The 262956-nt window shown below is 54.0% G+C and overlaps 77 protein-coding genes and 2 non-coding genes across 79 annotated transcripts in view; 40 read left to right on the top strand and 39 right to left on the bottom strand.

Moving 5' to 3' along the window:
- ACRALDRAFT_213602 (uncharacterized protein) overlaps positions 1–2321 on the bottom strand; it is a gene marked incomplete at both ends in the record, with an annotated part of 3853 nt that extends 1532 nt beyond the window's left edge. The window contains 3 exons of the mRNA XM_071024107.1: positions 1–1995; positions 2023–2217; positions 2271–2321. The exon at positions 1–1995 is cut by the window's left edge and continues 925 nt beyond it. Of these exons, the coding sequence (XP_070871157.1) occupies positions 1–1995; positions 2023–2217; positions 2271–2321 (2241 nt within the window). The remainder of the gene's footprint in view (positions 1996–2022; positions 2218–2270) is intronic.
- A 95-nt stretch (positions 2322–2416) lies between these two features.
- Positions 2417–4080, top strand: ACRALDRAFT_1066194 (uncharacterized protein). The gene has a single exon (XM_071017297.1). The coding sequence runs from the start codon at positions 2518–2520 to the stop codon at positions 3781–3783; it is 1266 nt and encodes a 421-aa protein (XP_070871156.1). The 5' UTR covers positions 2417–2517; the 3' UTR covers positions 3784–4080.
- Positions 4081–4349: 269 nt separating this feature from the next.
- On the top strand, positions 4350–5204 carry ACRALDRAFT_1058903 (uncharacterized protein; the record flags this gene model as incomplete). Its single annotated transcript, XM_071015961.1, has 2 exons — positions 4350–4940; positions 4998–5204. 2 exons carry the CDS (start codon positions 4350–4352, stop codon positions 5202–5204), a joined length of 798 nt encoding a protein of 265 aa, XP_070871155.1.
- A 728-nt stretch (positions 5205–5932) lies between these two features.
- On the top strand, positions 5933–9742 carry ACRALDRAFT_2044953 (uncharacterized protein; the record flags this gene model as incomplete). Its single annotated transcript, XM_071021481.1, has 3 exons — positions 5933–6124; positions 6176–9313; positions 9350–9742. The coding sequence occupies 3 exons, from the start codon at positions 5933–5935 to the stop codon at positions 9740–9742; spliced, it is 3723 nt and encodes a 1240-aa protein (XP_070871154.1).
- A 4848-nt stretch (positions 9743–14590) lies between these two features.
- On the bottom strand, positions 14591–16336 carry ACRALDRAFT_1083682 (uncharacterized protein; the record flags this gene model as incomplete). Its single annotated transcript, XM_071019488.1, has 2 exons — positions 14591–16148; positions 16195–16336. 2 exons carry the CDS (start codon positions 16334–16336, stop codon positions 14842–14844), a joined length of 1449 nt encoding a protein of 482 aa, XP_070871153.1. The 3' UTR covers positions 14591–14841.
- A 362-nt stretch (positions 16337–16698) lies between these two features.
- Positions 16699–17889, top strand: ACRALDRAFT_1066192 (uncharacterized protein; the record flags this gene model as incomplete). Its single annotated transcript, XM_071017296.1, has 1 exon — positions 16699–17889. A coding segment is annotated over one exon (1072 nt), but the record flags the coding sequence as incomplete, so codon positions are not given.
- A 631-nt stretch (positions 17890–18520) lies between these two features.
- ACRALDRAFT_2114545 (uncharacterized protein) lies at positions 18521–19235 on the top strand (the record flags this gene model as incomplete). The annotated part of the gene is made up of 2 exons (XM_071023687.1): positions 18521–18568; positions 18624–19235. The coding sequence occupies 2 exons, from the start codon at positions 18521–18523 to the stop codon at positions 19233–19235; spliced, it is 660 nt and encodes a 219-aa protein (XP_070871151.1).
- Positions 19236–19434: 199 nt separating this feature from the next.
- Positions 19435–20298, bottom strand: ACRALDRAFT_2030352 (uncharacterized protein; the record flags this gene model as incomplete). The annotated part of the gene is made up of 2 exons (XM_071020656.1): positions 19435–20161; positions 20234–20298. 2 exons carry the CDS (start codon positions 20296–20298, stop codon positions 19435–19437), a joined length of 792 nt encoding a protein of 263 aa, XP_070871150.1.
- A 1194-nt stretch (positions 20299–21492) lies between these two features.
- ACRALDRAFT_1073001 (uncharacterized protein) lies at positions 21493–22944 on the bottom strand (the record flags this gene model as incomplete). Its single annotated transcript, XM_071018053.1, has 1 exon — positions 21493–22944. One exon carries the CDS (start codon positions 22942–22944, stop codon positions 21493–21495), a length of 1452 nt encoding a protein of 483 aa, XP_070871149.1.
- Positions 22945–23295: 351 nt separating this feature from the next.
- Positions 23296–24285, top strand: ACRALDRAFT_2037940 (uncharacterized protein; the record flags this gene model as incomplete). The annotated part of the gene is made up of 1 exon (XM_071020842.1): positions 23296–24285. A coding segment is annotated over exon 1 (230 nt), but the record flags the coding sequence as incomplete, so codon positions are not given.
- Positions 24286–25761: 1476 nt separating this feature from the next.
- ACRALDRAFT_1083678 (uncharacterized protein) lies at positions 25762–28856 on the bottom strand. Its single transcript, XM_071019487.1, has 2 exons — positions 26752–28856; positions 25762–26673 (listed from the first exon to the last, which is right to left on the bottom strand). Exons 1-2 carry the CDS (start codon positions 28738–28740, stop codon positions 26419–26421), a joined length of 2244 nt encoding a protein of 747 aa, XP_070871147.1. The 5' UTR covers positions 28741–28856; the 3' UTR covers positions 25762–26418.
- A 1535-nt stretch (positions 28857–30391) lies between these two features.
- On the top strand, positions 30392–32301 carry ACRALDRAFT_2114270 (uncharacterized protein; the record flags this gene model as incomplete). The annotated part of the gene is made up of 3 exons (XM_071023674.1): positions 30392–30665; positions 30753–32086; positions 32158–32301. 3 exons carry the CDS (start codon positions 30392–30394, stop codon positions 32299–32301), a joined length of 1752 nt encoding a protein of 583 aa, XP_070871146.1.
- Positions 32302–32954: 653 nt separating this feature from the next.
- ACRALDRAFT_1037171 (uncharacterized protein) lies at positions 32955–37377 on the bottom strand (the record flags this gene model as incomplete). The annotated part of the gene is made up of 11 exons (XM_071015051.1): positions 32955–33269; positions 33328–33419; positions 33476–33937; positions 34004–35120; positions 35199–35324; positions 35597–35689; positions 35792–35921; positions 36944–37038; positions 37094–37184; positions 37235–37276; positions 37337–37377. 11 exons carry the CDS (start codon positions 37375–37377, stop codon positions 32955–32957), a joined length of 2604 nt encoding a protein of 867 aa, XP_070871145.1.
- A 616-nt stretch (positions 37378–37993) lies between these two features.
- On the top strand, positions 37994–40883 carry ACRALDRAFT_1072997 (uncharacterized protein; the record flags this gene model as incomplete). Its single annotated transcript, XM_071018052.1, has 5 exons — positions 37994–38363; positions 38401–38626; positions 38746–39079; positions 39136–39326; positions 39383–40883. 5 exons carry the CDS (start codon positions 37994–37996, stop codon positions 40881–40883), a joined length of 2622 nt encoding a protein of 873 aa, XP_070871144.1.
- A 708-nt stretch (positions 40884–41591) lies between these two features.
- ACRALDRAFT_1058896 (uncharacterized protein) lies at positions 41592–43005 on the top strand (the record flags this gene model as incomplete). Its single annotated transcript, XM_071015960.1, has 4 exons — positions 41592–41863; positions 41982–42111; positions 42224–42404; positions 42485–43005. 4 exons carry the CDS (start codon positions 41592–41594, stop codon positions 43003–43005), a joined length of 1104 nt encoding a protein of 367 aa, XP_070871143.1.
- A 3059-nt stretch (positions 43006–46064) lies between these two features.
- Positions 46065–47456, top strand: ACRALDRAFT_1066186 (uncharacterized protein). Its single transcript, XM_071017295.1, has 3 exons — positions 46065–46326; positions 46498–46814; positions 46892–47456. Exons 1-3 carry the CDS (start codon positions 46212–46214, stop codon positions 46895–46897), a joined length of 438 nt encoding a protein of 145 aa, XP_070871142.1. The 5' UTR covers positions 46065–46211; the 3' UTR covers positions 46898–47456.
- A 1350-nt stretch (positions 47457–48806) lies between these two features.
- On the bottom strand, positions 48807–48878 carry ACRALDRAFT_t288. The gene has a single exon. It is a non-coding gene; the product is annotated as a tRNA-Thr (tRNA).
- Positions 48879–49025: 147 nt separating this feature from the next.
- ACRALDRAFT_1095384 (uncharacterized protein) lies at positions 49026–51781 on the bottom strand (the record flags this gene model as incomplete). The annotated part of the gene is made up of 4 exons (XM_071019774.1): positions 49026–49937; positions 49979–51502; positions 51586–51728; positions 51766–51781. 4 exons carry the CDS (start codon positions 51779–51781, stop codon positions 49134–49136), a joined length of 2487 nt encoding a protein of 828 aa, XP_070871141.1. The 3' UTR covers positions 49026–49133.
- Positions 51782–51915: 134 nt separating this feature from the next.
- On the top strand, positions 51916–54659 carry ACRALDRAFT_1066181 (uncharacterized protein). The gene is made up of 5 exons (XM_071017294.1): positions 51916–52278; positions 52365–52600; positions 52682–52842; positions 52925–53596; positions 53656–54659. Exons 2-5 carry the CDS (start codon positions 52486–52488, stop codon positions 53863–53865), a joined length of 1158 nt encoding a protein of 385 aa, XP_070871140.1. The 5' UTR covers positions 51916–52278; positions 52365–52485; the 3' UTR covers positions 53866–54659.
- On the bottom strand, positions 54121–54809 carry ACRALDRAFT_2023192 (uncharacterized protein; the record flags this gene model as incomplete). Its single annotated transcript, XM_071020127.1, has 2 exons — positions 54121–54659; positions 54773–54809. 2 exons carry the CDS (start codon positions 54807–54809, stop codon positions 54121–54123), a joined length of 576 nt encoding a protein of 191 aa, XP_070871139.1.
- A 267-nt stretch (positions 54810–55076) lies between these two features.
- ACRALDRAFT_2044928 (uncharacterized protein) lies at positions 55077–56967 on the top strand (the record flags this gene model as incomplete). The annotated part of the gene is made up of 4 exons (XM_071021479.1): positions 55077–55110; positions 55224–55576; positions 55653–56034; positions 56096–56967. 4 exons carry the CDS (start codon positions 55077–55079, stop codon positions 56965–56967), a joined length of 1641 nt encoding a protein of 546 aa, XP_070871138.1.
- Positions 56968–57892: 925 nt separating this feature from the next.
- ACRALDRAFT_2070997 (uncharacterized protein) lies at positions 57893–60873 on the bottom strand (the record flags this gene model as incomplete). Its single annotated transcript, XM_071022169.1, has 2 exons — positions 57893–60534; positions 60591–60873. Coding segments are annotated over 2 exons (2925 nt in total), but the record flags the coding sequence as incomplete, so codon positions are not given.
- A 13858-nt stretch (positions 60874–74731) lies between these two features.
- On the top strand, positions 74732–76350 carry ACRALDRAFT_1066173 (uncharacterized protein). Its single transcript, XM_071017293.1, has 6 exons — positions 74732–74920; positions 74980–75105; positions 75233–75344; positions 75409–75507; positions 75574–75699; positions 75753–76350. The coding sequence occupies exons 1-6, from the start codon at positions 74886–74888 to the stop codon at positions 75858–75860; spliced, it is 606 nt and encodes a 201-aa protein (XP_070871136.1). The 5' UTR covers positions 74732–74885; the 3' UTR covers positions 75861–76350.
- Positions 76351–78790: 2440 nt separating this feature from the next.
- Positions 78791–79682, bottom strand: ACRALDRAFT_2128240 (uncharacterized protein; the record flags this gene model as incomplete). Its single annotated transcript, XM_071023953.1, has 2 exons — positions 79374–79682; positions 78791–79285 (listed from the first exon to the last, which is right to left on the bottom strand). Coding segments are annotated over exons 1-2 (678 nt in total), but the record flags the coding sequence as incomplete, so codon positions are not given.
- Positions 79683–80716: 1034 nt separating this feature from the next.
- Positions 80717–81940, bottom strand: ACRALDRAFT_2061565 (uncharacterized protein). The gene is made up of 5 exons (XM_071021981.1): positions 81540–81940; positions 81360–81427; positions 81262–81304; positions 81013–81205; positions 80717–80943 (listed from the first exon to the last, which is right to left on the bottom strand). Exons 1-4 carry the CDS (start codon positions 81718–81720, stop codon positions 81090–81092), a joined length of 408 nt encoding a protein of 135 aa, XP_070871134.1. The 5' UTR covers positions 81721–81940; the 3' UTR covers positions 80717–80943; positions 81013–81089.
- Positions 81941–82484: 544 nt separating this feature from the next.
- On the top strand, positions 82485–83970 carry ACRALDRAFT_2044921 (uncharacterized protein; the record flags this gene model as incomplete). Its single annotated transcript, XM_071021478.1, has 4 exons — positions 82485–82681; positions 82749–82847; positions 82929–83241; positions 83314–83970. 4 exons carry the CDS (start codon positions 82485–82487, stop codon positions 83968–83970), a joined length of 1266 nt encoding a protein of 421 aa, XP_070871133.1.
- Positions 83971–85095: 1125 nt separating this feature from the next.
- ACRALDRAFT_1072985 (uncharacterized protein) lies at positions 85096–87528 on the bottom strand (the record flags this gene model as incomplete). Its single annotated transcript, XM_071018051.1, has 2 exons — positions 85096–86460; positions 87517–87528. The coding sequence occupies 2 exons, from the start codon at positions 87526–87528 to the stop codon at positions 85096–85098; spliced, it is 1377 nt and encodes a 458-aa protein (XP_070871132.1).
- Positions 87529–88592: 1064 nt separating this feature from the next.
- Positions 88593–89530, top strand: ACRALDRAFT_213580 (uncharacterized protein; the record flags this gene model as incomplete). The annotated part of the gene is made up of 7 exons (XM_071024102.1): positions 88593–88602; positions 88652–88810; positions 88852–88959; positions 89037–89181; positions 89284–89333; positions 89370–89433; positions 89512–89530. 7 exons carry the CDS (start codon positions 88593–88595, stop codon positions 89528–89530), a joined length of 555 nt encoding a protein of 184 aa, XP_070871131.1.
- Positions 89531–89563: 33 nt separating this feature from the next.
- Positions 89564–92440, top strand: ACRALDRAFT_1095377 (uncharacterized protein; the record flags this gene model as incomplete). The annotated part of the gene is made up of 21 exons (XM_071019773.1): positions 89564–89623; positions 89761–89820; positions 89883–89907; positions 89978–89997; positions 90105–90185; positions 90262–90364; positions 90423–90453; positions 90505–90515; positions 90554–90600; positions 90647–90901; positions 90953–91035; positions 91114–91121; positions 91166–91352; positions 91382–91431; positions 91466–91536; positions 91562–91710; positions 91771–91832; positions 91895–91925; positions 91998–92032; positions 92095–92228; positions 92280–92440. The coding sequence occupies 21 exons, from the start codon at positions 89564–89566 to the stop codon at positions 92397–92399; spliced, it is 1623 nt and encodes a 540-aa protein (XP_070871130.1). The 3' UTR covers positions 92400–92440.
- Positions 92441–93159: 719 nt separating this feature from the next.
- Positions 93160–94750, bottom strand: ACRALDRAFT_1072984 (uncharacterized protein; the record flags this gene model as incomplete). Its single annotated transcript, XM_071018050.1, has 2 exons — positions 93160–94379; positions 94441–94750. 2 exons carry the CDS (start codon positions 94748–94750, stop codon positions 93160–93162), a joined length of 1530 nt encoding a protein of 509 aa, XP_070871129.1.
- Positions 94751–96539: 1789 nt separating this feature from the next.
- On the bottom strand, positions 96540–98855 carry ACRALDRAFT_1066163 (uncharacterized protein). The gene has a single exon (XM_071017292.1). It carries the CDS (start codon positions 98709–98711, stop codon positions 96891–96893), a length of 1821 nt encoding a protein of 606 aa, XP_070871128.1. The 5' UTR covers positions 98712–98855; the 3' UTR covers positions 96540–96890.
- Positions 98856–99083: 228 nt separating this feature from the next.
- Positions 99084–101930, top strand: ACRALDRAFT_1083664 (uncharacterized protein). Its single transcript, XM_071019486.1, has 5 exons — positions 99084–99219; positions 99280–99596; positions 99661–100000; positions 100069–101007; positions 101083–101930. Exons 1-5 carry the CDS (start codon positions 99109–99111, stop codon positions 101707–101709), a joined length of 2334 nt encoding a protein of 777 aa, XP_070871127.1. The 5' UTR covers positions 99084–99108; the 3' UTR covers positions 101710–101930.
- A 582-nt stretch (positions 101931–102512) lies between these two features.
- Positions 102513–103526, top strand: ACRALDRAFT_1037342 (uncharacterized protein; the record flags this gene model as incomplete). Its single annotated transcript, XM_071015059.1, has 2 exons — positions 102513–102603; positions 102706–103526. 2 exons carry the CDS (start codon positions 102513–102515, stop codon positions 103524–103526), a joined length of 912 nt encoding a protein of 303 aa, XP_070871126.1.
- A 221-nt stretch (positions 103527–103747) lies between these two features.
- ACRALDRAFT_2044914 (uncharacterized protein) lies at positions 103748–106259 on the bottom strand (the record flags this gene model as incomplete). The annotated part of the gene is made up of 3 exons (XM_071021477.1): positions 103748–104185; positions 104251–104300; positions 104360–106259. 3 exons carry the CDS (start codon positions 106257–106259, stop codon positions 103748–103750), a joined length of 2388 nt encoding a protein of 795 aa, XP_070871125.1.
- Positions 106260–106529: 270 nt separating this feature from the next.
- ACRALDRAFT_1066160 (uncharacterized protein) lies at positions 106530–107472 on the top strand. The gene is made up of 2 exons (XM_071017291.1): positions 106530–106903; positions 106937–107472. Exon 1 carries the CDS (start codon positions 106537–106539, stop codon positions 106813–106815), a length of 279 nt encoding a protein of 92 aa, XP_070871124.1. The 5' UTR covers positions 106530–106536; the 3' UTR covers positions 106816–106903; positions 106937–107472.
- Positions 107473–108360: 888 nt separating this feature from the next.
- Positions 108361–108443, bottom strand: ACRALDRAFT_t287. Its single transcript has one exon. It is a non-coding gene; the product is annotated as a tRNA-Glu (tRNA).
- A 1642-nt stretch (positions 108444–110085) lies between these two features.
- ACRALDRAFT_2044912 (uncharacterized protein) lies at positions 110086–111145 on the top strand (the record flags this gene model as incomplete). Its single annotated transcript, XM_071021476.1, has 4 exons — positions 110086–110119; positions 110191–110259; positions 110355–110682; positions 110767–111145. The coding sequence occupies 4 exons, from the start codon at positions 110086–110088 to the stop codon at positions 111143–111145; spliced, it is 810 nt and encodes a 269-aa protein (XP_070871123.1).
- A 1089-nt stretch (positions 111146–112234) lies between these two features.
- On the bottom strand, positions 112235–114820 carry ACRALDRAFT_1058881 (glycoside hydrolase family 47 protein; the record flags this gene model as incomplete). The annotated part of the gene is made up of 2 exons (XM_071015959.1): positions 112235–112529; positions 112617–114820. 2 exons carry the CDS (start codon positions 114818–114820, stop codon positions 112235–112237), a joined length of 2499 nt encoding a protein of 832 aa, XP_070871122.1.
- Positions 114821–115507: 687 nt separating this feature from the next.
- ACRALDRAFT_213571 (uncharacterized protein) lies at positions 115508–116556 on the top strand (the record flags this gene model as incomplete). Its single annotated transcript, XM_071024100.1, has 8 exons — positions 115508–115527; positions 115602–115742; positions 115780–115800; positions 115850–115939; positions 115981–116012; positions 116044–116121; positions 116183–116285; positions 116373–116556. The coding sequence occupies 8 exons, from the start codon at positions 115508–115510 to the stop codon at positions 116554–116556; spliced, it is 669 nt and encodes a 222-aa protein (XP_070871121.1).
- A 101-nt stretch (positions 116557–116657) lies between these two features.
- Positions 116658–121542, bottom strand: ACRALDRAFT_2114144 (uncharacterized protein; the record flags this gene model as incomplete). Its single annotated transcript, XM_071023664.1, has 2 exons — positions 116658–116781; positions 116876–121542. Coding segments are annotated over 2 exons (4791 nt in total), but the record flags the coding sequence as incomplete, so codon positions are not given.
- A 1976-nt stretch (positions 121543–123518) lies between these two features.
- On the bottom strand, positions 123519–126448 carry ACRALDRAFT_1066157 (glycoside hydrolase family 5 protein). Its single transcript, XM_071017290.1, has 3 exons — positions 125908–126448; positions 124596–125846; positions 123519–124529 (listed from the first exon to the last, which is right to left on the bottom strand). The coding sequence occupies exons 1-3, from the start codon at positions 126289–126291 to the stop codon at positions 123861–123863; spliced, it is 2304 nt and encodes a 767-aa protein (XP_070871119.1). The 5' UTR covers positions 126292–126448; the 3' UTR covers positions 123519–123860.
- A 1259-nt stretch (positions 126449–127707) lies between these two features.
- Positions 127708–128334, top strand: ACRALDRAFT_213567 (uncharacterized protein; the record flags this gene model as incomplete). The annotated part of the gene is made up of 5 exons (XM_071024099.1): positions 127708–127770; positions 127805–128016; positions 128058–128144; positions 128182–128284; positions 128323–128334. 5 exons carry the CDS (start codon positions 127708–127710, stop codon positions 128332–128334), a joined length of 477 nt encoding a protein of 158 aa, XP_070871118.1.
- Positions 128335–128367: 33 nt separating this feature from the next.
- Positions 128368–130136, bottom strand: ACRALDRAFT_1078170 (uncharacterized protein). The gene is made up of 2 exons (XM_071018736.1): positions 129983–130136; positions 128368–129892 (listed from the first exon to the last, which is right to left on the bottom strand). The coding sequence occupies exon 2, from the start codon at positions 129888–129890 to the stop codon at positions 128559–128561; it is 1332 nt and encodes a 443-aa protein (XP_070871117.1). The 5' UTR covers positions 129891–129892; positions 129983–130136; the 3' UTR covers positions 128368–128558.
- Positions 130137–132080: 1944 nt separating this feature from the next.
- Positions 132081–135289, top strand: ACRALDRAFT_213564 (uncharacterized protein; the record flags this gene model as incomplete). Its single annotated transcript, XM_071024097.1, has 8 exons — positions 132081–132166; positions 132190–132684; positions 132711–134451; positions 134490–134849; positions 134898–134938; positions 134971–134996; positions 135044–135090; positions 135128–135289. 8 exons carry the CDS (start codon positions 132081–132083, stop codon positions 135287–135289), a joined length of 2958 nt encoding a protein of 985 aa, XP_070871116.1.
- Positions 135290–135326: 37 nt separating this feature from the next.
- Positions 135327–139662, top strand: ACRALDRAFT_213563 (uncharacterized protein; the record flags this gene model as incomplete). Its single annotated transcript, XM_071024096.1, has 2 exons — positions 135327–135376; positions 135402–139662. 2 exons carry the CDS (start codon positions 135327–135329, stop codon positions 139660–139662), a joined length of 4311 nt encoding a protein of 1436 aa, XP_070871115.1.
- A 225-nt stretch (positions 139663–139887) lies between these two features.
- ACRALDRAFT_1072973 (uncharacterized protein) lies at positions 139888–140667 on the bottom strand (the record flags this gene model as incomplete). The annotated part of the gene is made up of 1 exon (XM_071018049.1): positions 139888–140667. One exon carries the CDS (start codon positions 140665–140667, stop codon positions 139888–139890), a length of 780 nt encoding a protein of 259 aa, XP_070871114.1.
- A 674-nt stretch (positions 140668–141341) lies between these two features.
- ACRALDRAFT_1072972 (uncharacterized protein) lies at positions 141342–142303 on the top strand (the record flags this gene model as incomplete). The annotated part of the gene is made up of 2 exons (XM_071018048.1): positions 141342–141833; positions 141902–142303. The coding sequence occupies 2 exons, from the start codon at positions 141342–141344 to the stop codon at positions 142301–142303; spliced, it is 894 nt and encodes a 297-aa protein (XP_070871113.1).
- Positions 142304–142631: 328 nt separating this feature from the next.
- Positions 142632–143747, bottom strand: ACRALDRAFT_2030318 (uncharacterized protein; the record flags this gene model as incomplete). The annotated part of the gene is made up of 3 exons (XM_071020655.1): positions 142632–143347; positions 143434–143606; positions 143677–143747. The coding sequence occupies 3 exons, from the start codon at positions 143745–143747 to the stop codon at positions 142632–142634; spliced, it is 960 nt and encodes a 319-aa protein (XP_070871112.1).
- Positions 143748–144329: 582 nt separating this feature from the next.
- On the top strand, positions 144330–144810 carry ACRALDRAFT_1072970 (uncharacterized protein; the record flags this gene model as incomplete). Its single annotated transcript, XM_071018047.1, has 2 exons — positions 144330–144417; positions 144566–144810. 2 exons carry the CDS (start codon positions 144330–144332, stop codon positions 144808–144810), a joined length of 333 nt encoding a protein of 110 aa, XP_070871111.1.
- Positions 144811–145092: 282 nt separating this feature from the next.
- Positions 145093–147515, bottom strand: ACRALDRAFT_2114400 (uncharacterized protein; the record flags this gene model as incomplete). The annotated part of the gene is made up of 3 exons (XM_071023683.1): positions 145093–145944; positions 146015–147221; positions 147286–147515. 3 exons carry the CDS (start codon positions 147513–147515, stop codon positions 145093–145095), a joined length of 2289 nt encoding a protein of 762 aa, XP_070871110.1.
- A 1306-nt stretch (positions 147516–148821) lies between these two features.
- ACRALDRAFT_1045257 (uncharacterized protein) lies at positions 148822–151441 on the bottom strand (the record flags this gene model as incomplete). Its single annotated transcript, XM_071015391.1, has 2 exons — positions 148822–150396; positions 150461–151441. Coding segments are annotated over 2 exons (2556 nt in total), but the record flags the coding sequence as incomplete, so codon positions are not given.
- Positions 151442–151865: 424 nt separating this feature from the next.
- Positions 151866–152834, top strand: ACRALDRAFT_2114281 (uncharacterized protein; the record flags this gene model as incomplete). The annotated part of the gene is made up of 2 exons (XM_071023675.1): positions 151866–152029; positions 152300–152834. 2 exons carry the CDS (start codon positions 151866–151868, stop codon positions 152832–152834), a joined length of 699 nt encoding a protein of 232 aa, XP_070871108.1.
- A 282-nt stretch (positions 152835–153116) lies between these two features.
- ACRALDRAFT_1083654 (uncharacterized protein) lies at positions 153117–154466 on the bottom strand (the record flags this gene model as incomplete). The annotated part of the gene is made up of 2 exons (XM_071019485.1): positions 153117–154274; positions 154347–154466. 2 exons carry the CDS (start codon positions 154464–154466, stop codon positions 153117–153119), a joined length of 1278 nt encoding a protein of 425 aa, XP_070871107.1.
- Positions 154467–154829: 363 nt separating this feature from the next.
- ACRALDRAFT_1083653 (uncharacterized protein) lies at positions 154830–157210 on the bottom strand. Its single transcript, XM_071019484.1, has 6 exons — positions 157036–157210; positions 156886–156980; positions 156804–156825; positions 156508–156744; positions 155458–156457; positions 154830–155388 (listed from the first exon to the last, which is right to left on the bottom strand). The coding sequence occupies exons 1-6, from the start codon at positions 157075–157077 to the stop codon at positions 155150–155152; spliced, it is 1635 nt and encodes a 544-aa protein (XP_070871106.1). The 5' UTR covers positions 157078–157210; the 3' UTR covers positions 154830–155149.
- Positions 157211–157486: 276 nt separating this feature from the next.
- Positions 157487–159773, top strand: ACRALDRAFT_1066149 (uncharacterized protein). The gene is made up of 4 exons (XM_071017289.1): positions 157487–157689; positions 157855–158375; positions 158442–158534; positions 158587–159773. Exons 1-4 carry the CDS (start codon positions 157587–157589, stop codon positions 159547–159549), a joined length of 1680 nt encoding a protein of 559 aa, XP_070871105.1. The 5' UTR covers positions 157487–157586; the 3' UTR covers positions 159550–159773.
- A 346-nt stretch (positions 159774–160119) lies between these two features.
- ACRALDRAFT_2055540 (uncharacterized protein) lies at positions 160120–162167 on the top strand (the record flags this gene model as incomplete). The annotated part of the gene is made up of 3 exons (XM_071021747.1): positions 160120–160477; positions 160593–161769; positions 161823–162167. The coding sequence occupies 3 exons, from the start codon at positions 160120–160122 to the stop codon at positions 161827–161829; spliced, it is 1542 nt and encodes a 513-aa protein (XP_070871104.1). The 3' UTR covers positions 161830–162167.
- A 517-nt stretch (positions 162168–162684) lies between these two features.
- ACRALDRAFT_2030309 (uncharacterized protein) lies at positions 162685–165305 on the top strand (the record flags this gene model as incomplete). Its single annotated transcript, XM_071020654.1, has 2 exons — positions 162685–162703; positions 162859–165305. The coding sequence occupies 2 exons, from the start codon at positions 162685–162687 to the stop codon at positions 165303–165305; spliced, it is 2466 nt and encodes an 821-aa protein (XP_070871103.1).
- Positions 165306–166186: 881 nt separating this feature from the next.
- ACRALDRAFT_2113958 (glycosyltransferase family 20 protein) lies at positions 166187–167856 on the bottom strand (the record flags this gene model as incomplete). Its single annotated transcript, XM_071023653.1, has 2 exons — positions 166187–167478; positions 167550–167856. The coding sequence occupies 2 exons, from the start codon at positions 167854–167856 to the stop codon at positions 166187–166189; spliced, it is 1599 nt and encodes a 532-aa protein (XP_070871102.1).
- A 1949-nt stretch (positions 167857–169805) lies between these two features.
- Positions 169806–171690, top strand: ACRALDRAFT_1083648 (uncharacterized protein). Its single transcript, XM_071019483.1, has 2 exons — positions 169806–170124; positions 170201–171690. The coding sequence occupies exons 1-2, from the start codon at positions 169930–169932 to the stop codon at positions 171461–171463; spliced, it is 1458 nt and encodes a 485-aa protein (XP_070871101.1). The 5' UTR covers positions 169806–169929; the 3' UTR covers positions 171464–171690.
- Positions 171691–171915: 225 nt separating this feature from the next.
- ACRALDRAFT_1083647 (uncharacterized protein) lies at positions 171916–172831 on the bottom strand (the record flags this gene model as incomplete). Its single annotated transcript, XM_071019482.1, has 2 exons — positions 171916–172374; positions 172471–172831. 2 exons carry the CDS (start codon positions 172829–172831, stop codon positions 171944–171946), a joined length of 792 nt encoding a protein of 263 aa, XP_070871100.1. The 3' UTR covers positions 171916–171943.
- Positions 172832–174133: 1302 nt separating this feature from the next.
- Positions 174134–175132, top strand: ACRALDRAFT_2114208 (uncharacterized protein; the record flags this gene model as incomplete). The annotated part of the gene is made up of 1 exon (XM_071023672.1): positions 174134–175132. The coding sequence occupies one exon, from the start codon at positions 174134–174136 to the stop codon at positions 175130–175132; it is 999 nt and encodes a 332-aa protein (XP_070871099.1).
- A 627-nt stretch (positions 175133–175759) lies between these two features.
- ACRALDRAFT_1066145 (uncharacterized protein) lies at positions 175760–177048 on the top strand. Its single transcript, XM_071017288.1, has one exon. The coding sequence runs from the start codon at positions 175914–175916 to the stop codon at positions 176946–176948; it is 1035 nt and encodes a 344-aa protein (XP_070871098.1). The 5' UTR covers positions 175760–175913; the 3' UTR covers positions 176949–177048.
- Positions 177049–177711: 663 nt separating this feature from the next.
- Positions 177712–178698, top strand: ACRALDRAFT_2030304 (uncharacterized protein; the record flags this gene model as incomplete). The annotated part of the gene is made up of 1 exon (XM_071020653.1): positions 177712–178698. The coding sequence occupies one exon, from the start codon at positions 177712–177714 to the stop codon at positions 178696–178698; it is 987 nt and encodes a 328-aa protein (XP_070871097.1).
- A 525-nt stretch (positions 178699–179223) lies between these two features.
- Positions 179224–180041, bottom strand: ACRALDRAFT_2030303 (uncharacterized protein; the record flags this gene model as incomplete). The annotated part of the gene is made up of 2 exons (XM_071020652.1): positions 179224–179468; positions 179600–180041. 2 exons carry the CDS (start codon positions 180039–180041, stop codon positions 179224–179226), a joined length of 687 nt encoding a protein of 228 aa, XP_070871096.1.
- Positions 180042–180402: 361 nt separating this feature from the next.
- ACRALDRAFT_1052995 (uncharacterized protein) lies at positions 180403–187781 on the top strand. The gene is made up of 3 exons (XM_071015763.1): positions 180403–181174; positions 181251–181393; positions 181453–187781. The coding sequence occupies exons 1-3, from the start codon at positions 180555–180557 to the stop codon at positions 187440–187442; spliced, it is 6753 nt and encodes a 2250-aa protein (XP_070871095.1). The 5' UTR covers positions 180403–180554; the 3' UTR covers positions 187443–187781.
- Positions 187782–187846: 65 nt separating this feature from the next.
- ACRALDRAFT_1072954 (carbohydrate-binding module family 50 protein) lies at positions 187847–190215 on the bottom strand (the record flags this gene model as incomplete). The annotated part of the gene is made up of 8 exons (XM_071018046.1): positions 187847–187872; positions 187970–188010; positions 188068–188174; positions 188247–188433; positions 188499–189111; positions 189194–189468; positions 189526–189694; positions 189774–190215. 8 exons carry the CDS (start codon positions 190213–190215, stop codon positions 187847–187849), a joined length of 1860 nt encoding a protein of 619 aa, XP_070871094.1.
- Positions 190216–191598: 1383 nt separating this feature from the next.
- Positions 191599–197230, top strand: ACRALDRAFT_1037213 (glycoside hydrolase family 18 protein; the record flags this gene model as incomplete). The annotated part of the gene is made up of 5 exons (XM_071015053.1): positions 191599–193493; positions 193560–195702; positions 195796–196246; positions 196321–196664; positions 196748–197230. The coding sequence occupies 5 exons, from the start codon at positions 191599–191601 to the stop codon at positions 197228–197230; spliced, it is 5316 nt and encodes a 1771-aa protein (XP_070871093.1).
- A 31-nt stretch (positions 197231–197261) lies between these two features.
- Positions 197262–198441, bottom strand: ACRALDRAFT_1066143 (uncharacterized protein). The gene has a single exon (XM_071017287.1). It carries the CDS (start codon positions 198311–198313, stop codon positions 197432–197434), a length of 882 nt encoding a protein of 293 aa, XP_070871092.1. The 5' UTR covers positions 198314–198441; the 3' UTR covers positions 197262–197431.
- Positions 198442–198785: 344 nt separating this feature from the next.
- Positions 198786–200763, top strand: ACRALDRAFT_2030298 (uncharacterized protein; the record flags this gene model as incomplete). Its single annotated transcript, XM_071020651.1, has 4 exons — positions 198786–198831; positions 198961–199127; positions 199218–199539; positions 199625–200763. The coding sequence occupies 4 exons, from the start codon at positions 198786–198788 to the stop codon at positions 200761–200763; spliced, it is 1674 nt and encodes a 557-aa protein (XP_070871091.1).
- Positions 200764–201203: 440 nt separating this feature from the next.
- ACRALDRAFT_2061538 (uncharacterized protein) lies at positions 201204–203390 on the bottom strand (the record flags this gene model as incomplete). The annotated part of the gene is made up of 3 exons (XM_071021980.1): positions 201204–202045; positions 202100–202532; positions 202611–203390. 3 exons carry the CDS (start codon positions 203388–203390, stop codon positions 201204–201206), a joined length of 2055 nt encoding a protein of 684 aa, XP_070871090.1.
- Positions 203391–204287: 897 nt separating this feature from the next.
- Positions 204288–208664, bottom strand: ACRALDRAFT_1045235 (uncharacterized protein). The gene is made up of 6 exons (XM_071015390.1): positions 208216–208664; positions 207138–208011; positions 206120–207059; positions 205625–205680; positions 204697–205552; positions 204288–204644 (listed from the first exon to the last, which is right to left on the bottom strand). Exons 1-6 carry the CDS (start codon positions 208405–208407, stop codon positions 204362–204364), a joined length of 3201 nt encoding a protein of 1066 aa, XP_070871089.1. The 5' UTR covers positions 208408–208664; the 3' UTR covers positions 204288–204361.
- Positions 208665–208863: 199 nt separating this feature from the next.
- On the bottom strand, positions 208864–212822 carry ACRALDRAFT_1066139 (uncharacterized protein). The gene is made up of 2 exons (XM_071017286.1): positions 212542–212822; positions 208864–212462 (listed from the first exon to the last, which is right to left on the bottom strand). Exon 2 carries the CDS (start codon positions 212380–212382, stop codon positions 209575–209577), a length of 2808 nt encoding a protein of 935 aa, XP_070871088.1. The 5' UTR covers positions 212383–212462; positions 212542–212822; the 3' UTR covers positions 208864–209574.
- Positions 212823–213014: 192 nt separating this feature from the next.
- On the top strand, positions 213015–214493 carry ACRALDRAFT_213539 (uncharacterized protein; the record flags this gene model as incomplete). The annotated part of the gene is made up of 9 exons (XM_071024095.1): positions 213015–213061; positions 213143–213258; positions 213333–213458; positions 213511–213575; positions 213656–213704; positions 213745–213819; positions 213870–213979; positions 214047–214374; positions 214429–214493. The coding sequence occupies 9 exons, from the start codon at positions 213015–213017 to the stop codon at positions 214491–214493; spliced, it is 981 nt and encodes a 326-aa protein (XP_070871087.1).
- A 69-nt stretch (positions 214494–214562) lies between these two features.
- Positions 214563–216531, bottom strand: ACRALDRAFT_213538 (uncharacterized protein; the record flags this gene model as incomplete). Its single annotated transcript, XM_071024094.1, has 11 exons — positions 214563–214689; positions 214729–215110; positions 215137–215186; positions 215247–215320; positions 215359–215375; positions 215530–215752; positions 215846–215923; positions 215962–216198; positions 216266–216323; positions 216427–216448; positions 216492–216531. The coding sequence occupies 11 exons, from the start codon at positions 216529–216531 to the stop codon at positions 214563–214565; spliced, it is 1308 nt and encodes a 435-aa protein (XP_070871086.1).
- Positions 216532–218506: 1975 nt separating this feature from the next.
- On the top strand, positions 218507–219365 carry ACRALDRAFT_2089701 (uncharacterized protein; the record flags this gene model as incomplete). The annotated part of the gene is made up of 2 exons (XM_071022552.1): positions 218507–218771; positions 218851–219365. Coding segments are annotated over 2 exons (780 nt in total), but the record flags the coding sequence as incomplete, so codon positions are not given.
- A 32389-nt stretch (positions 219366–251754) lies between these two features.
- On the top strand, positions 251755–254029 carry ACRALDRAFT_1058857 (uncharacterized protein; the record flags this gene model as incomplete). The annotated part of the gene is made up of 2 exons (XM_071015958.1): positions 251755–251813; positions 251884–254029. 2 exons carry the CDS (start codon positions 251755–251757, stop codon positions 254027–254029), a joined length of 2205 nt encoding a protein of 734 aa, XP_070871084.1.
- A 993-nt stretch (positions 254030–255022) lies between these two features.
- Positions 255023–255480, bottom strand: ACRALDRAFT_2114146 (uncharacterized protein; the record flags this gene model as incomplete). The annotated part of the gene is made up of 2 exons (XM_071023665.1): positions 255023–255237; positions 255297–255480. The coding sequence occupies 2 exons, from the start codon at positions 255478–255480 to the stop codon at positions 255023–255025; spliced, it is 399 nt and encodes a 132-aa protein (XP_070871083.1).
- Positions 255481–255818: 338 nt separating this feature from the next.
- Positions 255819–256965, bottom strand: ACRALDRAFT_1083636 (uncharacterized protein). The gene has a single exon (XM_071019481.1). The coding sequence runs from the start codon at positions 256942–256944 to the stop codon at positions 255931–255933; it is 1014 nt and encodes a 337-aa protein (XP_070871082.1). The 5' UTR covers positions 256945–256965; the 3' UTR covers positions 255819–255930.
- Positions 256966–257581: 616 nt separating this feature from the next.
- Positions 257582–261408, bottom strand: ACRALDRAFT_1058856 (glycoside hydrolase family 55 protein; the record flags this gene model as incomplete). Its single annotated transcript, XM_071015957.1, has 5 exons — positions 257582–260555; positions 260615–260682; positions 260742–261011; positions 261073–261282; positions 261352–261408. 5 exons carry the CDS (start codon positions 261406–261408, stop codon positions 257582–257584), a joined length of 3579 nt encoding a protein of 1192 aa, XP_070871081.1.
- Between the last annotated feature and the right edge of the window lie 1548 nt (positions 261409–262956).

Here is a 262956-nt window from a genome sequence, read left to right as displayed (position 1 = left end):
CCCGCCTATCTTGATCAGTTCGAGACTGTTCTCCGGCGCGGATAGGTTGCTAATCATGATGTTCGGTCTCGCCAAGGTCTTCATGATCGTTTCCCAGGGCACGGCACTGCGATCGCCAATGGACACCCAGGCCGAGCGAGTGATCTGAAGTGCTCTGTGGATTTTTCCCAGCTCAGTAGTATCATAACTCCGGGTATTCTTCGTCCGATTCGGTTGCAACCGGCAGCACAGCTCAACGACGGCATGGAGTGTTGTGCGAGGAATATCTCTCACCAGAGCGGGAGACATGTCGGTGCCTTGTATGAATCCTTCCAGGCGCTGCCGGTGCATGTCCTGTAGAGAACTGCGCCGGATATAAGAGATGGCTTCCCTGGCATTCTCCGCGTGGCGAAGGAGCAGGTCCAGACATCGACGGCCGAGAGGAACACCCTTGCGGACCATCCAGTCTGTTAGAGTGGCCACACTGGGTGGCCTGAGTCGGGCTTTCTCGAATTCGCTAAGATTCGAGTCGTCAAAGGGGAACGTCTCTCTCCCCTCGCCGGGGAGATTATCATGATGAGGACTGGAGGTCTTGGCCAGTAGTTTGGCCATCAGCTCCCAATACACTTCCTCATTCGGATTCAGCTTGGAGCTCGGTGGATGTTGAAAGGCCTGCCAGGCTTCTTGTGCGTTCCGCGTTGCTCGAACTTGTGCGGCCCAGACGGAATGCATAGAGGCACCCAGGGCGCGGTGGGTGCTTCGCGTGTGGATCGTGGGAGAGCCGTCGGGCGAGAGACCTCCCAGCACGTCTGTCACTATATCGCGAAGTGTTGGCGCGTAACCGGATTCCTGCATCATGAAACCGGCTTTCACCGTCCTGCTATAGTATTCTTCGATGGGCAGTGCCTCTTCCATACCGTTCCTGAGAACACGATACGGTGGCCAGGTGGTCTTCAGCGCCGTTGCCGTCTCCCTTTCCGCATCCGACTTGCGGATCGCCAGAAGGACTTGGCGAATGGCCTGGTAGCTCTGCTTCTTGGTGACTAGCGCCTTCTTCAACCCCGACGAGTACGTGAGCAGTTTCACAATGGCCTGCCAGTTGAAGCTAAGGTTGACGTATGGGTTCTGCACGGGCGGGATGCAGAGCTGCTGCAGTGTGTAGTTGAAGGTAGAGCACACGGAGACGTAGCGGCTACTTTCGCACGAGCTCCGTGATGTCGCAGAGACGGCCTCCATGTGCGCAATCGCGAGATGGGCAATATCTAAAACGGCCCCCGGGTGAGTCCGTCGCGAGAGGACAAAGAGTCGACCAAGGATCATGTGTGCCACGGCATCTGGCCAGTTGCGGTCGAGGTGGTCCGAAGACAGCTGACCACGGTTCGCATACCATGTCTTGCAGTACTCGATTAATGATTCCAGTGACTTGGGGGTCATCAGCCTCTTGCCGTGGTTGTACTTGTCGTTGAGTATGTGGTTCAGGAGGAAAGCCGGCCTGTATCGTGGCGAGGACAGTAATCTCTGGACTTTCTCCTCCTGTGTCTCGGCAACAAGAATATGCGCCCAGTCGACCACATCTTCTCGGCGAAAGCCTCGCGCATCGAGTTTCGAGAGCCTCGCGTCCCATTCAGAGTCTTTCGGGAGGCATTGTCTAAGGTCGGAATCCAAATCGGGGGCACAATGGAGAACCATCTGGGCCGTTACAATGGCAAGGCGCGGATCCCGTAGAGTCGCCAGGAACCTTGCCGTCTCCCATTGTGTTGAATCGACGTCGCTTGGCGATGTATGGAAAATGCGGACTGCCGTTTCTAACAATAAACTTGGCTGGTAGTTCCTCCGGGGCACGGCCCGGGATTTCTGGACGGGAAACTCGCGGAATATGGGGGGTCTTTGACAAGAATTCGAGGCGACTGTGTATGGCTCGGGGGGTAGATGATCTGTCCGGAGGATTGATGCAGTCGCGGCGTCGGTCGATTGTAGGCGGTCAAGTGCCTTTCCTACCACTAACGGCTTGGAGGCCTGTAATTTCACAGCTTAGAACGCCACGTCGTCCTTCAATGGGATGGTTTGCTCACTCACCCTTGGTCTCAGCGGATTCCTGATGACCTGCGGACACCCTGCCAGGGCCGGATAAGAAGGTCTGGAAAAGGGCAACCGCCACATTGCCCATTGCAATTGAAAAGAGCCGCTTACGAGGCCATTTGCAGTCCGCAATCGTCTTTCATTGGCCGTGTTGGGATGCTTGGAGCCGCGAGTTGGTCGACAAGAAATTTGTCCCTTTTCTAAGGTGGGACATGGAGAAGAACATCTTGGGGACGCGAAGCGGAGAATTTCCGTCGGCGCATGGTCACGTGGAGATAAGATAACCGGCCCGAGAATCCAAAAACATGCGGAAGGTGCGGCGGTGGAACGCGACTCTTTTCCACCACACGCAAGTCAACTTGAATTCCTCGGATGAAGCATGTTTTCGCCCTTCACCAGTCTTTGCGTTGGTCAATTACACCGGACTTGAAGCTCTCCCATGGCTTCGGGACTATCAAGATGCGGCTTGGCCAGCAACGTATAGCCTCGGCACTTTGCCGCAACATCCACACGGTTCGCCTTGTCCCTCGCCCACGGCGATCGTTCCATCTCACAACGGCCACTCGGCTGCCGCGGAAACGGACCTTTTTCACTTCCAATATCTACTTGTCTCAGAATGGCGAACCGCCAGCGGAACCGACGACGGCAAATGGAAAGGCCACGCAAAAACCATCGCCCACACCGCCCCCTCCCAAGCGGAGGGGCAACCGTGCCGTCAGCGCGAAGAACTCGCTTCGCCGAGTGGCCATCATTGCACAGCGTCCGGCTCAACGGTCCCCAGACGCCCGTGCGGTAATCGACACCCCAGCAGACGAAGACTCGTCGGTACACAATATGATTTCCGCCGTTTGTGTCTCCGAGGCGTTTGACATGGCTACGGTCCTGGATATCCTAGTGGCCCACGGGTTCGACATTGACCCGGACAAAACTGGGTTCGAGGCATCGGAGGTGGTACACGCGCGCGGGGTCAACGGCGGCGACATTTTCGTCTTTCCATCCGGCACGATCGTGACGTGGTCGCTGCCGCTGGACGTGGTGACGAGACAGCTGCTCCGGGCGGCCGAGGTACCGCTGGCGGAGCCCCTGCGCGAGGTGGAAGACCTAGAGTACACGGCGGACAGCAACCGGGACACGAGCGGCATGAAGGGCGACATTGTGGTGCTGGGCACCAAGCGGGAAGAGCGGGACGGCGACCGGCTGGACACGACGCTGGCCAAGATTGCCTTCTCGTCCGGGCTGGCGCGGAGCACCAAGCTGGCGGTGCTGGAGAGCGCGCTGACGGCGTACTTTGAGAGCACGCGCAACATCCCGGACCTGCTGTCGCGGGGGTCCGGGGTGCCGATGAGCCGGCGGTTCATCCTGCAGAAGACGGGCGAGCTGCTGAGCCTGCGGGCGCGGCTGAACCACTACTCGGAGCTGACCGACTCGCTGCCCGACATCTTCTGGGACAGCCGGTCGGAGCTGGGGCTGGAAGGGTACTATGACCAGGTCGGGCGGGCGCTGGACGTGAACGTGCGGATCCGGACGCTGAACCAGAAGATGGACTATGCGCAGGAGATTGCGTCGGTCCTGCGGGAGATGTCGAGCGAGCAGCACAGCACGCGGCTGGAGCTGATTATCATTATACTCATTGCGGTGGAGGTCATCTTTGAGCTGCGTCGGATCGTGCTGGAGCGCATGATGGAGAAGGAGGAGGCAGGGAAGGTGGTAGAGGGGAGCGTGTAACGGCCCGGGTCTTTTGTGTATGAAACTAGATCTGGAAGATTGCACGCCGCCAGTGGCATCGATGCAGCTTTTTCGCATTAAGATACCCAACTCTGTTCTATTGAGCTGTCGGAATCCAAGCCGACTCTACATGGATGCTTCTTGTCTGATCTGATATCTGAGGATAGGAATATAGAGTCGACGAGTCACGCTTGCTGTCGCTGCTTCGACCGGAGACGATCTTGGTCCCAACGTCATTGGGACAATAAAAATATCCTCGATAGCAATCCGAATATCATCGACGATATGACTGGACTTACGAACTACTTCCGACAGACTAATTCAGTGTCCATTGTCGCCGCCGCTGGGGCTTTAGAATAAAGAGTATCATCGTAGAATATAACAAGTCGCTCGAGGTGGCGGTGATTTCGTTTGTCCTTGGAGGGCCAGAAGTCAAGTTGGTCCGCCGCCACCGCCTGCATCCCCTCTGTGTTGTTATTCTGCATTGGGAGTTTAGTTCCCCGCATCAAACGCCGGAACCAACATTACTTTCATTCCTTCACCCTCTTGCATCAATGGCAGACCTCATGGACCACACCGACGCCAACCCAGAGGAGGCCAGCGGGTCTTTTGGCCAAAGCTACATCTTACAGCCTCAGTCCGAGCACACCCACACGGCCATCGTGTTACATGGGCGTGGCAGTTGCGGCGAGGAGTTTGCCGAGGACTTCCTCGCATCGACACTGTCGGATGGCCGCAACCTCAGGGACAAAATGCCCGGTTGGCGGTGGGTATTCCCTTCTTCGAGAGAGCTGTGGAGTAGTGCGTTTCGCCAACGCATGCCGGCTTGGTTCGAAGCACACTCCTTGACCGACCCCACGGCGCGGCAGAACTTGCAAGTCGACGGGCTCCGGGAATCGGTGGGCTATGTCTTGGAAATTATGGAAGAGGAGAGCAAGCGACTTGGCGGAAACCCACAAAGACTGGTCCTGGGGGGCATCAGCCAGGGTGGTGCCGTGGGGATGTGGGCTCTGCTCTGCCAGCGAGATGCGACAATGGGACTGGGAGGCTTCTTTGCAGCCAGCACTTGGCTGCCATTCGCAGCTGACGTTGAAGATTTCCTGGTACAGAAGACTTGGCCTACAAAGGGACCTGAGAACACGGAACCAAAGGATGCGGTTCTTCGCATGGTGTCAACCGAGACTCGACTCGGGCGCCCAGGTTCTTTTCAACAGACCCCCGTCTTCATGGGCCACGGCACTGACGACGCATACGTGGATGTGGAATTGGGTCGACAGGCCGCGCATATCCTGGCGCAAGGGGGATGGAAGGTGGAATGGAACGAGTACGTAGGGGCCGAGGAGGAGGGGCACTGGTTCAAGGTGCCGGATGAGATGGATGCTATCTGTGAGTTTCTCGTCCAGGGGGCGTCGAATGAGTAGGTTGTGACCTAGTTCTACCCAGCGAGCTCAATGTAGGAGTGATAAAGGGGAATGCCTGGGCCTGCATCTTCATGATACTGTCACTGCACATAATTACGAAGTAGATGCCAGTTTGAGCCTACTTCGGAACATGGTTATTCCGTGCCATTCCTAATATACACTAGTACCTAGGTACTTCGTACCGTCCAAGTTCATCTCCTGAATTGGACTCTCTGATTGGACACATCGACCCACTCCCCCGCGTCTGCTCCAACAGTTCGCTGCCGCTTTCCGCGACCGGCCCTAGCAAAGACGCGCGACGACGCGACAATGGGAAAGAGGAAGGAAGGGGCCCGACTTCGACCGCATGCCCCACGATTCAAACCTCGTCACCGCCAACTACACTCAATTGGCTCAATTGACGGGTGCTCTCGTCGCGCAACACTTGCACAGAGCTCGCTGAGCATTATAGACGTGCGTTTTTTGGGGGGTGGGGTATTTTTACAACTTGCTCTTTCGCCAGGCGCATTTTTTCAATTCTGGAATTGTTCGCTTCTGTGGCATCACAAATTCCTCAACTCTTCCTTCGTTCATGGCCCAATCTTTTGCATTTTAAGTCCTTCAAGAACGACTAGACACCTTCCAAGTCTGGGAGGCAAGAGGTATGTGTTTCCCTTCTCAAATCCTTCCCAGCCTCTTTTCCCTTGCCCATCCGTGGTCCTAACTCCCGCCCACACTAGGTAGGCACTATGCTACCCCTTGTGGACCAACTGGGGGACGACGCGGAAGCTATACAGCTTGACTACGAAATCGTCAAGACGGACATTCTTGATGCCGAATGGATGCCTCCTTCCGAGCGAAGAAAGTCCAAGAACCGCAGTCCTGCCACCCGTCGCAATACCGGCTCGACCGTTTCGCCCTCTCCCCCGGAAGACTCCATAGTCGATGACACCGGCGAACTCGTTGGCTCGCTGCGACCCGCCTCGCACGAGTCGGCACCCCCATCTGCTTCCGTATCTGTCGATATCCCCGACAGCACGCTCGTCGTGCCGCGCTCTCGATATGAAGGCTTCGAGCCGCCGGCCCCCGAACTGTCCGAGGCGAAGGCCGTGGAGGAGCTGCTCAAGCTCTGCGGCCCGGAGGACCAGGACGTTGAGTTTCAACTCGACATGTTCTCCATCTGCATCGACTCGGAAAAGTACCCATACGAGATGCGCCCATTGCAGCATCTATCCACAAAGGACGTCCACAACGTCATGTATGCCGATGGCGTGCTATCCCACAAAGACGTCAAATTCTTCGTCCGCGGTATAACGTTCGATGAACTCCCCATCGGCAACTACGGTCTGGACCAACACACCGTCGGCGATCAGATCTGGATTCGTTCGCGCGTCTGTGCCGCCAAGGCAGACCGCGGTCGTGGGCATGACATCTACTACAAGCTCGGAAAGCCGTCAACCGAGTATCGTCGTTACTATTCGCCCTTCCTCTGGATCGCCGATCTCGCCAAGCACGTCGTGGACTACCTCGAAGATGCCGGCAACAAGAACCGCCGCGTCGGGTTCCGAGATTTCAAGTCGCGTTTTCACAACTTCCTCCTGCGCCACCATAAAGGTCGTCTCGCCTTCCGCCGGTGGTTTGACCAATATGGCCGGACCGACTTTCGCGTTGCCGTCCACGCGTATGACAACTTTATCTACAAGGAAGCATATGGCGTATTGGGGCATAAAAGAACTCGTTTCCATACCCTGTGGAAGGAAATCATTGATTACACCGCATACACGCCAGCTCCCGGTGCCGCCTCAGACAATGACACGCACAAGGGCATCCCTCTCACGGTCGTGACTCCGTATGTTCATGACTGCTTCAGCCATCTACCCTGCGGCATCATGATGGAGCCTGTCACCCCCAGCGCTGCCACGGAACGACTCCGCACCAAATTGATCCAGAGACAGCATCTCGAGCTGCCATCACACATCCACAACGAAGCCAAAGATATCAAGAGCGTATCGGATGCTCGAGCCGAGGGTCTCAAGAGGGAAGTGCGCGTGGGCGACGTCATCTCCTGCCCGCGCGACGCCCAAGATACCGACTGGCGAAGGCACACGGCCGTGGGCTTTGACGACGTGGATCGGTGGTTCGGCCTGGTCCAGAAGGTCCACGTCAACAAGTCGGGCCGCTCGCTCGACGTCACCTGGATGTACCGCCCCGTCGACACGCTCTGCGGCCAGATGCGGTATCCGTGGAACAACGAGCTCTTCCTGTCCGACCACTGCTCCTGCGACGACGGACGGGAGTATCAGAAACTCAGCGAGAGCGAAGTCCTCGCCATCCACCGCATCGACTGGGGCGGCTCTTCCACGACGAGCGCCGAGTTCTTCTGCCGACAGACGTACATCTCTTCCGAGCGCCGCTGGATCACCTTCAGGCAGGACCATCTCATCTGCTCCCACCGCAAGGAGCCCGTCTTGAACTCCGAACACTACCGCACGGGGGATACCGTCCTGGTGCAGCTCAAGGCGAACAGCAACAGGCTCGAACCGTGCGAGCTACTCGAGCCCCCGGGTGCCCCTGGCCACCTTATTCGGTTCCGCCAACTCCTGCGGAGGAACGAGGTCGATCCCAAGGCGACCTGCCGGCCTAATGAACTTGTATACTCGGAGCCACGAATAATCGAAGCAGGTGCGGATAGGATACACGGGCGATGCATTGTACGGCACTTTGCCTCCGCCAACAAGGTCAAGACGCCCTATGATCGCGACGGCGTGGGTAACGCATTTTACATTCTGACTCGGTTAGCTGAGACCGACGGCGATGTGTCCCGCTGTGTTCCTTTCGATGACAGCTTTCCCTTCCCCCCGACTTTCCGACAGGGCATGGACCCCGACGAGCCGTTCCCGAAACTCAAGGGCTTCGATTTATTCTGTGGCGGCGGGAATTTCGGACGAGGCCTGGAGGAGTCGGGCGTGATCGAGATGAAGTGGGCAAACGACATCAGCATCCGCGCTATTCACACCTACATGGCCAACGTCGACGCCGACAACCAAGTTCACCCGTTCGCCGGCTCCATTGACAATTTACAAAGACGAGCCCTGGAGGGGAAGTTCTCGGACAATGTGCCTCCCATCGGTGAAGTCGGCTTCGTTTCTGGCGGCAGTCCCTGCCCCGGGTTCAGTCGCCTCACCCACGACAAGACAACTCCCGAGCAGCGGAAAAACCAGTCGCTTGTGGCTTCGTTTGCCTCCTTCATCGACATCTACCGACCGAGATTCGGCCTCCTCGAGAACGTCGTCGAGATCATAGAGAGCGCAAAGGCCAGCCAGCAGGACATCTTCCTTCAGCTGATATGCGCCATCGTGGGACTGGGCTACCAGACGCACTTCTTCATGCTCGACGCGTGGACGTTTGGTTCGTGCCAGAGCCGCAGTCGCGTCTTCTTGGCTTTCGCAGCGCCCGGCCACCGGCTGCCCGAGATGCCCCTGCAATCTCACCAGGCGAACGATCCGAAAAACAAAAGCCTGGGCAGACTGTCCAACAACGAGCCCATGTTCCAGCGGTTGATCATGCCGACGGCGTTTGGGCCGGTGAGCGCCGCGCAAACCTTTGCCGACCTGCCGGATATCATGGACAGCAAAGCCGATGCCTGCATCAAGTTCCCCGACCATCGCCAGTCGTACGGCATAACCCCTACCGTGCGGACCCGCCTCTGCACCATACCGACCCGGCCATGGGGCGTCAACCTGCGGAGCGCATATAAGAACGGCTCCGTAACCCAGGCCGAAATGGACCGGTTCGCTACGGGGAAGACCATTGGTGTTTCGAATGCCTACGGCCGCGTGATCCCGAACAAGCTGGTAGCGACGGTGACGACAAGGCCGTCGCCGGCCGACCGGTTCACAGGGCGCATCCTGCATTGGTACCAGAACCGGATCCTCTCGGTCATGGAGGTCCGGCGCGCCCAGGGCTTCCGCGACCACGAGGTCATCCTCGGCGAACCGAGGGAGCAGTATTTCACCGTCGGCAACAGCGTTTCGCGCGAGGTGTCGGTCGCCCTGGGGCTCTCGTTCCGTGAGGCCTGGCTGGGTTCTCTCGTTAAAGGCGACGAGAACATCCCCAAGCTGGGCTACGGGGTACGGTCGACGTCGACGAACGGCACCACGAAGCAGAACGGGCAGGAGGAAGTGCGGGACGAGCAAGACGAGGAAGAGCCGGCGCTGGAAGACGAACTGGCTCCCGAGGACGAACCTCTTCCCTTTGACTGGCGTGGCCGCAGGGTCCCTAACGAGGACTATGTGCCCTCGGACGAAGACACGGAGGACGTCGTATCCTGCACCGCCAACGGTCCGCTCGATAGGGGGGCACCGCTATTGCCGACCCCGAGCGACTCGACACCTGCACGGAGCGTGGCGGGCCTGAGAATGGCCGAGTCGACGGCGAGCTTGAAGAAGAGACGGCTCTCGAATTCGATTATCGTCGAACTTTTCTCCGCCAAGGTGTCCAAATCGGAACATGAGGCCAGTTACCGACAGAAGCGGATCAGGGTGGAAAAGCAGCTTTAACCTCGCCCTTTTCTTGATGTTGCTTCGGCCCTGGCTCTGGTTTATATGCCGGGCGTCATTTTTATCTCTCATTTGTATAAATCAGGCGCTGCGTTGCCTACGTGCATTGCACTCGACATGCATAGATGATGCCGCCCTGCCACCGCGTCGCTCAACAAAGGCGTTATGTGATGTGCCCTGGAAGAAGAACCATGGAAGAAGAAAAAGAGATTGGGCCATCAACATCACTGCGCTTGAATTGCTCAGTTCGGTATAGATCACCCATAGACTATGCCTTCATGTAGAGAGCATGATGGATAGCGTTTTCATTGCGCTACAAGGACTATATATATCTTCAGCCCTCGTTCCCGTCCTTATTCTCACGATGACCAGTTTCCTGTGCCGGCGTCCATGGCACCTCTAGCCAGTCAGCCATCTCTTTGGTGTGACAGACTGACAACTCCCAGTCTAAGAGAGGATGACACCGGGCATCGAGCGAACCACATCCAGCAACGACAGCGACGGTCTGCTGCTCTCACCCAGGAATACACGTATCCATACCCATGGCTCCCATTGATTCGGACAGGCGAATGAGACAGTGACGAGTCCACAAGCCAACGTTGATTTCGTCTTCGTCTTTCGGCTGCTTTTGCCTAGATTATCTGTCACTCTGGCTTCAACTTCGAAACACCATCGCTATGCTCTATACGCTTAATAACTACTTAATGACCAATTTACATCTTCGATTAGGCCCAACGGGGTTCATATACTCCAAGCATCCCTTTGAAGTAACAATGTTTTTCAGGTTTTCTTTTACTCATCTTCTCCCCCCTGGCTGAACCAGTGATCACGCAGCAGCAACAGTCGCAGTGACAGTGACAGTCTCCCGCTCGATAATCCTCTCCCGCTCCGTAACGGTCAAAATGAGCATCTGGGTCACCGTGTGAGCCACATCCGGGCTGTTCCCATCTTCGCCAGCCGCAGGTCCAGGTGTTGGTTCCGGGCTGGGGCTCCCATTGCGACCCTGGCCCTGTTCCTCGTTTTGCTCCCCGACCGCGCTGGGGAAGATTGTCGTTGTCAGGAATGTGGTGGGTACGACGAGGCCGTCATCCTCTCCGATGGGCAAAGGTAGTGACGTCGGGAAAGGACTAGGGCTGGGTTGGCTTTCTTTCGCATCATCCGCCGTAGGAATTGGAAGTGAAGGTGAGGCTGGAGTCGGCTCGACGACGGACGGGAACGGAGGCACCTTGAGCTCCACAGTCTCTTGGGGTGGAGAAGGCGGTTCTTCGATAACCTTGGAGGGAGAGGATGGCTGGGCGGTCACAGTGACAGTGACAAGGAGGGTCGTTCCAGGAACAGGCTCGGGTTCGGGCTCCGGGGTCACGGTCACGAAAACTGTAGACGTCAAAGTCCCGCGCACAGTTGTTGTTTCCTCCACGACCTCGTCAGACATTGTCACGGTGGAAACAACCTCGGTGATGGTCGGCGTGATCGTCTCTGTGACGATGGGGTCGTTCTCTGGAACCTCCGGCGGGTTCTCTGGGGTCTCTTCCGGTGGATTCTCTGGAGCCTCTTCCGGCGGGCTCTCTGGAGCCTCGTCTGGTGGGCTCTCTGGAATCTCTTCCGGCGGGCTCTCTGGAGTCTCCTCTGGCGGGCTCTCTGGAGTCTCCTCTGGTGGGCTGTCTGGCGCCGCCTCCGGTGGGCTCTCTGGAGACTCCTCCGGCGGGCTCTCTGGGCCCTCTTCTGGTGGCGTCTCTGGGGCTTCTTCCGGCGGGTTCTCTGGAACCTCCTCCGGTGGGCTGTCTGGAATCTCTTCCGGCGGGCTCTCTGGGGCTTCTTCCGGCGGGTTCTCTGGAACTTCCTCCGGTGGGCTGTCTGGAATCTCTTCCGGCGGGTTCTCTGGAATCTCTTCCGGCGGGCTGTCTGGAGCCTCCGGTGGAGGAGTCGGAGCAGGGCCGGACAATTCGAGGATGCGGGACGCCACAACATCGTCAAAACAATCGAGAACCACGCCGGCTGAATGGTTCAGCGGCAAGGGGAAACAGCTGGTGCCCGGGCGGGTGCAGTCGCGAAGATCGAAAAAGCCTTGGTCGTTGCAGGTCCCAATACTCCCCATGACGCAGCCAAGCTGACCTGGCCCGCAAGCGGATAGCTCGGTAAGGGTTCGGAAGTCGCGGAAATATTGCTTGGCTTCTGCCAGGTTCGCCGCCGCTTGTTCCGGACTGATGGTCGCGCTCGAGTCTGGGGGCGGAGGGCCATTGTTGGTGGGTATGGCAGGGTTAAGCGCCCTGGTTGGGACGACGGGGGAGGCAGAGGTGGGTGTAGGCTGGTTGTCGGTGCTGGTGGGTGAATCCCCATTTGGACGAGACGGCACTTCGGAATGGTTCGAAGGGAGGGGCTCCTCATCCGGAGGCGGAAGGGGTAACTCGGATGTTGGAGTTTCACTGGACGCCGGGAGGGCGGGTTCGGAAGTGGGATCGAAGTCCGGAGGTACTTCCGGCGAGCTGGTTGGCGCAGGCGGCTCGGAACCAGGGGGGGTCTCAGAAGTCTCTGGAGACGAAAATGGTGGCAACGAGGTTTCAATTCCGTCTGAAGGTTCAGGAAACGGCGAGACGATCGAGGACTGGGATGATATGGTGTCCTCGGTCGACTTCGGAATCGCGGACGAGCTCATGTCGGAAGGAAGCAAGTGGCTGGTTTCCTCTGGCGCCAGGAGACTCTCTGTCGGGATTTCCGAAAACGCCGAGGACAAGAGAGTGGTGGGCTCGACGTGGCCAAGAGACGACGAGGCGAGAGGGGCCGTCGACGATGCTACAGGCAACTGACTCGTCGGCTCTTCCGGTTGAGAGTCTGAAGACGACTGAGGAAGAGAGATGGTGCTGGAAATGGGTGGCAGGCGAATTTCCTCGTCGGTGGATGAAGGATGAGGTACTGGTTTTCTTGTCTCGATCAGGCTCGACTCGGCAGGGACGTCGGTCGCCTGACCTTCCGTGGTTGGTAATGGATCTGGCTCCACGGTGGAGAAAATGGGAGTCGGTGTGATTTCATCATGGTCTTGCTGCGAGACGAGGGCCGCGTCGAGTTGACTGGACAGGTGTGAGATGGATATCGAGTGGGAACTTGCAGAAGAGCTAGCATACCTTGAGGACGAGGTGGGAACGACGGACGCGGTTCGGTGGGTATCAATGCTAGAATCGTGGACCAAGTCGGACCGTGGTATCCTCCTCCAGCGACTTACGGGACCAGCCTGCGTTGTGGAGGATACCAGGATGAGAAGTAAGGCGTGCGAAAGGGGACGCATTCTGAGAGAAAGGAGATGTAAAGAGCGATCGCTGGCCGGGCCAGGTCGAAGGGTAGATTATGAGGCCAGTGACGAACCAGTTGAGGTTATACCCCGGTTCAGGAAGAAAGGAGAGGAAGTTGAGAGAAAGATCAAAGGATTAAGACGATGGCTTGGAATATCAACGGCTGAGTTCGAACAAAGTAGGTAGACTTGACGGTCAAAGAAGGCAAAGAGAGTAACAAGAAAATGAAAGACTCGAGAAGAGATGATTTGGAACAGATGCTCGGACAGGAATAAGGAGAAAGATGGAATGACAGAAAGAGAGAGACAGAGAACGTGATTGTTGAAAGACGGAGAGAATGCGAGAGAATAAAGAAGGACAGTCAAGGGTGTGACAAGGTCCAGAACATCAAAAGGTCGAGCCAGGAGAAAGTCATGGAGCGAGGATGGCGCAGGGGTTTTGTACGACTTGATACGAGATGCGGGCCGCATGAAGGGCCCAGGGCGGCCAGACAGCTGCTGGGCGTGAGTTCCAGAGTCAGGGCGCGATGGGCCGGCTAGATGGTCTACGAGACGGGGCTGGTCTCCAGTGACGGGACATTTCCTGGTTCCGCGGAGTACGCCGGCAATGTTTACTGTCAAGTGTAAAGTATGGCGTACGTATGGGCTCGATGCGACCTGTCCTGAGCTAGGAGCCATGGGAGCTTTCATCCAATGCCGTAGACGTAGACGTCGGTAGAGAGGTTCCTTGGGAAGCACATAACGGTAGCCTTACCGGAGGTCCAGACCCCGGAATCAGAATAGGAATCAGAATACACACAATGGCATTGTATGGATGGTGGTGGCTGTTAAGCGCCGGTCGGTTTGATGAAGGGTTTGCAAAGAGACGAAGAGACGTTGGCATTGACGATGAGTTGTGGAGTTTGTTTCTAATAAGGTCGAAAATAGACGCGCGGTAGGATATTACTGGTACGTTGTACCTGGCGCCAGGGTGGGTCAACTGTCCGGACACTGTGAGCCAATCACTGGGAGTAAAGTCGCGTAACCTGCGGCCAGTGACAAGGTGACAAAGCTACAATTTACAAGTGACAAAGTGACATGTTCTGTGACGCTTTGTGACGCTTTACAAAGTATTCTTATCCAATTGCTTCTTCCTTTCTTGACATTCCCACCCTCCTTTTTCTTTTGTTCTTTATCTTTCTCAAACAATCACATCGCCTAAGAGGCGCCCGATACCGCACGAGACTATGGAAGACGTTGCACCTAAAGCCGGCCGTACGCTGTAAATCCTACTACTTCGTACACTATAGTCCTTTTTCTCGGCACCAGATGTCGGCTCCTTGGCTCTCCGTCCGCTCTGCTGGGACCGTCTAGAGAGGCAGTATATCTGGCTGGTGGCCGTAGATTGGGGTTCCGTTGGCATTTGCCAAATTCGGGCATTATAATATCGACAATTCCACGAGCCTACCCTCGAAGGTAGGGATGCCATTGCTGGTCCAGGACGAGAGAACCATGTGTGACGACTCGGCAAGATTTAACAATACGCTTGAATGCCAATGTGCCTTTTTCCAACTTGTGGATGGAATCAACACCATCGATGTCTATCACTGACGTGGTGCTCCCGTTTGTCCATGTTCATCTGAATTCATTGGCAGGCTCATGAGAGCTGGTATCCAAACCCGACAAATGCACCTTGTATGAGAGAGAAAGCCTAGAAACACCAACATACGCCCGCCCGTGTGCCGATTCCCAAACCCAATTCCGTCCACCAGAACCATGATCCTGCCGTGACCTACTCCGTCTCCCAATGGTGATGATAACCAATGCCACTTCCCCCTCAACGCCTCCGCCGGAACCTGCTATTGTGCCCCGGTCCTCCCTTGGCCCCATAGTTCTTCAGCTTCAGCCTCCGGAAATTGGCATGCGCCAACTGGTTGACCTTCCGCACGGCCTTCTTGACCGGACCCTCCTTGGCAGCCTTCTTCTCCGACGTCGTCTTTCCTTCCTCTCCGCCCTCCCCATCGACATCCGAAGGTACAAAGTCGTCCAGATCGGACGGCACGCCGTCATCATCCCCCGCCACCGGCCCTCCTTCCCCGACAGGAACCGCGGTCCTCCGCTTGATAAACACGGGCTTCATGTTCGACCTCCTCGTCGTCCTCTTCTGGCCCTTCTTCTTGTATACCCTCAGCGGCTGGCCGTTCCGGTCGAGCTGCTCCTCCTCCACGGGGCTGTCGTACATCGCCTCGTCGTCGAACCCGCCCAGCGGGAGATTCCTGACCTGGCTGTCGGCGGCGAGGATGTCCGCCTCTTCCTTTTCGCGCATCGATCCGGCCTGCTGCGGCTTCCCTGGGCCATCGGGTGGCGGGGCCTCACCGGACTCCATCTCCATCTCGCGGAGGGCCTCCATGTCCTCCTCGTGGGTCTCCTCTTCCTCGATCTTGCGCAGGCTGGCGACGATAGCGCTGAGTCCGCGGCCGTGGGGTTTCCGCGGCAGTCTCAAGGGCGGTGGGGATGGCACGGGTCCGTTCTCGTCGTCGAGGGGCGCCCGGCTGTGCCGTTTGAGGAAGGCCGGGGTGCTGAACTGCAGCTTGGAGACGGACATGGGCGTCCTCGCTGCTTGCGCGTTGGCGTCCTTGGATTTGAGCGGCGTCATGAAGCTGTCGAGGAGCTGTCTCTTGCTTGTTGACATGGGGGTTCGCCCTGGTTTCGCGTCGTTGTCGTCTTCCATCTCGGCGGCTTTCCGTTTGCTTGGCGTCGTTTGGGACGAAGGAGCTTCGCATACCGCGGTCACGCCGGCCCCTCGAGACGGGGTTCCCAGTTCCCTCTCTACCATGAGGTCAAACAGGCCCAGGACACGACCATCTCTTTGTGGAGTGGGACCGATGGATCGAGGTGGCGCGGGGCTGAAGAGGGTTCTGGAGATGGACGGTGTTGCGGCGGATGTCGGGTTATGAGGGGACGGACGAGTTTTGGAGGGTGTCTCAAAATGTTTTTGTCTTTTGGATGGTGTCTGGGTTTTGAACTCGGCGGGGGATCTGCGCTTCTTCGGTTCGACGTGGGGCTTGGGAGGAGGGGCCACCTTGCCGGACAAGATGTCGCGAAGTTTGTTGTACTGTTTGTATTTTCGGGCTGGTGGGATTCCTGTTAGCTTGAGGATAGAAGGGAAGAAAGAATGGTCACAGCGTACCGATATCAGGGTTGTCCTTGATGTCACCTCGACCGGGCTTCCGTCCATCATGGCTCTTGGCCCAGGCAGACTCCCAACTCTTGAGTTCGGCCCGGAGTTCTAGAGACTGCGACTCGAGAGCAGCTTTCTGTTGGTCATCCATCGCCTGACGATGATCGTAGTCGAATACTATTGAATCGTGTGAAATATCGTCGAGCAAGACGCAGGAGTTGTGGGGAGCGACTAGCAAGATACTCAAACTGACTGAAGTAGGTATTTCGTATGGACTGGGGAAGTCTGGAATAGGTAATTAATGGGAACGCGAAGACAACGCGAAGTGGAACCTGGGTGATATCATTGTCAATTCAACGCGTGAAATTTCGCGTTAGACGAGCGGGGGTGGACTACGCCACAATCGTCTGTGGCGAATTTGTGGCTAGGATATACCTAGGTACGAATACATCTAGACCCTTTGACTTTGAGAGTTTCCCCCCTTCCAACTGTCAACCTCTCGCCGACAACGGTCATGCCAACAACGGGTACGGAAATTGCCCCAAGTTTTCGAGATGTCAAGTCTACCGTTCTAAAGACCACATTAAAGGGTATATCGTCCCAGCCCATCGCCAGCGATGACTGCTGCGTCATCTGCCTCTCGGATCTCTCCGAACCCTCCGAGGCCCAGCCCTGCGGTCACAGGCATTTTGACTATCTGTGTCTCATAACCTGGCTGCAACAGCAAGCAGCTTGCCCTCTTTGCAAGACTGAGATTCACCAGGTCCGATACGAGTTTTCCGACGACCGCAAACAATGGAAGACGTACACCGTGCCACGGAAGACCGAGAGTGCCCGGCACCGAGTGTCTGCCGATGCAGATAGACGGACGGCGACACACGCATCGTCCAGCGAGCCGAGATATTACCGTTTTGAGGGGACCAATTCCCGCCGACACCACCGCGCCGACCGTGCTGGAAACAGACCATACCCATCCGCAAACGCCGGGGGAGGCCGGCACGACCGCCACGATCCCCTCGCGCGGCGCCGCTTCGTATACCGCAACCAGCTCTATTCGCTGCACGTCGGGTCCAACCGCATGTCTCGCTACCGCGAGCTGACGCCCCAAATGTTCAACGCGGACCCGGAACTCGTGTCGCGCGCTCGCATGTTCTTACGCCGCGAACTGCGGGTGTTTGCTTTTCTTACGAGGGACGACGACGACGATGGCGACAGCGACATTGCGGGGTCGTCCAACCGACACGAAATCGACAACCCCGTGCGCCGGCGCCGAGCCAACAATCTCGAGTTTCTCCTCGAATACATCGTCGCCATCCTCAAGACGGTCGACATGATGGGTAGCATGGGTGTGGCGGAGGAGCTCATCCGGGACTTTATCGGTCGTGAGAATACCCCGTTGCTGCTGCATGAGCTGCGCGCTTGGCTGCGAAGCCCGTATACTTCGCTCGACAACTGGGACCGCGCGGTGCAGTATCCTCCTTTGGAGAGGAGGAGGGAGGAGCGGGAACCACGAACGCGAAGTCGGAGCCCGCCGTCTGGGAAGGAGGTGACATATCCTTCCACGTGGAGGCCGGGGGATGCATAGATTACCGGACCAAGCGGTTCACCATCATCCATCTTGAGCATTTATAGTAATGGCGGGAGTTGATGCGACCATGTTAGGATAGAGCTTAGATATCAATGATACCCTTTTGGCTTCTGTTTCAACCCTTTTCTGACAAGTTGAGGTTACTGTTGCAGGTTACTGTTGCTCCGTGATAATCTGTTTCTGGGTCTGATAACATTTAGCTTCTCCGAGGCTGGTCACTGAGGATCAGTGCAGTGCACCTCAATATCGCCAAGTAGTGTACCTACTTCGTACAAGATTCCGCTGCGACAAGATCCGCTTGTTCGGGCCCAGCTACTTCGGCTCCGGAGTGGGCCATCCGTGCGTACGTTGTAAGGCTTCCGGCTGTCCCGCTGTACTCCGTGGAAACTGCCAGTTCCCACTATCCTTAAACTGGTTTCTAATTCTCTCGTGTAACGATTATTTGAGCGCGACCTAATTACACCATCGAAAACTCTCGAGGGACCTTATCGCATTCCTCTTCTTCAACCGCGTGCTTGGCACGGAAGCTATCCGGCCTCGGAATTCCGCCGCGTCGACCTTGACGGCATTGCGACTATGCTGACAAATACTCCCAGAGTCTGAGATATAACAGCCATGGAGGAATGGCCCCATCTCATCCCGACCTCATGTTACCAATAACGATTCACTATTAGTTCTTAAGTGTCAAGTCGACTTTTCTGTATAGAATCACTACATAGTTCACTATCCAGCCCATTCTCCTCCAAGATGACCAACTTCAACATCCGAATCATCTCGGACAACGTTTGTCCTTGGGTATGTTCACCCTCCCCGCCATCACTGGCGCAAACTAATCAACAGTAAACCCCAGTGCTACATCGGCAAGGCCCGTCTGGACAAGGCCATAGCCCTCTACCAACGCACCCACCCCGGCGCCAAAGACGACACCTTCACCGTAACCTGGTCCCCCTTCTACCTGGACCCCACCGCGCCGAAGAAAGGGATCCCCCTGCTGGAGCGCATCGCCTCCCGGTTCGGTCCCGACCGCATCGAGGGCCTGCAGGCGCATCTCCGCCAGGTGGGCCAGGCCGAGGGGATCAACTTCAAATTCGACAGCTTCACCGGCAACACGCGCGACTCGCACCGCGTCGCCGAGCTCGCCAGGACGAAAGGCGTCGAGACCCAGAACCGCGTCGTCGCCGAGATTATGCGCTCCTACTTTGAGGGCTCCGGCGACATCACCTCGTGGGATCACCTCGTCGCCGCGGCCGAGCGGGGCGGCCTCGACGGCCAGGAGGTGAGGAGCTGGCTCGCTGAGGGGAAGGGCGGCGAGGAAGTCGACCGCGAGGTGCGCGAGGCTGTCGCGTTGGGGGTGTCGGGCGTGCCGCATTTCATTATCCAGGGGGAACATAGCGTCGGCGGCGCGCAGGAGCCCGAGACGTTCCTGAAGACGTTTATTGCCATCAAGGAGAAGCAGGGATGAGCGTCAGCGGCTTTCTAATTTGCCTTTTATTCTTCTAGGCTTTGCTTTACACCGCTGACCATAGACAGTCATCGATGCGTGTCTAACAAAGAAAAAAAATCATCTCAAAGTCTCCAATGGGTATCATCCTCATAATCATCATACATACTGCAGTTCGGCTCACTTCGTCCCGCCGACAGTCTCCCGTCGTTATCACGCATCACATATGCAAGAGTCCCCCCAGATCCTTCTCCATCGCCCGCAACCTCTCCTGCAACTCCCTCTTCTTCCTATCCAGCTCCCTTACCTCCTCCTCTTCAGCACGTAGCTCCTCCTCCGTCATGCCATCATCCCCTTCCTCCCAACCGCCCCCCTCCTCCTCCCGTTCTTCCCCCCTCTCGGCCTCATCCATCCAATGACCCCGGTTCAGCGCCTCCAACGCTTCCGTCTGCTCCGCAACCCGCGCCTCGTAGTACGCCAACGTGCCCCCGCTCCTCGCCCACCTCCCCCGCAGGGCCGAAACCCTCTCCAGAGCCCCGGGCGGCGCGTATACCCTGCACAGCTTCTCCGCGCCCCGTAGGAGAATATCCACGTCTACATCATGCTTAGCCCCTCCCCTCGCGTCTCCACTGCCGCTGCTCCCATACGGCCGCCGGGCGATCTTGTCGTGCAGCTCCCCACCCAGGACGGAAGCGACTGCAGTATTGCGGTGCGCCGGACGGCCGGTGATCCCTCCGCCCGTTGTGACCTCCCCCGACGAGACGGCGAAGACCGTCTTGCGACGGTTACGGTCGCCCTCTGGCTTGGCGGTCGAGGACTGGACGGCTGACGGGGGCGGTGGTGGCACGGAGAATAGGGCTCGCTCGTGCGGCTCGGTGTCTCGGATCAAGGAGGTGATGTCGTCGTTATGGAGGAGCGCGTTGGTGAAAATCTTGGGACGTGGGAACCTGGCCGGGCGGGTTAGGTTGGGAGGGTCAAAAAGGTACGTCGAGCGTCATGGTGAGCGGAATGAGACGTACGGAAGAGAATCGATTCCTTGACAGGAGAGCGCGATTTGCTCGAGGTGGACGTTGAGTAAGGACATGGTGGGTGGTTAGAGGGTTTAAGAGGCAGCGTGGTGGTGTCGTCTGTCGTCCGATGATACGCACCACCTGAAGCGGTGGCCGGCGGTACCAATGCTACAATGCGAGGAAGCCTGTTCAAGGCTTGCGCGTACTGTTTTCAACACTGGATGTCGCAGTATACCTTGACATTAAGGTGATTGGAAATGGAGGTGTACTTGATGCGCTTCTGCCGAAATGTAGTGACCCAAGGTAGTAATGGAAACCCCACTACAGTGTGCCAACCGCAATCCTCACAGTGGGGTAACTCGGTCATGCTTATATAATCGGACCTACATGGCTCATTGTCATGCTTGCGAGCCTTCACGTTTCCCGTCTTCACCATTGCCTCAAGCCATGAACGACACCGTAATGCTCTTGATAAAGGTCCCAGTATATTATAGACCGCAAAGCCAACGTGTCCGCCAAGTATCAAACTGGGAGATACCGAACCCGGGCCGCCCTAGGGACACGGATATTCCACTTTTTCACATTTCACTGGAAGAGAAGCAAAAAGCCATGCCAAAAGCCACAATCTCATTAGAGCCTTGAGGCCCTTCCACTGCAACGGTCTATGGGGACGTAAAAACAAGGCGCAAAAGACTGGGCAAGTGGGAAGGGGTCAAGGGAGAAGGGAGAGATCAAATCAGGCAACGCTGTTCCATTTCCGTCTCATTTCCATGCCATCCATCGCTGAATGTTCCCGATGCTGCAAATCAAGGTCTATGGTTGAGGTATCTAAGAAATGAGAAACATGGTGGGTGACGTGACGGGGCAAAAGGGAAAGGGAAGACAGACAGTAAAAAAGGAGACGTAAAAATGAAATGAAACAGACAAGAAAAATGCAAAGAAAGTAGATAATCCTCCGTCTACGATGGTCGTACCGCTCGTATACCTCGTATTATCTTTTCGCTTTTCCTTTCCACCCAATGGGTTAATAATTCCTCATGTATCGCGTATCGTCGAAAGGCGTCGCAGAACGTAACGAGATGGGGGCATCGCACATCATCAAAACCCCGTTTCCCAAACCCGCTTGTCCCCGTATCCCCCGTTTTTTTCTTTTTTATCCTTCGTCTCGTCTCGTCGTCATCGTTATCATGGCCATCGTCGTTTCGTGAAAATATCCAGTCCCATCATTTTTTAACCCACATCCCCGAAAAGACGCCTGAAATTCCACCCTAAATGTCCTCGTCGATTTCCATGGCGTAGTAGGGGAGCTCCCGCGCCAGCGCTTCGCCATCGCCAAACAGCATGCCGAATCCTCGCGTCATGCGCAGCCGCGCAGCATATTCCTCGCCGCTCGACGGCTCCTCGAGCTCTTCGATGCGCTCTGGCGGTGGGTCTTGAAACTGCAGGCTGCGCCGGTCGCCCACACGGCGCCGCAACCGCCGCGCACTGGCGCCCACGGCATCCCAGGCGATTGTGTCTTCTCCGAACGACATGAGGTCTTCCAGGCCGTCGCTGTCGCTGCGCTCCGAGTGCGTGCGTTTGCCGATCGAGCTACCGTGGGACCGACGCTTTCGCATCTTGATCTCGCGTTGCATGCGGGCAAACTCTTTCAGAGCAGCGTCGTCGGCGGGATCGAAAAAGTCGTCCTCTTCGTCGTGGTCGTCAATGTCGCAAGGATGGGACGCTCTGGGAACTGCTTCCGGGGATGCCTCGGGCGATAGGTCCCGAGAAGCCTCCGAGGCGCTGCAGTTCAGATTTCGAAGGTCGGACATCATGTTGCGGTCGAGTTCGGAGCGGCGGGGTCGATGCGTTAGGTTGGCATAGGCGAGAGACTGGTGGTAGTGACGGCGGCTACTGGAATCGCTATCGCTATCGTTATCGCTTGCCGAGCTGTCAGAGCCGCGCGATGGAGGGCGGGACTGTTCCGTATCGGGATACTCGATGCTAGTGGGGCCGATGACGCCGGCACGCTCCTTATCCATGGGGTCAAAATCGGACAATTCTTCAACGACAAAGTTCGCGGCGGTTGTGGATCGGCTAGCGCGCACGGGTGCGGGGCTTAGCACGGTTGGCTGGTCTTGACCCATATCATCTTCCTCGTCGTCGTCGTCGTCGTCGTCGTCGTCGTCGTCGTCGTCATCGTCTTCCTCATCGTCATCTTCATCATCTTCATCGTCGTCATCTTCATCGTCATCTTCTTCATCATCGTCGTCTCCACTGGTAGGACTTTGGGCGCGTCGCATATTTCGTACATTGGTGCCGGCCTTGACGCGGTCGCCGATATTATACTTGTCGACATTCCGGGCTTTGATGCCGTTGTTGATGTCGTCGTCGTCGTCCTCGTCCTCCTCCTCGTCGTCATCGTCATCCTCGTCATCTTCTTCTTCTTCTCCCTCGTCGCTTGATGATCGAGGCAGGTCCGTCCCTGACGATTCGGCATCGGATGATTCCCGATCGTCATCCTCATCCCCTTCATCATCTCCCTCTTCGTCATCATCGTCGTCATCGTCATCGTCGTCCTCCGAGCTGCTCTGTGGTGACAATTGCGCAAAACGGTTGGAACGGGAGTAGCTGAATTGGTGACCATGGCCAGTGGGCTGGATGTTGGATTTTCGCGACACTGCTGGGCGGGTCACGTTGTGGTAAGGTGGTAGGTGACGGGAGGCTTTGCTCGCCGCCATTTTGTGAGTGAATAGAGGTGAGACGGAAGTTGGGGTGTGAGGCGGTGAAGCCGGATCCATTCCCCCGCCACGGCCACTACTGTCACCGACGAATTTTAGAGTCGGGGTCGTGGGCCGCTTGTTTCTAGAGGGGACGGGTAGTCCGCGTGGTCTAGTATCGGGTATTGCGGGTGCGCCCATGAAAGGTACGTAATGTAAAAAACGTGTATAATTGGTTTGTTAATCCGGTAGATCGTGGCCAGAGTTTGTATTCGTCTTCTCCAATTTGGCGATCTCTGGATCGACGAGTCGATTCTTGTCCTTTTTTTTGGGTTTCTTTTTTTTTTCTTTTTCCTTTTTTTCTTTTTCGTCGACTCAGGGACTATTTCTTAGTGTGGGGTAATGTGTTGGCGGGGAGGGGGGGAAAGACCTGACCTGTGACTCTTGCAGGTTCCACCACAGAGACAGGGCAGGATCGGGGGAAAAAAGGGAAAAAATAAGAAAACAAAGTGAAAAAAAAAATAAGATTCCCAGGATATGTGAATGTCAAGATGTGTGCAGGATAAACTGGCCAGAGAGAAGCCAGCTAGGATTTTGTTTCAAGGCGTCAATACCCAGAGAAGAAACCTCCGACAAGGAGAAGAGAATATCCGGTTGCGGCTGTTAGTTGTCATGATAGTCCTTGGGTTGAAGGATCCAAACTCGAGCGGGACGCTGACGAGGAGGCGAGGCGGCGAGATGGAAGCAGAGAATTTGAGCTCAAACTACCCTAAGACGTACAGCGCAGCAAGAGATCCCAGTCGGTAAAATACGTGTTGCACAAACAACAGGCCGAGTACGTCAGGGTGAGGTAGATGAATAGATGAAATATATGTTGGCAGCCGGGCCACAGGATTTCTCACTCGTCAGCCGTCGCTAGTGGTCTCGGCTCGAAGGGAACGGGTGCCGACCGCAGACGTGGTGGTTATGATTCGTGAATTGAGACGGGAGAATGGGAGGACAGTGGGTGATTCCGTGAGAGATGGGGAGTATGGGCGAACAGGGGATGACCTGGTCTGGTGTCGTGGTGTTGGAAATACGATGGTAGGTAGGTAGGATGTTTCCCTTGTTGTGTCTTAGCTCGGTCACAGTTTGGCTGGACTCGCCCAGCGAAAGGCCACAGACCCAGTGCTGTGCAGTCCGCGGGTGCTCACAGGACGGGCACCGAGTGCGCGTTTGACCCGGGAGAGCAGAGATTCGCCAAGCGGAATTGGAGACGAAGCAGAGTGGGTGCAAAAAAGGGGGGCCGGGCAATTGAGGCACCGAAGAAGGCAATTGAAGGATGCTCTGCAGGCTGGGTAGATAAACCCGACAGAGAACGGGAGAGGATGGGAGTGAGAAGGGGAGGAAGAGGGAGAGAGGGATAGAAAAAGAAGAAGAAAATACAAGATGCAGGAGTAGGGACTTTGGGAGGAAGTACGGAAGCAATAATAAGGCTAGAGGGGTGGGGGTGCATGCTGGGAGCGGTGGATGATACGAATAGGTACAAGTCGGTACGCTGTAGGGTCGTGAAACAGGGGGATGGTGTCGCTGTCACGGCTTGCAAGACCTGTACTCGGTACTTGGTAACTTCCAGTTAAGGCTGGCAGTGGCCGTGTTGTGGCGCGGTTTCGCTTCTTCGAGTCAGACGTGGCTTGAAGTTTTGGACAATACAACTACGAAGTATTTGTAGGGATGTCATCTTCAGTCCACTCGCGGAGCGTAGCATGTTTTCCGACGTGTACCAAACCAGGCTAAGAGAAACATACATACAAAGTAATTACGCATTGGCGGTGATGAGGAAGCGGGAGACAAAGTGTTGGGCTGATACTTGGAAGAGCAGTCACCGTCGGTGTTTGTTAGCCAGCGGTGGATGTACGAATACTAGACGACTATCACGAGTATCCAGTGGCCATCCAAGTTGCGCTGTTCCGCTACCGAGTCGCCTCTCCGTTTTATCATTTGGCCGATGTCGCTCGGTCTGTGCCACCGTTTCTGTCGTGGGCTAGGGCATTCATCATGCCTTTGGGCACCAATGCTCCGGACTCCCTGGTCACCAGCTTTCGCGAAGAGGGGCACGGAACTACGAATACATCGAATACAGCATTTTCTTTGTTTTCCCCCTTTACTCTACTTCTCCAGTCACTTCTGTTGCTGCACGAAATTTCACTCCGTGCATGCCGTACCCAGGTATCTGGACGCTCACATGCACATAATCATTCCCTTTCCATCTCCGGTTGGACGCTTTGCAACGCTGTCGCGACACTAAGAATCTGCGCGGGTCATGATTGCCATGCTCCCTGCCATCCACACCACCAAATCCCGCGTCCTAGCACGTAGAGGTGACAAGGTGACCCAGAGAGGGACGGAGGTCTACTACGGTGGTCAGAATACAATGCTTAAAGTCACTGGCTAGCTGGTTGGTCGCCTGGACTTCATTACACGGTTCGTTTTCATTTTCATATCCACAAAAGATAAGGTACCGTGAACCCAATGATTCCTGCCCGGTTGGGCATGCTCAAACGTTGCTCGACTTGTGGTTCAGAAAAGGGAGGACACTGCTACCAGGAAGAAATGCTGGAGACTTGCATAGAGGAGTCGAGGGAATCACCATCCATAACTAAACATACCAAAGTTATTTAGAGAGATATGGATGATACCTAAGCAAGTCCGATTCATCTTCATCGGTTGATCCCGCCAGCCACCAGGGTAACTGCAGGCGTCAACGGAGAATACCATGTAGTCATCATGCCCACTTGAATCTTTGTCCATGAATCCTTAACACGGCCGCCGCAATGAGTATAGACGCCCAATGAGGCACTGCAGGAGACACACTCGGGCCATCGCGTAACAAAATGTCTAACCGGCGTCCACATAGCTCGATCAAGGGCAGTCACGACAAACTGACCAAAGACCAACAACATGCCGATGAACTGCGTTCACGAGAGCCATTTGATGACCTAAACTAAAACGGATATGCTGAGCTCACAGATGGCGGACAATAAAGCCCATCTCTCATTTCATGGAGACTTACTTGCCCGACTCCTCTGCGCCGCTCTTGGGTCCAGCGAACCTTTACCTTGCCGAAACGCCTTTTACATCTCCCCAACTCCCTATCATGTTCGTCAAACCCTGCCGCCAAAGTGTACCGGTAAACAATATCGAAAAGCAAAATAATTAAAGAAAGGTGAAAAAAAAAGGTCCGAAAAAAAGAGTGCGTCAAAGCATTTCAACCACAAGCCGGGGCCGGGAGCCGGGGCGCGACTCAGCCGTCTGGTTGTCCACCGAGTCCCCTCGTAATCCCTGTGACTGCTGCGGCCCGCTGGCGGTGGACTCCGACTGTTCATGACCTCGCGTCTCATTTTGCGCGGATCCCTGTGCCTTTCCCTGCCCGGAAACCTCCGTCTGCGCTCCGACGAGGGCCTTATCCTGACGAGGCTTGCGAGATTTCTGTCTCTTAGGCGGCAGAGGCGAATTCTATTCGGTCTTGCCAGAAGTGACCTTCGCAGCTTGGATGGCGCTCATCTTGGTGATCCACGCAGGCGCCGGCTGCACCTTCCGGACCGTACGTAGCTCGTCCGACGAGTAGCCCGGCACCCGGATATTGTACGTGCGTTCGAGCACGAGCTGGATGTCGCGGATCTCCAGCACCTTGGAGCCGCGCTCCTTCGCAAGGCGGCAGGCAGCATTGAGAACATTGTCGACGAAGCTGTCCGCCATAGTAAGAACGCTCTGCACATAAGAGCCACCATTGGTCAGCAATGCTCGGCACGTCGTATCGCGGGCTACTCCTTGGGACGAAGCACTTACCTCTTCGACTTCAGGACTCAGTAAATTGCCCTCCTGTCCCTCGGCTGTACCGCCGCACACTTGGCGAACGAGCTCATCAAGCTTCTTCTTGCTAAGAACATGGTCGCCCTCCGCCTCGTGCGAGTACATCGGGATCTTCTGCATTGCCGGCTGGCCCGTAACACCTCCGGCGATGCCGTTCCCGCCGGTGTATGTGGGTCGACCCGCTCCCGCGCCGCCGGTCATGTTGACTGGCTGAGGGGGCTGGGTCGCTTTTTCGTGCAGCTGTTTGGGGATCGGAAGTTTGGGATGGAGGGTTTGTGGTGGCTGCGAAGGCTGCACTGGGTGGAGGTGGGGATGGCCCTGCTGGGAGTTGTTGCTGCTGACAGCACCGGAGCCCATGACGCCCTGGCCCATGTGGCCGGGTCCGCCAGGCGGACCAGGTGTGCCCATACCGGCCTGGCCCGGCATGTTCGTGGGCATCTGTGGATTGATGCGCTGGTTGGCTCGGGAGACGGCAGCCGAGTGGGTGAGTGCTTGACCGCTGGCGCCCGGCAGTCCGGTTTGTGGTGTCTGGGTCCGCGCGGAATTCTGCTGCCCAGGAGTTGATGCCGACGGTGCTGCGACGTTAGCCTGCCCAGGCGTATTTATTCCTTGGTGGCCTTGGTTGGAAGGAACGCCAGGTTGCGGTACTGGCTGTTGTGCGGTCCCGACTGATGCCTGCTGCGCCATTATCTGAGGTTGTGCTTGAGGTTGATGTTGTGGGGCACCGGCCATTCCGCCTCTGGCCTGTGTTGCTGCTCCTGCCTGCTGAATCCTCGCGCCCTCGGCAAGAGCAGGTGCCTGCTGGTGTTGCATGTTCTGGCCTCCGGGCCCAAGTGTGTGACTGCCAGTCTGGGGCACATTGGCCTGACCGACGGGCTGCGCAGGCTGCAAACCTTGCCCAGAGGCCGCCATGGTATTCTGTTGGTGGGGCCGCGTGGCTCCCGCCACATTTTGCGCATTGGCTTTGGTCAGTTCCTGAGCTTTTCTAAAGCTGTGAACGAACTGCTGCGCATCCTGATATAGCTTCTGATTGTGATCCCTTCTGATCTGAAGCTGCTTCAATTCTTCCGGACTTGGTGGGTTTCCTTTATCTTGACGCTCCTTGATGGCGCTACTAATCTTTCGCATCTGATGCCCGGCATGCTCCATCTGCATGAGAGACCGCACGTAACGATTCCGCATTTCGTTGGACCACTTTAAGGCAGCATCCTGGCCCTTCTCAACGATCTGAGGGGGGGCGTTGAACGTCATGGACCGTACGTGGTTCAGGATATGCTCAGGGATCGGGTTCGTCGGCTGCTGAGGCGGCTGTTGGGGTGCTTGTTGAAGCGGCTGCTGAGGCGGCTGGAGAACCTGTTGCTGAGGTACAGTTGGACCTGCGGATGCGGGACCAGGGGCCGCAGTTGCCGCCGGCGCCGGCTCGCCCACGGCCCCGGGAGTACCAGCGGGCTTCGACGATGGGTTTCCCCCTGTCGCTTCCATCTTGACTGTAGCTTCTTGGGGCGCGGGAGTGCCCTCAGCAACAGCGGGCTGCGCCAGGGCCGCGTTGGCTTGCGGCTGGGCGGGAAGTTGGTTCTGTTGCACATTCTGCTGGGGCTGCTGGTTTTTCTGAGCCTGTTGATTCTGTTGGGCCTGCTGAAGCTGTTGCTGCTGTAGCTGTTGCTGCTGCTGCTGTAACCTACGTGCCTGCAGCTTCCCCATGAGCATCTTTGTGAAATCTTGGATCTTCTTTTTGGCGTCCTGATGCTGCGGCGAATCCTCGGCGTTGCCTTCCATGGTAGTCCACAGCGCTCTCAAACCACGTTCGTATTTAACTTTCTCGTCGTCGTTGAGGATGGGGAGGTTTCGCATCATCTCCGGTCGATACATTGATCGCTGAGACGCCGCAGCTGGATGGCCTACCGAACCTTGCTGGGCAGCCATGGCATTCGGCTGCCCCTGGACAGGCTGGCCCTGGGGGTTCATCGTACTCGCGGCGTCAAGTCACGGCAGTTCGGATGGACGGGCAGCCGAGAGGTTGTACGGCAGATCGACAGCTTTGGTAAAGGTTGAGCAGGCTGGTGATGGGTGGTTGGCGTTCAGGAAGAACGTGGTCGAGGTAGTACGTCGCGCCTCTTCTGTACAGCGTCGCGCCTCCATACTACAAGGGTACTACTCAGTACGGAGCGACAGTGACCAATCACCAATCACCAATCGCGTAAGGTTCGTACCAAGCCAGTCCCCACATATATCGTCAGCCTTGTTGGAGGTGAGAATCCGATAGCCTCGTGAACTGAGTCAGCAAATATGCGAAGCCGATGGCCCAATCCAAGACTAAAAAGGCTCACTATAAGCACCTATATGATATCGCATGTAAGCCGCCTAATAATGCTGCCAACATATCCAGGTGGCGTTCATCTAAAGCAAACTAAATGGTTCCGAGCCGTATGCCCTCTGACCGATCACTCGACTGCAACCCGAGCTTTCCTGTACCAGGAATTCATAGGAATCCGCAACATATCTGAAGACGGAATATGATTACATCGTACTTCATAAGGCTTGATTCAAGAAGTCGCAGTCACACCCCAACGTAGGCTAGCACACACGCTCCGCCATGGCAGCTTACATACGAGCCGCTTCGTCGGGACTTCTCAAGACCGGAACTAGCAGTGGCTACGGAATCTGGGATGTTCATGCTTCAAGGGTGGAATCTCGCATCAGGAAGACCGGCCACCGAAATATCCAGCCTTGGAACCGAACTTATCTTTGGTTAGCAGAGCGTTCCGTGGCTCCGTTTGGTGGCATACGAGAAGACAGGTGGCGAGCTGTTGAGTAACAACGGTTACTGTCTTCTAGATTCACTGATTGGTCTGGGGATGCTGGGCGTCAGAGTACGGATGTATTGGATCGCTTTATACGCATCCGTCCTGGCAGCCATTGTTTTGGTGACATGCGACCTTTTCCTTACTCAGCCTGATGGCCGCAAACTGCAAATCCAGCTTGCGTTGGTAGGGTAGACGCGACGTACATGTACGAAGTACTGTACGAGCTGAGCCATTTGCACCAAGATGATGATTAGCTAAGCAAATGCAACCCTTCTCAGGCAACATCGACAACGTCACCATGAGCTGTGTGCCTGCCTAATAAGCTGCGAAGTACACGTGTACCGGGGTCCCATTGCAGCAATTTCTTGAACCAGTGACCAGAAAGTACTTGGTACTTCTCCTACCCGCGAACCTCCACACAATCTCAAGTACCTTAGGATTAACATTGGTCCTTGCTGCGCTGGCCTGTGCACCAGATCTTTGAAGCTCCCGGTCACGCTCCATCGAACCTTCTTGCATCACAAGACAACACAACGACAACAACGGCCACACCACCATCACCTGTCAGCGACAGTGGCCTATCCACCAATTTACCATCCTGATTTTCGCTTGTATACCACTGCATCCGGATATTCACCTCTTTCTTGGGGCTCATTATTCCACTTTCCCAACAGCTAGGCACAATCTGTTCCTGTTGTTCTCCCCTGCTCGCGCTCGCCTCTTTCAACCTATACGAACATCCTCGTGCCCTAATCAACACCGGCACCTCATCCTAACGGTCGCACTCCCTCTCTTCTCCGCTCTCCGCCGCCATGCCGGGCAAGACACCCAGTCGCAACGGGAATGAGCCGCTCGAAAACGGTGTCAGGAACGACCAAGATGTTGAAATGAAGGACGCGAAGTCCAAGGGTAAGAAGGGCGCCAAGGACGGCGACGAGGAGATGACGGTTGTTGTGCCGCCCTCGAAAGGCTCCAAAAACTCGTCTGGCGGTCCAACGCCCGATACCGATGACGATATTGCCATGGACGAAGATAAGGCCGATGACGGGGCCGTCAAGGTTGACCCAGTTGCCCAGACGGTAGCCGGTGGGTGCATCGCAAACTTCAATCTCGACCCCTTGCCTGGGGGCTTCATGTCGGGCCCAAATGCTAACTTGTAGTGGCGGGGGATAGAAATCAAGGGCAACTTCGCCCTGCTGGACCGAGCCGTTGCCTTGTTTGATGCTCGATTCTCGCTCCGAGCACTGCGGTCCATCTCGCTGATCCGCAAACGCCTCGACCCGGATATCATCGCCCAGGCCATCGTGGATACTTTCCCTGCGACTGTCACATCCGGGAATGCGGCCAAACAGCTTCTCATCGCCATCGGCCGCGAAAGCATGCCATTGGGTCGCTCTGGCAGCTCCGAGATGGAAGTCGACAGTGACTCGTCCGTAAAGACACCCGCCAAGAACGGAGCTAAGAAGGAGGTCAAGGAAATCATCCCGGAGATTGACATCTTCCTCGGTATCCTCATACAAGTTTATCTGTTCGACTCGAAGCAGTTCCAGCGCGGTGCCGAGTTTTCGAAGTACCTTGCCGACCGCGTTCAGTCTCTCAACCGCCGGACATTAGATTCCCTCTCCGCCAAGCTGTACTTCTACTACTCACTCTTCTGCGAGCAGCTCGCGCCCCAGCCTCCGTCTCCTCAGTCGCCCGTCGTTTCGATCCGTCCAACTCTCCTGGCGGCTCTGCGCACCGCCGTGCTTCGGAAGGACATTGACACGCAGGCTTCCGTCATCGTTCTCCTGCTGCGCAACTACTTGTCGACCTCCCACATCACCCAGGCTGATCTTCTGGTTTCTCACACCCAGTTTCCCGAGAACGCTGTCAACAACCAGGTCGCCCGGTTCCTGTACTATCTGGGACGGATTCGCGCCATCCAGCTGCGCTACACCGAGGCACACGAGCACTTGACGGCTGCCACCAGGAAAGCCCCATCGAGCGCCTGCGCTGCGGGTTTCTCCGCCACGGCCACCAAACTTCTGCTCGTTGTCGAGCTGCTGATGGGCGACATTCCCGAGCGATCCACCTTCCGGCAACCGACTCTCGAACAGGCCCTCGAACCCTACTTCCTGCTAGTCCAGGCTGTGCGTATCGGTAACCTGGGCGATTTCGAGACCATCATCGCGGACCATGCCGACACCTTCCGGCGCGATAGCACGTATACCCTCATCTTGCGCTTGCGGCAGAACGTGATCAAGACGGGCATCCGCATGATGTCTCTGTCTTACTCGCGCATCTCGCTACGTGACATCTGCATTCGTTTGCACCTCGGCAGCGAAGAGTCTGCCGAGTACATCGTGGCCAAGGCTATCCGTGACGGTGTCATCGAGGCTACTCTTGACCGGGAGAGGGGTTTTATGAAGAGCAAGGAGATCGGAGATGTATACGCGACACGGGAGCCTGGTGAGGCTTTCCACGACAGAATCCGCGCCTGCCTGGATCTACACGATGAAAGTGTCAAGGTATGTTTATGCACTTTCTTCCAACCCACCCGCCTTTTGCAAAGTACTGACGATTTTTCTTTCCTCGCCAGGCCATGCGCTTCCCCATGAACCAACATCGCCTCGAGCTTAAGAATGCCCAAGAGGCCCGGGAACGGGAACGAGAGATGGCCAAGGAGATTCAAGAGGGTGATCTCGACGAAGACGACCTGGGCGGCGACTTTGAGGGGATGTAAATGGCGTCCCCGTCCCTTGTTGTGTTATCAACCTATTCGTCCAACCCGGCCCGGACAAGCAGGCCGGCAGGTCTACTGGTGACAGCGCATGGTTCTTTTCGCCCGTAATATATGCGTTTGGTTGGGGTAAAGGGAAAGGATCGTTTCGTTTCGTTTCTTTCCTCGGATCGTGGACCACTTGAGGTGCAAGCAGGCCGGTACAAGGTCGTTCTCCTGTCGAGCTGATGGCAGTGAAGGGAGATGGCCCGGTGGGGAAGGGAGACCGAGGTAGCGGAGATGCTTTCTTACAAGCACGTGTAGCATGTAACATGAGCTGCATGGGTGCGCTCGATTGTACTAGATAAGGCAAAGACAACGGGATGCATATTGGCCATTGCTATCATCATTACACGTCTTACTCTTTCTGGCTGCTGAGCTTGTCATTTAACTGAGAAACGCGGATTTCTCGCGGAACCGGACCCCTAAAGGTTCTGTCGTGACCGAGGTGCTGCAAAGATGGATAGATAGTCGGCCTAGGTTGTGTCATTGGACTCCTATAGGTGTTAATACTGCCTCGAGTTTCTGAACGCGGTGGGAAAGGGGGAAGAACAAGGTATCAAAAGAACTGTTTAAGACATTTCATTAACTATCATCTGCATTTACTTCTACGCAATCTACTGCCGAGCTCTCGTCCGTCCCCCCGTCCCGGGACCCGTTGGATACCGCCGCCCGTTGGCGATGACGGGGATCTGCTGCACCGCAGGTGTCGGGGATGGTGCCGTCACGGCCGCCCACATCTCGCGGATACTCGCCCGCCTCGCTGGGAGCATGCTATATTGCAGGCTGTACAGCTTCTTACGGTTGATGGGCGGGACGAATTTGCCTGTCAAGAGACAGAGAAGCACGCCGGGCGAGAGGTAGTGCTTGCGGATGCGGTTTCCCATCTGGAAATATTGATGGAACATGGCTCGAAAGGTGAGGGGAATGGACTACGAGGGGTTAGCTGCTGGCGACAGCGGAGGAAATTGGCCGAGGGAAATTGGTTACCTTGAGGTAGATGACGGATGTCGGCGGGCCGTTGGGGGGATCGGAATTCAGCTTATAGTCCTGTGTATCTCTGAGTTCAAAACGGATACCGCCTATCGGTCGTCAGCCCTGGTAATCTTGACAAGGGGAAGAATAGCGCGCAGCATACCTGGGAGCCGCCGTGGGTCCTTGACGCGCAGCATGAGGGCAAACAGGGGAAAGTGGTTCAGACAGGAAAGCAGCGTATCGAAAACGGCCTTGAGGCTGATGATGACCATGCGGGCAATGGCGAAATTGAGGTAAAAGACGACGACGGTCGGTAGGAGGAAGAAGAGGAGCGTGAAGAGGATGGTGCCGACGAGCAGCTGGTCGAGGTCGTAGTCGCACGAGTCAATACGGTTACGGAGGACGTTATGCTTCTTACCACGGAAGAGGTGGAAGAGCGAGATGAGGATTGTCAGCTGCCAGTGGTATATGCGAGCGGAGGCGAGGTAGAAGGAGTGGATATGGATGGTCAGGCTGGACAGCAGATCGGAGAACATGGCAATGGGCATGCTTGCGCCGGCGAAGCTGGAGAAGCCGATGAACCAGACGATGTGCGGCAGGGCCGGCTGTAAGGTCTCGATGCAGCCTTTTAAAGAGATCAGCGGTCTCGAGTCAAATCAACAATTCGAGGAGGGATTTAGACAAAACTTACTCGACCAGTATTCAATGACCCAGAGGAAAAGGTCACCCAGAAACAGCGCCAGCTCGCTGTTCAACTTCAAGCCGGCTGGCCAGCCCATCAGCCATGATATGCTCCGCTGCAAAGCCTTGACGGCATAGGTTCTCAGGAGGTGGCCCATCGCATTGGCAACCCAGTCGGCGTTGTCGATGATGTAGGAGCCGAGAGCTATGCCGATGATGACATCGTTGGCCACCAGCCAAAGACTGTTATAGAACCGAATGTACTCCGGATGGCTCGTCGTGATACTTCCCCAGTTGTTCTTCCGCCGCCGCAGAGTGATGTACTGGAGCGGCCAGTAGCAGAACTGTTGCAGCCTGATCTCTACCTGTTGTGCCGTCGCTGAGATATCTTTCAGGGCAGCATATCGCGGACGTGCTCTCCACTCGAGTACCTGGAGGAGCATCTCTGCGAGCACCCTATGGGTCATCAGGAGATATACGAAGCTCCATTGCATAATGGGAAAGACGTAGAGCAGGATCATATCCCAGACGTAGTCCCGCATTGTTGCGGCATGCTCGACAACACGTTCCGAGACGCTCAGTGTCCTCCTAGGGCGCGTCCCGATCAACGATGCGTTCTTCTGCAGCAACTGCTCCACTTCCCAGGCCCAGTTTATCTGGTTGACAATCTTGGGGAGGGCTTTCTCCTTGGCGGATGGGGAGCGCTGGATGATGCTGTGCAACTTGATCTTCTCCACCAGTTTCCTTTTCTGCTCCTTCTTCTCATCCTCCTGCAGCTCATACTCGAGCTCCGTCTCAGTCTCGGGGGCACCGTGGGTGCTGCCGTGGTTGTCTAACGCTAATGCGATGGGGTTCAGAGATATGCACTGCATCCGTTCTGGCAATGGTCTGTCGTAGAGTATGACTTGAATGCTGGTGGCCTGGGCGCAGGTAATGCGCGGGACCTTCATGGAGCCGGTCGTGGTGGCAAGGAAGAGGTAGGGATCCAGAACCACGGCGTCGCCGGCATTGGTGAGACCCAACACGTTCATTGACGAGTGTCCGCATCGTTCGTATACGATATTGACAGGGTATGGAGAATTCTTGAAGAGGGTACCGACTTTCAAGGCGAACTCGACGTGGCCGGCCTAGGCGATCGTCAGCTGGATGGGGAAAAAAGTCGCGAGCCGATAAGCAGACAAAGCAGGCGGAGAGTTACGACTAACATCGACATGATCAAGGACGGCCACAACAAAGACATCCAGCAGCGAGTTTCTCCATCCCACGACGACACCGGGAGACTCGGAGCGTTGGATGTCTGTGGGCCAGAATATTCTCATCAAGCCATTGCTCTCTGGCATGGCCGGAGGGTGCGTCGAGGTGCAGCACGATCAAAAGGAGCCCCGCCGCCGTAGTTGTTCTCGAGCTGAAACGCCGGGACCGAGTTGAGGGTGCTGCGCAAAAAAGCCAACGTCAGCCAAGAGTCCCGCCAAGGTATAGGCGCCAGAGTTTCACATGAAGAGCCCCGGTGGGAAGGGGCGAAAGTCAGCCGCGGTCGACAAGACAATGTCGGGTCGACACGAGGGTAGAAAGGGCGGGGAAAGTGTGGGAGGACAAGTCGTACCAAGCGTGCCTCTCTTTCTGCTAGGCGTTCCACGGGAATGACGATAAGGCAGAACACCAAGGTCAGGACGGCGAAACCTTTTGCGGCGCGAGTCTAGAGCCCATTGCGCAAGAAAATGTCAGGACTAGTGTAATGACCAATGGGAAAAGAAAGCAGGCCGGAACTATGAGGAGGGTGGTGTGCATGTGTGCTTACAACGACTCCGTGATCCCAGGCGAAGATGGCAAGTTCATAGAGGCGAGTGACGAGGTCCCATCGAGCGGTGGTGTAGCCGGCAACGAAGATGGCAAGGCTGAGGATCGAGAGGGGGTGCATAGAATCGTTGCTATTCTGGGCACCGCATGCCGAGCCTGGGGAGACGATGCCAAGGCAGGGAAAACGAGGGTTCGGTGACGGGGTATGGAAGGTGCGCGGCGTAGACTAGGGAGGCGACAAGCGTGCGGCGTCACAAGGCGTGAATCGCGAGAACGAAACGTGTGAGGCTCAAGGTTCGGTTCAAGGTGAAAGTGATTGATGATCCGTCGGTAATTTTCGAGATCTCCTATGTTGCGGGTACTCTTGGTAGGCGACGGTCTAGGCGGGTAATCAGAGGTTGTTTAGTGGAAGGCTGGGCTAGGCTGGGCTGTTGCTTGTCTGTAAATTCGGATCGGCGCGATGGATGGGTGGGACTCGGGAATCGGGGTTGCTGTTATTTTGAGGTTTGCTAATGGGTCGACGGCGCAACGGATCGTGTTTATCGTTCGAAATAGAGAACTACAGGCGGTTGTTTCACAAGTGATCTTCAGCTTGGACGGTTGGATAAAATTGATGCGTTTGGCAGAAGGAGACAAGCGGATAAGGTAGCATGAAGCTCATCCTCCCGCGTAAAGGGGCATCGAAACGGGATCGTGGAGCTGAGCTTGATGGGTAGGACTTGGCATGTCCGTGTGAAGATGTGTCTTGGAGGACGTGCCAGGTACACCCGGGATCCACTCCTTACTTTTTTCCGAGCTTAGACGAATTGGGATACTCACCAGCCACAGTGGCTAAATGTGGCGGGACTATCGACGACGTGCGGAAGGCCTCTAAAAGAGCCATAAGATGGCTTATGGAAAACGGACAAAGCGCACGAGTTTATATTCATAGGTAAGTAATCAGAGTTGAGATGCGTTCTATGATTATATGTTTTATGATGTACAAAAGTAAAACGCTCCATAGTCCCAAATGGTGATCCAAGTCTCGCCCTCCCAAAGCCGTTCCGTAACTCCCATTGAATGATTACAATCCTGCCATGAGCCGTTGGCGCTTTGGAATCCTGTGGTGTCCTATTAGTTTACAGAATATACAGATCTGCTGTGGGCGCCAGACTCACATTTGCGATTCATGTGTATAGCGTCATTCTCCTTTTGGTCTTCCCGCGCCTCGTCGACCAACTTGTCGATTCCTCGTTCTCTAATAGCCGCCTACACTCCTCTGTGAGCCGTGCCCCTAGTGGGATAGCAATAAAAGGCAACATACCGTCAAGCATTTTTGGTAGTTCTTGAACAAGTCGGCGCATTCATTATTGTCACTGCCAACACCTCGGAGGTACTCTGTATCGTTGGTTAGCCTCTGGATTTTCCTCTAAAGAAAAAGAGCAGAAGTGGATCGCAAATCAACATGCTTTCGCTGTACCACTTCAAAAAACATGTATCGTAGCGCCTAGACAATGGTCAATCTGGTAAGCCGTCTTCACTATGATTGAGGTGGCATCGGACCTACTCCTTCACCTCGTTACACTCTGGCGCAAGTGAGGCAGACATCTTGGGCGCTCGACGGTCTGGTCCGAGACAGAAAACTGGACGATAAAGTGAAACGGAAAAGTGGCGGAGATGTGTGATGGAACAAAAGATGAAGCTGTAGACGTCCCGGCGAGTAAGGTACTTTACTTTGAAGAAAGTGACATGAAAGTTGGAATTGTCAAGTTGATGCGAAGCAAGAGACGTTCACGTTCAGTGACAGCCCAAACATGATTCGTCGTAACTTTGCCAAGACTCCCGGTGTAAGCTCCCGGCTCCCGTCAGTTGCAGCTACATGTACCTCGAAATCCAGAAGGAAGGAACAACGAACGAACGATGCATTATCTTCCAATATTACCAGGTGAATATCCAATTCACTCATATTAAAGAGTTCCAGTTACGTCTGTCGAACTTTGCCAACAGAAGACCGAGGCAGGTACGATAGAGTGGGCCAATATGCTTGTACACTAATTCAGGTACCTACAGGTACTTGTACCTTATCAACGAACAGACGGCTTATCTTATCGCCACTACTTGCAGAAGCATTGAAGGAAATTTTGGCGACAAGGAACCAATCCTCGAGCCGGGACTGAACATCGCCGTCGCATCGCCAACCTAGCCTGCAGGGCCCATCGTCGTCATGGCATCTCAGGAAGGTTTCAAGGCCCTCCAAGAAAAGGTGCAGTCGGCCCTGGTCACCACCACCCGGTCGGCCAACCGACTCGCCGCCGAGGACCTCGCCTTCCAGCGAACCGTCCACCCGTCCGTCGCCGACGAGCTCGACGACAGGACCACGCGCCTCCTCGACCTCTCGTCCAAGCTTCTCAACTCGGCCGCTGTCGTCTGTGGGCAGGACAAGCTGCCGCCGCTGGAGGACGCGGATGACGTGGATCTGCAATGGCGGAAGATTGTCGATGTTCTCGACACGGTGCTGGAGAAGGCGGATCGTACCCTGGACGAGTTCACCGGCGTGCTGAAGAGAAAAGATGCACCCGCTGCGGATAATGTGAGTTTTCGGAAAGCGACGCCAATATGAGAGGCGGATAGAGACGTTTATTGACCCTGCCATGAAGCAGACCCAGCAGGCAAAGAAGCCCAAGACTCCGCTCGCCTATAGCATGCGAAATTCCAACATGGCCAAGCCCCAGCTTCAATTTGAGAGACCGGTCGACAATAACGCGCAGTGGAAACCCGTTCTTACCAAGAAACCTCACGCTACGGTTGGGTTGGACCAGAGTATTGTGGCGACCCCAAGCGATTCAGGCATGGTTCAGTACGGCAGTTCTCTCTTCCTACCTCATCTTCCCAAAGTTGCCCCTTGGCCGAAATCGCGATTGATAAACCCGTCGATACCGGTGTGTGAAGCTATACGTAATACTAACGGAACAACAGGTACAAACACCCCTACGAGACCGAAATCCTACAGGCAAAATACCCTCCCCAAGTTTACCAATACGCCGACCCCATTCTATACAAGCCGGTGGATAGCACCAAGGCCATATGGGTGGACAGTTATGAAGGGGTGCTGAACATGCTGGAGGAACTCAAAAAGGCAAAGGAGATTGCCATAGATCTGGAGCATCATGACTTCAGGACATATGCCGGTCTCCTCTCCCTGATGCAGATCAGCACGCGCGACCAGGACTGGATCATCGATACTCTTAAGCCGTGGCGCCACCGGCTCGAAGTGCTCAACGAGGTCTTTGCAGACCCCAGCATTCTCAAGGTAAGATGGCTTCCCCGAGCCGCCGTTTCCCGTCAAAGTGCTGATGCAATGGTCAGGTTTTCCACGGCGCCTACATGGACATCATGTGGCTGCAGAGGGATCTTGGTCTGTACATCAACGGCCTCTTCGACACATACTTTGGTGCGGTTGTCCTTGGCTACCCGACACGGAGCTTGGCCTATCTCTTAAAACGATTCGTGGACTTTGACGCGGACAAGAAATACCAAATGGCCGACTGGCGGATTCGGTGAGTTGGACGGCGAACTATGTCAATGTACCCTATAGTGCTAACCCAAAATCCAGGCCACTCCCTGAGGAGATGTTTTATTACGCTCGGTCCGATACCCACTACCTGCTGTATATCTACGACATGGTCCGGAATGACGTCCTCAAGGCTTCGGATCGGAGCAAACCTGAGACCGACTTTATTGAACAAGTGGTCCAGAAATCCAGGGAATTGTCGCTGAGCCGGTACGAGGGCGTGGGCTTCGACGCCGAGACGGGTCAGGGGCCCAAAGGCTGGTTCAACGTTCTCCTCAAGAACCCGCTCCCCTTTTTCGGCACGCAATTTGCCGTCTACAGGGCACTCTGGCAATGGAGAGATGAGAAGGCCCGGACCCTCGACGAGAGCACCGGATACGTGCTCCCCAACGCTACAATTGTGGATATTGCTCGGTACATGCCGCCTGATGCGAAGGCCCTGCACAGCTTGATCCCCAATCACGCCGTGATTGCCAAACGGGCTGTCAACGAGATTTGGGCCCTGTTTCAGGAAGCTCGGACTCGGGGGGCTAACGAGCCGTCGCTGCTCGCGTTCCTCCAAGGCAAAAATATTGACTCGGGTCCCCGACGGAGCCCGACAGCGGATGCTGTGAAAGCGACGTCAGACGTGGTGGAAGAAGCTCAGTGTGGGGTAATGGAACGTTCCCAGCTCTACGGGGATGTGCCACCGAGCACCTTGTGGGAGGAGTCGAAGACACCGGCCAAGAAGGACAACGACTACGTTCTATTGCCGTGGCAGAGGTTGGTACAAGGAGCAGCAGCGAACGGAGCGATCACCACCGCCACGGTCGACGTGGAGATGGTCGATAAAGATGCCACGACCGAATCTGGTGCGACTCCACCTAAGCCGAGTCCGGAGACCCAAGAGAAGGAGGAATCTGCAGACGAGGAATTCACACTCAGGGCCGGGGTCAAGCGAAAGAAGCCCACGGAGGACGAGGAGGAGGACACGAGTTCCGAGGAAGAGTCCGACTCGGACGCTGATGAAGAGGGTGCGGGGGGCAAACTCGACGAAGCATCTGGGGAAGAAGAAAAGGGACAGGAAGAGGAATCCGACGTGCAAGAGGAGATCGAACTCGAAGACGAGGAGGCCCAACGGGCGAAAGAGAAGGCGGAGCGCAAGGCTGCCAAGGCGCAGAGGAGAGCGGCGAGGCAAGCAGCGAAGAAAGCACAGCCAGAGAAGGAGACGGTCAATAATGCCGCGGGAGCTCCCCCGGCGCGTGACGTCGAGTTTAAGGGGATCTCAAAGTCGAAGAAGAGGCAGCTGAGGAGGGAGAAGAGGGCGAAGATGGAGGCAGAGGCGGCATGGAAGGCTGCGGCGGCCGGTGGCCAGGCGGAGGAGAAGCCAGCGCCTTTCGACTACGGCAAGGCCAGCTCCGTGCTGCACGCGAACCGCAACACGGTCAAGGCGCAGCACGGCAAGAGGTTCGACCCCTATTCCAAGTCGGGCGAGGAGGGTCCCAAGGGGGCGAGGAAGGCGCCGCCGCTGCATGGGGGGAGGAGTGCGACGTTTAAGAAATAGATGTAGATGGTCGGGCGGGGGGAACTTGGGTCCAGGGAGTTTGCGGGCGTATGGGCTGGCTGTATGTTTCTTTGCTGAGTGCAGGCTCGGGATACCTGACTTATAGGAATACTACTGCATTGCAGGTTCCATTGCATGTTCCGAGCATGGCATGGGAAGGGTCGTCGCCGTTTGATGGCCGATGAGACTATAGCAAGATATCGTCTGCATATACTCTATACTTCCAGGGGTGTATATGCAGTTGGTGCGCCCTGTGACGGACATCCTGCATGTGCTCCTCCTGAGCTACACGTGTATGTACTACTCCCCAAACCCCGCATTGGGGTCGGATAAGGTGGGGATGATGCCGGTACCAGGTATCGTGGGGGACAACGCCGTGAATTCTGAGATGAGATGGTACATTTACGTCGTAGCAACGACAGTGAAGTTTCGTCCGTTCAAAGCAAACGACGCAAGTACTATACATGCTAAGGCAGGTCACGTCGTACAAGTACATTGGAAGCTGACTCCTTTTGTAGCAGCCCTACTGTACAGCTCGTTCAACGTCATCTGTATAAATATAAAAATATTCATGATGCTCTGTCCATCACCTCCTGGAGATTTGTCCAAGTACCTACATCGCATGTTTCCATGAGAGAGTACGAAAATCAAGGGCACGCGAGCTTGAGACGACAGTCGGTAGGATCAGACCAACACATCACACGAGCCATGGCGGATGGACCTCCAGAACCATCCGAGAGCGATGTGAGGCACCCAAGGAAGCTCCCAGACTCGACCCATCACGTCCTCGTCAAGCTGGAAGCTATCCATGTTGACATGCCCGGCGTCGACGTGTTACCGTTCACGTACGAAATCATCGAATACGAGTATACACCATCCGAGAATACAGACCTAGTGGCTGGCCGAATACGGGACGCGAGCATCGTCATCACCACTACCACGCCTATCAATGCGGTCACATTGGGCGAGGCCCGTTATCTGTGAGCATCCTCTTGATTTAGGGAGAAGGGATCCTCTTGAGGTTGAAGAGGCGGTCTCTACTAAAGCCTATCCGTCCGTTGAGAGTAAATCATGCTGAGTTTTCATCCTCCTGGCCAGCTCATGTGTCATCACTGAATCCACAGGGACGGACCACATTGATCTGGAAGAATGTCGACGCCGCGGTATCACCGTCATGCGTTCACCCAATGCGACCGTGGAAGCTGTCTCGGAGCATGCCCTTGCCATGGTGTGTCATGACCTGTCTCGATTCGCCCGTTTTCCCTCTTCCATTACCTACCTGGTCCATCCCATCCCCTACTGGCAATAACTTCGACTGACCGGTGACAACCACTCGGCAGTATTTCGCGACAAGACGGAGATTAACAGTTCTGCACGATGCCATGCTGGATTACGACGCCACACGACCCAACCTCTGGAAGGAGAAGGGCAGCATGTCATCCATGCTTCGTGACTCGGAGGACCGTCCCCCCAGGACATGCCAGAACGAGACGGTCGGTATCATCGGCTATGGGCCCATCGGTGCGTGCAAGTCCCATTCACCTCTCTCCTGAACACAGCCGCCCGAAAGCTCGGAAACTAACCGAACCGCCTTCTTGTAGGCCAACGCATAGCGAGCCTCTGCCGCTCCCTGGACATGCAAGTCCTCGTAGCCGCCCGGAAACCCTACGACTACCTCCCCGACGACGTCCCCGCGGGCCGCACCCCATCGCTGACGGTGATCCGGCGCGCGACGGTCATCTTCGTCGTCCTCCCGCTGAACCCACAGACGCGCCGCATCATCGGCCCCGCCGAACTCGACGCCGCGAGGTCGGACTGCGTCATCGTCAACGTCGGCCGCGGGGGCACCGTCGACGAGCGCGCCTTGCTGGCGGCGGTGCGCGAGCGGCGCATCTACGGCGCCGCGACGGACGTGTTCGAGACGGAGCCGGCGGGCAGTGACGCTGACTCGGTCCTTCTGGGTCGCGAGGTGAAGAGGGAAGGACTCAACTTGGTGCTCACGCCTCACTTGGCCTGGTGTGCGGATGCCACGCGGATGAATATTCGGCGGGTGGTGGGTGAGAATATTAGGACGTTTGTGGATGGAGGGTTGACCAACGTGGTTCTAGATGCGCGGACGTAGAGGAGATATGTGGCTGGGGCTACGAAGCAGGGGGGATGATCTGGCTGTGTATTTCTCTACCTGCACCGAGACCATGTTGGATTAGCGAAACCCTGTTATATAGAAGGATTCGAGACATGGTCTGTAGCCAGGGGCTTTAGGAAGTCCAAGGACCATTTCCAGAACGAGATTTAACCAGTGCTGCGTCTCTGATAATTCCAGCTATAAAGGTCGCTATTAACAGAAAATACCTACCCCACCCAGATGTCAATCTATAATAGAAACGAAGTAAATGATATTGGTCCCACCCCCTTGAAGACTGGTTCAGCAACTTTATTGACGTCGTGTCGTCCCGTGGGTCATGATTATAGTCTCAGGGGCAGTGTTGATGATGTGAAGCTGCTAACAGAGCCATACCTCGACAGTGGCCGATAGTTACGAAACATGGTGTAAAAACAAAGCCAATGAGCACGGCAGATCGCGGTTAAGAGAGTTGAGGATATAGCGGCGTCGATAGACAGGCTGTGTCATGTCAATCTTTCTGTTATAGAGATGCCGTCTGTCGTCGAGTCCACATGAGCCACCCCACTCAGATTCGCATCGAGATGACGACTGAGAGAGACGGCCAGGAATAGAAGACTACGAAACTTGGTCTGAGGAAGCACAAATATAAATAAAGATGGCACTGTATTCATCCGGTTTCCATAGCTCATGATCGTTAGCCCTCTGACAACGTGCGGGACTGATATCCATACGAAGTGCCGGAATCAGCCACAAGAATCAGCCTCAATTCCTCCATGTCCTGTAACAGTCGGATTATCCTAATTCCTTGTGAATGGGTCTGCACAATACAAAGCCACCTTGGTATTGTGCAAAAGCGGTTGGAATAGGTATCGCGCCGTTTGTGCAGAAACGGAGACAACTCCAAAACCGAGCTTACGTACAAGTTAATTCGTGCTTATATAACGCCAAGGTTGGTAGTGTCCAGTGGACTCTAACGGTAGGAGTGCAACACTCTTCCGTTTCATTCCGTTTGGTTCCTCAAACGCTCATCAACTGCTTTGGAACGTCAATTGTCAAACGGTTGAACAACGGGCCGATAATCGCCAATTCCCACCCAGCGAGACGGATTCCTCCCAATGTCATTCAAAGCTTTCTTTACCCTACGTGGGTATTTTACCTGGGTATTCAATGGCACAATAGAGCTACGATTGACAATAGAAATTCCATGAATGAGTGCAGTACACCTGTGCTTTCATCCACAGCTTCCATGAGACAAACAGTGTGCTGAGAAAAATGAAAACGGTAGGGGGAAAAAAAACAAAAAAGGAACGGTGGACTGATGTCCCGTGTGGAACCTGCAGCCACAGGCTGGATCTGAGATTGGGGCGCCAGGATCTTGGATTCTGTGCAAGGATGCGTCATTTTACGCATAAGCCGAAGAGCCTCAGGCAACTACAATGTATGTACTGTACATATTTGAACGGAAAAACTGAAAAAGAAAATAGTCTAGTCGTGTCCCTTGCTCGACGCGTTTTTTCTTTATTTCTTCGCTGCGCTTCTTGTTTCCAGCCGAGACAAGACCCACCGTCTAATTTCATTGCACCGTAGTTTCAACCAGCAAAAGACCTCGGGTTTCGGTTGAGTACCAGCCAGCTTTGTAGCCACCACTGTAGCCACGGCCATCCCTTCTACCCCAACGCCATAACAATACGTTGTAGATCGGAGAAAGGAGGCTGGCTGAACAAGTGTGCCTCGAGTAGAACTGTCCCAAAGTCGGTATAGGCGTCGTTCGCTGTACGTTGTACGTAACACCCGAAATGCGAGGCAGCAAGGGGGCCTTGTCAAGGTGCAGATGCCACGACACCACCTCTTCAGTGCGAGCGCACACCACCGCCAGACCGCCGTCGAAGGGTTCCTCGAGTAGTTGGACAGGACATTAGGACATTCAAACGGTTGAGCCGAGGGGAATTATCCCCTGGGTAACCACGGCGGCATCGTCTCCCTTTTTATTATCCCTCGAACAACCACACCACACGAGCAAACGGACCCTCGACACCGTTTTCGCTGCCGTCACCGCCTAATCGGTTATCGCAAACAGGGGCCCACCCACGTGCTAGGGTCACCATCGAAAACCGGACGCATGATTGGGTCCCAGTCGCCTCAAAGTGGGGGCGCACAAGATCCTCGGCCACTTACACAGTGGGGGGTTCGGTCGCAACGGTGTGTCCGGAACTTCATCATCACCGGGGGACGCCAGATACGGACGGACTTTTTGGGGCCCAGCCGTTTTTCCCACTAATTAACCAGGCGGTCCTGAGGCATCCTCGCTGCTGATAACAGGCCGTCTGGCGCCCAGTTCACACTGCAATGAATGCCTGAGACATTCAATTCCTTTTGCAGAGGGAGAAAAGTTTTTTTCGTCCCCCTTTTTGGGTCGTCCCAAGACGTCATGTCATGCATCCCGTAGCCTCGACATTGTGTCACGCGAGGATGACCGCTCATGAAAAGTCCGCATCGAGTGAGAGTCAAAAGTAGAATAGATGAAATGGATGAAAAATAAATGGTAGCAAAAAGATGGAGGACTCACTGTTCGAAACGGTCTCCCTCGGTCAAGCACAGGGAACCTAATTCCGTAAAGCTCCAGCCCACTTTCATGATTCGTGTCGCCAGCCAAGAGTTCCAATTCATCGCCCTGGGGTTTCTCATCACCGGCCTGCTTGCTGCTTTGCAAGCAGACGCAGCAGACCAGACCGTCCGTCCCGGTATTGTCCGAGCCCAAGCTGAGTCGTTCTGACCGTACGGATTCCATGGCGCTCGTCCTCCCAAACCCACTTTGTGGATGCCTCATCAGGCCCTCCCGCCATCAAATCTCCATGATTAGTCGGTCCATACCAACTGTGCTCCACCCCATTATGTTATGGACCGGCAAAGCAAAAATGTCGCTTCGCTCTCCTGCCTGGCCCGAGCCAGCCTATGAGAGGCCCTCCTTTGTTCTTCCGTCCCCGTCGTCCGGGGCCACCCCCCTACCAGCCGAGCTCCTGTGCTTTTCCTCCTGACTCTGAGCTTTTCTCTTTTCTACCTCTTCCACCTTTTTTCCCTCAAATCCAATCCACTCGAGACAGAGCCTTCTCTCACCTCTCTCACGCTCATCCATCCGTCCATCCATCCATCCATCATCCATCCTTCCAACCCATCCATCCATCAACACACCTCCATCAGTCACAATGGCCTCTACTCGTGTCCTCGCCTCTAGGCTGGCCTCTTCCATGGCCAGCAAGGCCGCTCGCCCTGCTGCCCGTGCCGCTCCTTTCCAGGTCGCCTCCAAGCGCACCATCACTGGTGAGTAAAGAAAAAAAGAATTCAGCGGAAAACAGAATTTTCTCTCCACCCGCACCGTCGACGAGAAGCCGTGGAACGGCCAATTGGATGTCCCAGCGACACCCAATGGCTCCAAAACATCAAAATCTCAACCAATTGACCGATATTCTGACATTTGCCGTCTCCGGAAAGGCTTCACCGCCCGCCCCCAGGTTTCCCTCAAGGCCAATGCCAGCCGCATGTTCCAGAACGCCAACGCCAAGCGTGCCTACTCCTCCGAGATGGCTCAGGCCCTCGTTGAGGCCTCGAGGAACATTGGTATGGGTAACGCCGCCATCGGTCTGACTGGTGCCGGTATCGGTATCGGTCTCGTCTTCGCCGCCCTCCTCAACGCCGTTGCCCGCAACCCTGCCCTCCGTGGTCAGCTCTTCTCGTATGCCATTCTTGGTTTCGCCTTCGTCGAGGCCATTGGTCTCTTCGACCTCATGATTGCCCTCATGGCCAAGTTCGTACGTCAAACCCTCTCGATTCGCCGACGCCCCGACTCCGGGACCTCCGGGACATTTCAGCTGACAGCTTGTGCTAGACTTAAACTTCCTTCATCCATTCGGGATAAGAGAAGTGGCAGCGCGGGCACCGGTCTAGTACCGGGGAATCGAATTCGACGACAGTGGCCGTGGCCCGCCTGCCAGCCTCCATCACAAAGGGGACTTGTGTCCAGTGCGGCGGATGATAGAGTAATAGACGGGTTAGACGACGGGAGGGAGGGTAGGTTGTGTCGCCTGGGTCGAGCCAAGGCCGGAGGGGAAACGCCCCTGATGTATAGATGGATGATGGGATCATGGATAAGAGGGAAATCGAGTACAAAGGGCCCGATCGGGAGGGACAGCTCGGCGGTTTTGTTTTCACTTGCCCTCTCGATTCGCGGCACCCTCATCAACTTTCCAGCGTTTCTCTGCGATTGTAGCCAGAGACTGGGAACCTCCTGTACAAATACGAAAAAAACACTCATCCTTACCTTGCGGCGCTTCCTTTGTCGGCTCACCGTACCAAGCTTATCGAATATTTTTTCCTTTGTCTCAACCTTTTGACCGTCGCGTTTGAAGCTTTCCACTTTCGCATGAAATGTTCAAAAAGCCAATTGATCCTCGTGATTGGTGTTCTTTGCCATTGAAACGGTCAGGACCTCATTGGGAGCCAGCAGTGTTGACCTAGGCAAATTGGGCCATGGGTCTTTTTTTGTGTGGGTGGAACACGCTTGGACAGGGCTCTAAGGGCTCCGTTGCCGCGCCGTACCGTAACGATTCCAACTTGACGTCTTGCCAGCCTTGCGTAGTAATCGTTCATGCCCACCTGTGGCTGTGCTTGATAATGGCCTTCACTGAGACTTTGCCATTCTTTGCTGTCAAGCAGAAAAAGCGGGCGTGCATTGTGGTGCCGCTGACCTCCGTACCGTTTTTGAGTAGGGACATTACCGTACTCGTCGCGAGCAAAGCAGGCCAAAGACGATGGATGCGTACGGGGATAAATCAATGGCGAATGAGAAGAAGCCCAAGGAGTCACTGGCATGGCTGCATACTGCAGTGATGATAACCGTAACGACTTCGTGGGCCTTGTATGGACCATCGTGGCCCTCAACCAGCATGTCGGACATCTGAGAACCAGTTCGAAGCATGGGGCAATTGGGCAAGGCGACCAAACAACGTCATGCGTCCATCAGTCACGACGTGCCTGCCCAATTGCCTCAACATTAGAGGGCTCTCCCGTCCGGTCCCTCGGATTCTTAATTTCACATTGGGAGGATCCCATGGGGCCCCGACATTGAGAAACGCGCTCTCCGCCGTTCTCTCCGCCGTTCCAGAAGGTGAAGCTCACCCAAACGCCCTTTCTGTCCTAGCCCGGTTCTTTCTGGCGGGTCTAACGGTCCCACAGCGAATTACCGTACGAAGTAAGTAGTGTACGAAGTAGGCCTTCCGTTCCGCGTCTCTCCTGGCGTTTCTCCCGCCTCTTAGTCCGTTTTCTTATTTTCGCGCCGTTTTCTGGTTGTCGAAGTAGATTGGACTGGCGCTCGCTCTATTCCGTGAGATGGTGTCGTCGCGTGAATGATGATAATTCCATGACGACCATGATTCTGATGATGGAATGTCGTCCTCGAACGATGACTTGTCGTTGGAAAGATTAGATAATTGTTTATTTGGTTTTCGTATTTTTCCTGTGCGGAGTTACAGCATCTTTGTACTACCTTCCTCTTGGTTGTTCCTGCAGGAAGCGGCGTTCTGGCCGGGGAGCTGTTTCCCTCACCGGTCTGGCCGAATACCAGGATTTCTAATCGCGTCCGTCTAACGGAGTGAAAACGTACTTCGTAGCTAATCTGTCCCAGAACAGCAAAAAGTCACAAAGGATCAATTCTATCCGATGCAACAAAAAAAAAAAAAAAAAAAAAAAAAAAAAAAAAAAAAAAAGACGAAAGAAGAAAAAAAGAAATCGAATCGCCTTTGAATTGCCTCGTACTGGAATCGAACCAGTGATCTCCTCATTACTAGTGAGGCGCTTTACCACTGAGCCAACGAGGCTGCTTTTCGCAGGTGCTTCCTATTAGGTAAGCCCTACCTGACCCTTCATATGGGACGGGATGACACCAGTGTCTTTCAGCCGTGATAGCGTACTCGGTATCAAAAATATACGTGAGCTCTCAATAAAACGCATTACCAGCCAGGTCTCAATGTAAATCTCAGACTATATTTCCATCCGGGGTATCATATAATACGAACTCACAGCAAGTGGCCAAAAGAAAACACCCACGGCACTGGTCCTCGGCGGGCAGAAGCTCATGTTTCTCCCTCGCTCGCCTGGTCCGGCTTGATGCCGTAGCCTTCGAGGAACCCGTTCGGATCGCATACCCTCTCCAGGCTGATACCGCTCGCTGCCACCCATCGCCGAACGGATTCCTTGTCGACGCGTACCCTTGGCACCACAGGTACGGCCTCTTCATGCGCCTTGGCATCCTCCATCACCTCGTCCTCGTCGGTCTTCGTTTGCGCCGGCCTCTTCGCCGACCCCATGCCCGCATCCTCCACAAGTCCCATCTCGCGCAACGTGGCGAGGCAGTCGTCCAGGGCGATCCACGTTCCCCGGCTGCACTCGTTGACGTCCACTACAACCTCGTCCTTCTGCTCGGGTCCATCGCCGCCCATCGGTTTCGCGACCCCGTTGACCCCCAGTAACCACCGCGCAATCTCGCCGGCCCAGTAGCGTTTGTACCCCTTCCGGCCCAGTTCGGAGATGGGCTTCTCGGGCCCGCCCATGACACGCTCGCGGCGGCTTATCTCGTAGGACACGCCCATTAACAGGCCTCCCAGCCCCTTGCGCTGCCACGGCGGGAATACGAGAATACAAGCCAGGTTGTTGTTATCCCATGACATCTTTTCCTTGGAGAAGAAACCCACAACCTGCGACGGCCGGGTGGGCGGGGCATTCGCCATGTCAGCGCGGACCTGCGGATCGAAGGGAGTGGTGTTCGCAACGGGCGGTCGAGACGGCGGCGTGTAAACGAGCAAGAAATAGTTGAAATTGGTCACGTCGAAGAATACGGATTTCGTGTCGAGGAAGAGCTTGGCAAACAGGGAAAGATTCTGACAAAACAGCTACGGGAAGATTCTCTGGTCAGCATTACAAAGGTCCACGACACACAGCCGGGTCGATGATGAAGCGAAAGGGGAAAACGCACCATGTCTTGCTCTCCGTCCACCTCCCACACGCTCCACTCCCCGTGATCCGTCACCACCTCCTCGACATGGCGCAGCCCGCTGTTCGCCCTCTTGCCAGGGCCCCTCTTCACCTCGGGCACGGCCCTGAGCACCGACCGGCGGCCCCTTGGGTGTATGTAGATCTTGCGGCCAGGGGGCATCCTGCCGCTGTGTTCGCAGAAGCGTACATGTCCCAGCCACGACACCAGCTCCTTGGAGTACTTGAAGCAGTAAGGGCACACGTACAGCCGATCGAGCATGGTCACCTCGCCGCCACTACCACCTCCACGCTTCGCAGAGGCCTTGGCAGAGCCGTCGCCCCCTGTGCTGGCGCTTCCCGTCTTGGTCCCCTTGGCAGACGCCTGGGAGGACCCGGCCTTGCCAGCGTACCCGGACGAGGATGCATCGCCCAGCAATTCCTTGCCGTAGTAGGACGGGTACCAGGTGCGGAAACAAATGTCGCCCAACACGACTTTATCGATGTTGCGGTCGGCACGTGGGAGGGGTTTTGATTTATTCTTCTCTTCTTCCCGTTTCCGAAAGCCGGATTTTTCTGGTAGGGTAGACGTTGGATGGGATGACTGGGGCGCGACATGAGGGATGGTTGGGATGAGCACGTGGTTGGTGTTCGATGTCGGCGCACGAGAGGGCTGGTGGTGGTGGGGCGGTTGTAACGACGGGGGCAAACTGGTCGGCGGGCTTGGGCGCATAAGGGTCTTCGTCCAAGGTTGCGACTGAGGCTGGGGCACCTGGTACGAGATCTCAGGGGCGACGAGGCCGTTAACAGGTCGCCCGTTTCCAGACTGTCTCACGTCCCTGGCCGCCAGCACCGGGTGGTGATGCACGGCCATCATGGTTTTTTTTCCGCCGCGATGTCTCGTCACACGTGGTTCTGGTGGCGCGGTGGTTTGATGTTGATCTCCCGCCAGCTGGGGTGCCACGGGTTGAGAAGGCGGTGGCAAGGAGTCACGGACTTGGGTTTGCAAGGCACCTGTCGATGGAGTGGTGGACGCGGCAGCTGTGGTTGGAAGGGCGGTTTGGGAGCCTGGGATTCCAGGTTTGGATTCGGGCGGGCGTCCCCGGCGTTTCGGCTTGGTTGATTGTGGTTCTATGACAGCGGGCTGCCCGGATCCGGAACGCGGCGGAGATGCCGAAGTCGGGACGATCGGGGGTGGGTTCGGGGTTTGACGCGTCGCGCGACGCGTCACTGGTTGGGCGGTGGGGACAGGGGGAGGGGAAGAATGAAGTGCAGTTTGTTGTTGTTGCTGCTGCTGCTGCTGCTGTTGTTGTTGTTGTTGTTCGTCCTGGGGGCGTTTTCGCTTCCACCTGGGCATTGTGGAGGGTGACAGGAAAAAATCGGAGCTGGGGTTGTGGAACCAGGGACAGGCGGCTGGTCTGGGGCGGGAGTGGCGGCGAGCACACCCAGATGTCAAGCTTTGTGTGGCAAAGCCCTGCGGTACGTGAGGACCCCAGGGCCTCGAAAGTCCCTGGCCTACCTCTTTTGATAGAATATCAAGGAAAGAAAAAAAACAACCTGGATTGTTGATGATGGATTGTACTGCTCCAGCGAGATCGGGTTTCGCTTCAAAATTTCGGAACCAATCCTGTTGCTGTCGGGACTCGGGACGCGGTCAAATTTAGTTGACGCTTTTTCGTTCGTCAGCTGGACGTGCCCCGCTGGGATATCTGTGCGCCAGGCATCTGTACGTACCACATTCGCCTACATGCATGTGTTGCCTAGTTGCACCAACCATGAGAAGGAGCAAATGATACCCATTGCGCATGTGTGTCAATTAATACATAGGTACCTTGTACGATATTCGTGTATCAGGGTACATCCCGCCAAGAGTCAACATTCTGCCCCTCCACTCCATCCCCTCCATCCCCCACAGCATCGTCAGAACAGGACACGCCCATCGTCTATTCGTAGCATAACTGGCGACTGTGGACCGGATCGATATTCCCCCTCCCGTTCACTTCCCCGCATGACCCTGAACAGTGTCGCCCGATTGACTCCCATCCAAGGTACGACAAGCATCAGATCGATGGGCTGACCATTCGGCCCTGCAACCTTCCAGCTCCTGGTCCGTCTCCTCAACGCACCAAGCCTACGGCTACGTCACATTGCTTCCCTAACAGCCAATCTCAAACATCATCTCAACATCCATAATTTATTGGCTGGCTCGGCATACCAGATTGGCCCGTCTCGAAATCATCTGTCCTTCCCGTACGTGTTGGTTGGTCTTGTTCCCTATATTTACTTGAGGCCCTTGGTCTGTCTTGTGACCTTCTCTCACACGTCCAACCATTCAGTTTGTCGATTGGGACCTTGTTAAGAGCGAGGAGTCTCCTTCCCTCCTGCTGACTATCAGTTGTCGGTCATTTCTGCTACAAGACCCTTTTTCTGTCATTGTTCTGTAGCCAACTACCCACCATGGCGCCGCCCGATGTGATTCAGCCTGTCGCCGCCACGACGGGATCCCACGTAGTAACTGGATTGCAGGACCCGAAGGAGCAGTTTTACCGCCATTTCCAAGACGAATCCGCGTGTGAGTTATTTAAAAAAAAAATCCGAGAATTTGTCCCCCGAGTCTCGTATAGAGTCCTGTTGCTCACAAAGTACATCAAAGCTATCCACGAGCAAATCGAAAACCTCGCCTCAGTGGCGACCGTTGGAGGCGAGAGACAAGATGCCATCGATGCCATCTTGGGTTCCATCTCAAGTCTATCGAACGAGGTTTCAGATGCCTCCGACTATGTCCCTGCCTATGACCAGCGCACATACTCAGAAGTGATTTTCCTCTTAGCCTTTCCTAGAGAATGACCTTTTCTGTATTCGATGTCTAACTCAATACGTACGACACGTACGACAGGCTATCAAAGGCTTGACGGAAAGGCTAAATCAGACAACGGCAAAGCTCGCACCTCGCTCCCGTTTCCAGTTCAAGTCCCGCGGCGCCGCCGCCGGGCCCGACCGGTCTTTCGGGCGCGCGGCTGATCCTCGTCTTCTCACCACCACCAACCCGATCGACGCTACACCAGCAACTTCCTCTGGCCGGCCTGCCGAGGAGGCCGAAGACGCCGTGAGCGATCTCCCCTCGATCAAAGCCAAGGACTACAACAAAGAGATGGCGCAGCCCGGGGCGTCTCGTGTCCGCACGCCTAGCTTTTCGACGGCCAAGGAAATTGTGATTTTTGGCCAGACGGGGCTGCACATCATCCTGCCGTCCACGGCCTCCCGAGCCACGTCCTCGGGTCGTTTGACCGATATCCGCGACTGCGTCGTCGACATGTCCATGGCCACCGCCAGCAGCGCCCCCTTCGCCAGCCTCACGCTCAAGAACATCAGCCATTCCCTCGTTCTAGCTGGCCACGTAGACGGCCCTGTGCACATCACCGGCGTGTCGGATAGCATTCTCGTCGTGGCAGCCCGGCAGGTCCGGATCCACGAGTGTAAGAATGTCGACATGTATCTATACTGCTCCAGTCACCCCATCATTGAAGACTGTTCCGCCATGCGATTTGCGCCGCTCCCTCCGTCATTCGTATGTGTCCACTCCACCATCCGTGTTTTCGAGCGCCGTGACTGACGTGAGAGGTGCAGGAAACGCCCGACGATGTATCGAAGAACAAGTGGGACCAGATACAAGACTTTAAGTGGTTAAAGTCCGAGACGAGCCCTAACTGGAGCACCTTGCCAGAGGGAGAGAGAATTGCGGATGACGTCTGGCTGAACGTTGTCCCGGGGAAACCAGGGAAGGACCTTGGTGATATCCTAGACGCGGTCGGGATTGCAAGGCGTTCGAGTGGGTAATGGGCAGGGCGGCCTTTGTAGGTGATGTATTTGTCCCGATAGGAATGGATTGACTGTCTGTCTCGTCCGTTCCGAACCGATGGGGACGTTTGTTTCGCCGCAATTCAGTTGTGATTCGTCATCTTCGCTCGGTCTCGGGGCTCGCTGCCGCCAGTTTCTCTGTCTCAATTTCTTGGCAACTCCTGGGTATCAAGTAAAAACCAACCTCCCACCCGCGAATTGAAGCTCTTTGTGCCCCTTCGCAACCTGAGAGACCTACGTCTCCATCTTATCGCCGTCTTTTCCAAACTCGACCCCGCGCTCCCGCAACTTCTCCAGCACGTCCCGCTGCATGTGGATCCTGGCTTCGAGCTCCCGGATCTCCTCTTCCTGTTCCTCAATGTCGCGTTCCATGTCGGGGAGCGTCTTGATCTGAGCGCGAGCCCGCTGCACCTTGTGCTTCAGCGTGTCGGTCTGCGTCGAGAGCTCCCTCAAAGACAGAGGTCCTGTGCCGTCCGGGCTGGCTCCCAAATGGTTCGGCGTCGCTCCTGCAGGTAACGGGGTGGAACCCGTGACGCCGCCGGGGGCCGTGGGAGGGCTGGACGCTTGGATGGTGGCTCGGAGGCGGGTAAGGATTGTTGCGAGCTCGGTGAGCGTGTCGAGAGCGTCGGGCGAGAAGTTGGGAGGCAGTGCGAGCGGGTGGGGAGTGGAAGAGGAAGGCGGAGCAGACATGGCTGGAGAAGATACTGGGACAGTCGTTTGAGGAAATGTAGAATGTGCGAAATCCGTATTTTCTTTCCTCGTTTGCGATGTTTCTTGTTTGATGTTGATGCTGCGTGGTGAGAAAATCGAGTGGTAGGTACGTAATCATGAGTACCTATGTCTGTACGTTGTACGAAGTACGGGAAAGAGGCTTGGCGGGGTCAACTGTCGTGGGGCGCCGATAACGGCTCGAGGCGTACCATTAGAAGAGATTGTGGATTCTCATTACCCACTACGTAATTCCGTACATGTACGTTGTATGTACAACAGTAGGTACCTACCAGATCCCCCGCCATAGATTGATAAAAAGAAGTGCCCCTCCTCAACCAATTCAACTCACCACCATCTCTGATCTTTTTTCCCCCCCTCAGGAAAATCACGCATCACCTAATTCGATCCTGTGTCCTCGCATTCGTTCACTCTTTGTCAGATAAAGAGCTATAACAGAATTGACCGATCATCCAGTCATCATGGCTGAAACAAAAGTTCAACCCGCCTGCCTGAGTACGTCCATCCCTCTCCCTCTCCTTGTCCGTCTCCCCGACGAAAGCCCCATTGTTCGTCGTTCTGCCTGCCATAATCTCGCTTGGCTAACTCCTTGATTTCACCCTCGTCAGTCGTGATCGATGGCTGGGGCATTCCCACCGCCGACTCTCCCAAAGATGGCGATGCCATTGCTGCCGCCAAGACCCCCGTCATGGACGCTTTCTCCCAGAACAAGGACCAGTACCTCGAGCTCGAAGCGTCCTCTTATGCCGTCGGTCTCCCCAAGGGCCTGATGGGCAACTCCGAAGTCGGCCACTTGAACATTGGCGCCGGCCGTGTCGTCTGGCAGGACGTCGTGCGCATTGACAACGATATCGAGGAGGACAGATTCGCCGATAATGAGGTGATCAAGAATACCTTTGAGAGCGCCAAGAACGGCAACGGCAGGCTGCATCTCTGCGGTCTTGTCTCCCACGGCGGTGTCGTAAGTTGACAAAAAAGAGTCCTGATGGCCTCCCTGTCACATTGAGTCCTGCATGCTGACGGATCGTTTCCTCTAGCACGCGAAACAAGATCACCTTTACGCCATCCTCCTCGCCGCCAAGAAATACGGCGTTCCCAAGGTCTTCATCCACGTTTTCGCCGACGGACGCGATACCGATCCCAAGTCCGGCGCGGGCTACGTAGAGGAACTCGTCGGGAAGCTGAAGGAGTTTGGTATCGGCGAGATTGCCACCGTCGTGGGCCGCTACTATGCCATGGACCGTGATAAGCGCTGGGAGAGGATCGAGATCGCACTGAAGGGCATGGTCCTTGGCGAGGGCGAGCAGAGCGATGACCCCGTCAAGGCGATCCGGGACCGATACGAGCGCGGCGGCCCGAAGGACAAGGACGAGTTCCTAACGCCCATTGTCATTGGCGGCGATGAGCGACGGATCAAGGGTACGAGCCAAGCCTCTCTGTCTGAATCCCATGAAGACACATCACTAACCCTCGTTTGTAGATGACGACACCGTCTTCTTCTTCAACTACCGCTCCGATCGGGTCCGTCAGATCACCCAGGTCCTTGGTGATGTCGACCGCGACGTGCTCCCGGACTTTGCTTACCCCAAGATCGCCTCTCTCGTCACCATGACCCAATACAAGACCGACTACCCGTTCACCGTCGCCTTCAAGCCTCAGCGCATGGACAACGTCCTGGCCGAGTGGCTGGGCAAGCAGGGCGTCAAGCAGGTTCACGTGGCCGAGACGGAGAAGTACGCCCACGTCACCTTCTTCTTCAACGGCGGCGTCGAGAAGCCCTTCCCCCTGGAAACCCGCGACGCGGGCGACCTCGTCCCCTCCAAGAAGGGCGTGGCCACCTACGATCTCGCCCCGAGAATGTCGGCCGAAGAAGTCGCCAACCGTGTCGCCGACCGCATCAGGGGCGTCGGCGGCGAGGAGTTCCCCTTCGTCATGAACAACTTTGCGCCCCCCGACATGGTCGGTCATACCGGCGTCTACGAGGCCGCCATCATCGGCTGCGAGGCCACCGATGAGGGCATCAAGACCATCTACGACGCCTGCGTCGAGCGGGGCTACGCCCTGTTCATCACCTCCGACCACGGCAACGCCGAGGAGATGAAGTTCCCCGACGGCCAGCCCAAGACCAGCCACACCACCAACAAGGTGCCCTTCATCATGGCCAACGTCCCCAGCGACTGGCGCCTTACCCCTTACTGGGACGAGAAGAAGGGCAAGCACCTCGAGCCCGTCCTCGGCGACGTTGCCCCCACCATTCTCGCCGCCATGGGTCTGCCTCAGCCCGAGGAGATGGATGGCCACAGCTTGCTGCAGAAGGGCGCCGGACAGAAGAGGAAGGAGCAGGCCTCCTGAGTATACCTCGCGCGGGGATCAGAGCAGGGTATATTAGATCAAGAGCGGGACGGGAGAAAATGAATGGATGACCCAAGAAAATGACGTTTGGAATGACGACCGGGTCGCGATCTGCCGTAGCCATGGCTGGCAGACGGATGGATGGCCGGGATGAATGATATACACCAACGTGCGTGGATGCACGTTCAACTTTTGCTTTTAGAGATAGAAAAGATGAAAGTCATACGAGTCGTCAAGGCTCACCTTATACAAACCACTATTGCAACAGCCAGCACTCCTCTATGTGCCAGATCAATCAGCGGGCGGCATCGAGAAGAATCGCCAAGGGCTAACTCGGTGGGAATTCATTCGGCAGGGACCTCGCGTGAACGACATGTTTCCAGCCACAGCTACGTCGAGATCCAAGTTGATGGACACGAATAACACGAGCTGTACATAGATCAAGCAGCTATTTTGCGCGTGAATTGCAAGACAAAGTGGCATCGCCAGACTACATACAGTTCATAACATGTCGGGACGGCGATTGGAAACTGTATAATTTCCCATGAGCCACCTTGCAGCGCATCGTAGCTTCGATCCGTCCTGACATGCCGTGAAATACAGACCCTGGGTATAATTCATTTTCAACTCCTCGCAATGCTGAGAAAAACAGAGCAGTTGCCCAAGTCGAGCTGTTTCGTGAATTCGTTCAGAGGGTCGAAAAATCGTCCCATGACAGTGCATGCTTCGCTTGCGAAAAGGCAGATGAAAAGAAACGGAAACAAAGGGCAGAAAGATGGAGAAAAGATGGGAAAATATGTGAAAATATGGGAAAGGTAGGGACCAAAAAAAGAAAAAGAAAATAGGGGACATGTCCTCGAGCTAAAACAAAACTGTTTCGACGAAAACTGTAGAGATCGAGCATTCAGCTGCTTCCTTCGAGGCCGCTCGAGTACCCGCTTTCGCCATCATCCTCAGCTGCAACGTCCGAGCTGTCCGTCTGCCTGGGCAAATCGACACTCAAGCTCTTGCTCCGGCCCCGAACAGTCCCGGGCGCAGCAATGGCGCTACTGCTCGTCCGACGGGCCAGCTGGCTTGGTCGCATGGCCATCCCTATGGCTTGCCGGGTTGGGACAAGGTCACGGGCGACCCTCGGCTCATCGTCGTCGTCGCTGCTCAGGTTGTCCTCCCGGTACGGAATATCCGGCGTGCTGGGAATGGATGACCTGCGCTCGGAATCGTCGCGCACATCCGACTCGTCTGCCTTGTCGTCCGAGTCGAGACTGTCCATGCTGTCGACGGAGGTGTCCGTGCTGAAAGGGGGGATGAAGATGGCCGGCGGCGGCAGGGCGACTGGTGCTAAGCGCTTCATGTTGCCGGATATGTATTCAATCTCCGTGGTGGGAGCGGCGCTGCTCGGTTGAGGTATGGTCGCAAGCGGGCGGGGAGACGGCGACATGGATGCAAAGCGGTGGATGATGGCATCCAACGTCTCACTAGACTTGGGTTGTTGCTGGGCAGTCTTGACACCGGGGATATCCTTAGGCCGCCGGGTCTGAACGGTAACCATGAAGTGATCTTCCGGGACCACGCCCCCAAGACCTGATGGCTCGAGGGTCTGAGGTCGGACGGGCTGTTCTTGCTCTGTATCCGAGGAGTGACCCTCCATGTCCAAGGCGTCCGCGTCTGAAAGATCATCGCGGTCGTAGAGAATAGGCTCAGGTTCCGCCGACACAGCGTCGGTGAAGAAGTAGGGTGCTCGGTCGCTCAACGGACGGATCCGCAGGATGGACCCGGATGACGTCCGCTGCGGCGGGTCAGGTCTCACAAACTGGCCGCTCGGGTCGCTGGACGACCCAGGCTGGGCATCATGACCGGAGGACGTCAAATAGGTCGCCGAGGACGAGTCCCCCGGGTCGCCAGACAGGTCGGTGCAAAAAGGGGCTCCGCTATAATAGATGATGGCACCGTCCAATCGACGTTTCCTCCGCTGAGATGACCCAGAGCCGCTGTTGCCCCACCTCGACTCTTCGATATGGCTCTCCTCGGCAGGGCCAAATGAAGACCCGGTATCGTCCACCGACGTCTGCTCGGGTGACTGTGGCGGGTGCACGAAGAGGGGCTTGTAGTGGAAGCTGTCTGATGGGATTCGGCGTTCGCTTGAATAGGCCGAGGCAGCAAGGTCGTTTGCAGACCCCCGGTGGACTTGTGTCGTCTTCCGTTTCTTTCGTTCTGTCTTCTTCTCGTTGTGGGAGCCGTCTGTGTCGTCGGTGGAAGGGCTCTTTCCCGAGTTGTCGCCGGAGCTGTCGCTGCTGAACTTGGTGCCTTCGGTGCCTCCCCTCCAGCGGATTTTCCGACCGTCGGGAGAGAGTTGGAATTTTGTGCTCCTCTCGGAGATGGCTACGCGGACGAAATCAGGCGTGACGTTGATCATGTGCAGCTGGGCGAGGTTGCAGAGGAGATTGAGATAGACCCATCCATCGGCGTCTGGCGCGACGTCCTGTGTGGTGGATTCAGGCAGCAGCTCGGGTGGCACCAAGCCGAGATGGCGAATGTAGTCCATGTTCTCCGAAGGGTTCTGCACGCGGTCGGGATCGAGGTCTAGTGGCCTGGTCGGGCGTTGCTCGGGAAGCGGTGCATTCGGGGGGGACGTATTGGCATCACCAGGCGCGGCTCCGCTGCCACGGGAATCTGCGCCATAGCTATTCGAATGGTCCATGGACATGTTATCCCTCTGCTTACCCGAGCCGGCCACCGAAAGGATAGGCGCTTCTCGAGCAGGTTCATTGGTGCCCAGGTTAACAGGTTGGCAAGCCATGACGTTCGTCCTAGCCATGCCCTCGCCCGTCACGGGTGCCAGAAACGGGCCCGCTTGGGGCACTGCCTGACCTAGTTCGCGCCTCGGGCCGCGCATCTTGCCTGTAAACAATTGTTCCAGACGTCGCACCACAAGCTTCTTCTTTTCCCTATTGGTCATGGCGATATGTCGTGGGTAGAGGCCCTCGGGAATGTCCTCGAGGTAGCTTTGGACTTTCTGTTCGGCTGAGCGAGCCTGTGAGCCCATGGACGGACGACGCAGTGATGTCCCGGCCGAGTGATGGCCCGTCGACATGGATGCGTAGGCCGAGTCGACGGGCCTCGACTGCGAGCCAGACGAGGAGGAAGCGTGCTTGGACATGGAACCTGAGCCCGAATATAGGCGATTGGCATGGCGAGATGACTTTTTGCGCGGGCCCGACGAAGTCTGGTTACTGGCGGATTCGCTAACACTTGCGGCAAAGTTGCGTAGGGTGGCCTCGAGTTCTCGTTTCTTGCGCTTTGGCAGCCCGTGCATTTTAATCTCGAAAAGCTTGTCCTTCTTGAGCATCTCCGGGCCCAACTGCTTGTATCTCTTCAACTCTTCTTTCAACTTGTGTATCTCAACGGTGAGGTCGTCGATGACGCTGCGGTATTCGTCGGTGCTGCTGCTACGGGTGACGACTGGCGCCAGCGATTGGGATGCGCCCGGCCGGAGGTGTGAGGGATAGGTCGTCTGGGGAGCGTCTTCGTTTGACGAGTCGGTCTCCCTCTGAAAGAACGGGGGATCGACTAGGCATCTGGTGTTGGCAAACGCTCCAGTGGCTAGGACGGAGAAACTGGCTTACCTTCCATGGCCCCGGAGTAAGAGACTGTGGGGTGCTGGTTCGACTGATCGAACCACTGTCTTGCGTCGGTTTGACCCATCTCGCGGCTTCCTGCAGAAGAAAATTTCGGGGGGGAGCCGCTTGATCCTTTGTCCACTTTCACCAAAGGCACGCGCTCTGCCGCATCTTTCCCAGCAGCATCGCGAGCACGTCGATGATGCTGCAATGTCACGGATTTTTCGTAAGGGGCCCTGCGAGGCAATGGGTGGTCTGTGTCGAATGTTGGCCGCGGAGCTTCTGCTCCGAAAGGCGACTGCGCACCACGAGGTTGATTCAGATCTTTGTCTGTCATGTTGCGATACCTGCGTATCGTCAAACAAATAATAAATTCATATCTGGAATGCCAGTATGAGGAAGATGAATGTGCCGTTGCGTTGAGGGAATTCTCAACGACTGCGCAGTCCCGGAACACCGTAATATGTCGAGTACCACTTGCAAAAATGAGGGCGAAAAAGAGGCAGGTCGATCGATGAGAAGCAACTTTCAGAACCGTCTCCAGGAGAAGTTCGGACGAGGCGACTTGGGTACGGGAAAGTTGAATGGCCCGAATCGACGAATTGTCGTGATTGGCCGGTGGTGGTTTGGCGATCTCGATGGGGCGAAAAGCGGGATCGTATGACGCTCAAACCGAGTTCTAGCCAGTTCTGAGGTTTGTGTCTTCGTAGAGCGCGGGTTCTTTTACGACTAATCTGAGGGGTAAAACGCACGGTTAGTAAGCCTAGATTTACGAAATCCTCGCCTTTCTGGTGGGCAGTGTTGGCTTGGACAGGAATCAGGATCATCGCGGTTTCCTTTACCTTTCTTTTGGTAACGTACGTATGTTTTGGTCTGGTTTCTAGGGTAGCTCGTTCGATTTCAATCGCGCTGGCCTCAGGATGCTAACCCTTATTTTTCACCGTTGCAAAGGGCAGCAGATGTGCCAGCGAGTTCGTAATGTGTTCCAGCTCGTCGTTTTTCGTGGTGCTTCGTCAAAGTTCGATGATCAAGGCGGGAAGCCGATGAAATCTGTGGCGTGAGGTGGCGAGCTCTGTATTAATGAAGGACTGGAGAGGGGTTTGCCAACACTCCGTAGTATTGTGGAAAGACGAAAGCCAGAGAACGTGGACGGTGGGAGAAAGACAAAGCCAGCATTTGCTCCCCTCTGGGATTGCAATGCTTGGCCCTGTCGTAGGATTACAACGGGCCCGTTGCTAGCACCCGTCGTAGTGTGGCCTCAGTCTTGTTCCTGACGAGACAAAAACATGAGCTCAGCGAGTTGACCAAAAAATAGAGTGGGCGAGTGACGGTTTTAAAAGACACTTGCATCCGTAAACAGGAAAACGCAATGGCCAAGGGAAAGGCCAGAATATAGATGGAAGAGGACAAGAAAGGAAGCTGGAATTGGTGCTGCTGGTCTCCAAGTTGAGGTACCTTCTAGGTACGACATGCATGGTTCTCAGTACCTGATCAGTGATGATGTGTACTGTGGTGGGGCTGTGGGGGAGCCTCGGCCATGGGTCCAGGGAACAATCTAGACAGGCTAGACTAGGTCTCGATTGCTGACTGTCCGTTCCCAGGCGAAGATCGAACAAGGGACATTGTTGGCATCGAGGTGTCTACTTTGTATTCCAAGATTTTGGGTGAGGTGCTCGCGATCGTCCATGTGGGATGAAAACATTGTGGCAGATGAAGTCGCTTGAATCCTCTGGCAGGTATACGCTGCATGTATAGCCCATAGGTACGAAAGGTACTCAGGTGTTCTCTGTCCGTGGTCTCTTTGCTCTGCTGTGCATCGAGGCATCGGAGTACAGGTACTGGATATGACAGGAAACAGAATACACACTTAAACCGAGAAAGTCTCGTGTTTATGTATAATACCGATTATGTGATACTTGTTTGCTTCCTTGATTTCCCAGTCCTGAGACGTCCCGTCCATAGGAGTACAACGTAAGTACCCGTATGTCCCACATTTTTTCGAGTCTCGCCCCGGACGCGCAGCGGTCTAACGGCTACGGGACACGAATGTGACCTTTGCAACCACCCATTCCACAGACATAGGTAGGGTGAGTGAGGCCTGGGAGTGTTCGAATTATGCCCATGCTGCGAGTCTCTCGCTTCTTTGCGAAAAGGTAGCGCATCAGGTGTCTGGAGAGTGAGGTATACCTTTGCCCGACATCGCCTCGTCGTCATATGATGTACCTACGTACCCCACTATTGTGAGCCCCTCGGACCCTTCTCGCACCTGCGCTAAGGTGTTCTGCCGCTGCATCTGACGTCACAAGATCAGGGTGCAGCTCTGTCAGGAAAAAGTCATTCAACGGATTCAGAAGAGGCTGAAGATGTTTCAGGGGCTTTTCAAGCCGACAGAGGGTGATATAATGGGGGAAAAAATCACAAAAAAAAAACTATAAATCTCGTCATCTTTGATGCATTTGCTTATATGGTTCGAATAGATTCTACTATCGTGAGGTGAGCACCTACTTAGTAGGTACCTATGGTGCCCCGTCCTGCAGGGACATGAGCCTAATAGGCTGCAAGCCCCACTCTCATAACGCATCTTTACCAAGCAGAGGCGCAGTGAAATGGTTTAGAAGTACCGATTACGAAAAGTACATTCCGTCTACAATGTACGGTCGTAGCTGTACTTTCGCCGTCCGTTGGCAATATTGGTGTCAGGATATGGAGCTTATCTTGATAAGGTACCTGAATAAGGAACCACCCCTCGGCCAAAAGAGCTTCCACGAATCGACACCCCCTCGATATCTATCGCCATTGAACCCCCGAGGTGTCAATTTTCAGGGTCTTTACTGACAGCCATGGCTTCGAGCTCTTATGAGGCGATGATGTGTCCTGACTGATTAACGAGTACCGGTCTTCCGCCACCCCCTGCTCGGTCTTCCGGGTCTTCTTAAACCCTTTCGGGCTAGAATAATCCACTATATCTCTATAAGCCGAAATTAGGTGGGATTTCAAGGTTTTTCTATGTACATATACATAAATAAAAGAATAAGTACGAGGAACCACTAGCCTCTCGAAAAATCAGCTACCTAAATTAAGACCAGCCACCTACCGTTAAATCCAGCCTCTTTAACGCGTTAAATCCAGCCCCTTTAACGCGTTAAATCTAGCTACCTATAACGCCGTTAGATTAATCGTATTAATAGATATAATGCTGCCGGGCGTAACCTAATATATAGTGGTTTAATTAACCTGCCTTTTTAATAATATTAGGGCCTTTTTTATAATAAAATCCGTTCTTTTTATATCGTTAATCCTCCTATAATAGCCGTTATTATATCGAACCCGGGACTAAAGTATACTAACCGCCTTAAGCTCCTATAGCTTATTAAATAGCACTTCGCCCACCTAGGCTATATGGTTATAATCCGCCGAACTAAAAAGAGAGTAACCGGGGAACTATACCTCGTTTATCTCGCTTATAACCGCGGCGGCTTAATAAGAGAATCCACTACCCGATTTAGAGTAGGTAAAATAGCTAAAACGGGATATAAGTGGCGAGGAGACCTATCTTAGATTAGGGATAAATAGGTTTACCTTCCCGTCGATCCCGAATATAACCACGAGCCGTTAAATAGAGGCGCCTAACGCGTAGCGCCGGGCCTGCGTAATATAAGCTAGAATATCGTCGGCGGCAAAGACTAGGTCCGGAATTAAGTAGAAGACCTTTATTCTACTAATAACCTAAGTGCCCGTGATATCTATAACTAGATTAAAGCTAGGGCTATAGAACTAGGCTATATAAACCTGTTACTAACAGAACAGGATATCCGTAACTTTAAGAGGGATCTTCGGAGGCAGAAATACGGCCTGATATCGGTAACGCAGTATTTTTTAAAGGAGCTATAGGCAGAGGGCTCGGAAGCCCTATATATAGATACCCATTACTCCTCGAAGGGTAGGATTAATACCGTTTTTTAGATATATTATAAGTGCGTCGACTAGTAGAAGAGGAATTCGGAGCTATTAATAATAAATAATACTTATAAGGTGAGTCTTAATTAAGTAAAATTAGATAAGAGGACCCTTAACTAACAGGTATAGGTTAATCGCTTTAATATACCGCTCTTCTAGGTGACTAGCGTGACCTCGACCTATAGGTCTTTTAACTGCTGCTTTACCCTAGTATCGAGTAAAGATAAGGAGGCGTTTTAATAGGTCCTAGAGCGCCTAAAAAGGGTGATAAAGGAGGAGAAGATACGGTTACCGGAGGTGGTAATCACGGACTTCGAATAGGCCCTCCGGAACGCCCTAATAAGGCTCTTTTTAACGCCTTGATTATAGCTATATATATAGTATATCATAAAAAACATGGTATTATATATTAAGAAGAAGTGGTTAGGTCCGCTAGAGGGTAATAGCTTAGTGGAAATCCGCCTATATAAAGGCGGTAAAAGCTCGGAAACTTAAAAAGGTATAGCTTTATTTTAATCTACCCGACTACCTGCTATTTTAGGTATAGTTTTATTTTAACCCACTTTAATCTAAGAATTCTATTAGATAAAAAATTTTCACTATTTTAATTCTGACGCGTTACTATAATAGCTTCTCCTACCGATCTAAAAGACCTCGACGATAAGGAATTTAATAATAACGCCGCCGTAAAAGATCACGATAATACCGCCTCCGCCGCCGCTATTTAGGGCCTTGGCCTTATTAACGAAGTCACCGTTAACGGCCCGGCTACTTAATTATCGAAAAACCTACTAAATCTACGCGTTATATTATTAGATCTATCTATAGAGTATAGTCCTAATAGGCTCCTATACGTATAGAAGTGCTGCGTATACGTAGCTACTAAGGACGCCTTTTCGAAGGCGTGGAGGAAGCTGCTATAGCGGTTTAAAGAGCGGCAGCCAGGTTAATAATCTGCCTGTTACTCTATTACTGCTTTAAAAGCTAACCTCCCGTAGATATTATAACCTATTTAGAGAACTAGTGGCTACCGTGGCGCTAGCAGTTCTGCGAATTCGGCGTTAATTAATAACGTAATTATAGTATTAGAATAACTAGCCGAATAGAGTCCTCCTACGCTAAGCTTAAGAGCTATCTTCGGAACCGGCTCGCCGACCTTTATCTTTTATTAATAGTAATCTATAGGATAGTTAAAAATAAGGCGGTAAAGCTAAAGCTAGAGGTTAGTTTATTAGTAAGGTTAACGCTACCGACCTATTATAGCTATAATACCGTTAAGCCGTTAATATCGAGGGTTAGTTATAAGGCCCTTAATCTATTATAGCAGTATTATCTTAAGGCTTTCGATGTTTATTAAGATTAATTAAAGTCCGCGAGGCCAAAGGAACTACCGCCTTATAGTAGGTCTTTTCGAGCGTAGTTTAGGCTACCCTGCCGGTATAAGCTCCTTTAACGCCTATAGTAATCGATTAATCTAACTATTAACGATATAGATCGCTACTAGTAGCTTAATTAGTCTCTAGTAGGTTGCCTTCCCTATACCGCGTCCTGATTCTATTTAAATAACTGACTTTTTACCTGTATTTTAGCCCGATATTCGTGCCCTATAAAACGATCTTCGAGAACCCGACCCCGAGGTTATAAGGAATAGCAGGATTAAAAATAAGCCGTAGCTAATACCGGCGGATATTAAGGATCCAGAGCCGGCCGACGAGTCCTTTAGCGAGCTATTTATTATATAATCTATATTAACAAAGAGGGTCCTATCGGCCTAGGAGTGGGTGGAACCACCTACCGCCCGGAAAAGGTAGAAGTAATAAAAGGCTCCGAAGAAGATTATAATCCGTGGTCGGAAAAACGGCGTCGACTCCGAGACGATCGCTAACGCTATTAAGATAGTTCTATAGCGTTAATAGAGTTAGGCGACTTAATCAGGGCCCGGTAAGGCTCGGGCCGTCCAAACTAAATCGTTTTCTATATAAAATCAGTGGGCGCCGGTTTTATCGCAGGGCGTTACTCCTTAATAGCACCCGTATCACGATCCGTATTATATACCGCTGTTACCGGCGCCTTGGCCTTTTAAGCCTCGGCTCGAGCCTTAGTTCGAGCCGCCCCTATTAAATTAATAGGCGCCCGGTAGTTAGTTTTGGATTAGGCCGTTATAATAAGAGCCGCCGAGCTATCGGCAGTAGTAGCAGTACTCGTAGTAGTAGCAGTATTAATTATAGTAGTAATAGCTATTATAATAGTAACACTAATAGGGTGGATATTATGGTTATAGGTAGAGTGGTGGTGGCTTTAATAACGGGCTAAGGTAATTATATAGCGTTCCTTGTACTTATTCTTTTATTTATGTATATGTATATAGAAAAACCTTAAAATCCCACCTAATTTCGGCTTATAGAGATATAGTGGATTATTCTAGCCCGAAAGGGTTTAAGAAGACCCGGAAGACCGAGCAGGGGGTGGCGGAAGACCGGTACTCCTGATTAACATGGACCCTTAGGCGATCCTCGTTGGGAGAACCCACCCACATCGGTTCAGGAACCCCCGGATTCATTGGACCGGACCAATCAGCCTGGTTTGACTTGTTTATCCTATACCCGCTTAATTGAAATCGTGTTAAAAGGCGCAGAATCAAGGCAGACCCGCAGCGAAATGACGTACAACGTACATCTGTACTTCATACAAAGTACTTTTCACGAGGTTCTCATGCCGACCAGAAAACCACAAGGCATGCGCCACACTCTCCGTGCGGAAGTTGCGGAACAGCGTTATGTGTGGCTGTGGGTGGCGTGTAACCGTCGGTCGGATCGTGTGCTCCCTTTCCACACTAGATGGAACACGATCCGAACCACTCCATCCGACGAGTTGGTACGACCTGACCGTGGTTATTCTGCCAATAGGTATGCATCTTAGTTTGACGTCGAGTTCCTTCAGCCGCAACCTATGTAGTCGGCGCTAATTGCTCACGCTGGGCCCCTAGGATCCCCCAGATACGAGATTCACGTCTATCGGCCGAGACAATCATGATATGATCCAGGACCATCGCTACCCAGTCGATTATCAGGGACCGTACCATTGCAGCGGGCGCTTGGGCTGTGTAGTGTGCAGCAAATAGTGCAACACATGGCCAGCTTATTTTCTCGTCTTAACGTCTGGACCACCCGGGAGGCCACGAACTAACGTTACAGAATCCAGCGGTTGCCGATGGCCAGAGGAAATGGAAGACCCAGTTCATTCTGGGATTACCCACAGTCTCCATAGCCACACGCATCTCGCTCCGACCCTCCACGCTGCACCTCCCAACAACCGAGACTCAATATTGCCTCTTCGCCGGCCTTGGCCCCCGCCGACCCGTTGAACAGTCAAATTGTCGGGTAGCAGGATTCCAAATAGCCGCCGCGAGGCAAACTCACATTTGCGGCCTATAAGGGCAGTCGGGTTAGAAAGCTAGAAAAGCTGGCCATCCTCCCCTCGCAAGCGCCGACTCAGGAGTGCGCGGCTATTTTGAAAGTGGCAACCAGTCGCGTTGGGTTCTACGGCCTGGACGCTTTCTGGCCCCCTGCAACTCCACCTACAAAGAACAGCGAAGAAGAGAGCGAATAGAATCACCGATCAGGTTGGCCCGTGTGGGGCACCGACCACCAAACTCGAGACTCGCCAACTCCTTTGTTTTACTCGTCAATTTGTAGCCCCCGTTGTCGTTGACTTGGGGCAGTACAGCTCGCTTCAGTAGCGAAACTCGAATGCCCTTTTTCCCGGCCACGGACTCACAAGCACGGCGAAGTGGCGAGGGGAGGAAAGGCACGGAAACCAAGATCATCAAGCCAACAAAAGCTTATGATGAATCACAAAGGCCTTCACTCAGTACACAAAGGACTATCCTCTCTTGAATAGCCCAAATATGCAAGGGTCCCCGTTTGGTCTAGTGGCGGACAGTTACCTAGGCGCCTGGCCAGCGGGTATTATGAGTTGACAAGTAGAACTCACCTCTATTATGAGCATGTCAAATATAGAACTTCCATGTCCGTCAGGTAGCCAGGGCCCCATTTACGGGCAGCTATTGGGAGGCCGTATGGGACCGTATAGGACCGTATGGTGGGAGAATACCCAAGCCCGTGGTGGTTCATGCCGCCCAACGCCTTGGGGTTTGCCTGGCCTTCCAATGCGGACCACGGTATGCATGGCAGAGACGCCGACCCCCAACAGCATTGGGCCCACGCTGCCCTGCTGGGAGGGGACGCCGTGCTGGTTCATAATCCCCAGGTCATCCCGTCGACCGCCCGTCCTCGTTTGATTCGCATCACGGCACGGATGTCAGGATGGCTTCCTCTCGGTCGGTTTCGATTCCCAAGATACGCCAGTTCGATACTGACACCACTCTCGTCGAGCCGGAGGTGGTGTCAAGTACCCGTTCTTCTTCGTCTCTAATAAAGAGACTCTCGTCAAGGAGTCTCAACAAACTCTTTGGTCGACGGAAGAAATCTCGCTCGCCTTCCAAGGACGGATCCAAATACCTCGAGGTAAAGCACGATTCGCCTCACGGCTCTCGACCCACCAGCCCATGCCAACGGGTACAAGACACGCCTTCACCACAGGGGAGCTCGATTTCCATCCGCTCCGATGTCGTGGCTGTCGTCTCGGCTCTTCCATACGCCACGTCCGGCACTCTATGGGACATTGCGTATGATGAGCTGCGCGAAGAAGGCGGACAGCGCCAGGAGTACGTCGAGAAGTTCGAGCAGCTGCTCTCTTCCAAGCTGAACGCCCAGAACAACGGTCAGTAAGGGTGGCATATGCATACATATCTTACCGCATCACAACGTCTCTAATACCGTACGCAACTGTCAGGGAAATCAGGGGAATCAGTGGAAGGGGACCACCCAGACCATGGTACCATCGACTCGGAAAAGAACTGCATTGCCAGGGAGTGGAAGACCCGGCGCCAGCAGATGGAAGAGGTTCTAAAAATTGGACAGCAGTCCTTGAAAGAACAGGCAATAAAGCTCCGAGTCGCTACTTGGGAGGTCGACTTCCGAGACAAAGCCGAAAAGGGGGCGAAGTTCCTTGAGTGGTTCCAAACTTGGGCCGCCAGGACTTCCCAAGCCTCCCTTGAATCTACCCTTGTCTGGGCTGCTGTGTCTTTGACATTTCCTCTGCTCACGAATCCCGTCGAGGCAAGGCGAGCTCGTGACTCTGGTTTCGAAGAGGTGTCGGCGCTTACTGAGTACTACGTCGCACATGAGAAAGAGCTGTTGGGAAGTTGTGGTGACACAGACCAGCTGCCCAAGCTCCGGGAGCGAATCCTCGAGCTATATAAGGCGGTCCTGAAATTCCAAATCCACACTGCTCTCTGTTTCCACAGCAGCCGTTTCCAAAGAAGCACCGATTATATCTTACGACCAACCAAGTGGGCCACCATGATCGACACCATCAAAAGCCGGGACAAGGACGTCAGGACGTTCAGTCAAACCATCGGCTTGACCAAAACCCTTATGAAGTTGGCCGAGATCAGAGAGAAGGTGAAGGATGTGCCCGTGCAGCTCACCCAAGTGACCGAGTTGATGCTTCAGGCACTCAAACTTAACAAGGACAATCTCGAACTCGCCAAGGACAACCTCAAACTCACCAAGGACAACATCGAACTCACCAAAGACAGCCTCGGCCTCACCAAGGAGAACAACGAACTTCAGAAAGACCAGCTGGCCCTGGTCCAGGAAGTTCACGACGCCGTGGTCCCCAAGCCCGAAGACGAGAAGGAAAAGATCATGCAGCTTCTCACCAAAAATCTCCCTTCCTACGGCACAAGCCCCGAGACCATCAAAGACCTCAACCCGGAGCTGGTTGAGGGGACGGGCAAATGGTTGCTCCAGAACAGCAACTACCAGAAATGGCTGGAAGAGCCGTCCGGCCTGCTGCTCATCTCTGGCAACCCAGGTTGCGGGAAGTCCGTCATCTCCAAGTACCTGATCGACTCTGCTCTCCCGGATGCCGGCCACAAGACCGTGTGCTACTTTTTCTTCGACCAGCACGGAATCACGCAGTTTCTCTGCACCATCCTTCACCAGCTCTTCACCGCGAGGGAAGACCTGCTCAGGCATGCAATTTCGGCTTACCGGCTTCATAAAGATGCACTGGCCACAAGGCCCGACGTACTGTGGCGCGTGTTGGAGGACACGACTTCCAGAAACGACAGTGGGCCGGTGGCTCTTGTGCTGGATGCTTTGGACCAGTGCCCGGAAGACGTGGCGGAATTCATCGGTCGGCACTACAAAAACGGGAGACTCAAGATCTCCATGACCACCCGAGCCTACAGCTACATCACCGAGGCGGTCGAGGCTTCGCCGGAAGGGCCCGTTTACCGGGTATTCGGAGAATTAGGCGGTTCCGTCTCCATCATCGCGGACGAGGTTGAGCTCGTTGTGAAAAGCCTTATCCCGACTCTTGGCAGCGCGTGGTCACCCAACGCGAAGGCGCGCTTGCAGGAGAAGATGCTCCAAGTCAGGAACCCTACCTACCTCTGGGTCCGACTCATCTTCGAGTCCCTGCGGCCGAGGAGAGGCGCCAACGAGTTCTTGCCCTCTCTATCCAACGTCGAGAAGCTCATCTCGGAACTGCCGCAGAGCGTGAACGAGGCATACGACAAGATCATCAGCACCGCTGCCAACAAGGACAAGATCAAGAAAATCATGGAAATCGTCATTGCTGCGCGACGACCTTTGACAGTGCGAGAGATGAACGCGGCTCTCCACGTGTCCCCATCCATGACTTCGTACCAGGAGCTGAAGGACGACCTGGTCGATGATGATGCCTTCGAGAACATCCTTAGGCAGTGGTGTGGGCTCTTCATCGTCATCGAAAAGAGTAGGATTCACTTCCTCCACGAGACCGCCCGCGAATTCTTCCTTCAGATGCCGCCTAGTACGTCGCCAACGCCATGTTTGACGTGGCAGGGTTCGATTAGCCTAGACCAAGCACACACTACCATCTTGGAAGCTTGCATGCGAGTGCTACTCTTCAGCGACCTTATAGACGAGAGTGGGCAACCCGTTTTGGTCAACGACACGCTGCCGATCAAAAGTATCTGTCTAGATCTCGGCATGGGCGTCGACGAATCGAAGGACACCGGATTTCCCTTTGTCATTTATGCATCCTTGAATTGGACAGAGCACATCCGAATGTTGGGCCCCGTCCCTTCTCATCTCGAATCCGACTACGAGCGCCTCTGCGACCCGTCAGAGGGACTCTGTCTCTCCTGGTTTGCTGTGTACCGGTTCCATCCAAGCCGGTACTTTCTTCTCCCTAGCAGCCTTAGCACGCTTAGCTTGAAGGCAGCTGTAGGTCATAGACCGCAAGTGATGGAAGCTGTCAGGAAGGATGACTCTTGGAAGGACTTATACCTCCCGGAGATCGAGTGTGAGGACAAACTCACCCAACCGCTCCCTCCTCTGCTTGCTGCAGTCATCGGGGAGCACCTTGAGCTCGCGAAGGACCTCCTCGAGAATGGTGCCAACCCAAACCACTCCTGGGGGATGTACTACCCGTTGGACTTGATCGTGGAAATGCAACTGAATTCCATGCAAGCCATAGTTCCCCTCCTTCTCCAGAAAGGAGCTAGTACAACTCCCGTGTCTCACCCCGATTATCCTTCACTTCCCCGTCCGCTATTTATTGCCGCGACGCGGGGCATGGCCACAGTGGTTGAGGATTTGATTGTTCACGAGAAGTCCAACGGATCCGCAAACCCACTATCGATCACATGTACGACCTCGGGTCAGACACCGTTCCACGTGGCTCCGAATCCAGAAACGTTGGCGGCTCTGCTTCGGCACAGAGTCGAAACGCCCATGATGATGGATAATCGAGGCCAAACGCCCTTTGGAACCTTACGGGGAGTGGAATTAAAGAGAATGCTACTTGAAACATGCCACAGCGACCTATCCGAAGCACACATTCAACGAGCCCTCTACGACGCATGTAATGCCGTCGAAGTTGCGCTCGTATTGGAGTATGGTGGCGACCCGAGGAGCAGTCGCAGAATACGATCACTCTCCAGCCTCTGTGATAGTTCTTGGCCTCAGTCGGCTGAGTTGCAGCTGGAGATGCTTCGACTACTCCTGAAACATTGCGATCCAGAGGCCCGGAATAGCCTTGGACGAACTGCCCTCCTCGAATTTGCTTCAAGCAAACACGAGGCCGTTGTGAAGGAGCTTCTTGCCCATGGTGTGGATAGGAGAGCGATGGATAGCCATGGACGGACAGCCTTTCACGTCGCCTGCGCCAGGCAATTTCCATCAGTTTCAATCGTACAGATGTTGCTTGACAACCTTCCCAAAGACATCATAAATGCACGGGACCAGGACGGGCAGACTGCTCTTCACCTCGCCTGTTCCGGAAGTCCATCAGTTTCAATCGTACAGATGTTGCTTGACAACCTTCCCAAAGACATCATAAATGCACGGGACCAGGGCGGGCGGACTGCCCTTCACCTCGCCTGCTCCAGGAAAAGTCCATCGGTTTCAGTCGTACGGGCATTGTTGGACCATCTTCCCAAAGATGCCTGGAATGCACGAGACCGGGACGGACGGACTGCATTACATAACATCTGCGACGGTGGTGGCGTTGAGCTCACCCATCTCCTGGTAAACCATGGGCTTGACATCGACGCCATGGCCAATGATGGAGTAACGCCGCTGATGTGCGCTGTTTCGTCCCAAGAGGAAGCCGACGAAAAGGCAACTTTCTTGGTTGACCAGGGCGCAGATGCGACGATTCGGTACCGCGATGGCAAAACGCTCCTCCACTGGGCCCTGGCAGAAGAACGGCGAGGGTTTTCTATCGGATTATTGAAAAGACTTGCCGAAAGAATCGACGTAAACACACAGGATGCTGATGGGAATACACCTCTCACGACTGCAGTTCAGTTTCGCATCGATTTCGTCAACACGCTCGTTGAGCTCGGTGCCAGTTGCACGTTGCCCAACAATCAAGGCTGGCAGGTGTTGCATCATCTGGACCCCCGGCAATCCGGACACGGGCCAGTAGTAAAGAGACTGGTTGAAAATGGTGCGGATGTCAATGCTCGGACGCCAAGAGATGAGACGCCACTCCACACGGTCTTGGGCGTGCGGATCGAGGGATCGCGGCATCCAAACCGACATCCAGAAATTCTACTTGCCTTGCTTGAAAATGGTGCTGAGATTGACGCCCGCCGAGATGACGGCCGGACAGCTCTCCATCTTGCTTATGCCGACAGACGCTACCAGTCTGCCCGGGTACTCATAGAAAGGGGCGCAGATATCACCGCACGCGATAAGGAGGGCATGTCCCCAGTTGAGCTGGTACAACCCAACAGCTTTGAGCGGGTTTGGCTGCGGGAATTACTGGCCCGGCGAGCAGGGGCACCGGCTTCGTTTTGCCTTCCTGTGGACGCACCAGACGATTGGTGCACACAGAGAGAGCGTCTACATGGGGTGCCGGAAAACCCCCCCTACATATTCACTGCTGATTTTCACCGTAATCCCTTGTCGTACTAGTAGGGCGCGACAGAGAACCAACAATCTCTATCTACAACAGACAGTTTATGCCATACGCGAGAAATTTTCTGCTATTTAGACCTCATTTGTATTGGCATTCATTATATTTATATACATAGCATTCTTTTTATTATGTTCACTTACGAAGTATACAAATATCAAGGTTCGAGTTATTCCGACTGTAGTTCAGGCATAGACCCTTATCTTCCTGTTAATCTGTCTGACAATCTTCCTCATTATCAATCTACATCGACAATCTACAGATAGAGGCAGCGCGTTCCGTTACCTCATTATATAAAGTAAGAACAAGATAGCCGCGGTCGCGTAGGCGTGGGCTTGGACGCGGAAGACGAAGAGGAAGATGAAGAAGAGGAGTTACTGCTACTGCTGCTATTTGCTCGATCGAACGAACAAGCTATCCGTTAATTAAGTCCGAGCGATCAAATTAATAAAAAGACGTCGAAGTGGTTTGCGACCGTAGTTGCGAAAGGATCTATATCGAAGGGTCTATACAGTCGGAATAACCAAGTGGTACAGTCGGAATAACTCGAACCGCAAATAAAGGTAGCTTATTATCAACGAACATCATTAATACATTAGAACAACTGCAGGTCACCTGACCCATCTACCACACCTCGGTGAGCAGTCATGGCCCCTCATTGATCTTCCAGGCACATCGCAGTAATTAGGGTGTACAACGTATTGATAGCCTGACGACTGCCCGTTTGGATCTCGGAAACTTTTTCCTACCCCGCGTTTCCCTCCACCCAGTCGCTTTATCCACAACAAATGGCTTGACTATACTATGTCGACAACAGAGAAAAACAAGCAAATCGGGCAGTGAGTGTGCATCCCCCACTACTGTGCTCGTTGGGAATTAACCTGTGGTATTATTCCAGGAAAGATACTACCCCGACCAACCCGCGGGGTATCCCGTATGCGCCTTTTGTCGACAAGGTCGAGGACTATGTCACATCACGCGCAGATGTCGAGCCGACGCTCCGTAATTTCCAGGAGATGATTTCGTGAGCTATTCTTTTCTCAGTACAGAAATTTCATCTAGGAACCTAGACGCGCATACCCATAAGCACATTCTTCCGCGCGAGATGAAGGTCCTTGCAGACCGTGGAATTAACAACGGATTTCACGCAGAAAATACCAATTCATGGAACTGAATCTTCAGAAGAGGAAGACCGGTTTGAAGGAGAAGATACCCGACATTCAGAAGACATTGGACTCTGTGCGCTTTCTGAAGCTTAGAAAGGTGCCGAAATTTGTTGCTTCTATCCTTTCAATTTTGTCACTGTTACTAACTTTCAGCGACGCAGGATGACACCGAGCCAATCGAAACCACCTTCGAATTGAATGATACCCTTTACACGAACGCCATGATCCCACCGACAGACGAGGTTTACATTTGGCTTGGCGTTAGTCTACGAGCTCTACATGTTGTTAGACCGGAGTTTTGGGCAGCGGCTGATGGTATGGTGTAGGCGAACGTGATGCTCTCGTACCCAATCGACGAAGCCGAAACATTGCTAGAATCGAAACTGTCTACGGCGAAGCAGAGTCTGTCTAACTGCGACGAAGACCTGGATTTCCTACGAGAGCAGATTACGGTTCGTTGGCCTGATAAGTGTGTTAAATCACAGTACTAACCAAATCGAACTAGACCATGGAAGTCGCAGTTGCAAGGGTGTATAACTGGGAAGTTGTGCAAAAACGCAAAGAAAAGGAGATTGAAGATAAAGATAAGGAGGAAGCCGAATCGAATACCTGATGAACAACTGGGGTAGATTTATTTGATCATGCACTGCACCGAGTCACCGTAACTCAGTTCACTCCCAGGCGGAGACCATCTTGAAACGGAACAGATGTCCTTTGCCCGTGAGGCAAGGTTGAACGTACGCCGAGTCGGACCACTTCCGGCTGGCACCGACAGCAAATTGTCTACGTTGAATGTTTTGACATTTCTAATGTCGGATGACGCTCGTTGGCGGAGTGAAGGAAATTTCCCAATTTCCCAACGGATTACCTCCTCGGTGTAAAATGTCCCTATCCTACCCCGAAGTGCGCAAGGGCATTAATACCTGATATTATTCCTACGCTTACGCGTCACCTCGGTTTCTTTCCCCTTAATAACACTTAACGACACCACCGTCACGGCGAAGGTGATACAGTGAAAAGAAAAAGGCGAGCAAGCGAATACGAATACATGGGTAGAAACACAACGCCTGTGGGGGCGGCTGGTCTTATCCCAAAATATCCCGATTTATAATTATCAACATCGATTTAAGCTCGTTACACAGTTGTAGAATGCAGTAGGTAGTTCGCAGCCTCAGCCTTTATACACCCTTGATTAGTTGGTTCTTTCAGGGGTTGGATGGGAATAATGTAGTGTACACACCAACCTCGGCACTGTCTCACAATATGGTGTCACAACCTCAAACGGTACAACCAATTTGAAGCGTATTTGAACAACTCCAAGGCAGAGGAGGTAGGTATTCAAAATGGATACTGTATCAATTAGATGGGATTATTCGTAACTTTGTACACAGCATGCCCGGTGCGTAGGTCTTACATAATAAGGATTCAGCGGGGCGCCATGACCGAACTGAGGGGAAGGGATAACTCTATACGTATCCGTATATATACTGAGTCCCAGAGCAAATTCTCTCCTTCATCTACCGACTAGATTGGCGATCGACAGGATTCCTCTACTGCTCACATAACTTGATTTCTGCCACATCCATTTGCCGAAAACCTTTAGGTCGCTTCTGTTTCATTTATCTACTCGGTCTCCATTCGAATCACTGCAATATTGACCATTATGGCGTCTGAGTTTAATGTGGACTATGACGCGAAGTTCATGGAAGTCTACGGACTGAACGAAGTGAATGCGGACGGAACACACAAGGTCGAACACAAGGTCAAGGAGCCCGACAAGGTAGAGCTCAGCAGAGGGTATCTTGGATACCTCACGCAAGAGCAGAAGGACCGCCTGGCTGAGCTGCGCTCGGCCCTAAAAGACGAGTATAAGGATCGCCTCGACACACCAACCTTGGTACGCCATTAACCAGTTATGCATCATGGGATAACGCCTGATGTACCATGCGCTAACGGAGAGTCAGCTGCGGTTCTTGCGAGCCAGGAAGTTCGATGTCAACGCCGCAAAGCAAATGTAAGTTTGGAAAATCCAAGAGACGCGGCAGAAGTCATGGAGCTGACTAGCGGTGTAGGTTCATCGAGTGCGAGAAGTGGAGAAAGGAGACGATGCTGGACGACCTGGTTCCGACCTGGGACTATGTCGAGAAGGACAAAATGGCCAAGTACTACCCGCAGTTCTACCACAAAACAGACAAGGTAAACGCGATCACTCCCCTCGGCAGCCATCATTTCATCTTTATCTGATTCCCGCGTACCCCGACAGGATGGACGACCCATCTACATCGAGAAACTTGGCAAAATTAACCTCAGCGAGATGCGGAAAATCACGAGCGATGCACGCATGCTAGACAACCTCGCCGTCGAGTACGAGAAGTGTGCTGATCCGCGCTTTCCTGCCTGCTCTCGGAGGTTCGGTTATGTTGTCGAGACGTGCTGTACGATCATGGACCTTAAGGATGTCGGAATCCGGAGTGCGACTCAGGTCTACGAGTACGTCAAGCAGGCCTCTGTTATTTCTCAAAATTACTACCCCGAGCGCCTCGGAAAGCTCTACATCATTAATGCTCCCTGGGGATTCTCCTATGTTTGGTCCGTGATCAAGGGCTATCTTGACCCCGTCACCGTCAAGAAGATCCATATCCTTGGCGATGACTACTCCAAGGAACTCCTCAAGCAGATTGATGCCGAGAATCTGCCCAAGGAACTTGGCGGTACTTGCCAGTGCCCATACGAACCCTATGTACCCAAAGAAGGAGAGAAGATTGGTCAAGCCGAACTCAATGAGACCAACGAAAAGAGAAGGCTCGAGGCCTGCCGTAGAAGCGACGCTGGACCATGGACGGACGAGCAATGGAAGAAACCGGCGTGGTGGGAAGATAAGGCTAAGAAAGACGCTGCCATGGAAAAGCTCGAGGGCACTGCGAAGGATCCAAAACTCACCCAGAAGACGGAGACTGCCGTCACCCAGAAGACGGAGCCTACCGACACCCAGAAGACGGAGCCTACCGACAACCAGAAGACGGAGACTGCCGACGGTGCTGGTTCCTCTTAGGAGCTATCGACTATCGCTGCATTAACCCATCCCGATGGTACGCCAGACACAGACGCCAGTGCTCGTCGCTCTGGCATCATTTCATAGTGGCAAGGGCGCAGTTTTGCGGAGATGATGACATCAACCTCAGAGTTCCGTACATGGTCGGTTTCAGTTGTTTAAGACGAGATTTTAGACATCTAGGGCGTTAATTGTTCAAGAGGACAGCTATAACGACCAGAAGAGATACACGTTTTCTTTCATGGCGGATACATGTAGGCCAACTGCCCAGTGCACGAGAGCAGTTTAATTGGTCTACCTGGTACTGACCTTGACGGAGTGAATATCGACTTGAAATATAGGGCCGGTTCAACGTAGCAGGCAGGAACTGTGGCCTATAGAACCGGCAGTTGTTCATGGTTGCCGCAGCTGGGGCTCGTAAAGTTATTATAATTATCCCTATCTCCAACGTGTTGGACCTGACCAAAAACGAACAACGCAAAGCATCAGGACCCTTCCGTGACAACGTATTCCCCCGCAACCCTTGCCCTCTCCATGCGAGCAACCGTTGCAGGCATTTCCCTCTTGACCCTGCCCAGTCCCTCCACAGCCCTCCTATGTGCATCCTCCACAGCCTCCTGCCGCTCCAGCAAGCCGACGTCCAGCGTCACCTCTTGGGGAACGGGTTGCTTCTTCCACTCCCGCAACGCCTCCTCGTCACGCGCCGCTTCCTCTCGTAACCGTTGCGCGTACGCCGCCGCCACGGAAGCAGGCACGGACTTCTTCAGCGCCGCGATTTCGTTGAGGAGCTCCTCCTCCTGTCGTGCCAGGTCTTCTACGCGGTCTCGCAGTCGTCCGTCCCAGGGCTCGTACTCCACCTGCGGCTCTTGCGGGGTGTCGCTTTCTGCGCCCAGCGCCCCGTTCGATGCAAGGAATACGGCGGGATCGGCGTCGAAACCGTTGATAGATAGACTCGGGGCGGCAAGGGTGAAGGTTTTGTTTATGTACTGCGATGCCGGTCATGTGGCAGAGGGTTAGCTAGTGCATGGGTGTCGGGGACTGCTGGGAGGAAGCGAACGAGGGAGGGGAACGGACTTGGCTGAGGTATTTCTCCATCTGTATCCTGAGCTCGTCGTCTTCGGGCGCGGCGCCCTTTATGGGAGGTAGGGCATCGTCGAGGTGACGTTTGGCTATGCGCCGCGCGTTTTCGAGGAGGTACGTGAGGTCTTCTGGGGCTTGTAGCTCGATTTTTCTTTGTGCTGAGGAGGTCGAGTCCATAGTGTTATAGTTTCAATGTCATTGTCGTACGAATTTAACTCGAGAATATTCGGGATTTGGCCAGCAAGACTTGTTGTTGCTGTAGTCAGTCGTGTTTACTTGGGATTTCGCGTGTTGATGGCAACGCAGCATGCGAATACGGCAAATCATCAACTGGATTACGACCCCACTTCCCCAGTTACATGGCAATCCGCTAATAATAATGTGGGTAGGTACCTTATCCTGCCAAGTGGGTTATCTTATCTACCCGTATCTTATCTCGCCGAGATCGGACATCCTCTCGCGGGTACTACGTCACAGGTAACCCACGGAACTGGAAGACGTCAGAATGAAAATAGGAGAGACGGTGGTACAGTGGCGCAACATGATTCACAGTGTATTCGTATAAGCTCAAGCGAACCACTTGTGACACTGCACCCCAGGTACGTACCCTAGTACTTGCTTCTCAACGATAATTTGAAACCCATGCGCTTTGACTAGGTTGGGGGCCAATGATATTCAACAACGCAGAAGCAATGGCGGCATGAAGGCGCGGGGCTTGCGAGTGGACCTGCATTCGGGGACACCCGCGGTCGAATCAGACGTGTGAACATCGCGGCGTTGGACAGCCCAACATGGCGGGTGCAGGTCACTTTTGGCCCAGCTGACCACGAAGCGAAACCATTCACATCGTACTCAGCATCGGTGAGGGTGCGGACAGGACCAGGTTGAAGATCGGATTCTCCACTGACTCCTGCACTGTCGTCAAGTGAGAAACCCACACGAAGCCGTTGTGCAATCCATCCTCAACGCGAGAGGGGTACTGGAAGTGTGGTTAGGCAGCATATGAGCACAGCCACGTGGTTATCTCTCGGTCTATTGGATGTATAACGTGCCACAGACATACCTCCGACACGTCAGGGAAGGCCATGGGTGCCCAAAGGAGCGGAATGATCCTACGGTGTCGCCGAGCAGAGCCATAAAGTTAAGAAAACACGAGTAGTAGTATTTCTCAGGAGCTACTTCCAATCACTGGAGCTCCGTGTTGATGAAGGTCCGATTTGCAATTCCCATGCCCCATGAAAACCCATCCATATAACATATTCTGAGAGAACCCGAAAACGCCCCATCCAAAGATAGAACAACAGAAAGAGAACGAGACGCAGTAAAATGTGAGAACGTCATGGCAAGCCAAACTCCGGGGAGCCCTTCCCAGCCTGACCTTTGGGTAATGTAACTCCTCGCGGTTCAAAGGTAGCCGATGCACCGCGCGTCCAGAACCTCCCAAGTTGGTTCGTCCCGTCCATGAAAACCCCCTGGTTCCGACGTAGCGTCATTGATGGTATAAATCGAGCAAATACGAGTAAGAGTGTTGAGTTGGGTTCGAGAAGTGAAAGAAAAACTGTGGCTGTAACCAGGCGCCGGTGCTGAGAACGGAGAAAAATAAAGTGTGGCCGGAGGGCTGAGTCGTGAGAACATCCGTCTATAAACCATCGAGAACCAGCGACCATAGAAAGCCGTGTCGTGGACCGTGCTTCACGGAGCACCCTTGTACTATTGTGGCAGCATGCTCTTGGACTCCTCCTCGCTGAGGACGATGTCGTGGACGGGGTCTCGCTGATTTTCGAGGGGGACGTAGTCGCAATCGATGTACGGGGGGAGGAAGATTTCTAAATGGAAAAGAGTTAGCAAGGCCCGTCAGTCGGCAAGGGACATTGTCACGTACCTGGATTCCAAAGATAGCCCTGGCTAGAGGACAGGTAGGAGATCTGTGATACACTGTAAGCTTCAGGCATGGCACTTGATGGAGTGGAGTGATGTTACCAGTCGAGGCGAACCATCTGGATCGCCGATGTTGATCACGGTGCACTCTTGCTTGGAAAGTGCGGTGCCTGTGTAGAGCATTAGCTTCTAGCCCAACGACGCAAATCCTCACTAACATGGTGGGAGGGGTCAAGCAAGTTGTCGGTGTGCCCAGTCGTTCTAGGAAGAGGTGCGACATACTCAGAAGACTGGGACGGCGTCCATGGCCCATCTTTTGCTTAAGGCTAGAGGGCGAGATGCCCATCTGGAACGAGCTCGAATACGAAGATGACGAACTGGTCCCCGATTTGGAAGAGCTCCCGCCACCCCCGAAGACGGTAGTTGCGGCAGGGGTTGCCGGAATGGCAATCGACGACGACATGGTCTGTGGATGGCGGATGGGAGAGACGACGGCTTGATCGCGAGAGCTACAGGGGAACAGTAGGACAAGAAAGGGCGGAAGGTGAGCTTGCTGGACGATTGAGAGAAGAGAGACGACAAACGAAGAAACAAGCAAGAGCAAGAGTAAAAGGGTAAGGTAATTCGTTTGCTACCTAACGGTTGGAGGAGTCACGGATAGTAAAGTTGAAGAAGGAATAAATCGGAATGACAAGAGAGATAGCCGTACAGTGTTGGCACTGCCCTACGACAGGCAGCTCAGATCGCCCGACTAGCACGGGCGAGACCATGGAGTCATCCCGAGCCGAAAGGGTTGGGAGACGATTGTTAGAGGAACCAACTCTAAGTCGGTGCTGCGTCTAACAGACTCCGATGGCGGTCAAGCCTAGACCTAAAATTGCCCCGCCTGCGTCTGTTATCGGCCAATCGGGTACTTTGGATTACTCCTTTTCGGGGCGGACGTCATGAGCCAATCGTTCGAATGATGACTGGTAAACTCACGTGATTGCGCATGTGACTTGACGGCACGAACGTGGTCGATGACTAAGCCAACCAGGTACCGGCATTGCGTTTGCAGTTGACGCCTACCAGCTAAGGACTGAGAACAGCAAGCTCATGGACCTCGTCTCGTCATATTTGCCATCAACATCACCTTTTTTTGCCCACGACACACGCGCTACGGTATCGACCTGCACAACACACTCGACGTACATATCTCTCCCAGCGAGCAAAAGAACCATCGACAAAATGGGCGACATCCTTGTTGATAGCCCGGCGAATCAAGTCCTTCCCCATAAGCGAGTTGCGACTTCAACAATTCCCAACATCGAGAACTTTGAGGGTGTTTCGACTGAGGGCGGTGACGACTATGCTACGCTAAAGAAGCTCCAGAGACAACTGGAGTATATCCAGCTGCAGGAGGAGTACATCAAGGATGAGCAGAGGTAGGCTTCTCGAACCGGAACCGGCAAGCCGACGCGCCCCGCAAGTCTGACCAAAAGTTGGAAATAGGAGTCTCAAAAGAGAACTGGTGCGAGCTCAGGAGGAAATCAAACGTATCCAGAGTGTGCCGCTCGTCATCGGCCAGTTTATGGAAGCAATCGATCAAAAGTGAGCACCCCTGCGTTGTTTTCCCATTATATCAGTTTCCGAACCGCGCCTAACCATGATTTTCTTCTCCCATCGCTCTAGTACCGGCATCGTCCAATCGTCTACAGGGAGCAACTACGTCGTCCGCATTCTGTCGACACTAGACCGCGAACTTCTCAAGCCCTCCTCTTCTGTCGCTCTTCACCGTCACTCTAATGCCCTCGTCGATATCCTGCCCCCGGAAGCAGACTCGTCCATTGCTATGCTTGGTGCGGACGAGAAGCCCGACGTGACCTACGCCGACGTTGGTGGACTCGACATGCAAAAGCAGGAGATCCGCGAGGCCGTCGAGCTGCCGCTCACACACTTTGACCTCTACAAACAGATTGGCATCGACCCGCCCCGTGGCGTGCTGGTATGTCAACCGCCTATCCATATCCTCTCTCAACCTTTTGCTCTCAACCTTTTGCTCATAAGCAACTTTTAGCTCTACGGTCCCCCGGGAACAGGCAAGACGATGCTGGTCAAGGCCGTGGCCAACGCGACCACAGCCAACTTCATCCGCGTGGTCGGCTCCGAGTTTGTCCAGAAATACCTCGGCGAGGGCCCCCGCATGGTCCGCGACGTGTTCCGCATGGCGCGCGAAAACTCCCCCGCCATCATCTTCATCGACGAGATCGACGCCATCGCCACCAAGCGCTTCGACGCCCAGACGGGCGCCGACCGCGAAGTCCAGCGCATCCTCCTCGAGCTCCTCAACCAGATGGACGGCTTCGACCAGACCTCCAACGTCAAGGTCATCATGGCCACCAACCGCGCCGACACGCTCGACCCGGCCCTGCTCCGCCCCGGCCGCCTGGACCGCAAGATCGAGTTTCCCTCCCTCCGCGACCGCCGCGAGCGCCGCCTCATCTTCACCACCATCGCCTCCAAGATGAGCCTCGCCCCCGAGGTCGACCTCGATTCCCTCATCGTCCGCAACGACCCCCTCAGCGGCGCCGTCATCGCCGCCATCATGCAGGAGGCCGGCCTGCGCGCCGTCCGCAAGAACCGCTACCAGATCATCCAGAGCGACCTCGAAGATGCCTACTCGAGCCAGGTCAAGGGGACCTCGGACGAGAACAAGTTTGATTTCTACAAGTAAACGCCAGATGACCAAGGGACGAGACATTCGTGGGTTGATACGTTTTTCTTTCGCGAGGTCGGTTTGCGGAGAAAGGTCCAAAGGCGCGTTTGTTGGCAAGGGACCGAGCGTTGGTGGTCAGGGAAGCCGGTAGTGTAATCAAATACTCTCTCCCAGCCAGAGGACAGCGGGGTCGGTTAGTAGGGAAGCTGAAAGGGGGGCTATAGATGGGGATCAGGTCTCCAAAGCGTGAGCTTGGTTCGACGTTGTTGTACAATACCACCACATCACTTGGTCATCCGAGATATTTGGATGTAGGTCCAGCCAATACTACCGAAAAGACTGGAATACGAGAGATGCCAGGGAGATGCATGATTCATTGCGTGTGCATTCATTTGTGTCTATATACTGCTGCCTGCGAAGAGGAGCACAAGGTCTAAGGGCGGGCAGCAGCATTGCTGAGCCTGACCCGTACCAGGGTCAACCACAAAACGCCGAGGCCATCCTATCTATCTTCGTTTCCGTTTTTTTCCCTCTGCCGTGTCGTCCGTCCATATGGCTTTCCCCAGCCTAGGAGACGCGGCAGACAGACGTCAAGTCGTGAAAAAAAAAAAAGCAAAGAAAACAAAACCCAACGCCGACCTCGCTGATGCAAGTCATTTTTAACGCCCGATTTTTGGGTGCCCATTCCGATGCGCAAAAGAACCGCCGGTGCGCTCATCTTTCAGACAAAAACAGTACTGAGCGGGTATCTCCACCGCAAAACTGCTCCACGCCCGTGTCTTTCACTTTTTCGTGTCTCGTTTTTTCGTGTACTCCCATGTTTTCCCCTTCTCGACGCAGTCGACAATGCACCGCTCGACTTTTCTCTCCTGAACGGACCAGCATACAGTAGAGATAGGATAAACGTATTACTGATTAGTGTTACCCGGTGCCCCGTTTTAGGCCGTGGCACGATCGTGTCGAGGGAGGCCAGGGCGTGTGTGCCGTTTCGCATAAAAATGTAGACTGCTGTTCCGCCGGCAGCAAATAGCCGACACGATAAGAGCTCGTGGTCGACAGTCGTGCCACGCGAGCTGCTTGGTGCTTGGGAAACATATACATGTACAAAACTCCGTCCACTGTTGGTGGGACGAGAGTCCTGAATCAGGCGTCCAGCCGGACACTGAGCTCCATCAGCAACCGCACAAACTTCTCGTGCAGCTGGACGAAGAATTCTGGTAGGCCGACGAGCTCGGCCAAGCCTCTTGACTTGAGAGACAGCGGACCACCGCCGGTGCCCATGCGGCGAGTGAGGGCGCTGCCGCCTGTAAGGAAGCTGCTACCACTGCCGTATTCGCGGCCACCATAGCCTCCCTCTGTACGATTCCTCTCACGGTCTTGCGATTGACGCTGGGAAGACTGTGCAGGTCCGCCGAAATATCCACCGCCCGCGGCGATGGGGCTAGCCTCGGCCGCCTTCTCGGCCTCGGCCTCTGCCAGCTTCTGAATCCAGGCGGCCATTTCGCGAAAGGCCGTTGCGATGAAGCCGAAAAGCTTCATGAACAAGCGCTCCTTGTGGGTGCTCAATGCCAGGAAGGCATAGACGCGTTTGTGGCCGCGAGCATGGACGTCAGGAATGCGGAAGATGTAGGCAATGGTGTAGCCAGTCTGAGGGTCACCGAAGAATATGGGGCCCCCCGATGCCGCAGCGCCGGCGCTGTGAGTGGTGACGAAGGGCTGGGACGTCAGGTTCGGAGGCGCCTGGGGGTGGATGACATTGCCTGATCCACCGGCGCCGGGATGCGGCGTCCGGGGTAGGGTTTCGAAGGAAAGGGCACGGAGGCAAGAGGCGCGTACGATGGAAAAGGAATTGGGGACCAGGGGCTCGTGGGTCGACGTGTAATTCATGTAGTGGGTGTGGCCCCGGAAACTGCGTGATGTCGATGACATGCTCGATCGAGTGGTGCTCGAGCAGGGGGTTCTGCGAGAGGTCTGGCTCGGTTGGCCCTCGCCATCGGTATCGCTGGCGGAGGAGGTCTGGGAGGGGGGCGGCGACGTGCCCTCCTCGCCGGAACTGTAGACCTGAGCCCAGGGGAAACGAGTGCGTAGAGTGGGGCCACGGTCCTCGTTGGCACTGATGTCCTGCGGGATGGTCATGGCGCAGTTCTCGCAAGGGCTTGCTCGCTTGGTGACAAGATCATCGTAGGTTCTCCGGAAATTGCTCGAGTTACGGCGGTGTTGGGACTGATCGGCTGTCTTGTTGGGACTAGCTGGCGGGGTGTCGACGGGAGTGGCGGGGGCGCGGTCAGGTGCAGTGGCGGCAGAAGTTTGTACTGATATCTGGGCTTTCTTTCCGGGTGCCGATCCAACGCCATTCAGCTTCAGGTTGCCGAGAGCATCGGCTATGCCAAAGGGATGGCGATCTTTAACGTCGACGTCATCGAAACATGTAGAGCAGGGTTGAGGTAAGCCCTCGGTGACCATCAGCGGGGTCGGACCGTGAATGTCGCAATAGTGGGCGAGACATAGCTGAAGGAACGGAGTTAGCATGGCCGACGACAATGTATGAGAATGCTGGTGAACTGAATCATATAAGTCCAGGTCATAAGAGGCAGATGTCCATGTGTCTTTGAGCATTGGAAGCAGCATGGCTAAGGATATTCTGGGGCAAGGTACACAGGGAACACGTAACAGACAGAGATGGTTAGAGAGAAAATGAATGAAAACAAAGACGGGGGAAATCGGAAAAGATAAGGAAGTGCGTGTCTCAAGGACCATGACCACGGCTTGGATGCAGCGAGTTCAGGTCCTTGAATAAAGGTCATGCTTTTGCTTTTTCCAACATGTCTCCCTCGACACTCTTCCCTCAGGCTTGCTTCGATGCTCCGACGGGATGAGGGAACGGAACCACGGGACTTCCCAGCCAGGGGTTGATGGAAATGTTGGGGGGTTACCCCATTGACAAGAGCCAGTGTCAGGATGACGGGTGCACGAGAGACATCGCCCGGCCATGTCTGTACCGCATGGTCAGGCGCAGCATAGAAGCTCGCAGGCAACTATGGATCGATGGCCGGACACCCAAATGTCTGTAACTGATGTTGCTGGTGGGATGCTGGTGGGATACACCAGGGGCGCGATTGTACGACGCGAATGCTCCCTTTGCCAACCATGGTACGGGATGATCGGGTAAATACAAAGATAGAGGTTGGATGTGTAGCAGAAGAAGGAGGGTTGGCAGACTCGCATGAAGTGACAGGGGATGGTTGGTATCGATCCCGATTTTGCCATGTAGAGATGAGAACTCGCAATGGGATATCCAAGACATTGTGCACATGGCAAGGACAGCGGTGAGAGGCGGTGAGAAATCAACCTCTTGCTAGATGCCATTGTTTGAGGAGGAGGGCAAGCTCTGGAATGCTGACGGGAAGATCAAGGATGGTGCATCCGGGATGCGTGCGCACTTGCGCTGGAGATAAAGAAAGGGCAAGACAACCAAAGGCAGATGCAGAATTGGAAGATTTGATTCGGAGGAAGAAAAAGAAGAAAGCATGATAGGACGGTGGAAAGGCCAATGGTTGAACTTACTATCGCTGTCATGACGTATGAAGAAACCACCAGAGGTCGCTGGGGGTTGTTCGGACTCGAATGCGCGCTTGCTGTCTTTATCTCATTTATCATTTGCTGGAAGAACGAGGGGGGTTGATGTGCCAAGAATGGTGCGGCAAAGAGGAATCGTAAGACCGAGGGCGAGGCACGAAATAGTAAGTGGATGGGTTAGAGTTGATGGACGAGTTGGTGGGTGTGAGAAAAAGGAAGAGAGAAGAATAAAGAATAAGACGTGGTGATCGTAGTTGTGGTGGATAATAATCGAGGTGAACTCGGATAAAGGCAAGTACGGGGAAGAGGGAAGGAAGAGAAAAAAGGGTTGACTAAAGGCAACCTGGTAGTAATTGAGAGAGAAGGAAGTGGTAGAGGATACCAGGGAGATGAATTCATGCACTTTGTTCGGTTCGTGTGCCGATGGATGGTTGTTCGCGGCTTTTTGTTGTTGGTTTCATGAGCTCCGGATGGGGAGGAGGTTATGTTGGCAGGTACGAGACGACGCGAAGTGATTAACCCTTCCTTCTATTTCCCACACCCACACACCCCTCCCCTTCCCCCTTCCCCCCTTCCCATCCCGATTTCCCCAATTCCACAAGTCCACAATTCCATCTCCGGCAATTCCTCGTGGGGTGCAACTGCCATTGCCAAATTGCCAGATGCAGAAGTCAGCGAAGAGTGGAGACCCTTTGGATGCCACAACCATGTACAACCGGGAACCCAGGGAGCTAAAGAAGAAAAAGGAAAAAAAGAAGGAAATGGAGCAAAGGGACTGGAGTCTAGACCCGAGCGACAGGACGTTGACTTGTTCGTACGAAGTACTGCCTGAGCCATTGGGTACTTGGTAGAGTCGTACTGCTACCCTGGTCTCCGAGAGGACAGGGTAATTACCCGCCTCTCCGAACTCCGTTACCACATGATTCCCTGGGCAAGGCGCAAGTAATTATATGTAGGGGTTCAGTGTGGGGGCTGTAGACGATGACCTTGTTCCAAGATGGCTTCGCTACGAACGTTGTACGAAGCATTCAGAAGCGCGGGTTACATGTAAGTAAAATTGCTGCATGTACGAACGTATGCACCTTACACGGCCTTACAACGTACATACACCATGCAAGTCAAGTCAGGCCACTGCTCCAGAAGGACGTCAGTACGTCAGTACCGCACTCGGCAAGCCCCGGCACTACGCACGCACTACGCTCACTTGTATGTCTCCATCGATTCCGCAGCCAACGCTTGAATCGCTTTCAGTTGGCTAGGAGGTGCTTGGTAGCAACATCTTGTGTTTTAGCGTCTGCTTAGGGAGGGCAGGCACCTATTTAGCGCGCGGAATATTATTCATCAACATTCCAAAATACATGACCCAGGCCGAGTCTCAATGTCTCATTGCCGAGTCAAGCCGCGGCAGGCAGGCAGTCTTACGTTGTAGACGTCGGTACTACTTAGGGACATATACATATACGTTGTACACAAGAGAGGAATGAAAGTGGGCGATTGACACGCAATAGCTCAGAAAAGCATAGCGAACCCACGAGTTTGGGACGGGTTTGGGATTCGGATTCGGATTCGGATTGTGGATTTGCTTGGAATCCCCTTGTCTTTTACTGGTCCCGAGTATCCCGTCTGCTTGGCCTGGCGGCTCTCTCGTGCCTCGTCCCTAATAGGCTGACTGAGAGAGAAGAGTCCGTTACACATATAGGCGGGGTCCCCGTTATATGTTGATCGATCCCCCCCTTGCCCACCGACCTTAATTAGCAGAGCAGGGGGTCGGAGGAGCACAGACGACCACTTCTCTACTTTCACACGTGGATATCCTGAAAATGACCTTTAGCCGCTAGCAGCCTGGAAGCCAAGCCCGCTATCATTTCCCGTCTTGATTGCTCCTGGCACGGATCCGTCGGACACGTGCGCGTCCCAGCAATTAGGGGCCCTATAAGCTGACTGTTGGTCCTCCATCAACTGCTGATTTTCTGGACATGTCAGTATGATCGGCGGCCCCTAATAGTAGTACCGATAACGTGAAGCACTGAAAACCATGACGCCAATTGACCGAGTCGGATCATCCACCTACTGTGCTTGGTGCAAGATCGTTTCTGTATGTGGAGGGCCGTTTTACTTTGAATATACTCGGTGAGTCGGGCTTAACTCGGCACGGCCCATAAGGGCATACCGGTAAGCTGATTACGTTGTACGAAGTACGTTGTATTCTCACTAATCCATTGCTGCAAGTAGATTGGTCAAGCCATCATCTATGCGTTAATTGCACCTAGCCGCCAATTCGCATGGATCGCAGTATGATGAGACAGGTCGGTATAGCATTGATATTATAACGACGATGAATTCGATAAATATAGAATAAGCTTCCCATTGGCGACGCACGTTGTGTGTACAATGGTTGAAATACGAAATGCGAACGAAGTAGTACAACGTACAGTGGTTGGGCGTGTAGCAACGGCCATTTCATCGTTCGTCAGTAAAACGTTGGTACCTAGGTACATATGTACACGATACAAGGCCCTAATATTCGAGAACTTTTCTACGCTGTAACGGAAAAGGACCCACATTATCTCGGCAAGAATCCCACATCTGGATCCGAACTGTTCTTCTCTGCTGTGCGACGTTGGTTGCGTTTCTCCCTGGGCTCCAACATACAGAAGGTCATTACTGAATTAGCGTGTGTTTACGACATGGATGCCAATTGTACCCATCCACCACGAACGTCAATTGCTTGAGATCAAGCCTTTTTCTCACCTCGACATGAAACTCATCTCGAAGCTCTCTTCCCTGTGCCCTATCCAAGCCGCCCAGACAAGGGGACCCTCCGATCTGCACTCTGGTCACTTATTCGGGATACCCTTCACGAGGAGACTCGGGCTGATCGACACGCCGGCGAGAGCTAGCAGACGGGGCGGCATTTCCGAACTTGTCATGTCTTATTCGGCCTAGGTAATCGGCTTGTCTCTCTCGTGGCATCAGGGATCGGATCTGTTGTCCTTTTGATGCCTCACCGCTACACCTGTAAAAGACGTCTTGCGCGAGGTTGCGCATGCAGCCAGCGGCATGGGAGGCCTGGTCGGACCTTTTATAAGATTCTTGTGTGTCCACAGACCTATACTAGAAACGCTGTGCCGAGTACGAATTCCCTTTCCCTCGCTCCATGCGACATACGAGTCAGCCGGCTGACAGGCTCTCACCCTCTTACATCATGACTTGGAGGATTGGTAGCCAGGGCACCTCCTCAGCGTTTGAAGCAGTCCCAACGTTTCTCTTTCGTTCTTCACTCCGGGAAAGCCAACATGAAATCGCAACTGTTTTTCGTGCGTTTGGTCTTTTCCTTGCCCTCTGGACCGGCTTGGCGCTTCCTCGGTCTAATGTTGGTCCTTTCTCGACCGCCTCGGCCTTTCGTATCATTTGACCGAGCAAGATTCACCCAACAACCAAACTGCCGGACCTTTCGCCTAATTGTCTCGACTTGCGGCGCCGTAAACCTACAGTCCTTCCCATCTTGTTGGCCTCCTAAGTGAAACGGGATCTTCCGACGGGAAGCTCGCGCGACTAATTCCTTTGTCATGGATCAGTTGGCAGACTGGCAGGTTAGGTTATTAGTTTGCAGCGATTAAACCCCAAAATAGCCAAGGTGGTATTGGCAGGACTACAACGTACTACCGGTACATGAACGTAGGTAAGGCGCAGGTAAGTAATTCTTCATACTCTCTCCCACCTTGGCATGCTTATGTATGCACAGCTGGACTCGGTGTAAATTACTGTCGTCAACGGTCCGACGAGCCATGGCCTTTTCCCCTCTTCTCCGGTCTCGGTGTGAAGTCCTGACGAAACGGGCCATCTGTGACAGTGTCCCCACGTCGACCCTACTTCCGGCCGCCTATTTGAGCAACTTCGGCCGTTGCTTTCCCGCGCCATCACATGCATATGTAAGTATCCCCATGTCCAGTCACCACTGAACCCATCGCCGTGGTCAACGCTTGGCCGCTGCCCCAGCAATACAACGTAGGTAGGCTGTAGGTCGAAATAGGGCTGCTATCGTTGGTCCGCATCCCCGGCATCTGCGTCTCGCTTACTTGAACGTGGGATGCACGTTTCATCTGAAGAATCTCAAACCCGATCTATCCGTACATGGAACCACAGCCTTGCAGAAAGCGGAAAACCTCTCCGCGGAGCGGAGTCTCTAAAAGCAGTGTTGCATTTCTTTACATGCTCCTATCACCCACCCTCTTTGGTCAGGGGCGGACGTCATGCCCAGATGAGCGAGCGGGCGGGCGGGGGCGGTTCCTTTGCGACGTACGGTTGAAGCGGGATGAGGGAGGGAGGGGGAGGGGATGGAATAGAGCTCACGATGTCATTTTAGCCGTCGTCCCTCGTCGCAATGCGCTCAATGCGTGCGCCATCGGTATTCGGGTCGCGGGCCGATTCGCGCTATTATAAAGCCCCATTGACCCTGGCCCGACTAGACTGTCCCTAATTAGACTGACATTGAGGAGTTACCGTGCGTCTAAAAATTATCATCGTCGACTTTTTAGTGAGTGGAGTGGGTGCATTACCCGACAGTCGAGTCCATGTCAGACATGTCAGACATGTCGGCTGTCAAATGTCAAAATGTCAAAAAAGAACCGACCGGACCGCTCACATGGAATCAATCATCTGCCATGGTCTTTTACCGCTGTCAACGAGTTGTCAATAACGTGAGGGAAATGTAAACTGCCTATTTGGGAGGCTTCTTGCTCACAAGCAAGCCACATGATTCTTTCGATGCACACAAGGGAACGAAAGAGAACATGCGGCTCGGCTCGCTAATAACCGGCTTTCCTGTATTTCTATCATGGTATCGCTGGAGGAGACCCGTCCAGCGTTGATTCTCCTGATTAATCGACAACGAAGAAAAAAAAAAAAAAAAACTTCACTCGTGCACATCTGGAACGCGGCTCATGCAGAAAAATCCTGCTATACCTCGCTACTCGGCATCTCCCGAAGCCCTCTTTTCCCACTCGGGTAACAAGACGCGAGCGACAAACGGGACGGACCGGGACGGCACACTCCCATGGACTTTGTCGCTGCCCCTTGTTTGACGAGGAAGAGAGAGAGAGAGAGAGAGAGAGAGAGACAGAGAGAGGCGGCCCGACAAAGGAACGCCATCAAGGCCTTGCCCCTCTCACCTCGGCTGGTTCCAAAGCCGTGCGCCTTGGCCTCACATGCCAACCCCAAATCTAAATGCCCGTCTTTCCCACAAGTACAGAGTAGGAAGCAAAGTGCTTCACAAAACCATGCAAACCCAAACCAAGTCAATACCAATACCCAATGCCCATGAATCAACCCTTCGCTTCGTGCTCTTTGGTCCTTTCCTCCCGTCCAACGCCTGCCGGTATGTGATGTAAAACAGTAAAAGAGTAAGCTCGAGCGAGCCGGACCGTAGTCGTACATGCAATTTGAACCCATCACGTCGTGTCGTGCATCCCACCGCCTCGGAACCGAGACGGGCAGGAAGAACAAGAACGAATTGCGTTGCTGTTCCGCTTAAAACATCCTCCCATCTCGATGGTCATTATCCTCGCCGCGTTTCATTGCGATTCCCCTCGTCAGCTCAAGCCCTGTTCGCCGCTCCTCACGGCCACGTCGTCAATCGAATGACCGATCTTCAATCTCCAGCCTCTTGGCCGCCCGCTCGCCGGTATCCTCAGCCCCGTCGTCCAGGAGCGGACCGTACCGGTCCAGCCACATCTGGCGGAGCGTCTGGTAGAGGAAGAGGAACTGGTCCGGCGACTGCACCATGAGCAGCCGCTGCTCGCGGAGCCTTAGGACGGTCTGCACGATGGGGTCGGGGAAGTCATCGTCGTCGTCGACGGCGTAGGCGGCGTCCTCCGCGCTCAGTGTCATGTTGAGGGATCCGTCGCGGTTGGCCAGCGCGCCGGCGTCGAGCGCGCGCTTGAGGTGCTCGAGAGCGACAAAGGTCCCCGTGCGACCCACCCCGGCGCTGCAGTGGATGATGCGCGGGTTCGCTTCCTCCTCCTTCCTCGCCTGTGCGCTGGGCTGCGGGGGTTTGCCGTTGTGTTGTTGGGGGGCGTTGCCCGTGTTGTAGTCCCGCGACAGGCGCATCAGGGCGAGGAAGCTTTCGAGGTCCTCGAGGGCTGGGGCGCCAAAGTCGGGCCACCTGGTGTAGTAGAAGTGCCAGATGGTCCATTCCTCGGGCTTGGCTTGCTCCCTGTCTTCCCCATCGCCGAGGCTGGCACCTCCGTCTTCCTCGTCTTCGTCCTCCTCGTCGTCCTCGGGCTCTGCGTTCTCTCCGCGGTGTAGGGGAGGGTGGACCCGGAGAATCAGTTTCCGCAGCTGAATGGCTCCCTTCTCGAGTTCCTGCAGAGACTCGCAGCGTACGTCGGCCCTCCATCCGTCCCCCCATCCGTCTTTCCGGTTGAGGATCCAGGGGTCTTCTTCGGTGGACATGGGGAGGTAGGGGAAGCACTTTTCGTGTTGGTCCTCGACCATGGTGGTGAGCTGGACGATGACGACGGGGCGGTCGCTTCGGGTCTGCTCGGCCAGCATGCGCCACACAAAGTCGACGGTAGGCCGGGTGGGCCCCTGCATGGCGATGTAGCGCAGCGGAGGCAGGTTTTGGCTGACGGCGGGGACGGTAACGGGGGACGCATTGACGTAGTCCAGGGTAGAGTCGGGAACGCGCAGGCGGACGCGGTTGTGGTTGTATGGCTTGATGTTGGTGTAACGGTCCATGACGCCACGGCGCATGTCGGTCTGGCGGTAGAAGTTGAAGGGGCATATGGAATTCGGGTCGGGGTCGGGTGGAGGAACGGCGAAGGGGAGAAAGGTGAACTTTGCCTCGATGTCTTGAGTAAGGGTAACGCAGTTAGCCGTCGGTTCCAATATGTAGGGCTCGGAAGAACATACCATCTACGGACTGATCCAAGAACAAGGGCATCTTGGGCCTTTTCTTATCATGTCCGACATTTCTGCCATCCACGGCCTGGCCATCTCTATGGCGTACTGACACGGGAGACGGAGGACTCGACGCAAAGATGGGGGCACCTTCGTGGATGGAGGTGCGAGTCGACGGAGGGGAAGACGACGGTAGAGGCGAAGGGGGAGCAGCAGGCGAGCGGGCACGCTTAGTGGCACTGCGTAGGTGGAAGTTGCGGAAGGGCCCCTTGCGAAGGGGGTGTAGCTGCTGGCTCAAGGACTTGGTGCCTGGACTGGCCATGGTGGAAGAAGGGGAAGAGTCGGGCGACTGGCGCGGGGTGAGGGCACTCGGGTCGGTGACGATGGTGGGTTGTTTTGGCTTGCGCCGAAACTTGGGTATTTCCATCAGGTCGGCCTGCGTGGGTTTTTTCGACGTGATGTGGTTGTGCGATGGAGTTGGATGAAGACGTGGCCACGGTAATTTCGTAGACGGGGAAAAAGAAATAATAAAGGGCGCGATAAGAGATGACGTGTGGAGTAAGAAGTACCTGGGTACCTGAGCACCTTGCTTGGAGTACAACGTACTAAGTACCTACTCCCTTGGTTGTACTTGGTTGTATCGGGAGCCAAAATAATTGAGGGGGTTTCGACTTGAGGTTGAATGGAATGAAGAGACGATAAGAGGAAAGTGAAAAAGAAAAGAAAAAATAAGAAGAAGAAGAAGAAAAAGAAAAAGAAGAGGAATGTGTTGAGGAATCTTATCGATTGTTGGGGGCAAAGGCAAAGGTCGAGGTAGGCAAAAGGAGTCCGTCCTAATCCGTTTCTTTTTCCGGTTTCTTTTTCCTTCTTTCCTTCTTTTTCTTTTCCTTTTCCTTTTTACCCGTCCCTGCCCTGGTCGGTCCTTGGCTGTCGTGCAGGTGATGGATGTCTGGGCCAGGGTTGTCGCGTGGTACTGGCGTTAGTGGGTGATTTCAGGGAGAGGAATTGTGCTGGTGATGCAGAGAACAAGGAACGGAACATTCCACACTCCCTGACGATTCGGGGTTTCTTTTCTAGTCCGTGGAAGTGAGGCTTGTGAAGGTTTGGTCGGAAATGGCAGAGGTTCAGGCCGCATGAACTTGTCCTCTCGTCTTGCTTCTTTTGTCCAACGGGTTGATTTCGTTTATCTCGTCCCTCGTCAGACGGGCACGTGCCAAGCCGGGCATTTATCTGGGTAATACAACGTACAACGGCGGGACGTGGCATGGGCGCATGAAACAGAGTTGTGCCGTGTTATAATTAGCCAAAGAAATGCAGTCGAGAGCGAAAATGAATGAAGATTGGGTATTATTGTAGGTATTGAAGTAACAGACACATCACCACTGCCAACTATCTCTCTGCTGACCCGCTAGGTCTGACATCTGACACCCAGTATCGATGACCGGAAAATTTTCAGGGCATTCTAGTCATCTGGAGGGAAAAGCAGGTTTGACAACAAATGTGTGAGCCACATGGACGGTAGGGAGGGCGGAAACGGATATGGCTGGGCGTCAGTAGGAGACCATGAAACGTACTTGAACGAACTGGAAGCATGGAAAGACGCTTAAAGACCTTCGTATTGCGTGTTCGTGTTACACAACCACACTGATGGAAGTGGAATCACATGGCCAGCGTCTAGACGGCAGGGAACCTCGACGGTATCGGTGTTGACGCACTAAACAGCTAATTTCGTATTTCGTTTCTATTTATTCAACGGTTGCTCCCGTCCCAGCGAGCTGGACACACCCGGACCGCCTCGACTGCAGAATACAACTCGCGTCCGCCCTGCAATATACTTCGTACGGCACCCAGTCGGCTCGCACCATATATCGTGGCCCGCGCCGATCCCCTCCCGTTCCTGCAGGCCGTCCGCATGGCTACATGCCAGAAAATCTAAATACGAAAGACGTAGATCAATAATAGACACGCACGTCTCCATCCGTGGTACTGGCTAGCTTTGCTGCTGCTTGCATGTTGCAGGGCACTAACAACGTCGGCACTGAATGTATCCCCACAGACTCCTACGAATAGTCGAAGATGCATCACCACGAATCACATGTCCAGGGAGTTTGCCAACCAACATATCGGCGAAAGTCGAGTGGTATAGTATCACTGAATACACAGCCCAAAGGGCCCCTCTACATCTGAGCAGTAAGTACGCATTAGAGTAGAAAATGTCGTCAACTGCCCCAAGCCCACCGACTTTCGTCTCCCACCGCTGGTAGTATACAGGGAGCCACAGCTCTGTTCCCAATAGGACCTCTTATCTCCTTTTCTTCCCGTGACATGGCCTAGTCCCTCCTCTAGGTATGATACATAGGGCCAACTACTACTACATAGGGTCATGTACATGTACATGCCACTCAACCAATAATGTCGTCGTCCTCATCGGGCACCTGCGGCCCAATGTACGTTGTACACGCTCACACCGCAGAGTACACGCACGAAACGTACCGCCCACACTCCACCCTCTGCTCAAGGCTCACCTTCTTCCCCTTCCCCTGCGCCCCCACGCGGACCGACTGCCTGGGCGTCAGCTGCCACCGGCGGAAAACATCCGACCCCGCCGTCGCCGGCGCCGCAATGTACGTCGGCGTGTTCACGTTGGGCCGCTTCCCCGTGCCGAGCTGGTAATGCTCGTTGCCGCCCCAGAACAGCACGTCGGCGCCCCAGTTGGTATCCGACGCCGTCTTGCCCGACGACGTCTCCGCCCGCGTCGCGTTGTCCAGCGTCGCCGCCGCGTGCGTCGTGCCCACCGTCAGCCCCGCCACCCGGATCGGCGCCATCTGGTTGCTCGCCTCGTCAAACTCGAACAGCGACGACAGCGCCTTGACCTTGGTCGGCCCCGCCGACAGGTGCGTCCACTTGCCCGTGCCCAGCGACCCGTACAGCCCGTTCCCGCACGCCCACGTGTCGGCCGTGACGCCCGGCATGCGGCGGGACGGCGCCAGCTGCTTGTTGTTCGCCTGCGCCTTGTTCGCCTCCTCCTGGTCTTCCGGCTGCCGTGCGTCCACGGTGAAGAACGTGCTCAGACCCCCCGCCGCGATGGACGTCACCTTGGGAATCAGGCCCGTGTTGGTGTACAGTCGGGACACGGCTACGGGTACCGGAACATCGACCGACTGCGTGTTCGCCTCGGGCCGGAACCCGAGCTGGCCGAACGTGTTGTCGCCAAAGGCGAAGATTCTCCCCTCCTTGTCGAGCACGACCGAGTGGAGGTCGCCCGTGGCGATCTTGACAATGTCGTAGTCCTTTAGGTTGAAAATCTCGTGAGGCTGGTCAAAGGCGCCCTTGGGCCGCGTCGTCCACGTCAGCCCGGGGATCCCCATTTGGCCCTGCGACGGGAACTGGGATGTGCTGGACGCGGTCGAGAAAACCCTGCCCTTCGACGTCAGGAGGAGGCAGTGCTGCAGACCGCTGCTGATGTCGATAATCTTCTCCCCCCGGCCGAGACCGCCGGGCGTCAAGTCCCTGACGCTGGGACCCAGCACGCCCGTGGCTGATCCGAGGAAGGGAATCCACGACGACTTGTGCGCCTGAGCCTCGCCCTCGCCGCCGGCCTTCTGGTCGACGCGCTCGGCCGGGATCGCATAGACGGAGCCGTTGGACGACAAGGCGATGATGCGATCGTCCGACACGGTAATCTTGGTGATGTCTTTGCCCTTCAACGTCTCCACGGGGCTCGGGTCGTCCTTGCAGTAGCCCAGGCCCCACTGCACAATATCTCCCTTCTCCGTGACGGCGGCACCGAAGCCTTGCGTCAGTTTGATGTCCCGAAGAAGCTGGCCTTCGAAGTGAGGGATCCTCCGGGGAAGTTTGACGAATGCCTCCTTGGAATTGGGGTCGATGACCTTGCCCGTGTTGGAACCCCATGCGTACACCCCAGGGTGTTCCCAGCTGTCCCGGACCTGATTGTGCTGAGACCCGACGTCTTCCTTCGAGTCGGGTCGTTCCGGCTTCTCGAATTCGATCCGAGCCTTCTGGGGGCCGGCCTTGGCGGCTTGCGGGGCGTCCGTGGCCGGGAAGAGGGTCGGGTAGTAGTATACACCAGCCGCAGATACGGCGAAGACGCCCAGTAAGCTGGCGACCTTGGCTGCCTTGCCGCTCGGAGGAGGGGGAGGCGGCGGAGCGGAAGCAGATTCACGGCTAGAGTACCGACACCATTGCTGCGAGGCACGTCTTGTGGTGCCGTCTCTGACGCCGGGCCCTCGCGCGTGTCTGAGCGCTGTCCGATATGCCCTCATTGTGTCGGCCTCTGTATATGTGCAGCTAACGGTGATGCCTCGTGTTGTCAATCGGGCAATGAACGTGCTTTGACTGCCTGGGTAGACAGGTATGGTACAGTGAGGGCGTGCTTCAGTTTGAATTGAAATTCCAGAATAAAATCACCCTAGGCAAAAGCTGGTGAGGTCATCAGGGTGAGGAGCTTTGAGAGCTGCTACTTTATAACCTCTGAAACGCCATTGGTTCCCCTGGGCTGGCCCCATAACGGGAGACCCACTTTATCTACGCGTACCGTAAATAGGTACCAGCCCCACGCATCAGCCACAAATGTTGACATTTACGCCTCGTCCTCGAAACGTGGAAACATGACGCCAGCACCTGCTTCCGCACTTCCCCTCGCACCCACCGAGGACGACCATGTACGAAGACTCCTGGTACAGTTTCGTGCCCGAGGTCGCCAAGACGACCACACCTAGTGGTCAAGGTACAGGTCACAGACGCAAAGAGTCTTTGTTGCAGCAGCCAAACGTACGTCGCCCCGAATCCTCTCTAGCTGTGGGCACCGTGGAAACTTATCCCTGAACGCAGGACGCGAATCAAGCCAACGAGACCCTGCCAACACTCAGCAAGCTCGTGGAAGAGCAAGCGACACACACTCCACCGGAGGCCACCGTTGCTCGGAGGGCCAAGTCGTATTCCGACTTTTATCATGTCGTCCGGAGCCAACTCGCCAAAGATTCACACAAGAAGAAGCGGGAGGAAGATCAACGGAAGAGGAGGAAGGATAGGAAGACCCTGGAGGCTCTCAACGTAGCGGTCAATCTTGACGACGCCGTCTTCTCACCGAAACCCATTCTGACCCAATACGAGGACCGGCTGCTGGAAGCGAGTCAGCAAGACTACCTGTATGTCGTGTTCCGCCGCCAATCTCAATCGCGTCTTGGACAAGCGCGCTGATGCTGCAAGCAGTCTATATAAAGACCAACTGACCCTCACGGAACGGCACTTGGATGCCTTAATCGATGACGCGAATTCGGCTCTCGAGCTGCTCAATACACTCTCTACTTCGTTCCGAGCTGTCGAGGCGCAGACTTCGACCTTCAAGGCACAATGCGAAGACCTCCTTTCCGAGGAACGGCGTCTCCAGAAGCTGGCAGACGACGTCGGCACGGACCTCCACTTTTATGCCTACCTCGACAACGTCACCAGGCGGCTCAATGCGCCCGGCGCGAGCCGGTTGGTAGATGATGACGACTTTGTCGAGGTGATCAACAACTTGGACTCTTGCATCGCGTTTATGGGTAGAAATGTGAGAAAAATCCTTCTGTGCATCGTAGTGTACTCGTGTCAGAATGGCTAACATGTGACAAACACCAGACCACGTACCGCGATGCAGAGTCGTACCTCGCAAGATACGAAGCATTACTGACCAAGGCACTTCACCTGCTCGAAGTCGGCTTTACGAACCGACTCGACCGCATCTCAGCCGAAATCGCCCCTCCCATTGCCTCGAGCCAGTCGGAAGCCACACGGCATGCGCTCGCGTACAGTCGCTTCGGGGAACTGGTGCTGACTTCGGACGCGCTGATTCCCAACATCCAAACGGTGATTCGCAACGTGTACGACGAGTTTGGCCAGCCCGTGTCTGGGATTGCCGGCGAAATCTACGGCAACACGGCGAGGAACCTCTTCCGGTCGTACTTCTCGGTTCGCGACCGCGACCTGCGACCGATGTTCCAGCACGACCTCGACGAGTTCAAAAAGGAGTTGAAAGAGCGGTCGATGGAGACGGCGTCGAGGAACCTGGTCAAGCAGACGTTCGAAAAGGCCTTTAACGAGACCAACCTCTTCGCGCGGATCTTTGGCGTCGACTTGCAGTGGAGCTCGGATGCCGAGTCGGTCTATGCCGTCTTAAAGTCGAACCAACGATCTCCTGCCAACCCGACCAATTTGGTTCCGCTGGCGACCAACCTGCAGGCAGTCATGCAGACGAGCAGTCTGCCGGCCACCTGCAACGTGGTGGCGTGGCTCATGAACGAGTACCTGGTTCTCGACTACGAGGACGAGGAGTCACCTTTCGCCAAGCAGTGCCGGGAGCTCAGTGCCAGGTTGCTGACGGAGCACCTCTGGGTATTTACGGACAATGCATTCGAGGCCGAGGTGTCCAAGACCATTTCCAAGGCGGCGGTGAAGGACGAGGAACTGAAAATCGGTCCCGTCGTCGATGGGGTCTCGTCTTCGAACGCCTATCTCCCTGTTAAGAAAGCCATGGAGTTGCTCACCATGTACGACCAAACGGTGCCGAAGGAGCGAAGCGTACGTAATTATGTCTTGTTTTTATTTTATTTTTATTTTTTTTCCGCTATCGATTCCAATCTGACACCCTTACAGCAGACGAACAGCCAGGTCATCTTCAAGATTGTCCGGGAGACGATCAACGTCCTGCAGCGGGCCGAGTCGCGCCTCAAGTCGCTCAAGTCGAGCACCGACCCGGACATTTTCATTGTCAAGAACCTCCTCATCGTCAAGAACGAGCTCGTGTCGCTCGAGATTGGCGACATCCGGGGCGAGGACGGCAGGTCCGCCGGCGGCATGCAGCATTTCAACCGGATCTGGGAGACGCTCAGCCCGCAAAACTGGGCCAGCTTCTTCGGCACCATCATTGGCGGCGTGGGCTCTGCCTTCTGGTCGTCGTCCGGCACGTCGGGCGGGGCGGCAGGGGCCAAGGTGACCGCCAAGACGTTGACGGTGGAGGACATGAACGAGCAGCTGGACGAGCTTCTGCGGCAGGCCATTGTGGGCTTCACGCAGCGATGGGGCAAGCTGATGAACGAGGCCAGGGCGCGCAAGGCCGGGGTGAAGCCCATCGGCAAGGTGGAGCGCGAGCTGGACGAGGTGTTGCAGAATGCGTTCAGCAACCAGCCCGAAGTCATTGCGAAGCTGAACGAGGCGATTCAGATGAGCGCTGAGGCGCAGGTCAAGGCGGCTGAGGAGAAGAAGGGCGTGAGGCGATATTAGCTTCCATAATTATAGGGCGCCTAATTACTGCGGCGGTGCTATCTATGACGATTGATCGTTTGGCCTGTTCTGGAAGAACATAGTCATGACTGAGCATCACACATCACACTGCCTGAAACTTCTCTCTCCATTGAGACCGGGATATAGACGTCGAAGGAGTCCAGAAACGTCGGTTCAAACGGAGTCCTAGGGATCCGTAATGTACTCGGATCCGATTAGCAGTCCGTTTCGGTGCAGGACGGACCCTGGCATTGACCAATGATACGGAAATACGTGGTACGGAGCAAGTACCGTGCAACCAACCATACCAGATGTGGGGCCTAACCGATGTCGGAGACGTGTTGGTATCGGTGAGTACCGTACCGTTTCGGAAACGGAGCAAGTGACGCCATTTGGCCAAGAAATCACGAATTTATTCTATCGGAACGGAAGGATACACAATGTAAAGTCCCGGAGAGTTGTGTGTACGTAGAAACCCCAATTCAAAGGTATCTCACGTGCCATCACTCGAGGCTGGCTGGCATTTTACTTTCAGCCTCTTCAAAATTCAAATTCCCAAGTTTGCAAAACTGTAACACAAAAGAGAAAATAACAAAGGCGGAGAAAAAAGAGAAAGAAAAGAAAGACAAAGGCAAAACCCCGGATTCTAGAGGGGCTGGGACTCGGCCTATTGCGGACCCTCGACCTCTCTTATCAGCAAGGTGTCCCTAAGGTCTGAATATCTCACCTCGCCTCACCGACCACACGACAACGCACCAGAGAGTTCCAGCGCAACCATGGCCGACGCTGCTGCTGATGCTGAGATGAAGCTCCAGGAGCAAGGCGGCGGAGCTCTGCAGACCAGTAAAGACCTCTTTGCCGGTGCTGTTGGCGGTGTCACTCAAGTCCTCGTCGGTAAGTTTCTCAGTCTGCGTTTGTTGAAGGACGACAACGCTTCCGAACCATGAAACGACCTCACGGCAATCCAAATCCCCCGTCTCATACTGACCGCCCCAGGCCAACCCTTCGACATCATCAAGGTCCGCCTCCAAACCTCCACAGCCCACAAGTCCGCCCTCGAAGCCGCCGCCTCCATCTGGAAGCATGAAGGCGCCCTCGCCTTCTACAAGGGCACCCTGACCCCCCTCCTCGGCATCGGCGCCTGCGTCTCCGTCCAGTTCGGCGCCTTCCACCAAGCCCGCCGCTGGTTCGAGGCCCGCAACGCCGCCGCCTCCCCCTCCGCCCCGCTCCCCGTCAGCTACGGCCAGTACTACGCCGCCGGCGCCTTCGCCGGCATCTCCAACTCGGTCCTCTCGGGTCCCATCGAACACGTCCGTATCCGCCTGCAGACCCAGCCCCACGCCGCCTCCGCCCGCCTCTACAACGGGCCGCTCGACTGCGTCCGCAAGTTGTCCGCCCAGGGCGGCGGCATTCTCCCGGGCCTCTTCCGCGGGCAGTCCGTCACCGTGCTCCGAGAGGCCCAGGCCTACGGCGTATGGTTTCTTAGCTTCGAGTGGCTCATGAACTCCGACGCCGCGCGCAACGGCATCGATCGCCGCGAAATCCCCAGCTGGAAGATCGCTTTCTACGGTGGCCTCGCCGGCGAGGCCCTCTGGCTTGCCAGCTACCCTTTCGACGTTGTCAAGAGCAAGATGCAGACCGATGGCTATGGCGCTGCCAGGCGCTACGCTACCATGCGTGACTGTTTCGCCCAGATCTGGCGCGCCGAGGGCGCTCTTGGGTTCTGGAAGGGTATCGGCCCTACCTTGCTCAGGGCTATGCCTGTGAGCGCTGCGACGTTTGCTACTGTCGAGTTGACCATGAGGATGATCAATTAAAGCACTTGGAAAGCGAATGGTTTTCTTTTTTTGGGATCTTTTCTTTTCTTTTCTTTTCTTTCTCCTGGACACTTCCATCTCGAGCTAGAGTCGAATCACCGACCAAATAACGTCATGTATGCAAATGTTCTTCATGTGGTAAACGTATATACTTCATTCAAAGGCGTTATGTTTATGGCGCATTACGATGGCAACGCTCTGCTTCTCTTCGCTCTACTTTTCTATACCTCGTTTTCCACCCGTCGTTGCAAGATATGGCGCGCATTCGCCGGCGTCAACGTCTCGATGCCTAGCTCCTCGAGCACGCCCTTGGCCTCCGTATTGTCCGTGAACACCCGGTCCGTGGCCTGCTGGAGCGACATCCCCGTCTCCTCGCCCTCCTCCGACTTGGCGGGCTGCACGGGCAAGGTGAGCAGCAGCAGGGCGTCGTCGAGGCTAGCGAGTGGACCCAGGCCGCCGGGGATGTATATCTCGACGAGGGCGAAGATGGCGTTGAGGTCGCGCCGGAACTGCGCCGCGCCAAAGGCTGTGAATTTCTGCCGCATCAGAACGTCGGTCCACAGCATGTCCTGGAGCTTGTCGAGGGCCCCGCGCCAGATGCGACGGGACGCGGCTGCGCTCAAGGCATTGCGGAGGAAGTCGAAGTTTTGACGGATAACCTGGAAGATGGGATGTTAGCGGGACAAGCGGAGATGGATGGCTACGGTCATGGGTTGATATGTACCCTCAGAGGTTCTTCTAGTTCGGGAGTGATGGCGAGTTGACTCGAGTCCACTGCTGACATATTAGCCGGGTCCCTTGCGTGAAGACGTTAGACGTTAAACGTTGCTTACCTTCGTCATTGTCGGCGATGGTTGTCCATTGAACACGGCTCGAGTAGATCCTAAATGCGTCTTGGTGCGACTTGGTCAACGCCCCGACGAGGAAGTCCTGCGCTGCCTTTCTCCTCAAGCTGTAGGCCCCAATCGTCTCGTCGAACAGCGCGCCGTCCTCATTATCAGATCCCACCGCAGTAGACGTGCGATCCTTGACCTCGTCGTAGCTCATGCCACCCGCAATCTTGCCCTGCTCCTCCCCGGGTTTTGCTCGGTTTTGGAGTTCGTCCCACAGCGTCACAAAGAACTCGTCGTTGCTCGCATCTCGGAGCGTGTTGACGATGTGGTCGGCACTGCCATACACCTTGCACAGGGTCTCGAGCGCGCCCGTTCCCTCCAGCGCGGCGAGTTGCTCTTTCGTCACACCGTGGATCGTCCGTCCCACGGTCGACGTGATGGCCTGGTACGCCTCCAAGGAGCCCCTGAGGCGATCGTGGTACTCGTCCAGAATATCTAGCTGTATGCCTATTAGGAAGCGGATCTTGTGTCCAAACTTCCTCGCCCTTGCGTACTGCGACGTAACAGTCTTGAGGAGATCGGTCACGCGAACGGCGGCGTACGTCGGTTTCGTCTTTCCCAGCCCGGCGTAGTCGTAGTCGATATTCCGGGCCTCGCGGGAGTCGATGATGGCCCGGAAACGCTCCAACGCAAAGTCTCTTTCCGCCAGGAACCACGGCTCGAACCACTTGTCGAGGACTTCGGTCGTCAACCCGGCCCACCCACGGTCTGGCTCTCCGCCATCGTAGCCGAACCTGGACCTCACGTTCTCGTCGAACGTCATCAGCTGTGCAATGAGGCTGCTCAGGAACGTGGGCACATGCACGGCGTCGGCGACCACATCATGCACCTTCTTTCTCAGAATAGGGAGCATTGCCGTGATGAAAGCCCCCACCGGGTCAACGTAGACCGCGTTGGTCGCCACCGGCGTATCCCGGAACTTGGCCGCCAGCATGTGGCCGAGGTTGTCCCTGAAAAAGTCCTCCCACTTCTCCACCGTGGCCAGGAACCAGGGGAAGCAGTGCGTCCCGATGGCATCGGGCTTGCTGGTGGGCTTGTCGCTGAGGAAATGGAAGCGAAACTCGGCGACGAAGATCTTGCACATGACGTCGAACGGCAGCAGCGTCACAATCTCGGAACTGTACACCACCTCGGGGATCTGCAGGTCAACGAGCTTCTCGAAGCAGCGCAGCCACTCCTCGTCCATCTCCGTGGCCGGGTCGACCATGGGCCACGACCGCTTGCGCAGCACCGCCTCCAGCTCCGCTGACATTATCTGCTTCATCTCGTCCCAGAGCGTCTCCGTCACCGACTCGACGTAGTTGACGAGGTGCACCGCCGCGTCGTCGGCGCGGCTCGAGAGCTCCTGCAGCAGGACCGAGAGCCGCTTCAGCTTCGCGTACGGTTCGAGCGCCGCCTTGGGGCTCTCGGACAAGTGCGCGCGGGCCTCCTTCCGTAGCCTGTCCACGTCTTGTAGCATCACGAGGTATTTATGTGCCAGCTCGACCGTCTGGAGCTGCTTCATCGGGCGCTGGAGGCGTGCGATGGCCTGGTCGGGTGCGTCCGAGGCTGCGGCGACCTTGACCCGCACATCGATGCTTTTCTGAAGGGCTTGGAATTCATGGATGCGGGTAGCGAGCTTCGCCCTTCGGTCGTGCGAGATATCACGGGCTTGTTGCAGTTGTTTGACGGCATCGTCGAGCTGGGACTGCAGTTGACTGCGCTGGAGCTCGACGCTGGCGAGGAGCGTCTCGAGATTGCCCAGGTCCGTGGCCGATTGGAGTTGGTCATCGATGAAATCTTCTACCCGTATGTCGATTTCCTGTGCCCTGACAGGGCTAGTGTCCGAACCTGCGGCCATTCTCTGGTTGTGCAGGGCATTGCACATGGGCAGATGGTTGTCGTTGTCATCGTGGCAGCTAAACGTGGAAGCAGTCGGGGTTGCACGTAACGGATAACTAAATGTCGAGGGGATATATAGCTAAGGAGGACATCCTTCTAGTGGAGGTATGACAGTCATGGCAGGCGGTGTGTGACGGCTGTAAATTCAAACGCTACCTTTACCTCTTCGCTTTATCAAGTGCAAAATCGGCGCTCCTTCGATTACCGTTCCCGTTCCCGTTCCCGCTCCCGTTCCCATGCACGGCGCCAGAAACATCTTCTCGGCCTTCCCCACCGACCCCGAACCATCCCCCGCTGTTGGCCCTGCAACCGCTCCTGTAACATCCCAATCTGACTGGTGGCCGACTGATCCTGGTTGCGCGACTGCTGCAGGCATGGACGACCCCGGCCCCGTGCCCCTGGCCGTCGCCCGGATCGACCCCGAAATGGTGTTTCCCACGGTTGGCCCTGAAGCTGTTCCCCTAACATACCAGGCTGAATGGCAGCCAACTGCGGCTGGAAGGCAGCTACTGTGAGGGCGGTAGCTACGGCGAGGGCGGCGGCACCGGCGAGGTCGGTAGCTCCAGGGAGGTCTGTGGCAGCGAGGTCTGTGACTCCAGCGAGGTCGGTAGCTTCAGGGAGGTCTGTGGCAGCGAGGTCGGTAGCTTCAGGGAGGTCTGTGGCAGCGAGGTCGGTAGCTTCAGGGAGGTCTGTGGCAGCGAGATCAGTAGTTCCAGCTGGGCCAGGCAGCTGCTGCAAGGGCGAGTTCAGTTGTGTCCTCGCTCCTGGTTGGGTAGACGGCCGTGCGAGACTTGGCCCGAAAGTTACCGTCGGCGTCTGGTCAGGATCATGGATGTGTGCAGGATTCTGACCCGAGAGCGGCGGCCAATGGAGGCCTATGCCCGTCCAGTCTTCCGTCCTGACGTCTTCTCGTCGCCGATATACATCGTGGTATCTGGGTCTGGGACCCAAGGACAGTGGAGGTGGTGTGGGTGGTAAAGGTGGCGAAGGCGGTAAAGGTGGTAACGAGACAGAGGCATCATAGGGATTCAGACCCCAGTCGTTTTCTATTGCTGCTTGAATGGCACTTTGGAATTGTAGCCTCCGGGGCCTGGGCTGAAGTATATCGCCAACCCTCAGCGGTGGGCCGGGGGTAGACTCGCTCGATTGAGAGGAGACCGGCTCCTCCGAGCCCGGCTTGCTGACCGGCGCGCGCTCATCCCCCGGCTTGCAAGTGGAGCTGACCGGCGCTCCCTCATCCCCCGACTCGGAGGACCTGCTGACCTCCGCATGTGCAGCAGTCTCCGTCGTTGCAATGACGACATCTGGTAGCTTGGTAACCGTGACTGGGTTATTCGCTCCCCTACCCGCTGTACTTTCTGCCGTTGGAGTGGTGTCTTGTAACGAGTGTGTTTGAACAGAGGCCGAACTGCATAGCTGGTGCCAAGCGAGTAGGTCGGCTGCAGCACTTTGCATGTCGAGCCAGTTCGTGCGGTTAAAAAGCGAGTGATGCCGATACAGCTATGGCTAGGTTGTAAGTCTGTGTGAACCGTGAAATGCTCCTAAAGAGATGTAGATGGGTTCCATCAAGGACGAGTGTAAGTGATACGGTGTGGCGAGAGAGTGTCTGCATGGAACAGAGCATCGCCTCTCCATCGTCAGGATCATCGACATTAGTAGTCGCTCGAAACTCTACGTCCGGGAGATGCTTTGGCCATGTTCAGCCACCCCTGCCCAAGTCGCGAAGTTTCTGGATGTCAAGGCAAGTGGCACCGAGGAGAGAGAATGAGAAGTCATTGCGTACTCTCTTCGCGCCTCAGCACGTATTCAGTCTGGTGTTTTCGCAAGAGTAACCAGACCAAGAACGCAAAACATGTAACCAGGAAGTATACCGTCGAAGGATAAAATACAGCACATATATTTATTCATCGCGAAAACGTTTGAAAGTAGAAAGATCAAAGACTCAAAGAATCGAGACACAAGGGTGAAAAAAAGAAGAAAAAAGAGAAAAACATAAGAGGAACGAACATCAACTAGTCGTGAGGAGGTAAAGGTCCAGGAAACAAAAAAGAATGGTGCTGTTCCGATACCGGGAATCGAACCCGGAGCTTCGCGGCACTTCCATTATGAAAGCGCGATATGTTAACCGTTACACTATATCGGAGGTGCTTGTTGATAACAGTGCTTCCAGTACGGTATATATGCAACTGCCGTCTCTATCCACTAATCCCACCTAGCGTGGTTTCGTACCTGATTACGTAGCTTCAGCTGGTCAATGTTCCGCCCCACTTCCGGGGATCGGTGACTGCAAATCCGACTAGGAGTCTTTCCAACTCATTGGTCGCAAGGACTTTGAGTAATCTCTCCGGGTACGTCACATCGGGGAGAGAAGCCGAATTGGCAAGTCATGCAGTTTCTAGAGCAACGAGAGCAGAAGATGGGAAGGGGCAGGGGCTGTCGGCCGTCATCAAGGACGTTATTATTACTTTGTACGTTTGGTATTATCAAGGGCACCATGGTGTATCAATGCGGAATTTCCCCTTAATTTTCCTGGATAGAGGCGAGGCATCTCGCCCGAATACCGACGTTAGGTACATCCGATCTAGTGCAGCTGATTGCAGCACGAGCTACGAATATGCGACTGCGAATTCGCACCAGGATGACTAAACCTACGTTTGAACCTTTAGCTCTGAATTGCAAAGCTTGTCAAAGAAGAGAAGGATTCATATACACTCTACGTATATCACTAGCAGTAACACCTAACGGCCACCGCAGCGTTGGGACTCGCCGCTCGTTTGGCTAGGCCCAACAGCGTCCCGTCTGACAAGTACGTGGACAACGTACAAGTCACTTGGTACCTTGACGAAGACCCCTGAAACAGTTTCGTCCACTCACCAGCCACTATCCCTTCCGGGACTAGCGTTCCGGCTCCACAGGTACCGCGAGCCCAAGCCCAAAGAGGGACCTCACGCCCAATTGCCTGGCCAACCAGTCTCGGCGAAAGTAAATACAAGAGGTTGGCAGAGCTACCCAACGACCCAACGACTGCTGGCCGCATGCTTCCTACAGCTTGTGCAAGGGCACCACGTATCTCCATCATCCACATCTGCTGCCTTGATCGGAGAGCCGCCTTGTCTCGTTTCTTCTCTCTCTCCCCCCTAGTGGCAGATACCTGGACTTCTGTACATCCGTACACCGACTCGTCATCTCTTCCTCGTGCCAACAACGCTATACCGGACTCACGCCAAATATCCAACACTGGAATTCTCTTCTCCTCTATTCACACCTAAGCGCACCAAATCTAAGTTCCATCCTTGGTCTCTCCCATTCCTCCTACCCGAAACTTCCCATTCCTCTTAATCCGCCCCATCTCAAAGCAAAGGACAAAGTCGCACAACCCGTCATACAAAGGCATTGTTGTCTGACAAGCTGGAGATTTACCACTAGATCGATCCACCGTCCCGAATTCCTCGCGGTGCTTCCATCGTGCCTCTTTCTCCCCCAACACTCTTCTCGACCCGAGACAACCTCATTCCAACGCCGCGCCATCAGGACCTCGAGGCTCCTCTCTGCCTATACCCAAGCCGATCTTGGGTCTTCCCGATTCGGCCTCCCCCTAAGACCGCAGCCTTGAACCTCGATAGCAGCGTCTTGACGCTGAGAGCCGCAGGAGAACCCTACCGTCGCTCCGAAGCACGGAGGACGGGAGAGGGCGCGCACCAAAGAATCAGCTCGAGACCTCGGCCTCGAGAGAAAGAAAGAATATAGAAAAACCACGGGAGAGCTGTAGAATCTGAGACGCAGCCATGTCGGCAGCAAATTTCAAAGTGGGGTTGTATCGTGAGTTGATGCATTCCTCCCATCATCCCACGTGGATTTCATTCATGGAGTACTGACCGGCTTTTGCGCAGGGTTGGTGCCGTTTCTGGGCTATCATCATGTACTGATGATTCTCATTGCCATTACGATAATACTATTATGTGAGTTCCCGTCGTGGGTCGTGAGAACACCACCCCTTTCGTCAAGGAAAGGGAAAGGAAGACGAACGTTCCGCTAACACAGCGACCGCCCTCAGCCCTCCTGCTCGCCGGCTGCTCATCATCGTCACCGCTCATCCCCAACATCTTCCTCCTGTCCATGTATTACGAAAAGTACGAAGCCACGCCCAGCACAGCGCAAGTCGACTACAACGTGCACAACGCCATCGGCAACATCGTGGGGGACGCCCGCCTCGCCACCCGCGTGGGATACTTTGGCATCTGCATCAGCCCCGACGGCGGCAGCTGGCTATGCAGTAACAATGCGACTGCTCTCGCCAAGGAGATTTCCGTCGACCAGGATCCTCTCAACCTCATCTGGCTCGCCAGCGAATTCAAGGACATGGTTGTCTTTCCTTATTTGATGTACGTTGCACAAGCTGAACCTTTTCTCACTGCCTTGCTTTTTTCTACGCAGTTAAGAAAGGACTAACCAGAGGGGTGTTCTAGCATCATCGCCATCATCTTCGCATTCATCTGCTTCCTCCTCCTCGCCACCTTCCCCGGCTGGCACGACGAAGAGGGGCACGACGGTTCCGACCGCGAAGTCAAGCCCTTTCCCTCGCGGCCCGTCTCCCAGGTGGCCCTCGCCATCATCTTCATCGCCTCCATCTTCATCCTCGTCTCGGTGCTGTGGCAGCACACCGCCTCGGTCGGCGCCTCCGTCATCGCAAAGGACTTTGGCAACGGGTCCGTCCGTTCCGGCGTCGGGACCTCCGCCATGGTCCTCGGCTGGTTCAGCTTTGCCCTCCTCATCATCGTCACCATTGGCTTGCTCGTCATGATCCTGTCTATCCGCGTCCTCACCGAGCTGGTGGACAGGGATTGATGGGGAGGAAAACAAGAGGGAAATACCTTTCCCACGGAGCAATGACTGTACGAAATAAGCGAGAAAAGAAACACCGCAAGGAACGAACGTGTTTGGCCGAGAATATACCAGAGATAACCGGAGGTGGGCGAGTGTCGAGAAGCCCCTTGTGTCATGGAGCGATACGCGCCACGACGGAGAGGAAAAGGGTGCGAAAGGAAGACGACCTGGATGACAAACGACCAGTAACCATGACACCCCCGAGGAGCATGAGCAAAGTGGCAGAGATAAAACGGTATATGGGCATTGGAGTTTTTTGCGTCAAATTATTTTGCATTTTCGATCTGTTTTACACCATGTTTGTTATCTTGCTTGCTTCTGCTTCGGGTGAGGGAAGATTGTCATTTATAGTATTCCCTTTCCTAATCGTTCTTATCGTCTCTCTCCAGACGTCACGCTGCGTGGTCTACGGAGCGAAGAATAGAGCAAAGGGAGGGTAGCATGCGTTTGGGGTTTTTGTTCTCATTTTCGTCGCCTATTAGCGCATTGGTCCGCCATCGTCTCGTCGCTTGGCTGCGACGGGGCGGGGATGGATGAGAAACAGCGGAAGCAACGTCAAAACTCGAGACATATGACTGGCTTTGATTTGGATGGCGGGACAACACGATATGATACCACTGTGTCGTCAACTACAAACAACAAGGGACCCAGATGCCGTGAGTGACTGACCTTTGAATGCGCATCCCAAGTCCATTGGATCCAGGAGGTGAAATCGCTAGTGATATAGAAATGCTTCATGTTTGATAGTCGCCTGCGTGTCTGGACATGTCAAGATAGATATCTTCACCATACAATAGATGTTTGTGAAACGCCTGAAAAATGTCTTGCGAAACGCCTAATGCAAAAATAGCTCAGTTGTGAGATGGAGAAGGAACTCCATGGCTTCCCAATGCCCCTAAACGCCTGTCGTCTGAATATAGAATCCCCTCCTCAATGCTTCGTTCGTTGCTCGTTCCGCCTTGCTCTCATGCCACATGACTTTCCGTGACTTTTCACATCGTCGCAGGTGTATATGTCGTCACTGCTTTACGAAATCTCGCTCCATCCTTCCTAGGACGGCCTCCGGAAAGGATGGGCCTCCGTGTTGAGCACCCATTCATCCAGGCTGATGACGTCGGGCGTGGTGTATAGTAGATAATAGTACTTGAGCGTCTCGGCGAGCCAGAAGCTCTCCATGTTGTCCACCATGCGGGGCTTCGGGTCAAGAACGCCGTCGACTGCGCTGGCGCCGGTTTCGGTGCGCGTGGCCTTGAGTACGGCCTCGAACATGCGCCAGCCCTTTTCCTGCCAGACGGGATCGCCCGTGATGCGGTACATGTACCAGACCGACTCGATGGCCTCGGGTCTGCGAGTTTTTTGTGTTAGTCGAGCTCGGAAGATGAACGATATGTAAATTGTAATGATAACGTCGCCATGCAGTGGAGTGGCTTACCGTAGAATATAACGCTTGTCATTGACAGTCGCAAAGCCAGGCGGGATGCGTTCGGTCTGAATCTTGTTCCGCACGTACTCCTCGTGTGACATGGGCTTTGGGTCGGGACGCTCCGGAATGCTGGCGATCGGTACCTGGGCTTTAGCGCCCTGCGCCCGTCCCCTGCCGCTGTCCTCGGCCAGGGCGGCTTCTGCGCTTCTCCGCTCGGCATCGTCCTGCTGCTGCTGCTCCTCCTTCTTTCTCTGCCTCTCCTCCCAATCCAAAAGGTTCCTGTTCCGCGTGGTGGCCATGGGGTCCAGGTGTTGCCACCATACCGTTTCGTTGAACGTGCACGTCTCCATCGAGTCGCAGGGGACCAGGGTGGCGCTCTCGGGCATGATGCCGGATGCGGTCGACTCGTAGGCCCAGACACAGCCATCGGCCAGTTTGAGGGCAATCTCGACATCTTCGGGCCGCTCATATATCTTGCCTCCGAGTCCGAACATGCCGCCGAGGAAGCAGGCGAGATGCGTGGCCTCGTAAATGTGCTGCGGTTCTTCGCCCGACGTTGTTATTACCTTGCCTGTAAACAGCACATCCCTGTCATCGAGGGTCATGGGTCGATAGAGCAGCCACTCCTTGGTGGCTTCGATGGTGTTGATATGCAGGTCTCTGTAGTCCGGCTCCAGCCCGCCCAGTACCAGGTCCTGCTTGGAAAAGTACTCGTAGGCCGAATCCTGGCTGCCGCCCAAGCTGTACTGGTAGTAGCCGTAACCTTCGGGCACGATGCCTTGCTCGACGCATGCCCACAGGGCGGCCCGGCCGTCTGTACCGTGGGGGGAAGCGCTGTTCCCCACCGGGAGAGGGAGGTCCCTCTTGGAGAGTCTCTGCTTATTATGGCCACCCGGAGGAGGTATGCGGTCGGGCTGTGCCTCGGCCTGTAGGCGTGCCTTCTCACTGAGGGCCATGGCATGGGCACGTTCGGCGGTGGCCGTCTTATTGCAGCCGGAAACGTCGAGCTTCTCGGGGAAGAGACCGGGAATGGAGGTGCCGCGGTCTTGGAGATCCCGGAGAGCGTTGGTGACGCGGGCGATGGCGTCGTAGTACTTGTTCTCGCCGGTGAGCTGGGCGAGGCGGGTAAACTCCATGGAGAGACTGGCCAGCTCGGCGACGCTTGCGCTCCCTGCGCGGTGTGGCTGGGAGGCATAGTCGGGCATCCAGTTGTAGTAGAGGATGGGCATGCGGTTCGGGGTGTCGAAGGCGCCCATGAGGATCTCGGCGAGTTCGACGGCCTTTTCGAGCAGCACGGGGTAGTTGCCCTGGTGTCCGCCGCTGACGTCGTAAGCGGCGAGGAGCCCGCCGAGGTAGCGAATGGTGGTCTCGAAGACGGGTATGTCCCTGCGTTTGGGGGTGTAGGTGAAGTCGATGTCCCTCACGGCCTCGGTTGCCTCGTCAAACTCGTCCCGCAAGCCCATGATCCACAGGGTGTCAAGAGAATCGACCAGGGTGGCGGCCCAGCCGCAGAAGGGGTCGCGAAACATCCTGCTGACCGGGGTCAATTCGTCGTGCATCCAGGCGTACTGGCGGTAGCCATCCCAGGCTCTCTTCGTCTCGGCCTTGACCAGGGCCAGGCGCTTCTCCCGCTTCTCCTTGTCCGCCGGCGACTCGCGACCAAAGTCGTGCTGAATCTTGGGGAACTGCCTCGGCGGGTCGGTGGGCAGGGGAATGATGGACTCGGTGGGGACGGGGAAGTGCTCGGGCTGCTTGCGCCAGTGGACTATGGAGGCGGGTTTGGGCACACCGCCGCCGTCGACGACGACGACACCGTCTGGTAGGCGGCCAGGCGGGTTCTTGGCACGTACGGTGTCGTCTTGGTCGGGGCTGTGAGGTTCGGAATCCACGGGAGCCTCCGGTTTCGGGGTGACGACTGGATTGAGGTCGGGAATAGGAGCTGGCGGGATCTCATTTGGGACTGGTGGTGGTACATGACCCGGCCCGTGGTCTTCGTTCTGACGGTAATGGTCTTCGAGCTCATGTTGCGAGTGTGATGCTTGCCCTGGCATTGAAGGAGGGCCGTTGGCGTCAGGGTCTTTGAGAGAAACGCCATGCCGAAGGCCAGCGGTGTAGGCACGGTGATCCCACTGGGAATTGAACATGAGGCGGTACAGCATGACGACCATGACGGCCGTCATGATGAGGACGAGACGACTGCGCCTGCGAATCATCTTGGCTGTGAAGCCGCGATAGGTTTAAAAATAAAAAATGGACGTATGTTCCGTTTACCGGGCGAGTGGTGAGTAGACAAGGGGTTCAGATCGCTGTGCGGCGTTCGACGTCGGGATCGTCGGTCGACGGTCGATCACGCTGCAGGGCATCGGGTACTGGACCCAGTGAGGTCCAAAGGACGGACGGAAAACGACAAACCAACGACGACTACCTGGAGGTCATTCTGTTCGGTGGTTTGATCGATAGAAACGCCAATCCCGTCGTAGTAGTAATAGTCGTGTATTGCCCAGGAGATGGTTGAGGCGTGGAAGAAAATTAGAAAGATGTCTTCAAGGACATGTGTACGAAGTACCTACTGAATCGGTATGAGCAAGGGCGACTGTGCAGTAGCTTCCATTTTGGGGGACCGGTGGGGATGGAGGCCAATGAAATTCCCGCTTTCTGCTGATAGTGCTGGGGCAGGTGCGACCTGAGTAGCTTGGCCCAGATCCCTCGGCAAGCGCAAAGATGTCGCCAGGATGCCAAGACGGTCTAAAATGGGCCAGGCACGATAGGTACAAGGTACATCGCGTGCAGAACCGGATACTTTCCCCGCACTGTACCGGACTCTCTTTTCCTTCATTTTTTCCCTCCTACCCTCTGTGCGTGGACACACAGGTACGGTAAAGTAACCCAGTTTGCAGGACATGGCTGTACAATGTAAAATGTACTTAGAAACCTCTGACCCAAGAGACCTCACAACGCTTAGTAAAAGACTCTCATTGTACCGCACCCACCAAGTCTGGCCTCCGACTCGCAAGTCCCCACTTGGACCCTAAACGGGCACGGCCCCCCTGAGCTACTCCGTACATTCCGACCGGACCCTTATCCGCTAGCTCGCTACGTCGGACGAAACGGTAACTCTTCGCCCGGCGAAGCTCAGTGGACCCAGCTCGCTCGTTGTATTCGTACGTTGTAGGTATGAGTACGTTGTACCCAAGTCAGTACCTACCGATTGACTTACGAATAGGTACCTACCGGTATTCTAGAAGCCAGGCGGTCGTGTCGTTGACTCCCCCGGATGCTTCCTCTGACATGTTTCTCCATCAACCATCCGTTACGCAACCACGGACTGCAAGGTGACGGTTCCGTCTTGCGTCCCTCTCACTACAATGACAAGTGAGCCCGTGACTTGGCTGCAGCATCAGCTCTGTGGTGTCTGTGTACTGGTGGAAACCACGAGTCTGGATAATCCCGTCGGACCGTGATCCTCCATCACCATTCTTCTCCACCGCACTGGGGTTACACGGCACCTTGGCATGTCATGCTCATAATAGTCTACTATTCATAATAAGTGACAAAGTGTCACACGCTGGCATCAGTTGATGGTTCCTGTCCCCTCTGCTCCGAGACGAACCGTTACGCCAATCTAGCACACCGACAGCTAGTTCATTGCAAAAGGACACACCTCTTCCAACGAGCCATGTAATGCCTAGCTATTATGTACTACTCTGGTCTACGCTGCCTCTCCATACATCATACAGATTTTGTCTTCCAAATGTCCAACCCAAGCGCCTATTGCTCAGACGGCGTGTTGGCAACCAGCACCAACCAGCACTCGCTTCACCCTACGCTGGGACTGTCTGTCGAATGGTTTGCAACTATCGCGGCAACCTCTTGGACGCCCCAGTTCCCGCGCAAACACCAGAACCGCAACGAAAAATCCCCTTGTACGTCTCGTGATGAGATGGAATAGGATAGAGTCAGATGGGCGCCGCGGCCGTGCAACAGCCACATATATAAGTCCGTACACACCCTCTATGCCCCCACCTTCCCTCAAACCAAGGCGAGCGTCCTCTAAAAGTCCCGGCCCCGGATTTTGGCGTAGAGCACCGTGTCGTAAAAGTTGTAGTTCGGGTCCATGTCGCAGAACGGGTGTTGCGAGAGGAGCACGTCGGCTGTCGGCCGCTCATGCGGGTTGCTAGAGAAGTGCCAGACATGTCAGCTAGTCCATCTCATCGACTGCTCGCAGGCAACTGGGAAGGATGAAAAGGAAAAGGGGCAGGGGCACCTACACAGTAAAGCAATCCCAAATAAAGGAGAGCGCCAGCGGACTGACCGTCGCCCGCACCTCGTCCGGGATAGGCGGCGTCTCCCTGTTGGCAATCTTGTAAATCGCACCCACCGCCTCCTCCTTGCTCCACGGCCGCCGGCCCTCAAACATCTCGAGCACCACGCACCCCAGGCTCCAAATGTCCACCTTGGCGCTGTACCCTTTCCCCTCGGACCGCACCACCTCGGGCGCCATCCAAAACACCGACCCCTGCATCGAGTTGCTCTTGTCGTTGCCGTAAATGTTGTCCGTCTTCTTCGAGATGCCAAAGTCGGAAATCTTGCACGTCCCGTCCAGGTCCAGCAGGATATTGTCCGCCTTGAGGTCGCGGTGCAGGATGCCCTCCCGGTGCAGGTACGCCAGCCCGTTCAGAATCTGCCGCGTCAGCGACGACACCACCGACTCCTCAAACTTGCCGTGCTTCCGCAGGCACGACCCGATGCTCCCGCCCGAGATGTACTCGAGGAAGATGCTGATGGACGTCTCCTTGCGCTCGCACCCGAGGTACTGCACAATGTTGTCGTGGTCCAGGTGCTGCATCGTCTCAATCTCCTGGTCCAGCGCCGCCACCAGCTCCCGCATCTTCTCCTTGTCGCCCCCCGCCGCCTTGGGGTTGACCTCCACCTCCTTCACCGCCAGGAATTCGCCCGTCGTCGCGTTCATCCCCAGGTACACCCGCCCGTACGTGCCCTTGCCGATCAGCTGGCCCTTGAACCACCGGAACGTCGTCTGTCGCTTCGGCAGGTATTCCTGCGGCAGCGGCGGCATCACCATGCTACCGCGCTGGTCCGGTCGGATCTGCACAATGTTGGCGTTGAACATCTTGGTGCTCTTCCTCCGCATCAGCGTGCTGGCCGCCGTGCCCGGTCCGACCGACCGCTGCGAGGCCGTCGTCAGCCGCTTGTGCGCTTCGTGCGCGCCACGAGCCACTTCACGGATCGACTTCATCCGCCCAAGTCCACCACCACCACCCGCCTTGCGCGTGTTCCTCTGTGCGACGCTGTCGATGGTGCTCGTCGGCCGTTCCAGTGCCTTGAGCGTCGACTCGTCCGACCCCAACGTGTCGTTGTCGTTGTAGACGGCCGAGATGCTGGTCGAGTTCAGAGGACCCGACGAGCTGGACGGTCCAGCCGAAGACGCAACGGCTTCTTTCTCCTTGGCGTCGTCGGATGAGGGACCCGCTCCTGCCGCCGCGGCGGCCCCTTCGGCGGGACCCACCTCGTCAAGTCCCGGCTGGTCGAGAACTGGCTGGTCCAGATCCAAGTTGGGAAAAAAGTCGTCCAGGTTGTTAATGAGTGCTTCCGCCGTCGGCCGGTTGGCCCACACGTCCTTCTCCACGAACGACTTGCGTCGGCCGAGCTTGACGTCCTCCGTCTCCCAGTTATCGGAGCCCGGCGTAATCGGTGTCCGCCGGGAGCTGCGACCGCTGCGTGGGCTCGTCAATTCTTCCTCTTCCCCATCTCCCGCCTGATTGGACCCCGGGCTGCCTCGCTGGGGCGACGAGAATGACACCGACAAGGTCTTTCTCGACCTTGTCGTGTTCACCGTCAAAGTCGGGCGCTTGGGGCTGGTGTCAGCTGCGCCGCCGCCGCTCCCGGAGCTTCGACCGGCCTGTTTATTGTTCTTGCGCGCTGAAATGGGGACGGCGAAGAGCCCGTCATCGGAATCGTCTTCGGAGGAATCCTCATCAGAAGGCTGAGGTTGGCGTGCGGGGCTCGAGAAACTGACGGCCGTTTCCTCAAAGTCAAAGTCGGGCCCGTACGACTTGCGACGACCAGGTGGGCCCATCTGTTGAGCCGACGGTGGCGGCCTGCTGTCAGGGCTCAGCTGGCGGTTACTTGTAGACGCTCCCGGCTGTGCAATCGCTCCAAGACCTCGACCCATGGAAGCGAACGCCGCGCCGATGCTGGTGCCGATGGCCGGGCTCGATGATTTCCATTCGCTCTTGCCGGGATTCTCCCGATCCTCTTCGCTCAATGTCGCGGGCCGGCGTAGGTTATCCAGCCCGTTCGCGGAGCGCTGCGGGCGATGACCACCTCCCTTCTTGCTCAGGGAATTGGCTTTGATCAGGGTGGCCGAGGGGTCGCTGGGCGGTGCCGGCGGTTTCCGTACCGGGAAGAGGTGATCCGGCTTCTTCTCCTCGTAGGGCGACTGGCGAGGTTGGTCAAAGTCGACGCTTCGCCCCGCAATGCCGTAGCCGCCGATGACCTCGGGCGCGTGGGCTGCACTGTCCCTCATATCCGCCGCCTGCCGCCGCTTGGCCAGGTACTCCTTCTGCTTCCGCTCCATCTCGGCGCGGTAACGGCTGGACTCCTGCCCTCCTCCGTCGACATTGTCGCCGGTAAGGGTGTCGGGTCTTGCGCTGGGAGGGGACGAACTCGATCTCGCCCGGGAACCGTTGATGCGATCGGACGCATCACCTTCATCGAGGGGCTCGCCCGGGGTCAGCGACGCAGGGAAACCGTTCCCGTTCGCGGTGAGCCCACCCTGTAAGCCGAATCCCGCGGGCCGGACGTACAATTTGAGCGACCCGACCGAGTCAGCCTTGTGACGCTTCTGCGCAAGAAGCTTCTGGTCATCCAGGGCCTCGTCGTGATCGAACTTGCCGAGCTCCGTCGCAAAGAACTGCGCGTTCTGGGCATCCGTCAAGCCGAGACCCGCACATACGATCTGACGAATGTCGGCGGGCGATTCGCCGTTGGTGATATCGCACATGCGGTAGTTCCAGCCATCCATGGTGGCGAGAACAAAGATCCTCTCTAACCGTGAGACGGGCGAAGAAACGCCCAGGACATCGCTGAAAGAGTGGAGATTGAAACTCGGGGAGGGCCGGATTTCCAGGGACGTCTCGCTCGCGTTGCCGGGCCCGGTCCCCGACTGCGCCTTGAAGCTGACGGCGGGCGAGTTGGGGGAGGAATCGGTGTCGGGGCTGAGGCCGATGACTTCGTCCTTTGCCTTCTTCTTTCTCAAGAAACCCAGGCCCAGGAAACTCCTGGAGTCCTTGGCCGAGGTGGAGGGCTCGGAGCCGCCGGCGGACCTGTCGCCGCCAGCAGAGTCGGGCGGCGACGTGCGGCTCGCGTCCATGGCCATGCGGCGGCTTTCGGTATCCTGGCTGACGGCGGCGGCGGCCATCTCATTCATGTCCATACCGCTACGGAAGAGCTGGGAGGCCTCTTGCGGAACACCGGAGCCGTAGCGCGCCGTGTTGGAGGAAAGCGAATCGACGCTATTCCTCGAACGATGACCAAACTTGGTCGAGTGCGGCGAGGCGGACGGATTTCCGTTCGTAGATTGACCAAAGAAGCCCTGAGGCTGGGGATTCGGGCTGGCCGGGCTTTCGGTCCGAGCCGTGGAAGGTTTGGCCGAGCCTTCCCCGTCGCTATCCACGTTGTTATAGAACGTTCCTCGGCTCGACTCGGAAGTAGTCGTGTTGTTCGTGTTGTCGGTCAGAACGGGCATCGTCTTGGATCTCGTCTGGGAGAAGCGTCGGCCGCCAAAACCGGGACCTGGTGCTTTGATGGCCGAGGTGCTGGGGGAATCGGTCGGGTCGGTCCCCGCGCTGGGCAGGTTGTTCCCGTGATTCAGCGACTCCTTTCGAGCATGAGAGGAAGATATGCGGGGGGTGTCGGCGGGCTTCCCGGTGACGATACTACGCACGAGGCGGCGCATCCTCTTTCCCTCTTCCCGTTCCCGGGACTGGTCCCATCCCGTGCCGCTGTTGGTGCATTCGAGGGCGAGCCTGGGATAGACCTGCTGGTGCATGATGCCGAAATTGCCGCGGCCGCCGTGACCCACGCCGAGCTCGAGGAAGCGAACGCCGTGCAGGTTGAGGGAGATGAAGGTCTGTTGCCAGTCTTTGGAGAAGTGGTTCGCGGCGAGCCAGAGGAGCACCTTGTCCATGGGCCAGTGCTGGGCCAGGTCGAAGGGAATGGTGGAGAAGGAGGCGGCGGAGGAGACGACGGGGGCGTCACGGGTATTGTCGCGCGTGTCGGTCGCACTGGAGGCCAGCCTATCCCGGGTGGCCGCATCGTCGGGCTGGGTGGTGTTCTTCAGAGCGTCCGTGTTACCCTGGCTGGCGGCAGGCCACAAGTTGAGGGCGGCAGCGTAACCTAGCGACTCGTCGAAGCCTCCCCCAAGGCCGGGGATGCCGACGCCCTCACCATAGGTGGTACCGTCGGGGATATAGGTGGCCGACATTTGTTCGCTCGGAGGCGGCGGCGGCGGGATGGCCAGGGTCGTGCCGGCAGCGACGTGGGCGTGGGACTTGGGGTTATAGGCCTGATGCTGGCCCGATGCTGAGGGAGGAGGGGGGGGATAACTGATGCCGCCGCGACTGTCGTACATGCGTCCAAAGGCGCCATGCCACGGGTGCTGCTGGTTCGGAGGCGGGCCTGGAGGAGGTGGGATGATTATTGGCCCTCCCCCGGTGCCGCCAGGTGCGGGCGGATACCTCGGCGGGGGTGGAGGGGGGAGGGACACGAGGTTGTTGCTGAGTTGACTGGGCATGGGTGGCGGGGGTGGGAAGGGAAACGGCCTCGAGGGGTCGCTCCCCGACATGTGACGTTGTCCTCCTTGATACATTATGGGTAGATGGGGAGGAAGGATGAGGTGTATTTTATTGTAGTCCAGGCAGATCCCGTGCTGCGTGGCCTTTTCGAGAGGAGGGTTGGAAATTGGACGCCGGCGTATCGTATATAATGGTGGTAAATCGGATTTGGTGCAGTGACGAGAGTACAACGTAAACAAAAGTGGGCGACGAGGGTCTCGGTCTGTCGTACGGAGTAGACGATGTCGTTAGATGGACGAGGTGATTTGGGTTGCACGTCCCAGGTCACATTGCCCAAGATTGGGACAGGACAGGCCTCAGACAGCCGTCATCGCTGTGAGCCTCGTAGGCACTCTCAGACCAGGTCGTGTATGGCTATATCCTATGCCTGTTCCCTTGGTTCGGCATACGTCGAGGTAAAAAGACATGCGATGTGTCGTGGTACCTAATGTCGAAACTGGCTGGCTCTGGGGTTCAACACCGAGTCAGTTTTTGTCGGACAGGTTGGGAAGTGAAAAGGTTGGGGTTTGGAATGGCCTCGGTCGGAAGGGGGGTCGAGTAGGAGAGATGCACGAAGACGGTGTTCGTTCAATCGTCGGGTTGGCCAAGGTTGAATGGAAGTAGTGTCGAGAGAGGGAGAGGGAGAAAGGGAAAGTGGATGCAGGGGCTACTTCGTACGTACGTTGTTGTACAGTATGAGGTGGTGCGTGCTGGAGACCTGGACCTGGCTGGCGGCCCTGAATAAAGATGCAGGGTGGGCGGCAAGGTCGCAAGGGCCATTCGGCGGGTGTGGGTTGCTTGCTCAGCCAGGCCCAATGACGATGCCGGTAGGTCTGCCTGGCGCCCCCTCTTGGGTATAGACTACGATGGAATCGTAAAACTGCCGCCCTGTTGTCTGTTTGCCTGGCTTTGTTCTTCTCTGCTGGAAGATCTCTTTGCTGGAAGAGTCAATATATCGAAGCACGGACAGAAGAAGCATCAGGCAAGCAAGCACCTGTCGGCCACCGCCTTCTCTATGCATCCATCCCTCGATACCTGTGAGTCGAGCACCAGGCAATGCCGGAATCCCTTGTCCCTTGTCCGTTGCCTTGTGCTTGCTTTGTTGGATATGTCCCTCGCATCTCGACGCTATAGGTCTCGGTATCGGGTAATTCTCGAGGGACGCCTCTGCTTTGTCTGGCTTCTCGGGAACGTCAGTCCTACAGTACAACGTACTTCGTTCTTGGCAGTGGATAAGCAAAGGACAGACGAGAGATCCCTGAACGGGGATCAAAGTGGGCTCTTGTGGTGACGGTCTAACGGTTTGGGGGGAAAGTTCGAGGCGGGGCTTGGGTTGCACAGAGCTGAGGAAAGAAACTCCACTGTGTGTACAGTACTTCTTACGTTGTACAGTGAGTCGGCAAAAGTGACAAATAGTTGTCCCACTTGATGTACCAACGTGTTCCTCGAATATGAGCCTTGGGTTTACGTATAAGTGATAAACGACGACTGCTATTATATAAGCCTTTAGTATATATCCTGGGAAGGATTTATATCTAGACTACTCTACTCGCGGTATTATAGAGGCAGATTGAATTATTCTGATTTTCGAAGTTAAGGGATAAGGTTATTAAAGGGGGCGGAGTCGAGTAAATACCTACTTCGATACTTGTGTCGAGTCACTATACTCCCTCTATAAACACTATGCTAGCGGCACCTGGGCAACTTCCAGTGCTGTAAAGATTTCCATATTTTCCGACCCTATCCACGATATTGTAAGTAAAGTATACGAGATATCACAACTTTCTGCTCAGTATCTACATATACGTTTCCATGTTTACGTACAAAGCAGTCGCAGTAAAACGGGCAGTACAGTGCTACAAGTCGTAACAGCTGCCTTATATAATCAAGTACCTAAACCTGCCGGCCGGAAGTGAAGACAGTATGTTTCACACCGTGTCATTTGATTCACCCGCATACGAGATACGAGGTACGGAGTAATTGTGAGACGCTTCTTCTACAGACACACGACAAAGCCTGCAGAAGCGCCAGCGCTTAATTCCCAAAAGTCGAAAGACGGCAGCAAGCCATTCTTGGTCGGATCATGTGCCATTCGGTGTTCTACTTCTTCTCGTGGTGACACAGCGCTCGAGTCGGGTCTCACGAGTGTTACAAGAAAATGAACCGGAAAATAATATTAAAGAACAAAGACAAACTTACTAATTGGCGACCGTCTCGTCAGTCTTTATACTCGCTGCGAGGACCATGCCATAAACCTGAAAACCCGTGTAATCACCCCGTCCAGCCCAACAATATTACATGCAGCAAAAGAAAATACTCAAAATGCAGACGCTACCAAGGGACAAGGACATAGAAAGCTAGCTCACTTCCCCTGACCGCCCATGCATGGCAACGGACCAACCTACATAAGATTGCACGCCCCATACTGCTGCCGGCATTGCTCCAAATACCCAGCATCTTCCGGCGACGGTTCCGGGACCGCATGCTTCCTCACCAAGCCGTTGACCTTCAACGTCTGCTCGCCCTCCCCATGCCACCACTTCAGCCTCTGTAGCGGCGGGCAGTCGGGCGCCTCCTCGTCCTCGTCCACGCTCAGCTCCCACTTGCCCGACGACACCTCGACGGCGCAGTCGTCCTTGGGGAAGTGGTACTCGGGCAGGAACACGACCGTCGGCGCATCGTCCGCGGGAGCCGCCTTGGCCTCGAGCCGCAGCTTGTACTCGCATTTCCGCAAGTCGAAGAAGCCCTCCACCACCCGGCCCGCCACGTTGACGGCCGTGGGCCGAATGTACGCCTCGGCGGCCCGGTACCCCGGCGTGTTGGAGAGTTCCGGGTCCTTCTGCGTCGGCGTGGACGAGATGGACGGGTTGGTCAGCGTGCGCTGCAGGTTCTCGGGCGTGACGGCGAGGTCGCCGTCGGGGACTTTGCCGGAGCTGGTCGATCTCTTGAGCTCTAGGGACGGGCTGGGGTCAACATTCGCGGGGACCGCCGACTCGGGGAGCAGATTGTCGTCCTGCGAGATGATGGAAAGGTCTTCGCCGTTCCATTGATCGCCACGCTCATGGTCGTTCTATAGTCTTGTCAGCGGAGGAGAAAAGAAAGATGATTTTGTGAGTACAAAGGAATGACTGCATACCGTTGTCATGTACAACCACAAACAGTAGCCTTCCATGCCAGACGCTTCTGCAGCGTAAAAGTTTGCATCGAGCGCCGCCGATTGGCTACTGTAGTCGCCCGTCTTGTAGGCGTGCTTGTCATCCATATCAAAAGGGATGCCAAACTCGGTCATGATGCAGGGATGGTTCCCCGTGCGCTCCTTGCCCTCCTTGTCCAAGGCCGCGTGTTGGTCTCGGAAGCAGTTCCGGATGGCCGTCTCTCCCACTTTGATGGCGAACGCCGGGCTCCAGTACCGGCCGCGCAGGTAGCCGACCACGTCGACGTTCCACAGCCGGTTCCATTTCTTGGTCATGAGCGTGATGCCGTCGTACCAGTGCGGCGAGTAGGCCATGTTCGGGTCGTCGTCCTCGGTGCCCTTGATCAGGGGCGGAAGCTCGAGCGTCGGGTACTGCAGGACCATGATGCAGTCCTTGTGGATGGCCCGGAGCGCTTGCTTGTAGTTCCGAAAGTGATTCATAAAGTAGGTCCGCGTCCACTCCGGGTAGTCCCATTCCTTGCCCGTCTCCGGGTCGTATCGGAAGTAGTCCTTGCGGAGCAGCGTGTCGGTGGCCGGGTCCCAGACGCCGTGTTGCGCCCAGACGCACTCGCCCAGCTTCCACCCTTCGTCCCGCGTCCACCCGTACCGCGAGTCGTCGTAGTCCTTGGGGAGCCATGTCGACTCGCCGTGGGGGTCGACCAGCGTGCTGCCCGTCTTGTACGGGCCCAGCTGCCCAATGTCGTATGTGTCGATTTCGCACGCTCGCCCGGACCCGGTCAGGATACATTGCCAGAACGTCGGCGCGGTGCCCTTTTTCATGTTCTGCTCCGGGGTGAGCTTTTCCACGTCCTTGCACCCCGTGATGCCGCGGCTCGGCTCGTTCATGCTCTCCCAGCCGATCACCACGTCGTTCTCGAGACCGCCGGCTTCGTGTATCCGCCTAGCCAAGTGTGCCACGGCTGCGATGAAGTGGCCCTGCAGGAAATCTTGAATGTTGACTCCGTTGATGATGCACTTGGGCGTCATGACGCGGCCGCTGAAGAACATGGCAAAGATGGTGGCGACAGCGAGGCGCCAGTAGTTGGAAGCCCAGATCATTTTCGGAAATTCGTCCGGCTTCGGGTAGGTATTGTGCACGAGGGCGGCTTCGGTCGCGGCGAAACTGTGAGGATTAAAACCACAGGCATAGATGGTCCACATGGGTGCACCTGATCCTCCGGTGAACCTAGACCACTGGAAGAAGTGAAATTGTGTCAGTGGGGAGAGCGTTTCAATCGTTCCAGCGCATACTCACCACGTCCTGGTGTGGATCCATGATCACATAAAAGCCATACCGCTTCGCCACTCTGAGTATGTCGATGGTGTTCTGTATAAAGGTCTCGTCGTAGCGGCCGGGCCCAGCAGCCTCGATGGCCTCCCATGTGAAGACGTAGCGGATGGTGTTGAAGCCCCAGCGACGTAGGCGAGAGAAGTGGGTGTGGGCGTCCTCCTTGGGGAACGGCCTAGTGTGGAAGGAAACATTATCGCCATCGAAGAAGTTTTCTACTTCGTGAGACGGTAGGTTCGGCTTGCTGGGTAGTTTCGCGTCGCCTGCGACGTTGATGCCCCGAAGGACGACGGTCCGGCCAGCTGCATCGCGGAACCGGCCATCCTCTATGGTTAATCTAAATTGGGACATAGCAAAGGCGTCAGTGGCCCAGGGGTATGCAATGCAAGAAATAAGAGGGACAAGCGAAAGCGTCGATAGCGAGGGTTAAGTTGTCTCTGGGGAAATAGAGTCAATAGGATGGCTTGGAAACGAAAGGACAAGTCGAGGGTTTGCGGTGATGAAGGAGCGTTGGCAAGTTGAGACTTGGAGCTAACGAACAAGATAAGATGAATGACGTCCAGGGGACCAGCAATCCCTGGCGCCAAGGTCGGGCCCTAGAAAGTCCGAGATCTGAGCGGGGAACCCGGTTCTGAATCACCGGTATGCTAAGGAAAGAGACGAAGTAGTGTACTTCGTAGGTACTGTACTTGCCTTGCCGTCTCCTTGGTCGTATTCGTATAGTGAGTGCCAGTTTACGAAGTACAGAGTAGGTAGGGACTCGGGAGCTCTCATCTCGTGTCACGTCACGCGTGAGCCGTTAAAGTGAAGTTGATTACGTAACCAGTACGTACCTGCGAAGCCGACTGGGAGTGGGGTTGGTCGTCTGGCTAATGTCAGTTTGTGGCTTGTGTCCTTGTCTTTGTTGGTGTGGCGCAGTAACCGGGCTATCGTACGAATAGGCAAAGGAATCCTCACATCCGCCTCCCACCCACGTACATCCTACATCGACTGCGACTGCATCGCGGTATCGGACCCTACACACCATCATGTCCAAGATGGCCAGAAATGAGCGCCCCCGTATAGTAAGGAGATCACCAGGATAGCGCTTGACGGTGCCCGTAGCCGTGCCTGCACCACTCATGCCCGCAGTTGCTCGGTAGTGGTCTCGATATGCAAGTCAGTCCCTTGCTCGTTGTTGACAGTGATTGCGCACAGGAATTGTACCGTTACACAAAAGAATTTCCCCTCCTCAGTGTGGCACACCTGGTGATTATATACCTTGTATCTAACACACCGCCAATCTGTAAAGGACAATCTTCGTGCGTATAGGTTGACTATATTCGGCTTCATCGCGTTCCATAGGGCTCACCCTGGATGCATCTTCCATCTACAGGGACGTTATAGGAACGTATCCCTCGTGGGCTCCGTCATAACTATAGAAGGGAACCCCTACTTAGTGTGTGTAGGTACTCCTGGGGTTATATAAGTCTGACCGGTGTAGAAAGTGACGCATGGTGCGACGCCCGAGTCACTCTGCCGACGATGACTTTCAGCGCCCACCTCTTCCTGTAGATATACGCTTCGTGCGGGGTCGGAGCTGGGAAAGGGGGAGGGGTCGGCGTCACCTGGCTGGTCTGGATGTCGTCGCATGGAGGGCCCCATGATCAGGCTCCTGAATTAGCCACTAAGAAGCGCTTGTCAAGCTGACAGTAGTGAGCTCGGAAGCTGCCCAGTCCTTATTGCCCATGTATATGGTGCCTAGATAAGGAGCATGGCTCCGGGTGAATGGCAACCTGGGCTAGATGGATGCCCCTCTGGATTACCTTTGAATTATACGCTAACAACAACGTGGACTGCAAGCGAACCAGAGCATTGACTGAAGATGGCTCCGCCCAGTGGACTGGATCGACTCTATCGGGCCATGATGAAGGCGCATCCGTTTGGCTACGCCCTATACAAACCAGTGCTGATGAGCAACTTACACCCAGGATCTTGTGGCTACTTTGACGACGCCGGTTTTTGGCATCACGCCTTCGACCTCGAAGACGTCAAGTCGAACCTCGTCGAAACAGACATCGACTGGGACCCAAAACTGTCCACGGGAGCAAAAAAGATCGACATGGGCATTTCACTAGGCCTTGGATAAGATTCTGCCTGATGATCAAGGCGCGGAATCTGCTGGCTTTCGAGTCGACGACACCGCCGAAGCGCTTAATACGGTCGTGAGGCGCTTAAGGGACGAGTCTGGGAGCGACGGAGCGGCGGCTGCCGTTTGGGCTCCGTATATTCACTTTGGCGTCTGACCACAACCGTTGCATTGGATTGTAGGATGGAAATGTCCTTCATGGCGGCGACGCGGGGAGTTTAGAGTTCTGGTCAGCTCGTGTGTCACGTGTTGAGTCGCTGACGTGATTTTTGATTATATAACCACACTGTAACTATATATTAGTACACTGTATATTATGTACGGAGTACCTATTAATATGTACCCGGCAGTGGTTCATAAAACCCCAGACTGTCGATGATCATGGACCTAACACGAAAGACGGACATGCATCTTGGTATCTAGAGATTGCACTGACGGCCAGGAATGTATGGTATCCATCTCGCATACCGGCATAGTCCACCCACGCACCTTAGCTGTGCTCATTCTCCGAAACTGCCGTCTCCCTCCATACGGGCGCTTGCCATTGAGTATCTCCCAACCCTTCTCCATTGTCCCCGACCCCCTGCCTCTCCCCAGGTAATGGTCCTCCCTCTGTCAGATCGAGGTAAAGGCTCGGCTTCTCCTCTCTCCGCCCAAGCACGTACCGTCGGAACAGCCAAGGCAAGTAAGTGCCGACCTGGTACTCCATGAACCTGCGCTTCGACACGGCAAAGACGAAATCCAAGTCTTCCAGGCTTCTCCGTTTCGTCTCCTCCAGCAGCAGGAAGACGAGGGCGAACGCCACGACGTTGAACCCGCTAAAGAGGGCCAACGCCCCGCCGTCCCCGAGTCCCGAATTGATGCTCGGGAAGAACAGGGACAACAGCCCGGCAAACCCCAGGTTGACCGCGATGGCGAACGCCGCCCCGGCCTCTCGGTGCGAGAGCGGGAAGCTCTCCGACGCGACGGTGAAGGGAATCGGGCCCATTCCGGGACTATACGCCGCCGCGAAGAGGAACAGGAACACCGCCAGCAGGACGATGCGCGTCCGCTCGTCTTGCGCCGAAAACGACGCCGCAGCGCACGCCATCAGTACGGCCATCACCGGCAGGGTTAGGGTGAGCCATTTTCGCCGCCCGAGCGTGTCGATGGTCCGGATCGCCGGCAGGCAGAAGACGAAATTCACCAGCCCGAATCCGAGGCTGTACAGCATCGCCGTCAGTCGGCCGGCGCCGGCGCGGCTAAAGAGCGTACCCGAGTAGAAGGCCAGGACATTGATTCCGCACAGCTGCTGTGCGAGGGCCACGATCGAGCTGCTGATGAGGGCATTGCGCAGCCGCCTCTCCCTGAACAGCTCGTAATATTGATGCAGAAACTCCGACAAGGTTTGCGTGAGACTGGTGGCCGTGGCTGTCTTGGCACGGGCCCTCTCCCCCCCCGCGTACTCCTCCTGGTCGACCGACTTTTTGATCAAGTAGATGTCCCGCAGAGCCTGCAGCTCTGTCTGTCTCAGTTTTCGCAGGTTCTCGTAGGCTTTCTGGGGGTTGTAGTTGGGACTAGACTCGCGCATCAGGTATCTTGGGCTCTCGTCGCAGAACCAAATGACGAGGACGAGCAGCATCAGAGACGGCACGAGAGGTGCGCCCATGACTAAAGCGAACGCCGTGCGGTCCTCGGCCGTGTAGAATATGAGATTAAAGGCGAATCCTACTGCTATGCCAAAGGCAACCCACAGCTGCCAGGCCAAAATGGACGTTCCACGCCAGAACCCGACGGCCGTTTCGCTAGCCAGGATAGGTGTGCTGACGGCCTTGATACCCATTCCTGCCGGGCGGGTTTCGGTTGTTCGGTTAGTCCAGGTCCTTTGCTGATGCGAGGCCTGACAGGCCTGAAAGTTGAGTGCACAGCACATACCTATGCCGTTGATTATACGAATTCCAAACAGGTGGTACCACCTCTCTGCGAAGGCAGAGGAAATGGACGTGACCAGGATCAGAAACGCAGCAACGGCGATTCCGCCTCTCCGGCCCAGGTAGTGGTTGATAGGGAGCGCAAGGGGACAGCCCAGGATGGCCGCGAAGAGAAAGGGAGAGGCGTTCGCCGCCCCAAGCTGCCAGTCGTGTTCTGTTATCTGTGCACTGGCTCCCGAGCCCTGCGCCCCCTGTGTGGCTTCGAGGCCGAATTCGCCGCCGTACAGTGCTCCCCCGTTGAGAGACGACTGGACATGCCCTAAAGGTCGCTCAGTAAACTGTTTCTCCCGGCAACGGGAAAATGGCAAGTTCGTAAGGAGTCACACGCGTGGCCTACCTTGGAGAAACGCGGCGAGAGACACCGTCAGTATAATGGGCCACATTCCTCGTTCGGAAAGGGGAACGTCTCGTTCCCGCCTAAGCGCACGCTTTTCTTCCTCGGTCAACGGCACCGGGGGTTCGCTGCCCACTTCGGGATCCGTGGCGTCGGCGATTTTGTCATACAGGCGCACATCTTTGGCCACACGAGCCCCCCGGAGCAGTTTGTCATAGTCGACCGGAAGAACGTTTTGAACAAAAGTCCGGACATCTGCTTCGAGTTGGGCGTCCGAGAATTGAGCTAGAGGGAGCGTAGGCGCTGTCAGCAACGTGGCAATGCCAAAGGGGCGGAACGATTTGAAACAGCGCGGATGACATCTAGTCAAGGGGGGCCCGCCCATGACTTACATAACGGGCTGACAATGATGGCTCTGTCGTTGATCCTTCTGCGCCTTGCTTGGGCGCTGAGGTTTTTGGGAAGCGTAGCCATGTCTACAGTCGAACCATTGGAATGAATGGTCGTCGCCCTAGATTGATATTGAATCACTTGGGTATAAGAAGAACGTGCGATCTCCAGAGTCGCATCTGAAGGTGTCTGGTTTCAGTTAAGCGCGGGAATCACTGGGTGGTTGGTGTCTTCGAGGAGAGGAAGACTGGAAGAGAGGCCTCACGGAATCGAGCCTTCAGACATGCAACAACATCCTTGCGCCGGGATGGGATGGGGGTCTTAAAGTCCTGATTCTTGCTTCTCTCTGGAACTCCAGCACGTCGAGCTGCTGATGGACGCCAGAAGCGTCGCCGTCGCCTAATCATAGCCAATTGTGTCACCTTCGGTCCCCGACCAAGCATGGCTACGGGCTGCAGTGGCAGGCTGATTACAGCCACCACGGCTCACACGACACCTCCGGATGCATAGAGAGCTGTAGCTGCGCCTCTCTAGCAGTTCGGTCTGGGTGGAAAGCTGTTTGCTGTGTACCTTGTCCACACACCACTATATTGCCCGACCTATCAGGTTATGATCGTCGATACAATTATCGCTTCTTACTCGCCAGCCTTTGTTTTCTTCGACGTCTTGGGCTCTCGGCAGAACTTCCCCGCGTATTATGCCCCGGCCGCCCCACCACAGTCCGGGGTCGAGTCGATGGTCGGGATAGGATCGCTTCCTCATGTTCTTTTTTTCCTCGGTGCAAGTGTTACGGAGGACGGAGTCTTGACCTGCACTCGGGTTGGGAGTATGGACCCGTGACGGCTGTGAATATGAATTACGAAGTACTTCTGGAATCGAAACGAAAACAGCATCAAGCTGAGCGATGCTTCTAGGCCGCGATCTTCAATGTGAAGGGGGCTGTGCCCCAAGGCAACAGGCATTTGACTGGTCTCGGGACCATCCTGGTCAGTAAGGGCTTGAATCATTGGATGACAGCTCGTCTTCCAGCAGCCCTGCGTCAATACTTGGGGGGAACCGCCAGCTTGGATAGGTATTTGTTTGAGAGAGGGTGCGAAGGCAGCGGTGCCCCTGGATGGGTTAATTCTTGGAAGGGTTCCCGCATCTCCAGCTTCACTCTTACGACCTGCACATCGTTTGGAGTCATCCTAACCAACACCATTCTTAGTATCGACTCACTGAGTATTGGAATCTCAACTCGTCTGGTGCCCAGCAGTGAATTAGGGGCATCCCGGCAGTAACCCCAACGGCTCGCGCCACGGAAACGCTCCGTGGAAGAATGGCTTCATCGTCGTTCGCAGTCGAATTTCGCCAAGCGCAGAGGCTCTACAAGACAACGAGTTCCCTGCGACAACCTGACGAGGCGTAACAATCTGATTCCGTGCGAGGAGTCCAGACCTGACCAACACGATGGATCCACTGAGCATCTCCGCCTTTGTCATAAGTCTTGTGGGAATAACTGCAAAGTTCTCCGAGTCTGCCGGGCGATTTTCGATTGACCAGAGCTTTCTCCCTGACGATATCAACGACTTCAAAGTCACCATCTCAAGTCTGCATTCTGCGCTCCGCAGTATCGCTACCGAGCTCGACAATAACCGACCGGAGCTCCCGTCCGAGAAAGCACATCGTCAGGACATCTTTCGGATCCTGAAATCATGCGAGGCTTCCCTGAAGAAACTCGGGCAGCTCCTCCCTGAGCTGGGCGAGAACCCGGGGCCACTTGACCGGGCCAGGCAGAGCTTGCTCATGTCGTTGAAAAGGAATGTCATCCAGAACTTGCTGTCGCATATTAGCTCGTACACTGAGGTCCTACACCTCAGCCTTCTCACACTGTCTCTGTACGTAGTAAAACATCCCAGGCCATTCTTTCATCTTGATTTCTCGTGACCAGCAGCTAATAGCAGGTCAGGGGTTCCATGCGAGCGCAACAAGAGTCGCAGGAACAAGTTCAAGCCAGAATCAGGGAACTGACAGATACGATAAGATCGCGGATGCCTGTTATGAGGCAGCGGCCAATCCTTGTCTGGGATGATGACGAAACCATAACCGGGGGAGCAGAATCGCTCATGCGCGAGATCCAGGCGTGGAGAATGTCGGCGGACGATGTGGCGGCGGGAGTCACCTTACAGGTGGATAGAATGGACCGGCGACTGTCTTCGCCGTCCTTGGGTTCTTTGCCTTTGCAGAAATCCGCACGACGGGATACATCCACTTCGCTAACAGGCGATGAGGATGCCGAGTCGGACGACTTTGATCCCGAGCCCGACCGCGAAATCGGGCCGGGGAAAGACATCTTGCAATTCCAGTACGAAGCCAACCAAGAAATAGTGAAGCAGCTAGAAGATTGCGGCATATTTCTGCGTGCGTCGGCCTACCAAAGAAAGGGCATTGCCATTAAAGAGAAGCTGGGTCGCCCGGGGTGTGATGTAAGTTTCCCGTTTGCAGAGCAAGCCGCTATGAAAGAGAGGCTCGCGGACATTTTGTTGGCCTGCGAGACGGAAAAAGAGACCATGGAAGCCAAGGCCATCATCCAAGACCTGCTGAGCGCGGAGGTTAAACAACCAGAATGCGACCGGAACACAGACAGGCTCAGTCGGCTCTACCACAAGCTCGGCGATCTGCACTTCAGAATGGACGACCTGCCCAAGGCAACCAAATTTCTGGGTCGCGCGTTGGAAGGTCGCAAGAGCCGAGAACCAATGCGAACGGAGGATGCACGAATGACGGCAGAGTTGCTCGTAAAGGTACAGCTACGAGCCCAGGCATTCGACGAGGCCCGGGGTCTACAGCGATGGATCCGAGAAGAACTCGGTCCCGACGGGCCGCCGACGGAGGTCCTCTCGGTTGTGTATAGCTGGTGTCAAGAACAGGGATTTGACATCAATTCGGCCCATTTCAGCTTCGACACCTGTGACTCTGCACTGCGCACTTCGCCGCTCCACCTGGCCGTTCAAGAGCAGGCCATTGAGATTCTCCGGCAGATCGTCGCGTACGGCGCCAATCTGGAGAATGGCGACGACGACAACGCCGACCTACCCACTCCGCTTCTCCTCGCCGCAACGACACGGAACCCAGATATCGTGCGGCTTCTACTCCAGCACGACGCGTGCAGCAATGTCCGAGATGGCATCGGCATGACGCCACTACATCGGTGTCAGAGCCAGTCCGGGGGCGTTGAGATAGCCGCGCTCCTCCTGGAGAGCGAGCCGGGACTCCTTGATCTCGTCGACAAGGGAGGCAAGACGGCCCTCTACATGGCATGCGAGATGGGGAACGAGGAGATGGTGGAATTCCTACTACAGCGGGGAGCCAACCCGAACATCTGCCAGACGTTGCAGGGGTCGTCCCCGGCGTCCGGGGCAAGCGTCATATGCACGCCTTTGATCGTCGGGATCGAGGTGGCGGCCACGAACTTTCGCAAGGTTCGAATCGTAGAGAAGCTCCTGAGGCACGGGGCCAATCCGTCGCAGAGCGATGGGTACGGCGGGACGGCTTTCACGGCGGCGAACAACGCGGGCCTCGCGGGTTCGGAGATTCGGAGGCTGCTGCAGCACTACGCCCCTGCGCCTGCGTCTCCCGCTGGGCGCAGGACAAGCTCCCGCTCAGATTCGACCGTCTCTGCGAGAAAATCGTACCAGAGCAATACTGGTGTGCCGAGGCGAAGTAACTTTCTGGAAAGAATCTGGAGTCATCCGGGATCGCATCGCTCGAGTGTCGACTCGGGCTCGACGACCCCGTCAGTCGCCGGGTCGGCCGAGAATCGTTGAGGCAGGTGGTCCAGCCTAGGACCGTCAGTATAGGCGAAGACCATGCGACGGTGGTATTTGGCGATGTCATCGTTGGACCACACTGGCCAAAGCATCTTCAAGCGTTTGAGATCTCGATTAGCCATCACCGGGCACATAGTTGTGTCGGGACTGGGGTGAACGGAACTTTCTCGCTGTTGTCCATTGGGCCTTGGACTGTAGGACCACAGTATACCCATTCCTCTGGGTCTCCCAGGACGAAGCTTGGATGGTGCTCAGCACTCCCTCGCATGACAAATAATGTAGAGTAGGTGTGTAGTGAGTGTAAAGGTAGTGTAGTGTAAATTGAGAATGTGAATCGGGCGTCCGTTTTGTCCGTTGTCCGTTGTCCGTTTGCTTGATTACGGAATAAATATGGATCAGTGAAAACGGTGAAAACGGTGGAAACGGTGGAAAACTGACGTAAGCTCATCAACGTCATCAGTGGGTGTCTTAGTCATAGTCCGGGCAGGTACCCAGGTACCCCACGAGCTGATCTTCAACGTGAGATGGATATTCCACACTTCTACTCCCCGAATAGCTTCCTTTGATTCCCAGCCTCTCGGAGAAGACCAGCCATTCTCATTGCAGCTGCGTCCATTATCAGCTGATCATCTCACCTCGTCGAGAGGCTTCCCAGGGTATGCCATACCGGGACATTCCTCGAGAACGCTTCATCACCACCACTCACCACCTCGAATGAAGGCTGCGGTGACGCCTGAGCTTTACCAACCGCCAAGATGTCGAGTGTCAAGGCCCAGCTAAAGTCGATAGCCGACTTGGTCAAGCAGTCCAAATGGGACGATGTCATTGAGAAAGCGAATGACTTTCTCGACAGAGAGCCACGGAACCACCAAGGGTACAGAGTTTCTACCTTCCTCTCGTCTGTCGCCTCAACCCATCGGCACCATCGCTAAATATCTACGCAGAACTATATTTCTCGCTTTCGCGCTCGATAAGAAGAGCAGATTGGACGAGTCGGAAAAAGCCTACAAGTCAGCCGCATCCCTCAAGCCTCAGGACAGCCAGGCATGGCAGGGCCTCATCAAGCTCTACGAGAAGCAGGGTCCCAAGAAGATTGCCAGCTATCGAGAAGCTGCCTTGAGCCTGGCCGAGATTTGGCACCAGGCTGATGAGATGTACAAGTGCCAAGACGTCATCGACAAGTTCATTGACTTTGTCAAGCTACATGGCGACCGAGCCCAGTACGTCGACGCCCTCGATGTTATCCTCCCCGAGAGTCCCATTTACGCCGCCCTCGAAGGCCGCGTGCCGCATCCTGCGACGACTTACGACACCATGGCCCAGATCATCGAAGCCGACGAGAAGAAACGGATCAACACCCTCATTGGAGAGCGGAGGACTAGGATCGGCGCTCGCCTTAACGAAGTCACCATCGACGTCAGGCGTGAAGTCCTGGGCCAGAGCAAGCTGCCCAACATTTACCAGCAGCTCATCAACTGGACCAACGATGATGAAGTGCGCCGTCGATACGAGGAGAAGCTCCTCCAATGGTGGCACGATTGGCTCCTTGTGGCGCCGGCCGGGGAGAAAAAGGCCGGCGCGCTGCAGATGGTGCTGCGTCTGTCTCTCGACATGGTTATTATCAAGCATCCGTTTCGGCTCGCCTGGGACGTTGTCATCGACTGGAAGGATGGTGCCGAGATCAAAGACTGGGACGTCAACATTCTTCGAGACTACTGCACACTCTTCCCGGAAAGCGATACATACAAGGTAGTGACTGGCTACCTGACGAGCAGCTTGTCGCCATTCCCCAAACCTGCGCCTGCGGAATTGGAGGCCAGCGAAAGCGAAGACGAGAGCGAAGACGACGACGGAGGAGGTGTGTCCATGGTTCCCGTCACCGATGAGGACAGGCTCCTCATGATGACGGACGGAATCGCCACATCCGACTCCCTCTTCGCGTATCGGCTCATGGGCGAATACTACCAGCACTTGGAGGAACACGAGAGCAACGTAGAGCTGATGCGGAAAGCCGTCAAGCATCTCGAAGCGGAGAGTGTAAAGACGGGCATGGTCTTTCAGAATACCCGAGACGCCTTCGCCCTGTACATGGGGACGGCGCTCGTCTTCTACCAGTCTCCGCGTCACCACGCCGAAGCCAAATGCCTATTTGAAGGAGTCCTGTCCCATGACCGATCCTCGACGCCCGCGCTGATCGGCATTGGCCTGATCTATGGGGAGGAGGAGGAGTACGATGAAGCAGTCGACTTTCTGGAACGGGCCGTTCAGAGGGATCCCACCAACATGCGCGTGAAGACCGAGGCAGCATGGGTCAAGGCTCAACAGGGAAACTACGAACTGGCTCGAGCCGAGCTCGAAGATGCGCTGCCCAAGATTGAGGAACGTGGCTCGTCGGCGAAAGAGCTCCTCGCCTTGACGCAGTATCGGCTCGGCTTTTGTGTGTGGAACCTGGATACCTCGAAAGCCGCGCGGAAGAGTCGGACGGGGGCCTACGCCTATTTCCTGAGCGCTCTGAAGAACGACCTGAACCTCGCCCCCGCCTATACGAGCCTCGGTCTGTACTATGCGGACTATGCCAGGGATAGGAAGCGAGCCAGGCGGTGTTTCCAGAAAGCCGTGGAGCTCTCTTCTTCCGAAGTCCTCGCGGCGGAGAGACTGGCGAGGTCGTTCGCCGACGAGGGAGACTGGGACCGCGTCGAGCTGGTGGCGCAGCGAGTGGTGGACTCGGGCAAGGTCAAGCCGCCTCCGGGTTCCAAGAGGAAGGGCATCAGCTGGCCGTTTGCGGCTCTCGGCGTGGCAGAGCTGAACAAGCAGGACTTCCACAAGGCCATCGTTTCGTTCCAGTCGGCTTTGCGGATCGTCCCGGAGGATTACCATTGCTGGGTTGGTCTCGGAGAGAGTTATTATTCGTCCGGTCGATACATTGCTGGCACCAAGGCCATCCTCAATGCCCAGAAATTGGAAGAGACGATGGACGCCGAGCGCCTCGGCGATACCTGGTTTACCAAGTTTATGCTTGCCAACATCAAGCGAGAACTGGGCGACTTTGACGACTCCATCGCGCTGTACCGCCAAGTCCTGGACGGCCGACCGGCCGAGGAGGGTGTCGCTATAGCACTGATGCAGACCATGGTCGAGAATGCGTTGTACGGTATCGAGAAGGGCCACTTTGGCAAATCCGTCGGGCTCGCCATGGATACCATCGCATTCGCCTCAACAGCGGACGCCAAGTTTAGGAGCAACTTCAATTACTGGAAGGCTCTAGGTGATGCGTGCTCCGTATTCTCGGCCGTACTGAGTCGGACGGCCGATTTTCCAGCCGAGACTGTCATGGCTATTTTGCAGGACGGTCCCGACAACGCGTACGAGGTCCTGACTGATGTCGACAACGTTGGGATGGGCGTCGTTTCCGCCAAGGGGCTGTTTGCCGATAATGAGAAGTTTGGTGTGGATTTGACTCGTTCCATCCATGCGACGATTCTGTGCCACAAGCGAGCGATACACGAGTCTGCCGCCGACATCCATGCGCAGGCCGTGGCGTACTACAACTTGGGCTGGGCCGAGCACCGGGCGCATGCGTGCCTGTCGCCGAGCATCAAGACGAAGCTGAGTGCGTATCTCAAGGCTGCCATGCGGTGTTTCAAGCGGGCTATCGAGCTGGAAGCTGGCAACTCGGAATTCTGGAACGCGCTCGGCGTGGTCGTATGCGAGGTCAACCCGGCCGTGGCCCAGCACTCGTTCATTCGCAGTCTGTATCTGAACGAGAGGAGCCCCGTGGCGTGGACGAACCTGGGGACGCTGGCGCTTATGCAGAACGACGTTCGGCTCGCCAACGAGGCGTTCACGAGAGCGCAATCGACCGATCCCGATTACGCCCACGCCTGGCTCGGCCAAGCCTTCGTGGCGCTCCTGGTCGGGGACGGCAAGGAAGCCAGGGGCATATTCACGCACGCCATGGAAATCGCAGAATCCTCCTCCACCCTGACAAGACGGCGGTACTCGGTGGCCGTCTTCGACCACATGCTCACCAACCCCGCGAATTTCAACGTCGCCTCTCTTATACAGCCCATCTTTGCTCTCGGCCAGCTCTGGAACTTGCGACCCCAAGACCTAGCGTATGGGCATCTGTCTACCCTTTTCCGGGAACGCGCCAACGACCCTTTCGGCGGCGTTTCGACCCTGGAACACATTTGCAGTGTACTCGAGGCCGACTACGAGGACACCGAGTCGCCCCAATCCCTCGCTCGCTTCGCCCTGGCCAAGACGGACCTGGCGCGCCTGTACCTTGCAACGGGAGAATACGAAAAGGCAATCGAGTGCGGTGAAATGGCCGTCCAGCTCTCGGACGACGAGTCGGACAACGAGCTGAACAAGGAAGAGCGCAAGAAGGCGCGCCTCTCGGCGCATCTCACCGTCGGGCTGTCGCAGTACTACAGCAACGACGTGGACGAGGCAGTCACGTGCTTCGAGGCCGCGCTGCACGAGTCGGACGATAACCCGGACGCCGTGTGCCTTCTCGCGCAGGTCCTCTGGGCCACGGGTACCGAGGAATCGCGCGAGAGGGCGCGCGGGGCGCTCTTCGAGGTGATTGAGAAGCAGCCGGACCACGTGCAGTCGGTGCTGCTGCTGGGGGTGATTGCGCTCCTCGACGACGACGAGGAATCGGTCGAGGCGGTGGTGGCGGAGCTCCAGGGCCTGCGGACCAGCGACGGCGTCTCGGCGGCCGAGCAGGAGCAGGTGGGCGAGGTGCTGGGCGCCATGGCGGCACTGAGCGGGGGGGCGGAAGGGGGGGACCTCGACCAGGAGGACGGCGAGGCCATGACACAGATTCAGACGGATGTTATGCTCTATCCGCACCTCCCGCACGGGTGGTCGAAGCTGGCGGACGCGACTGGTGAGGTACACCCGGCGGACATGGCGCTCAACGTGGCGATGAAGGCGATCCCGCCCTGGGGCCCGTTGGATGCTGTGGACCTGGCCAAGGCGTACGCGGGAGCAGGGAAGGCGGCGGATGCGCAGACGGCAATCTTCCTGGCTCCGTGGGCTCGGGATGGATGGACAGCGTTGGGGGATGCGATTTCGGGGCATTAAGGTGGCATATGGGAGGACCAGGCGTAACAGATTTAGATGGTTTACATAACGGATGATGAATGATAAATATGGCTGTGACGGGAGCATCAATAATTATCATGACAGGATATCTTGGCGGAGTGGGGGCATTTCTTGTCGAAATCAAGGGTATCATTCTAAACTCCATACACCACCAACGTGTCTGTTTAGCCGTGGAACCAAGTCCACTTCGTTGCGTGACTCCACTCATGTCGGTGACGGGTTGCTCCCCACTGCCTCCCTCAACCTCTTCAGCCGACCCTCAAGCCACGGCTTCTGCCACGCATCGATCTTCCCCCCGAGCACGACACAGTTCTCGGGTTCTAGCAGCACCACGCCCCTCGCGACGGCCGTCCCGCTCTTCAACATCATCTTCTCGCCAATACCAGTAATTCCGACGCCGATGCGATCCACCCGCTTCAGCTCGAGGGCATACACCGTCCTCCCGGCGTGATCCTGCAGCACGAGGCGATGCGTGGCCTTTTTGCTTCCGCCCGGCGCAGTCCCACCCGTCCTCGCGGCGGTCCTCCGCGCATGCGCCGCGGAAGCTTGGCTCTCCCCTTCCTCGTCGCCGAGGTCCGCGCCGCCGCTGCCATCGTCCCCCTGGCCTGGGGCGGGAAGGCGGATGATTTCCCTCCCGCGCGTGCCCTCGCCGCGTTCCAGGGCCTCGAGCTCCTCGACTTGCTCCCAGCGGCTGCGGGACAGGTTCTCAATGTCGACGACTTGGACGTGCACGTCGGCTGTGAGGGTGCGGCTGGGGAGGTTGGGGTCGGATACGTTTTCGGGGAGGGGGGTGGCGAGGGATGGGTCGAGGAGGCCTGGGGTGGTGAGGTCGGCGGCTAAGAGGCGGGCTTTGGCGGTTGCGAGGAGGGATTGGAATGGTGGAGGGGGGGTGCGCGATGTTACGATGGCTGTGAGCCAGGTTTGCGAGGGGATTGGGTGGTTGGAGGACTGTAGGGCCAGGCGGAGCTGGGCCGGTAGGTCCATTGTAAGAGTTGAGTGAGAAGGGTTAGTGAGGTTGTTTGCCGGAGGGCATAGTGGAGACGATCCGAGGTCGTGGGCAAAGCTGTGGGAATATGAGAAGAGTTGATAAGAGGAAGAGTTTTGATGGTGGTGAGAGTGGGAATAATCCGTATATGGATGAGGGAGTGGTAGCGTAGGGCTGAGGTGGGGGTTGGATGGGGGATGAGAATAGCGTGGGGGCGCAGTGGGGGTGCTCATCCAGTCTGGAATGTCACTCGGATAGAAAACCCAAAGGACAATGACCATTAATATCTTGGCTGTAAAACGGACCAAGGGAGAATTTGCAAGCTGGGATGTATGCTTCCTGAGTATGACCGTCCATAATTTCATCGCGTTCATAGGTTCAAGAGATGAGATCAGAGAGAAAAGGATCAAGTCACTTCCCATGAGTGCAAAGTCACGTGACCACGTGATCCGCTAAGCTCCCTTCAGGCCACCTGATGGCTTCCTTTGTATCTCTGTCCAATCCTCCGTTCACCCTGATACAACACTTTGCGACTTGCCCTTCGAGAGAAACAAATCAATCGAAGTCTTGAAAGGAAGCTATTCATTGTTCCAAACGATCACAAATCTGTCAACAATCCTGCCGCCTACCCATCCCTTGCGCAACATCATCTCCGCCTCTGCCGCGCATCACCATGTCGACAATTGCCTCCCCCCGAGAACCATCCGTAACGCGCTTTAGTCGCCGTCTGTCCTCCCAACCGCTCTCGCCGACACCCTCGAGCCGACCGTCCCTGGAGGCCTCCCGCTCCCAAGCGAGCTCACCGCGTCCTGCCACACCCAACACCCTCCCATCGGGCACGCCGGCCGCAGCAGGGCCTCAGAGTAAGCGAGCCAACCGCGCCGCTCTTCGAGAATACTACAACATCAAGAGACAGCAATCTGCTCCGTCCACTCCCACGCTGGAGGTGACGCAGCAGTCCGAAGTGCCTACCAGCGAGCTCGACGCACCCAACTTTGACGCCGACGCCCATGTCCAAAAGGCGCTGGAGAACAGCACTCTCGAGGACCTGTTGAAGCTATACACGCGAGTATTAGGCGAAGTCAGGGCGTTAGATGCCGAGAAGAAAGCCCTCGTGTATGATAACTACTCGAAACTGATTTCTGCCACCGAGACAATACACAAGGTGAGCCCAAGATGGTCTTTCTTTTGTTTCGTTTTCTCTTTTCAGTTTGGAGGAACTGACTCGAATAGATGCGAGCCAACATGGACCCCCTGAACCCCATGGCTGCAACCCTCGACCCGGCCATTGCTCAGATATACGCCCAAGCCTCGTCCATACGGGAAACCCTACGCGCGACTGTACCCGCGCCGGGATCCGAGGCCAGGGAGAAAGACGACGCGCTGGCGCAGCAACGGAGAGCGAGACGGCTTGCCAGGGAAGTGCTCGACACGCCCGAGAGGTTGCGGAAGCTGGTCGCGGAAGGGAAAGTGGCCGAGGCTCGAAAGCAGTGGGACATGCCGCGACGGTTGCTGGAGGTGTGGAAGGCCAAGGGTATCGGGGGCAAGGACGTGCTCGAGTGCCTGGACGAGGGCGATGCCGCTGTGGGGAGGGTGAAAAGTCCGTCGACAGACAGCGTGGGGGAAGAACGGTAGCGGTTTTGAGTATGTCGACTACTCATGCTATGGATCATCTGCTCGCCGGACGAAGCGTACTTGCCATGGCGTATCCCTGAACCACCCCGCGGCTTTCTTTCACCCGGCCGATGACTACATCCATCACACGGCATGTCACTGACCGCTACAACTTCTCACGTTCGACTTGCGATGTCCTCTTTAATCGAGCTTGGGCTCGTTACCTTACATGGATGGAGTATCCGTGGACTCTCTACCATAACAACTCTTATGTTCCCAGTCTATGGACACAGTTATCCATTCTCTATTCTGCAACACAAACCCACCTGAACAACGGTGTCGGCTCACTTCACGCCTGGACAATCTCAAACGGATCGCGGTCGACTTCACTCATGAGCACCCTCGCCTGGGGCACCGTCGCCCGCAACTCCCCCTCCAACAACGGCACCAGCCTCTCCCGGAGGAACCCCCGCTCCGAGTTGCTATGGAACACCGTCACGACCACCTTGCCAAGCTGCACGGCCTGCAGAGCGTTGTGGTGGCTCACCTCGCCCGTGACGATGACATCCGCATCCGCACCCCCCACCACGCCCCAGCCGCTGCCGGCGCACACGGCCGCCGAGCGCACCTCTCGCTCCCGCCAGCCGTCCCGGTCGGGCGCCGCCACCATGACGTGTCGCATTCCGACGGCCGCGGCGAGGTTGCTGACGAGCCGGCCGACTTTCTGCGGGGTCGGGAAGCGGAGCACGCCGCCGGCGCCGGCGCCCTCGAAACCGGCGGGCGGGGCAGGGTTGGGGGTCGCGGCGGTGCGGTCGAAGGGGGCGTCCCCGGCGAGCGAGTCGGCGAGCCAGGCGTTGATGCCCTGGGGAGCGGCGTCGAGGGCGGTGTGCGGGCAGTAGACTGCGATGCCGCGCGAGGCGAGGAGGAGGAGGGTGGCCTGCTGGGGGTCGTTTGTGGTGATGGATTTGAGGCCGGAGAAGATGATGGGGTCTATTAGGCAGTGGGTGTCAGTGGGTTCAGTGGGGTTGTAGGATGAAAGTGAGACGTGGAAGGGAATAGCAAAGACTACCAAGACTCCAATGCGTGGAAAATGTGATACACAGTAAAGAATAAGGGAAACGGGATAAGACAACGAGGAAGAGGGAACATACGGTAGCTCACAACGACACTGGCACCCTTGTCAATAGCCTCCTGGGCGACGGCGTACGTGAGATCGTTGGTGACGAGGACGACGGGCGACTTGGTCTCGTCTGACCCCGTCTCGATATTTCCGAAAAGAAGGCCGACATTATCCCATGAACGGTCAGCAATCTCCTCGGGGAAACTACGCGGCATGCAAGTCAGCAGGGCCAGGTCCGGAGCCATCAGGAGTGTAGTGGTAAAGACGGACGCACTGCTTCCTCATGGCACCCACCACCAACTGGGTGAAGGCGGGCGATCGGTAGTTGGCACTAGCAGCCGCCATCTTCGCGGTTGACGTGGTCGAGTTGGAGGGGCCGCAGCGGGAGATGGGAGTCGAGGTGAACGTCCGCCCGAGAACGCGGGGATGGAGTTGACGGTTCGATGCTAGGGGGCCTGCCCTGGGGATGAGAGTTTGTAGTCGTAGTGTCCGAGTCTTTGAAGCTGCACCGGCGTTGGTGATGAGATGATGGCGGCTCGGGTGGCGTGATGCTAGCCTTGAACGCATGGGCAGTCTGGCTCTCTTTGATTCTTTCCTCAACTGAATCAACCAAATACAATAAATGGTTCAACTTCGGAGAACGTGGTTTTGGTTGGTCGGCTGAACGAAGGACGGTGGATGAAGGTGAATGAACTGCTCCGTTTCTTGTCCGTTCTATTGAGTACCAAGTACAAGTACCAAGTACCACAACCGAACCGTTTCGAGTGACGTCGACGCTGCTGACTCAGTCGTTTTGTGGGGCACACGAACATTTATCTTATCAATCAGATCTGAGCATCACCCCTCCACCAAGTTCAATTCATACCGACAAGACCAGTCAATGTCCGAGTTCCTCCTCCTCGGTCTACCGTCCCAATCCCCGAAAAAATGTCAGACCAAATAACAGAAGCCTCCCTAAAGGAGGCCATCACCGAACGTCTGAATGCCGTCCACGTCGAAATCACCGATATGTCCGGTACGTCCACGCTTCATGTAGAACCTGCCCCGCGTCATCCCGAATCCGAATCGCATACATCGCCATCTCCCCACGTTCTTCTCTTTCCTCCACCGTCTTCTGCTTCCCATCTCCTTTCTTCCCAGCCCTTACTAACCCCGTGGTCCAGGCGGCTGCGGCCAATCCTTCACCTCCCTCATCGTATCCCCGCAGTTCGAGAAGCAGACCTCCCTCAAGCGCCATCGCCTCGTCAACGCCGCCCTCAAGGAGGAGATCGCTCGCATCCATGCCTGGAGCGCCAAGTGCCAGACCCCCGCCGAGTTCGAGCGCAGCAAAGCCGCCCACGGCGGCGCCACCGAGGGCCCTCCACTAGACGGTACCGTCGATGGGAAGGTGGAGGGCGTCAAGGAGTAGCAGAGCAGCAGAGTAGGACAGGGCAGTCAGATGGAAGAGAAGAAGAAGCGTCGTATCATGATACCACATAAAACTACCGGCCGGAGAGACTGGATACGCCGCGCGATACTGCTAGGCCATGTGGTCACAGTCTAGTTAGAACCCTGTTGACGAGAGAGGCCCCCGCTGTACTATCGTCGGTAATGTTTTTGTATTCGACTTTTGTCCGCGCTGTTCCTACGCAATTACCGGGATTCCATGCGCAGATTCAAAGTCCCCATTACGCACCCCTCCACCACCCCTCTAAAACAGACCCAAAAGATCGTCCGTCGTCTTCTTCTGCTCCCCGCCTGTACTTGTCGTTTCCGACTTGGTCTGTTGGTGTAGTTGCATGGCTGCCGGCAACGGCTGGTTCGATGCTTCGCCGCTAAAATTCAAATCAGCGAACCCATTCATCAAGTCGCTCATGCCCCCGCTCAGGCCCGCCCCCGCCGCGGATCCCGACCCCGAAGAAGGCCCCGCCACCCCCGACGGCTGCTCTTGCGCCGGTGGCGGCGCGTCAAAGAGGCCCATCATATCCGCCATCGCACCAGAGGCAGCACCGCCAGCGGGGCTCGTCACTCTATCCGGCGTCCCCACGCTGCCGCCTTGTTCCGTGGACGCGGGCGCCGCCCCGTCAAAGTCAATGTCGAGGAGGTTCTCGACATGGTTCTGCGACGACGCCGTGCCGCTACCCGATGCCGCCGCCGCCGCCACCGAAGCCGCGATGGGATTCTCGGCCGCTTCCTGCCGCTGCTCCCGGATGGCGGCGCGCTGAATCTCGTCGGCCCCGAAGCGGCCCGCGCCGACGAACGACTCGGGCGCCTTGTGGTACACGGATGCGAGCGTCGAGAGCTCGTACAGGAGCTGCTCTAGTAGTGCCGGCGGCAGGCTGGACACCGTCGTCTCGATGGGAGGCTTCGGGGAAAGGATGATTTGCTTGGCTATCTCGAGATCGCCCGACAGCAACCGCCAGTAAATGTACGCCCTGTCGCGGATGTCTGGGTTGTCGTTGTCCGTAGTCGCCGACTGCAGCACCTTCTGCACCAAGCTTTGGTTGCTACCGGGTTTCTTCAGGAAAAGCTTGACCACCGCCGTCAAGATTTGTAGTTGTGTCTGGTGTTCAAGAAAACCGTCAGCTACCGTATGGTGATCGAGGCATCGAGGCGACATCAATCATTCTTACCTGGGTGAATTCTTCATTGAAAATGTCGACAAACCCGGACAGAATCTCCTGCGCATTGGTAATCTTCTCCGCGTACTCTCCCACAATCCAGATCAAGGATCCCCTCGCCGACGGCTCATCCAGGTCGTCAATGTGCTGGCAGAGCGTTGGGATGACCCCCTCGTATCCGGGATACTTCCGGAGGATATCCTTGATGACCACAACCACTTCCTGCACCACGTAATTGACCTTGGTCGCGATGAGGTCCAGCAGCGCGTTGACGCATTTCTCGCTTGCGCTTTCAATCTTGATCGCCACCTGCCCGATCGCCTTGATCGCCCTCTTGACAAAGTCCATGTCCACCTCCAGCGCGTACTCCTTCAGCTCCGCCAGGAGCTGGTCGTAGTTCTTCTCGTTTGCTATCCTGACCATAATCTCGAGCTTCTGGAGCTTGATGTAGGGCGGGTCGTTGTACTTGCAAAAGAAGACCCGCATCTCCTTGCTGAGGATGTCGGGCTTGGCCTGTAGCAGCAGGTCGATGTTGCGAAGCGCCACGTACTGCACTTCCGGTGCCGACGACACCAGCGTAACCAGGGGAGGCGCCATCTTCTTTAGATACGAGCTCACCGCTTCCGGGCTGAGGTGCTTCATGTGGATGAAGACGGCCTTGACCGCGGCCAGTACGACGCTGGGATTGACGTGCTGGAACTGTGGCGTGACCCTCTCGCAGATATGCTCCGACTCCTTGACCTCCGTCGGCGTGTAGTTGGCCAGCGTCGTCAGAAGTGTAACCCGGCCCCATTCCGTGCACTCGTTCAGCGCGAGCAGCAGCTTTTTGAGCGTCGCCGGCGTAATGACAAGCGCCCTGGTCTCCGGGGCCGTCTCGTGAATCTCCGAAAGCGCCTGGACAGAGTTGGCAACTACCATCGGGTTCGGGTCCCCGATCAGTTCCTGCAGCGTCTCAAGGAAACCGTTTTCGATGCACGTCGTTGGGTTCAAGTCGAATAGCTTCGCAACGCAAATCGCAGCCGTTTTCCGAACATAAGGCGACTCATCTCGTAGTGTTTTCCTTAGCGGGTCTTCCATATAGTCCACCATCTTATCCACACGAATGCATCCCATCGTCCGTATGGCAAGCGCGCGTATCAGGGGATTAGGGTCTTCCGCATCTTGGACAAAGGTGTTGACGGCGAGAATACAAAGGTCGGGATGTGATTTGGCGTAGTTCCTAATCGTCGGTCAGTCGCCGCAAAGCAGGATACACGGATTTTCCTGTCGACGTCGACACTTACATCATATACAGATAGACGAGCTTCTTCTGGTCGAGATCGCTCGTTGCAATGTTCTTCAAGACATCTGGAAACAGCGCAGACACATCCTTGCCCAGTGTCATGGCCATGATGGTCTTCTGAATCGACTCTTTCCGTTCGTAGGCATATTGCGATACCAGGCCAGCCCGTAGTTCGAACGTCTCTCCCTTCCGAGGCGCACTAAAGGCCCCCCGAATGCGGTTGACCGCCATGACTGCAGGCGCTCAAAGGGACAGGTGATGGAGGGGCACGAGGACTCGATTTGACAGTGTGAAGGGAAATATAAGATGACGAGGGGGCGTCCGTCAGCCGCTTGGTAAATACAATACGACCGCCCTCTGCAACGGCCTGTCGTGCAGCCTATGTCGCCGAAATGGAGTTGTCCGCAGGAGTGTCGTCGTTGATTTGCCAAGGCCCAAGAGACACGCTCGATAAAGCGAGATCGCTCCTGAACAGATGACCTTTTGGGTAGCCTAGTTTCTGTGGAGCCGCTCGGATAGAGGCTTATGTGCTACAATATGCAATTCAGAATGTAATACTATAACGAGAGTGGGTACCTCGGTACTTGGGTCTTGGCATTTTTGTCCTTCGCTTGTACCTCCGTCCGCTTGGATCTCGCAAGCTCTCGTCTCGACAGTCTACTGCCCAAGGACGAAGTATATCCCAACGCCTCTGGCCTCCGACAAACAAGCCATGGTATGTCAGTTTACTATAAGGGTCACACAGATCGTCGGTGTCAATCATTACCTGACCGGATCCTAGGCGAACCTCCCGAATCTCCGCCGCCTCTTCATTGAAGCAAGGACGGATAATGAAGAGAGGGCGGTATCACGGAAGGCTGTGAGTTGCCCGGGAGTGTTATCTCTGCCTCGATATTGATTCCGGATCTTCTAGTTCTACAATGCTGTCCTTTTCATGGGCTCGGTGGCCGTCTTTAGCCTGATGGCTCAGAGGATGAATGCCCCAAGATGACAGTCGTCGCATGAAGTCTTTCACGCCAGATACACGACTTACCAGAACGTCCATCGCCCTGTGACCACCACGCCTCGGTCCCACCACAGTAAGGACCTATAAACTAGGAATCCGCACATGGGGCTCTCGGATGAATGGGTAAGGCCACAGGAATATCATGCACCCTGGGCCGTTGTAGGAATCCGAGTTCATAAACTCCGATATACCCAGCATGAGAAGACACTCTAATGCTGCAGCCTGCTCTATCTGTACGGAGTAGGGAACAGGGTGGATGGAAAGCTTTGTGGAACGATAATGCGCCATCGTTGACGGTGAAGAAACAGTTCCGACGACTGCCTAATGCTCTTGAAATCCTGTAGTTCTTCTGCACCTGCTCGGGCTGCTCCTCTAATTATTTCTCAATTCATGAAAACATGGCCTTCATGTCAATCCAAAGTCGCTCTACATATCCATCCCAAACGAACCCAGTAAATCAACTGAATCTCGGCTATGCGCTTGCCAAGGCAACCGCTCATCAAACCATCACGTCCCCTCGTCCATCTCCTCCCCTCCGTTCCCTGCTTTAGCGACGGGCGCCTTCGCTTCTTGTTTCCTCCATAACCCTGCGAGAAACTCACTCGTACTAGCTTCATCAATCCCCTTATCCTCCCTCTTCTTCAAAAACCTCGGGAACCGCAAGCTAAGCCCCCGGTCCTCACTCACCAGCCCTATCGCCGCCGTGTATGTCGGGCTCAGCGTAATATCCGCAAACGCCACCTCCCAGACCTCCAGCGGTTCGAACCACACGTCGGGTTCGGGCCCGGAGTATTCGATAAACGCCGGCTTGGACGAGTGCGTGTTCTTGCTTTCGCCGCTACCCCCCGTGCCGTCGTCGTAGAATTCCTTGTTGGCCTTGTAGAACGCGTCGGTGAAACCGGACATGCATTTGCAGACTACCTCGAGGGCCCCGCTGTCTTCGTTGCGCACGGCGAGGAGAATCGGGGACCACCATCTCGCCTTGCGACCTTGCCCATGCCAGCCTGCCACCGGTATCATGTCCAGCGTGTCGAAGCTGGAATGGTAGTCCTTCTTGACTTTTAGCCACGAGTCGAGACGCTTGTCCGGTTCGTACGTCGCAAGCAGCGGCTTGCGTCGTGATTTCTTCCTCGCCGTCACGTCTCCGCCTGCGTCTTGCTTGACTTTGGTTCCCTTCGACTTCCTTGCTTCTGTTTCTTCTGTTGGCCCCGTAGACTCGGACGTGTCGTCTTCCTTGTAGGGCACATCCGTCAGATTGTCAAGGATTTTGACCATAATGCCCTCACACTTTGTATCTGTGGCCTGCTTGAAAAAGTCCAGTACCGCATCCGAATCTTGAGAGGTAGCATCAAGACTCTTGACCCAGGTGAATTTGCGAGGGACTTCAATGAACATGGAGCGTAGGAGCTCCCTCCTCTCGCGAAACGACCGATCCAGAAGGGGTTGGCCGTTTAGAAACATCAAGTCGAAGGCGAAAAGGCAAACGTCAACTTGGATGCTTCCGATTGCGACGTCTTTCCTCGCGCGGTTCGTCAGTGTCTGGAAGTTCTTCAGCTCGCCAGTCTGCGTGTCAATAGCAACCACTTCGCCTTCCATGATGAAGCTACCGACCCCCTCGCCCCGTATCTTGGGCATCAGGGCGACGAGATCAGGATACTTGTCCGTCATCAACTCGAGATGCCTGGAGAAGATGCTGACATTTCCCTTGTCGTCGCAGTGAATCTGGGCACGTTGTCCGTCATACTTGAACTCGCAGGCAAAATCTCGTCCCTGCAACTTTATGAGCATCTCGGAAAGATCCCGAGTGATGCTGCCCAGCATTGGACGGAGGGGAATATGCAATGTGAGCCCACACCGAATCAGCAACTCCTCACACACACCAATCTCCAGTAACGCCGGGACTAGGTCATTATAGTTTGGACGTCGAGCAAAACACGCCTTGACAATCTCCTCCGATTTGGCCCACACCTCGGCCAGCTCCTCCTTTTTGAGCTTGGCTAAGTCTGCGCGAGACCGCAGCGAAAAGTCAGATCCAGCGGGCCGGGAGAGAAGAAAGGCTCTGGAGAGGGCGATGAGCATGGTCGTTTTCACTGCCCCGATACGAAGCTGGAACGTAACTTTAGCGACGGAATTCCAGCAGGGGTTGGCGGGGTGTTGGAATTCATCTCACATGCTGGCAGAGCGTCCGGACAATGTATCTGCTTTCTTCTCCTCCTCTCGCGTCTTGCAGCAGACGGTCGACCAAACGCTGTTTCACCTCCCCACTGCCCTGACCCTGGCTGTTGGCAATCTTGACCAACGACTGGTACACCGACTTGATAGTCAGCGGCTTCGGTTTTCGAAGCGTGAAGCTCTGCTTCTTCTTGGCCTCAAAGGCAACGTCCCCGGCGTCGCCGTACTTGTCGTAAATCCTCTTCAATGATTGAGAATCTAGACCACATACGTTTTTGAGTGCTTTGGAGATGGCAGAGCCGCCCAAGCCTAGCTCCAACGAAATGTACGGGGGAGAGATGGCATTCGTCGTCAGCCAAACAGCCGGGAGCAAACTGCTTGGGTCTGCTTCTATGAGGACCCGGATGAAATTGACTAGCGTATCGACGATTTTGATCCTGCTTTGAGTGCCGTTCACCAACACGAAACATCTTGTGAGCAGAGCATACGAAGCATTCCCGTCCTCGGTAGCCCAATGCTCCCTGAGTTTGGCGGTATAGTCTGACGGGTCAAAAGTCAGGGGACTTTGATCGAATGGAATGGACGACGAGACGGTATCTTCTGCATTGGCGACAGAAGAAAGCGAGAGTGTTTTCCTCTCTGGTTGTAAAGGCTCTGGTTTGGATTCCGGAAGATCCTTCTCCGGACTGGATGCTGAGCTGGACTGACGCGAAGACAATGCCACGGTACCAGGTTCTACAGGTCTCTCATTTTGAAATTCCTGGTCCCATTCTGCTTGGAGTTTCCTTGCGAGCTCTTCGTCGGCCAACTCGTGCGCTGGCCTGTCATCGGCTGCCACTGGGGTTGCACTGTCACGACCACCAGACTCAGATGCGCCATTCCGCCTTTGCTTGGAGAAGAAGTATTCCAAGCCGCGAGCTGGGACGGCGGACGAGCTTCGGCTATCGTTGAGCTTCCGTTTCTTCGCTGGATTTGACATCGTTTACGTATCATGGGCCAGACACATGGAGAAGAAATGAGGAGGGAGCTGGCAGAGGCGAGCTGTCTCCAAAGACAAACAAATGAGACCGTAAATTTCTTCTCTTGAGCAGCGATTCGACGTGACATGGAGTTGCATTAATGCTGTATACTTCGTACCTACAGTATCGGTCCCTGCCCTGAAATGGTGTCTGTCAATGACGCTTTGCAACGCGCCAGCACGCGGTCACGGCTACTGAGTAATACGGTGGAGCACAGACCAGGAACTGTCGGAGTTCATTTTATCCGCCTCCGACGCTAATCCACTTCTGGACTTGGCTGCGCACACATCCGTCGAAATCTTCCTCGACTGCCCCACTGAAAGAGATCTTCCCCTTCGACATCACCAGAGTCAGACGCCGAAAACCGCCGACGACGCTGCGAAGATGAACGGCGAAGATCCGCCCGAGCGGCCCGAATACATTCTCAATATCATCAATGGCCTGGAGAGGTACAACCCCGAGGCCGTCGGGACCCTCGAGGCCTACCTGACGGAGCAGTGTGAGCAGAATTTCTGCGACTCCAATGCCAACCGGACACTCCTCAAGCTGTGAGTGCCTGCCTACCCTACCCTACCCCATTCTTCATTGTTCAGGCTCCTTCCGTGCATTCATTTCATCGTTGGGTTATGTGATGAGTTATGTCAACGTTTCCTATTAGCTTGAGGACGGACGTGAGGGTTTGGACCTTGCACCGTTTACTGAAACAAAACTATCCATTCTGACTGCAACCCGTTACCCCTTTTTCTTTTTCCTTTTTTCTCTCGCTTTACTTATGGGAAGATCATTGTCGCTGACCTTGATGCGTCTCGTCGTGGCAGGTACCAACTCAACCCTGACCGGCTCAAAGATGAAGTCGTGACCAACGTGCTTGTGAAAGCCATCACCCAGTTCCCCTCGGCCCAGTTCGCCCTTGGGCTCCACCTCATTAATCCCTCGGCGGCCGCGCAGGGCGAGCTCGGCGAGGCCATCGCCAAGCTCCGCACCCTAAACTCCCAGCTTGAGGGCGCCCAGTACGCCCGCTTCTGGAACGCCGTCGACGGTGACGACCTGGTCGCCGACCTCATCGCCGACATCTCCGGCTTTGAGGACACGATCCGGGAGCGGATTGCCGTCCTCGTATCCCAGGCTTTCCGCGAGGTGAACCTCGCTCAGCTCGAGTCGTGGCTTGGCCTCAGCACCGATGCCACAGTCAAGTTCGTCACCGAGGTGGCGGGCTGGAAGGTCGGCGAGTCGGGCACCGTGTCCATCCCTAGCAACCCTGACAATGAAGCGATGAAGACCGAAATTAGGGAGGATGTCAACGTGGAGATGTTCTCTAGGGTGATCAGGAGAACATGGGAGGAGGTTGTCTGATGTGGCGAGTCACATGGTTTAGATTTCCGGCAGGGTTATGGGCAGCATGACGGCAAATGAACGGCGTTTTATTTATCTTTGCTTAGCTTTTTCACTTGGCTATTTGGAACTTGGGTCGGGGCCGGTGGATTACGAGGGGATCATGGACACCCGGGCATGAGGAATGCGAAAAGTCTTGCATGATATTCTGTTGTGGACTGACTTGTCATCCATGTCATCCAAGTGCAAATTGTGACCCTGGAAGTATCAACAGCCATATTGGAGGCGGAAAAGAACCAGGTATCAGTTCGTAGCAAGTTCCTCCCACTGCACTCCGCACCATTCCTCAAGATGACCGACCTCGCCAATCTCCACCCCCCTCTGCACACAATCCGCCTCGCAGACTCCCACTATAATGGTACCCCAATCCATCCCATCGAGCCCAAGCTCGTCAGCTTCCAGCTCCGTGATGGCCTGCGGAACCAGCTGCAGCTCAAACACGCGACCGGCACCGCAATTCCCGCACCGCGGCATCCCACTCCGCCCCGTCCCCGCCGCCGCCGAAAGCACCCGCCCGACCGAGTCATCCTTGGAATACAGCAAAGGCTGGCCGTTAAACTCGTACCGGATCACCTGGTCCGGGTTCTGCGCGAGGCGGTCGGCGAACTTTTGGAAGACGGCGTCCATGGACGATTCAAAGATATCCTTGTCCCCGCCGGCGCCGGAATCGCCCGCGGACGAATCGTCGACTTCTTCCACGCGCACGTTCTGCGGGATCGGCGGGGGCTCGGGATCGAGAACCTCCAGCTCGGCGTCGGAGATGTAGGAGACCGGGTACGGTTTGGGCAGGGCGGAGGACGCAGGCCATGGCTCCGGGGGTGGAGGTGGACCCCCGGTTTGCTGGGGGTTGTTCAGGCTGAGGGTTTCCGCGAAGGTTTTGGATAGAGACGTGGCTGTGCCTTCTTCCTTTTTGGGTTGAGTTGCTGGTTCGGCTGCTTTCGCAGGTGCGGCGGCGGGAGCAGGATTGGACGTCGTCGACGTAGCAAACGGATTGCTACTCCCACCCGAGCTGAACGGGTTTGCAGCGGTCGCAAAAGGGTTCCCCGCACTTCCTGATCCGCCTAGCGATTTGGTGCCGAAGAGGGCCTCTCCCAAACCCGGCCCATCAGCTTTGGCCTTCTCTGCTTCCTTCTTGGCCTTCGCCTCTTCTGCTTCCTTAGCAGCAGCCTCAGCTGCGGCTGCCGCCACCTGCTTGTCTATCCTGTTCCCACGGAGTGCTCGGATGCTGCCCTGCTTGCGGCGACAAGTCTGTCTTCGGCAAGAGAAAACGTAGAGACGGCGTTCGTGGCCGGGGAACCTGTCGAGTTCTCCGTTAAGTTGTAGTAGGAGAACCATCATGTCCTTGCATACTCCGCACCTCGCTAGTGCGGCCGATGGCGGTTTGTCAGGGTCCAGCCATTCCTATCCGGCTCCTTGGTTAGCCACCCAAGAAAGTCAGAAGCTCTATAGAAGATATAGGGGATCGCAGCGTACTGGGGAGCCACCTAGACGGCTGATGGTGTCATCCTCGGGATCTTTGGATGTATAGCCGAGAAGCACAGTGGTTTCAGTGTACTCCTCGTCAAAATCCGAATCACTATCGTAGGATGCCATGGTGGTGCTGTCAAAGTCGCAAGATGCCTCCTTGCCAGACTCCAGTTGGGCTTGGGCTTGACGTGGGGCACAATTTTTTCGAATCGCATCGCGGGGTCGTTATCTTATCGCGGCCCTATGGTACCGTAAAGTACGTACGCATCTCTTCCCCTTTCTCCATTCCTCTATTACGCATCAACTTGACGAGAAAGGCATTCGGGTACACTTACAGGTTGACTAGTCTTGACTACTTATAAGAATCACGTCTTTGCTCATATCACTTCATGAATAATCGTAGCGGGCAAATCACTAGCAGCCCCGGCATCCCAAAGGGCACCTGTGCCTCGAGGTGGTGAAATACTGAATAATATCAACGATGAAATGAGAGCGTCAAGGGACATCGTTTGATGGGGAGGGTAGTGTACAAGTAGATGGCCAGGTCGACGCATGGGGCTGGGTGCAATCTATCGCAATAAAACAATGCTTCCAGCTTGCATACTTAAATCCAGTCATAACGATGTCTTTTGGCATACGAATAAATGGATAGTTTGCAGGCGAGGTGCGATACTGAAATGACGCTCACTGGGAGCACTGCAGACCGATGCAACACGGTGGATATCATTCCGGGTGACAAGTCTAAAGTCCAGGTCCTTTTATCTACCATGCCCGTATCCCATCGACCGTCATGTCTGCCTCCTACTACCTTACTCCTCGGGGCCGTCCATGCCGGGACCCGGACCGCCTTGCCTACCCATCTGCCTGGCCTTGAGCAGCTCGTCGCAGAGCAGCAGGTTCGACGCAATGCCGGCGCTCGAGGCGACGCAGTTCCGTAACACTCGGAACGAATCAAAGACGCCCTCCAACTCGGGGTCCATCGATTTGCCCGTGGCAAGGTCGAGGCCAACCACGTTGCCATCAGCATGCTCGTATTGCAGGTCCGCAACTATGCTTGGGTTAACCGGTGTCCACAAAGGAGGAAAAGGCCAAGGTTAGAACAAAAAGGGAAACTCACGAGCATCCTGGACATCATGGCCAGCGTTGGCAGCCAGAGTCTTGGGAATAATGAGCAGGGCATCGGCAAATGCCTCGACACCCCACTTGGCCTTGCCCCTGACCGTCTTGGCGAACGCATCGCTCTTCAGATGCGCCGCGCATGCCACCTGGAACGCACCGGCGCCGGGGACCACGCTCTTGTCGACGATCATGTTGTAGACGCTGCGCAGACCATCACGGACGGCATCGGTGACTTGGGTAATGGTGTGGGCGTTGGGACCCTTGATCAGGAGGGTGACCGACTTGGCGTCCTTGACGTCCTCGATGAAAGTGAACTTTTCCTCTCCCAGCTGCTGCTCGTACACGAGACCCGCCCAGCCGAGGACGTCGGGGCTGAGATCCTCTGTGCTGTTCTGGGCCACGCCTCCGCAGATGAGCTGGAGCCTCTCCATGTTCCTCCTCTTGGCTCGCCGCAGCGCCAGGATGTTGTTCTTGGCGAGGACGTCGAGCGACAGGGGGTCGATGCCCTTTTGGTTGATGACGACAAAGCTCTTCTTCGGGTCGTTGCCGCAGACCTCCTTCTTCAGCTCGACAATCTTCTTGAGTTTGGAATCCACGAACCGGCGCTCGCTCTCGACGAGCTTGTCCCGCTGTTCGGCGCTCGAGTAGTAAAAGGCCGAGTTGATCTCCGACTTTTCGTACTCCAAGCTCACGTTGAGCGTCAGGATGAAGGCGTTCTCCAGCCGCTTCGGCATGTCGGGGTGCCTGGCACCGTGGTCGAGGGCGAGGCCCTTGATCAATCGGGTATCAGACGCTGTCCTGTGCTGCATCTTCATGATCTCAACCATGTGCAAGTCGGGCTTCGCAGGGGCCTGGTAGATGGCCAGGACGGCGTCGACGATATCCGCAGTCAGCTTGTTGGCGAGGCTGCTGTCGAGCTTGGTGCTGAGAGAGGTGCGGGCGACGTTGAGTAGAAGCTCGCGGTCCACCTCCTTGGGGAGTTTGAACTGATCCAGGAACTGCATTCTATTAGCCCAACTCCACATGCCAGTCGAGAATATATTCTTACCTTTAGCGCCTCGTTCTTCGCAATCTCAAAACCATCCGTCAGAACACGGGGGTGCAGGCCCTCTGAAATGTATCTATCGGCTTGCTTGAGAAGCTCTCCGACCAGCAGCACCACCGAGGTAGTGCCGTCTCCGCAAATGTCGTCCTGCGCGGTGGCGGCGCGGGCAATCATCACGGCCGTCGGGTTTTGTATTTGCATCTCTCTGAGAAGAACGTTTCCATCCTTGGTGAGTTTAATCTGGCCAGTCGTCAGTATGCCCATTCGTGGCGGAAGCAATATAGGGGGGCCACTCGTACTTGTCCGGCGCCGTCGACGAGCCTGCAAACTGGTTAGTGATGGAAGAAGAGGAAGAAGATCGTGAATGAAGAGTATACTTGCATCTTCAGAGTGCCCAAGGGGCCCAGGTTGGATCGGAGGACATCTTGCAGACCCTCGCCAGCACTAATGTTGACCCTCAGAGCCTCACCCCGCCGCTTTTGTCCGTTAGCAGTGGCGTTGACTGTACAAGGAGGGACATGGTCGACGTACTCTCGACTCGGCCTTTGGATTAAGCAACTGTGCCGCAGACATGGTGACTGAAATAAATGGCCGACTTGATGATGGCCTATGGTGCTCGTGGTGGTTTTGTCGTCGGTGTCTGTTTTACTAGCCGACTATTATTGGGTGGTGCTTTTCCCTGTTGGTAGATGTGACCCTAGCGCCCTGTTACTGTAAGAAGCTCCGAAGGTGCGGGAACTTTTTTCTGCCATTCGAAGGCGGTGACCTAAGGTGGGTTGGGGGTTCGGTGCATAGCCAATGAAAGGCTGGCGATATTGGGCGGGGCACTTTACTGCGTTGTCATACTCCACGTGATTGCGCGCACTGATGTAACTTGTATTACAGCAACAACATTGCTCCCCCTTGAATCGTAAGCAAACATCGAGGGGCTGGCGGCTTCATCCTGAAACCCCTTTCTCATCCGTTACTACCGATTCACTTCAACTCGTATAATGTCGTAATATAATCTACAGATACTTTTTCATTCTAGACGCTCCCTTACCCTATCTACTACTTTATTTACCGATTAATTAATATTCACCATGTGGTCTCAGTTATCGAGCCTTCTATCAGCCTTTACCCTGACTGCCTCGGTGGGCGACAATGACATTGTAGACGACGGGGTCAAACAAGTCGCAGTCATCGGTTCGTTTTTTTTTTTTTTTTTTTTACTTTATATCAAGTCGAATATCATTTCTTCCCGTGTAAACCATCCTTATCTCGATAGCTCGGTGGTTCTCCCTCCACGGGTTCCCAGAGACTGATCCCACCGCCAACGTAATGCCGGGACGTGAGACTAACAGCTTCTAGGTGCCGGGGCTGGCGGAACTGCAACTGCATATTATCTTCAGCAGTTTGCCGAGCAGGCGGGCTTGACGGTTAACATCACCCTCTTTGAGAAGACCGACCGTGTTGGTGGCCGGACCTTGATCACCTATCCGTACGATGAGCCGTTGGAGGCCGTGGAGCTCGGAGCATCCATTTTCGTTGAATCGAATCAAATTATCTTCAATGCAACCCAGGAATTCAACCTCACTTTGAGGGAGCCTGATTCGGCAGCAGACGATCTCCTCGGTATTTGGAACGGCGAGAACTTCGTCTTCACCCAGAATTCTCAGTCGTGGGGCTGGTGGAATCTGGCCAAGCTGTTCTGGCGATATGGAATGGCGCCCTACAAGACCCAGAAGCTTGTCCAGTCCACCCTGCAGACTTTCATGAAGCTTTACGAGGAGCCATACTTTCCTTTCCTCTCTCTGACCCAGAGGCTCGAGGAGTTGGACTTGCTGAAGATCACTGGAGCCACTGGTGCACAGTTTCTCGCCGACAATGAGGTATGCTGCTTATCCGTTCTGGCTTTCGATATCCAATCCCTAATTAATGGCGACCAAATGCGTTAGATATCGGAGCTCTTCGCGCGAGACATCATTCAAGCGGCTACCCGTGTAAACTACGCCTCCAACTTGGAATACATCCACGGGGTTGAGACCATGGTTAGTCACGTCACTCCGGCGCCCATGTAGCACAGTATCAACGCCTCATTAGGTTTCCCTGGCTTCCGAGGGTGCCATGCAGATCGTTGGAGGCAACTGGCAAGTCTTCGACAGGATGCTGCAGCGCAGTAATGCGACGGTCCACCGGAACACCCAGGTCGGCTCGATTGCTTTCAAGAACAACACAGGGCCAGGCGCGGATGCCAAGTACATTCTTTCCACCAGGCCAACCCGGTCCGACGCCGAGATACTCGAAGAACACTATCCCGTCGCCTTTGACAAGGTCGTCGTCGCTACCCCGTGGCAATTTGCCGACATTACTGCCAAGGGGGACGTCTTGCAGCATGCCATCGACGAAATCCCGTATACGAAGCTGCACGTCACACTTTTCTGCTCCCCGTTCCGTTTGTCTCCGTCGTACTTCAACATGTCTCCTGGAACCAAGACCCCGGACTCCGTCCTCACCACGTTGGGCCCTGATGAAGAACCCAAAGAGGGCGCTGCTGGAGGAGGCAAAGCTGGCTTCTACTCCATCAGCACCCTCAGGGCCATCACAAACCCGAAAACTCTCAAGGAGGAGTATCTGTACAAGGTCTTCTCGCCGGAGAAGCTCACCCCGGAGTTCCTGTCAGCCATCCTCGGTGCCAAGGTCCCCGACACATTCGTCTCCGAAGATGGAGGCGCGCCCGTTGAAGAAGAGGGTGTGGCCATCAGCCCGATATCCTGGTACTATCCGCACATCTTCCACTCGTACCCCATCGAGTATCCTCGCGTCACCTTCCAAGACCCCCTTGTCGGCAGCGGGGTGTACTACACATCGGGCATCGAGAGCTTCATCTCCACCATGGAAACGAGTGCTTTGATGGGAAGGAATATTGCGCGCCTGATTGCCGATGAGTTGGCCGCTCTGCTTGACGGCGAGACGGAGCAAGGCGAACCCGAGGTCCAGGAGAAAGTGGCCCCGATGCCGGAAGTTCTTGGCGACGAAGATGAGTTCACCCCTGAAGAGCTCTGAGTTAGATGACATGTGGTATGATATTGCGGCGCAACGCAGGTTTATTTTTCTAATCTTTTCTAATTTCGCCATAATTCAATGTTTCATGTCCTCTTTGCTTTCAGAGCCATGTACGAGCCGACTTGATTTTTTCTTATAGTACTACTATTTCTAATGGGAGTTGTATGTTATTACCTTTAGGTATGTCTAGTGTTGAATCTACTCGAGCTTTCATATCGTACTTGACATAATATCTACTGGTAATCTCAATGCCTTTATTATCATTATCATGCAACTGAGACGATCGCCCGGCCTTGATCCAGACCGACCTGCACAGTGACCACAGCCATACCACCAATCAGCTGGGCTGTGCTGCAGCTAATTCGCTCATTGGCAACGAAGGATTGCTGACAGGCTTCGACTCCCAAAACGGCTGTAGTATTGCTCGAGCACTCAAGACACCCCGCTACTTCATCGTGAAAATGGTCCACACAGCACCAGCAGCCAGACTCACATTCGTCTACTCGGTCTCTGTTATGTTCTTATAAAAAAAGTTCTCGAAGGGCGTCAGCAAGGCCGAAGCGTCTCACGATGTCGAGTTCAACGTGTCGAAAATGTCTCTCCGCTTTCGCAGCAGACGGGATCAAAGCCATGATCGAGGCGCGGCCAGGATACATTCATCACGTGCCACGAGAATTGGAAGCGAGTGCGAGACGTGGCTGCGGTCTCTGCCAGTTGATCTTCGAGCAGGAGACGCTGGGGAGAGTCGACGACACAAGCTATGAGTATATCGTGCTCTTCGCAGAGGAAGATGAGCCTGGCGACAGCTCGTTCATGACAACCCTCGCAATATGGCCGTATCCTCGACGAGACATGTATGCCGACAGGGTGATTCTCAACCTCAGCGTATTCGCCCCTGAAAGTATGGTCCCAAGCCCGAAGAAGCTGTGTGAGAGAAAGACAAGGCGGCGCGGCGCAATCTGGTTTGCGCTGGGACCGGGAGGGAAGATAGGAGAGGTGGATCGATAGCCGACAAGCCAAGTACTTCTACTGACCATCAGCAGGCTCTCCAATCAGCTCGTTCTTCACCTCTCGACCGATCGAAAGCGACGTCATGGCACCCCGAGTGATAGATAGATCAAAGAAACTCATCGCCGAGTGCCAAAAAGACCATGCTTCGTGCGGAAACTCGACCTCCTTGCCGCGGCTTCCACTCCGGGTGCTGGACGTGAGCGAGGTCCAACGCTCGTCCACCGTCCGACTATACTTGACCAAAAAGACGGGCGAGTACGACCACTTTGTCACACTCAGCTATTGCTGGGGTGGTCCGCAGCCGGTCGTGGCAACCAAGGCGACGCTGAAGCAGCTGCAAAACGGCATGCGCATCTCATCGTTCCCGCAAACCCTCCAGGACGCATTCAGGATAACAAACGCACTCGGCTTCCGATATCTCTGGGTAGACGCGCTCTGCATCGTGCAAGACGACGACGTTGACAAGATGAACGAGATTGGCAACATGGACCAGGTGTACGGCGACTGTACCCTGGCCATTTCGGCGGCCGTGGCGGAGACCGTCCACGAGGGATTCGTGGCGTACCCTCGAAAGGAGCCCTTTTTCGTCATCCCCGCCGAACTACCGAATCGGAAACGAGGCGACGTCTTCGTCGCTCCCTGCATAGAGGCAGACTTTGCCGACCTGCCCCTGCAGGGGCGGGGCTGGACCCTGCAGGAATGGCTTCTGCCCCCGCGCATCCTCTTCTACGGCGACAGGGAGGTGGTGTTCGAATGCCGTACCGCCGGCACCCGCGGCGTTTGCCCCAGCTACGTGTCGTACGAGACGGTCAACAGCAACCCGGGCCGCATCGTGGACCACAGGCACCACGTGCCGAGCGCGGCGGAGCGGGGGCGCCGTTGGGTCTTGTTCATGAGGGGGTTCTCGGCGCGGAAGCTGACGGTGGCGTCGGACCGCGTGCACGCCATGACGGGCATCCAAAAGGCCCTGTCGGCTTCCTGGCAAGATGAGTGCGTGGCGGGCCTGTGGAGGAGTACGTTCCCCCTGTGCCTGGCGTGGGAGCGCAAGATGAGGGTCCAGCCGGCGCCGAAAGAGAGGACGGGGAACGCACCCAGCTGGTCGTGGTTGTCCATCAACACGCCCGTCACCGCCGACCTCGATTTGTTTCAGGGGTTCGACAGGGTGGATGCCCAAGTGTTGGCCGTGTCAAAGTGGGAGGTCAAGCTGAGGTGTCGCGTCATACCAGTAGATACGACGCGTGGGGACTACTATGAAGACATAGAGGGTGAAGCGAGGGGGAGGAAGGAGTTGCGACTGTTCTTAGGTGTTGGGTTTGAAAGGGGAGCAGTCAGCAAGACCCACCTGCTGGTGGTGGTTGAGCACGAAAGCAGAAAGGGAGTTTTTCGAAGAGTCGGGGTAGACCGTTGGTATCATTCTTTTGATTGGAAATCGTATGAAAAGAGGGACGTGACGATTGTATAGATGGTGGAGGGGTGGAGGGCGTATCCAGAGATGACCGAGGAAGTGTGTGGTGAGGAAGCATGTCGTGAGAAGCCGACCAATGCGACATCATCGCGACGGTCCTATAAATCGAGGAAAACCAACACGAGTCGGAACTGCATTGATCATCCCTTTTTCTAGAATCCCTTTTTGGGCATGTTGATGATTTGAAAGGAACTATAGGCGATTCTCGACGCGTCGATGTTCTGTTGGTGTTGGTGTTGCTGTGCGTCGCGACGAATAGTACCTCGTAGTACCATCTACGAAGTATCAGTACATCGGGTTTCTTTGTTCACGTGGTGGGGAGGCAATGTGGCAAATACTAGTGCACCGCCACATGTCATTTGTTACCCCGCCATCCACCAACCAAAGCCCATGCTTCGTATTTTACGATGACGCAGCAACCCACTATTAACAAGTTATTTCCCAAGTGCTATTCTGCCTAGGCTCACCGCGTTTCGACTAGCCCACTGAGTACCATATTACCCTATTCTTCCCTCATCCCCACTACCAGGTAATCGCTTTACCCTCTTCATTCTACCACGAGGCCATCTAGTCATGAGAAGGAGCCACTAAATACCGTACAATCTCTCCTTTCCTTCTCGCCACTTAAACTTTCCAACCACTCCTAAACATCATCCGACATGTTCGTCCTCCGAAACGGTACGTCTGCCCCGCTTCATTATGTGAGCCGAGCTGCTCTGGTTGCCCCGGACACGCCCTCTGGCTACACATCAAAACATCCCCCGCTTTCAGAAGAAAAACACATCAAACACATCTCCCGAGACTTCTCTACTAACCGTCCTTTGCTATTCCAGTCGGCAAGCTTATCTTCGGTTCCAGCAACCAGGAAACCCTGATCGAGCTCCCCCAAGGTCAACTCTACCTTGTCAGACCGCTATCGCCCAAAGGCTACTCCGAGCTCATCTTCAAGGACGCCACCGCCCAAATCCGACGAACCGGCCAGGACTTCCAATACCAGCTGGTGGTGCAGAGGGTCTACGAAGAAGGCGAGGCTGAACTACTAGGCGAGGAGGAAGGAGAAGACGCCGACATTGACGCACTTGCCTCGGAACGCGACGAGAAGACTTTCCTCCTCGACGAGGCCCTACACTTTCGTGTGGAAATCCGCGAGGGTTCCGAAAAGGTTCTCGCCTGGCGCGATCTCAGCGGTGATAAGGGGGACGTCTTTGAGTTTGTTTGCGACAGCTCCGTGCCCTCTTCCCAGGTCGAGCAGTTCGAGCGCATCGCCAAGGAGTGCCAGTACGAGCGCAAGTACCGAAAGCCTCATACCACCGCATCCGACGAGGACCTCCTCCAGTTTGACTTTCACGACGAGCCGGCCATCCCTCCTGCCAGCCCTATTCTGAGCCCTGCTTTGACCCGCTCCATCGAGTCGGCCGACGCCATGTTCAGGACGCCGAAGAACACGGCCAACACGGCCGCCAAGCGAGAGCGTGCTCCTCCGTCTCCTACCGAGTCGACATCCGAGGGAAATCAAGACCACCAACCGCCCACTTCGAGCGCCGCCCCCGAGGGCCTGGAAACGTACGTCTCGGTGCCGGCCGAACTACACTTTTACGACTTTCCCTCGGGATCTTTCGTACAGCAAGATGCGTCGGTCACCGCCACCGTCACCGAGGTTGGAAAGTGGCAGTACTGGCTGCACGTAGAAGGCCAGGATCGCGATTGGCTGGGCATCCCCATTGTCTCGGACATCAACCCAGTGTTCAACTTTGAGTTCCTGTCCTTCATCTTCAACCAGTTCACCCCCGAAGGGTCGGCATACTCCTGGCTCCTCCGCTTCAAGGACCAGCCGACCATGGAGCAATTCCAAGAGGGTCTTCTCCGCTGCCTCTGGGAGCAGCTGAACGAGACCAAGTGGGAAAAGGTGAAGGAAAGGGAGCAAGAGTATATCACTGATGCGTTCAACGATTTGCCCATGGATGATACCCTCGAAGAAGAAGAGCGAGAGGAAGAAGAAGAGGAGGAGGAGGAGGAGGAGGAGGAATATGAAGATGCGGATGACGGTCAAAGGAGCGAGCACTACGATACGGATGAGGATGAGGACGACGTGGCCACCAAGGATACAGATGGTTATACCAATTCTCAACTCGCCGTTGGCTATAAGCATGATCGGTCCTTCGTCGTCCGTGGTTCCAAGATTGGTGTTTTCAAGCACACGCCAAACAACAATCTCGAATTCTCGACCAACATCTCCAAAGTCGAGACGCCCAAGGGTGTGCTGTTCAGCCCCAAAAAGGTCATGCTGCACAACGAGGACCGCAACATGGTGCTCCAACACCAGACGGACCCCAACAAGCTATACCGCATGGACCTCGAGTACGGCAAGGTGGTGGACGAATGGCAGGTCCACGAGGACATCCCCGTCGTGACCTTTGCGCCCGAGAACAAGTTTGCTCAGATGACCCACGAGCCGACCTTCCTCGGCGTTTCCCACAACGCCCTCTACCGCATCGACCCCCGCTTGTCCGGATCCAAGCTGGTCGACTCGCAGCTCAAGCAATACGCTTCCAAGAACGACTTTTCGGCCATGGCCACCACCGAGAAGGGCCACATCGCCGTGGCGTCCAACAAGGGCGACGTCCGCCTCTTCGACCGCCTGGGCATCAACGCAAAGACCCACATCCCCGCCCTCGGCGAGCCCATCATCGGCCTCGACGTCTCGGCCGACGGCCGGTGGGTGCTGGCCACGTGCAGGACCTACATCCTCCTCATCGACGCGCTGCAAAAGTCGGGCAAGAACGAAGGCAAGCTCGGCTTCGAGAAGCCGTTCGCCGCCGCCGACAAGCCGCAGCCCCGCCGGCTGGCCCTGACGCCCGAGCACGTGGCGCAGTTCGCCCACGAGACGGGCAAGCCGGTGCGGTTCACGCCGGCGCGCTTCAACACGGGCGAGGGCACCGAGGAGACGAGCATCATCACCGCCACCGGCCCGTACATCATCGAGTGGAACCTTAAGAAGGTGCTCCGCGGCGCCAAGGCCGCGTACATGATCAAGCGCTACGCCGAGGAGGTCAAGGCCGACGACTTCAAGTACGGCACCGACAAGAACGTCATCGTCGCCCTGCCCAACGAGGTCAACATGGTGGGCAAGCACAACCTGAAGCGCCCCACGCGCGAGAGCATCGCGGGCGACTTTTCTCGCCTCAGCCTGGGCGGCCGGAAGAGCTCGGGGCGCATCGGGACCCCGCTCAGCGGGAGGTATAAGCTCGGAAGGGATGAGGTGGTGAATTCCCCTTATTAGTTGCAATGGGCGAGGCCGGGGCTTCTTTACGCTGGTTACGTCTTTTCGAACGAAAGCGGACGTTGATCACCGCGACTCCCCATCTCTGTGCTTCGGTTTACCTTCCATGCCACTTATTTTGCTCACATTTCTTTTTTCTGTCTTCTCTGTGATTCAGGACGAGGGGGCCGGGAGTTTCTTTGGAGCCGCTGCTTGCTTTAGATACCTTTACGTGGCCCTCGATTGACGTTTACGGGTTCACGTAACTGCGAGCGCGAGGAGTGGGTGGGATGGACGGCGCGTCGACTGGGTTTTAGTCCACATGTATGGCTATCAGCAAGGGATATTGACGTTTTCTTGCCCGTTGCTTTTCGATTCACCACGAGTCTTTCCCTATGTCGTTTCGTTATTACCGCCATTAATGCAATGACGGACTGGTATGTTGCCAGCCACCAGCAACCCTTCAATTTACAAATACATACACGGCAGACTGGTAAATGGGAGACGGCATCAACTATTTGCTTAGCCGACTCGGTGCTTTACAATGGAAACACGGGGGTCACAATCACTCTGACAAGCTGAGATAGTTGGAGATTAATAGTCTAAGGTATATGCAGATTAAGAGTCGAGTCGTGACAGCGTCAATAGTACATAAAAACGATATAGTCTCACGCATGGAATGTTTTATTTCAACGCCAAGTAGCCGCAGAACGCCCTTCTCAGGGGAGAGACCCATTCGTGAACATGACCACCACTACTACTTGCTGTCCCTCCCCTCGTTTGTGACACCCTTTCCCCCCTCGGTAAAGCGCATTATGCATCATGATGAATTCCCGTCACGTCGTCAGTCTTGTCCATCTGCCACCTGCGTTCTCACCCGGGACAAAGTCGTCTCGACCCTTTCACGCATCAGCGCCCTGCTTATCGTCGACGGGCGAGACGGCAGAAGCAGCGGCAGCGGCAGCAGGTTTGACGGTAGTTTCGAGCGCGCTGGTGATGGCGCTGACCCCCGAGGCGACGACGTTGCCGCTGATGTTGCGAAGCGTCTTGGGGCGGGCGGCATCGGAGAGGCGCGTCAGCTCGGCGACGAACGACTGGCCCCACCAGGCCGAAGTGTACTTGAAGACGTAGCGCTCAAGCTTCTTAAAGTTGGCCTCGCGCTGCTCGGGGGTCATGGTGACGGCGTCGCGAATGGCGTTGGCGAGCTCCTCCGTGTTCCAGGGGTTGACGATGAGGGACCCGGACAGGGACTGGGCGGCGCCGGTGAATTCGGAGAGGATCATGACGCCGTGGCGTTCGCGCTGGGTAGCGATGTACTCGTAGGAGACCAGGTTCATGCCGTCGCGGGTGGAGGACACGAGGCAGACGTCCGAGACGGCGTAGAGGGCGGTGAGCTCGTCGAAGGTGACGGATTGATGGAGGAAATGGATGGGCATAAACTCGATGGTGCCGAACCGGCCATTGATGCGACCGACGAGCTCATTGACGACGGCCCGCAGGTTCTGGTACTCCTCCACGTCCTGGCGGGATGGGACGGCCACTTGGACGAGGACGATCTTCCCGATCCATTCTGGATGCTCGGTGAGGAAGACCTCGAGTGCGTGGAGTTTCTGGGGGATCCCCTTGATGTAGTCGAGACGGTCGACGCTCACAATCAGCTTGACGCCCTCAAATTTCCTGGACAGAGCCTCGATTCTCCGCTGAACGACGGGCTTCTGGAGACCCTCGACGAACTTTTCCGGGTCGATGCCGATGGGGAAGGCGCCGACGGAGACAAAGTGGCCGTTGAATTCGACGCCGTTGGGAGTGGTCGGGGCGGATAGGATACGGGAGCAGGAAGACAGGAAGTGGCGGGCATAGTCGTAGGTGTGGAAGCCGATCAGATCGCAATGGAGAACGCCAACCAGGAGCGCCTCGCGGACTGGCAGGATACGGTAGACTTCGGAGCTGGGGAAAGGCGTGTGGAGGAAGAATCCAATCTTGACGTTCTTTTTTGTGTCTCCAATTTCCTCGCGCAGCATCTGGGGGAGGAGCATCAGGTGGTAGTCGTGGACCCAAATCATGTCGCCATCCTGAACGTCCTTGATGACTGTCTTGGCAAAGAGGCGGTTCACCTCCTGGTAGGCGCTCCAGGCGTTTTCGTCAAAGGTGATCTCACCAGGGTGGTAGTGGAAGAGGGGCCAGAGGATAGAGTCTGCGGGGGGAAAGTGTCAGCAGATGAACGAAAGGTCAAACAGGAATGGAAGATGGGGCAGCAAGACGAACTCGAGAAGCCGTTGTAGTGGCGATCGGCCAGGTCATCGTCAATGAAGACGGGGTGAGCGTCGTACTCGTCCTTGAGACGCTGCTTCATTCCCGGAATCTCGGCCTCGGGAACCTCCAGGCCAGGCCACCCATACCACTGGAAGCTGGTGGTCTTGGAGAGACCGCTCAAGCCGGTGACGAGGCCGCCGGAGGACATGGAAAAGGAGTAATTGCCATCGTCGGAGCGTTTGATTGTGATGGGTAGACGGTTAGACAGCAAAAGAAGGCGGCCCGGAGGCGCGTTGTCATGTTCGACGAGGGCGGGCATGGTTAAGGATGTTTGCAGCAAAGTCGGCAAGTGTGAGTGAGGCGCACCGCCGGACGGGAAAAAAGTCAGCGTTGCAGGTCGGCGCAGACGAATTCAAGGTGTATGGTCGCTCGGGAAAAAAAGAGATTTTGTAACGAGTCGGTTGGTCGAAGCTAGTCCTTTGCTTGCAGTGAGTCCCGACGGGAACTAGAAGCCGTAAAGAGTAAGGCCGGGCTGGTCAGATTAAGCTCGATCGTGGTAGGTGGTTGACGAACGATGGAAGAGGAGGGCGATAATACTATTTGCTGTCCCTAAGAATAAGTATGATGGGATGGAAGCTCCGGCGAAATGATGCGGAAATACGTACGGAAGAATGAAGGAGGGGATTCAAAGAGAGGGGCAGAAGGGCGGGGGGGTCTAGGCTTCTGGAAGGGAAGACTGGTACGAGCTGTGTTGTATTCACCGTCTCAATTACGTCATTTTGTACATAAGGCGATAAGGCGGCGCAAGCTGTTGGTTGGAGGTACCGTACTGTACAACGTACTCCGTATCAAGCAGAGGCACTTGGCAGTACGAGAGAGACTGTAACATAAGAAGCAACCGTTCATTGTATTCATATTCGTACAAAGTAGGCGAAGTGTATCGTACTCTGTAAGGTTTCATTCCCGAAAACCCGAGTTGGAGACGTGTTTCCTAGACAACAAGCCAGTCGGCATGGAGGAAACAATGGTACTCTGGCGTGCTTCCGGAAGTATCTCCAACGAGTGTAGAATATAAAGGTACTCAAGTACGAAGTACTAATACCTACAATGTTTTTCAATGTATGTACTTGGTCTGTTTCTTACCCAAGCGCTCGGGTGTGTCAAATTCCATCCGTCCATGATCCCGCCCGATCCTACTTCAAGAGTCGTTGCAACCTTACGGATATGTGACGGGAGCTAGCTTGCTTGGTTCCGATAAAACGCAAGGAGATGGCCAACATTTTGTATATGACGGGGCCTAGACCCGATTGTGCTTGTCGGATGTGGTTCCCGCCAAATTCCATCACATTCTCTAGAGATCTCTTGGCGGGGCCTTACGGATACAAAGTAGATGCTTCACTTTTCAAAGCAAGTCTTGGAGTGATAAATAGGATAACAAGCGATCTACAAGTGGATTCAGTTATTTGGCCATGGATTGCCTACTCAGTACAGAGTACGAAGTACACTATGGCAAGTGGGCGAGGCGGCAGAGAAAGTCTACATGCACGTGTTATGTACGAATACTTTCAACAACTTTCGTCATAGCTATGAGAGTAATAGGTCAGAGCAGCCATTGACGCAAGAGACGAGACGGGAGAGGGAGGCCAAGGGTGGGGACATGAGTGGCCGTAATTATTCCTCAATTCACCCACTTCCGGGCACTCATGTGTCGGGTCGCGTTTTTTTTTTTAAAAAAAAAATCACATCCTACGATGTGTTGTGCATCGCATCCTCATGTCGAGTCTGCAACTCAAAGCAGCCTCCAGCCCAATCATTTCTCCACGCATGCACTCTCTCCCGGAACATGTCTTTCCACCCCAAACCCTTTGTACTTCCCACCAGCAGTACAGTAGGACTGACCTGCACATCAGCATGTCATGCCTCGAATGTCGGGTGATAAGTGATCCAGTGCAGTAGGTTACGGAGGTAGTATATTCGTACTTCTTAGATAGTATACTTCTTAGAAGAGTTGTCCACAGTCGACCTCGTCAGCCAATCTGGCCTCACCGTACCCACCGGTAATATGTGTCGGTCGGTTGCTTCACCGAGATACATTCGGATTTTCGTTTATTCCGAAGCACCGATTCCGGAATTCCCAGGTCAAAATACACTAGTCCTAATCCGGCGTTGAATATGAACATGACAAAAGACGAATCAGGCTGCCCATTGTTTGAGCTCCACCAAAAGACCGCGGTGCATCCCGATACGCATCTGAACATCATCCAAGCATCACGCAGTCTGCACAAAGGCCGAGTCAACGTACATACATGGTACATTACACTTTTGCGCCCCGTATGCCGCTGTCTCATTTGGATCATCCATTTCACCAACTCGCCATTTGTTGGTCATCCGCATGATGGCCCCCTCTGATAAGAAGCTCGATGCCGAGCTAAGCAATGCTGTGCGCGAAGTCGCGCGTAAGAACAGGGAAGAATTGACAGTCAACAATGTCCGCAGACTTGTGGAAGAGAAACTAGATCTCGAGCAAGGATTCTTCTCTTCTGAGAAGTGGAAGGGACGAAGCAAGACAGTAATCAAGGCTACTGCTGTGAGTCGTGCGCGCGACCCGTCTCTGAACGTGGTCAGTCTGGTCTTTGTCGCGGAAGATAGCTTACACCTAACAGGAAGCCCTCGAGAACGAGAGCGAGCCGGCCTCGTCGCCCGTAAAGAAACAGGAAGATACACCAGTCAAGAAAGCCATCAAGCGACAGTCACCCGAGTCGTCCCCCGCGCCCAAGCGCAGAAAGAAGGCCGCGGGCCCCCCTCCAGAAGAGAGTGACAATGGCGCGAGTGACGAGGAGAAGCCGAACTCAAAGCAGCAACTGGCTGTACGACGCAGAGGACGTCAAGTTGCCGCCGACTCGGACGAGGAGCCCGAACCCGAACCCGACCGTCCTGCCCAGTCGAAGCCGTCGCGCAGTCGCAAGGCTACAAATGGCCGCTCGAAAAAACTTGAAGAAGACGAGTCGGCTAGTGATAAATCGAGCGACTTGACAGAGGAGGACAGCGAACCGGAACCGAAAACTAGAAAGAAGCGCAAGGCTGATCCTACGCCAAAGAAGCAAGCCCCTAAGAAGAGGAAAGTGGTGTCGGAGGACGAGGAAGACACAGAAGCGACAGAAGAATCCAGCCCGCAGACAGATTCTGCAGACGAGTCCAGCGAACTTTCAGACGTGCCTGACGAGCCGCCACAAGACAAAGAAACGTCCGCCAACGACGCCTCCGTGGCGGGAGGGGCCGACCCCAAACCACCGCCCGTCGAAGACGACTCGAGCGAACTCTCCGACGTAATCGACGAGCCCCCGAAACCGAAGCGCGGCAAGAAGCAAGGCAGCAGCACTGCACCGACGCCCAAGCCGCGCGGGAAGCGAGCCGGATCCTCCCGCCCCGAGCACCCAGACGAGGCGGAGGTGAAAAAGCTCCAATCGCATCTCGTCAAGTGCGGCATCCGCAAGATATGGGGCATCGAGCTGAAGCAGTACGGCGACGACGCGCGGGCCAAGATCCGGCACCTCAAGGGCATGCTCCGGGACGCGGGCATGGGCGGGCGCTTCTCCGAGGCCAAGGCGCGCGAGATCAAGGAGCGCCGCGAGCTGGAGGCAGACCTCGAGGCCGTCACGGCCATGAATGCCGCCTGGGGGGCTTCCGACGCGCGCGGCGGCCGGCCCACGCGCGCCCGGGGGCGGCAGAAGAGGACGCTGAGGGAGCCCAGTTCGGACGAAGAGGACGTGGAAGAACATGGCACTGCAAAGGTCGGGAATGGGGATGAGGACGGAAGCGACGAGAATGAGGACGAGGGTCCGGCTATTTCTACCAAAGCCAGGGGGCGGTCGCGGGCTCAGGCGGATTTGGCGTTCCTGGGTGACGATGACGAGGATTCTGATTGAGCATGGCGCAGGCGCATTGTTGGCTTTACGGTACGGGATTCCTTTTTTTATTTACTTGTATTCTATTTCTTGCTTGTTCACTGGTACCAGGCGCGCGAATTGTTCTACTCATGGCCTTGAAACCAGCAGACAATAGTCTAGAGATACCCAAGCAAGCCGGCTACTCTTTCCATTATATCTAGGAGGGACATCCGGTGACAGGCCCAAGTTCATTCACGAGGGTGGAGGATAACTCGCTGGTAACATTATGGACAGCAGCTTTCCTGGACAAGTCAAGGTCGCGGATCCATTGTTGAGCCACCTGCATTGGCTTAAGTAGGTAGGCATGGTTGTATTTCCTTATGATATCCTATCCCTTCCCGCCACATTGTGGACATTGGTCTTCATTTTCCCGAACCATTACTCCCCAGGCCAAACCATGCGCAGTTGGCATATGGGCGACTGGCAAAAGACATTTCCCAGCCACTATCTCGGGAAGAGTCAATTGACATAGTGCCGCATCCCAAGACCAAGCGCGGCCATGAAAAGATACGCAGGGATATCTGCGTTTTGGACGGCATTGGACTGGTCAGTATCCTGATCGTCGTCGCCCTGGTCGTCCGAATCCTTTTGGTGCGATCCATCGTCATCTTCCTGGCCATCATGAATATTGTCATCTTCATGGCCTTCCTGAGTGTTGTCATCCTCATGATCACCATCATCAATGCTGCTGGCGCTGGGCGAAACGGGGGCAGTGGAAGTGGCGCTTGTGGTAGCCAGAGTCGACGTCTGGCATTCGACGGCCGTATCCGAGTTCGACTCGGTGCTGCTAACCTCGACTGCAACGCACTGGTTGCTTCCACATGCATAGCCCTCTCCGCAGAAATATCCCTTGGCCTCGTCACAGCAGTCAAAGGTCCGGGGGATGCAACCTGAAGGATATACATTAGTGGTCAGGGGTACTTGAACAACTGCTCTCGGGAGGGCAAGAGCAAAGTCAGCAAGCTCAAAAGGACACAGATACTTACGGCTCCCACACATGCGTTGGTTCTCGTCGTCAATGCAGTCACCGGGAAGCTGGTCACAGAGCTGGCCGGTGGGGCAGCAGCCGAGAGGGTGACAGTCCTGGTCTTTCTCGCAGTAGAGACCCATTTTGGCCTCGCAGCACTGCTGGTCGGGTCGGAGGCAGCGGTCACCGCAAGGGCGGGCACAGTCGAACATGTGCCATTCGCAGGTCTGAGGGACACTCTGCGGGCCTTGGACGACGCTGAAGGCGATGAGCTGGCCCGGGTTTACCTCGAAGTGGTTGAAAGGAACCGGGTCACCAATGGCAACGGCCATGGCAATGGAGAGGAGGAAGGTAAGAACGTTCTTCCAGAGATTGGTCATCTTGACTCTTGGAGAGATGGACCGGAGGATGGAGGGGCGATTCTCGGTGTGCTGCTCCTGACCTGACGAGGAGCGTAGTGGCCTGTTGAATTGCAGAAGAAATATCCTGCCTGTGGAAGTGCCGAGTTGATGTGTACGGCAGGGAAGTGTTATGGTTGAAGGAGTGATGGTAAGTGGACTCTAACTACCTTGGAAATATCTAGAAATAGTGAAGGGTCAGGGCAAGTGATCTAAGGGCAGGCAGTATCTACTGGGATGTTTTTTTCGTGGAAGGAGCGGGTTGGTAGTATCTATGTCCTGCTTCCTTCCCTGGCTGAAAAGGGCACTCCCAGGCATGGGAGAGGAGGAAAGCACGGCTGAGTTCGTGCCTTCTTCTATGATTCCCCTGGCTGTTCAGTAATCAAGTTCCATCTCTTTTGCTTGTCATATATATGTAGGCACGAGGGTGTGGGCAGCTATCTGCGTATCCATCTCATTGCGACGATGGTCATGAGGTCTCCTCTCCCTCCTTTGACCAGATGGGTCCGGTGGGAAGTTGCTGAAATGGTATGCATTGGCTTGCATTGTCTACTGGTGATGGGCAGTATTTTCTTCGCTTCGTGGTGTTGCGTTGGCATCACGATATCTATTCAGACCCTGCTAGGCACACAAGGCCCCGGGCTGGTTGGACCAAAGGAGGAACATCGCGAGAAGCTACTCGAGAACCTCGAGTCTCCGACTCGGAACATCTTCGGGATACATTAGACTAGTGGCATTAACCCGGTAGTACACTACAGGTACAAGCCACCTACTCTTCCGAATGCCGGTGTCACATAGTGTCCAACCATGGCCTGGAACAGCCGCACCATTTAGAGTCCAGCAATGCCGGGCTGAGGCATCAGATGTCGCGACAGTCGCTGGCTGTACCTTGAATATAGTCTCTGGGTTCCTGGGGTAGGTATTCGGAAATTACCCCGCCATGATAACAATTACCATTCCTGCATGTTCATTCTCTAGAAAAGAGCATGGAGTACTTAATTGCTACCGGAACTTGGAATTCGCGTGTCGCTGCCAGAGAGGCCGGTTTCTGATTCCTCTACGAGTAAATGCTTAGGCCAGGCTGACCTGCCAACCAATGGGAGCTCATCTCCGGCAACAGCGGGGCTGTCAGCTCCTGACCTAGGTACTATGTACTTACCTACTTTGTAAACCGAAACAGAGTAAACAAACGGCAAGCTCTTTGTCCAGGCCAAACGAGATTTCTCTCAGAAGAGTCATCGACTTCTCACTTCTGACGAGGTGGTCACCATTCGCCGCATCACAATGTTTCAACCAGATTATTTCGAGTCATATCTCACCAGCGACAGGGACGACGACTGCGAGATCACGATCCGGCATCGTGGTAAAGCCATCTACCTGCGATTCTCTCCATCGCAATTCCAGGAATCACCTAAAGCACTAGAACATTATCTCAGGTGCCTTGAACTCCTTAGATCTGGAGAGGAGGTTATTGACGACCTCTATGAAGACGAGGCCCAGGAATGGCTTGTGAAACCATTTGAGCCTCTGATAGAGCAATTCGTAGGCGAACCCCCGGAGGGTCTTGGTACACCGACATTAGCAGGCTACTACTTCCCCGATTACGCCGTTTTCACTCTTGACGTCGACCACGAAGAGCGTCAAACGCGTCGTATCGAACCTAAATACCCTCCTCGGATACCTTGGGTCTGCATCTCCGAAGAGCTTGCCGAAGACTTGAACGGATGGACTACATTATACCCCCCTTCCCAAGTTGAGATATGCTATGACCGGCCCCATGATGTGCTCACTAGGAAACCTCGTCGAGTATGCATTGTAGGTAGACAGGAGGAGACCTACTTTTTCAAGCCGTTTTGTTCCGGTGGCAGAAGCGAAGAGATTAGCCAGGAGCTGGGGGCGTTTAAACGTATCTCGAAGTCAAATCTACACCCGAAAGCCCGCGTTTGCCGCCTACACGGCGTTGTTGGCGAAGGAGATCAGTTACTCGGGATGCTTCTTACACTCATAGACGAGCAGTTTACTCTAAATCAAGCGAAATCAGCTTCCTCTTCGCTAAGAGGAAAGTGGGCAGAGCAGGTCAAGGAGTCAGTTTCTGAATTGCACAAGGCCGGTCTTATCTGGGGCGACGTTAAACCGCATAACGTACTCATCGATACGAATAACGATGCATGGCTAATCGATTTTGGAGGAAGCTATACAGAGGGCTGGGTTAATAAGAATGAGGCGGGGACTATGGAAGGGGACTTGCATGGCTTAGCCCGTATCCTGGAATATATTATATGAGAATGTAGGGGCTGCGACCCGGGCATGGAGGAGGCACAGTAGGCGTAGTCGAGCGGAAGAAAAAAAAACCCATCAGCAGTATTGATTTTGGGAATGAATGTGAGGTTCCGCCGCCGTGGAGAGGTTCCGCTGGAGCTAATGGAGTCGAGTACCTTAGTAGAAGGAGGGGAGCTCTTATCTTAGGTCTCCGGGGGTAAAAGACATTCTCTCCACGTCATTGCAAATAATTGGCCGCTGCTCCAGGGTTCCCATTCGATGTATTCGTAGTGTACTAGAAATTCCTAGTAAAGAATGCCTTTGAGGAAGTATTCCAACATACCTATATCAAGAGGCTACTTAGTACTCTCTAGTGGATACTAATTCTGGCCTCTCGGCAGCGATACGCAAACTCACGTTGGAATTATTCCCCGCACTACCGTAGTCGCCAATGACCCCTCATCTGCCCCTCCACTAAATTTCATCATCGCTCGGCGTTTGGTGGTACATACGTTGTACCTCGTACAGTCGGCAAGGTTTCATGGCTCACGACAATCAGCCTGAATCCGATGGAGCGTGACATGCGTGGGCCGCTTACCAGGTCTTGGGGCCGTCAGTCCACTGTCGGTAGGATACTGTACCGTACCTACATAAGGGTGCATCTCCCCCGGTGTCCTTTTTGTAAGAACAAACTCTACATTCTACACCGGACCGTCCTCGGCCTATTCATAGACGACCTTCTGTGCCAGGACAGAGCGAAACCCCGTTCGTCCATTGACTATAGCGCAATCCTCGACCTCTCGCCATGACCGACGCTCCTTTTTCTTTCCTCCCTCTGGGAGCCATCATCCAGTCCTTCCATGTAAAGGGCATCAACATCGTCCAGGGGTTTCCCAACCAGGAGCTCTACGAGAAGCACAACGGGCCGTTCTTCGGCGAGACCATCGGTCGCATCGCGAACCGCGTCAAGGACGCCAAGATTAATGCGCTGAACAACGGCAAGGCATACTCTCTCGCCGCCAACAATGGCCCCAACCACCTCCACGGCGGCGTCAAGGGATGGGGCAAGCGCGTCTGGGAGGGCCCCGTCCCCGTGGGCGTCCGCACCATCCCGGGCGTTGACGGCCTGCAAGGCGGCGAAAGCGTCCAGTTTACGCTCCGCAGCGAGGACGGCGACGAAGGGTACCCGGGCACCGTCGACACGACCGTCACCTACACGACGGGCACGCAGACGTCGGCCGACGGAAAGACGGTCACGGTGCTGGGCATCGATTTCGAGGCCAAGCTCGTGGGCGACAGCGTGGACGAGACGGCCATCAACCTGACGAACCACACCTACTTCAATTTAACCGGCGGCCCCACAATTGAGGGGACAGTCGTCACCCTCGCGACCGACAAGTACCTCCCCGTCGACGCGGGCGGCATCCCGACCGGCGGGCCGACGGCCTTTGGCAAGGGGATCGAGGGCGGGAAGGCGTTCACGCTGGGCGCCGAGGAGCCCGACATTGACGACTGCTTCGTGGTCAACGAGGCGGCGGGGTCGGTGCCGCTCGACACGCGCGGCGAGCCCCTAAAGACGCTCGTCCAGGCGCACCACCCGGCGACGGGCATCCACCTCGAGGTGGCGAGCACCGAGCCGGCGTTCCAGTTCTACACGGGCAAGTACATCGACGTGCCGGCCGTGGGCGGGCTCCCGGCGCGCGGCAAGCGGAGCGGGTTCTGCGTCGAGCCCAGCCGCTACGTCAATGCCATCAATGTGGATGAGTGGAGGAGCCAGTCGTTGGTGAAGAAGGGGGATGTGTACGGTGCCAGGGTTGTTTACAAGGCATGGAGCGACTGAGGGAGAATGCGATGAATGATAGTCGGCTGTTTGTCCTGAGATGCGGCAAAACAAAGGAAAATAAAATAAAAAATCACGACACGACCCGCAGTTCTCATCAGTTTCGTCCAATTCTTTCTTACCATCCCTTTGTGACGAGTCATCACAAGAGGGCTTTGAAGGCTGGCCATGCAGCTGAATGGAAGGTCGACATGGTACTAACTGCTCCCGTTGTGTCGTACCTACATATAAAAGTCGAGAAGCTTCCAGTAGAAATGAAGCAAGGCCTTGTCCCTGTACTTGCCGGATCTTTGTTATTCGGTATCGGCATACGTCGGATAGGTGAAACAGATGCCGTGTGGTGATACATAGGTAGGTACCACTACCTACCGTGGGCAGGGAGGAGATGGCGATGAAAGGGAGGTGTTGCGTGTAGTGATGAAGTACCTGCTGTTAGTGTGGCTGAGCCTCTTCGCTCGCCTATCAGCTCAGTGCTACTTACACTTTACCTTCCAACCTTACACATGATCCATGATCTATTCCTGGACATGCTCAAGCCTGATCCTTGGACAACTCACCTATTCTGTTCAACGTCGGCTATATTCCCAACTGTGACTCGAGATGGGTTCTTTGTAAAGGCAGCATTTGCCCAATCTATTATACCCATCATTTTGCTTCCTTCTATTCAGGACCGCTCAGCTGCCTCAACAAACGTCTTCGCATGAGACAACCAGCCATTCCTATCTGTTATCTACGGGGCAACCGTTATCGGACAGCAATAGGCATGACAGACCAACCGATGGTCCGCACCCCCAAACGAAAGCGAGGAGAGACCACATTCAGCGGACCACCGATCTACCCCACGACACAATTTTCCTTCCGTGTGCCGGAAGCCCAGGACGAGGAGGCCGCAGGAAGTGCAAGCCCGCGGGCTCGCTTCGTTCACAAGTTCAAGGGACTCCATCTCCATGATCAGAGCGGGGGCGGGGTCACGCCCGACAGCGCGAGTCGAGCTACCAACGATTCTGTCACACCTCGGGCCAACCCCGACACCGAAAGCCACACCGAGCCTATTTTTCACCAAGCGCAGATTGTCAGCGCCCAACCTCACCACGACGACCATGTCCACAACAGCGATAATGACGACGACGAAAATGCGCGCAAGCGACAAAAGGTCCCCCAGATTGTAATGCAGGATGCCGACGACGCGGAAGCGTCCGATACCATTTACGTCCATGCGCACTCCTTGCCGATACCTCCAACGGTGCCACCACCCGAACCCGAACCCGAAACCGTCCCCGCCGACAGTAGCGCCAGCATCGAAGCTGGGCCCAAACGCCTCGGTACCCCTCCCCTGAGGAAAAACCGCAATAAGAAAGCCATTCCCGGTGACGACAGCGAAGACGAGGGCCCCGTAATCGTCGATCCCGTCCGCGCCGCCCTGACCTGGCAAGAGGACGAGATTACCGTGTACGACCCGGACGACTCGGACGACGACGGCACCGGCGTCAACGGCGTGGGTTTTAAGCCGACCCCCGCCATCGCCCGCATGCGTGTCCAGAAGCGCCGCCAGCAGCTGGCCGAATACCGTCGGAGGGAGGAGAGGGAGGCGCGCGCGCTTCGTAGCTACCGGAGGCGCGGCGGTAGTGGTGGTGGTGGTGCCGCCTCCTTGCCTGGTGCTGTGGTGGCGGATACAAACGAGTCGGCCGAGGCTTCACGCCGGGTGCGCTTCATGGAAGTCGAGGTTAGCGCCGTCGTCATGACGAGCTGAGACTGTCCCCTATGGCTTATGGGAGATGCTGGGATGAAAGAGCGGGAACTCGTAATACGCTGGGAAGGAGTTTGTTTTGTGGGCAAAGGCAAGGTGTCAAGCGATGGAAATTCGAGGCGAAATACTGGGACTTTTTGGCGTTTAGCGACTGGCATGGAGTCCTGGGGGTCAAGGCCATGTTTTGGTTTGCTTTCTACTATTACTTTGCGTTTTTCGATTTCTCCCCCTTGCTTGAGCTGGCATACTTGGCCAGATGGGATCATGACTGCGACCCAATCTGGGTAGCGACGGGCAGGGACCGGATACTCCTGGAAAAAGACCGCCAGGATGAAACGAAGTGATGAAGTTTCTTTTGTGTTTCTTTTGAGATATCCCAAGAAAAGATCTTGCATAGTCCTTGAGAAACATTCCAGCTCGACCTTGAACTTGATACCCGATCACCGATTCACCACGTCTCCCGGATGGTCTGCCAACCCAGCTCTAACGTTACAAGTAATACATATGGTACAAATTGACCGACGTCCCCTACCAGAGCGTATACCAAGACCGCTGCTTGGTTGCCTCGGCCTCCTTCTTGGCCGCTTCCTCCTGCTCCAGCCTCTTGGCCTCCGCTTCTCTCTGCTTCTCCTTCATGCTGTGCTGGAACACCTCCACCGCCCGCTGCATGCGAACCCTCTCCTGCCGCCGCCTGTACTGGCACCACTCGAACGACGCGGCCGCGCCGGCGATGGTGCTGCCGACAGCCCAGTTTGCCACTTTGGGCACGGGGGCTGCGTGGAAAGAGATATGAGTAAGTTATTCCACTTCTTTGAGTCGACTTTTGCGAACACCTCCCGTCTTCCTTTTTTGCTTGAGGAGTGTGAAGGATGGGGATGAGAGCAAGAGTAGCACAAGCACGCACCTTTCATTATAAACTTGAAACCACCGACAAGTCCGCCGATCATAATACCATAAATATAACCATTTCGGGCGCAGGGGACCTTGCCGACGTTCAGGAAATCCTCAGCCTTGATGGTCTTGACGGCGTCCCTGATGGTGGGGCTGTCCGGGTTGTGCGGCTGCTCCTTTAGAGAATTGTTCTGGAACACCGACGGATCCAACTTCCCGTCGACCTTGGTGAGGTGTTTCTCTGGTAGTTTGCCGTCGGGGTCGAGCCCGAGATCGGACGCAGAGACATTATCCCAGTTTGAAATGACGGTAGTCGATGATGAGGACGACGGCGATGACGCTGAGGACGATTCAGGTGAGGGAGACGACTCGGCCGACGAGCCGCGGCTGGTCAGCCAGCTTAGGCGGGATGCCTGGCGACTCGCTGGTTCCTCTTGATCGGGTTGTTTGGCCATGGCCGGCGAACTGGGCTGGTCTGGACAGTGGCATTAAACGAGACGAGATGTTCGATGAAATCCACCATCAAAAAGTCGCCCATGAGAATTGGCCCATGGTCTTTGACGTCCTCGGACAGGGCTTGGCATGAGTCTAGGAGCGACCTGGTCCGTGCATATATAAAAGTACAAGGTACTTAGGTACCTGTAAGTACCTAGGTACCTCGTTAAATTGATTGTCGCGTCGAGTCGCGTTTGGACGCGTCCTTCTATTTCTCGACTACAAGGAGTTTGCATACCCTTTCCGAATCCAGACCACCTAGAGAATTGTCAACCCACGACCCGGCATACCCCAACCAGTCGATCTTTTCGTAACCAAAAACGTCAACGACACACCGAGTTCGAGATTCTACTCGTGTTACAACGCTTTCTCATGGTTTCTTGAACGCGGCGACCCTCGAGTCTCCCGTCTCCCCTCTGTCCCCTCCTCAGGGTAGACTCTAGGAACACGACTACGACCAAACCACCTTATCCATGCCCAACACTACCCTCCGTCGCCCGCAAAAGGGCTACAGGCGCGGCGGCAGCAAAAAAGCCTACCATGGTCGTTCCACCCGCACCCGAACCTTCGAGGCTTCATCCCGTGCCGAGGCCACGTCCGCCGACGAGAAATGGGAACGCACACGGCTTGCAAACACCATCGACGAGGCCATGGGATTCGCCCGCCACGAAGGCGGGGGCCGTCGCCGCGACGGCTGGCTCGTCAACGTACAACCCACCGCAGTCCAGGACGAGCGCAACCCGGGCGGCCGTGCCGCTCTCGACTGTTACTTCATCGACGACGACGGCACCACCTTCAAAGCCACGGTCGAGTACGAGCCGTACTTCTTCGTGGCCACAAAAAAGGGACGCGAGACCGAGGCCGAGGAGTGGCTGAAGCGAGTTCCCGGCGGGGGCTGCGTCAAGTCGGTCAAGAGGTTGGAGAAGGAGGACTTGAGCATGCCCAACCACCTAATGGGTTACCGGAGGACGTTCATCGAGCTGCGGTTCCAAAACGTTGCCGACTTGATGGCCGCGAGGAGGGATATACTGCCTATTGCGCAGAAGAATAAGAAGAACGTCGATGCCATGGAGACGTATGCCGAGGTGACCATGTGAGTTTGCCATCCAGTCGAGTCGTGCGATTTGGAGCACAAGTTGGAACTGGGCTGATGATTTGACGTTATGCAGGGCGACTGGGGATATTGACCTTTTTGACGACGTACGAGACGACGATAGACGAACGAATGCTTCCTTTGCCGACGCCAGCGACTACATTGTTGACATCAGAGAGTACGATGTCCCGTATCACGTACGAGTAATGATTGACTTGGGTACGAGGCACTTGACAGAGAGTTCTTACGCCGTTGGGACTAAACTGACTGTCGAATAGATATAAGAGTAGGAAAGTGGTATTTCGTCGAGTCGAAACACGGCGTTACCAAGATCATCGAGAACGAAGACCGACTTGCCATGGCAGATCCCGTTGTCCTGGCTTTCGATATTGAGACCACCAAGCCGCCCCTAAAGTTCCCCGACCAGGCGACTGACCAGATCATGATGATTTCGTACATGATTGACGGCCAGGGCTTTCTCATCACCAACCGAGACATCGTGTCAGAAGACATTTCCGACTTTGATTACACCCCGAAACCCGAGTACCCCGGCTCGTTCATGATATTCAACGAACCCGACGAGAAGACCGTCATCGAGAGATTCTTCGAACACATCAGGGAAGCCAGGCCCACAGTCATAGCGACCTACAACGGTGACTTTTTCGATTGGCCCTTTGTCGAAGCCCGTGCTAGCGTCAACGGCATTGACATGTATCAAGAGATTGGGTGGAGGAAAAACAACGAGGATCAGTACTACTGCAGCTACGGCATCCACATGGACTGCTTCCACTGGGTCAACCGAGACTCGTATCTGCCGCAAGGGTCCCGTGGTCTCAAGGCCGTGACCGTCGCCAAACTCGGATACGACCCGGACGAGCTCGACCCGGAGCTCATGACCCCCTACGCCACCGAGCGACCCCAGACTCTTGCCGAGTACTCCGTCTCAGACGCCGTCGCGACCTACTACCTGTACATGAAATACGTCCATCCCTTCATCTTCTCGCTGTGTACCATTCTGCCGCTGGGCGGCGACGACACGCTGAGAAAAGGTACCGGCACACTCTGCGAGATGCTGCTCATGGTGCAGGCGTACAAGAAGGAGATCATCCTGCCGAACAAACACATCTCCCCCAGGGAAGCCTTCTGGGAGGGCCACCTGTTGGAATCGGAAACCTACGTGGGAGGTCACGTCGAGTGTCTCGAGGCTGGCGTCTTCCGTGCCGACATCCCGGTCAATTTTGCGGTGGACCCGGGCGCCGTGGACGAGTTGCTCCGAGACCTGGATGCTGCCCTCCAGTTCACCATTACCGTGGAGGAAAAGAAGTCCATGGACGACATCGCAAACTACGAGGAGGTCAAGGAGCAGATCGCGTCCAGACTGCGGTCCTTGAAAGAGACGCCGAACCGGACCGAGCGGCCACTCATTTATCACGTCGACGTTGCGTCCATGTACCCGAACATCATGACGACCAATCGTCTGCAGCCCGACTCGATGGTCCAGGAATCGGACTGTGCCGCCTGTGACTTCAACCGGCCCGGCAAGACGTGCGACCGTCGCCTGCCTTGGGCATGGCGTGGCGAATTCATCCCGGCCAAGAGAGACGAGTACAACATGATTCGGCATGCCCTCGAGAACGAAAGGTTTCCCGGGAAATACCCCAACTCGCCCATGCGGACGTTCCAGGACCTGTCTCTGGATGAACAGGCCGCTCTTGTGAAGAAGCGGCTGCAGCTGTACTCGCAAAAGATCTACCACAAGATCCGCGAGACCAAGACCATCGTCAAGGAGGCCATCATCTGTCAGCGGGAGAATCCGTTCTACGTCAACACCGTACGCGACTTTCGCGACCGTCGATATGATTACAAGGGAAAGGTAAAGGTTTGGAAGGGGAAGACGGACGCACTGAAGAACTCGGGTGCGTCGGCCGCGGAGGTGGAGGGCGCCAAGAAGATGATTGTCCTGTTCGACTCGCTACAGCTGGCGCACAAGGTCATTCTCAACTCCTTCTACGGATACGTCATGAGAAAGGGGTCCCGCTGGTACTCCCTCGAGATGGCCGGCGTGACCTGTCTGACGGGAGCAACCATCATCCAGATGGCACGCGGTCTGGTGGAGCGGCTGGGGCGGCCGCTGGAACTCGACACCGACGGTATCTGGTGCATGTTGCCGGCCACCTTCCCCGAGAACTTTGCCTTCAAGATGAAAAACGGAAAGAAGCTCGCCGTCTCCTACCCCTGCGTCATGCTGAACCATCTGGTCCACGCCCAGTTCACGAACCATCAATACCAGACCCTCGTCGACCCGAAGACGCTGCGATACGAAACGCACAGCGACAATTCCATCTTCTTCGAAGTCGACGGTCCGTACAAGGCCATGATTATCCCGACGTCCAAGGAAGAGGACAAGAACTTGAAAAAGCGGTATGCGGTGTTCAACGACGACGGCAGCTTGGCCGAGCTCAAAGGTTTCGAGGTCAAGCGCCGAGGTGAGCTGAAGCTCATCAAGACCTTCCAGCAGCAGATTTTCAGGTTCTTCCTGGAAGGCACCACGCTCGCCGAATGCTATACCGCCGTCGCCAAGGTCGCCAACCGGTGGATCGACATTTTGCAGCACAAGGCCGTGACGCTCGCCGACGAAGAGCTGATGGACCTGATTTCCGAGAACCGGAACATGTCGAAAACCCTGGAGGAGTACGGCACGCAAAAGTCGACGTCGATTACCACGGCCAGGCGCCTCGCCGACTTCTTGGGCGAGCAGATGGTCAAGGACAAAGGTCTGAACTGCAAGTTCATCATCTGCGCGAGACCCAAGAGCGCGCCGGTCACGGAGAGGGCCGTACCCGTCGCCATCTTTTCGGCCGAGGAGGAGACCAAACGGGCCTATCTTAAGAAGTGGCTCAAGGAAGAACCCTCCAGCACGGACCCGAGAGACCTCCTCGACTGGGACTATTACCTGGAGCGCCTGGGCTCCGTGATTCAGAAGCTCATCACCATCCCGGCCGCCTTGCAAAAAGTCAGCAATCCCGTACCGCGGATCCCCCATCCCGACTGGCTGCAACGCAGGATCAACGCCAAGGAGGACAAGATGAAACAGAAGAAGCTTACCGATATCTTCAGCAAGGGGCCGCTGGAAGACATAACCAACCGGAACAAACGCGGCGTGGATGATGTCGAGGACTTTGGTTCCAAGCTTTTGAAACCCCAGACGGTGGCTTCCCTGGTGGCCGCGTCGCAGCCCTCGCCGACTGCCCAGAAGAGGAAGTCTCCCGAACCGGCCGTCGACGTCGACCCGTTTGCCGCCCTGCCCAAGGTGATGCCCTCGCCGTCCGAGGACTACGGGGCCTTTCTCGAATACCAGAAGCAAAAGTGGAAGATCCAGAAACAGGCTCGCATCAGGCGACGGCAGCTGTTCGGCGACCGCCGGGGGAACCAGAATAACATTCAGACGACGTTCATGCACCAGGCGCACAACACTTTTATGAATACGTGGCAGCTGCTGCACCTGAAAGCGACGGAGACGCCGGGCGTCGTCCACGCCCATGTCCTCATCAACGCCAAGATCCACACCGTCAAGATCAAGGTGCCGCGGCAGGTCTTCTTGAACCTCAAGGGCCGGGATATGCCCGACGTCGACATTGAAGGTTGCGAAGTCGAACAAGTCAACCATACCCTCCCGAACGGCCACTCGTCCACCCACCTCTTCAAGCTGACGGTGCCCGAGGACGTATACTTCAGCGAGGCCGCCAAATTCTCCGCGCTCTTCAACCACCCCAGCGTCGAGGGGGTGTACGAGAAGCACCTCCCACTCAACATCCGCGCCGTTCTGCAGCTCGGCAACCTCTGCACAATCGACGAGACCCAGGATGCGGTGCTGGGCAGAGGACTCGAACACGGCTTCGATCTCGGCGGCCTGAAGAGACCCGAACAGCCCAAGACCTACCTCGACGACTCGCCCCTGGCGTACATCTACATCTCCCATATCACGGCGGGCGAGCGCCAGATTTTCGGCATCTTCCCCACGACGGGCAACCAGGCACACATCGTCATCCTCCAGAAGACCAGGGACTCGGGCCAAGACCTACCCAACGTGTCCAAGATTTACTCGGAGCTGCTCAAGCGACGAGGCGAGGAGACGGAGGAGACGAACTGGCAAGACTGTTTCAAGTACCAGGACAAGCTCCACTTCAAAATCACACAGGTCACGACGCGGAGGAAGATGCACTTGGAGATTGGCGATATCGTGAAGAGACTGAGGAAGGACGAAGTGAGACCGTTGATGATGGTGATCCAGTCGTCGCAGCGGAACCTCCTCGTTTCCGACGTTCCCATCCTGGGCGAGTTCCCTATCTTGCCTCTCAAGTACGACCCGGCCGACAGCTCGTTGCCCCCGCTAGGATGGCAGAACGTCGTGTCCCGGCGTCTGGTCGGGCACTATCTCGGCCTGGGATCCTGGATTCTGCATCTCACATCTCTGGCGAGGTATGGCGATGTCCCGGTGTGCAATCTCGAGAGGGAAGACCCGCGCTTCTTGATCGACATTGCGTACGCCAGGCGGCTTCAGAACAACAGGGTCGTCCTGTGGTGGTCGGAGGCGCCCCGGCCCGATCACGCCGGGCACGAAAAGGACGACGTGACGGGGCCCCTCGAGACGGTGCAGATGCCCTCCATCAACAACCCCGGGACGTTCTCGTCGGTCTGCATAGACTTGGAAGTCAGGAACCTGGCCATCAACACGATCCTGACGTCTTCCCTGATCAATGAACTCGAAGGGTCGGATTCCATCTCGTTCAACCCCGCGGGGGCCGGCGGCGATGCCGGTGCGGGCGCTGGCGAGGACATGATTACGTCGGACAGCGCCTTTGCCAACGCGGGCGTGCTGGTGCTTCGCGAGATGGTGAAGAACTGGTGGCAGCAGGCGTGCAAGGGCAATACCATGGCGGACGTCATGGTGCAGCACCTCGTCCGCTGGGTGGAGAGCCCGGACTCGTTCCTGTACGACCGGGCGCTGCACTACTACGTGCAGATGATGTCGCGGAAGGCGCTCCAGCAGCTCATGGCGGATTTCCGGCGCGTCGGGTCGCAGGTGGTCTTTGCCAGCTCGAACCGGCTCCTGCTCCAGACCAGCAAGGCCGAGGTCGGCACGGCGTACGCGTACAGCCAGTACATCATCAAGTCGATCAAGAGCAAGCCGCTGTTCCACTTTATCGACCTCGACATCAAGGAGTACTGGGACTACCTCGCGTGGTACGACGAGTTCAACTACGGCGGCAAGGCGTGCCACGAAGTGGTCGAGGCCGACCAGCAGACCCTCGACACCATCATGCACTGGCAGATGGCCTCCTTCCTGCCCGTTCGGCTGCAGTCCGTGTTTCAGGAGTGGGTGGTCGAGTTTGTCGAGCTGATGCACGGGATGAAGCGTTCGGCGACGGACGGAAGCGACGACTTTTCGTCGTCGACGGTCGTACGGCTGACGCAGCTCCCGCAGAAGCGCAGAGAATTGGCGGAAGGCGAGACGATCATCCTGGGCAAGGCGTTCGAGAAGCCCCTGAAGAAGGTGATTGCGGGGCTGCTCAAGACGCAGAAGAGGGAGATGCTCCACCCGGAGCTGGCGAGCGACTACTCGTTCCCCGTGCTCCCGGGATCCCACCTGGCGTCGTACTCGGGCGGCGGGGCAGCGACGGGGGCCGGGGCCGGGCCGCTCCTGGAGCTGGTCAAGTCGCTGATGCAGGTGCTCTCGCTGGACAAGAACATCACGCTGGAGGCGCGGCTTCTGCGCAAGGAGCTGCTGGCCATGTTCGAGGTGCGCGAGTTTAGCAAGACGGCGACGTTCCAGAACCCGAGCGCGAGCCTGAAGCTGCCGCAGCTCAGCTGCGAGTCGTGCACGATGGCGCGGGACGTGGATTTCTGCCGCGACGCGGACATGCTCCCGGACGACGCGGCGGGGGGGGCCAGGGAGGCGGCGGAGACGAGGCCCTGGCGGTGCGGGTTCTGCGAGGCGGAGCACGACAGGGTGGCGATCGAGGAGAGGCTGGTGGCGCAGGTGGAGGGGTTTGTGGTGGAGTGGACGACGCAGGACCTCAAGTGCGCCAAGTGCGGGGCGCTGCGGTTGAATGAGTTTATGGAGCATTGCGTGTGCAGCGGGAGCTGGGTGGAGAGCGTCCGCCGCGAGGAGATTGTGCGGAGGCTGGCTGTGTATGGCAATGTGGCGCGGTTCTACGGGTTGAGGATGCTGCGGGAGGTTGTTGACGGGTTGAAGGCTGGGTTGTGAGGACCCTTCTGTTATCTGTTTGTTTGGTTTGTACGAAAGCTGGGACGAGGACATGAACAACGGATGGGATCGGGACGGGCGTTTGGTATGTGGTATATAATATTTGGCTTGGACAGCAACGGTAGCAGCACCATGGAAGGGTAGGGTGACAGGAGGGAGGGTGCTAACATAGTGAAGCAATGAGCTGACATGGAGCATAAGAGGAGTTGGGAATGTTGGGTTTCTCGTCGGTATAATACGAATTCAGGTTCAGTTAAGTTGTCATGTTCGCCCTCAGATGCTCTGGCTTCTGGTCCCTATACAGGTCCTATCCCACTGCGGCTGACGAGGCAAGCATATCAACGACTTTTATTACACCAGTTATCCTATCAATCCTACAAACATCTTGGCTTAGATTCCCATACTTAGACCTCGACGCAGTATCTGTAATCTATCGAGAAAGTCAGCACATGATCGTCTATCACAAATTCAACGGGGTGAAGACTGCAGCCGAAAGAAAGAAAATGCAGCAGACGACTTGAACTCACCGGGCCAGAGGTTATAACACTCGGGTCCAATGGACGGGTTCCTGTTCAAGTAAGTTTCCATTCTTATAATCTCCCTTTACCGACACTCCATCACTTACATGGCATAAAACTCGGCTATGGTGAGGTTGTTGTCGTCCAAGACTTCTTGACACGTCTGCCCCGAGACTACGGGATAATAGGTCTTGCAATTTTCGGCCGCACCATCCTACAGGGGAGAGTCGGTGAGATTAGAACTGTACTCATGAGGGTAGGTAGGAACATGAAATCACAGGCTTACTCTGATGGGAAGTTCACTGGGTGTCGGGTCAGCGGGAGTATCCCCAGAAGTCGTCGACGGTTCAGGCTCCGACTGGGATGTAGTTGGTGCAGGCGTGTAAGTGTTTGTCTTCTTATATGCGGCCATGCAGTAGCTGTACTCTTCGCTGGGAGCACAATCAGGAGAGGTTGTGTTGAGAGATGGGTTCCTAGACAAGTATTAACAGCTTCCTTGAAATGTTGCACCTTGTGTGCTGTCAATCTCGGCACCCACCAATTTTGCAACTCAGCGAGGGAAATATCCCATGTCTCTACGAGTTCCGAACAGGCCGAGAAGGAGAAGCCCCAGCTCATGTCGATCTGCAGGTCCGTGCCGTTCACGTAGATGAGACAATCGTTCCTCGTGCCAGGCGCCCTGGGTAGGTAAGTAGGCAGATCCGTGATGGCGGGCGGGACAAAGGTAGCCTTGGGCAGGTCGCTGAAGGGAGTATGGGGCAGGGTTGGAGTCGGGGCCACGTAGTCCGGATGTCCAGGATACATGTTGATAGGTCCCACTGGCGACACGCAGTACGACTCCTCGGCGAAGAGGTTTGTGCACTCTGCGTTGACTCCCTGGTTCAGGAAGAGGAAGTCCGCGAGGGAGATGCTGAACTTGATGACAATCTGGTTGCAGTAGTCGCCCTGCTGGACAGAGTAGTACTGGGCGCAGTGCTCGTTTGTGCCGTTGGCGATGTTGGAGGGGACGGGGGCGGCCGTGGGTTCTGGTGCCGGGGTGGTGGGCGTGTGGGTTGGGGGCGTGTAGTCCTCGTCACCGTGAGGCTCGAGGCAGATGCTATCACCAACAGACAGGGACATGCGGTTGCAAGCCGGTCCGAGAATGGGATTCCCTTGAAGAGGCACATGGCCCGGGTGTATTAGAGTATGTCATTCTAACGAAGGAGAAAAAGACAAAACGCCGCATCCACTTACACGTGTAAAGCTGCACCATGGTGATATTAGCAGCAGCAGCAATGCCCTGGCAAGTATCATCGGCTTGGACGGTGTAGGTGTTGCACTGGTTCACAATGCAGATCTTCTCGCCCTCGGCCGGAAAACCGGCGCAGAAGGCCGGCAAGCCGTTGTCGTACAACATCCAGGCAGTGGCAACGTTGTTGGCACTGGAAATGGACTGGCACGTGTCTTCGGCCTGGATAGTGTACTCTACCCCTGAGCAAGGCGGTTCGGGATCAGGGGTAGTCGGTGGACTGCTCATTATTTTCAGTTTAGATGTAAAAAGAACGGGGGAAGAAAGGCACGCTTACTCTTCTGTTGCCGTGGTTGCCAAGGGAAAGTCCGTCTTGGAACAGCTTTCGGTCAGAGTAGAGTAATCTGGTTGCAAAGCAAAGCCGTTTGAGTAGGGGTTGCCAGCGAGAAACTGGAAAGGCTTAATGATGCAGTTGTCACACATGTCGACAGAGGCCGTGGCTGTGGCTATTTTTTGGTATGTCAGTGAGCATTCACACTTTTACAACTACATATCATGAGATTGAGGGTTTGTGTTTTTCCTTACGGGCAGAAGAGCCACCACCCGAGTCGTTATCAGGGGAGTTTTCAAAGGCCCAGATGTTGCACCATCTGTCCCCGTCCTTGATGCAGGTCCTGTTGAAGTGATAATAAATGTCCGTGGCCACAACAGACACGTGGACAGGATCAGCACCTATGTCGTATTCGACCACATCGTCCTCGCCGCATTGCGTCTTTAGGCTGGCCTCAAAGTCGGCCAGTGAAGCTCGGCACTGGGAGGTGCAGGCCTCCTCCAGAGAGTCCAGCGGAACAGGCTCTCTCACAAAAAAGCTGACTACCTGTGAAGGGCAGGAAATGTCGACCACCAAGGCAGCGATACAGCTAGCAGATAGAGTGTCGGAGGGGAGAGCATCGGGAGAGATGTACTGCCAGGCAGTAGCCGGGCTGGCCACGATGGCCAGACTTGAAAGAAAGATTGACCACTGCATGGTGGCTGGAAACTTGGAGACGCGCAAAAGGGTGTAAAAGATGGAAAGATGGAAAGGCAGGAAGGGAGTATAAAAGACTGGAGATTACTGTTGCAAGGGTGGCGTTCCAATGAATGGACTTGACGCTTCAGGAGATGGACGTCGGCGAGGCGTTGGCCTTGGCCCTTGGGTATCGGCCGTACCCAGACCTCAAGCTGCGCATGGAGGCGACCTCGGGTTCCCCCCACGCGGTCAGTGGAGGCTGTCCACGGCAAGAAAAACCTTTTGTCTACGTATCGCATGTAGACCCAAGAAACACATTCCGAATCCGACTGTGCCTCATCCGTGCAGGTTCAAGTGACCATTTTGAAATTGGGGGCTGCAGACTAAGATTGCATGCACCACAGCGTACTAATACCTAGTCCACTAGTTCACATAATCCCATCATGCCGAGGAAATAGTCTAGACTCGTATAAGAGTGTTACCCAATCCTCAGAGATCCAGGGACTTATAGGCTGATTATTCGGCCAATCAGATACACCGAACCTCGCGGAGCACGGTCCGCTCCGGGCCGGCCGGCAGAAGGAGTTCCTTGGCATTGAACCCCCACCGCTTCTCGGCCCCACACCCCACATATTCCAGAGGCGCCCGAAGCGCCGGGTACACAGAAGGCTTTCCGATTGGCTCTCCAGCGCCCCACTAGGTACTTCCCTTAAAGCTTATGTGCTTTAACGTAGGAGCTGGGAAATAAGCGAGCCCGTGGTTCGGGTAGGGGGTTCCCCTTTTGGTGTTAGTGGTAATATTATTATAATCCTATTGCTAGTCCCTTGAAAACACCGGCAAGTGCCTTTAAGCTAGTGGAATGTTTCATTTGCAGGGATACTCTGGGCCTGATCCTTCTGTGCGGCGGGTGCCGTGGTGAAGATGCCTGGTGCATCGGATGGCGTACAACGCATGTACTTTGTCCTCACTCTCCTCGCACTCAGCCGGATTTTTTATGCCTCATCATTGATCAGGACGATTGGGGGCTCCGGGAGGGATGCCAACAAGGTATGGCTTATAACGTACAACGTACTTGGCTCTGATGGAAAGGTAGTCAGTCCTGTGCAAGCTGCCATGCGCAACCCCATGCTGGCAAAAAGGCTTGATCCGATTCACACAACGTACATCTTCATCTGTAAGTACGTACATACATGTGATGAGCCCCGCAGCAAGCCAGGGTCCGTCGCTTCCCCATGCCTTATATAAAAAGGGCCAGACTCTCCGTCCAGTGTGGATGGAGTTGAGGCTGGGACGACCCGAGTCTTTTCGTCTCAAGCTCTTTGCGGGCTCTTACATTGTACACTATCGTTGCCCATCCTCATCTGAGCCGCCTTGGGCTGTGGTGCTTGCCAGCTGCCAGCCATGGGGTTCAAGAAGCTCATATTCTCTTTTCTGGCCATCCAGGCGGCTGCGCCTGGTCTAAGTCATCCCCATCACCGTCACCATCACCGCCAGCATCACAGTAACCTCTATGATGTCCATCTCGAAGCTCGAGATGCCGGGGGCTACCTTGTCTGCCCTCCTATTCCCGATAAATTGACCACGGCCGCAGATCTCATCGCCAAGGTCCGGTTTGATGATCGCGACACATGCGACGCGAGACTCGCGGCCCGAGCCTTGTCCACCATGGCTGCGGATCCCAACGACCCTTATTCCTGCTCCGAGGTAAAGCCCTGCAGTAACGGTGCCTGCTGCGCCAAGACGGGCGTTTGCGGCTACGGGCCCGACGCCTGCGGCACCAATGGCGAGTCGCCCAACGACCTGTGCTGGAGCAACTGCGACGCTCATGCCGAGTGCGGTCGCTTCGCGGAAGAGCCTGGCAAGAAATGTCCCCTCAACGTTTGCTGCAGCCAGCACGGTTTCTGCGGCATGACCCCCGAATACTGCAACGAGTCGGACAACGAAGATGAGGGCTGCCAGAGCAACTGTAGCCAGCCCGGCTCCGGTGGCTCCGGCGGCAATGTCCAAAAGCGCGTCATTGGATACTACGAGGCCTGGAACTGGAAGAAAAAGTGCATCGGCATGAGCATGGAAGACATTCCCGTCAACAGTCTCACGCACATCTACTACTCATTCGCCTACATCAAGCCCGAGACGTACGAGATCATCCCCATGGAGGATGAAAAGGACGGCAAGCTCACCACCGAGACCTTTTCCCAGTTTACTTCCCTCAAGAGGAAGAACCCGTCCCTGAAGGCCGTCGTCGCTCTCGGTGGCTGGACTTTCAACGACAACCACACCATCTGGCAGCCCGTCTTCAGCGACCTCGCCTCCACCAAGACGAAACGAGCCACGTTCATCGACCAGCTCGTCAAGTTTATGAGCCGCTATGGCTTCGACGGCGTCGACGTTGACTGGGAATACCCCGGTGCGGGCGACCGAGGCGGCAAGCCTGGGGATGGCGAGAACCTCACCAAGCTGTTCAAGGAGATGCGGACCGAGTTTGACAAGATGTCCGGCAGCCGAAAGGAGATCTCGTTCACGGCACCGACGAGCTACTGGTACATGCGCCACTTTGACATCACCGGGTCTGCAAAGGCCGTCGACTATGTTAACATGATGTCCTATGACCTTCACGGCGTCTGGGATGCCGACAACCCCATCGGCTCCAGGGTGCTGCCGCACACCAACCTGACAGAGATTGACCTCGCCCTGGATCTCCTCTGGCGCAATGATGTCGATCCCGCCAAGGTCAACCTTGGTCTTGGCTTCTACGGCCGATCGTTCCAGCTGGCCGATCCGGCATGTCATACCCCTGGGTGCCTCTTCCTAGGTGGTGCCGACCCCGGCCCCTGCACCGATAACTCCGGTACCCTGGCGTATTTCGAGATTATGGACATCATTGACAAGTACGAACTGACGCCGTACTGGGACGAGAAGGACGCCGTCAAGTACATCACATGGGCCGGCGACCAGTGGGTGTCCTACGACGACCATGACACTATCCAGCAGAAGATCGACTTTGCCAATGCCCTGGGCCTGGGAGGCCTGCTCATCTGGGCCATTGACCTTGACAACAGAGAGCTGGACGCTCTGGCTGCTGTGCTGTATCCCAAAGGCTTCGGGGCCTACAAGGATTACTCGACTGTCGACCCCTGGACGGAGCTCGGAGAAGGCCATTGCACCGTGAGTGACTGCGGTTCGACCGGCTGTAGGCTCGGTTACATTGAAGTGGAAACATTCCAATGTGACAGGTTGAAGGGGAAGAAGTCGAGCATCTGCTGTCCTTTCGCCTCCGCTCCCGATCCAGACAAATGGTGAGTGTCCTCTTGTATGCTGCTTTATTGGATTGAGTGGTTAGCTCACTAACATCGGCCTCCCAGTCAATGGAGAGGTAATGGTGTTCTCTGCAACGGTCAGTGCCACGACGGAGAGGTCGCACTCGCCTCCGGCACACAAGCTGGCGAGGGCTACATATGCACTGATGGTCGCAAGTTCTTCTGCTGCGAGGCAGAAGCCAAGAAACCAGACTGCCGATGGACCGACTGCAAAGAAGAGTGCGATTCGGATACGGAGGACGAGTTGACCTGGAATCATGCCAACTGCAGTGGCGACAACAAGAAGAAGTTCTGCTGCAGCAACGACCAGAAGTGGCGGAACTGTAAGTGGCACGGCAAGCCTGGCAGCTGTTTTGATAACCACTGCGACACGGGCTGGCAGGTGGCCCTGACCAGATCCCACGGAGGCGAGGGCCATGACTGCGGCTGGGCCTCCAAGCGGATGAGGAGCTTCTGTTGCGATCCCCCGGACGGCGATTCACCTTTCCTCCCCGTTCCCCTGGAGTACCTGTTCCCCGAACCCCCGGACGAGGAGGGTGCGGATTCGGATTGGACAATCAAGGTGGATAACACTTGGGGCGGCGCGCAGGACGTGCCATTCCAAGAGACGCCCGAGTCGTCCGCTTTTGGCTTCGTCGTGATAACGAGTTCTGATAGGCTCCAGGTCACACTGGACAAGCGTGACGGGTCCCACTGGGAGGTCTTTGACTGCAACGACGCGGTCACGGAAGGCGAACACACAGTTCGCATGGTGTGCACCACCGACAGCCGCAGCGAAGACTCGAACTGCAACAAGATCCATCTCGGCCATGGAGCCCCTGGAACCATTGTCGATATGCCGGCGGGCTGCGGTCCAGGAAGGTATGCCGTGGTCAAGGAGATGATACCCAGTCAAAACCAGAGCCTACCGCACCACCTCCATCGTCGCGGCATGGCGGACAACGTGGAGACGGTGTATGACTTGACCTTTGACTACGACTTTAGGCGTGTGCCTCGCGACGAAGATGACGAGGTCCAGATCCGCATCGACTATAGCAACGAGCATACCTACTGGGACACCATCGTCGACAAGGCAGCCGACACGAAGAAGCGGACGCTGAAAAGATCCCTGAAAAGGAGCCTCCAAGATGTGGGAGGCAGCCACAAGCGCTGGCTCGAGGAGGAGTGGCGCGAGGATGTGCACGGCGGGGCGCTGACCAAGGGGGAGATTCACAAGCGCTGGTTCGGCGAGACGGCCCTCGACTGGCTCCGGGCCATCTTCACGGGCGTCAGCAACCCCTTGGACCTCCAGCACACGTATCACGAGGAATTCACCCTCAGCATCATCGACCAGAAGCTGACGTGCCCCAGCATGGACGCCAAGCTCGAGGTGTTTGCCGAGATGGAGCTGGACATGAACGTCAACTACGGCTTCACCCTGATCGGCAAGCTCGGCGGGGAGTACGGCATCGACATCTCCGACTCGTACCTCTACTACCGTACGGGCGGCGACGTGAACGCCAAGTTTGTCGTCGACGCCGCCGTGACGGCCTACTTTGACACGGGCGACGTCCTCATGTTCTCGGCCGACACCTTTGGCGCCGCCTTTTCGGTGCCGGGTCTCGTCACCATTGGCCCCAACTTTAAGCTCTTTGGTCGGTTGGATGGGCGGGCGACCCTCGGCGTCCACTTTGAGAGCAAAGTCAAGCTCGCCGAGTGGAACGTCTACCAGACCTTGCCTGTCATCGACGAGGACTGGGAGCCCGACGTGTTCGACGAGGCGCAAAAGTCGGGCACGCAGCCCCTCGAGCCGGCGTTTGAGTACGGCGTCGCAGTGAGCGGGCATCTGTCTGCCCACGTCAAGCCTACCGTCACGTTTGGCATCGACTGGCACTCCAACTTTGCCTCGCTCGAGTCGTGCGCCGTGAATCTGGTCGCCGACGGACACATTACGTTCCACGCCGAGGCCGAGGCGGGTAGTAGTGGGAGCCGGTTCTGCTACGGCATCGACGCGGGAGCAGACATCTATGCCACTGTCGAGGCGCCTGATATGTTCTCATGGGCGCTTCCCGAGTCTCCCTTTATGATCATGCCCTTTGACGACGTAAACATCTACCCCGGTTCCCGGGGGGGAGAAGTCTGCTCTACGTCGGGGAGCAGGAAGCTGCTGCGCCGAGATGGAGGGGACGTCCTGGAAAGCGACGCCGGCGTTAACGGCAGCCTACATGGATCCGGATCCTCCTCTTCTTCTTCTTCTTCTTCTTCTTCCGCGACGCCTCTCCCACGCCGCGAGCTATCCAAGCGGCGCTCCATGAAGTATGGGCCCTTGATACCGCGCATTGACGGCCTGAAGTGCCCCGGCGACGTGGACTTGGACGACATTCCGTCGTGCGAGGCGTGCGAAGGCGGTACTAACAGCAACGCTCTGCGGAAAAGGGACGATGAAACTTGCTGGCTCGACCCGTATCGTTCCAAGGAGGAGTCATGTCCTGTCGAATCCAGCAGTGCTGCCGGCGCGTCTCGAGCGAGAAGTGCTCGGGCTCTTGAGCGGCGCGCGACGAAGGACCCCGTCATATGGTCGCACAATGGGCAACAGTATCATTTGGGGTTTCCTCCGTACAAGTCCTGTGCAGCGGCCAAGGGCGACAGTCGGATTAACCGTTGGTTTGGGTATCCGGAACAGCAGCCCGGCGGGTGTCAAGCCGAGTTGCAGAAGCTGTCTGAGAACCAGGTCGACACCAGTGAGTTTGTCAGTAAGTTTTTGCCTCGCATGAGTTCCGCCGGCCATGGAAAGGAGCAGAGGGCTAACCACTATGTGCGATTATAGCTGAACATGTGTACGAAGCACAGCTTATCCGTAGCTTTTTTGAGTGGCTGCTTAGGGGAACCCTCCCGGTTGGCTACATAAACCCCACGCATGACTGGGTATCAGAGGTCTTGTTCGGATGTGATGCGGTTATACCGCCAAACAGAGTGTTCAAAGACAGTAGCTGGGACCAGGAGACCCTTTGGGGCGAGATGGCCATGGGCCTTGGGGGTGACGACAATCCTCATCTCTTGGCCCTGGCCGACAAGGGGATGAACGGAAGAAAACTGCACTTGTTCGCCGGAAACAGTATCAGCTCCAGCAACGAGGCTTCCAACCAAGCAACACGCAGGGCGCAGCGCAACGTAAGTTCTCCCACCGTGCCCCTTCTTACTGCCTTGAGGACGGTCAGGTTGCCAGTTGTTCGCTAACCGTGCGACTTGTACAGCTCGCGGGCGTCTTCTACTATATGCGCCGAGACGAGATTTGGCCCAAGTTTACGGCGACGTCTCAGCACATGGAGAACGTCCTCGACGAGTTTGACAGTTCATACCCATGGTCCGGCACCGGTCACGGCAACAACGGCCAACCGGGTATACCTAATCGAGCATCAGGCCAACCCAGGGCCGGCTTACGTGACCTCTACTGCTTCTGGATCGAGGCTGTGCTGGCCAACATCGAGGCCAGAGCTAGTGGTTGGCTCACGGCAACCACGGCCAACTACAGATCCGCGTACGCGGGTGAACCACAGGGCAAGAAGTGGCTGGACAACGTGCTGCATCCGGGAGGATACATTGCGGCGTCGAAGCTCAAGTTCCCCAAGGCAGGGTTTACGCATAACAACCCGAATCCGTCGCAGCCGGACATTTGGCTACAGAGTAACTACAAGGGCTTATGGGACTCGAGCAACGGCCCTGCGGGGCCGTTCTAGGATGATCGTCAAGAGAGTGAGAAAGGAGTAGGGGGGGAGATGGTGTATATTACCATAATAGGGGTTGGCAACTTATCTATATATTCAACCTCCAGTAATGCAACCCCTGGAAGAACGTGATCACTGTTTCTTTCGAGTCACGACTCAAATCTACATGTCTGACCGTTGACCATTGGACAAGCCGATTCCATTCCTTTGGCATCACCAAGACTCCCAACCAAGACCTCTAGCTTCGCAGGTGGCATCGTTGGCCGCTACCTCCCAGTTTGAATTCTTCCTGTTTTCCATCCAACTGACAGCCCCCTCTTCGTAGCCTTTCCGGCCCCTGGCACTCATCCTCTCTGAATGAATAGGGTGTTCCATGGGGTCAAATTTGACGGTTTCGCCCTCCTCCCATTCAATGGGGATAGGGTCAAACTTGACGAGGTAAACCTCACGATCTTCATGATTGGCACCCCACTGCACATCTGCATCGGGATACATGAAGAACCAGCCACGGTAGTTGATAAAGTAGCAATCGCGATCGTTTTTCGGCCAGACTAGACCGGGAAGTTGTTGTTGTTGTTGTTGTTCTCCCGCAGTGCCATCTTGAGACTCGTCGTCGCTAGAAGATGACCTCTCAACTGAATCATCATCAGCTCCTCCTTCACCCTCCTCCTCCTTTTTCTTCTTCAAAGCCGTCTTCACCTTGCGGATCTGGCGCCAGATGGTACCTCGAGCATCCAGTTCGCCACGGTAGTGCGCGGCGCATTCTTCGGGCGTAGCGCCAGGTAAGAAGAAGAACTCATACCTAAAGCTGCCACCTCTGTGAAGAATGCGGTCGTTCTCAAGACCGTACTGGAACGCACAGCCGTCAAAGTCTTGTGCGACAGCTGGATTGACCATGTAGAAGACCCAGGAGGATAGGGGAGGTAGGCTAGGCTCATCCTCCGAGCCAGACCACGACATCAGGGCCGACCTGCCGGTGTGATCCTTGAAGGTGACATTATGAGACGTGGACTTGGACACCAGGGACTTGGACACCAGGGACTTGGGCTTGTGGCCTGGGGGTAATACGCGGCGACGGCTTGGGGATCGGACCATGCTGGACAGGACTAGGTGTCTAGAGTTGAGGAAGAGATTGCAATCTGTGGCTGTGGATTTGAGCTAGACAAAATGTGTGTCAGACTTTCTAGCTGGCTTTCGAGGTCGTACTGATGTGAGGAGGTGACAGGAAGATGAAGGTGAGGTCGAGGGAGGCGTGATTCTGACGACGTTGAGTACTCGTGTATATGTACCGTAGCCCACTTGGTCCGTGCTGAATTAGACAAGGTGCATGTACCTATGTACCCAGTACCCACCAAGGTACCTCGGACTAAGTATCTTATCTTACTAAGTTCATAGATAGGCAGATTGAGCTTCGTCGATATTTACGGCTGAAAAACCACAACTTCATCCTGCCCCACGTCTCGTTACCCCCCCTAAAGCCCAGAATCCGCCACTTCGAATCGCCAGGTCAACCCGAAACACAAACATACACCCTATACGAGAATAGACTTGCGGTTTACGTTCCAAGATGTCGTTCGGAGGACAGGCCCCGACCATCATCGTCCTCAAAGAAGGTTCGTCCACCGTCATCGTCACCGCATCGTCCACCGCATCAACCAGCCTGCTGGCTCATCTCAGCCACGCCGACCTTCCATCCAGCTCGAACGACATGATCATGATTGGCTAACCGTCTCGTTTGGCAGGAACCGATACCTCCCAGGGCAAGCCCCAGATCGTCTCCAACATCAACGCGTGTTTGGCGGTTCAGAGCACCATCAAGTCGACACTCGGTCCATATGGCGGCGATCTGTTGATGGTAGACCAGAATGGGAAGCAGACCATTACAAACGACGGTGCGACCGTCATGAAGGTACGACGAGTCAGGGATGGGGAAGCAGGCTTTAACCCCAAGAAAAGAAGGAGAAGAAAACGACGAATAAAAGTGCTGACTACGGAACAGCTCCTGGACATTGTCCACCCTGCAGCCCGTATCCTCGTCGACATTGCGAGGTCCCAAGACGCCGAGGTGGGCGACGGTACAACATCGGTGGTGGTCCTGGCGGGAGAGATCCTCAAGGAGATCAAGGAGCACGTGGAACAGGGCGTCAGCTCGCAGATCATCATCAAGGGCCTGCGAAAGGCTTCCGCCATGGCCGTCAACAAGATCAAGGAGATTGCCATTGACACCGACGAGGGTAACCGGAGGGAAACCCTCAGCAAGCTGGCCGGCACTGCCATGACCAGCAAGTTGATCAAGCGGAATTCCGAGTTTTTCACAGAGAGTATGTGCCCTTTTTTTCTTTTTCTTTTTCTTTATTTTTAGTTTCTTTTCCTTCCTCTTGAACTGGCCCAAGCTAACGTCCCCAGTGGTCGTCGACGCCGTACTATCCCTCGACCAGGAAGACCTCAACGAAAAGCTCATCGGCGTCAAGAAAATCCCCGGCGGCTCGCTCACCGACTCGCTCTTCGTCAACGGCGTCGCCTTCAAAAAGACCTTCTCCTACGCAGGCTTCGAGCAGCAGCCCAAGTCGTTCGTCAAGCCCAAGATTGTGTGCCTCAACGTCGAGCTCGAGCTCAAGGCCGAAAAGGACAACGCCGAGGTGCGCGTCGAAGAGGTATCCGAGTACCAGGCCATCGTCGACGCCGAGTGGCAGATCATCTTCCGGAAACTCGAGGCCCTGCACGACACGGGCGCCAAGGTCGTGCTCAGCAAGCTCCCCATCGGCGACCTGGCCACCCAGTACTTCGCCGACCGGGACATCTTCTGCGCCGGCCGCGTCGCCGCCGAGGACATGGAGCGCGTCGTGCAGGCCACCGGCGCCGTCGTGCAGTCGACCTGCTCCGACATCTTGCCCGAGCACCTCGGCGTCTGCGGCCGCTTCGAGGAGCGCCAGATTGGCGGCGAGCGCTTCAACTTTTTCGAGGACTGCCCCGAGGCCAAGACGTGCACCCTCGTGCTGCGCGGCGGCGCCGAGCAGTTCATCGCCGAGGTCGAGCGCTCGCTCCACGACGCCATCATGATCGTCAAGCGCGCCATCCGGAACCGCACCATCGTCGGCGGCGGCGGCGCCACCGAGATGGAGGTCTCGGCCTACCTGCACCGCTTCGCCGACGACAAGGTCAGCCACAAGCAGCAGGCCGTCGTCAAGAGCTTCGCCAAGGCCCTCGAGGTCATCCCGCGCCAGCTGTGCGACAATGCCGGCTTCGACGCCACCGACATTCTCAACCGCCTGCGCGTCGAGCACCGCCGCGGCAACACCTGGGCCGGCGTCGACTTTGCCAACGAGGGCGTCGCCGACATGATGGAGCGCTTCGTCTGGGAGCCCGCCCTCGTCAAGATCAACGCCATCCAGGCCGCCACCGAGGCCAGCTGCCTCATCCTCGGCGTCGACGAGACCATCCGAAACGAGGAGAGCGCCCAGCCCCAGGCCCCGGGCCAGCCTTTGCCTCCCGGCGCGGCCCAGAGGGCTCTCCGGGGCCGGGGACGTGGTATGCCGAGGCGGTAGGGGGGAGGTGACGAATGACAAGCGTTGAGATGGGAGGTCAATATAAAAGTACGAAAGAAAAACATGGGGTTTGGAGTTTTTCTGTATGATACCTTGGCACCGAGCCCTAAGGTGGGAGGGACAAAACAACTGGCTGTCCAAGAACAGGACTTGGAGCCGATGATGGTGTGGACTTGTGATAGACTGCTAGACTAGGTGTACCTAATGGCAGAGAGACAGGTTTCGGCAGAGATGAGATGCCGAGAATTCAATGACGACGCTCAGTCTGAAGTTGATGTCCATCTAACGGGTGGTCCATTGCTGGCCTCTACTGTCGCTGATGACGAGGCAATACGTAAAGACAGCCCTAGTTTGAGGGCAAATATCCTGGCCTCGATGGGCATTCGTATATCCAAGAAAAGCAAACGCCGACGTGACCTTACCCTCCTCTCCATTCCTCCTCACCCCGCGTCTACTGCACCGTCGTTGGGTTCGCCTTTCCGGTCTTCCTGCTCTGACATCCTCCTCCCTCCCGGATCTGCATCCCCTGGTGCCACCCCTGGCCCTATAGTCTCTACCTGCGTTTCGGCGTTACTGATATGGTGGACTTGGACTTGTTCTTCCGCAGGAGGAACAGGAGCAGAATCTGACACGGCCAAGGCAGCGGCATGGTCATGGCCGATACCCGCCATTGTCTCGTCTTGATCTTCGTCATGAGCATGTTGGACTTCGTCGTCGTCGTCTGGCTGGATGAGCATGTCCAAGTCGCGGTCTACCGCTTCAGCTTCGCGGGCGGCGGCGTCGGCTTCTGCGACCATGTCGGGGGGTCCTGGCGTGTGGCCATGGGGATGACTATGCGCGTGATTGTGATTGGGATCGTGATCGTGGTGATGATGATGACTGGGGTCGGATGTCGTCGCTGTGAGCAAGGCTTGAAAGTCGGTTTCGGTAGGGGGTTCGTGCGGATGGGGATGTGGGTGTGTGTGATATGGTCCGTATGGATCGGCGGGATGGTGGTGCGGGTTGTTGATCATTTGCGGGTCGATGGGTTGGTAGACGGAGTCGGAGTGAGGGTCATGCGAGGCACGGTGGTGATGATGATGTGTGTGATCTCGAGGTAGGCCGTGGGAGGAGTCCTGGAGCATTGGGTTATGGTGGGAAAGCCCCCTATGCCGGGCCAGGGGAGAGGCCGACGGGTCGTGGAGGGCGTCTGTGGGAGCGATACCTCCAGCCACGGCCTCCGGAGAGGGATAGCTGTAAGGAAGCGGTGGCCCCGCGTGAACCGATACTGCCGCCGCCGACACTGCCGGGTTGGGCGGGACGCTTAATACGCCATGGGGAGGGCCAATGTCGTTACTACTACTCCTCTTGCGGTTAGGGCGAACGGTCGACACAGTAGTGCCCGTCGCGATGCTGGGGGAGCCATTGCTTCTGGCCCCGGCACCTCCAGATGTCCCGACCCCTACGCCTCCCCCTACGCCAGTGGATGCTCGCGCCCGCGCAGCAGCCGCCCCATTCCCGCCGCCCGGGGCGGGCATCATCTTCCCGAGCTCCTTGCATTCGGCGCAGTTGCGGATGACATCGCTGACGGTTTCCTTGATGCGGCTCCAGTGGTACTTTTCAGCGATGGTGGCCGTTGTCTTGTTGATGCCGCCGTGCTGGGCCTCGTGCACCTGGCGGGCGATCTTGTACTGGCGTCGCGGGTCGGGCACGACCTCCTTGTCCTTGAGCATGAGGCGGTCGTTCTCCAGCAGCTTGTAGTGGGTGGCGGCGCTGCGGAGGCGGCTCTTCTCGGCACGGTCGGCGCCGGCCGGGTACTTGGCGTACTTGAGGTAGTACTTGATCTTGTCGAAGCGCTCGGCCGAGACGAGGTCCTCGGGGAACTCGCCGGGCACGAGGTCGCGGCCGTAGATGATGGCGTCGACGAGGCGGCCCGGGTAGGAGCGGAGGTTGCCGCAGCCCTTGACGCGGCCGATGCGCTTGAAGCCCAGGGCGTCCCAGATCTTGCACGAGACCACGTTGGTCTCGTAGACCAGGTTGAAGACGCTGTAGGTGTAGCCGAGCTTGGGGGCCCAGTCGAGGTAGCTCTCGCCCATGAGGCGGCCGGCGCCCCGGTTGCGGGCGGCGTCGGTGACGAGGAAGCCGGCGTTGCAGACGTGCGAGCTGCGGCCGGGGTAGTTGGGCTTGATGTAGAAGCTGCCGAGGCATCTCTTGGACCAGTCGCCTGCCTCGCTGGTGGTGGTGGTGGTGGTCGTACTGGTCCCACTCATGTTGTCGGCTGCTGCTTCGGGTAGAGAGGCAATGTCCTCGGGACGCTCAATGTTCCCGAGGAGCATGACGGCGCCAAAGTTTTGGAACCAGTACGAGGCGAACCGTTCGTATGACATGGGTTCCGTCATGGGGTAGGTGTCGCCGCCCTCGATCTCCTTATTCAGCTGGTCGGCGAGGTAGCGCAGTAACGAGGGTGGCACCTGGTGCTGGGAAACAAAGGGCAACACGGTGGCGGCCGTCTGGCGGTCACGGAGGAGAACTTGACGAGGCACAAGCTCAGGGGTAAGGGCGGGAGGCTTGGTCGGGTCTGGGTAAGGGGGGTCACCCGAGACCCGGTAGATGGTCGGGGTGTCGGGGTCATCCATCATGGCCGGCATGGCGCGAATCGACAAGATGTTGATCTCTTGAGTTTTGTCCTTTGAATTAGAAGAGTAAGATATTCCCTGGAAGGGGATGATGAGAACAGGATGTCTCAAGGAGATCCAGGGGCCATCGATAACGAGGCTGGGCCAAGGTGAAAGTTACTAGTGATGATAGTCTTCAGTCAGCAAATCCATTCACCGAAGGGTTATTCGATCTAGTGCAGTAAGAGAGAAAGAAGAAAAGGTCGAGTTACTGGATTGCTGATGCATTGTGATTTGTTTCTGCTGTTTCTCTCCATTTGCTTTCTCGCATCGCCGTCATCTTCTCATGCACCGACAGGATGGAGCATAAGGAGAGACAATAATATAAATACCTATGATAAGAAGAGATCCTCTCGTACATGAAATCCAGTCGTCCGAGAATGATGGTATGCGATGATTAGCCTTGACGTCTGTTGTGTCGTCTTGCCTCCGGGGATTCCGGGATCGGAGCCGAGACTCGGGGCATACAGCGGGGTGTTGCCGACCGATGAGTGGACGAAACGGTGACAGGCCGGGGCTGGGGGCACGGACAGCGAGAGAAAAGGTGGAACGTGAAAACAACGACGAGGTTGCTGTGCTGAAAAGTGCGTGGTGATGCGGTTTTCAAACTTGGGGAGGGGAAATTCGCCCCTGCGCAGTTTTCAACATGAGGCTTTTCTGGGCTTTCGCTTGTTGCATGTCAGTGTAATTGCATTTCGAGGCTTTTTGTAGTTGAATACTTCCATCATGTGGCAGCCACAGCTAAATGACCTGAGCCACGGGGTACGTCTCTGCGCCACAGCGCGTTCTGCAGGCTTGAGTGAAAGGTTGACCATATCATCCATCAGGGACTCGACTCGGGATCATGGACTGGCACGCTGGACTCCACGACGAAAAGAAGAAAGAAAAAACTCTGTTTATACAATGTTGTTGTCGTACACTACATCTGCACAATAGTCCAACACTTACAATCCCACAATATTCTTCCGTTCCTCCTCGTTCGTCTCGCCCATCTCCAACAGCCTGTCCTCGGCCGTCCGCCCCATCTGATTAACCTCCGCCGTCGAATCGGCTGCCCACTTGGCCTGTTCGTTCTTAAAGTCCTGCAAGGCCCTTTCGATGAACTTTTTCGTATCGACCGGCGTCTCCCAGTGCACCACCCCGCTCTCCGCATCTGCCAGCCGTCTCTTTTGACCCATCTGGCCTGCGCGGCCGAGGATTCCACCGATAACCGCCGTAGATCGCAAGCTGTTGTCCGTTTGTTAGCCTAATCCCCCATGTTCGTGAAAGCACAACATACCTGTCATCGTTGGCCGGGATCGCAAACGTCACGCACGACGGGTCAACATCCGTATCGATGATGCCAATCGTCGGAATCGACGCCAGCGCGCACTCGTGCAGAAGCGTCTTGTTCTCGGCCGGGTTGAGGCACACCACCAGGTCGGGCGTGATGGGCCGCCGGTCCCGGATGTGAATGTCGAACCCGCCCACCACGCGGTCCGCCTCGTCCACCATGCGCACCTCCCTGTCGCGGAGGATGACGTCCCGGTTCGTAATGGCCCCCGGCATCCACTTGGTGAAGAGGTGGCACCCGCCCGACCGCGCCGCCGCCTGCGTGACAATCTCCATCTGCCCCTTGCGCGTGCCCACGAAGAGCACCAGCCCGCCCCGGAACGTCACCTCCTCCACCACCCGCGTCGCCCGCCGCAGGTGCGACGCCGTCGCCTCCAGGCTCACAATGTGGATCCCGTGCCGCACGCCGTAGATGTACCGCGCGTTGGCCGGGTTCCACCGCGACGCGTGGTGGCCCATGTGCGTCTGCGACGCCATGAGGAGTTCCAGCGTCACATCTTCTGGCCCGGGCGGGTTCTTGATCAGGTCTTCCGGGTTGTAGAGCCGCGTTACGTGCGATCCGATCGACGACGTCATCTTCTGGAGCCGTCGGAAGTCTTTGAACGCTTCCGCTGTGTTATCCCGTCCGCGTCTCGAAAGGGTTTGGTTGTTGCTGCCGCTGTTGTCTTGCTGTGCCGCTTGGTTGAGGGCCGCCGCTGTTGTCACGGATTCAAGTGCCTCGGCGGTGAGGCCTGTCGTCGTGGTATCTTGTGAGATGAACCGCGTGCATGGTCTGGGGATGGCCGAGACCAATGCCCTGGCACCTGTTTACATTAGTACGAGTCAGAATAGTGCCAGGAAAACTGTAGACGCGTGAGGAGACCAATTGGACGTACCATGCCGGCGGGTTACACTCCGTATGATCATGGTGGTGCCTTGTCTGGGTGGTTTACTGGGATAGGGACATTGTCTTGTCCGTCGAGGAACATTTTTTGGATGCCGGCTTGGGAACTAAGGTGGGTCGGTGGGTCCAATAAAGAGGAGTCACGTGATTGAAATACGGTCTCCAACTTATATCATTTCGGACTTTTGATATTCGGCCACTACTACCCGTACTCCCTATATCATGTCAAAGTTTATACAGCCTCTCAAAGACGGCATACATGACAAATAGAGACCGGAATTGATTCGGCGACATCTCAGCCCAGTAGCAAAGTGAAGTGTATTACGTGCAATATAGGGGTACTCAACAATCTAACAAAGCAGACATGCTAATACAGTATGTACAAGTTTCCCTCTGCGCCTCTCATTATCTCATGATGAGCCCCGGCTCGGTGGCACGTGCAAAAGACGACGCTTGTTTTCCATCTCCCGCTCCCGCTCGGCTTTACCTGCTCGTGAGCCGCGAGATGGTGAACACGCCAACAATGACCACAGCCAGCGTCACAATGGCGCCGGGGAGGAGAAGCTCGTTGGGGACGCCTGCAATGACCTGTTCCTGCTCGGGGGAGAGCGTTCGGGAATGGCGCGACCGTCGCAGGAGGACCTGGTCTTCCTCCTCCTCTGCCCCGTCCTCTTCCTCCTCATCGATGGCCCTCCTGCGCTCCCGAAGACCGGAGGTCGTCGAGGTAGGAGTGGGCTCCACGACAGAGGGCGCAGCCGCCTCGGGGGGTTTCTCCGGGTCGTGCACGAACAGGTCGACCTTGTCACGGCGGCCCTGGCGAGCCAGGAGGATCGACTCGAGGAGGTCGTTGTCCGTCGTGATGGAGACCGAGTCGCCCTCGTCGTCCCAGTAGCTCAGGGCGAAACCGCCGCTGATCTTGCCGTCCTCGACGGTGGGGGTGCCTCCGATGGTATCGACCTCGGCGCCCAGCTTGGCGATGACGTTGGCCACCATGGCGCCGACGCCCTGCGAGGCGATGACCTGCAGACGGTGCACGCGTCCCGACGGGGCCTTGAACTTGAAGGGGAAGGGGAGCTCGGCCGGCGAATGGGTGGTGCTGCCGCCGGGAATGAACTCGGAATGGGGCGGGGACTCGTGGGCGCCCGTGTGGGAAGCCGAGTCGCCGGGCGCGAGACTGTCCCGGGTGATGTCAGGGGACATGAGGCGCGAGCCCAGGTTAGTGTGCTGCTGGCTGCCCTCGCCGGACATGATGGATTCGGTCTCGTGATCGAGAGACAGCCAAAACTTGTTCCAGGCGGGACCTTCGTTATCACCGGTCGACATGGTGTTGATCTGCTCCAGAGTGGCGTAGGTGAGCTTCAGGACGTCGACCATGCCGACAATCTCGCCACCGTCGTTCATGACCGGAAGGTTGAGGTAGTGACCGTCTGTACCACTGTGTCAGCCCAGCCGTGCATAAAGGGACAAATGGATCATCTTTCTTTGTTGACTTCGTCATCACTTACCATGCATCTTGCGGAGAGCGGCCTGGATGCTCATGTCCATGGGAGCAAAGTCGGGGTGGGGCGTCATGACACGCACCACACTGCACGTGGCAGGGTCGAGACCGACGGCAATGACGCGCAGAACGACGTCCTTGCTGGTGAAGATACCGGTGATGGCACCCTGATCCTGGACGAGGACGGCCGTGGTGTGGTTCTCCTTCATGAGCTGGGCGGCCTCCTTGACCGACGTGCGAACGCTGACGGTGGTGGGCGGCGTGCCGCTGAGGACCGACTCGAGCGTGGGGCCGGACATTTTGGTGCGCAGGGCCTCGACGTACTGGATAATCTGCTGAGGCTGGCTGGTGCCGAGTTCGGACTGCACGCCCTCGAGGGCATCATAGAGCCGTCGGGAGGACGAGTAGGCACGCTCCAGCTTCTCCATGGCATCGTAGAAGCACTTTGTGATGTCGAGGATGCCGGTGATGTCTTGGTTCTCGTCCATGACGGGGAGATGGCGGAACCCCTTGCGTACCATGAGATCGAGGGCGTCGGTGGCGCTGGTATCGGTGCGGGCGCAGAGGGGGTTCTTGGTCATGATATCGGCAATGGTGACGTTGGTCGGCTTCAGACCGGCGCCCACCACGCGGAAGGCGAGGTCCTTGGCGGTGAAGATGCCGGAGATGCGGTCGTCATCGTCGGTAACGAGGACACAGTCTTCCCGCTTGGCGGCCATGAGCTGGGCGGCTTCGGCAACGGTCGTGGCGGGCTTGATCTGCAGGGCCGGGCTCGGTTTCAGGGCGAGGACGGTACCGGGGGGAGCCTTTCGAGAGTGGCGGGCGCGACCACTAAGGTGCTTCTTCTTGGAGAGGTCGCTCTCCATCTTGCGGCGGATGGCCTGGAAGAAGAAGCGGGTTAGTATCCAAGCAGAATTGAGTCAATGCGTCCAGGGGGAGGAAATGAATAAATAAATAGGTAAATAAACAAATTAATTGACTCGTCGCCGCCTACGACCGGCGGTGGAACGACGAGGTCGAACAATGGCAAATGGAGCACAAAGCAGAAGACAGAAACCAAGTCAAAGCAACGATGCCTCACGTACCTCATCTCTCTTGTTCTGCTTCTGGCGGCTCACACTGACCGAGGAGCCTGCCGGAGCGGAAGCAACATCGCTCTGGTTGGAAAGGCCGTCTGGAACAGGACGAGGAATGCCGGAACCAGAGGGACTGTTCGCAAAGGGAATCCCGCCACGGCTGGGGGCCCGGCCGGGCGTTCCTCTCATGGTGCCAGACATTGCACAGAATCCCAAAGGGCGGGCGTCGTCCGAAAAGGAGTAGCTGCTGGGAGGCGGAGAGGCGGTGTTTGGCTGGATGCGAGGCTAGACAAAGCGAACAAGTCCGAGGCAGAAGGAAGACAAAGGCATAGAAGCCAGCCAATGATACCAATCCGCGTCCCGTGTCTTTTGGAGATGTTGGAGCGACTGTAAACACCAAGAGACGGGAACTCGGAGGCTCAGTCGAGATCGTGTGGTTATGGAGAGGTACAATCTCCTTTCACGCTTCCCTACCGAGTAAGGTGGTAGTTGTCGAGGTGATGCACAGACCACCTTGGGTCAAGGTCTAGCCGAATGAACGGGCCATCGGCATGGATGACTAAGCAACGACTTTCCTACTCTCGTGACCTCTCGTGACGACGGCCGTGAGGATGCCTCGATACACACAGCATTGTTCACCATGACACGATATGTAATGGTGTACGACCAGTCAACCTGGATCAACGGTCGTCAATGACCGAGAGTAGGGCCTTCAGGTCTTCTCTGTTCAACAACAACAGACCTTGGCTTGAAGACAGACAACTGTTGACTCGATGTGCCTACAACACCACGCCGATGGAGGCACAAGCAGAAGTCTGCCACTTGCATCTCTCGGCCGCCATAGAAATTGCGAGACGAATAACCGGAGAAGCACGAACGATACTGTCCTTCACCCCTGTATTGATCCCATTACCACTATAATCGTACACACCCCACCGTTCTCTAACCAAAAGGCAAGCGTCACCAAATACCGACCGGAAACCCAAGTTGCAAAGCCCTGGCGCTCTTAGTACACTTGTGTTTCGCACAACGTTGTCCTGACGCCCTCCCTTGTGTAGGAACAAGCTGACGACAGTATAAACCGAGAGAGAGAGAAAACATGTAACGTCGTGAATCTAAGCGAAGCAGTGTGTTGTTCCAGTCGACCGAGGGAAAACCGAACCCATTGTCTATACCGCCCATTTGTTCGTTGGCGCGCTCTGCCGAGCCATGTCGAGAGGACCGAGAAACTTGATGCCGAAAACCAGGACGAAAGCATGAACCAGTTCGGAAGTGGAATGAAAATGTCCGCACAGACACAACGCCCTATGAAAACGCCTTTTTTTTCCTTTGACTCTTTGTCCATGACACGAAGCCCAGGTATCTAGGCTAGGAACTCCCGAAAAACATGTCGTCGTGGTTGGTAAACATGTCGACGGCGTCGTCAAAGTCGTCGAATTTGCTCATCATGAGGACGTTGGGATCCCGGTCAAACGACATGGCCATGGACATGGAACCCAGGCCCCCTTCGTCCTCGGTCGTAAACGCCTTCATCAGCATCTCGTCGTCTGGCTCGCCAATACCGAGGCTCGTCAGGCTTGTGTTCGCGTCCAAGGCGTGTGTCGTCGGCATCGACGCACAGCTTCCTGCGCCCGGTGTGATGGTCGACGTGGTGCGCATGTCGGCTAGGAGGTCGTCGTCTGTGAAACTGGACGAGTTGGGTTCTGGGTCGAAGTATCGGGTCGCCGGCGGCGATGAGGACTGGGATAGTTCCGGCGGTGTGTTGTATTGGCTGGGCGTGCTCCTGGTCGGCGACGTGGGAGCCGTGTGTATCGGTTCCGACTGGGGATGATTAAACTGCGGCATGGCGGCGGAATTCGATTCCATGATCGCCTCGGGAGAGACATACGGTGAAGGGTGGTGGTGGCTGGTCGTCGACGGAGACTGCGTTACACCGGGTTCAGGAGATATCGTAGGCACCCGGGCAGACGGCATGGGGGCCGAGGAGATGGCGGCGATTTCACCAGTCATCATCATCGAGGCGCTCTCCTGCTTGATACCGGCGGTGGTGATGGTGGTGGTGCCCGTTGTGGCTTCTGGCGAGTTGGCAACCGACGCATCCGAGTAACCCGACTGGGACGACGCGGACCCGGGCGACGACTTGTTCTTGCGTCTCGTCCGGGCCGCCTTGTCGACGCGTTCGTCCATGTCAGGCCTGTGCTTCCGTGGTCGACCTCGCTTGACGACCTTCTTGACGATACCGTCGAATGCGCCGATGCACATGCCGCGCTGGCGGTGGCGCGTAAGGGCGTCGTGCCGGGCGAAGCTGTTGCCGCACTCGCACGGGTACGGCTTGATGCCCGTGTGGATCTTGGCGTGGCGCTTGAGGTCGTGCTGGCGGACGAAGCACTTCTTGCACGACGGGCACTGGTACTGCCGGTCGTTGAGGTGCGTCTGGACGTGCGACTTTATGTTCTCCTTGCGCCCAAACTTCTTGCCGCACCCTTCGTACAGGCAGAGCCACTTGTTGTCCGACGCGTCGGGCCCCTGGATGTACATGGAAATGTCGTCCAGCGTGACGCCCGTCTCCGTCTTGGTCTCCTCAATGTTGATGTCGGCGATGCTGGCCGCGCTGGCCATGCTGGCCATGCTGGCGAGCGATTCGGTGCGGCGGTGCGGCGATCGGCGGCGGGAGGACGTGTTGCCGGACCGTGATGGGGAAGCGGGCGGTTTGCCCGGCGGCCCGTACATGCCCGGATTGTTCTCGAACGGGTTCGCGAGGTGGAAAGTACCGTGCGGCGTGTGGGGGGTTGCGTGCCGGGATACGTCGTCGGCCGGCACATGAACGGTGTTGACACCCTCCTCGACACGGCCGCTGGGCTGGATCCTCAGAAACTCCGAGTTGTTGAAGTTGTGCATCAAGTCGGCCGTCGGCACCTGCGTCCCCATCTGCGTCACGCCATGGGGCTGGCTCTGGGTCGGGTGGACCTGGGGAGGTGCAGCCTGGGCCGCCGCGGCGTTCTCCTCCTCTGCCCGCTGCCGCATTTCGTCAAAGATGGTCTGAGTCCTCTTGTTCGATCCCTGCCGGCGCACGGGCTTGAGGGTCTCCTCCATCGACTCGTCGTATCCCTCGGCGAACCGGCTGGGTCGCGGCATCGACACAGGCACCGGCTCCTGCTTCGACATGCGATTGTGGGGCGTCTCCATGGGCGTGGGGGGGAAGTAACCTGGAATCATCGATGAGACGTAGGCCTCCCCGAGCCGCTCAGAGATGAACCTACCGTTGGCATTCTGGTGAGGAGGTGTCATTGGCCGTGAGGCAGTCTCCATGCCCTCGAACTTGGCCACCCGGTCCATGATGCCGTTGCTGATCCTCCGACCGGTCCTCCGGCTGCTGCTGCTGCCGCAGACAACATCGCTCTCGGAGTGCCAGCCCGGGTGACCGCCGGGGCTGTCCTGGAAGTTGATAAAGGTGGGCGTGGAGAGGGTGCTGTTGGGGCCGAACAGGTCCAAGTCCTTCTCTGACATGATGGAGCCGGCGAATGCGGCCGGGTCTTTTGACAGGGGCACCATGCCGTCCAAGCTCTGCGCTCCGCCGCCGTGGAAGGGGTTGAAGGCGACGGGAGAGGCATCGAAGCACGAAGGGTCGTAGCGTTGGTGGTGAGGGGTGCCGTGGGGCGATATGAGATAGTTCTCATGGTCAGAGGCAGACATGAAGTTCTGCTGGTGATGTAGATGGAGCGGTTGCGGATGATGCTGTTGTTGTGGTTGTTGCTGTTGTCGGGTAAAGTTGCTCTGATGCTGCGTGCCCGGGCACGCTTGGATGCGTTGCTGCTGCGCTTCTCGCAGCACATGCTGCGGAGAGGTTGTCGCTAGTCCTGTGTTAGTATTCGTACTTACCGTTGTGAAGTCCTGCCGTGTCGGGGTGCTAGAGGTCGTCGTTGTTGCTGGCGTAGCTGATGTCCCAGTGTTGGTGTTGTTGGTCGCGGTGTTCATGGTCATGGGGGACATGGCTTGTAGGTGGCGTCGCGTGTCCAAGCTGAGGCCCCGGCGGTGGCCGAGGGCTCTCTGTCGTTGTTGCTGGACATTGGGCAGGGCAGGAATCTTGGCGGCCTCGAACGCGGACGGCGTCGAATTTTGTCGGCGGTGCGTCGCGCGTTGGCGGGCCTGGAGATCTCGGGTCGGGTTGGACAGCATGGTATCGCAAGATGGAGTCCGGAAGGGGGATATTGTCGTCGGTCGATGGGGATTTGTCGAGGGAAACCTGTTGGTCCGAACTACAGGAGAAAAGGCCGTTCTTGTTAGAGACAGCCCCTGGCTGTGTGTCGACTGAGAGGGGGGGAATTCGTCTCGTACCTCACGCAGCGCAAGCAATAGCTGCCGGGCTAAAGGGGGGTTTTGTGGTTGTGCTCAGTCGAGGCGGACTCGGCAGCACAAACTCGAGATGGTCGGGGGGGCGGCCTCTCTCGGCCTATAGAGCGGTTGGAAGATCAAGCGCTGTATAAAATTGAAAGAGGGCCTCCCAGTAGCGGGATAGATATATGGAGATGTTTCTCAGGTAGCAGAAGTGGAAGAGGCTTCCAGTATTCCCACGATGGAGAGATGAGGATGGGAGATGGACGAAAACCCACTCTGTCGGTCTGCTGGGAGAGGACAGGGAGTACGAGAGTATCTAAAAGGCAAGTCAAGTCGAATTGACCATGGTCGCATCCAAGGGGGACGCCGGGAAATGTCCCAATGCGCCAATGTTGACTCGGGGTGGATGTTGTCTCCAGGGCAACCAGCTTAGTCATCGCTAACCGCCGGCCGATCTCACACTCACCACCCGAATGCTCACCACTTACACTCACTACGATCGTGTCATCTTCATTCCATCGTCATTGCAATATCGGGTTACTGACCACGTCTTGGGAAGCTTACACGTGTACATGTACCCACCGTCATGACTGATCGACAGAATCGGATTTATTCCACTGTCCACATTGTTAACCCTCAACTTTGTAATCTTGCGTCAACCCCGTGCGCATAAAACAACCAACACTCTCATATCCTCTCTACTTGCATCGAATTACAGTCGGCTTCTCGGACGATGGATGAAGGAGGTGGTAATTACTATGGAGATAAGGTAGTCTGCAAACAATCTCGAGGGACTCTCACAGAGCGTCCGCCGCTTCAAACAATGCCAATATTGAAACCCACCCCGGCAACGAACTTTGGGCACCTGGGTAACGTAAAGTCAATGGACAATAGCCCAAACTCAATCCTCGGCCGGAGTACTTAGCCTCGACTTGAATATAACGCCTTTGGTGATTCAGGACGGCTCAGAGAAGACCACTACAGTATCCCTAGGCGACTGGCTGGCTGGCTCAGGGGCCGGGAGTCTGGCCTTTGTCTTGATTAGATATAGTAGAAACCCATTTGGACATATAGATATACAGATATACGCTCTATGCCTCTTCTTATCTGTAAGAAAGGGCCGGGTCCGAATGTCTTGCTCTGCTTTCTTCAAACACTCGTCTGTGGCTAGTAGCGAGAGTAGCTCTCAATATCTTTTGGCAGTCCGAGTTCCGAGGGGTTGCTCTGTTCCTTTCTCGCCTTGGTACCAGTTTATTTCTAACAAGAGGGAAGATGGATGTCAAACCACTCTTATCCTGGCCGAACTCGCATAGCCAAAAGCAGTTGAGCTTGGCCAGAGTACATATTACCCACTCCGAGAACCCAGCCAAGCGTTGCCCTCAGCCCTCAGCACCGTATAGATATTCAGACGCAGATTGTTTACGAGCATGAGCATACCGTTGGAAGGATTTTATTCCAGAAAGCAGCTTAGAAGACGAAGCACACTTGATCAACGTTTCACTCAGCATCCCCAGACGCAAAGCACAAGTGACATCTGTGTGATCCCGGTGGCCGCATTTCCAGACAACAGTTCCCAGCATAACTTGGAGCCACTTCTTTTACTAGATGCTGTGTATGAGCTACAATTGTCTCCTAGCATTCATGGGACTTGCATTGCAGGCCAGAATAGGACTGTCTCCTACTGCAGTGCAACAAGATGGCAAGATGCCCCGAAATACTCATTTCCCTTCTTAGAGCCCAGCCTAAACCCAGGGGCCAGGGCCTTGCGATCCAAGTCTTCTTCGACTTGGTCCAAAGCGTCTCCATACCTTTGTCTGACAAATAACCTGGGATGTCCGACAGCTTCGATACTTCATGGGTAAATGCGGCGAGACCAGTGTTCACGAGTCATATCCATCATACCATCCTTCGTGACGTCGACCGAAGATATGGTGCCAAGTTCATGTCAATAGAGAAGGCTCGAGAGATAGTACATACCCTGTCTTACCCTGCACCTAATATCGTGATGTGGAATATAACCCTTACCTCTGTCGCCCTTCTTCCTGGCCTGTGGTGACGGCGGAGTGGTATAAAATGGGAGAGATGAGTTGGACGGCCAGGTTTTCCCATAGGGAAGAGCTTGTAGCCACCAGTATCAAGCGCATTTTGCTTACACAATGTTCGTCCGCCGCGACCCCTAAGCCTCACCCCTGGGCCCTTGGTTTGGCCAGTACCAATGTTATGTACGCTCCGTGATACCGCGTCTTGGTTAATGTCGGGAGGTGCCTGGCGTCATGTTTCGATTGCTTGTTCCGCTTGGGCATATCATAAACAGTATTACAGGCCAATGCAATGAGAACGGGATAATGGAGGAGAGTTGGACCTTGGTATGTTCGTAGATTATCCCATGGACGGACTATACCCAGCAGAAGAATCATCCCTCGTCCCTGGCTGGCTATGCTTGACACCCCGCTTATCCAGAGAGTCAAGAGGAGTTGGGTCAGAGGGCCGATTGGACATTGTCCAGTCATCTCTACACAAGAAGCCGCTTGCTGAGACCAGTCGACCGAGAAATCATCAGGCATGGAGTCTGCCATGTGAGTGCAGATTACCAACTCCGTGCCAGATTCGCTTCTTCATACGAAGATGTCGCCATGCACATGGACCCTTTTGTAAAGTGTCAGACCGAGGATGGTTGATATGAACCCCCCTTGCCTCTCACTCAACGGGGGGCCCCAGTATGTTCTAGACCGGCGGCGGGACTACCGGGGACATATCCACAGGGCTTGTCCATGGTGGTCTAGACCCTTATCGTGAATCGGGTTACGTACGGCACACATTAGTGGCCGCGTATGCTGTGATTTGGAGAGGAAAGAAAAGCAAAAGGGGGACCACCGATGATGAGTAAAAGCAATCACAGACCAGTTTCTATAAGAGATCTCTTCTATAATTATAGATCATCCGTGCTTACCCGTGGCTAATACCCATCCCTCTGTGAAGTCTATCGACCTCTGCGAATACCGAGCCCGACGCTTCGTTTGGAAGAAATGTAATGATTTAAGTGAACGCAAACCGTCCAGGACATACGGTTCTTCTTAGCCCTCTTTCGTGGTTGACCTTGTTCATGATGTAAAGGTAAAGGTGATCTTGCCAGAACAGCAGAATTTAATACCGAGCTGAGTTGTGGCGGAAAAGCAAGCCACAGGGACAAGCGAGACGATATCCATAGGGGCTGCAGGACATAGGTAGTATTTCTTCTTAGAAGCTGCCCAAAGTATAGAAAAAGGCAATTGTCCGAAAAGACATTGGATATTTCTTTGCAAACCTGGGCCATGAAGCGAGTGAACAACTGATTCAGCATCGTCATCGTGGCATGGGCGACCTCAAGACGGCTCGGAGGATTCTATGGGCCTGTGGGCAGGCGAAGCGCAGTAGTGGCACGGAAGGCGGCCGATCCATGCTGATAGGGGCTTCTATCACCAACGAATGTATTACCTTGTCCTTGATATGGTCTTCCTTGGGGATTGAAAGACTGAACCGAGGCCTGAATGAGTGGTAAATGTTCAGAAATGCGATAAACACGAACGAGACGAACAAGAGGGTGTACGTTGTATCGGGAGGGGCCACGAGCCCACGACCCGAGTTCCTGTTCTCTGAATCTCGATTCTCGTATTTTTGCTAGTGGTGTGCACACCACGGTCATTTCCGAAGAAGCGAAGACGGAAACGAAGCATAAATATAGCACGGGTTCTCTCGACCTGTTGTCATTCGATTTGCGCCATTTCCCACCGCCAAACGGACGACTGGGAATGTCGAAAGAGGCGACCGAGAAAGGAGGAATAAGGAAACCCTAAAAGAACAAAAGAAAGGATTTCCAACGTGGTGTGTGCCTCGCCATCGTTTCACGTTTGACGTTTCATATTATGAACTTGGCGGTGTTCCTGCTTTTATCGTTATGTTACTTTGCGTACTGTGTGGGGCGATAGAAAGGTACCACAACGTTGTGTTCATTCCATGGCACAAATAGGAGATAACCAGTGTTATACGTTTTATGCACAACATCCTATACAACGTACATACTTATTCCATTCCCTTCGACACAACGCATTGGCTCACCCCTCTCGCCAGGACTCGTCTTCACGCAAAATACCGAATCCATTAGGACAAAGGTCAATCACGGAAAGATCTGCTCGCTATTCAGTATAAGGGCGAAAAGGATATAACATGTCCACTGCCTCTTCTTACGTTGTACGTTGTAGGTTCTACATAGGTACTTGCTTCGAGACGGACCGTTTCTTGTCGGAGCAGAGAAGCACACTGTTCATACCCATCTGGGTAGATGATGTGGCGCCGTACGTACCACGATGTATGAAAACCACGGTAGCATGGAAAACAAGACTCGACGAAGCTATTCTGACCCGACACAAAGTCGTGTGTACGTTGTAAAGTGTACAAAGTGCACCCAATTAATCAGACCGTTTGGGATAAAGTATCCAATTTACCACAGAAGAGAAGGGTACCACCGTGCGTGATATTGTGATGCCCGTCGATCATAGGATGGCGAAAGTCGTCTGGACTTCTATCCGCGCTACAGAGGACCAAGTATGTTAGTGAATCTTCAGCTCTTTGCAGACTGCCATTAATATACCCAGCATCAATACGAGCTTGTCCCAAGTATCGGATACCTGACTCCCCACTTTTACGACGCCAGTCCCTGAACTCTCCGAGTACTCGCTGTGCCTGACCAATGAACGTCCGTTTGGTTAGGGGCATTGGTCTGCAACGTCGGCCCCTGTCAATCCCGCCCAGACTGGCGTCGTGGCCAATCCTGGGGTGCGCCTAGAGATAACACGTGATCTGGGCGGTTATGAAAGTGGTAGATACCTGCCTAAAAAAGGTTTTAATGCACGCCAGGGGGGTGTGTAGAGTCACCTTGTGGGGACTCATTTCGCTTTTCTTTTTTTCCCCCTGGGTCCAAATTCCACCTGCTGGCTTGTCTCTCGTTTCTTGGTTGGGGGGAATGACCTGGCGACGACGATGGTGACAAAGCATCCAGCTCTCGCAGCGTTCCCCCTACCCGATCCGTCCCCATCCTTTTCCCTTTCCCGTGCCTGTTCGCCTGTTCCCTGTTCCAGCCCAACCAGAGACCACGCAGTCACTGGCTCCTGTCCCCTCCGTCCCTGGCACACACTCTCCCTCCCTCTCTCTCTTTCCCTCCTTGCGAGGCTCTCAAACCAGTCAGTCGTTCTCTTTCATTCCAGACTATCCTTTCACCCTTTCTCTTCCCACACTCTCTCACATTTTACCATCCTCCCTCGCCATCGCCATCTGTGGCTACCATTTCCATCTTAGCAAAGCGTTGCCATTCATTCGCTGTTTCGCTATACCCGTGTCCTTCATTTCGCTTCTTTGTCGGCTCGACGAGCAGACCCTTCCGTTTGAATTCGTCTGTTTTCCCTATTCCTCATGTTACCGCCCTTCAATCGGTGAAGACGGCTTCCATTTCGGTTTCTAGTAGACACGACACCACCGAAGACCATCAGAAAGCAGCCATCGACAGCCTCTCTCGATAGAGCGGCATTATTCGGTGCTTAATCTCGACAGCACCCCTTTCTCACCCTCACCGGCCCCGATTCGAATTTGTCCTCTTTTGCCTTGGACGTGGCCCGAACAACGACACCCAGCTTACAACGCCACGATACGATCGGATCGAGTACGATAGCAAACAGTTGCCCACGGGAGATTCGTTGACGGCAAAAGGCTATCTTGGCCCCACCATTCAACCCCGACTAGTGTGTCCCGGCTGTGTTTCTCGCATCGCTTTCCCTCCAACACCCACCAGAGGGCCCGGGGAAGATAGCGTCTACCAAACCCCTTGGGCCGTCGAACGCATCGTTCCATCCACAGACACACAGTTACGATGAAGCCGTCTCTGGTGAAACTCGGACTCCTGGCTGCTGCCGTCCTCGCTCAGGGCGCGGAAACAGCCAAGCAAAGGCCAAGGGTACCCCCGCAGCGCAACGTGGTTACTTCGGCAGGATGTTACAAATCTCAAGGCGATTGGGATAAGGGATCCGAGATTCAATACCTCAGCATGGGTTCTTGCTCAGACAAGTGTCGTGCGGAGGAAGCCCTCGTTTGCGCCACGGGTAACGGGTTGTGTTTCTGCGGTGATACCATGCCGCCAGAGGACGACCTTGTCGACGATAGCAACTGCAACCATCCATGCGACGGATTTGGCGAGGAGGCTTGTATGCACTTTAACCCGTTTCCCCCACGCAGACCCTTGATCTTTAGACAACTGACCTCGTGACTGACTGGTCGGAACAGGCGGAGGTATCGAAAATGGTCTATTCTGGTCCGTGTACAATAACGGCTTTGAGCTCAGAGTTCCCCACGAAGACCCCAAAGAGTCCTCTACGAGCAAGTCCACCGCGACAGCGACAAGCACTGCCAATAGTGGCCCCGGTTCCAGTTCCACTGGGACATCCGCATCTGCATCTCCCTCGGCAAGCGGGGGCGCCCAGGACGACGACGAGGACGATGACGGCGGTCCCAACATCGTAGGCATCGCTGTTGGCGTGTCTGTTGGCGCGGCCGTCATTCTCTCTCTTCTGGGTTTCGGCTTCTGGTTCATGCGCCGTAGGAGGAACCAGTCCATTGAAGAGGAACACCGTCGCAACGCCGCCGTCAACTCGTTCATTGCTGGTGCGAAGCCTCCCGGCAGCAGCGGTGGCATCTCCATGACCGATTCGCGCATGGACCCAGTTCTGGCTCACCGCCGGTTGAGCGACGGTAGCATTGCTGACAACCAAGATTACTCCCGCAAGATCCTTCGGGTATGACACGATGCTTTCCTCTGCTTTTCCCATGCCGTCCTGTCCTGGAAAAGAAACCCTTGCTGACAGTCTCTTCTGTAGGTCACCAACGCATGAGATGTTTGACTATTTACGACAAGCCATCTCACGTTCCCCCATCTATTATCTACCATCTACCATCTACATTTATCTATCTTTTTTGGCATATTAGGCGTTATATGGATGTCCAAACTGGTGCTGCTGGAGAGAATGTGGAGTCACCTAGCCCCCGGCCGGCGGAACCGAACCTTGCGTTTGACCAAGCACGTTCTCCGGTTCTGTCGTTTTGGCTTTGGTTTGTTGTGTCTATATTCGCCATGGTGTAGGGTGGTACTTCACCTCCTGGGGGTTTTGATGATTTGGATCTTCTGGAATGGGAATATCGCATACCGCTTCCAGCAGACACACCGCTTGGACACCAGCAGCAAGAGTCCATGTCTACGCCGTCCACTCCTTACTCGATCGATCTCCCATCTAGAATTCTTTCGGCAGGATTTTTCATCAGGGCGTAGCAGCAGCACAAGATTTGAGTCGCCATATTTTTATTGAACCTATTCTGGCTTTTAACCGCTCACACCAATCCTGAACCACAGGTTTCGGCTGTTTCAGCGCGAACTCGAATCGAATCTACGATCCCACAATCTATATCGAATGGAAGTTGAGGCTTCTGCCCATACATCACGGATCGCCTTTGGCCTGTTTTGGATGTCCCCATTTAACCGACCGACCTTACTGTAACTTGGTCTGTATGGGCAAACCAACTGCCTAGGAGTCGAAGTAGAAGTCGAGAACCGTGGTACAACTCTTTCATTCATTGTTTTTCACTTGTGTCTACTACGTATGCAGCTGCCAGCCCTCCACTCTGCCGATGACAAAAACTCCATGACGGGCTGGAAGGGCTTTCGCCACTCGGTGGGATAGGCTTTGGTTGCGGAAGGTTGTCTGGCAGATCGAGGGGCCACGGGGCGGACTCTTGTCGGATCTGTTTCGGCTTCAGTGTCTGGGGTAGGTTGGGCCCGTGATAGATATTTTGCTTCTCTCGACTCGCCGCGTCACGGTGGCTACGAAAATGTTCGGTGTATCTAGGGAGGGACTTGACATGGTAATTGAATATGTCGGCTGACTGTCTACTCATAATTTTCCATTTGTCACTGCGTGATGATAATCGATATGCTGTTCTTCCCGTTATTTTATGAAGCGCATCGGAAGAGCCAGATGTTGACACCTCCGATGCCGTCAACATGTCCCTCTACACTACAATGTGACCAGCCTCCTGCAATACTGCGGCCTCAAACTGTATAGCGAACTGAGATCTTTAAATCACTAACAGGACGTGAAGTCTACGTCCATTTAGGGTTTGCCTCTTGGTTACACGCCGCGCTGCGTTTTCAGGGCCCTTTACTTACGCTGTAAGCCAGTTACCTGTCCTACGCAACCGAAGGTTGATGCCGAGTCCCAAAAAAGAGACGCCAACATCACTTGACCACTGAGAGTATCAGTCCAAGACAAGAGAAATCAATTATTTGATCCATGCTCTGCTTTCCGGACTTCCCTTCTCCTGCCGATCATTCCTTTCGATTCACGATAGGCGCCAGTCAGACCCGGATCATACATCACCTGACACTACGGGGTCCAGGAGGCCCCCGGGACGACTGAAGAGCCGTGTGTGCCCGTTGCGGTGAAGATGATCCTCCCATGACTAGCGAACATGTGTGTTACCTATTATTGCCAGACGTCTGGATTTGGGAATGTGAAACTACCTCCGGGGGAATAAAGTGGAGCATCCAATGGATTCAAGAGTCCTTCCATACCTCGTGGACCCCGAGATTGCCAGTTGCCAACCGCCAAGTCGTTGGGGGCCCGAGATGCCTTGGCTGTGATGTGACGGAGGTGACTGGACGAGCCATGTCACGTGGAATGGGTGACTTGTGAGATTGGGAGCAGCCTAGCAGAAGTTACGTAAGGGGACCAGTTAATTATAAGGAACTGTTGGCTACTCGATCCCCTATAGGGTCGAGTGGAGGTACTTATAAACAGGGACTTTCCTATATAAATACGATCCGTTTAAGGTACCCTTACTTATATAACTTCTATCTATCCTAATAAATATTTCCCTGCGTCCTTACCGACGTTTCCCTGCTTCCGGCACCGGGCGTAGAGGTCCGATATAGTTACCCTACGCCCGGTAGATATAATAACCCGGATCTGATATCCTATAGAAGCTTATACTCCCCTTTAGATCGTAGCGTAGTTACGGCGGAGCTACGATCCGTGGTGCTAGAATAGTTAACTCGATTAGTTAGTTAATTAGTTAATTAGTAGAATAGGCCGGGATCTTTTCTATCCGAAGTAGAGATTTAAAGTAATTAAAGGGGCCTGGCTATAAGGGCTTAGTGAATCTATTAGCCGGGTTATCGGCGCTATCGATATACTTAATTTAGACTTCCTTATAATCCACGGCGTTAAAGATATAGGCGTGGTTAAGCAGGGTAAACTTACTACGATAAGATCGTTAGGACTTAGCGATAGCCCTAGTATTATCGACTTTAATAGGAATAGGATTAAGCTCTTTGCCTAGCTCGCGTAGTAGGTAGCGGATCTATTAGGCGGTTTAAACGGCGTTGCTAAGGGCGTAGAACTCGGCCTCGGGTATAGATTTTATAACGCGGGCCTAGCGTTTAGAAGACTAGGCGACGGGACCTCCGGCTATAAAAAAGACCTATCTAGTAGTAGATTTCGCGCCCTTAGCGTCGGTAAAGCTAGAATCGGAGGCGCCGAATAGGCCGAGGCGGTTACCGTGTTATTATTAATAATCGGCCGATTAGCGGTATATAAGGCCGTCGGATTAGTTACCACGGAGGTATTATAGGATCCTTTTAACGCTTATAAGGTGGTAAGCAGAGGGCGTATAGCTAAAGCGGCCCTAAAGGGAGGCGGCGTAGATAATATCTAGGCGTGTAAGGTAGGCGGGATAGAGTAGTTTACCGATAATTTAACGATATAGCGTGTATTACGTGGGATCTAAGGGATAGTCCGTATCGCCGGGTTAACTAGTATCACCGGCTTAGCGGCCTATAGCGGCGGCGAGGTGGTTAGGATTTATCGGCGTTATAGCTAGGCGTATACCGTTAAAGTGGAGTTACTCCAGGGCTTCGGCGATATAGGCGTTTTACGAGATAGTAATAGAACGGTGGTTACTGCTTTATTAAATCCGGACTCTAAGGAAGTAATCGCTATTACCTAGATCGATAATATCTAGGCGGCCGGCCAGCTAGTTAAAAAGAAGGGATAAGGCCGAAGGCGGGCCTATAATTAGGAAGTCGTCGATATACGTAGAGACGATAACGCCGGTGGAGGCGTTACGATAAATAGCCGGGTTAGAAATCAGGGGCTTATATCCAAAAAGGGCGAGTTCCTTACGAAGGCGTTACTGCTACTAGTAGCCGCCCTGCTTTAATGCGTATAGGACTTTTCGGAGGCGTATAACATAGGAGGGCCTTTATCCGAGCTTAGGAGCTAGGTACTAATATCGTGGGTCCTTAAAAAACTCGGGTAGTATTATAAACTGCTTTATATAAACCTCTTCGTTAAGGTTACCGTGGAGGTAGGCTTTAACGATATTAAGCTAGCGTATAAGCTATTCGTTAATTACTACAAGGGCGATAATAATACGCTATAAGGCGGCCTTAACGGTAGAGGCGTAAGTGTTATAATAATCGATACCGTAGCGTTACTAAAAACCACGGGTAATAACGCGAGCCTTCCTCTTTTCTAGTAGGCTATTCTTTTTCTTATATTTTATTACGATCTTTATAGTTAGCCGGTAACCTCGTTACTTAGGAAGAGGCTTAAATAAAAGGGCACCGTAGCTAATTAGGCTAAGAATTTCGTCAAAGATAGCCTCCTGCTAGGAGGGCTAATTAGGAAGGCGGCGAGCTTCGGTAACGCTTTTTAGGTTAGGTATAGTCTAGTAGGCGCCGCTATTATCGGCGGCGGAGGGGGCGTCCTTATTATTAGTATTAGTATTATATAGGCGGCGTATTTTAGAAGGGTCTATATCGGGAGGTGGTTTACGGATTATAGTAAAGATAGCGTTAAAAAAGGCGTTATATTCCGTTAAGTTAACGATAGGCTCTAGGTTAAATTATTACTATGCCGTAAGGTAAGGCAGATCACGCTAACCGGCGATAAGAGGGTCGTTACGTAGGCCCGAACTTACTATAACGCCGGTGGGTTATTCCGTATCGTATATAACGTTATATACTATAGAAAAGGACGGGCCCGGAGGCGTGGCCGGCGGGCGTTTAACTTAGGAGCCGGTTCCGGGGTTACGCTAGGAGGATTCCGATAGACTACGCCGAAAGTTACCGGGTGGCTGGCTACAAATAGAGGCCGGCTTAGGCTCCGAGGGGTTGCCGCTATCGTGGAGGTCTTCGTGAAAAACGACCTGGCTACTAATAACGAGTGCTACGCACTATTATCCGACACTATACCAGCACTAAAGCCCGTATAGCACTAGACTAGTGCCAGCACTATACCGGCACTAAAGTCCGTATAGCGCTAGATTAGTACTAGCACTATACCGGCACTAAAGCCCGTATAGCGCTAGATTAGTGCTAGCACTATACCGGCACTAAAGCCCGTATAGTACTAGACTAGTGCTAGCACTAGCTAAATTCTAAATAGACCGAGGTTTCCCCGTGACTATATAGAGCGGGAACCTTGCCCTCCCCTTTAAAGAATATATCCTATTTATATATTATTTACTATACCCTAAGGTTACCTAACTTAAATCCTCTTATAGGTCCTATAATACTAGCTAGCTAGAGATATATACGGTTAGTATATATTAAATAATAATAACTAGAATAAGATTATTCGATCTTAGTAAGGTTTGTATACCGATCCTATTAAATAACTATAAAGACTATTCTAGTTATACGATCCTAGGGTAAATAACTATCCGTTATTAATAAAGTGCCTCCCCTTAAATAGAACCAGGCGATAAGCAGCGACTATTAAGCTATAGCCTAATAGCGCCGATAAAGAACTGCTTACCCACGCGCCCCTTACTACGTTTACTAGCCCTCTAGCGTAAAGGATAAAGGTCTATATACTAAACCCCTATTTAGTTAAATAACTATATATAACGCCCTAAGCGGATATATAGCTAAAGCGGTACCGGTTAACTATAGTCTACTAAGTAAAGCGCCTCCCCTTTATTAGGACTAAGCGAGTAAGCAATAAGTATAAAAGTCCACGAGTACCAGTTATCCAACAGGCCCGTATCTAAAATAACCTATTAAACACTAAATAGCACTATTATAAAACCCGCTTAATAATAACCAACGCTCCTTACCCCGTTCTCCTAGACTCCCCCCCTACGCTAAGGGATCTAAAAGGTATACGTCCCCTTACCGTAATAACGAACGCCTATCCAGATATAGCCGAAAAGGTTCTTATGCCCGAATATCGGCTACTCCTCTTTATAGCTAAGTAAGCAGGGAACCTCCCTAGCACTAATAGAGCTAGCCAGGCCATAACCTCTAAAGGAAAAGTCTCTAAAGCTATCCTACCTCCTTAGCTAACCTATCCTGCTAAGTAGGTTACCTATCACGACTCTTTTATAAAGGCATTCTATAATTAGCTAAACAAGGAGCCCGAGTATATCGACCTTTATAAATCTATAGTTATACCCCGTAGTAGCGTAGTAAAAGGAAAAGAGCTAGCCCCCTTTACCGCCGGCTATAATTCTCCGCTAATAAAACCAAAGATTAAAGTTAAGGGATCGGAATCGCTTCTAATCCGCCCCGCTATAAGTATAGTCGAATAGCTAGTCGGAAGTTTCCCTAAAGATATAGCGGAAAGCCCTTCTCTAAAGTACGCTAAACCTTCTAAAGGAACGCCTAACTATACCCTAACGCCTAATAACCGTATACTATTCTCCGACTAGGAAAGTTACTAAGCCGATACTATAAGTAACCACGATAAACGCATAAGCCCTACGCCCTCTGATATTATATACTACCCTCGCGATAAGATAGAGGATATCGGATCCGGAAACGGTAAGAACCCGGAATATTAATAGTAAATAGCCCCTCCGGGTAATAGTCCCCCTAAATATAATCCCCCTGGTATAGGCCCTCCCCTAGGGAATATACTAGGCGCTAGCTACCCGGAACTATACTTATATATACGATAATCGGATTTACTCGCTATCCTCGGCCAGCACGATACTTAGATACACCGATTTAAGGCCGATAACCTAGGCTACTTTAAGCCTCCCTTATACTTTACTACTAACTAGGATCTTAAGACTAAAAGAACTAAACTAATCTATATAGATGTTTTCCGCTTTACCGATATAATAGACTAATATACCGGCCTAAGTACCTAGCACTATAAGTCCCTTCCCCGCGGACTAGCCCGCTATCTATTAGGCAAGGCTTTTATATAGTTTATAAGCCTCGATAAGGGATAACATTTATACCTTACTATAATAGCCACCGTTACGGAATAAAAGACCGCCCTATAAGAAAGGTTCCGATTACCTTAAAAGGAAGCCGAGTATAAGCTAAGGCATAAGCGATACACCCTAAATAATATAGTTACCCGCTATAATATCTATATCTTCGCCGATAAGGTAATCCGATTAGTAAAGGCGGCTAATAAACCTAAAGGTAAGCATTTAGCTTTTATATAGGACCGCTTAAACACTAACCTAGTAAATACTATTCCTTATCCCGGACCGGAAACTATAATAACCGACTTTATAAATAGCCTAGCTAGTATAATACTAGGATAATACCGGAATTATACTAATAAAGCCTAAAAAGTACTTATTACCCGATAAACCCTACCACGGATTAAACGGATATCGACCTTAAACTAATCTTCCTAGGTATACTCGCCCTTTCCCCGGTACCCGGATTAACACGGTAGCCCGGCTTTACGCCGCTCGCTATAACCCAAATAGTATTCCCTAGCGCCGGATTATTATCCCTTATTCCTAGAATATCGCTTACTAGGACCAGGACCAGGACTAGGATAATTCCGCCGGAATAACCGCGCCCTATTAGCCCTAGGAACGCTAAACCGCTATATAAATAAACACGGCTAACGGCTCTTAGCTAATAACGCGTCCGATTAACTAGCGCGCGGTAACCGGAACTTTCGCTAGGAACGATCCAGGGATCTAGTAAACACTATTATTAATAATAAGGTCTCCGATAAAGGATATAAGAATAATAAGGAACTAGAGGACCTATACTATTTCGAAAAGGAGTTTAATAGTTCCGAGGACCTTATAGATAATAAAGCTAAGACCGATAAAGGCAGTAATTAATTATACTAAATCGCTAATAAACCCGGATTCGTACCTAAATACCGTGATCTTTACTAGGTATAATAATAATATACTAGGTATAGATAACTAATAAGATCTAATAATAAGGCCCTCCGCTATAAAAAGTTCTATTCCTACCTATTCCTAATAAAGGAATAAGGCGGTTAGGACTCTCCGCTAATTAAAGGCGCCCTATAAGAAGTAATAGACCTAGTAGCCAGCCTATACGGCTATATATACGTAAGGGTCTAGGTTTATATAACCCTAGATAGCGCTCCCTTTAAAGTTTATATTAATTTAGGTGCCTCGCGATATATTATAAGCTAGCACCTCCTCCCTTACCTCCCCGATATAAAAGTTAATATAACTAAGAGATCTACGCTTCGTGGCGTGGGTACCTTAAGCACTATTAGATAGGCTTTATTTACCCTAATAGTATAAGGTATAGTGGACGGCTAGCCCTAAGTTAGACGGCTATATATAAAAGCTTAGGTAATTCCTAAGCTAAAAGCCGGCCTACTCCTTAGGCAGGAATTTAACTATCCGAATAGAGTTAATATCCTTAACTCGCGGGATACTATCTAGATTAGGTCCTATAAAGGTCTTATCGTCCTAGTATATATCTTCGCTAAACGTTTACTAGTTAGGCGCCGATTAAAAGCCGCCAAGAAGGTTACTATTCCGCCGTATTAGTATAGATTCATCCTATTTAAGGAACGGAACGTAACCTTAGACTCTATAGAATTCTAACCGGATATTAAGGGTTTACTAAACTATATCCTTAGTAAAAGGATATCCGTCCTAATCTATAACGCTAGTGACCGGCCGCTACTTATTTCCCGGGGCAGTAAGCTAGGGTATATAGATCCCTTCTATGCTAACGGATATTTTAATATAAAGTAAGATAAAGCCCACGATATTCTAATAAAACGACTAAAGGCCGTTAAGAAGTCCCTAAGTCCGGAAGGATAAGGCGATATCTTTAAAGGGCATTTACTTATTAGCGGGAAGCTCGGAATCGCTAAAAGCCTAGATACCCCGACTAAAGCGACTCTAGAAGGCGTAACTATCTATAACTACGGAGCCCGCTTCGTATAACGCTTTACTAGGATTATGGGTAACTACCCTAAGGTTTAGACGGACTAAGGCGTTATCGATATAGATAAGAAGGACTATATACGCGTTCCCTTAATTAACAGGTAGTATACCTAAAGGATTAGCTAAAAGCTATATCCGCTTAGCTATAAGGACTAAGGCTTTCTAGACTAGACCCTAGACGGACTCTACGACCAGAACCGTATAGAATAGACGTTAGCACTAACACCCTTTAATACTCCGGTTTTTATTATATAGCGAGAGGTAAAAGGTAAACGTAAAGGCCGTATAGTAATCGACCTTTATGCCCTAAATAAGGTTACTATCCTAGATATATACCCGATACCGCTCTAAGATAAAGTTATTAAGCGACTCCGAGGAAAGAAGTTTATCTCCGTTATTAACGCCTAGGCTTTCTTCTACTAGTTCCCTATATATAAATAGCACCGCAAGCGGTTTACTATTATTTCCTAATAGGGATAGGAATAACTAAAGGTCGCCTTAATAGGCTTCCGTAATTCGCCTATACACGTTTAATACTATATAGACTAGCTCCTTTGCCCGTATAAGGACTTTATCTCCGCCTTTATCGATAATATCGTTATTATATTAAACACCGAGGATAACTATACTAAGCACTTAGATATAGTGCTCTCCCTATTTAGTAAAAGGAGGATTAGTATCTCTCCCGATAAGTCCTTTATAGGATATCCGTTAATTTAACTACTAGGATTTAAGGTTAACGCCCTCGGGCTATCGAATACTAAAGAATATACTAAGGCTCTATAAAAGATTCGCCCCCCGACTTCTCTTTAGTCCTTAGAACGTTAAATCAGGATAATAGGGTGGCTTCGCTATCTTATTCCCTGATTCTCCTACTAAATCGCTCCCCTCTAGTAACGGAAAACGACCCTTCTCGCTAAGGCTCGTTAAATCAGGAAAGATAAAGGATAGGCCCGTAAAGCGTACACTAAACGCATAATATTTAAGGCCATTACTAAAGAGTTAGCTATGTTCCACGATATTACCGGCGCTCTTACCTCGGATACTTACCTATTCTACTATATCCCCACTAAGATCCTCTTTATCTAGCTAAACGCCTCTAAAAAGCATAGGTTCTCCGCTATACTCTTTTAGTTAGTCGATAAGACTAAATAGCTTACTAAAGGAACCTTTAAGAAGACTAACGTTCGACTAGTACTCTATATTAGCAAAGGGCTTAACACCGCTAAAGAAAAGTACTAGCCCACGGAACTTAAGGTTACCTGCCTAGTATAGGCCGTTTATAAGACCCGTACTATTATTTAGTCCGCTTATCGTAACCCGACTATAGTCCTTATAGACCACGCCGCCACTATCGGTATTATAAAATTAATAGTCCTATCTAGCACCGATAAGACCAGGCTAAATATAAAGCTAACCCTCTCCTCCGAGTTTCTTAGCTAGTTCTAGTTAGATTATCGATATATCCCCGGTAAGACGAATATAATAGCCGACGCCCTATCTCGGCTACCCACCACTAACAGCCCCCCGGCTAAAAGTCTAGGCGAATTAGACCGGATTTAGGAAGACCAGGCTATACACCACGTTAATAAAATCTAAATAAAGGACGATATACGATAAAGGATTATTAAAGGATATACTAACGATTTAAAATAAGCACCTATCCTTACCGAAGCGACTAACTATAACTTACTAGTTAAGATCCCTTTTAAGGTGGATAATAGTCTTTTATACTAAGTAGATTTAAATAGGAGAAAACGCTTTTACGTCCCCTTCTCCCTATATAAGGAATTCCTCTAGGCCGCCTATAACGACTAGCACTATTTCGGAGCTAAACGGATATAATACGATTTAGTTAGCCGCTTCGTAATCCTATAACTCTATAAGGAGGTCGACTTATATATCGCTTAATATAAGATATATCGCACTTATTAAACAGATCGGCAGGCTCCCCTTAGCGAGATATAGCCTATCCTAACGCCCTTAATCCCTTTTTATATTATCGCTATAGACTTTATTATCGGACTACCTAAAATGCCCTCTATAGGGATACCTTAGTAATATAAAGGCTTCCCTTTATTCGATACCCTCCTAACCGTTACGGATAAATTCTTAAAGGCCTCCCTGCTTATCCCTAGCCATAGCACCTATACCGCGGAGGACTAGGCGTCCGTGCTCTTTTAAGCCCTCTAGATAGGTAATGTAACGAAAGGAAAGTCCGTAGACTTCAGTCAAGGAAAAGATATCATAGAAAAGGCTCGATAGCTTAATACCGTAGAGTAATCGCAGTATATTCGTTAACTAAGCGCTGACTTTAAACCAAGACTTTAACTTAAGGGATTAAACTGATCCCTTAACGTACGCATAGAGATAGGTTCGGATCGGTGGTCCGTGCGCGGCTATCGGTCCGACTATATGCCGATAGGTCTGCGATTATCTTATTACACTGCCCCCCCCCCTAATAAGTCTAGTCCCGCAGACTTATATTATCGTGATGCCTCTAATTACGCGTTTATCGCGATTAATTATCTTTATCTGGTTCTACGCGAGCCCTTATTAAAAACCCGTAGGGAAAAAGAGTGGCCGCTCCTTTTATTTACCTTTTTAGTGTTCTATCGCCGACTATATACCTCGTGATTTATCCGAATATTACTATAGAAACTCCGCGATGCTTATTATTATTACCTATAGTTATCTAACCTTTCGCGGATAATATACCTAGCCTTAGGTAACCGTTTAGCGGCGAGTATATAGTTCCTTATATAATTTCCCTTATAGCTCCTACTTTTCTTCCTATAACTATCTTTTATTATTATAATCGCCGACCGTTCGCCGATTATTAGTTTACCTATCTTAATTCCATCACTATTAATAATATTAATATTATCACGCCGACTAATCGTTATTATATTATTAGTTAATTTATAAGTTACTATAGCTCTTCGCGAGCTATAATATAATGCCGATAACGGGTAGGAATTAGTTATTAGGGATAAGGCTCCCTGTTTATTTTATATTTCTTAGCTGGATTTATATATTAGTATTAACTATTTCGATAAGGCCGGCGATAGCACGGGGGCTAGTCGCTATATCGCCTATACCCGGGGTTATTAATAATACGTCGCTATAGGTTCGCTAACTCTTCGGCGTTTTTCTATACTAATTAGTCGTTAAATCCCCGATTTTATACTAGGTGCTGCTTAGTTACTATAGAATAGTAGTAAGCGTATTTATATAATAGATAATAATTTAACGCCGATAGCCCGGTATCGCTTTTATAAGCGTATCTCTAAGGCCTGTAAATAGTTCCGTGTAGTTATAGACCGCGGTAAGAAAAGGCTTACTGCTAAGGATATAAGTTTAATCGCCGACTACTCGGCTACCTATTCTTAACGATTAGTAGTCTTAAATACTGGTTCTAGACGAAATCTTATCCTTACGCTTTATAATAACGGTTAACTTTATACACTATCTTAGTTATATTAATAATACTAAAGCGTTAGCGTTATTAGATTAAACCTGCCCGCCTTATAAGGGTGACCTCCGCGACGTTAAGTCGTTTATTTCTTTTATTAAGGACTTAGCGATAAATAGTTACCGCCTATTCGATTATAAAGATCGCCTTTAAGGCCTTAAGGCGTTTCCGTTTTTAGATAGGCTCGCCGACCTCTTAGCGGCTATTAATAATCCCCGATACCCTGCTCTGGCTTATTATTTTACTAGTCGCTTAGCGGCTACTCGCTATGGTTATGCTTCCGTTAATAGTAATAATAATCCTTTTAGCGATAGTTCTAATAAGGCTATCGAACCTATTCCTTATCCCGCTACGGCTCGCCCCCACCGTCCTGCTCGTTATCGGGCTTCCGCCGCCTTATCGGCTATTAACGCCCCGGCTCCCCCTAGTAATACCGCGTATACGCCGCTAGCGTTTGCCTTATCGGATAAGGACGATATCCCTTATCGGCGTATTCGCACGCCCCGCCGTTATACCCCCGCCGCCTAGCCGGCCCCCGCTAATAACGATAATATCATAGCCGCTACTATTAGTAATAAGACCGATTTTTTTGGTTTTAGTAACTAAAATTTTTTTTTATTCGCCGAGCCACCGCTAGTAATAATCGCCTAAAATAGTATTAAACTTTATACGGATAGTTTTATAATTTTAGGATTAATTAGGGCTTAACCCTATTTTATTTAGTTATCGTTAAGGAAAAAGGTTATTATAACCTATAATTAAGTTCTTATTTTTATATCCGACAACCCTTTAGCGCCTTATACTATCTCGTAGTTATCTTATTTTTTATATATATACTTTTTATACTTTTAGTACCTTTTCCGGATCCCTAAAGTGTTTTCTAGGTGGTCCTTTAGTTCCTAGGTATTATATTCTACCGGCTAGCCTGCCTACTTTATAAGATAGAACGTTTTCCTTTATTCTTCTTTATAACTAACGATATCTTCTACTTTTTATTTATCTTACTCCTCCTCTAGGAGCAGGAGATCCTTCGCCGATAACTCTACGGCTACTCGGTCTTTCCACGGCTTTAATAAGGATACCGGGAATATATCGTGTATCCTTATATACTACGCAGGAAGGCGAACCCTATACGCCTACTCGCCGATCCTTTTAGTTACCTATACCCGAATATATCGCGGTGCTAGCTTTAACCCTTACCGGAATCGGAAGTTCTTTATAGATAGTCTAACGATATCGCCTACCTTATACTATTATAGTTAGTAGCGCTTATTATAGTGCCGAGCCTAGTACTCCGTGGCACGCGCCTAGTATTCACGGACCTTTTACTAAACTTCCGCTAGCTTCTTAATACGTTCTTAGACGCCCTATACCCGGGTATCGTCCCTGGGTCGAATATATTCTATTATACGCGGATAGTACCCGTATAACGCTTTATACGGCGAGATACTAAGCGAGGAGTGCTTACTATTATTATAGGCGAACCTAGCTTCTAATAACTAAATAGGCTATTATATTATTATATTACCGGTAATTATTCGTAAGTACTTAATTAGGAACTAATACGTTTATTCCGTCTAACTATCCGTCTACGGGTAGTATACGGTGGATAGTCGCTAAGCGTTCGCCTACTTACGGTAGAACTCTATCTAAAACTAATTAGTAAATAGCTTATCCCGGTCTATTATTATACCCTCTAGGCTACTAAATCGGTATTTAATTTCCCTATATAATAGCGCCGTTAGCTAGGGTGCTATTAGGTCCTTCCGCGTAGGAATAAACAGAGTATACTTTATATACCGGTTAATAATTACTAGGATAGTATCGTATATTTACCTATCTACCCCTTTTATAGACGGTAGACCCATGATAAAATCCATGCTAATCTCTTAGAACGGATACGTAGGTAACGGCAGCGTTTATAGCTAACCGTACGGCTTATATCGCGGTACCTATGCCCCTTAATACGCCGAATATACGGCGATATAATCGCGAACGTCCGCCGCTAAGTCTACCTAGTAGAACTTTCTTAAAATCAGCTTAAGCGTCTTATTCGCTCCTATATACCCGGCTCTAGGGTTATCATAGTGCTATCACAGGACCTCCGCCCTTAGGGCGCCCTATACAGGCAGTACTAACCGTCCCTTAAATAATAGCATATCCTTATCTCTAAGAGAGTACCCCGCTCTTTTTCCGGTCCCTTAGCGAATATTCTTAATTAAGGATATATAACCCGGGTTAGTGGTTTATAGCCCTCTAACTAGATTTTTTAGTTCCTCGCTAATAATACACCGACCTACCGTTTTATTCCTAGCTAGCTCTTAGGCTATAGAATATAGGATATACTAATCCGGTATTATAATAACCCTAGCCTTATTAGCCTTAAGCGTCAGCGATATCTTATTAGCGACCCTTTACTAGGTAATCGCCCTATACCCTATATCTTATATTCGGGAGCGGGTAATAGTAGCGATAATAACACGCTATATACCGTTAATACGATATAAGGGTCATAGCCCTCTTCCGTCCTTATATTCTCTTAAGCTAGGTAGGGCCCCCTCCTATAGAGTCTATACCCGTTTATATTTACTAGGCCTATATTCTAGTAGCGTTACCCGAGCGGCTTAAACGTATATAATCTTTACCGTATTACTTATTAGGGTAAGATAGATACTCGCGATCCGTTAGCGAACGCTTATCGGGAGGTCGCTAACTAGTCGTAATCTTTACGATAAGGTAGGAAGCACGTTATTATACGGCGTCTTATCCATTATATAATCCGGCCGTCTTAATAGGCCGTTTACCGGGTTTATCTTGCCCGGGCGGTGTTAAACCTCGAAGTTAAATAACGATAATCGGTACACCTATTTAGCGAGCCTTCCGTAAAGGTCCCGCGCCGGCGCGTTTAGTATACCCTTAAGCGCCTAATAGTCTATTAGCACTATAAACGCCTATCCTATACCTTCGAGATAGTGGCGCTAATACTTAAGGCTCTTTATTATAGCTAATAGCTCCTACTATCCTATACCTTATCGTTACTCCGTTTCGGAAAGCTTCTACGAAAAGTAGGTGACCGGTCGCTATCTAGTCTTATACTTCTAACTTAGGATCCCGGAAATAGCCTTATTCGAGGCGTCCGTTTTAACCCTTATATCTAGCACTAGGTTTTAGTGCTATAAAATAATCGCCGACCCAAAGACGACTTTTAGTAATTCGAATACCCGCTTAGCGTTATCCAGGAACTTAAAAGGTCCCTTTTTTTTACCCGCCTAACTGCCTTTTAGTAACGTAGTTAACGGCGCGGTGACTCTAGAGTATCCCTCGATAAACCTCCTATAAAAATTAGTAAAACCGAGGAAAACTTAGATATCACGAAATAACCCGGGCGCTAGCTACTCGGCGACCGTATATATATATTCCGGGTTTATCGTAATACCCTCGCGGGTTACTATAAACCCTAGGAAATCTACTCGGTTATAATAAAATTCGTATTTTAATAGTTTCGCGTATAGCTAGGCCCTACGAAGCCGATCTAAAACCTTCTTTAGGTTCTTTATATACTATTCCCTTAACGTGGAATATATAAGGATATTATCTAGGTAAGCGATATAATATATATCTAGTAAACCGGCGAGCGCTTAGTAAACATACGCCTAGAAGGTAGCCGGAGTATTCGTTAGCCCGAATAGTATAACCGCGTACTCGTAGTGGCCGTATCGTGTTCTAAACGCCGTCTTCTAGCGGTCCTCTTTTTTAATCCGGATCCTATAATAGGTATCTCGGATATCCACCTTAGAAAAGTACTTTACCCCGGCAAGCCTATCTAATAGCTTACCGACTAGGGGTAGGGGGTACCTATTCTTAATCGTTATAGCGTTTAACCCTTAATAATCGATATAGAGTCGTAAGCTACCGTCCTTCTTAGGCACGAATAGTATTAACGAGCCTATAAGGCTTATTAACCGTTAAATACGACCGCTCGCTATCCCTTTAGCGATATACTTTTTTAGCTCCTCTAGCTAGGCTTAAGACAGGGGATATAACGGCCCGAACAGCGGTTCCTTCCTATCTTATAAGTTAATCGTGTATTCGGCGTCCTTTAATAAGGGTGGCTCCTTCGTAACCTGCTCCGAAAACACGTCCTAATAGTTAGCGATTTCCGGTGGTAGTTCGATAACTAGTCCGTATATTACCTTATTATTATCTATAGACGGAATAGTTATATCCGGCGTCCCTAGTATAATAGTAATAGCGGCAGCGATATATATAACGTACGCCTTTACTCGCTTTTCGATAACCTCGTAAGCTTATAGCTCGGGGTCTATAATTAAGATCGGCCCGTAGATAAACGTTTGGCGGGCTATATTAATTATAATACCTTCCTAACCTATACTATTATTCGAGAGCAGTAATTATCCGGTACCCTTAGGTCGATCCGTATATAGGAAGACCCTTTTTAATAGGCGTGGCCACCCTTCTACGTTTAGTAAATAGAAAGCTAAGCCGTACGCTCCGCGAACCCTTACCGGGCTACCATCGAAACCTTCGATCTCCGGAGTCTTAACCTCTAAGAGCGGTTTTAACCTTAGGCGTTTTACTAACGCCAGGCTAATAATATCTACCTGCGTATAGGTATCTAAATCTATACTAAACTCGGTCTCCTTTCCGTAACGGATTATTATCGTTATAAATCTCATTACCTCGCTAACTACGATCGCTAGCCGGTTATTAGGCGTAGGTCCGGCCCCCTTATTACCTATACCGACTTATTTCCTAATAAATAGAGTTCTTTAACCCGAATATCGTTATTAAGGTTATCACGTATAGCGTGCACGTTACTAACGCGGGCGCGAGCCTTTACCGCCCTATTATCGGTTATCTATTATTCTTTATTATTATAGTAGTCCTTAGAACGGTAACCCTTTTTGCCGTAGTTATAGCACTCGCCTATAAAGGCACGCGTACTAGGCTACGCTTATAGAGGCTCTGGACCCGAGCCCGATACCTTTTAACCCGTTAAGGGCGCCCCCTTTAAGTCCGTTTTGCCTGGCTTAGCGGGCGTATACTAACTAGTCGCCGGGGTGCTTACCCGACTTAAGTAACCGTCCAAACGCTAGAAGTTCGATAGGGTCCTTTTATAACCGGTATCCGATCACTTACTACTCGCCTTCTTAATAGGGCTTATATCCTAGAATAGCTACGCCTCTTAAGCTAGCGTTACCGCCTTATCTAATTCGGTTTTCCGCTCCTATATCTTATCCTTAATACGTAGGGGTAGCCGACTAAAATAGTTATAGGCACGCTTTTCGCTTCCGCATATCTCCTAGCCTAATAGCCTATATAGGTTATCCTACCGTTTAAATAGCTTTATCGGCGTTATATCGCTAGTTATTTATAGCTTACGAAGTTCCTTATAGTAATAGTACCGTTATATATCCTAGGATAGGTGCTCTCGCCGAATAAACGCCGTAAAGTCGTTCTAATTCGGGTTAGTGATCTTCCGGGTATAGTGCCTCTAGGATATCTAAAAGGTATATTCGAGCTTCGTTAAAGCCTATTCGATCTGCTATAGCACTAGGGCACTAGGTCTAAACTGGTTCCTAGCCTTAATCGCTACTAACTAATCGTCGATTTTTATAACCGTGGATAACTCTTTAATTAGCTTATAATTATATACCGGCGGTTTTTGGTAATCGCGCCGGGGCGCCGGTTATTCGGCGAGCTTCTTTATAATTACTTAATTAATCTCGCTTTATTACTAGAGATATTACGAAAATATCGTAATTAACGCCTTTTACGTTAACGTTAAGGGGCCGGCGATAGATCGCCGATCAGCCTACGAACCACTATCTTCGGGACTAAGCGTAACCGGCGTATCCGTTAACCCCTTATTTTTATCCGACGGTTCCTATTCGGCTACTATTGTTATTAACCTTAGTATAGCGGGTGGCTGCCTAGCGTCCGCTTTGCTAGCTCCCCCCGGGGGGACGCTTATTCCTTAAGTCCTTCTTAGTGGTATCTTCGGCCTAACTACCTTAAAGGTATAGAAGTTAAAGAATTATAACAAAAGGAAAGTCCGTAGACTTTAGTTAAGGAAAAGATATTATAGAAAAGGCTTAATAGCTTAATACTATAGAGTAATCGTAGTATATTCGTTAACTAAGCGCTGACTTTAAACTAAGACTTTAACTTAAGGGATTAAACTGATCCCTTAATGTACGCATAGAGATAGGTTCGGATCGGTGGTCCGTGCGCGGCCATCGGTCCGACTGTATGTCGATGGGTCTGCGATTATCTCGTTATAGGTAACTAGGGTATCCCCCGCGCTATTATCTCGGATTATAACCCTAAGTTCTTATTAGACTTTTAGATAACGCTATAAGAGGTAGCCGGAACTAAGCTAAAGTTCTTAACGGCCTAGTATCCCTAAACCGATAGTATTTCCGAGAAAAAAAACTAAACCGTTAAGATTAGGATACGTATATACCTAGCGGATAACCTAAACGCCCTATAGCTAAAGGTAATTATACCTCTATAATTTAACCTAAATAACGCCTTTAATAAAACGCTCGGCTATATACTAAATAAGATATTATACGGAACTAAAACGAATAGCCCGCTTAACTTAATTAGTAATATTAATCCTAAGTTCGTATATAAGATATTCTAGGAGGACACGTGTTAAGTGGGTGATCGCGAAGAGTAAAGAGATAATTAGGATAAGGCACTTAGTGATTAGGATATAATTATACTTAAGTTAAAAGGTAGGGGGTGCCAAAGAGTTAAATTAATCGCTAGCCTTCTTATCCTAAGGGCGGCTATCTATCCTTTCTTATACACGTACTAGCTAGCTTTAGTCTAGCACGAGAGTCCCCGATTAAGTCTATACTACCCGATCGATTACTATCTATTAGAATATAGCGATAACTCGACTTATACTTAGGTGCCGACTATATTATAGCTAGTATCGAGTTAGGTCCCGGACTAGATACTCCGTGGTTATCCGTACTCCGCCCCGGTCTAGAACCCTATCGTGACTCGTTATTATCCGGTACTTAGGTACCGGAGGTCCGGCACCTAATAGGGCGCCCCGTCTTTATAGTTTCTATCCCGGAAACCTTAATACTAATCTAATATCCCTATATCTTCCTCCGACCCGGTATTTCTCTATGTCCTTTCTACCCCTATTACACCTAATAATTCTATTATAATTCTAGCCTAATCTGCCCGTTATATTCCTCCTTTTAATTACTAATTCCGGAATATTATCCTTTATAGTAACCCTATTCTAGTCGTAATATAATCCTTTACCGACTACTTTATTATCCTAAGTCCTTTTAGTAAGGCTAGTCCGCGACTACCTTTATTATAATACTAGGGTGGTCGTTCCTTTTAGTTATAGGGTCACCTTTATTATTCCTTCCGTATAAGTAAAACTAAAGACTAGTCCTACCTAACCTCGTAGATATCCTATTCTGTTTCTCTTATAATCCCGTTCTTATTATTTTCCTCTTTATACCTTATTCTAATTAACTTCGCTAAATTAGATAACTAATTTTATAAATAATCCCACGCTATCCTATAATAGAGTTAAGACTAGCCGATAATAGTTTTATATAAACTTATTCTCTTTATCGGCCTAGGTCGTGTCTTATCGCTAACTCCGATCTTTTTATTCTAGCTTATTCTCTTATTATAGCTAACGTTATTTTACCTTATTATAAGTTCCTCCTATATCGTTTAACGCGTAGTTAGAACACGGGCTAACCACCGTTATAGCGTTATTTATTCCTTATAGCTCCTAAGAGTAATAAAAAGCGCGCCGTTATTAGCGGTAATAGTGTAGCTAGGACCCCTAGTAAACGTTAGAAGAAGTCCGCCGCCGTTAACGCCCTGGCCGCTAACGCCGCTACTCCTAGGGTAACTAAACTCGTCGATACTAGTAAGGGCGAGGGCCTTTATATCCTATACTTATAATACGCCGGCTACCTAGCCGACTTAGATTTAAAGGATATAGGCACTATCTTATATAAGTCGTGTCGCTATAGTGCTAGTGCGTATTCTATTATTAGCCTTTACTTAACTCCTTACTTATATACCTTATAGAGAAATCGGTAAAATATTATTATTATTAGGTTAATAGTAGTTATTTATGCCTTAATATAGGCTTATACTCCCTCCGCTATAGACCGCTCCGTGGTCCGTTTAATACTAACTATTAATTAGTTACTAATAGCGGGTAAGGCTACCGCTAAAGTCTTATAGGATATCCTAAAGGCTATTAAGGTACGGCCTAGCGGGTTTAATAAGGCCCGTGTTATAAGTACGTTTTATCCCGCGTCTAATTATATACTAATAACTATAATAGGAAGCTACGCTTTAAGCTTAGTAAATCTTAAAAGTTAGTATCGGTAAGTATAAGGCTAAGACTACCCGTGGGTCTAGTAAGGGTGTACGGGCTAAGCGGCGCGATAATAAGGAAATTACTGCCGCTAAGCAGGATACGTTAAAGCGGGTTACTACCTTATTAAAGGAGATATCGACCTCCCTAAAGGTCTAGAAAGAGATCCCGGATCTATTAAAGCAGTTCCTAGGGGTTTAGGGCGGTATTACCGCCACGGGATCGGTTACCGGTCTTATTGTAAATAGTAATACCGGGGTAGTGCTCCCTAACCTAGGCGCCGGTAATAGCGTCTATAGCATACCCACCCCGGGACCGTTATCTGCCTAGAAAAAGGGTAAGGCTAAGAAGAAGGCTACCCCTATTTTAGTTAAGGATAATACTATAACTAACGATAACGACGAAGATAAGGGTAAAGATACCCCCTCGCTAGCCACCCTGATTCCTCCTCCTCCTCCTCCCCCTTCCGCTAATACGATAGTATAGGAGCTTGACGATAACCTATAGCTAAGTCTCGCCGGCCTCGCCGCCGACTAATTCCTCCTTTTTTTTTTTTTTTTTTTTTTTTTTTTTTTTTTTTAGAAAGGAATTTTATTCCTTTCTTTTTTTTTTTTTCTTTTTTTTAATAAAAAATCCTTTTAAGGCACTCCGTGTATCCTTAATCCACTATTATATCGTCCCGATCTAGTCCCCGCCGTGCCGTAATTATTACTAGAACGTGTATAAAATATCCGTTAATTAGTTCCGCCGGTATATTCCTTATAGGTTCCTAGGTATTATCTTTATAGCCCTAACCTGCCTACTTAATAAGATATTCACGTTATTTACCCTAGTAGCGGTAGGCTATAATAGCTTTTACCTTATATTCGTTATCTTCCTATAGTTTAACCGTGATCTTTTATGGTTTAGGTGGTAATCCGTCGCGGGACCTTTATAGCTTAAGTAACGAAATAAGGAATACGTTATATATCTTTATACTAGCGGGCAGCTCTAACCTATAGGCTAGTCCGTGGCTACCTACTACTCCTATAATCTTATAGGGTCTAATATACTTATCGCTTAATTTATAAGATAGCCGGCGTTACTTTAGGTTCTTCGTGGAGAGCAGGATATAATTACCTATCTTAAACCGTTATACTATACGTCCCTGATTATAATAATATTCGTATATCGCCTAAGCCCTTTAGATTAGTTTAGTTATAGTCTTACGATCGGCTATAAGTTAGGCGGCGCGCCGGTCCGCCTCTACGGAGCGAACTTCGCTAACTCGGTGTAATTTCACTTTATCGGGGCCTCTCGGGTTATAACCTATTAGTGCCTCCGCGGGAGTTATCTTCGTAGCGGAATACTATACTATATTATAGGTAAACTTAGTAAGCCCTAACTTATCCACCTAGTCGTTTTACTATAATATATAGTAAGCTCGTAAATAGTATTCTAAATTCTGATTTTATTATTCCGTTTATCCGTTTATTTACGGATACTATATAATAGATAGGCGGCGGTCTATACTTAGGTAACGATAAAGAGCTACCTAAAAGCGACTAATAAAAAGGGCCCCCTTATCTAAAATAATACTATTTAGGAGACTAAAGCGGCGGAAGATATATATCTATAATATATCCGTAAGCCCGGGCGCCGTTAAGCTACTACTAGTCGGAATATATAGTGCGTACTTAGTTAGACAGCAGACTATAACTAAAATTATATCCTTTTTATAGCCTACCCCTATTATAGGCGGTAGACCGGTAATAAAATTAATTAAAATCTCTAAAAATAGATATTCGGGAATAAGAAGACTTACTAGCTTATTATATAGCTTATAATACCTGGATATAATACGCTAGTATACTAGATAGGTAGGGATAAACTCCCGGATATCCTTAGATATATAATTCTAAAAGTAATAGCTAGAGATCCGTTAGACGGTTCTCTTAATTCCGTGGTGACTAGCTATCGGGCTATTATAGAATACTTATAGAACTTTCCTATATAAACCGGAGTAGTTAGGTATAAAAACCTTACCTCGGAAATATAGGATACCTTATTTATCTTATAACCAGGGGCTAACCCTTTATAGGTTATCGTTAGCTTTTTATTAGTTTATATAAAACGGGTCTTTAGCCTAAGCCTTAATAATTTCTTTATATAACGTAGGCGAGTCAGGATTAGTGACCGCTCCTAGGGTAATTAATCCTAGGATAAACTTCCTTAAAAACGCTTCCGTGGCCTTAGTATATTCGGAGGTAATTTCGGAGTTATTCGGGGTATACTACGGCTTCCGCGAGAGGCTATTAGCTAGGTTTAATAAGCCCGGCTAGTACTTAATTTCGAAATTATAGGCTATAATCTCTTCGAGCTAATATATATACTATGCCTTTAACTTTAGCTTATCTATTAAGTATCGGTGATTTAGATAATTAGTAAGGACTAATATAGGAGTCTGGCTATAAGCTATATAGTGCCTTTAGGTACGGAATAATTTAATAATTACTATTAGCTCCGAATCGGGTATACTATAATTAAGTTCGGGTCTATATAGTTTCCGGGATATAAACGCGATAAGACGCTATATTCTATCCTTAAGTTAGCTAATAACTATGCCGATTATAAACGCTAACGCGTCGGGCTTAATACGTATAGGCAACGTAGGGTTAAAGTGCTAAAGGATAGGTGCCTCTACGAAAAGCCTTTTTATTTCGATAAATACTGCCTTAGCCTTTAGTCCGAAAACGATAATCCCGGGGTTCCCCCCCTTAGTCAGGTCTATTAATAGTACAGCTACCTTAGAGTAGTTCTTAATAAATCTCCTATAGAACCCGGTAAAGCCGGTAAAAACTTAAATCTTCTTAACGGTATTAGGCTCCTCCTAGTCGCGGATAGCCTTAATACGTGCAGGGTCTATATAAACTCCCTTAGGACTATAGATAAATCCGAGGAATTCGACCTTATAGGTCTTAAACTTATATTTCTCGGGATTAGTAAAGAGCGACTAGTCGCGGAGTTATTATAGGACCTAACGTATATATACCCGGTGCTTATCTAGGTCCCGACTATAAATTAAAATATCGTCGAGATATACTATATAGATAGTATCTATAAGACTAGCCAGGGCCTAGTTAATATATCGTTAAAAGCTCGCTAGGGTATTCGTGAGTCTAAACGGTATCACGAGGTATTTAAAGTGCCGGTACTTTATCCGGAAAGCCGTCTTCTATTTATCCCCTCCCCGGATACGGAGCCGATAGTAAGCGTCCTTAAGGTTAAGCTTAGTGTAATAATTACCGGCAGATAGCCTATCCAGGATCTCGTGAATTAGTAAGAGTAGAGTACGGTCCTTAACCGTTACCTTATTAAGCCCGCGGTAGTCGATATAGAGTCGTAGCTTTCCGCCCTTTTTCGGGATAAACAGGATAGGGGCTCCTGCCGGACTACTTAATAGTCTAATCTAACCCTTCGCGAGGGTATCCTTAATATATTATCGGCCTACCTATCCTTCTTCTTTCCCTTAAAAGACTTAACGTCCTTTACCTCGATATAAATAACCCCTATAACGTTCTTAACCACCTATAAGAACCGGTTAAGCCGGTATAGGCCTTCTACCCCCGTAAAGGTAATTATTATACTAGGAATAGGTATAATAACGGTAAGAGGCGCCGCGATAGGTATAGGTCCACTTACTATAATATAAGAGTCCCCGCGGGGGGGGAAGGCGGTGGCTTATACTAATAAATAAGGCTTACTAGTACCCGAGTTAATAAGCGTTAAGATAGGCTTATCCTCTTATAAAATACTAAAAGTCTTTTTTAAAACCCTGGACGCCTTTTAGAAGGCTAAATAAGCCGCTATAAGCGCCTCCGTCGCCTTAGGGCTATAGAAGGGGTCGTTATTAACCACCTTCGCCGCCTCTAGGAGTACTATTAACGGACTAGTTATCCTAGGCGGAGGAGGAACGCACCTATAACCGCCCTTTAAGTAATTATAGCACTTAGGATCGGGTATCCTCGCTCTGGGTCCCGACTAGTTATAGTAGCGCCGCCTATCCTAGCTATTTATAATAGCCTTTATGTAAAAGTAGTAGAAGACTAAACGGGTCCCTTTAGGAGGATATTTTATTCCACGAGCGCGCTTCGCGGGGCTCTTAACTATTATAGAAGCTTCGCCCGCAGAACGCTTACCCTTAGCCTTAGCGGCTCGGGCTAGCTAGGCGCGGCGGTCTATAGCCGAGGTAGGAGAAGTGATCTCCTTATTAGCTAGGGCGGGAGTAGGTGTCTCCTCGCCGGTATTATTATTATTATTATCGTTAGCCCCCTGTATTATATATATAAGTTAGTAAATATCGCGCGAAGCTCTTAGGAAGAACGGGAAATATGCCTTAGGGGCCGGAGATAATCCTAAAAACTTAAATATCTTCTAGAGAGAGAGATAAAGGGTTAGAACGATAAAACGGCGTATAAAAGGGTGGTAGGCGATAAAAAATATACTACTAGTAGTAAAGGATATTATTAAAGAAAAGAAGAAAAAATAAGATAACGGAGGTAATAGTAAAGTTAGTATTATTAATAAACGAGTTACACGGTTAGGGAAGGTACGCCTATCGGTTCCTTATATAAAAGGAACGATCCTACAACCCGTTTATAAATAATAATAATAGCCGTATATAATATATTAATTAATCGTATAACTATAAAGGCCTACCTTAAGCGCTCTTTAACGAATAGAGAGGTTATTCGGGATTAAAAAGCCACTAAGGGTCGTTATTTAATTAACAAAGAGGCGTTATTCGATTAAATAATAACGCTCCGCGAACCCACACCGAAGACTAACGACTCACCGAGGGGGGAGGGGGGTAATATTACAGGCTAACCCTATAGAGATAATCCGGTAAAGCACCGGATCTTCCGACTAATTATAGTATGCTCCTAGTGGGTCGCCGCGATATTATATTTAGGTCGTAGACACCTATAGAGTTTTCCCCTTTCCTTCTTTTCTCCTTAGCTTTAGATAATTTAATTATTCGGCCTCACTCTATAAATAACTCGTGACTAGCCGCTTATAATCCTTTACTATAATTAAGCGATCATAATAACTATCTTAACTATAATCCGCTTAGCTATCCTTTTGTAATTATTCCTTATTATAACTAGCACGTTCCTTATAATTAACCTAGCCCTAGCTCTATCTACCTATTATACCTTATTTTCCTATCTTAATCCGCCCCTACCACCGCTAGCGCCTAATCTATAGCTAATAACTACTAACGTTTTATACTTTATAGTAGCTTACCCTTCTAATATCCACTAGTTAAAGGACTAGACCCTATAAGACTCGTTTAACCGTTACTTTAAAGGCGATAAGGACGGCCAGGGACTCCCCTTCGCCGGCTACTTTCGAGCTATCTCCCTCTTCGGGGATAAGAACGGGGTTAAGACCTAACTATAAGCCATCGGTCTAGCCTTCGCCGACTAGAAGAATAATAATAGCGGCACTATTACCCGATACTAGTAAAAAGCTATATAAAAAGGTTACAATTACCCTAAAGATAAAGGAACTAACCGAACAATCTTTACCCTAAACGATATCGCTAACCGTATAGTAAATAAGGAAGAAGCCAGAGATATAATACTTAACTATCCGTAGCCCTAATTCTTATTAGATTATAGCCGTATTATCTTATAGTAAACCTAAACCGAATAGAGCTTCGAGTAATATCTCGTGATAGCCAGGTATAATACCCCGCGAGGCCCTAATAGGCAATTTCTCTAGGGCAGCGCCTCCAGAGCCACGCCTAGCACTATAACCGCCACGGGTTCGCCTATACTAAGGCCCTCTGCTATTATAAACCCCCGCTAACAAACCACTAACCCGCGTATTACTAGTTTCGATAAATATATAGTTAAGATAATTAATTAGGCAAATAAGCTTAATTTAAAGATAATCGCTATTATCCGGCACTTTAAGGATAGAAGGATAGATTAGGCGAGCTTCCTATCAGCCATAATACTATTCTATAACGCCCATTAACCCCGAGCTAAAGTAATCAGAGCCTACCTAGAAAGCATAGCCACACAGAACACACCACTAATCCGGTCCGTAATAAATATACTTACTAATATATCGATTAGTTAGAACTCGCCGCCGGCCGCTACTATAAGCTCTAACCAGCTCACGCTATTACCCACGGCCAGGATTAAGCGGCCTATAACGGATAACTCTAACCTGCCTATTACTAAGCGCCTATTCTTATAACGTATAGGCGAAGATAAGGTTTAGATTTAAGCAGCTAAGAGTTTCGTATCCCGCTTATATAACGCCTCGGCCTAGCCCTATATAAAGGAGTTTATAACGGGCGGCTAAACGCTCTATATTATCCGCTAGCGCGCCCACGGCGCGGTACTTCCCCTACCGGCCAGAAAGTTCGCGGAGTAATTTATCTTATAGTATATAATAAATAATAGCGTCTAGAATACCGCCGACCTCCTACTATTAGTAGCACTTTAGCGTATAGAATCCTAGGTTTATATTACCCGTCTAAAGAATAACGGCTCGCTAAAGAAGAGTAAAAAAGATATAATAACGTAACGCTTCGTTAACGATCCCGACTTAGGCATTATATTAGTCTCCCACGCTATAACGATTTAGGAATACTATAATAACCAGGCCCATAAAGCCATCCTAGCGTTATACGATATAACACCGGCGGAGTTTAAGGCTAGACGTAATAAGATCACCGCGAAAAACGTGACGGCTATTATAGGCCTCGAACCAGAGGCATAGGGAATCCTAGCAGATAAGCCTAAGGAACCTACTATCACTATCCTATAGCCACCCGGCTATACTAGTAAACGAAAACGATATCGAGCATTATATAACGGGATAATCTAGTATACGCCCTACTATACCCTTCGTTATTCTAAACCATTCCTATTATTAGCTTTCTTTATTTTCCTTTTTACGATATCCTTAGTTAGCAATTCTATAACAGAAGGACGGGTAGCCAGATATACTTACTAATATTAGACATAAAACCCACGGAGTTAGTATACCGTGCTAAAGAGGCGCTATCTTATATAATAAAAGTTTTTTTTTAATAATAAAAAAAAAGAGTGCCCACGTCTATAATATATTACTAGTATAATAATCGGTATAGCCGAGTCCGAGCTAGACTATATAAACTTAAAGCATAGTTAAAAGCCCGCGGGACGCAGGGCTTTATTCTTCCCGGGGTATATACTACGCACCACTATCCGACACTATACCAGCACTAAAGCCTGTATAGCACTAGACTAGTATTAGCACTATACCGGCACTAAAGCCTGTATAGCGCTAGATTAATACTAGCACTATACCGGCACTAAAGCCCGTATAGCGCTAGATTAATACCAGCACTATACCGGCACTAAAGCCTATATAGTACTAGACTAGTGCCAGCACTAGCTAAGTTCTAGATAGACCAAGGTTTCCCCGTGACTATATAGAGCGGGAACCTCGCCCTCCCCTTTAAAGAATATATCCTATTTATATATTATTTACTATACCCTAAGGTTACCTAACTTAAATCCTCTTATAGGTTCTATAGTATTAGCTAGCTAGAGATATATACGGTTAGTGTATATTAACGAGGCGGCCCTTAGGCTTATTAATTAGTCCGGCAGGAATCTAGACTCGATATAGGTACTCCCCTTTAAATCCTATTAAGATACCCTCTTTAGCTCGGGCTTTAAGCTTATATAAGCGGACCCTCTTCTCGGGAAGGATATAAATAAAGGCTCGGCAGCCTAGGGTCCGTAGATAGTAGATAGGAGGCTTATTATTATAGCCGGGGGCTAAATCGTTATAATAGGCCTAATAGGGCGTCTTGCCCTTAACTATAAAGGATACCGAGATATTACTAATATACACGGCGGCCTAAGTGACTTTATCCTAAAGGAAAGGCGGGATATTACCGCCTATAGCGATCTTCCTCCCCTTATCTAAGATAGCTTAGATAGCGTGTTCGGCTATGCTGTTCTGCTCGTAACCGTAGGGCGGGCTCGTTAAAAAAGAGGTGCCTTAAGCTTAAGGTAGTTAACGAAGCACGTTACTAAGGAATTCTCCGGCGTTATCGGAATGCATATAACGAACAGGCTAGCCTTATCGGTTAGTATGATTAAGCAGGGCGTTTAGTAGTAGGCGGGCTAGATTAGCCTTGGTTTTAGAGGTTAAAAGACCTTTTTTCCGGGTAGCGTTATTAGTAATAGGAAGGCTATAACGGTAGCCGGAGGCGGCCTGCGGCTTAATATCGAAGATATCGACGTGCTAGACCTCGCCGGTATAGGCGGCCCGGGGCCTAGGGTCCTTAGGGCTATAACGGAGACTATAGGAGAGGTTATAAACTGCGTAAGGCTAGCTATAAAGCCGCTTATAATTAACGCTATATAAAGGTAACGTTAGTTAAAGGGTCTTCCGAAGATCGGGGTAATTAATATAACCGAGCCGTTAGTGCTAAAGGCGGGACTGGATCTAGGCCTAGGAAGGCGCGGCCCTAGTAGGAGTGGGAGCTAGAGGCGATAAAGGCGCCGGCTCTGCCTGCATAGCCGGTAGTAGTTAGAGGGATATCACGGAGCTAGGCTTAATAGAAAAGATGGCGGCAGGGTCGCCGGGCTGGCTTAAGACGAAGCCACGCTTATAAACGTCGATAGTGGCGATACCTTCGCTATCCTTATTAAATATAACGTTGCGTTCTAAATATCCACCGCTTTTATATATTATTTCGCCGGATATAATATTAATATAGAGGCCCGGAATAAGGATAGTCCGGCGGAGGAGAATTACCTTTTCGGTCCTATTAGGACCTTAAAGAACGGCCTTAGCGATGCCCCCGTGTATAGGCTTAATAGTCCTACTGGCCGTAATAATAGTGAAATTAAGGTCCTGCGGAATAGGGAAGTGGTAAATAAAGGCGTTAAAATTCCTAATAGAATAAAGGGAGGCGCCGGAGTCCTAAAGCCAGCGGCTATAATAAGCCGGGCGTTTGGCTTTATTACCTTTATAGATATAGTCTAAATAGATAGCCGGCCCCGGGACCGTATACTAAACGGTGGTACTATTATAAGCGGGCTAGGGTCCCGGAGCCGGCGATAGGCCCGGGGTTAGGCCCGGGGCCGTACTAGTATTATTCTAGTCCGGTGTTTTAGTATAGTCGTGATATTCCGATAAATCGTTAATACCTTTAAAAGGGGTGCCACGAACCTATATATTAAATAGTTTATTAAGCTGCTTAAGAGAAGCCTTTAAGGCTATAAAACTAGTGAAAATGCCGCTATTTTCTATCTGCTTTTCGAGGTCCTTAAAGACCTTAGCGGTGCCTATAGACTATAGTGGAGGCGTTATAGGCGTGATTTCCGCCGGAGCTGCTAGAGCTATTGCTATTATTATTGGGGGAAGAACCAGAAGAGCGGTTACTGTTGGATCGATTTCTATTACGGCTACGGCCACGGCCGCGGCCGCTATTATTTCCTTAGTTGCCGTTACGGTGCTAGTATTAGTTAGTGCCGTGGGTATTAGGCTTAGGGCAGCCCGGCGTTATATAGGGGTCCTGGCCGTTATTATTATTCCGATCATCCTAGGCGGTATTAGCCTAAGCCTTGCCGTTATTACCGTTATTATTTCCGCTGTTATTATTTCCGCCGTTATTATTTCCGCTGTTATTTCCCCGGGATCCGTTACCACAAAAGCCACCACGGCTAGAAGAGCTCCGGCGTTACTTAATAGCCTCCTCCTTTTTTATAAGTCGATTAATCAGGAGCCAAAGGTTAATATCACTATTAGCCTACTAATCGAGGTAGAAATTCTATTAGTCTTTAAAACGGTTATAGGCCCCGGTAAGGCCGTTAATAACGTTAGCGGCTATGATGTTATTGCTATAGGTCTTATCGCCGGCGGCGGCGAGGATCTAACGGAAGTCTTTATGCTTAGCGAGATAGTCGGCTATACTTCCGAAATCCTATAGCTTTAGGGCTAAGGCCTGCTTAATTATTATAGCCCGGATCTTATTCTTAGAGGGTGCGTACTTCCTAAGGGTCTGGATTATATCTTAGGGTTACACGATATCTTCCACCTCCTGTTAGAGGGGATTAGTCAGGAGGGAAAGGACGAATATACGGGCCTTCCTATAAGTCTCGAGCTTATACCCGTGGAGGGCGGTCTTAGTGGTTTAATTTACTATGGATAGCTATATATCGGGTAGGCCGAGGTTACTAGTGTCTTTAGCCTTAGAGTCGCCGGCCTTCCTTACCTTAGCTCTCCTTAATTCGGCGGTTATAACGGCGGATTCGGCGGTCTAACTAGGGTAGATAAAGTAGTCTTTTATAGTTAGAGGGTTATCTTTAACGATCTTATCCCCCTAAATATAATCGAAAAGGCCGGCGGCCTTAGCCCTATATTAGGCAAATATAGTCTATTCGGCGTAGTTATTCCTGCCCTTAAGGGGAGGCACCTTAAAGGAGGCGAGGTATTCGTTTTCGGATATCATAGGCAGGCCTAAAGAGGTAAAAAAATCGTGGTAAAAAGAGGTTAAAGAAGGGGAAAAAGGAAAAATAGACGGTAGAGTCTAGAAGAAGGGAGGGCTTATAGGCAGAAAATTAGTATAAAAGGCTCGAAAAGGAAGGAGGTAAATAGTTATAGCTGCCTTAAAGGAAGGGGCGGCCGGTTATTAACGAATTAACGAATTAACGCTTAAGCTAAAAAGCGAGCTGTTAACGTAGTTAAAGCTTAAGCCGTTAAAGAAGAGGCGAGCTGACGATAGGCTCAAAAACAGAGCCGCTAGGCTGTAAAAGAGGTTAAAGATCGTTCTGCTTAACGCCGGCGGACTTTATCGTGGGCGGGCGGGCGGTTAAAATCGGAGCTAAAAAGCTTAAAAAGGGAGGCCTGAATAGGCTTAAAAAGAAGAGCTTCGTTAAGCTTAAAAGGAGGGCAGAATCATAGAGCTATCCGGAGCTCTAAAAAGCAGTAGTTGTAGTTGCTACTATATAAGATTAGGAGTAGCCTAGTAGAAGTTACGTAAGGGGACTAGTTAATTATAAGGAACTATTAGCTACTCGATCCCCTGTGGGGTCGAGTGGAGGTACTTATAAACAAGGACTTTCCTATATAAATACGATCCGTTTGAGGTACCCTTACTTATATAACTTTTATCTATCCTGATAAATATTTCCCTGCGTCCTTATTAACGTTTCCCTGCTTCCGGCACCGGGCGTAGAGGTCCGATATAGTTGCCCTGCGCCCGGCAGATGTGATAACCCGGATCCGATATCCTGTGGAAGCTTACATGACTAATTGATACCTTGGATAAGGATAACGGAGAGTTGAATGTCCCTGGACCTCCTTAATGAGAATCGAGCGAAAGTCATAAACCAAATGGTTAAAGCCGACCGCCCTTGTTTCTGCTCTCTATGAAGCCTAATGCCCGCGCCATTTCATCAGCTATTATTAGCCATTTCTACTCTTCAATCGAGTGGTTGAATTCCCGAAATAATGATGGATCTATCAATCTATTCCATGAATTCCCCCATTGAGGATTGGGCTTTTCCAACTGGTACAGTGGTACGTACCTCGCTGGGCTGTTCTCACACCCGACAACGATTAGTCAGCCCCATCCGTTTCCAATAAGTACCGGATACTTCTACTGATGCTATAATTATCTAATAGCTCTCACCCAGTACCAGGAACCCGCACAGCAACGACTCTTATTATCCAATCAGATCAGTGGTATAGCCCCACCTGGAAGCTCCTTCACGCCTCGTCGCGTTTTGGCTTTGAAGCCAAAGATCTCTATTTTCTTCCAACCTCGCCTAGTCAACGTATCAGTTCCTTTCCGCCCACCCGCCATCTACCTCTATCCCGCGCGCCAAAGACTAGTACTCTCTCATTGGATTTGCATGGTTATCATCCGGCCATGAGTAGTGTCTGAGTGCTCGTCGGCTTCCACCTCTCATCCAGCCTTGAACCCCCTTCACGTCTCCCACCTCCCGCGACGACCGTTCGTTTTCCGATCCGACACCAGCACAAAACACTCGCCATGGGGTCTCGGCAACCCACACCCCGGATACGCAAGACCTCGCAGAATATCCAACTTACGTATGGTGCCCTGCTTGACTCGACTGGTCACGAGACGAACGCGATGGCTGATTCTCTTCCCGGCATCTAGATATAACCTCCCCCACCGCATCCACGATGTGAAGACATATCCTGTGCTCTCCCCCCAGGGAGCCACTATCCTTCTTTATGCCCACGAAAACGGTGTCAGAATTCTATGGCGTGGCGGGAAACGGTTCAAGCCGACCAAGAAACCTACCGCACCACCACAGGACCAGAAAAATGGCAGCGCCGATATCATCATGCTCGATTCGGACGACGACGAACCTCCTCCCAAGCCCAAAGCCCCAGCCCCGTTTGTCGATAAGCCCGAGTTTGAGGGCGATGCCGCTGACGGGCCTTACCCGGATATCGTCCAGACACTTGACCTGTCTCTGGGCGCCCCGGCCCACCACCTCGCCGTTCCGCAGTTGACCCCCTGTTCACCCGAAGACGTAGGAGGGCCCGGAGCCGACCTCTTACAAGGCAGGATGGTCTTTGCCGTCTCCTGCACAACCGCCGATGTCTACCTCATTTCTCTTCCGTTGTCTCCCCCGAGCCCCGAGAGCAAGGCGAGACCCGACCTGCGATCTAACCTGTTCACCGCCAATGCGGGTCCTGGCGCGTGGGGAGAGGCCGTGACCCTGCTCACCGGCCAGACAAAGCAGAGCAATGGCATCGCCTTGACTTTTGCAAAGCCCGAAAAAGACTCGATCGCGTCGGATCGAGTGCAAGAGCACGCCGGCTCGTCTGATTCCGAAGCACAGCCCCATCTCATCGTCGCTTCCCATAACCGGGAAGCCACAGGTGTCCTGCGTCTGTGGGACGTCCGCCTGAATGCCAAGACGGGCAAGGCGGACAGCGGTCGTGTCAAACCATTCCAGACCGAACTCTTGCCGAGCCCTCTGACGGGAATCTCTTTCAACCCGGCGAATTTGTCGCAACTCCTCGTCGTTGCCTCGATCCACCCCGTACGGATTTACGACTACGCCCTCCCCTGCCTGCCGCCCGATGACCAAGCGACCGGTCCGTTTCCTTCCAAGGGCTCGTGGCTCCTCTCCTTGTACCAGCCGTTTGTGCGCCCCACCGGGACGAGGAAACCCATCCTCGACGCAGCGTGGATCGCACACGGACGTGCCATATTTGTCCTCATGGCCGACGGCACATGGGGCATATGGGACGTGGAGGGCGCGAGCCCCCTGGGTGCCACCATCCTGGGCAAGCAAAGCTCCGGTGTCGAAGGTGCTGCGCTCACCAAGTTCAGCGTGACGGGCCATGTGGAAGGCACCAGCCCCCTGCGTGGTACCAATGTCGGTTCCAAGCCGGGTGGAGATTTCGTGCCCATGACGCCGCACACTCGCCGGGATGCGGCTGCGTCGCTCAGTGCCGTGACCGCACCCGAACGCCTTGCTAGTGTTCGGGGCGGAATTGTGGTTACGCCCCTGCCCGCGATAAGCTCGGGGTCGGGATCCGGCGACGAAAGCGTCGTGCTGTGGATCGGCGGCCTCGACAACGTCTCCGTCATCCCGGCCGTGTACCGGTTCTGGGACGCTCAGCTGCGCAGGAGCGCAGGCGGCGGGGTGAACCTGTTCAGCGGCACGGTGCCGACGCGGATGATTCGGCTCCAGGACCTCAGCACCGGCCTGCTCGGGGAGCATTGCTGCGGCGTAGGTGCGGCGGTCAACTTTGCGAAGCTCCAGGAGAACGACGGGGGTCTCCGGGTCGAAGTGCTCGTCCAGGGCGAGACGCGGTTGGTCATTGTCCGCGAGGCGGAAGAGGGTGGCGGGACCAAGGCTGCCGGCATCGTATCGACGAGGCGCCGACTTTTTAGCGACCGGCGAGGCGCCCCAGCCGAGGCGCCCTCGGCCATCATTGTGCACCCGCGGCCCGATAAGCCCAGGAATGTGTCGTTCAACCTTAGCGTCAGCAAGAGACGAAGCGTGCGTGGCCTGAGACCAGGCGGCCAGGGGGACACGGATCGGGCCAGCGACACCCACGAGGAGGGGGACCAGACGCACGACTTTACGCTTCCCATTGGCCGGCCCAGGTCAGCGTTTGGGTTTGCGGACCTTGATGCGGCGGCCGACGCACAGGATGACGTCGAGGGTCGCGACATTGAGGCCGAGATGCTGGACATAATGGAGATTGACCGGGCGTTGGACAGCATGGAAGACCACAGGGGTAGTGGACGGAAGAAGGTTCTCTTTGAGGAGTCATGATAGGGGAGAGAGAAAGGTTGGGGGGATTGGGGAGGATTGAGACCTGTTCTTGAGACGTGGCCGATTTGCAATACCAGGCTGGCTGACGAAACAGGGCTAAGACATTTAGACGCGACAGACGACGAGTGTACGATACCCATGGTCAACCGGCCATCCCGGCCATCCCGGTTCCCATTCCCCAGACTGGCGGTATGTTTGCTTATCCTATGCTTATGCTGTCGTCTCCACGAGCCGCGACGGCATGAGGTGATGTGCGTGTTGAGGCCAACGAAGAAGAAAGAAGAGACCCAAACAAACCCGCAGGGCAAGGTGGAGCACAAGGCGAGATTCATCCTTGAACCAGCTCTGTATTCCGAGCGGGAAATCAAACATGTCGCAGCGATGGCAGCCCTCCGTGGCCAGATCTGGGTTCTCTGCGACCCAGGTCTGGCAAGGCGGGCAACGCGTCCTGTGGCGAAGCCGACGTTTCCTCGAGATACCTTTCGGGGTATCTTTTGGCAGGGATTTTTTTACGGGAGGGGGCTTAGGGTGGTTTGGAAGCCTCATGGCTTGCGAATTTGACCTTTTGCTTTCCCGGCCTTTCGGAGTCCTGTCAGCTGCCCTGCAACCCCGGATGGTCTTGTGGCCGGACGGGTAGTATGGGGTGGGGGACTCGGGCAAGGGTTGGGGGGCGGTTACGTCGGTACATTTCTTCGTTGTGATGTGGACGTGCGTGATGTGATTTGATTTTGATATCAACGGGGTGGGTATGAACTGACGACCCAGAGTGTCTAGTTAGCCATGTGTATCATTTGTGTAGGATGGCCAGGCTAGTCAGTTCCATTGGTTTGTCTTTGAGCGGCAATGTATCCTCTTCATGAACCTAAGACTCCATTCCTGCTGAATACGTTGATACATGAGCGAACACGGCGATTAATATACAGAGAAGGCCGACAACGAGAGGGCATCCACCACTTGTCGAAATGCCCAAAATCGAGTCTCGAGCTGTTCTTTTTACATGTGCTTTTTGACCTCCTCGGCAGCACCCTTGGCCTTCCCGGCGGCTTCGTGGACAGTGCCCTTGGCCTCGCCGCCGAGCTCAGACGCCTTGCCCTTGGCCTGGCCAGCCATTTCCTCGGCCTTGCCCTTGGCTTTGCTGGCCATCTCGCCATGAGTCGCGTCGTGGGCCACGTCGCCGGCCATGTGCTTTGCTTTTTCGGCGACCTTGGCTATGTTTTGGAGTGTAGTTAATATCCGTCTCTTCATTCATGGAGGCAAAGACACGTACAGCCGAGGTTGATGCCATCGACAATCTTGTCGCTGACCTTGCGGTCGACGGTCTTTAGGCTGTCCTTGACGGCCTCGGTAGCGGACTTGTTGGGGGTTGGCGAGGTGGTGAAGGAACGTGTGACTGCTGTTGCTGTCCGGGGGATGGAGACGAGGGCGGCGGTGCGGATGATGGGGATGGGCATGGTCATGGTTGCCGTGCGGCGGACGGTGGTCTGGATGATGGACGACATGGCGAATGTGAATTGGGAAGGGTGAGTTTGTATGACGAATGTACGATTAGGAGGAGGAATTGTTGCGTCGATGGGTGATGGTGATAGTGAGTTCAAAGAAGGGATGGCAGTGAGAGAAAAGATGTCATATATAGGATCGATCAATGTACTTCTACTAACTGGTTTGCCGTGATTATTGGTGATGTATCGATAGTATGGAGTCGAGGAACTACAAAAGAATGATGATGACACAAGAGTCGGTCGTGATGTCATGGTTGTTTTCCTATGACGTGTGTACCTAGGTGCTTGGATCGCGGTACATCATTACTTCGTATACTTCGTACGTACTTCGTAGCTACAACGAGAGCTCGTGTGTCGCTGCTCCGTTAGCGACAGAGCCTCGATAAGTATATTCCCCTAAGATCACAAGGCGTATTTTGAAACCTCTCCATACAGCTCCGTCAACCAGTACGTCGTTATGAAAGGACCCTGAAAGTTCTCACATAACTCCCATTCCCGATTCTCCTGCCACACAAAACGCTCACGACCATATCCCTCAATACCCATTTGGTCGAAGCTCCGGTGGCAGAGGTGTATGAATGTCTCGAAAAAGTCATATAGCCTCAACCGCCTCCTTCCCTCGGGCAAGTCCAGCATCTGGTCCGTGTCGTCACCGTCCTCCGTCACTTGGCAAGAGGTCGAGACAGCCTTGACCCAGTAGTGCCACGCGGTCTTGCTCCGCTCATCAGGGGCCATGCGCGCCAGCTCTTCTTGGCTTGGTGCTTGCGCGAGGCGATGGATGGATTCTTTGTCGAGGTAGATGAAGAACTGGCCGCGGGCGCCCCACTCTCGCTCCTGGAGGTCCAAGGCGTGGGCGTACTCCCAGGCCTCGACTACGTCGGCCCCGTCTAAGGCTTTTCTGTCCTGCACGACAATATTGTGATAACGTCGCACCAGCTCGTGCGTGATAACCCAGTCGGGCGTGAAGGGCTCTCCCTCCGGCAGAGCATCACGAGCGGGCCCGACCATCGCATTCCAAGCCTTTTTAATAGAGTTTCTCAAGTTTGGGTGGCCCGGCACTTGATCGAGTTTCTCATTCACGGCGTTCATGTCGTCGTTGTCCGGCTTCCCACGCGTCCTGCTTTCGCGGTACTCGTCCTCGAGGCGAACCAGGGCCAGCCTGTGAATGGCGGCGACGGCTTGCGTGAACGCCTCATCGTCATCGTAGGAGGTGCGGAGGATGGTCCACCCCCAGCACTTTTCGTGGTGGTACTCTTCTGATGTGCACCGAAAGCCGTAGAGGGATATCGTGTGTTGCCACGGGTCCCAGAATGGACGTTCCGGGTTTCCTGGACGCAAGTCTCGTGGAACTTGGTGGAAGAAGCTTCCGAGCGAGTCGTCTAACTCGGCCGGAGGGTGTGGGCTGAGGGCGAACATGGTGGCTGGTGTGCAAACCGGTCTTAGACTGGTTGAAAAGGGGTAAACAAAAGCACGTATTGAAGCGAGTCTCGATTGAAGGTGGCCCTGTAGGTACCTACCTACTGAGTAGATAGGTAGGTAAGGTAACTTTGGGCGGATTAATAAGCCGCCGAGAGACAGATACGTACGTACCTAGATACAGTGAGTAATCGTAAACTCAAGCCGTGCGACACTGTACCCCTTTTTCGTATTACCCCTATTCCTCCTATTACCCCTATTCCCCCTTTTTCTGCCTTTGCCTTTGGACAGACTGTGCTCTCTTCGAACTCGCGTCTCAAATCAACTCATGCACAGATCAGTACGGCAAAAATACTCAAATAAGACAAATGACGAATGCTTTCAATGCTCATGCCTCGCAGGCTGTTCGCATCTCCAATTTGAACAGGAGGCGGGTGATTCAAGGACAGGAGCGGGATACCATGTTCATTCTACTCTGGCAAGCCAAATTCATTGAATATAGCTTGTACATACATTTTACGATGAAGGATGATTATAACTTCAGGCTCTCCTCCTTTAACTCCTGGTCTTTGGACGGATACTAGACAGCATAAGCATCTCACAGCAGTCTATTCATGGCTTGCTATACTCAAAGGAATCAATCGTCCTCCTCGTCGTCATAATGCTCCCAGTCATAGTAAGGCGCCACACAGTAGGTCACACCCACTTCCAGCTCCGAGGTGCACTCCTCCATATCCGTCCCGAGCGACGGATTGACCTGCATCAAGAGGTTGGCTGTGATAGCATGTTCCATACACACAGTGACGCATGTATCTTGAGCCGACGCAACATGCCATACGCCGCAGTATGGCGTAGTACCCTCTGCGACGTCCGCATCCTCCGGAGGAGGAACAATGACACTCGAATATCCATCCTGAACCGGGGGCTTTGTGGTGTCTCCGCCACCGGGGATGTCAAGCTCGTGATCCCCAAGCAGCGGGCCAAGACAGAGCACGGTGCCGTACGAGAGACTGATGTTTTGCAGCAAGGCGCATTCGAATCCGACCCATGGGTTGTATCGCGCGACATCGCCATGCTTCAGGGAGAGCGTCGAGTTGCGCTCAATGCTGGCGCATGTGTCCTCGTCCTGTAGCATGTAGGTCGTGCCGCAGCTGGGCGGGATACAGAGCTCGGTGCCGGCAGGGATCGGGTCCTCGGCAGCGCAAGAGATGATACGGAGCTGGTTAGCCATGAACAGCGCGGCAGACGATGTCGTGTGTGCCCAGGCAATCTCTTCACAGGATTCGCCGTCTCGGCTTGTTGTGTACCATTCCTCCGTAAGACAGAAAGTCGAGTCGCGGCCATTGTCGGGGAGGTTGAGATCGGGCAGCAGAACGTCCGTGTCGCCAGACATGTCGCACGTCGAGTAGATGCATTCGAGTTGGCTCTTCCAAAAGTCGTCGTACCACGAGTAAGGCGTTCGCTGCATCATGGCCAGTCGTTCCACTTGACAGAAGGAGCAGAGCTCCGCATGCGGCATCTCTTCAATCGAAGCCACAGGGGTAAAATCGTCCACCACGTCGTTGCAGTTTCGCCCTGTGGTCGGGTCCAGCAGGCACGTCTCGTTCCATCCGGCATACATGCGCGCCCCGTGGAGGATGGGCGGACCGTCACCCGTGGCGTCGGCGCTGCAGACCCGCTGCACGACGGATACCCAGCTGGACAGGCTCTCGCCGCAGCTGGACTGACAAACGAGGTCGGTCAGCGTTGCGTTCTCGAGGGACCCCCGGTAGCGGGGGCTCTGGAAATCTTCCACCTCGTCGTGACACTTGATCAACCCCGTCAGCGCCATCTTGCAGACATCGTCGGCAGCGGGCAGAAACTCCACGTCTTCCGGTTCATAGACGCGGAAGCCAGGGAAGTCGCGCGGCCCGGTCGTCTCTCTAGCCCCACGAAGCCACGCGAGCACAGACGACAGCGCTCCGTTCTGATTATCGGCTGCCATGGTGGGCTCATCATTGTGAGGCGAGATGAGCTCAACAATACCCTTGGTGCAGAGGTTGTACAGCCACACGTCATAGCTTTGCTCGACCTCAAAGGCCCGCTGCTGGCAGTCCATGGTGTCCAGGCAGGACTGGCCGTAGTTGTTGAACCACGAGTACACGCCTGCACTTAGCATGTACACAGTCTCCGAGTCCACGATGCGTGCGCCCCAGGCCATTCTACAGTCCTGGTCACCCGTCTCGCAGTGGTTGAAGGTTGGGTCTTCAGGGAAGAGGCCCGGCAGATAGGGTGCTGGGTTGTTGCCCATGGGCTGGAAGTAGGGGGTCTCCGTCTGGATGGTCGACATGAGGATGTTCCTGGCACCGGCGAGCTGGTACTGGTACATGGTGGCGTGCTCGGAGGAGGTGCCCCAGAGGTACGCCAGGCGGCTTTCAATCAGCATACCGCGGCCGGCATAAACGTTGACCTGTTGCCTATCGGGGGTGTCGAGGTCGTGGTCGGCGACCCAGGCCCAGACATTCTCAAGGTAAGCTGTCGAGCCTTTGGTCAGATGGACCATGAGAGACGCTGCCTTGCACTCAGACTTGATGGCTCCACCAGTCTGCTTGGGGCAGTCGGATGCTTGGAGATTCGAACCAACTGCACCTCCGACGCGGATGTGCGAGTCCCACATGCCGACAGAGCCCTGCGTCGCCTCTTGGGCGTTCCACTGGAGAACGATGGCACCGGCTGTTGGTCCAGACACGGTGAAGAGCATGTCCTGGATCTCAATGATGCCAACGTCGCCCGGATCAGCCACACGGACCACGGGACGCGGCGCATCTTCATTCTCAAACTTGGCCCCTGTGCCCATGATCTGCGACCAGGCCTGGCCGATGATGCGGGAGCCGATAGGCACCCGGAGCGTATCGGTCACCTTGTACACACCATGCGGGAAGTGCACAATGCTGGAGGTATTGGCGGCACCGGCCAGGATGGCGTTGAGCACCGCCGTATCATCCGTCTGGCCATCGCCCTGGGCGCCCAGAGCCTTGACGTTCATGATATTGCTCAGCGGCTCGTTGTAGTACTTTGGTCTTCGACGTGCATACAAGTTAGGCACCTGGTTCTCATAAGCCTCGCCCGTCAAGGCTTCCACCCTCTGAATGGGAGGGACTTGGCCACCATCTTGAAAGGTGGACTCGGCGCCTCCCTCCACTATGCGGCCGTATCCCCAGCCGTCAATGGTTTTGTCACCGCCATTCAGCAGCGTCTCGCCGGTCCCCACGTCCAAGACGGCTACTCTGACGTTGTACAAGGCGATATTCTGCAGAAGGAAGCTCGTGGCGTCTTCGCTGCGTAGCGTCGACTCGACGGCAATATCCGTGTTGACGATGATCGAGTCCACTAAGGCGAGAGAGCCTACTGTCTGCGCGTTGGGATCCCACTGGAATGAATAGTCAGCAATCTGTCCCCGGTCGGAGTGATGGAAGAAACAACGTACTCCAACGATGCTGAGACCTTTGCCGCAGCCTTCGATGATAAAGTCATGCATGGTCCACGCCCAGTCCCAATGGACCTGAACTGCTGTGGAGCAGTAGACGAACACGAGGTGATCCGTTGTGAATTGTTGATTGCCAAAGTAGGCGCTATGAGCTGTCAGTTCAGGGGATCCAAGGGGCATTAAAGTGTTCAAAGATAAACTAACCCAAAGTTACCCCCGACAAAGGTCAGATCAGCCATGAAGCCACCAGAGCCGTTCTCCATATAAATTCCCTATCATCAAGTCAGCCAAGAACCGTCTCGGCCGCTTGGTACAGGGGAAGAGGACATACCTGTTGAGTGTTGTCCGGATTGTCGGTGTTGAACTGCATATAAAACTCAATGTTCTCAAGCGAAGTTGCCTGCGACACCTGCCAATGAATTCCGCAGATATAGGCAGTGGGATCCGTCAACCGAATATCAATCTTGAAGTTGCGGATGCTGCGGAGGAAATTGGCCGTGTTGAGATACCATCCCTCGTTCTCCGACACATACGGCGAGCTGGTGATTACACCCAGGCCTACAAAGCTGGAAGCCCCTAGAATGGTCGGGACATTGTTGGGCTAGAAAGGTACGTGTAAGCCATGACATATGAAAGCATGTAAGAGAAAGATTGATACTTACGTCGCCTAGGAACTGTGTGTTGTAGTATTGAATAATAGGCGAGCTGACCAAGTACGTCCCGGCAGGAAAGTAGACGACGGCCGGGACAACGGTGCTGGTGCCGCAATCGGGGCCGCACCTTTGCCCGTCGGAAATGGCAAGGTTAATGGCCGCCGTGTCATCTGTGATGCCGTCGCCCACGGCGCCATAGTCCTTGACGTTGCGCCAGACCTGATGTTTCCATGTCAGTGGCTTGTCGTTCACTTTGAGAACCCAAAAGGGACCAAGATGCTAACGTACCTGGTAGCCAGACGCCGGCGCAAACGGGGCCGAGCCGAGCTGTTCCTGCTGCGCCATCCACCATGTCTCGGACGACGTAGACGTCGATCTGAACTGTGGCTGTGGCTGTTGAGAGTGCAGCTGGGAGAAGCCCTCGCCCACGCCGTATCTCCCAAGACGTCCGTGGGGTCTCTGCTTCAGAGGGGGCACGTTGGTGTCATTGACCCTGCGGTGGCGGTACTTCTCGATGGTCGTGCGGGCGAGCTCTTCGTGATTGCCCTCGGGCACCTGAGGATTGGCTTCGGCCATGCGTGCAGCAGCCTCGGCCAACGCGGGAGAGATGGAGTACGGAGATGCGGAATCATCCGTCTCGTCTTCGGTTCTTCTCTCGACGCGCCCACGCCGGGTAGAGTTTCCTGTCCGGTGTGCTGCATCGAGGACTAGAGGTGCAGCGAGGGTGGCGTTCGCGGCCAGCTCATCAGAGTCGGCGAGCTTATAGTTGTTCATCGCAGGGCGCGCGACGCGGGCTTTGTTGCGGCGTCGAAGGACGTCGAGTGCTTGGAGTACAAGTTCATCTTGATTCTGCGTGCTGTTGGATGCAGAATTGGATCTCTCGACTCGCCGATAAGCGCGGTGGAGGCCATGATGAGAATGGGATGCTGCCAAAGACTGTGTGAAGACGAGGAAAAGACAAAGGGAAAACAAGAGTGAACATAATCCGCCGCCGCCTAGTATACGGCGAGCCATGATCAGCAAAGAGAGTGGTGATAAAGGAATGGATGTGAACAGCACAGCACAGAATAGCACAGCTCACAGGCGATTTCAGAGCTGGGCGGGACTTCCAAGAAGAACATTGAACTCGATGGCTTAGGAGAGTGACGGACAGAGTACATATTCATCCTCAAAAGAATCAGCCCGACTTGGGGATCAGTAGCAGGGTAGAGATTTCTTCCTGACGGAGACGGACAACCCTCGTGATCCGGGTCTAAGGGACTAGCAGTAAACTACTAACGGCATCTCTGCGGCACAGCCCGCTTTGGCATAAAGTCCCTTGAAAGTCAGATTATAGCACCTACAGCATAACAGTTCTGAGCCTGTAAGAGTTCACCTGATGGAGTCGTCTATTATGAGCGCCCGCCGGAGTATTAATTTCTCCAGCAGAGCCGAGGCTCGCTGGTCCCTGCTTATAGGGATACCCCTGATCTCCCACATGGAGGATGCATTATCGTCTCTTGGCCAGCTTGGCGCCGCGGCTCTTATTACAAAGCCATATCAGGGGCGGATCTAGCCGCCTTTCGGGGTCAAACGTTGCCACCATTCAACAGACTTTTCAACAAGGCTATGAAAACATGGTACGAAAAGAAAGAAAAACTCTTCAACGAGTGGAGTATGTCAGACTTCTGGTTGATAGAGGCTTAGCTCCTCCCCGTGCCTCCGAGAGGACCCTCGTGACTACTATCGTGACCAACCACGCACTCAGGTATACGAGAGTTCAGGGGGTTCGCAGGATTCTCATCTCACCGGCAGTTGAAGTTCTGCTAAGCCCTTGCACGAGTAGAGAAGCTCAGGTCCAGTCATGATTTTGGATTGATGAGTGGCCCGAGGCTCGGACGCATGCGAGCACTT

This window comes from Sodiomyces alcalophilus, assembly GCF_042370955.1.
Source record: "Sodiomyces alcalophilus JCM 7366 unplaced genomic scaffold ACRALscaffold_10, whole genome shotgun sequence".
Lineage (NCBI taxonomy): Eukaryota > Fungi > Ascomycota > Sordariomycetes > Glomerellales > Plectosphaerellaceae > Sodiomyces > Sodiomyces alcalophilus.
The sequence above is the reverse complement of the archived record's forward strand: the minus strand, read 5'-3'. Positions and strand labels throughout refer to the sequence as shown.

Excerpts from the sequence above, each read along its gene's own strand:
- ACRALDRAFT_1066194 (XM_071017297.1), top strand. The coding sequence starts at position 2,518 with ATGCGGCTTGGCCAGCAACGTATAGCCTCGGCACTTTGCCGCAACATC.
- ACRALDRAFT_1083678 (XM_071019487.1), bottom strand. The coding sequence starts at position 28,740 with ATGAACCCCCAGGGCCAGCCTGTCCAGGGGCAGCCGAATGCCATGGCT. Across the intron at positions 26,674-26,751 it reads TGAGTCCTGAAGTCGAAGAG|AGCGTTCTTACTATGGCGGA; the intron begins GTAAGTGCTTCG and ends TCTTATGTGCAG.
- ACRALDRAFT_1066186 (XM_071017295.1), top strand. The coding sequence starts at position 46,212 with ATGGCCTCTACTCGTGTCCTCGCCTCTAGGCTGGCCTCTTCCATGGCC. Across the intron at positions 46,327-46,497 it reads CTCCAAGCGCACCATCACTG|GCTTCACCGCCCGCCCCCAG; the intron begins GTGAGTAAAGAA and ends GTCTCCGGAAAG.
- ACRALDRAFT_1066181 (XM_071017294.1), top strand. The coding sequence starts at position 52,486 with ATGGCGCCGCCCGATGTGATTCAGCCTGTCGCCGCCACGACGGGATCC. Across the intron at positions 52,601-52,681 it reads TTTCCAAGACGAATCCGCGT|CTATCCACGAGCAAATCGAA; the intron begins GTGAGTTATTTA and ends AGTACATCAAAG. Across the intron at positions 52,843-52,924 it reads ACCAGCGCACATACTCAGAA|GCTATCAAAGGCTTGACGGA; the intron begins GTGATTTTCCTC and ends CACGTACGACAG.
- ACRALDRAFT_1066173 (XM_071017293.1), top strand. The coding sequence starts at position 74,886 with ATGTCGACAACAGAGAAAAACAAGCAAATCGGGCA. Across the intron at positions 75,106-75,232 it reads AATTTCCAGGAGATGATTTC|AAAATACCAATTCATGGAAC; the intron begins GTGAGCTATTCT and ends GATTTCACGCAG. Across the intron at positions 75,345-75,408 it reads GCTTTCTGAAGCTTAGAAAG|GATGACACCGAGCCAATCGA; the intron begins GTGCCGAAATTT and ends TCAGCGACGCAG.
- ACRALDRAFT_2061565 (XM_071021981.1), bottom strand. The coding sequence starts at position 81,720 with ATGTCGTCGTCGATTGCCATTCCGGCAACCCCTGCCGCAACTACCGTC. Across the intron at positions 81,428-81,539 it reads ACGCCGTCCCAGTCTTCTGA|GCACCGCACTTTCCAAGCAA; the intron begins GTATGTCGCACC and ends TGCTCTACACAG. Across the intron at positions 81,206-81,261 it reads GGGCTATCTTTGGAATCCAG|AAATCTTCCTCCCCCCGTAC; the intron begins GTACGTGACAAT and ends TTTTCCATTTAG.
- ACRALDRAFT_1066163 (XM_071017292.1), bottom strand. The coding sequence starts at position 98,711 with ATGAGGGCATATCGGACAGCGCTCAGACACGCGCGAGGGCCCGGCGTC.
- ACRALDRAFT_1083664 (XM_071019486.1), top strand. The coding sequence starts at position 99,109 with ATGTACGAAGACTCCTGGTACAGTTTCGTGCCCGAGGTCGCCAAGACG. Across the intron at positions 99,220-99,279 it reads CTTTGTTGCAGCAGCCAAAC|GACGCGAATCAAGCCAACGA; the intron begins GTACGTCGCCCC and ends CCCTGAACGCAG. Across the intron at positions 101,008-101,082 it reads CGGTGCCGAAGGAGCGAAGC|CAGACGAACAGCCAGGTCAT; the intron begins GTACGTAATTAT and ends ACACCCTTACAG.
- ACRALDRAFT_1066160 (XM_071017291.1), top strand. The coding sequence starts at position 106,537 with ATGCACGGCGCCAGAAACATCTTCTCGGCCTTCCCCACCGACCCCGAA.
- ACRALDRAFT_1066157 (XM_071017290.1), bottom strand. The coding sequence starts at position 126,291 with ATGTCCCAATTTAGATTAACCATAGAGGATGGCCGGTTCCGCGATGCA. Across the intron at positions 125,847-125,907 it reads TGGATCCACACCAGGACGTG|TGGTCTAGGTTCACCGGAGG; the intron begins GTGAGTATGCGC and ends CACTTCTTCCAG. Across the intron at positions 124,530-124,595 it reads TGTGGTTGTACATGACAACG|AACGACCATGAGCGTGGCGA; the intron begins GTATGCAGTCAT and ends ACAAGACTATAG.
- ACRALDRAFT_1078170 (XM_071018736.1), bottom strand. The coding sequence starts at position 129,890 with ATGGGTATCAAGGCCGTCAGCACACCTATCCTGGCTAGCGAAACGGCC.
- ACRALDRAFT_1083653 (XM_071019484.1), bottom strand. The coding sequence starts at position 157,077 with ATGTCTGCGGCACAGTTGCTTAATCCAAAGGCCGAGTCGAGA. Across the intron at positions 156,826-156,885 it reads CCCTTGGGCACTCTGAAGAT|GCTCGTCGACGGCGCCGGAC; the intron begins GCAAGTATACTC and ends ACCAGTTTGCAG. Across the intron at positions 155,389-155,457 it reads CCATGATGTCCAGGATGCTC|TTGCGGACCTGCAATACGAG; the intron begins GTGAGTTTCCCT and ends ACCCAAGCATAG.
- ACRALDRAFT_1066149 (XM_071017289.1), top strand. The coding sequence starts at position 157,587 with ATGTGGTCTCAGTTATCGAGCCTTCTATCAGCCTTTACCCTGACTGCC. Across the intron at positions 157,690-157,854 it reads CAAACAAGTCGCAGTCATCG|GTGCCGGGGCTGGCGGAACT; the intron begins GTTCGTTTTTTT and ends AACAGCTTCTAG. Across the intron at positions 158,376-158,441 it reads AGTTTCTCGCCGACAATGAG|ATATCGGAGCTCTTCGCGCG; the intron begins GTATGCTGCTTA and ends CAAATGCGTTAG.
- ACRALDRAFT_1083648 (XM_071019483.1), top strand. The coding sequence starts at position 169,930 with ATGATGGCCCCCTCTGATAAGAAGCTCGATGCCGAGCTAAGCAATGCT. Across the intron at positions 170,125-170,200 it reads CAGTAATCAAGGCTACTGCT|GAAGCCCTCGAGAACGAGAG; the intron begins GTGAGTCGTGCG and ends TACACCTAACAG.
- ACRALDRAFT_1066145 (XM_071017288.1), top strand. The coding sequence starts at position 175,914 with ATGACCGACGCTCCTTTTTCTTTCCTCCCTCTGGGAGCCATCATCCAG.
- ACRALDRAFT_1052995 (XM_071015763.1), top strand. The coding sequence starts at position 180,555 with ATGCCCAACACTACCCTCCGTCGCCCGCAAAAGGGCTACAGGCGCGGC. Across the intron at positions 181,175-181,250 it reads ACGTATGCCGAGGTGACCAT|GGCGACTGGGGATATTGACC; the intron begins GTGAGTTTGCCA and ends GACGTTATGCAG. Across the intron at positions 181,394-181,452 it reads ACGAGTAATGATTGACTTGG|ATATAAGAGTAGGAAAGTGG; the intron begins GTACGAGGCACT and ends ACTGTCGAATAG.
- ACRALDRAFT_1066143 (XM_071017287.1), bottom strand. The coding sequence starts at position 198,313 with ATGGTCCGATCCCCAAGCCGTCGCCGCGTATTACCCCCAGGCCACAAG.
- ACRALDRAFT_1045235 (XM_071015390.1), bottom strand. The coding sequence starts at position 208,407 with ATGTCTGGCACCATGAGAGGAACGCCCGGCCGGGCCCCCAGCCGTGGC. Across the intron at positions 208,012-208,215 it reads AGCAGAACAAGAGAGATGAG|GCCATCCGCCGCAAGATGGA; the intron begins GTACGTGAGGCA and ends TTCTTCTTCCAG. Across the intron at positions 204,645-204,696 it reads ATCCCGGCCAACGATGACAG|CTTGCGATCTACGGCGGTTA; the intron begins GTATGTTGTGCT and ends AACGGACAACAG.
- ACRALDRAFT_1066139 (XM_071017286.1), bottom strand. The coding sequence starts at position 212,382 with ATGCTGTCCAACCCGACCCGAGATCTCCAGGCCCGCCAACGCGCGACG.
- ACRALDRAFT_1083636 (XM_071019481.1), bottom strand. The coding sequence starts at position 256,944 with ATGTTCGCCCTCAGCCCACACCCTCCGGCCGAGTTAGACGACTCGCTC.